The 288358-nt window shown below is 37.5% G+C and overlaps 3 protein-coding genes, 1 long non-coding RNA gene and 2 other non-coding genes across 15 annotated transcripts; 4 read left to right on the top strand and 2 right to left on the bottom strand.

Annotated features, from left to right (window-relative positions):
- Positions 1-3636: 3636 nt before the first annotated feature.
- SS18 (SS18 subunit of BAF chromatin remodeling complex) lies at positions 3637-79294 on the bottom strand. 7 transcript variants are annotated; one of them, XM_059039400.2, is made up of 11 exons: positions 78939-79095; positions 75974-76050; positions 67619-67703; positions 42471-42624; positions 38170-38391; positions 25667-25834; positions 24897-25001; positions 21991-22083; positions 21157-21279; positions 18729-18862; positions 3637-5409 (listed from the first exon to the last, which is right to left on the bottom strand). In XM_059039400.2, the coding sequence occupies exons 1-11, from the start codon at positions 79005-79007 to the stop codon at positions 5383-5385; spliced, it is 1257 nt and encodes a 418-aa protein (XP_058895383.1). In that variant the 5' UTR covers positions 79008-79095; the 3' UTR covers positions 3637-5382. The 7 variants fall into 7 exon arrangements, with proteins under 7 accessions (XP_058895383.1, XP_058895385.1, XP_058895381.1 ...); XM_059039402.2 differs by lacking the exon at positions 21991-22083 and having other exon boundaries at positions 78939-79294; XM_059039398.2 differs by lacking the exon at positions 24897-25001 and having other exon boundaries at positions 78939-79093.
- An 11397-nt stretch (positions 79295-90691) lies between these two features.
- PSMA8 (proteasome 20S subunit alpha 8) lies at positions 90692-118625 on the top strand. The gene is made up of 7 exons (XM_059039403.1): positions 90692-90793; positions 103780-103906; positions 106944-107068; positions 110442-110564; positions 116226-116345; positions 116460-116522; positions 118533-118625. The coding sequence occupies exons 1-7, from the start codon at positions 90692-90694 to the stop codon at positions 118623-118625; spliced, it is 753 nt and encodes a 250-aa protein (XP_058895386.1).
- On the top strand, positions 96927-97031 carry LOC131742991 (U6 spliceosomal RNA). The gene has a single exon (XR_009331649.1). It is a non-coding gene; the product is annotated as a U6 spliceosomal RNA (small nuclear RNA).
- Positions 105754-139562, bottom strand: LOC136792742 (uncharacterized). 3 transcript variants are annotated; one of them, XR_010837040.1, is made up of 3 exons: positions 139415-139562; positions 115644-115701; positions 105754-106168 (listed from the first exon to the last, which is right to left on the bottom strand). It is a non-coding gene; the product is annotated as an uncharacterized lncRNA (long non-coding RNA). The 3 variants fall into 3 exon arrangements; XR_010837041.1 differs by lacking the exon at positions 105754-106168 and adding an exon at positions 106952-107126; XR_010837042.1 differs by lacking the exon at positions 105754-106168 and adding an exon at positions 108752-108822.
- TRNAA-AGC (transfer RNA alanine (anticodon AGC)) lies at positions 130571-130642 on the top strand. Its single transcript has one exon. It is a non-coding gene; the product is annotated as a tRNA-Ala (tRNA).
- Positions 139563-139707: 145 nt separating the features above from the next.
- On the top strand, positions 139708-272213 carry TAF4B (TATA-box binding protein associated factor 4b). Of its 2 annotated transcripts, XM_067014864.1 has the most exons (16): positions 139708-140594; positions 151154-151299; positions 152798-152905; positions 158128-158289; positions 158397-158519; positions 160380-160469; positions 163619-164233; positions 172772-172907; positions 173805-173907; positions 200759-200928; positions 204575-204705; positions 209588-209713; positions 215406-215462; positions 240082-240192; positions 270378-270409; positions 271954-272213. In XM_067014864.1, exons 1-16 carry the CDS (start codon positions 140252-140254, stop codon positions 272012-272014), a joined length of 2514 nt encoding a protein of 837 aa, XP_066870965.1. In that variant the 5' UTR covers positions 139708-140251; the 3' UTR covers positions 272015-272213. The 2 variants fall into 2 exon arrangements, with proteins under 2 accessions (XP_066870965.1, XP_058895378.1); XM_059039395.2 differs by lacking the exons at positions 270378-270409; positions 271954-272213 and adding an exon at positions 259206-261046.
- The last annotated feature ends 16145 nt before the right edge of the window (positions 272214-288358 follow it).

Genomic DNA, 288358 nt, shown 5'->3' with positions numbered 1-288358 from the left:
AGACAGACTCTGTCGTAGGGTAGTATGAACTGGTCCTCCACTACGTGACCCTACGTTAGAGTACGGGGTTTGCAGCTGTAACAAAGGGCCTAATGTGACAGAAGTGTTACTTCTCTTATGTCAACATCCAAGCAGATAGGCAGTAGGGAGATTCATGAGGCAGGCCATTCAGGAGACTTTTCATTCTATCTAGCTGCACTGCCATTCTCTAGAGTATTTTTCTAATCTAAATGGCCAAACCTCCCCACTAATATGTCATATGCCAGCCCTTGGGAAATGAAAAAAAGAATATGGAGCACACTTTTAAAAATGTAATCTAGAAGCTACACATATCACTCCAGCTCACATCCCACTGGCTGAACTTAAAGTCATATGACCACACCCAGCTGCAAAGGAGGCTGTAAAATGTAGTCACTGAGTAGGCAGCCATGTGCCCACCCAAAACTTGGGGATTATTTTTAAAAGGAGAGGAGAATATTGGGGAATAATCAGTATTCCCTAACAGAGACCAAATATATTTGATATCTCTCAGAATATTTCAAGGTTTTTCATTCAGCTATTTTAAAATTAAATAATTACTTATAACGTACCGTCTCATGAAAAACCTCTCAGTAGGTTATCACAGTTAAAGATTATAGTCTAAACATAAATGTACTGATCACATATCTAAGTTCTGAAACTAAACATCTCTATCAGGAAAAAGATAAAATAAAAATACATTTATCTACATATATACAAGTATATAACATATATATGAATGTATATGTGTGTGTGTGTGTGTGTGTGTGTGTGTATGTATAATATCTCCCTTTCATTCTCAGAAGTTTCCCAGATTGAGCAATAAATTAAATGATCACCATATTTATAGGTCTACTGAATTAATGAAAACTATATTGCACTGTCTACTTACAAGACATGGAAGTTTTAAACAAAAAAGAGTTTACATTGATTTTAAAAAATTTTTTGTAATAGTAATCAAATTGAGATGCTTCGGGGTGGCCATGGAGAAAATTGATTAGTAGGGTACAAAAAATTACAGAGCTTGAAAACATCAGCAAGCAAAAATCTCCAAGAGGTTCCAGTTGTTCTCTGTAAATACACATTTCAGTAATTCTTACACATTCAGTAATTCTCTTATTAAGAAGCCACTCATTTATATCCTTGCAGTTAGCTCTTAGCCAATAAAAAACCCCTTGTGAGGGGGAAAAAACTTATAACTTTATGAAAATTAAGTGACATGTACTTAAATAAATCCAACTAGTCTTTGAAATGACATAAATCAAACATGCCTTAACTATAATTAATGTTTTAAATAAACAAAATAAGGTGACAGATCAGTCGGTTTATTCAATAAATGATGTCGAAACAACTGGTTATCCATATGGGAAAAAAGTTAATGCTCTAAATCCTACCATGTAAAATAAATTTTAGAAAAATTTAAAAAGTATGAGGAATATTTTTATGGATGATTGTAAAGCTATGAAATTGAATATGTAAAGTCTTAAAACTTTAATACAGCGAAAGGCAGTATAACTAAAGTTAAAAAATAGAGAGACTGAAGAGATGTGCAACATATAGAGGCAGAGAATTAACATTTGCATTTAGAGAGAACCATATATAATTTCGTATATTTGCACATGTCCTCACATTGTTTCCTGTCTCTCTTACACCCCCAAAGAAAAACAAAGAACATTATAATAAAGTGTCTTTACGTATTTGAAAAGATGCTCAAACTTACAAATAAATCAAATGTAATTCAAATTAAATTCTGAGGTAGCATTTTTTTAAAGCATACTAGAATTGCAAAAATTAGCAAGGCTAATAATCTGGTGTTAGCAAGGATATGTCTTTTAGGAAGACAAAAATGTACACAGCCTTACACCTAACATATAAGAAATTTATAGAAATACCCCAACAATCATACAAAAACAAAAACAAAAACCTAGCCAGATAAGTTTATGACAACTTTGTTTTTGCAGTTGTAAAAAAAAAAAAAAAAAATCTGGAACAATACAGGAATAGGGAGCATCCAAGATATTTTTAACCTTAAAAAAAAAGTTACAAAAGTGTGGCTAGTATAATTCCATTTTTGTTTAAAAAGACAAAAGAATAATATGTTGTCTTATGGGTGTAAAATCAAGCTGGAAGAAATGTATCAAACCTTTTTAATAACTGTTACCTTTAAGAGATGAAATTATGGAAAATGTTCACTTACTATATATACTTTTGCTAATATCTTAATTATTTAACATAAATGACTTTTTAAAATGAAAGAAAAGGCAGTGATTTAGTCATACAAATTCTGAGATGGTTTCTCATTCATTGTTAACAGTGAAAATACAAAATTTCAGGAGCAGGAAGCGCCCTGGTACCAAGGTGTTACTTTTAAAAGTACTTATCCTGGGCTTCCCTGGTGGCGCAGTGGTTGAGAATCCGCCTGCCGATGCAGGAGACACGGGTTCGTGCCCTGGTCCGGGAAGATCCCACATGCCGCGGAGCAACTAAGCCCGTGAGCCATGGCCGCTGGGCCTGTGCGTCCGGAGCCTGTGCTCCGCAACGGGAGAGGCCACACCAGTGAGAGGCCCGCATACCGCAAAAAAAAAAAAAAAAAAAAAAAGTACTTATCCTTTAGAGATACTTACTGAAGCAATGAAAGGACATAGCATTTGCTTCAATTTGTGGGTGAATGTACAGGCAACACAAGATTGGCCATGAGTTGCTAAGTGCATAAATTAGGTTTCTGGTACATGTGGATCTTTATACCATTCTCTCCACTTTGATGTATGTCTGAAAATTCCATTAAAAAATTAAAAACAAAACCGAAAACAATTTGCCACCAGAACTCTACAGAATAATATTAACATCTTCTCAAACAACTAAACTAGCACAGTTAAATATTTTTAAATGTTGATCAATAATCACCCTGTTCTCTTCTTAGTAATATTTTGCTTCTGAAATTTCATGGGATGGTATGATATTTCTTTGTAATAATACATTTTGCTAAAATGAAACTTCCAACTTTGGAATATATACAGTCTATATGGCAATGTCAAACTTGGTAGAAAGCTATTGGTAAAGTTATACTTCTTAAGAGGTATCAAAGGAGTAAGGTAATTTTTGTCACCACCAATTAAAAACTTTTACGAAACGGGACTGTTATAGAACAATTAAACCTTGCAAATGCACTAGTCTCCAGGAAGAAAGTCCTGGAGGAAATTCTGCTTATTAAAATTGCAATTTTAGTTTCCATTAAAAGAGAATAAGACAACAGAAGATGGGCTGGCAAGACAAATTATTTCTTAATGTCAGTTGAGCTTATTTCAAATGAGATAGCATATCTACACCAGGTTGGGTTCAGTACAATTCTGTCTCCTCAACTCATTTATCTAATTCAGTCATCTTGATTATGGCCTCATGGACTTCACTTTCAGAGAAAGAATTCTGTAACAAACAGCCCACACACATGCTGATTACTGAACAGTTAATTCTAATTAACTTGGGCATGACAGGAGAATTTTGATAAAGTCCTAGAATACAAATATAGTCTGCTTATACTAGGCTAACATATAAAAAACCCACAGCATAGTCTCCAGACAAGAGAGTCAGAGATCTAATTTAAAAAAACAAATGAGAAAATTAAAATCACAAATAATTTATTCTTCCGTTAGAGTTGATACAGTTTCAAATAGCAACAAAGTACACAGTGGTGGAAAATTGGCACAGAACCTAAAAGCGTTTCCATCACAATAAGGCTGTCCATGCTTTATGTGTTCAAACTTGATGTCCATTTTCTACTGACCATGTTGAAAAAAACCCTATTCTGACCTTAAAACACACACACACTCTTTCATACACACAGAGACACATTAAAATTTCTCCTTTTGATTACAGTATGTTGAGAACAGTACATTTTGCTTATTCAGATTTATCGCACCCCTTCTGTTTTGTTTCCAGTTGGAAGTGGGGAAAAAACAATTCAATTATAAAGAATATACCTTATTCCCTGGGCACAGGCAACTGTGATGAAAATAGCAACTTACCTTTGGGCTAGATCTTTTCAGATTATGCGTAACTGGTTATAAAAAACTTCTCAATGCATGATTTCCTGCCCAATGCAATATCCCTGAAATCAGCTAAAACAGTCAGGCACAGGACAGTCTCAGATATGATTAAGTATACCATGCTAATAAACAAAGTGATATGAAATGCAACCTCTATGCTTTTAATACAGATCAGAATAAACATCATCAATAAGTGTTTTCCTAAACATCTCTATGTTATATTAACCAACATAAAAAAGGGAAAAACTTAGAAGTGTTCCTTCCTTTATAAATGGCATTATTTCCAGTCAATAAAGGTTTGTAAAGTCTCCTGAACTATTCTTATTATATAAACCAATTATCCTTCTAATGTTAAAAAATAAAATTACTGAATCAACATTGACTCTTCTTTGACATCATTTATAAAATGTTTTGATATTACTTACTAAGTTCCCTGATTACTCAAACAAGGTAAAATTAACACTTTCATTTTCAGTTATTGCTCTTTTAGGAGACGATTACCACTTCGTTTACATGAAACTGTTAGCAAGATTCTTCAGATCCAACATGAAGTAATTCTTATTGCCTCACATTTTAAAACTGTATTATAAATGATCTTTTATAAAAAGGTTTTAACCCACAAAACTGGAAAGCTTTTAAAAAATGTCTTTTTACTTAAAACTGTATCACAGTGCCCTTGATTATCTAACACATAAAAGGGATCTGAATTTTCTCTAAAGAACATAACAGTGGACATATGGTGTGCTTTGTCTTCTCCCTCACCTTCAGCTTCACAGAACACCACTTTTGAGACCAACACAGTCAAGCACCCACCATGCTCTAATCCCCATTAACAGGACTTCTGATTCTGTCCAGTGCGTAGTGTACCTCCTTGCATATTCACCACATGAAATAAACGTAATATACAAAATATTGCTGCTGTAAAAAGTGTACATTTCCCTCTTCCCCTTACAAAAGAATCTGTGGAAAAGTATTAAATTCCCTTAACCTTCATAAACATACAAAGCTGTTCACACCTTTCAGTCTGTAACAGTCCATTTGAAATACTGTTCCGAAATCATTGCAAATTGGTTATGTCATTCTATTTTCTGTCCAATGTTGCCATCTAGAGTAGACATGTGAAATCAAGAGTATTTTTGCGCTACTAAAGCCTTTTATAAATAAGCCACAAAGGCTGTTTACTGATGAAACAGCCACTTATCCACAAGGTTTTTCCAAAAACTAGATGGAATGGAAGGGTCTCTTCACAGGGAGGTGTCCACAGTGCTGAGGTGACAATATGGCTGCTAACAGATTCTGGCTATTGGAATGTAAGTACTTTTCACTGCTGGTAATTTCCATACTGTCCCTAAAAGATAAATTTTAAAATATAATTAGATTCATAGTTTGACCATAACAGTTTGGCACAGAAAATTACAAATCAATCTTAACACTGTCATACTACAAAAGCAACTACAATTACAACAAACAAAAACTGTTACATATAATATTTAGGTACAGAGTATCTCTGTAATTTCTTCTGATATTTCAGTCAATTGCAAATGGATTTCAAAGTCTATGAGCCTAGAACAGCACCTATCAGAGTGAGAACTTAGATGTTTGGTGAATTTTATTGAACTGAATCAAGAATGAGTGAGAAGTTCGGGTTCTAAATGCGGGCATAGCATATACTAGTGTGTCAATTATATTCTAGTACAAAAAGTTTGTGACTGTTTAGATTATTATAGTGACTTATGAATTAACACCAAGAATATGTGGGGATAAGTAGCAAGGATGGAAAGATATCTGGGAGATAAAGGAAAAAGAACCTTCTAGCCACACTATGGAATTTGGGCCTCTTCCCGAGCCCAATGAGGTATTCGCAGAGGTATTCACAGGCAGCTGGTACATAAAATCAAAGAAAGATTGATTTTGATTTTGTTGCTTTTAGTAAGGTAGACTTGAAGGGCCTGTAGGCTGACAGGAAGGGAAAGAAAATGAAGCACAGGTATAAAAGAGGTAATGAATGAAGTAACAAAATTCTACAAGGGAGGTAAACAGTGTCCAGTATACAACCGTTATGGCTAGCTTTATGGAGAAGAGAAGGAACATCTTTTCCTTCAAAAGAGAAGAAAGGTAGAAGAAAAGAGGAATGTACTAGAAAAAATTTATTTTAATAACAAAAATGTCTTAAATATGTTTAAAATAGATGCTCATAAAAGCACTTGGGCACATAATCAGTTAATTGTTTCCTTTGGCTAAATAATCCCCTCTAAGTCAAATTAACTATATCAAGAAAGTATTCTATAGTTGAAAGTCTTCTGTACAATAAGAAATAGTACCCTAAAAGTTTACACTTCCACAGAAGTAAGATACACTTGAAAATCTGTTGAATGCCACTGTATCTAATAGAATAATGCACTATAAATAGAATTAAGGTATTTAAAAATATTGACGTATTTTACATAATTATATTCAGAAAAATTTAACGTCAATGATCATCCTGAAATATCTGCAGGTAAGATTTGCTTTAAAATACTCAATAAAATAGGGTGCGGGTATATAAAACAACATTGGTAAAATGCCGATAATTGTTGAATTTGGTTGGTGGGTACACAGGGATTCATGATGCTCCTCTTTTTGCTGTCTTTGTTGAAAAATTCCTATAATACCAAGTTTAAAGTAAGAAATGCTTAGCATACAGGAACTTACTATTCAATTGTTACATTATCTAAACACTGAGTTTAAGTCCCAACTCTACTGTTGCCTTTTCATTTGAGCCCAAGGAAAGCTCTTTGAGATTCAGTTTCTTCACCTATAAGGTGGGACTGTAACATACCCATCCCTGGCTCTCAATTTTCTTTCTGTTTAAGGTTACACTAGTTCTACCTCATTTATTTGTTAGGACACTTAAATAAGAGAGGACATGAGAAAGAGCTTTCAAAAATTATTAAAAAGTATAAATAAGCAAGTCTCAAGGCTGGACGGAAACGCTCCCGCAGTGAGTATGTGTGATGAGATATTAATGATGAAAGCGAGTTGCACATATTATGAATGATGTGAAAGCAGAAGAGGGATTAAGAACTGGTGTGCTATATAAATAAAAGCTATAATGTATCTACTATAGCATGAATTACTTGATGACAGGGACTAGGTCTTATCCATTCTTATGCCCCAAGTATTGAAGAGTGTCTGACACATAAGACTTCTTCAATAATGTACACCAAATATGATATTCAAACAATTACAAACATTTATTGAGCAAATACTATATGCTCATCGCCATAATAAATTTGAAAAACAGGGAAGGTAAGACTTAACAAAGTATAATTGCAGAACAAGGTCTACAAGAGTTCAGAAAGGAAAAGGCTATCGCGGCTAAAATAATTTGAAAAATATTTCAGAGACTGTGAGAGCCTTAAGAAAATAGTAAAATTTGAATGGCAGAGAAAAGAAGAAGGGGCACTTCAAATAGAAGAAACAGGTAAAGCAAAAGAATGGAGAAAAAATAGGTAAAAAATGCTTAGGGAATTGGAGAGTAAAAAAGAATATACAATAATCAGGACTAGAAGCTATTGATTATTTGTTAACACAGAGCTTGAAGTAATGGATACGAGTAGTCTGGCTAATATCAACAATAGCTGACTCTTAATATATCTTGATAACTTAATATCTCAATAATATATCTCAATAACTCATACCATGTGTCTAACACTGTAACAAGTGCTTTTTGTCCATCTGTTACCTGTGCAGTAAATATGATTTCCATTTTATGGATGAAGAAATTGAAGCAACCCACACTGGATCACTTTGCTAGGACAAAATCAAATCACAAGCAAGCCTAAAAAAATACTGTATATATCTGCAACCATTAGCAAATTCCAGGGTTAAAAGTATGGGTTTGGGAAGCAGAAATCAATGCCTAGTTTTAACTCTCGCACTTACCAGTTTCTTGTCCTTGAGACAAGCTATCTACCTTCCCTTTCTTGACTATCTCATCCAACAATTGAGGATAATCATGATTTCTGCTTCAAACAGTTGCTCAAGAAGAAAAGCACGACAGCACTCTGCAAAGTGCTGGTGTGGCTGGAGGCAGGGGCGTGGTGAAGGGCCCAGTCCCTGGGTCTTAGCCACTCAGCTCGGCCCTGTTTACCCATCATCTTGGGTGGATCACTCCAACTCTCTAAGCCTCGGCTTCTCTCTCTCTCTCTCTCTCTGCTTCTTCAGCTTCTTTGTTTGTAAATTACAAAATTCCTCTGACTAAAGAATAAACTGGAAAGGAGGCAAGAAGACAGCATGGGAGGATCCTTCAGCCCATCATGAACTTAGGAGATGTTAATGGTCTAAACAAAGATAAGGCAGTGGTCAGAGAGAAGTGGATAGATTCAAGAATGTTGAAGGAAATCAGGCTAACAAGATTTTGTCATTTATTAGATGGGGAGAGGGAGGAAGACTTAAGCATCAAGTGTGGCACATGGCATTCTAGCTTGGCGATAGTGCCCCTCTCTCTAAGACAGAGCATACAAAGGAGGAATGGGTACAAAAACTATGAATTCGTTTTGGTTATGTAAAATTGACATGACATTTCCAACTGCAGATGACTACTAGGCACCTGACTTTCAGAAGAGAAAGTGAGACTAGAAATAGAGATTTGAGAGTCAACAGCATGGTAAATTAAAACCATGTGCGTAAATGAGATTTTCTAGGGAGTGTATGGAGTGAAGAGTCCCTAGACTAAGCAATAAATTTCTTTCTTTCTTAAAAGTATTCTGTCCCAGTACTTTTTAGGGGTTTCTTTCTCTATTCTTACAATTACCATTCAAATTTAGTAAGTGAAGGCCCTACATATTCACTCACCAGTATTTATTGACTACTCAATGTATTCTACTAGGTGATGGAGACTTAACAGTGATAAAAAACAGATGTGGTGATGTCTTTAAAGAACTGACATCCTAGGGGAAGGGGGTACGATAAACAATAACTACATAATCTGTCACATGGACATAAATGCTATGCTGAAAAAGAAAAGCATCTAACACCATATTTCATGAAATTTTCCTGCTAAGATCAGGAACAAAAGCAGGGATGTCCCCTCTCACCACTCTTTTTCTACACTGGACTGAAATTCCTAGTTTATGCAATAAGAAAAAGAAACAAAGGTAAACAGATTGGAAAAGAAGAAATAAAACTGTCTTTGTTCACAGATGACATGATTGTTTAGGTAGAAAATCCCAAAGAATCTCCTGAAACTAATGAGCAAGGTTGCAGAATACGAGGTTAACAGAAAATTCCCCTATACACTAGCAATGAATAAGTGCAATTTGGGGCTTCCCCGGTGGCTCAGTGGTTGAGAGTCCATCTGCCGATGCAGGGGACACAGGTTCATGCCCCGATCTGGGAAGATCCCACATGTTGCAGAGCGGCTAGGCCCGTGAGCCATGGCTGCTGAGCCTGCGTGTCCGGAGCCTGTGCTCCACAATGGGAGAGGCCACAACAGTGAGAGGGCCGCGTACCGCAAAAAAAAAAAAAAAAAAAAAAAAATGCAATTTGAAATTAAAAACAATACCATCTACATAAGCACCCCCCAAAATTGAATACTCAGGTATAAATCTAACAAAATATATAGAGAGAACTGTATGAGAAAAACTAAAAAATTAATGAAAGAAATCAAAGAACTAAATAAATGCAGAGATGTTCCATGTTCATGGATAAAAAAGTCAATATTGTTGCAACGTCAGTTCTTCCCAACTTGATCTAAAGATTCAACACAATCCCAATCAAAATCCCAGCAAGCAAGTTATTTCTGGATATTGAATAAATAATTCTATCAGTCGTGATAGACTGATATTGAAAAAATAATTCTAAAATTATATGGAGAGGCAGAAGACCCAGAATACCCATACAATATTGGAGGAGAAGAACAAAGTCAGAGGAATGACAATATTCAACTGCAAGACTTAATATAAAGCTACAGCAATCAAGACAATGTGATATTGGTGAAAGAACAGAAAAATAGATCAATGGAACCGAATAGAGAGCCCAGAAACAGACCCACATAAATATAGTCAACTGATCTTTGGCAAAGGAGCAAAGGTAATACAATAGCGAAGAGACAGTCTTGTCAACAAATGGTGCCAGAACAACTGGACATCCACGTACAGAAAAATGAAATTTAGACACAAATCTTAACAATTAAGATTTTCTTCATTCAGAACATAAACTCAAATAGGACCTTTACCTAAATGTAAAATGTAAAATAAAACTATAAAACTCCTAGAAGATAACATGAAAAAAATGTAGATGACCTTTAGTTTTGGAGTGACTTTATAGATACAACACCAAAGGCGTGATCCATGAAAGAAGTAACTGATAAACTGGACTTCATTAAAATTAAAATCTTCTACTCTGAGAAAGACAATGTCAAAAAAATGAGAAGACAAGCCAAGAAGACAAGGCAGTATTTGCAAAAGACACGACTGATAAGGACTGTTATCTAAACTATGCAAAGAACTCTTACAACTCAACAGTAAGAAAGTGAACAACCCTATCAAAAAATGGGCCAAAGACCTGAACAGATGCCTCACCAAAGAAGATGTAAAGATGGCAAGTGAGCACACTGAAAAGGTGTCTACATCACATGTGACTGGGGAAATGCAAAATAAAACAACGAGATACCCCATAAACTTACTGGAATGGCCAAAATTCTGAACACTTATAACAGCAAATGCTGATGAGGATGTGGAGTTAACAGGAACTCTCATTCATTGCCGATGAGAATACAATATGGTATAGCCACTACGCAAGATAGTTTGGCAGTTTCTTACAAAACTATATACTATTACCATATAATCCAAAAATCATGCTCACTCCTTGGCATTTATCCAAATGAGTTAAAATTTTATGTTCACACGAAAACCTGCTCATGGAAGTTTACAGCAGTTTCATTCATAATTGCCAAAACTTGAAAGCAACCAAGATATCTTTCAATAAATGAATGGTATATCCGGACAACGGGCTACTATCCAGTGCTATAAAGAAACACTTATCAAGTCATGAGAAGACTTTAAATGCATATTATTAAGTGAAAAGCCAATCTGAAAAGGCTACATACTACATGATTCCAAGTGCATGACATTCTGGAAAAGGCAAACTATGTTGATCAGTAGGAAGGACAGAGGGATGAATAAGGGGAGCACAGAGGATTTTTAAGGAAATGAAACTCTTCTGTATGATATTATAATGGTGGATACAGGTCATTATATATTTGTCAAAATGCACAGACTGTACAACACCAAGAGTGAATCTAATGTAAGTTATGGACCTGGGGTGGTAGGTTTATTGATTATAACAGATGTACCACTAGGGTGTGGGATGTTGATAATGGAGTAGGCTATGTATGTGTAGGGGTAGGGAGTAAATGGAAACTCTCTACACATTCTTCTCAATTTTGCTGTGAACGTAATACTGCTGGAAAAAAAGCCTATTTTTAAAGAATTAAGTAGGTTTCTGGTCAAGACAGATTTAAACTCCAGCCTGAAAAAAACCCCAGGGCTTCCCTGGTGGCACAGTGGTTAAGAATCCGCCTGCCAATGAAGGGGACACGGGTTCGAGCCTTGGTCCAGGAAGATCCCACATGCCACCCTGTGCCCATGCGCCACAACTACTGAGCCTGCGCTCTAGAGCCCACGAGCCACAACTACTGAACCCGCGTGCTACAACTATAGAAGCCCACGTGCCTAGAGCTCATGCTCTGCAACAAGAGAAGCCACCAAAATGAGAAGCCCGTGCACCGCAACGAAGAGTAGCCCCTGCTCGCCGCAACTAGAAGAAAGCCCAGCAATGAAGACCCAACATGGCCAAAAAAACCCCCCAAAACTACAAAAAATATATGAAATACTTGTATTCAGGACACAGGACAGAAGGTAACAAAGAACAGCAATCTGTGAGAAATGGGAAACAAATGTGGCGAGCACTCTGATTACTGCATCTTACTGCACTGAGAGTTTCCACACTGCAGCATATGGAGAGGAAGTGAGGCTGGGTCCGAGGTAAAAAGATAAAGCTTAAAGTCTGAAGAGAAAAAAAGGAGCTAGAGTTCCCAGGCCATAGTACCAAAGAGGAAAGAAATGCACTGTGGAGATCTGCAGAGGAAACCTCTTGAGTATTCAGCATAGCACTGATATGCAAATGCATGCAACGAAAATATCCAAGTCCGAGGAAAGAAACACCCCAACGGATTAGAGGAAACTATTCCTGCACTCACAGAGGAACGGAAATAGTGTTTATTCCCACCAGCCAGAGTGGAAAACCTCATAATTCCAGGGCATTGGGTTGAGTACCCAAAAGGGTCTTATCTTACTAGTGGGGATATTTAGCCCAGGACTAAACACTGTCTGGTCCTGCCTAACAAATCTTAAAAGCAATCCCCAAAAGATCAAGCTGTTTTCAAATTACTAAACTGCATCCCAAAACAAAACTCAAGAATGTTTGTAGGAATACAAATATATCCATCAGTCAACAACATAAAAGTAATATTTGCGGGCTTCCCTGGTGGCGCAGTGGTTGAGAGTCCGCCTGCCGACGCAGGAGACACGGGTTCGTGCCCTGGTCCGGGAAGATCCCACATGCCGCGGAGCAACTAAGCTCGTGAGCCATGGCCACTAGGCCTGCGTGTCCGGAGCCTGTGCTCCGCAACGGGAGAGGCCACAACAGTGAGAGGCCCGCATACCGCAAAAAAAAAAAAAAAAAAAAAAAAAAAAAAAGTAATATTTGCAATTTCTGGCGTTTAATCAAAGATCACTGCACATGGAAAGGATGAAGAAAATATGACCCAAAGCGAGGAGGGGAAAAAAACAGTAGATCAAAACTGGCCCAGGTGTTAGAATTACCAGAAAAGGATATTAAAGCAGTTAACGTACTTGTATTCCTCATGTGCAAAACTTTAGGCAGAGACATGGAAGATATGAAAAAGACCCATATCAAACTCCTGGAGATGAGAAACACAATGTCTGCAATGAGACACATCTAGGAGTGGATTAAAAGCTGGTAAGACAATGAACAAGAAAAGATTAGTGAACTTCAAAACACAGCTACAGAAACTACCCAAAATGAAACAGAGAGAAAAAAAAGACTTTAAAAATTAAACAAACAAACAGGATCACTGAATTGTGGCACAACTCTAAGCGGTCAAATACACATGTAACTGGAGTCTGGGGAAGAGAGACAGGGGTACAGGTGTAGAGAAAGGAAAAATATTTGGTCAGAATTTTTTCAAATTTGATGAAAACCATAAAGTCACAAATTCAAGAAACTATACAAACCCCAAGCATAAGAAAACACTCAAATAATTTGATAAGGGGATAAAATCTTAAGAACAGTCAGAAAAAAAATACACTAACAGTTTATCACCGGAAGACCTGCATTCCAAGAAATGTTAAGAGGAAATCCTTCTGGCAAAAGAAAATGATACCAAATGGAAATATGGATTTATCACAGGAATGAAAAGTACAAGAAACAGTAAGTACATTAGTAAATATGTGACTCTTTTCTTATCATTTAAGTACCTTTAAAGGATAATTGATATTTTAAACAAAACTAATTCCGCATACTATGGGGTTTGTAATAACATATGTAGAAGTGGAAATTATAACAATAACACAAAGGTTGAGAAGAAATGAAAGTAAATCATTATACTTTATATGAAGTGGTATAATATCACTTAAAGGTACTGATACATGATACAATATGGATGAACCCTGAAAACATTATACTAAGTGAAAGCAGCCAATCACAAACACCACATATGCATGACTCCACTTAGCCTAAATGCTCAGAATAGGAAAATCCATACAGACAAAAAGTAAATCAGCTATTTCCTAGGGCTGGGTGTTTGGAGGGAAATAAACATACTTTAAAAAAAAAAAGAATGGTACATCTTAAAATGATGAATGGCATATGAATTATATCTTAATAAAAACCATTTTTTAAAAACAAAAAAATTCAAAATAAGACAAAATGAGGAAAAAGGACAAAGAACAGAAGGGACAAATAGGAAAAGGTATCAAGATGACAGACTTAACCATTATCCATATTCACATTAAACATAATGTTCAAACCCCCTCCATTAAAAGACAGAGATAGATTGGGTGTTAAAAAAAAAAAAAAAACCCAAGTCCTAAGTATACGCTGCCTTCATGAAACAATTTAAACATAAAAATACAAATGTGTTAAAAGTAAAAAAGATTTAAAATATATTATCATTCTAGTACTAATCCAAAGAAAATGATATTACTATTAGACAAACAGATTTCAGAGCAAAGGATATTACCAGGGATAAAGAAAGTTATTACATAATGATACAGGAGAAAATTAATCAAGACATAAAAATCCCCAAAACATATGCACCTTTAAAATGTAGCACTGGGACTTCCCTGGTGGTGCAGTGGTTAAGAATCCGCCTGCCAGTGCAGGAGACATGGATTGGAGCCCTGGTCCGGGAAGATCCCACATGCCGCGGAGCAACTAAGCCCGTGGGCCACAACTACTGAGCCTGCGCTCTACAGCCTACGAGCCATAGCTACTGAGCCCATGCGCCACACTGCTGAAGCCCGCACGCCTAGAGCCCGTGCTCTGCAACGAGAGGTCACTGCAATGAGAAGCCCGTGTACCACAGCGAGGACTGGCCCCCGCTCGCCACAACTACAGAAAGCCCGCATGCAGCAAGAAGACCCAATGCAGCCAAGTAAATAAATAAATTTTTTTTTAAAGTCACATTAAAATACATGAAGCAAAAATGAATAGAACTGCAAGAAAATATAGACAAACACACAGATATAGCCAGAGATTTAATATTTAATATCCCTTTCTCAATAACTAATAGAAGAGAAAATGAGCTAAGTCACAGGAGACTTGAACACCACTATCAAGCAGCTTGATCTAATTGACATTTACAGAACATCCCCACAGACCATATTCTGAGCCATAAAAGAAGTCTCAATAAATGCAGAAGAATTCAAGTCATACCAAGTATTTTCTATCAAGATGATGAAATTAAATGGGAAATCAGTAACTGAAAACTATCTGGAAAATCCCCAAAGATTCAAAAACTATACACTTCTAAATAACTCTTGGGTCAAAGATGAAATCAGAAGCGAAATCAGAAAATATTTTGAACTGACTGCAAATAAAGACACAACAGAAGAGGGAGTGGTAAATACAAAGGTTCTGAGGGAGAAACATGCTGGAAACAGGCCAGTGTGACTGAAGCAGAATGAATGAAGGTGGCTATAAATACAGAGGTGAGGTGGTGGGGCAGGGGCTGGGGACATGAGCTGAACAGGGCCTTCTAGGCCATTATATTACTCTGGGTGGGAATGAAGTCACCACACGGTTATGCGCAGAGGGGTGGCCTAATCGGACTGACGTTTTTAAAAGATCACTCTAGGTCCCGTGAGGAGCACATCCTGTAGAGGAGCCAGGAGGAAAGCAGGAAGACCAGGAAGGAGGACAGTGCAATAGTCCAGATGAATGAGAGTTATGACTGTGACTTGGACTTGGGTAAGGGCAGGAAGTTGTGAAAAATGACTACAGATACAGCATGTATTTTGAAGGAAGAGGTGATGAGATTTGCTGGCTGACTAGATGTTTGATTTGCAAAAAGAAGGGAGTCAAGGATGACTCCAGGTTTTCTGCCTGAGGAAGTGGAAAACTGAGCTGCTGTTCACGGAGATGGGAAGACTGACCCGGGGCTGGGGGGAGGGGAGTGGCCCACAGGCCCTAACAGGGTTCTCTCTCAATGCCCCTCTTTTAATTCATGCTGCATACTGCCACAAGAGTCACCTGCCTAAACACCACTATAATTCGATTTCTTTTCCATTGCCTTAACTATCTTGCAGAGTTGAACTACTTTCCCTAAAACGAAGAAGCCAACAGGTGTTTGGGTTGGGGGGATCCATGAGATAGATGTGGGGAGGCTACTAACACTAGAGTAGCTAGGATGGTCCCCTCCTCATAGCCTTTTCTAATGGGGAAGGAGATGTGGCTGGCAACTACCCCAACATCACGAGTCTTTTTCTACTGTATACAGTCCCCAAATTCCTGAGAACCTTAAAGCCTGGAATAATTATCATGATAAAAGAAGACACATATTATATATCTATCATAGATGCCAGCCACTGCTATATACTTTAGCTACATCATTTAAAACACTTTAAAGGCTCCACACTGTTATAATTTCCCCAACATGGCTTACAAGAGCCCTCCTAATCTGGCCCCAATTCATCTCTCCACTCTTGCCTCTTCTTCCCCACACTCCTGCTTTACTGAGCCACACATCTTAACATGAGTCCTTTGTGAGTGCACTTCTTTCTGACCAGAATATCCTTCTCTCCTCCACAACCAGCTAGCTAATACCTACTCATCCTTGGGCTCTCGCACTTATATAATACTTCCCAAGGAACACCTGTCTGGGTTAGGAGCTCCCTTCCACAAAAATCTTACCTTTCCTCATCCAAGTACTTCTCACACTATATCGTATCATCTGCTTACTTGTCTGTTCCCACCTAGACTTAAGTTCACAAAGGCAGAGTCCATGTCGATCTTATTTCCCAATATAGCCCCAATTTAGGTACTTGGCATGTAAATGTTGCTCGAGAAACATTTGCTTAAGGAATGATGTTAAGTTTAGGAGACTTAGAAATATGCTGATTTAGAGAGAAAATGATGAAGCTGAAGAAAATGACAAGACATCCAAAGAGAGATGTTCTGCTCACGGCTGGAAAAATGGAGCTTAAGTTGGGTTGAGAAGAGTAGGCTGAGGATACTGAAAATGTAAGACAGGGTGAATATAGAGACTGGGAAAAACACTAAGCCAAGGACTGATATCTGGGGAAAAGAAAGATGAGAAACAATAAAGGAGGAATCACTGAAAATGTAAGAGGAACAAAACAGTACAGTAATATAGAAGCTAAAGACGACCACTTAAGAATGAAGACAGGAACAGGTGTCAAGTGCTAAAGTGAAGTCAAGGAAGATCCAGATAGTTTCTCCATGAGCCATAAGGACCAGGTCTGTTTTACTCATCTAGGACATAATATAGTATCTAGCACACTCAGAAAATTAATAAATATTTTTTGAATTAGGGAGTAAAGGACCACTTTTCAACAGTTAATCTGTGGATGTGAAGGAGCCTACATTTTTATCTGCTCAGGGATCTTGTCCTTAGATACTCATAGTCAATACTTATTTTACTTTTAAAATTTAGATAAAACTTCTGCCTAATCCTTTGATTTAGTTCTAGTGTATTTTTTTTAGTATTACTTATCTGTCCATACTTTTTTAAAAAAATTAATTAATTAATTTATGTTTGGCTGTGTTGGGTCTCCGTTGCTGCGCGCAGGTTTTTTCTCTAGTTGCGGCGAGCGGGGGCTACTCTTCATTACGGTGGGCAGGCATCTCATTGCAGTGGCTTCTCTTGCTGCGGAGCACAGGCTCTACGCGTGTGGGCTTCAGTAGTTGCAGTACACGGGCTCAGCAACTGTGGTACACGGGCTTAGCTGCTCTGCAGCATGTGGGATCTTCCCGGACCAGGGCTCAAACCCGTGTCCCCTGAACAGGCAGGCAGATTCTTAACCACTGTGCCACCAGGGAAGTCCTGTCCATACTTTTAAGCCTCTTGTATCTCTTTTATTTTTTCCACTTAACTAGAACGTGTCAGTACAGGGGGTTGTAGACTTGAGAGAGCGTCGATGAGAGAGCTGCTTATGCCTTAGAGTCTAATCAGCACTGCATACGCGTTGTTTCTCAATCCAGACCATCCCCACTGGTCCTGGAACCCTAACATTAAAAAGTAACCTATTTTAGGTAGCTTAAGCAGTGAAGAGGTCAGATTCTCCTCACTAGAAAGTCATCAGACAAACCTGAAATCAATTAAAAAAAACTGCCAACATAATAAATCATTTTAATAATAATTTAGAGTATGTATGAGAAGATTCACAGAACAATGACTGTGGCACAGATTATTAAGTCTGAGAAGTTTACTGATGAAAAGAAGGTAACACTAGGTTCAAAAGAATACAGTCATCTTAGGACGAGATACACTTATAGATATCTGAAGGTAGTAGAAGGAAAAGTAACAGGGGAGAAAGAAAGATGATTACTATCTGAGATAATGGATATGTGTATGGAAGGAGGCAACAGAGACAGGTGGTGAGTATGAGTTTGAAGAGAAGGGATATCGTGCATGTGAGGGGAGTGGGGTGAATACGCTGGAGTGGAGACGAGAGCCAGGAAGAGCACTGCCTCAGATGGACTCCACATTTCAATAGGTCAAAGCAGAGTCTTGAACAAAAAAACGTGAGGGACATCAGAGAAATTAAGGGCTTCAGAACACAGAATAAAGTTTGGGATAGTGAAGGGAAGTATGCCTGGGGGGTAAAGCCCAGGGAGAGACTATGAATGAACGAACATGAACGAATGCTGGCGCGTAGAGATACGCCATGTTTTGTAGGCTACAGCAACAATGATTAACTGTGTTACCATTCTATGAAGAAGACTCAGAGTAAGTAACCACTTTTTTTCGGGTAACACTATAAACAAGAGGCGGGAAAAATGAATCTTCAGCTGAGAAACGTGCAACCTAATCGAAAGTGAGCAAAGAACAGGGCAGTCCCGGCCGCCTGGGTAACTCACCTGGTCATACCCATAAGGCCTCTGCTGCGGGGGCTGGGGTGGCCCAGGCTGGGCTGGTCTGTAACCTCCATACTGCTGCCCTTGCCCCTGCGGGTAGTTAGGGTACTGAGGACCTGGACCACCCTGCGAAGGACCTGTAAAATAATCAGCACACACAAGAGCCCAGAAGAAAATACAGTAAGTCCCTAGAATTCCAGAAGCGGTTTAAGATTAGATGTTACCATATTCCCTTGCAGTCTGGTATCTCGATTTTTCTCGAATGCGTTTTGAAATACACTCCGAAAGTTATAAGAAGTAAAAATACTGTTAAGGACACTACCATGTACCAAGATGCTCTGATTCAGTATAACTATTGTGCTATGTGTTAGCCATTAAGATTTTATATGTCAAAATGAGTAAAAGAGACTCAGGAGTTGTAAAGCAGGTTAACTCCATGATGTTAAGGAAATTCATCTATACCTCTACTAGGAAGTTAACCAGTATAATAAGCAAGCAGTGAAAAGAAAAGGCAAGGAGCAGACTCAAATTGAAATACTGAAGTAATTTCTGAATAAAGTTTGGAAATCAGTGATAGTTAACAGCTGTATAACTCTAAGATTTATACTTGCAATCACTAAAAGAATCACAAAGAATGATTTTACATGTAAATTCTAGATTTGCAATCACCAAAAGAAAGCTTTATGTTCTGCACTGACAAACTCATTATCACAATATTTTCAAATAGAAACTAAAGAAGACTTGAAAAGCCACAGGCTGTATGTGGAAAAAAACATGATTCAAAAGTTACACTCTGTGTACTCATCACCTTTAATACTTAACCCATATAAATGAATGATTTCAACTTCCAGAGATGACAAGGGACTAATTCGGCTTGGCAAACAAATACGTCTATTTCATAAACTCTACTCCTCTCTATTGTAAAGAATGCTTTATAAAGCATAAGCTGAAAAGCTTAAATGTTTTCTATCACAGCCATTCAAATCCTGTCATAAAAAACACTGCAGAGAAAGATGTCAAAGAGAACAAGAAATGTCAAGCTTAAATTCCACCAGTCTATTATTTTGTTTATTTAGTTATTATGCATCCAATTATTAAAACTGTATTTTTTATTAGAGGCAAGTCTGACAGCTGAAACCTATAGACAAGCAAAATGGGAACGTCTCCTTTAGGGTGCCCAACAATGTCTGACAAAATAGCATTTAATTACTTAAGCCAAAATCACTAAAATTTCTTTTACTCTCTCTTTCCACTGAAAATAGTATTTCTCTTAAATCAATAAACTTACCTGACTGATCCACATAATATTTGTTTTCATGCAAACACAATAAAACCAGAATACTCTATTTATTCAATGTACAAATATTTAATGGTCATAAATGGAAATGCCATTTGAGAGGAGCAAGAAAGTCCCTTTGTAAAGACAAGAAATACATGGAGTATTTCTAAAGTCATAGCTGGAATTTGGGAAACAGAACTGATCATTTTGGGGAAAATTCCTGACACCCAATACCTGGCTGAATTCCAGTGCTTCTGTCGAAGGTGCAAGAGAATTTCAGCCTGATCCTGGTTCTTAGATTTGCTATCACAGGTGGAAAGAGGTGCCCATAATAACAGCAGAGTTTAAACCAATGAATAAAAATAATAAGACATTACTAATGTTAAAAAAAGAGGCCATGTTAGCAAGAGATGATGTCAGATTAAGCAGCTACTTCTCCTATCGTAAGAATCATATTTTCCTATATCTAAAGTAGTTATTATAGAAGCCGAAAATTTAAGACTGAGATATCAGGTCTGTATTATTCCCCCCCTCCCTATCTAATAGTCAGATAGCCAACTAGTAGACATTATAGTGAGTATATAATAAGAAAAGATGGCTATACTTCTCCCAAAGTGTAAGATACATACCTGCAATAAATATACTCCTATGAATTTGTAAACTGCTATTTTAACAGAGAATGACAAAGACATTTTCTTTACACATTCCAAATAGATCTCACTTGTACACTAAAAGATCAATGTTACTTTTCATGGTAACAGTCATTAGTTTTAGAAACAAATTTGCCAAGCGGATTTATGTAGATGTTGTTAATAATCACCCAATTCATCAGTTTTCCAAGCACATACAAAGCTACTGGCTGGTTGTGGATGCCAAACAGGTCTAAGAATTCATTAAGGATTTCATTTTGAGTGAACTACATACCTTACCCTTGGGTCAATGAACCATCTCTAGTTTATGTTTCTTTTTAAATGGATTACTAGTTTAAGAACAACACTTTAAATATAAACACTCCAGTAACAGGCTAAGCTAAAACAGTGAATTTTCAAAAATAATTCTTAGAAAAATAAACATTACATATCCACTTCCAGACTATGAAAGAGTAATCATCACATTTTTTGGTGACAAGAATAAACTGCAGTAAGCCATTACCGTAGCCCTGCTGCTGTCCTGGGTAGCCCTGCTGCCCTGGGTACTGCTGCTGCTGGGCTGGATATCCCTGTTGGGGAGGTGGTCCTTGGTAAGCATCTTGCTGTTGGCCATACTGTGAATTCCCTACAGGATAATTGGAGAAGAGGAAAAAAAAAAAAACTGAGAAGTTTGCTTAATTAACTTTTTTCCTCTAAGATGCATAGCCAACAACACAAGAACAAAATAAAATGCCATATTGATTTTTAAAAGTTAACAAAACAAAGAAAAAACTCAAACCAAACAGAAGGATTTCGGCCAAACAAACTGCAGTTAAAGCCAATTGTGCAAGGTTGAACTGCAGCATTTTCAGCGTCTCTGCCATACGAGCATTACATTTACTGGAACATCACAGTCATAAGATCATGACTATGCTAAATAAAATAAAAAAGACAAAATTAAAGACAGCTACAAGAGCACACACTAGCTACACAAGATCAGCAAGCTGTTTCCTAAAGGCACTAAACTTATATGTAAAATTATACATATGTAAACACACACAAGAAAAAAAATTGGATTGATGGATTTATGTTCAAATAGAAAATTTCCACTGAGGAAAAAATTATTTTAAAATGTTTTAGTCTTTTTAATGTTGTTAGAAATGGCAAGTCATGGTTATACATTTTAAATATTTGTAAGGAAATTATTTTGATTGTTCTAGGCTCCCTGCAACTTTCAAGACAGCCAGCAACTAGTATTCTACGAGAGCTTTGCGTGGGTAGAAGTTGTCTTATGCAAGAATTTTCGTTCCTGTAGAAGGGGATATATATGTGTATGTGTGTGAAGGTATATAGATACCTCCTTCGTAGTAATGTTGTGAGGAATCCTCATAAGGCCTATCGTAGCCTTGTTCAGGATACGACGGTTGCTGATAACCGTAATCATTATGACCTACATCAATTCGACAAGAGACAGGAAGAAACGTTAATGGCCACTGAGTGAAAACCCTAAATATATTTAAACTTTCAGATAAAATTGAAAAAAAGAAAAAGAAATGGAAATACATAAAAAATAATTTCAATTGCATTAGCCAAATATTTACCAAATGTGATTGTTTTCATATTGAGATAACGTGCAAATTTTTTTTAAAGCAAAAAACAGTTTTAGAAACATTACACTTAGTCTTAACTCTGATAATCCTCATCAAGGAGGGAAAAAAAATCTTCATCTTCAATTTAAAAAAAAAAGAGAGAATGAAAGCATTTAGGACTTTCACATGTAAATAACTTGAATTAAATTAGAACGAACAAAGGAAGCAATTATATTTTGTCAAACACCTGTTCTGCTGGTCGCCAATTCCACAGCATATGCTAAAACAATGCAAAATATAAAAGAGCTCCATACATTTTTTTCCCCTAAAAGAAACTGAAACAAATTTTTCACATTTTCTATTAACTTGCTTAAAGTATATGTATCTCAAAGTATTTTCAGATGCAAAAATATATTGCTTAATCCTGCCATTCTAGGAGCCTTTAGAAAATATTTATAGAGTATCATAAACATACACCTTCATAAAATTAATACTGTGTTAAGTGCTAGAGTACACCTTTAATTTTAAGGCACGATAAATTCACACCTGCAAGATGACTAGACTTTTAATGAAATCAATACTCTAGTCCTTTTAACTAAGCTGCTCAAAGAAATCGTAGGAAATAACTTTTCAGTTAGCTAAAATCTGAACTAAATTTTAGAAAAATACCTAATTAAGGAGGAATATAGTTATGAATAAATGTAATACTCATTGCTCTAGTATTCCAATGTTCCCAAACCACCTCATAAATATCTATATTATGGATTGGCAAACTATAGTCTGCAGTCTAAACACAGCCAGTGGCCTGTTTTTGTAAAGAAAGTTTCACTGGAACACAGTTATATCCATTCATATTTTCTATAGCTGTTTTCATGCTACCACAAGAGTTCAGTAGTTTATACTGCAACCACATGATCTGCAAAGAGGAAAATATTTATTTCCTGGCCCTTTACAGAAAAAAGTTTGCCAACCCCTAATCTACATATTCATTGATATAGTATCTGAACATAATAACAAAATATCCAATGCTGTTTAAGTAAATTAATTGTTGTTATAAATGGAATACTCTATGTAAATGTCAGACAAATATATTAATACACAGCTATGGAAAAATGATACCACTGAAATTTTAAAATTCCATTATGTAATAAAATGAAATATTTATAGCCACCTTAAAGTTCTGCTATTTACAAAAATATCTCTATAACAATACAAATTTCACATTTCAGGAAATACTCAGGACCAAAATAACAGTGTTAAATTCAACTCAATTACTTAAAATGTATTTTTAAAATTAAACAAAACAATCATTTCTTTTCAGCAGATTTCCTAATGTATAATATTTAACAACCTAGAGTTCATTGCTTTAAAATATCTATAGTCTATAAATGTAACTAAAGTTTTTCATTAAAAAAAAACTTAATATAATATCTACATGTAAAAGGAAAAAGAAAAAAAAACATTCTAAATAATTCAGGGCAAGTAAAACATTTTAAAAAAATGTTGTTTTCTAACCAAATTATCCATCCATATCACTGCCACTAACAAACATGGATTTTTGTGTGCAAAATTCTACAGGTGAGTGTTTGCTCTGCCTGTGTACGCAGAATCTTTGCAGGAAAAAACCAACGTCCCTATACCACTTATGCTTTATACATTGATAAAAAGTGGTGGACAAAATTATTTTTTAAATACACCAAATTATATCTTCTTGCTAGCTTACATTAGCTTCTAGTCAAATGGTCCCACCACTTTAGCTTGAAGTTCTTAGTTTGCCCGTTTTCTGTTAAGCAGTTTACCTTAAATACATCAAGGGAGCTTAATATAAATGAAGATTTTGGCAAGTCCTTCCAAACAAGAGAAATCTAACCACCTGTATTTGATCAATTTTATTTGTCTGTATTATTTTTTCTTCAACATTGTATCATAAAGTTTTCAAACATACAGGAAAACAAAGAACTGTATGATGAAAGCCTGCTTGTATGCCTGTATTACTACTAAGCACAGTACATTTTTTACGGACCACTTTTTCACAAGCCACCTTCCCACTATAAAATAAACACACCATTAAACTAAATAACTAAAGTTAAAATCTGGTTTCCAAATGCCTTTCTATTCTACTAACTCTATTATAAACAGCTACATTATGGATATGATTCAGTCTCTAAAATCTTTCTCAAATGCAAATGCTAATATAAACATAGTTCTGTTCTTTGAGACATGCAACGTTAACGAACATGATGAAACTTGGAAGAATACTCAAAACTATATTCTCTTTGTATTTATACAATGCATAAAAGTAAACCAGTGGGTGAACTTTACGGTATATGAATTACCTCAATAAAGCTTTTATTTAAAAAAGTAAATCAGTAACACTTGCTTTGGTTCAAATGAACAATTGCAAATATAAAAGGATCCTCTTTTATATAAGAAAGGATTCCAATGACAGAACATGATTCCTGATGGTACTAATATGGAATAACCAAACAAAATATACTTTAAAGTAGATTAAAAACTAATGCTACCGTTGATGCTTTAGATTACTGAAGTGTTTCTAAATTTGGAAGAAACACATTGTTAGTTTCTTCATTCTGATTAGAATGTTTTGAGTAGCTACCCACATTAATACTGGGCAGGGATAGAAAATGGGAAAGTTAACATTAGGAGAGATTACCATCAGGGTAATATTGCTGGTTCATGCCTTCTGGAGGACCTTGTCCACCATGACTGTACTGGTCCCCATAATAGTCTTCCTGGCCTGAGTACTGCTGTGGTGGGCCTGAAAAACCACAACCAGTCAAGATGTAAATAATTTGTTCTCCAGGTCATTCAAAGGCTTTCCGTCTAATCTGGTGTTATGAGAGATGATTTCTCAGCTGTAGATTCCCCTCCCATGCTCTGGCATTTCAGATACTTTTGACTATTCGTATATACACACATACATAAACACACAGCAACACCACACACCACATTTCACAAAAATTAATGTTAAGACCATACATGCAATATCAAACAATACCAACTCAAAAAAATAAACATTAACTTCCTAAAAAGAGATTCAAACTGGAAGAAAATTAATTTCCTTTTTACTTTGATATTAGAGCAGTTTGAAATAAATTAGGGTTTGTTTCTGATCATATATTTAGTAACTCCTCAAAAATAAAACAGTATTTTCTGCTGTAAATTAGTAGGCTTTCGATATAAAATTTTGACGTAAACTTTTCCCAGAAAAGAATAAATAAAAGATAGCTATAAACCAGGAAGTTCATATCCACTTTCTGTGACCCTTTGTACCTACTATACCCACTACCTTTTAAAGAAAAATAATAAAATATGATTTTTAAAAATCAAGAAACAAAAAGCTCTGACTTTGCCTGTATGAAAAATTCATTAAAATTTAAAGGCTTTCAACTACTGTTAAAAATTTTCCAAATGGAATCGTACCCTGTTGCGGTGGTCTATAGGGAGGAATCTGTCTCTGTGCCATCATATGATTGCCCTGGTTAACTTGACCCATCATTCCCATAGGTGGCTGCTGGCCTTGGTAATGCTGCCCACCTCCCTGCGGCATATTGTACTGTTGAGAAGGAGGCTGCTGGTGCATCATTGGACCTGAAAACAGACAAAACATTATGCATGTAACTTTTTGCATATAATTTTAACATCTTAAGAGAAATACAAATATCTTTTGTTATCATTTAATCCCTAAACTACATAATTTATTGCAAGGTAAACTGACTTCAAGTAATAAAAACAAACCTTTGAACTACAGTTCACATGCCTAAAATAATCTGCAAACAAGGGAAAACAAGTAATCCATGGTAGTTGATTTGAATTCCACTGGAGGAATACTGTAACAATTTCTAAAAAAACAGAGTGTATATGATATATGAACATCCTGAATGTATATATTTTTTTATTATGTACTATATAGTATTTATCTGTGCAATCTTTCTAAGATAGAATCCTTATGCTACATAAGAAAATATGCCAAAACAAAGTAAACCACAAAATCACACAGCAAATCAGTAGTCGAACTAATGGAAAGAAATCTAATTTCACTGTATCCATTTTTTTCCCTTTTTCAATGACCAGTCATTATATAATGGTAGACAGGGAAACTACAAACACATTTATGAATATACCCCTTATATTGGTGGAATTTCATAAACAACTTTAAAACAAAAATTTAAAGGTCTTCTTTCCTTTCTCCAACTTTAAGATTTATAAACTAAAAAGGTCTTCCTGAAATCAAAAGACTATACAGTGCTTCTTAATAAGCTCTAACACACACATACACAATCAAAAACACCTAGGCAGAGAACTACAATAAGCCATAGACTTAGAAATCAGAACTATGCGGTTTCCAAAGTGAGTAATATCGAGGTAGCCCAACTACCACTGCTACATATCACACTGGCAACAGTAGAAATATATCACATGACATAATGAACAATGGCCATAAAGTTCTGTGTTGTCATGTAAACATGTAAGCAGCTCCTCAGAGATTCACCAGGCTAAGTTATGGTATGGGGAGCCCATCATTTTACCATTATAACCATTACTGTCTGAGAGGTATGTATGAGTCATCCCCCAATTTACTGCCTAAATAGCTACATACTCCCCCACTTTACTGACTTGGGGAAAATTTAAGAAGTACAAAAGACAAAGAACTAGAAAACTTTTACAGGCAAAACTGCCCAGATGAGCCAAAAGCTCATTATTTATATAAAAATTCAAAACAAAACATGCCCACCTCTTTAAATATGTTGCTGACCTACAATAGCAGCAACAATGTGAGCAGAAAGAACTCACTCTTTTCCAGTTTGAAGAACTGGTTATCTAAAGAAGTATTAATTTATCAGAACTAACTCTTTTTTTTCTCCTACTTGCCTTCTTCTGTTCTTCTACTTCTTTTCAAATTCCTTTTTCCTTCTAATTTTGTCATAAATATAAACCTTTCAAAGGTTACTCGGGGACTTTTTTTTTCAACAATAAACTTAATAGTAGGGATAAGGTGGCTCAATGGAGAGTGGAGGGGAAGAGAACTTGACACAGAATATGCACTTAACACTACTAGACATGCTTTCACATTTATTTAATGTAAATCACTAACAACTACCAAAGGTAAGGATCCTAATTTTCAAGTTTTTAGCCAAAGAATCCAAATATCAAGATCATATAAGCTAATAGATATCAACTGGGAATCAGGCATAACTCAAGTTTGATTTCAAAAGCACATTTATTCTACTGTTCTTCACTTCCTCTACTGAAGCTATTATGCAATTTAAAAAGTTCCAAAACACGAACTACTTTAACTGAGGTTACAATTTTTAAAATATATTTTGTATATAATAAAGTACTGAATACTAGCATTCATAATATAGTAGGCAGCATGATTGGCCACTTATAGAATTCATTTTTAGTAAATGAAGGTTTTGCCTTCTCTTTCTTCTCCATCACATCACTGATTAAAGACCTCTTGTCTTAACAGAAGATAACTATAAAATTAAAGCATATAATATGCACTGGAAGCAAAATTAAAAATAAAGGAGAAAGAAAGCAAAAACACAATAGCTGGGGGAAAATCCAAAAGAATAGAATAACAAAATTCCAAGCTCTGCTGTAAAGGAGAAAAGTAATTCTAGTTTAAGCCCTAGATAGAAAAGACCACGCCACTTGTGCTTTATCTTTGGGGACTGTCGGCACTTCCAATCCCAAAGAGCTCGATTACCACCCTTCTTTTATTCTCTGTCACTTCTCTCCCTCTAAGGATCCCTGACATCATTCAGGATCAAGCCTAAAATGGCAGAGAATGAAGGAGGAGAGCACTGCTAAAACATGGTACTTTTCATCTTTTCCCTTGAAGCCTTATCCATTAAAAAAATTACGACTTCAATTCTGATTGTTTAGGAAGCATATTATTTTTCTTATGATAATGAAATATGCTACACTGGCAAATAAATGTATGTTACCTCTTGAGATACTAATGGAAATAAGAGAGCTAAATCTCAAAAGGTTACCCCCAAAATAAGTTCTAAAAATTTGTGCTACAGAGTGAAGATTATAAAATAAGTCTATTAAAATCATTTTCTACAAACAGTGACCTCACACATTACCGTATGCTTAAAGGTTATGCTTTATCTTTTACATAAATCATTCTGATGCTAAGATGAACTAAAAGTGTGATACAAAGATCCTACTAATGTCTTAGTTATCTATAATATGCTTTTGTAGAAGTGTTTTAAAAGGACATGTAACAAATGTACATCACCCCATTATTTCTTTCCATTTTGAGCTTCACACCCTAACAGATATTCTATGGAAACAATGTCCTATATCTTAAACACATGTAAAATATTCCCAAATCACCGTATTTTACATTACTGGAATTCTTTGCTCCAATGAGACAGTTAATACTTAGTTTTGTCTCAAGTTACTTGTTCAAAAAGAAGAATATTTTTAAGACTCAACTATAAAGATAACAGTAAGCTTTGCACAGCAACGGACACCCAATGCAGACAAAAATAAGGTAAAATTAATTTTAAAAAATAAGCTTTAAATAATCTGTGAAGAATTTAGAACTATATAATTTCTAAAATTCTATATACATATAAATATATACATACATGCATATATAATCATATCTTGAGATGCAAACCAATACACTAAAACTCTGTAAATCATACCATTAATCTATGAATTATTTTAAGTGAAGGTTAAAAATGACAGCTAACAGTTAATGAGCACTTATTACGGGCCAGGCATTAAACTAAGAGCTTTCTTTTTTTCTTGTTGCGGAGCACGGGCTCTAGGTGCACAGGCTTCAGTAGTTGTGGCACACGGGCTTAGTTGCTCCGCAGCATGTGGGATCTTCCCGGACCAGGGCTCGAACCCGTGTCCCCTGCATTGGCAGGAGGATTCTTTTTTTTTTTTTTTTTTTTTTGTGGTACGCGGGCCTCTCACTGTTGTGGCCTCTCCCATTGAGGGGCACAGGCTCCGGACGCGCAGGCTCAGCGGCCATGGCTCACGGGCCCAGCCGCTCCGCGGCATGTGGGATCTTCCCAGACCGGGGCACGAACCCGTGTCCCCTACATCGGCAGGCGGACTCTCAACCACTGCGCCACCAGGGAAGCCCTGGCAGGAGGATTCTTAACCACTGTGCCACCAGGGAAGCCCAAGCTAAGAGCTTTATGTCTGTTATTTATCCTCCTCAAACCCTACGAAACATGTAGTATTGTTATTAACTTCACTTTACAAATAAGAAAACTTAAGGCATACAAGCATTAAGAACCTTACCTAAAGTTGCATAGCTAGGAAATGGTGGTGAGAACTCTAAAGCCATGCTCTTAACCATTATGTGTACCTCTTCTTCGAAGTCAAATCATACTTCTCCCGTGTAATATCTCCAGGAAAAGTTCTATGTAACATCATCACTCTAATAATAAAATCCTAGAATACAAAAGTTTCTTCACTTCATCTATTAACTCTGTTATAGTGACCACGAAACCACGTAGATAATACCTACTCCAAGCCTATTTTCTTGTTCGTATTTCATCATCTGCTGCTCACATTTTACTACTTGTTCCTTAACCATTCAGTCTCAAACTAAACCACTTACAGCTCTCATTTGAATGTATTACTAATGGTTTATTTGCAAAAAAAAAAAATCCCTGTATTCGAGTAAGTTCAATTAGCTCACTCACCTATTAAATAGCCACTTAAAGCAAATAGGATTCTTTACTTACCAAAAACGTACATCTGTTCTCATCAAGAGTTTTAAGCAGTTCATAATAAGACATTTAGATTTAACACCAAGGATAAAAGAACATGAGCCAAATAACTAAGAAAATCCCCGCAGCTTAGTAAAGTCACTGTTAACTAGTACAAACTTAGCTGAATTTCCTAGAAACCAATGAAGAAATAGAACCATGATAGATTTTATCTAGTAAAAAGAACAGTTCATTAAGAGATACAAACTTTTCGTAACATGAAGTTTTTAGAGAAATCTCATGAAAGTATTAAAAAGTACTGAAACATAATAGTATCAATAATTTTTGTTATTGTTAGTTTCTTCAGTAGCACAGACCATCCTTACATGTACTTCCTTACAGTAATTATTTCTTAAGGCTGCGATTTTCAACTGTGGGTGATTTTGTCCCCAGGGGACGTTCAGTAAAGTTTGGAGCCAATTTTGGTCATCGCAACTGGTGTGGGGGGTTGCTACTGTCACCTAGTGGGTACAGGAAAGAAATACTGCTAAATATCTCATGATGCACAGGACAGGTCCCGACAACAAAGAATTATGCAGCTCAAAATGTCAATAGTGCTGAGTTAAGAAGTCCTGGATTCTCAAGGGCATAATTCTAAATCACAGGCATCTCTACAAACTAGTCTGAGAATTAGATTATGTATTCAGTTTTCTGGTGATTGAAACTTAGAAAAGGGATGTGTTGTGGCTTAATAAATCCAGCAAAGTAAAAAGCTAGGCAATTTCTTAGCCAACTTCTCTTAATAGTTTCAACTATACTATACAATATTAATTCAAAAACAAAGTCACTGTTAAACATCTATTGTAGAATGAAAGGCATTCCAAAAGCTCTAGATTTATGGGACACAAGTGACAATCTGTTGTGAAAGTAAGGTCCTATCTTGTCCAAGTAGAAAGCCATGGAGATGGGCTATATTAGAACATATAGCTTTGTGTCACTTAGCATGAAAGCTGAAAAGTTATGAACCATCAGGTACAGAAGAAATGATCCTGCCTAGAAAAAACTTCTGAGGGAATGGACTGTAAATAAGTATGAACTTGGAATGTTTGTAAAATGTTAATTTCTAAAATTTACCCCTAGAGATTCTGACTTAACAGGTATGGGGTGGAGCAGACAAATCTTGTTTTAACAACTACCCCAGATGATTCTGATCCCGGTAGTCTTAGGATCACACATTTGAGACAGAGGTGTAATGGAAACAAAGTAACCAATTGTCCCCTTTTACCATAAAAGCAGCCAGATTATAGTTCATGCAAAATGGTTAAACTGGATTAGAACTGCATCCCATAAGGGCACCTAGGATGTTAGCTATAAAATGAATCCCAAGGAGTAAATGTTACAAATACGTCAAAACCCAGTGAATGATACACTTAAGATCGGTGCACTTCATTGCATGTAAATATTACCTAAAGAAAAAACTATTAAAAGAAAAAAGAAAAAATTTTAAACGTTGAGCTCTAATGATAACGCAGACTAAAGTATTCATGGGTAAAGTGTACTAATATCTGCAAGTTACCCTGAAATGCATTTTGAAAAAGATGCTATTAATGGATGAGTAGATGGATGGACAGATAGACAGTTAAAAAATAATTCAACTAGAAAACGGGCAAAAGACATGAAGAGACATTTCACTGAAGAGGATATAGAGATGGCAAATAAGCACATGAAAAGATGTTCAGTATCAGTAGCCACTGAGGAGATGCAAATTAGGACCACAATGAGATGTAGTCTACTACACATTTTTAGAACAGCTAAGATAAAAAAGAAAAAAACTGACAATACCAAATGCTGACAAGGACTTGGCAAAAGCAGATCTCTCACACATTGCTGGTGGGATGGTAAAATGGTAGTTACTTTGGTGATCACTTTGGCAGTTTCTAAAAAAACCGAATACATAACTTATCATATGACCTAGCAATAGCACTCCTGGTTATTTATCCCAGAAAATGAAAACCAATGTCCAAACAAAAACATTATTATGTACACGACTGTTCAGAGCATCTTTATTTGTAAAAGCCAAAAACTGGAAACTGAAATGTCCCTCAGTAGATGAATGGTTAAACTAACTGTGGTACAGCCATAACATGGAATACTACTCAGCAACAAAAAGGAATGAACTGATACATGCAACAAGTTGAATAAATATTAATCATGCTGAGTAAAAAACAGCCAACCTCAAAAGGCTGCACACTGCATGATACCATTTATGTAGTATTCTGAAAATGACAAAATAATAGCAATGGAGAGAAGAGCAACAGTGGTTGCCAAGGCTTAAAGATGATTGCAAGGAGGATACACAGGATCTCTCTATATTACCTCTGCAACTTCCTGTAAACCTATAATTATTTTAAAATAAAAAATATTTTAAAATGAGTCATAATGAAACTAAGTTTATAATCTGTTGAATAGAAATTCATCTGGATTCTGTCTCCCAAACCTGAAAGGTTTTGGTATAACTGACACTCATCTGTTTTCTCTGACTGTACCTGACAGGCTCCTTCTTTGGTTCATTCATGGAATGACAGCCAATGGATGACAATACAACAGACAAGGATGCTAGATTTCTAATTTGTTACAGCAGCAGGAAATCTAGCTAATCTATCAGTTAACAAATAGGATAAAATAGTGAACAAAACATGACACAGTTCCTGAATTCATAGAACTTAAAGAGTCTAGGGAAAAATAATTAAACAGATATTTACAAATAATTATGTAATTACAGGTACTCAAACTGTTGCTACCAAGAGCCTAAGTACAGCTTACTTACTATCCATAAGTGGACTGTACCCTGTCTGTGGAGTAATTTAAAACTTATAGTGCAAGATTATATAGGTGATTTTATTTTATGCTCTATGCTTTTCCTTCTTTTCCAAATTTTTCATATCAAATATTTTATAACCAGAAAAATGTCATCAGTGGGGGAAAGATTACAATCTTGAAAAACCCATCCAATATAGGAATAATGATCAAATGTTTAAACAAAGCATCTAGTCTGAACTACAATGTAATGGTTGTGTATACCTAAACTGTAACAAAAAGAAACTTGCAATATTACCAATGTTGATTTACCAATTTTAACAGTGAAGAAAGATGAGTGTATGCACAATTCTCACTCATTCAAACCACTATGGAGATACACATATTTCTATGAAAGAAAATATTTGAAATAATTCTTTCATTTGTAGATATTCTATGTTTTACTTGAAATTCAGTATAATATCACAGTGTTTTTTATATTGAAGATTTACTAAATTTACTAAACTGAGGATTCCTAAAGCTCCTGAACCTGGTTGGCGGGAGCTTTGGAGCATGCCCAGAAGGACCAGAGACTGGAGACTGAGATAGACACCGTGGGCAATCAATCAATCAATCAAATCTACATAATGGAGCCCCAATATAAACTCTGAACATTGATGGAGGTTCGGGTGAATTCCCCTGGTTAGCAATACTCCGTGTGTACTGTCACACACTGGACCAGGAGAGCAAAGCATCCTGACTGCATGAGGAAAGAAACTCTGCATTCATACGTCTTCTGGATTTTTCCCTTGGCTGATGTTAATCTGTATCCTTTCACTGTAATAAATCGTAACTCTAAGTATAACAACTTCTGGTGAGTTCTGTGAGTCTTTCCAGCAAATCACTGAACTTGAGAGTAGTTTTGGGAACGCTAGACTTGAAACTGGTATCAGATATGAAGCCAATCTTGGGGACTGTTCCCTGTAACTCTGCAGTTGGCTAGACTCAGAGGTGACAGAAGTCTTGGGGACTTTGACCTCAAACTCCTCCCAGCAGCTCAAATACATTGCTCCTGCAATTGTCCCTTTCCTCACTCTCTTGCAGCATCAGTTGCGCTCTCTCCAATGGATCATTCCTATCAGTATACAAACATGATTTAGTATCTTCCCATCTTTAGTTCAAAAAGATGCTAGCTCCAAACTGTCATGACGTAACTGATGTTTCACAGCTAGCGTCTTTTCTATAGCTTGGCAAATTGGCATATTCCTTTTTAAGTACAGACCAACTTCCAGGGCTTCCCTGGTGGCGCAGTAGTTAAGAATCCGCCTGCCAATGCAGGGGACAAGGGTTCGATCCCTGGTCCAGGAAGATTCCACACGCTGCAGAACATCTAAGCCCGTGCACCACAACTACTGACCCTGCGCTCTAGAGCCCGTGAGCCACAACTAGTGAGCCCGTGTGCTGCACCTACTGAAGGCCACGCGCCTAGAGCCTGTGCTCCGTAACCAGAGAAGCCACCGCAATGAGAAGCCTGTGCACCACAACGAAGAGTAGCCCCTGCCCGCTGCAACTAGAGAAAGCTCACGTGCAGCAATGAAGACCCAACACAGCCAAAAATAAATAAATTTTTAAAAAAGAGTACAGATCAACTTCCAACGTTTTATCCTTTGCACTTTCAACGTTAGGAAATGTCTCCAAGACTTTCCTTAATACAAAATATTTTGCTAGTCTCGCTTTCTCTGGGACATCTTCGTTCTTTCATCACAGCCAGTTTCCTCATTTACATCAGCAAGTTCACCTTCACTGAGGACCTGCAATGCAGATCTAGAGTCTCTCAAATGGCAGCCGTGTCAACATTCCCAAGGTCAGCAATTCCTTCTGTAATTCTACTTACAAAGGACTTGGATTTATTTCCCGCAGTATTACTTTTCATTTCTTTGTTAGACTTTTATCTTTGTTGGCCAAGGCCCTCTTTGAATTATCTATTTTTATAAAATAACATGTATCTCTGGGAGCCAAGGAAGCAACACAACTCCATGCTTTGCTGTTATGTGCATAACTGATGGATGCACAGTGATCAATCACTGACAGAATCTGAAAGTGACGTGAATGGTCATCGATCATGACACTCATAAATACAGTGATTTGTGGACTGAGGAGACAGCAGCCAAGTTTGTGCTTTATGCAACTACTCACAGTTAATACACCATGGTAAGTGAACTCTGAACCATGTTGTTCGGCAACAGGTGTTATTTAACTAAACTGTGGTAACAGACGTTCATGCATATCAGAACTCTGCAACAGCAGGCCTGCCTGTATTTCCAAAGGATGTGTTTCCTCATGCACGGAATGAGGATAACGACAGTAGCTACTAACACAAAGATGTGTACAGCTCTGATCAGATAATAAACCACTGTATAATAACAGTAAATATATAACAGTCCTGGCTATGGTAATACATACTTTTTGCCTTCATATTTACAATAATAAAGGTACTGAAAGAAAGATTTCCCACTACTCTAATGCCAAGCCTCTAGATCAGATCATTATCACTTGCAACTTATTAGCTAAATGAATCAAAACTTTCTTAATACTATTCAAACAAAATTAAAGCCAGAAATAAATTAGATCTATGGTTAAAAATGACAATAGCCAATAAACTGATCTCCAGTTTTTATTACAAAAAAAAAAACCCACCTTGTTTATTCTAACTGATTTTATGTAAACTATACAATTACCGAATTAGGATTTTTAAATGCCATCATCTCACTTAATCTTACTTAAAGAAATTGAGTGAGTGAGTCAAAGATCCCACACACGGTAATCTATGCGGCCAAGACTTGGATCCAAGTCTGAAGAATTATATACCATACCTGGAACTTGTGAAATACATGCTTTAACACAAATATAACAATTTGTGCAAATCCTTATACTTGAATATGGAATAAGTAAGTAAAACGGTGTTAAATGTGGAAAGCGATAATCACTAATGCTTGGGAATGAAAACTATGCTGATTCTATCAAATGCTATCTGTTGGTCCAGAAAGCCTTACTATTCCAATTTGACTTTTAAAGAAACATCTTTAAGGCACTAACTCTGTCTTTCCGGGTTATCACATAACATCTGGTTTCAATTCCTATTCACTGAAGAGACAGATTTGTATGCCTACCCTCAGGTTTTGTTCTAGGCACCAGAACAAAACACTGTGAACAAAAGAGGCAAACTTCTCCCTTTGGGGAGCTTTTTGAATTCCAGTGGAGCTGACGCTCTCTCTACATGAGTGAGTAGATCCAGTACGTAAGAAGACAGTGATTCACTCTGAACACAGGTCTTACTCCTAAAGTTCAAAGTGATCGTCACTAAACTTTATCTGGATAACAGTGAAAATAACACTGAAAGTTTGTTGGATTGACTATTTACAACATTTTCCTAGCAATTTAAGAAAGAAATTAACATTAAAAACTTGCTAAACCTTTCACTTAAAAGCAGTAGTCCTCATAAGAGAACTTAGAGGGAAATATTCTGCTAAAATAATAAACCTAAATGCTGAATTAAAAAATATTTCAGTTTTCTCAATTCATAGATATGTATTAAAACCACAACTTAAAAAAAAAAACTACAACTAAAAGTAGGCACCAATTACAATGCCACTGTCATATAAACTCATTTTTCTTTTAAAGCTAAAAAAATAGTAACTTGAAATTTTTATAATGACCATGAACATAGTAATATATAATCAGAAAATTTAATAGGACCAACTTTTTGAGCAGCTTTTTGAAATGACATGTTTTGTGTGGTAGGTCTACATGTTTTTATTATAATAGCCTTTGCATTAATACAGTTTTTTTTTTTTTAGTTTTTCACATAGGGAATACAGTCAATAATATTTAACAATTTTGCTCAATGACAGTTGGTAACTAGATTTATCGTGGTGATCATTTCATAATGTGTGAAAATATCGAATCATGATGTTGTACACCTGAAACTAATATTGTATGTTAATTATAACTCAATAAAATAAAAATAATTTTAGTTAAAAACAAATAGAAAGAATAGTTGGTCCCTATGTTTTGAACAAAAATTTCCTATAAACACTTCAAGTCCTTTCTCCAAAAACAGTTAACTATTTTCTACATACACACTGCTGCATGCATTATTTTTTCTTCTTCAGATCTTATGATGTCATATCAAACCATGCTGCAGCAACATCCATTTTTGCACACATCCTACCTTTCCTTAACTATAGTTTCTAAGAAGTGTACCATAACTACGGCGGTTGCTGTAAAGAATCACTACCAATTTTTCTGCTTTTTCTTGGTAACCAAACTGTACAGAGAAACATCTGAACCCCCTTCTGATCTAGCACTGACTGGATTTTGCTGTTGTTTTGAACCTTTAATTGATAGAATAAAAAACAAACAAACAAAAAAAACTCCACCATGGGCACTGAACAACTTTTGTGAGGAAAAATAGAGCAAGTGCCAGTTTTGTGAAGCTGCATTCATTGACAATTTGTTCTATTATCTCCCTTTGTTTCCGGTGTATTTTATCTAAATTAAAGAAAATATCTTTATTAATATTTTAAAATTACAATATATTATTTCATCAAAAATCATGATCAACAGATTAACTTCCTTTTTCTGGGTGTACTTTGGTGATGTGTTTTTCATAAGCAAAATCTAGAAAAACTTTATTGCAAATACATTTAATTCTATCTTAGACTCTTAACCTCACCGCATTTAATAACTGAAATAGCTTTAGGCTGGCAACAGGCCAAATGTTTTCCCAGGCAATTAGCAGAACAGAGCGCCACTTACTGGTTTTTAGTTATTATTCACAAGAATACTTAAAAGAGAAACATGATAACAGTTTCATTCTCTGAGGCTGGTAATAAACTTTAATAGACTTCACACCACTCTAAGAATATAAGAATAGAGCAGCACCTCCACTGAACATTCTAATAACAAATTATGTTAAAATTACATTTAATGCTGAAACACAGCATCAGAAAACATTAAATCAAGGGAAATTCATAGAAATTAATATATTCTTCACAAGTAAAATGAACCATAGAACAAATGTTTTTTAAGGAGTGTACTTACAAAGATAAAATTGTATTTTCTCAGTTTTCTAGCTCTAACCGAATGTTTGGTTATTCATTGATTAGCTTAAAAATCCAAAAATATAAAATCTCAAACTGTCTAAAAGACATAGAAATAAATAAGCTTAAAAAGCTAAATTGAGCATTTTAATTTCTAAATGTAAAAGGAAAAAATTATTTTAAGCTGGTTTCTAACTTGACGTTTCTTTTCTATGGGTATGATTGTTCCTCACTTCAAACTTGTAATTTTGCAAATCAGCTAACATTTTGAAAAAATTGTTTGATTTTCAAAGGCTAATGGAGCATCCTAGTCAAGAATTTTATAAAGCTTACATACCTTGGTTTGGCTGAATATTCATATTTGGTCTGGGGCCATAGTTTCCCATCGGCTGCCCTTGACTCATGGTCATCTGGTTCTGTACCGGCATGCTCTGGGACGATGGCACGGAATGGCTGTAACCTCCCATGGACCCGTGGCTACTTGAAGGCATATTCATGGAACTGTTTGTCATATTGAGTTGATTGGGTCCAGGTCCCTGCATAGGCATGTGGTTAGGCCCTTTGAAGAAAAGTGATCAGAACCAAAATATGAAAGTTAAACAGATGATCTATACAAAAGTACCTTAAAAAGCTTATTTATTTTTTTGCATTAATGTAACAAGAGCACAAACAATAACCTGAGTAATCAATAGCAAACAAAGTAAATGCTTTACATGAATGATAGCAAATACTGTGAGGTGGACATTATTATTATTTTACAAATTAAGAAACTGTTGCTTTTGAAAAGCCAGGAACATTCTGGAAAAAAAAAAAAAGTAATGAAGGAGGACTTGCTTTATAAGAGACCGAAACATATAAAGCTGAATTAAAAGTATGTAGTATTAACACATAAATGAACTGATTAACAGATCAATAAACCTAGAGCACAGTCTGAAAGTGACCGAAATGCATTTGGTAAATGACAAATGCATTTGTCAAATTTGGTAAATGACAATGGCGCTGACATTAAGTATCAGTGAGCAAAAGAAAAGATAATTCAATAAATGATGTTTAACAACTGAGTAGATATCATCAGGTTGGGCCCCTACCACATTCCTTCTACCAAAACTAAGTCCAGATGAATAAAAGAATTAAACATTAAAAAAGAAGAAAAAGCAAAGAAATCATAACAGAGTATTTCAAAATGGAGAATTTAAAAAATAATCTTGGACTGTAAGGGCCTTTTTAAGTATGCCAAAAAACCTCAGAACCACAAAAGATTTATCAAGTAGAGTACATAAAAATAAAACATTTGTAAATGACCAACAAAACAAAATTAAGTAATAAAAAGATAAACTGAGGGGCTTCCCTGGTGGCGCAGTGGTTGAGAATCCGCCTGCCGATGCAGGGGACACGGGTTCGTGCCCTGGTCTGGGAAGATCCCACATGCCGCGGAGTGGCTGGGCCCGTGAGCCATGGCCGCTGGGCCTGCGCATCCGGAGCCTGCGCTCCGCAACAGGAGAGGCCACAGCAGTGAGAGGCCCGCGAACCGCAAAAAAAAAGATAAACTGGGAAAAAATTATTTACAAGAAATATCACAGACCAAACTACTTACTTAACATATAAAGCAAGTAAAAGACCACCAGCAGTAAAAGGGCCAAGTATATGAATGATCACTTCACACGAAAACTACAAAACGGGTCATAAAACAGGAGAAAATTGCTTGCTTTATTTAATATAATAAAAAGGCAAAGTAAAACTATGAGATCCATTGTTCACCTTTTAGATTTGCAAAGATCAAAAGTTTTGTTCCAATTATATTATGAAGAAAAAAGCATTTTCAAACTTTGTTGAGAGAATATAAATGTATAAATAAGTCTACTATAAATGGGTCTACTATTTTTATGTAAACCAATATGGCAATAACTACCATATTTTAAAAGGCAATATAGGCCTTCCCTGGTGGCGCAGTGGTTGAGAGCCTGCCTGCTGATGCAGGGGACACAGGTTCATGCCCCGGTCCGGGAAGATCCCACATGCCGCGGAGCGGCTGGGCCCGTGAGCCATGGCCGCTGGGCCTGCGTGTCCGGAGCCTGTGCTCTGCAACGGGAGAGGCCACAGCAGTGAGAGGCCCAAGTACCACAAAAAAAAAAAAAAAAAAGGCAATATACCTTTAGGGCTTCCCTGGTGGCACAGTGCAGGGGAAGTGGTGCTGATGCAGGGGACACGGGTTCGAGCCCTGGTCCAGGAAGATCCCACATGCCATGGAGCAACTAAGCCCATGCACCACAACTACTGAGCCTGCGTGCCACAACTACTGAGCCTGCATGTCACAACTACTGAAGCCCACGCACCTAAACCCGCAACGAGAAGCCACCGCAATGAGAAGCCCGCACACCGAAACAAAGAGTAACCCCTCGAAACTAAAGAAAGCCTGCATGCAGCAACAAGGACCCAACGCAGCCAAAAATAAATAAATAAATAAATAAATAAATAAATGAATGAATGAATGAATGAATAAAAATAAAATGCATATACTTTTAACCTAGCAATTTCAGTTCCAGGAACTTATCCTATAAATATACTAGTTTTTGTGTGTTACGTATATGGATGCAAAATTGTAAGTTTATCTGTTTACTTATTTATTTATATTTTACAGGCATAGTCACAAGAGCATAACTTTTAACACCAGAAGACTAGAAATAACCTATATTTCTATCAGAAGGGAACTGTCCAAGTAAATTAGAGGCATCCATAAAAAAGCATGTAATGCAGTCATCAAAAGGAATGAGGCAGCTCTTTATATACCAAGTGGTCTCCAAAATATATGTTTATATACTCATGGTCTCCAAGAGAAACCTTAAGAGGTAAAAAAATGATATATAGTAATATCTACTGTATGCTACCATTTGTGTTTTTAAAAAAGAATAAGAAGAAAGAAAATAGAACGTATACATGCATATGTTTTTCAAGGATAACTGGGTACCAATGCCTGTCTGGAACAAAGAGTCTGCATAGGTAGGGGCTGTATGCCTTTTTGTACCCTTTTTATTTTGGTGCCATAGATACATGTTATCTAATTTTTTTTAATCAGTTAAATGTATTTTAAAAGGAACCTAAGACTAAGAGGATATACGAACAAGATCAAACAGCATATAAGAAGCACTACAACTTACATTATAAAATATTAAAAACAAAACTAAAATCGGAAATTAAAAGTCTAGTTACAAATTTGTGTGCATAGAAAGGTTGGCTAAATACTATACAAAACTTATTAAATAAAGACAATATAAGTAACTGGACTTCCAATTTCTCCTACACCTAACTGTAAACTCTGTAATTATAAATTGTTTTAGAAGCTCTATGGTATTCTGGACAATCTAGGTCATAAGTGGTTGAAAATCTCTGGCTCATAAAGAGTATATCTTACCTCAGACAGCCTTAAACAAAAACGGAAACAATGTGTCCTAATGAGCTAGATGTGGATTAAGCAAGAAGCTTGCTTCTGACCACAACCAGACAAGTAGTTACCTCTTTATTCCTACCTCCACATGGTGGAGGGCCACTGAGCCATGATCGTGGAAGCCTTGGCAGGAAAGAGAAGGTTGCCACCAAGACACCACAGCCCTCCTACATGACCCATCACACATCAATCTCCTATAAGCCAGGCTATCTGGCCTCTTTTGCTCCATTTTTTACACCCATAGTCCCTGGACACCAATGCTACCAACCAACATAATCAGTTAAGACAACACTATCCTAAGGATGCTAATATTACTAATTTTAAAAATAAATTGCTCTGTTATTTTAATTTACTCTCTATATTGCTATTTGTTTAATACTTTCTTTTTGCTAATGAAAACAACCTTTGTCTTTAGAAAGTAAAAATATGCCCCACCAAGAATTATAGGTATGGGTGTGACTGATGTTACAAAAACAAAATAGTTTAAAGATACTGATACTTTTCAGATTAAAATTTCAAACCAGCAAAATAAATAAGCATCCAATGGTCTGAAAGATATTTTAAGTGGCTCTAAACTTAAAATGGATAAATAGTAAATGGTTCATTATATAAGAAAGCTGACACTTTTCAGCTTTTAATTTTGCTTCAATATCAATTTCCATATTTCTATTATACTATAAACATATGTATTCATAAAAATGCATACTCAGTTTCAAAAGACCAGTGAGGAAATACTAAATACATGAGCACTTTAGAGCTTGTTTTGTTTTTTCTCCCCATGTGTCTTTTCCAGCAACACTGTTTCTGAGACCAATAAATGTTTAAGTAAATACAAAACTCAAAGAAATGTTACACATTTTTATAAACAGATCTTAATTCCTAAGCCATGGCACAATGCCTTTTTTCCCCCAAAAGCTTCTAAAGCCAGCTGTATTGCATAGTTTCAGACAGACTAAATTTAGCCAGTTCTGTTCATCAGAGGAATGCTGTGTGTCAGCTACATCAAAGCCCAAGGGCAGCCTGATAAACACTGAATACAGGTCACGTAGCTCTGTAGCTAACAAACTCTAAGAGAGCTTGGACTCGGGGGCATTCAAAGCAGTTTTGTCATCAACAATCTAGTATCCCTTGAGCCCCCACGTCGTTTCAGTTGCTAAGCAACTCCGGTGTTAATGTCTTAGAGGAGAAAAACTTACCAGGCATCTGGCCGTTCATCTGGTTCTGCATGTGTGGTGCAGGAGGACCCCCAGCTACCATTCCATCTGAAGGCATGTTGTGTGAGCGTGGAGGTGGGGGAGGGCCGCTCTGATTCATCCCTCCAGGACCCATAGGCATATTCTGTGTGGGTGGCTGAAAGAAGACAGTTTAGTAAAACAAGAAAAACAGTCAGACTAATATACTAAAGATGCATATGGTATAACAGTTGCCTATACTATTCAGCTGAATAGGGAAAAAAACACAAATGCATTTCAACTTATTCTAATGCATTTTAACCATGGACTTATCAACATATTTAATATGCTCCAAAGATTTCACAAAATCGTTAGCATGAATATATCATCCGACCACCTTAGACCAAAAGAACACCACGATTCAAGTATATTCTACTTTACAGTGAAAATTAAAAATTATAACATTCTATACAAAAAGAATTCTTATTTATTTATGTATAAGGATTTCTAATGTGCCCACTATTGTTTTTATTTAAATTATGTTTTAAAAATTAAGTCTCCTTTAATTATTATTAATATATTTGGATATGTTTATTATTAATGAGGAATTTTACCTGAAAAGATATAGTAACAAAAGACTAAGGACCAGAAGCTTCAAAATGTGATATATTTTATACTGTTTGAGGAGGAGGAGTGGTTTTGGAGGGGGAATGTTTTAAACCGCAAAGACTCAGCTCAGCCCAACATTTTTGTGCCGACTACTCCTATGGATTGGAAACATAACTGATGGCCTCCAAGGGTACAGAGACAGCTGCCTCAAAAGGATGCCTTTGGCAAATTTCCTAATGAAAGTGTGAAAAAAATCACTGACTAACCTTGAGAGTTCACAAAAGGGCGAAAGGAAAAACACAGATACAAGGTGCTCTGTAACACCTGGCTCCCTTCTTGGGAATATTTGGGTAGAGAAAGCACATAGTTAGTTTCTTTCCAAACGCCAGTTTTTTAATCCTACAAGAGGATAGGGAAGTATTGTTTTTTACAAATCTATTTCTGCCTTCTTTCTCTACTTGTCTACGTTTTAAACATAATGTCCATTCCTAGAACTTCAGTCATTCTCTTCCTCCCGTATGTTTACTGTGTCTGTACCACCCAGATTTTGCGCAATCCTCCCTGGCATACTTACCAGATATACATTGTTCTTTAGACATCACAGTAAACACTCAAATCTCCAACCACCTAATAACCACTAACATTTACAAAATTAACCAAGTACTACTCTAATAGCACTCATTCCAAATTCATAATCTTAATAACTTCACTACTAAATCCAATCCAATAATTGCTCATTAAATATTTTCTCTTCAATTCTTATCTTAAATTCTTCATCCAATTTTTATTCTTTAAACACTTTGTTCCATTTTCAAAAAACTTACTAAATATCAATTTAGTGTCACGTATCTCACTTTAAATCATCCTTTATCATCCTTCAATATGGCGGACTTGGCCCTCTTGCTTGAAAATAAAATTCCTTTCTCCTATATCCTTGTCCAGATTTTCTCTTGAAAATTCATGCTCTCACTCTCAATAGGTATCAGTTTTTCATTTTCTTGTGATTCAATTCATGAAATATCAGTATGCGTGGTTCCCATCATAATAGACTAGATTGTACCAAACCAACCCTCTTGCTAATAAAAGTTATAAAATCTAGACAAATGTAGAAACCATTTGAAGGCATTGAAGAGTAATGTACACAGAGAGGAACAAGAGGGGCTACAACTCTTGAAAGAAGGGAAAAATAGAAAATCAGCCCCATAATCAACTTGGCTTTTCCTTTACTTTGCTGTGTAACAGGAAAATAGAGTCCAAGTAGAAAGTGGCAGTCCTACTAGACTGAGAGAAGACAGAATTTTTGGCTAACAGCTGAAAACTAAAGAACCAAGTTCCAGAGAGGAAGAAACACAGAGGGGTAAATTCAAGAAAACTAGCAGAAAAGAGCAGTTAGGAAGCAAAAGAGCTGAGACGAGATTTCAGCTTCTGCCCAGTTCGAGGGAGACAAAGATTGGAATGTAGGCCCCACCAAATCAGAAGGGCCTTCAAAAATAATTCAGTCTCTCTGTTGAGACTTCAAAAAAGCCTCTCCTTGGACTAAGGTCAATATTGAAACAGATCAGCCCTAACAAGTCAATAAGCCCTCAATTAAAAGTTACAAGACATTCTAAAAAAATAAGAATGGCCAACACCCATTAGGATGGCTATAATAATTTTTTTAAAAAAAGACTACAGGGGCTTCCCTGGTGGCGCAGTGGTTGAGAGCCCGCCTGCCGATGCAGGGGACGCGGGTTCGTGCCCCGGTCCGGGAAGATCCCACATGCCGCGGAGCAGCTGGGCCCGTGAGCCATGGCCACTGAGCCTGCGCGTCCGGAGCCTGTGATCCGCAAAGGGAGAGGCCACAACAGTGAGAGGCCCGCGTACCACAAAAAAAAAAAAAAAAAAAGACTACAGAAAGTAACGTGTTGGCACGAATGAAGAGAAAAAACTCTTGTAAATGCTGATGGGATTGTAAAAGGGTGCAACTATTGTGGAGAACACTTTAGCAGTTTCTCAAAGAGTTAAACATAGAGTTATCATATGACCTAGCAATTCCACTCCTGGTATAGACCCAAGAGAACTGAAGACATACATTCACACAAAACTTATATGTGAAGGTTCACAGCAGCACTATTCATAATAGCCAGACGGTAGAAAAAAACCTAAATGTCCTTCAGCTGATGAATTGATCAACAAAATGTGGTAAATATCCACACAGTGGAATATTATTCAACCACAAAACCACAAAATGGAATGAAGTAGTGATACACACTACAAGATGGATAAATCTTGAAAACACTATGCTTAGTGAAGAAGTCAGACTCAAAAGGCCATACATTGCATGATTCCATTTATATGAACTGCCCAGAACAGGCAAAGCCGGAGAGACAGAAAGTAGACTGATCAGTCTTTGCCAGGGGACAGGCAGAGGGGAGAACTGGGTGGGGTTGACTGTCAATAGTCATGAGTTTTCTTCTTTGGGGTGATGGTGTCCTAGAATTAGATAATGGTGATGGCTGCATAGCACTGTGAGTATACTAACACCCACTGAATTGTATATAGGGATTCCTCATTTTATTGTGCTTCACAGATACCATGTTTTTCTAAAAATCAGAGGTCTGTGGCAACCCTGTGTGGAACAAGTGGATCGGCACCATTTTTCCAACAGCATCTGCTCATTTCGTGCCTTTGTGTCACATTCTGGTAATTTTCACAATACTTCAAACTTTTTCATGATTATTATATATGTTATGGTGGTCTGTGAGCAGTGCCCTTTAATGTTACTACTGCAAAAAGATTATAACTCACTGAAGGTTCAGATTATGGTTAGCACTTTTCAGCAATAAAATATTTTTTAATTAAGGTATGTACATTGATTTTTAGACACAGTGCTACTGCGTACTTCACAGACTACAGTACAGTCTAAACATGACTTCTATATGCTCTGGGAAACTGAAAATTTCTGTGACTAGCTTTATTGCAATATTCACTGTATTGTGGTGGTCTGGAACTGAATCCACAATATCTCTGAGGGGTGCCTGTACTTTAAAAGGTTAAAATGATGAACCTCATGTTATGCAAATTTCATCTCCATTAAAAAAAAAAGAGTAGATGGACAACAAATAGAAATAATAGAAAACAGGAGAAGACACATAGGTCATTCATATTTTAGAGTTATCTGAGACTTTAAAAATGACTGACTGATATATTCAAGGCAGAAAACAAACAGGACAAATGGAGAATTTCAGCAAATCCTAGAATTCTTAAGTCAAAGGGCGCAACAAACATATAGAAAATACAACACATCAAAAAGATACAAAGGAGAGAAAATATGAACAGAAAGTGTGAAGACATGTACGTCATGGTGAAAAGGCTTAAAACAGATCTAACTGGAGTTACAAAAGTAGAAGAGAGGGAATTCCCTGGAGGTCCAGAGGTTAGGACTCAGTGTTCTCACTGCCAAGGACATGGGTTTGACACCTGGTCGGGGAACTAAAATCCCACAAGCCATGCAGTGTGGCCAAAAAAAGAAAAAAAATGTAGAGAAGAGAAAATAACACATAAGCAATAAGAATACTGCTCAAGAATTTTCCAAACCTAACAAAAGACATGAGTCTCTAGCAAACGTATGAAGCGCTACAAACCTCATCAGGATATGAAGAAAACCATGGCTAGATACTTCAAAGTCCTAAAAACCAAAGTCAAAGTGAAAATCTTAAAAGTAGCCAGGGAAAATAAAACACATTACCTTCAGGTGAATGGCAATTAGACTAAAAACCTTTTTATCAGAAATAATGGAAATAGAATATTTTAAAAATGACATCTTTAAAGTGCTAAGACAGAAAAAGAAAATAATCAACAACCAACCTAGAATTCTATACTAAGAGAAAATAACCTCCAAACACAAAAATGAAAACAATAATAGTTTCAGATGAACAAAAGCTAAGATAACCGGTAACAAATGAAGAGAATTCATCCAGCTAAATGAAAATGGCACAGAACTAGAGGGATTAATAGGAATGGCAAGGTAAATAGGTAGATAAATAAAAATATTAACATTTAAAATAATAGTGGGACTTTCCTGGTGGCACAGTGGTTAAGAATCCACCTGCCAGTGCAGGAGACATGGGTTCGGGCCCTGGTCTGGGAAGATCCCACATGCCGCGGAGCAACTAAGCCCGTGCGCCACAACTACTGAGCCTGCGCTCTAGAGCCCGCGAGCCACAACTACTGAGCCCACGTGCCACAACTACTGAAACCCGTGTGCCAAGAGCCTGTGCTCCACAACGAGAAGCATGCGCACAGCAACAAAGAGGAACCCCCGCTCACCACAACTAGAGAAAGCCCACGTGCAGCAACATAGACCCAATGCAGCCAAAAATAAATAAATAAATAAATTATATTAAATTAAATAATAGTAACAATGAATAATATAGTTTAAACATATGTAGAAATGTAAAATATGACAAGACTAACATAAAGGACAGCAGAATACATAAAGTTATATTGTTGCAAGTTCCTTGTATTTTTCAGCAACTGTTAAAAAAGTACAAATTTAGAGCGGAATCTAATAAACCAAGGGTGCATATTGTAATCTGTTAGGCAACTACTTAAAAATGCATATGCACATATAAAAAATGTATAACTAAAAAACTAGAAGAGAGGAACAAATAATGCTTGATTAATTCAAAGAAGGACCAGAAAGAGACAAATAGGAAACTAGTATCAGGGGGATAGACAGAAAGCCTACTATATCATGTTCAACATTAAATGTATATAGACCCCTCATTTCAATAAAATAACAAAATTATTTTTTAAAACACTCTACTATATTCTGTTCACAAGAGATCCACTTTAAACTTAAGGTTAAAAGAAAAAGACTACTATGTAAACTCTAATCAAAAGTATGGTGATGTAACCATATATTAGATAGTTGACTTAAATCAAGAAATATTACTGGGGGGAATTCCCTGGCAGTCCAGTTAGGACTCTGCTTCCACTGCAGGGGGCATGGGTTCACTCCCTGGTCCCTGGTTGGGGAACTAAGATCCCACAAGCCACGTGGTGTGACCAAATAAACAAAATAAATAAAATAAAAAGAAATACTACTAGAAATACTAAAGGGATAGTTTATTATAATAAAAGGATCAATTCAACAGAAATGTAACAATCATAAATTTGCATACATCTCATAACTGCAGTTTCAAAATCTATAACATAAAAGGAAAAACAGAATAATCCATAATAATGGTTGGAGATTTTAATATACTTCTTCTAGTAACTGACAGAACAAGGAGACCAAAAAAACAACAAACAAATGAAAAAAAAAAAAACCCTGAGAATATGAGATTTGACATCATTATTAACAACTCAATGTAATTAACATGCATAGACTACTATATGCAACAATTGCATAATACACATTCTTCTCAAATACTCAAGGAATATAGACCAAACTAGGTCATATACAGGGCCACAGGGCAAGTCAACAAATAACAAATGATTGAAATCTTATGCTGTATGTTTTGAGCACAGTGAAATTAAACTAGAAATCAATAACAGAAAACCAATATCCTGTTAGTTAATGAAGAAATAACAATGGAAATTAGAAAATACGTTTAACTGAATGGTAATGAAAATGCAACATCAAAATTTGTGAGACACAGCTACAGCTATGCTAAAGGAAAACTTATAGCTTTAAAATGCATATTTAAAATTCATTTTTAAGAAAAGTTGAAAAATTAGTGATTTAAGCTTCTACCTGCAGTAGCTAGGAGAAGACATCAGTCAAACCCAAAGTAGTATAATGAAGGAAATAAAACAGACAAGTACTCAATGAACCATATGCAATCTTCCAGAGAACACAAAAATGCAGAACACAATTCCCAATCCTTAATGAGGTCACCAAAACTGACACCAAAACCTCAAAATGACATTACAAGAAATTTACAGGCCGATATTTCTCATGAACAAACACAAAAATCCTAAACAAAATTTTGCAAATCAAATACAGACTGTATTAAAAAGACAATGCATTATATAACCAATGGAATTGATTCCAGGAGTGCAGGCTGATTTAACTTTTGGAAATTAATCATTGTAACTCACCAAATTACCAAAATAAAATTCATATAATCATCTCAATAAAGGAAAATTATCTGATAGAATTCAACACCCACTAAAGACTTTAAAAAATAGGAGCATCCTTAATCTAACAAATCTAGTTTACAAAAAAAATGTATACTCAATATCATCTTACTGATGAAATACTGGACTTTCAAGAAAGAAAACAAGAATTCAGGAACAAGACAAGAATATCCATTAACACCAAGTCTATTCAACAAAATAAACCAACAGACAAATCAATAGTATAAAAAGATAAAGTAGGAAAAAAATAAGAAGGAATAAAAGATTGGAAAAGACATATAATTATTATTCAAAGAAGACATGATTGAATGCATAGAAAACCCCAAGAAAATCTGTAACAAACTACGAGAATCACTAAGGTAACTAGAGACAAGGTCAATATATAAAAATCAACTGTATTTCTATATATCGCCAATAAACTAGAAAATTAAAATTTAAAAGATGATACCATGTATGATAGCATCCAAAAAAACTGAATAGCTAGGAACAAATCTAGCGAGAGATGTGCAATACTTCTACACTGCGACACTGTTGAGAGAAATTAAGGAGTTTACTAAACAGAGGGATATGCCATCTTCATTGACTGGAAGACTAAATATTGTGGAGATATCAGTTTCTCCAATGTTGACTTAAGAGATTCCATGTAATCTCAATCAAAATCCCAACAGGCTTTCTGTAGAAATTAACAAGCTGACTGTAAAATTTATATGGAAATACAAAAGACAAAATAGCCAGGACACTCAAGGAACAACACTACCTGCTGCTATAATTAAGATATTGGTTGGTGCAAGGACAGATAAACAGACCAACAGAATAAAAAGACCAACAGAATAGAGTTGAGGAACAGTGTAACACATAGTCACCTTACAACAAAACAACTTATATTCAATGGGTAAAAACTGATCTTTCCAATAAATGGTACTGGATAAATTGAATATCATATGAACAAAAATGAACCCTGACTCCTACCTCAGATCATAAACAAATTTAATTTGCAATGAATCACGGATAGACAAACTTTTAGAAGAATGCATAGGCATATCTTCATGACCCTGATACAAGAAAATATTTCTTAAACAAGATTCAGAAAAGAAATAAAAAAGAATGATAAATTGGATTTCATTTAAATTAGAAACGCTGTTCATCCAAAGACATCATAAAGAGAATAAAAGAGCAACTTTCGAACTGGAAGAAAGTTATATATATAGCCAATAAAAGATTTGTATCTAGAGTAAAGAACCCCTATAAATAAATTTTAAAAAAGAAAACCCAATGGAAAATGGGCAAAAAACAGGCATCAGAAAACTTTACTGGAATGGCAGCATTGTTCTATATCCTGATTGTAGTGGTGGTTACATGGATTTGTCAAAATTCATCCATCTATACAATTTAAATGAATGAATTTTATTCTCTGTTAATTATACCTCAAATGTCATTTCCTCAAGGAATACCACCAGAATCATCAGCCCCCATTATCTGCACCCTTAGTCCTAGATGCCCTTCCTTCATAGCATTTACAATTGGCACTTAAAATGTTTGTGTAATTAATTAATGTCTGCCGACCACACTATATGATAACTTCTGTTAGGACTGAGTCCATAATTATTATTTGCCTACCACTGTAGCCCCCAATCATCTAGTGTAAAATATGGTACTCAATAAAGATTTGTTAAATGAAAAAATGATTTTAAAATACAGCATTTCAAAATTAAATCGGGGCCAGTATCTTTGTGGTAATTTTCATGTTTTTTAATTGTCAAAATTGCCTATTCTACCTCCACATCTCCATCTGGAAGTCTATCAGACATCTCAACTTAAAATCTACAACACTGACTCCCTGATAGCTCTGCCTCAGCCTCAAATCCCTTTACCCAACAGTATCAGCTGATGGCAATTTCATCCTTCCAGTTGCTCTGAAAACCATGGGGTCATCTTTGACACTTTTCTTCTTACACTCTGCCCCCTACATCCAATTTTCAACATATCCTTTGAGCTCTACCTTTAACATATACTCACAATTTGACCACTTCTACCACTACCTCTTCTGCTACCAACCACCCTGCTACCAGCCACCATCACCTCTCTCATGTTGATTACTGCAAGGGCCTCCTTACTGGATTTCCTGCTCCGACCCACACTTCTCCATAGTAAATTCTCCACACAGTAAGCAGAATAAGCTTATTAAAATATACCAATTCACTCTTTGGCTCAAAATCCTCCAAGGGCTTCCGATTTCAGAGTGAAAAAGTCCTCACAATAGCCTACACAATAGGTTCTGTTCATATAAACTCCTTATTCTGTCCCAGCCACAACAGCCACCATGTTGTTCCTTCAACAAGCCAGGCACAGTTTCACTTCAGGAGCTTTCCACTGCTTCTTTCCTCTGCCTAAACCACTCTTCCTCAAGTCTTAGCTCAGATGTCACCTTCTTAAAGAGGTATACCCTGACCACTCTACTTCATATTACGAATTCCATCCCCCGCCTCCAGTATTCCCAACACACCTCTCCCTCTCCTATTCGTTTGCCTTTTCCTTAGCTCTTTCCATTGTCCAACAGACTACATGATTTAATCATTTGTTATGCCTGCCTCGTTTACTAGAATATAAAACCAAAGAGAGCAGGAATGTTTTGCTCACTGATGTTTCAAAAACTAACTATTGTCTGACACACAGTAGGCACTTAATACTTAGTAAATAAATGAAGAAACCATCAAATTTAAATGATTTGCTTTAAAACTAAAAATAATTCTGACTATAAAATTATCTTCAATATTTCTTTAGAATATAAAAAAATTGAAAAATACAAATTTTAGTTTAAAAATTCTTCATCTGTATAACTATCATTAGTATAGCTGTCATTAAAATAGTTCCCCAAAGGAGGCACTAAAGTGACATGCAGAGAAATAGGAGATTTAAAAATAAATTATTCAAAACAGGCTATACATATTTTACATATATAGATACCTATACACAGATAAAATACTTCCAAAAGTTGATAAAGCGATGATCCCTATACACACAAAAGACTCTTGATTAGTCAACTAAGACTGGATCCAAAAGCCCCATCTGTATCATATTTGCCTTATTTCCTAGTCCTAAAACCAGTCTCCCCAAAATGAAATTTACACATATCTGAAACAGTTTAGGAAGGTCTCCTCAATTCCTCATTCGTCCCTACAAGAAATTTCAGGATGCCACCATGGGTAGCCTTATGTTTATGCTGGCTTTTGACCTCACCAATTGATTTCTTCAATTTAACAATCCCATAAACTGTCATATAGCACCTTGTTCCAAAAAAGATAGCTAATACTCAGTCCTATCGTAAAATGTGATCAGTTTAACTTTCATAACTAATAATATCCCCCAGTTATTTTCACAGCATTTTGATTCTCCAAATGTCCTCAAGGCTTAGGCCCCAGAATGACTGACCTAATAATACTCTCCCCAGTTTTAGTACTATGTTCCCCACTAAATTCAACTTCATGAAACAGCAAACATTTTTACCGTAACAAATCCAACATTACACTTTGTCTCAGCTCTGAAAAACCAAGTCTTCCAGACCCTGATGACGTTAACCACTAAACAATCACTCCAGAACCATATAATCTAAAGAACAAAAAGTAAATGTCTTTTTCTTCACAGACCAGAAGATTTCTCTAGATTATTCTTTCAAAAGAAAAGAAAAAAATAAATAACCTACTCCTGAAACACTGGGAGATAGTACTCTAAGCCTTTCTTAAAGTTGTAATAATACCACCCATTAAGAAATATATATTTGGCTTGGGACTTCCCTGGTGGCACAGTGCCCATGCAGGGGACATGGGTTCAAGCCCTGGACCGGGAAGATCCCACATGCTGCGGAGCAACTAAGCCCATGTGCCACAACTACTGAGCCTGCGCTCTAGAGCCCGCGAGCCACAAGTACCAAAGACTGTGCACCTAGAGCCCGTGCTCCGCAACAAGAGAAGCCACCGCAATGAGAAGCCCGCACACCGCAACGAAGAGTAACCCCCGCTCACCACAACTAGGGAAAGCCTGTGTGCAGCAATGAAGACCCAGCACAACCAAAACTAATAAATAAATAAATACATTTTTTTTTTAAAAAAGAAGAAATATATATTTGCTTGATCTTGGATTTTTTAAATATTATTTTTGCATCTACACCAGTCTGGCTAAATTACAAAAATAATGTATAATCATTATAAAAATAGAAACAATACACATGGGAACCACTGCTAAAAGCTTGGTATGCACATCTCCAAAATCTTTTTCAAAATTCATATATATATAAACATATATTTAGTTTTTAAAAGTAGGGTCACACTATCCTGTTATTAATTCTACTGTAGGTATTATTCTATATCAGCATATAATTCAACCTCATGCTAAAGTACAGAACTCAACTGAATAAGATGTAAGTTTTTAACCCATCCTCACTACTGACAATTTTTCCTTGTATTGTTTTATTATTTTGCCAATAAAAATAATGCTTAAACAACCTTGTACAAATACTTTTCTCTACTTATTCTGTGCAAATAAGAGTAAATTACTTAATTTCCAACATTTAGGTTCTTTACTTCCTTAGCTGTATGGCAAACAAATTCTGCTCTTTATAGAGGTGAGCTAGATACATTATTTTCAATTAATAACAAAGGGACAACCTTTAGGTTCTCTAGTACATTTATAAGCTTCATTCACTAATATAGTTCTGCAAGAAAATTACACACACATTTGTATTTCTCGCAGCAAGATATATCCAATTTCTTTACATATTTGGACTCAGGCAGTCTTCTGAATTTTATATATGCTATCCAGCAAATAGTTAACATGACTTTTCCTAGGTTTCTAAAAAGACAAGATAGGCAACAATGTTGGCAAAATGCTCCCTATAATACATTAATGTAGAGAAATGTGCCCCCAAAAATCAATTCTCTATGAAATACAGGGTTACCTCCTTTATGAAACCTTCCCTAATCCTCAACAGCAGAACTAATTACTTCTATGTTTCAAATGTACTTTAAATATACATAATTATAAAATAGCATATAAGTATACTATAGAATTACTATCTGTTGTCTTTAATATCATTTATAGAACTTTTTGGCATATAAAATACACATAAACATTTCAAAAGACCATTTCACCTGTAGTCTTGCTTCTGTTTTTAATACCAAATGTCTTAATTAGACACCTTTTATTTTGCAGTACTTTAAAAGTAGAAGAGAAAGACAGCTGTGGCTGGTGAAAGGAAGGGGAGTAGTCTGAGATGATCACTATGTTTCTGACTACAAGAACTCAGTGTTTACACTACTCACTTGAGATAGGAAATAGCAAAATGGTTGTGCACTTTTTTTTCCTTTAACAGCAGGGAACAGAGGGGGAACTGAGATGGATGACTTTTGCCTACATTGTGTGGAGAGGCCTGTAAAATACCCAAACTGGTTATGTCAAGTGGAAGCTAGATTCATGGGGCACACTTGGGCAAGAAGATACATATTTGGGAGCCAAGAATATGGAGGGGAACATCAAGTCAAGAATATAAAAAACCAGGTGTGGGTGAAATCTCCCAGGAAGGGTGTGTATAGTAAAAAGTTGTTCAAGTACAGATCATCAACATTTGATAGGCAGGTAAAAGAAAGGGAGCTAAGCAGCTAGAAAGGTAAAAAAGAAAACTATCACAGAAGTTAAAGAATACAAGTTTCAACATTATCACACCGACCAAATAAATATGATCACGTTCATCAAAGACTTAAAACATTCTGAAAATGATGACAATATTGAAGAAAAGTTCTTTCCATAATTCTAAATAAGAACTTAAACCCTTCCATTCAAAAAACTGTAATAAAAAAACAAGATACAGAACAGTGTGTATGGGAAGGTTCTACCTGCCTAGAAGAGAAGGGGAAAGTATGTATTTACATTGGCTTTTATTTGCATAAAAAGCAGGTATAAGACAGAGGTGGGAGTCTGTATAAGTTTTTGTAGTTTTTAATATTCTAACCACATCAAAGTATTACCTGTGCTAAAAATTACGTTAAAATTTATAAATGAAATAAACTCTGCTAATCTTTAAAATGTTCCACAACTCTAAGCACGTGTTGCCACGTGTTCCTTCACTTCACTTGGATCACACCTGTAAACAGTAAATCCTGTAATATCAAATTTTAGTCAGTGAAATACCTTAACAGATGGATGCTCTGCCAGCACAGTCACTGAACCTAAAGACAAATATATTATCGTTTTTACTGACACTTGTGTAAGGAAAGGCTGATCAAGTGCCCAATGCTAACTCAAAACATCAAGTGTGGTATCACCAAAAAATGAAATTTAGGAAATAAAAAACAATATATAAAATGTAAGGCTACTTCTTCTAACCAATTTTCATTAATAGTTAAGCCTTTTATTTTTTGGACAGAACACCTATTAAACAAAAATGATCTTTAATACTTTTAAACTTCAAGTGTATCTGATTAAATTAGAGATTTCTTTAAACAATGCTCATAATGAATTAAGTAAAAAGCAAGACAAGTAATTCCAATCAACTTTCAGCCTTCTTTTAAAATTAAATGCATATCATAACAAGAAACGAAACTGAGTTACTTGTAGTGAGGTGGATGGACCTAGAGACTGTCATAGAGTCAAGTAAGTCAGAAAGAGAAAAACAAATACCATATGCTAACACACATATATGGAATCTTTAAAAAAAAAATGGTTCTGAAGAATCTTCAGGCAGGACAGGAATAAAGACGCAGACGTAGGGAATGGACTTGAGGACATGGGGAGGGGGAAGGGTAAACTGGGACGAAGTGAGAGAGTGGCATGGACATATATACACTACCAAACGTAAAATAGATAGCTAGTGGGAAGCGGCCACATAGCATAGGGAGATCAGCTCAGTGCTTTGTGTCCAACTAGAGGAGTGAGATAGGGAAGGTGGAAGGGAGACGCAAGAGGGAGGGGACATGAGGATATATATATATACATATAGCTGATTCACTTTGTTATACAGCAGAAACTAACACACCATTGTAAAGCAATTATACTCCAATAAAGATGTTAAAAAAACAAACTTGATTCTACAAATGTATGCTTTGCCTTCTTCCATACTGAAAAAAGAAAATTAACGCATACATACTCAATCTTAGGGAATGGCATTAATGTCAGTTGAGTCTCCAAACTCCTTCCCTTATCCTGCATATGTATTCAGTAACTGAATCCTGCTCATCTTCTTTCAAATTCTCCTTAATCTGACTTCTCTTTCCATTTACACGTTCCAATTAGGTACTACCTTCATCTTCATCACCATCAATATTTACCGAGTACCTCCTACATACTGGACACCATGAATTGTCTGAATTAATCCTTCATTTAATAGCATTATAAAATAAGTATTATCTTTCTCATATTGTAAAAATGGCCATGGTACACATCACATGAAGGTGATACTACAGAAATAGGAATCATATTTTTCCAAAGTTTTGCATATCCTCAAACATCACTGGATATTCCATTTAAAATGCATAGCAATATAAAATCCTTGATCCCTAGTTACACAATAGAATCACCTGAAAAGCTTTTAAAATGTGCAGCCAAGGTAAAGAAACACTAGAAACACTAGACTATGTGATTATCCAAGCTCCTTCCAGTTCTAAAACTTTTAATTCTGTAGAAATATTTCTAGACTGTATGCCTTCAAAATGAACTACCACAATAAAAAGACTATTTTCTCCCCAAGTTTTTCCCAAAGAAAAATTAAATCAATGGATAAAAGCTTTTTTTAAAATTTAAATTGTTCTCTCATAATTCTTTCTTAAATCAATGGTGCTTACTACTTCATAATATGAGCAGATGACAAAAATAAACTAACAATAACTAATATTAGCCTAAAACTTAGAAATGCAATTTCTTCAAAGTACATTTGTAGGAAGGACTTACATACACATAATATAGTCATATTTTCTACTGGTAAAATTGTTCCTAGTTCATATAATGAAAATAATTGTCAATAGTTTATGTTGTTTCAGAAAGTAAATACCAACTCTGAAAACCAACATTCTAATGATGCCTCCAACAGTTACCAAGGTAGACAGGACCCTATATACCTCTACTAAATGGAGTCAGAATAGTGTAAATTTTGAATTATGTCAGTTTTGTACAAATATTTGGTCTCTTTCAATGCCACCTCAGCTGTCAGGTACACTGCTTGTAAGTATGCCTGCCTATGGAATACACTCTCCAAGTTCTGATTTGTGATTTGCTGCTTTTTGGCTATGGGCTTAAAATTGAAAAAGCAAACTTGTTCAAATATGTGTAAGACTAAGAACAGTTTCTGTTACAAACTTACAATGCCTTTGAAATAAGAAAAGAATACCCAGGGCCCAAACTAAGAAGCAAAATGCCTAAGTGTTAGTACACTGGCTTTATAAATTGTTTTTCTCCTTTTAGGTCTTTTTCCATTTATTCCTGGTTTTTTAATTCTTGACTTTCTTTCAAGTAGGAGAAGTTTGCTAGATCTGGTCTTGTTCCAGATACATGAAATATTACTATAAATACATAATTCCTCTTTTGGGAGGACATTAAAAAACGTAAAAGTTGAGCATACATATAATTATGAGCACATTTCTAACCAGTTAAAGTGAAAAACTCTGTTCTGGAAAACTTCAGTAAAATCACCCTAAAACATACAGTCCTTTTTCAGGGTTAAAATTTCTCAAACTACAGTTTGTAAGTAGTCTATTCTATCCCTTTTGGCAGATTGGTTGTATGTATTCTACTATTCTAGTTTTCTCAAATTCACCTTTCTTCCTATTTGATCTCTAATCCAACTGCTTTCCTTCTTGCTGATTTTTCCCCTCTTTAGCCCCGCTTTTATTATTGGTCCAACTCTCTGTTGTTCCCCCTATTATGAGGATCTGTTTATTTCTAGCCTTTCTAAAACCCCTCTTCCTTTGTTAACTTAGCTTCCCAAGCAACCTAACCTTCAAAATACCCATTTTTTAAAATGAGAATTTGATCACATATTTTAAATAAAACTTTGATCAATATTAAGAAGGAAAAATTTTATTTCAAAATACACAAATGGCAATAACTATATTCTCTAGTAAAATATGATGTAAAATAGTGACTGTGTTAAATCAATCTGAAACAATGGTAGGTTTGTAATGAAATGTGTGTCTTTCCTTTGTAATGGTTCTTAACCAGGTGATGGTAAAATAACATAATACTTTCCCTGAATATAAATAGTAATAATTTTTACTGTCCTATTTGATTTGTAGGGAAAAATGTAAACTCTACAAAAAAAAATTCAATAACAGTGTATAACTTAGCAACAGATGAGAATGGAACAGTAAATTCTGAGTTAGAGATTTTGCAGTACTTTAATGAATATCTATAGGAAGCTAAATTTTACCACATTGGCTTCTCAATAATTACTACCTCCTTGAGGAAGGGCAAGAGAAATGAGTAACTAAATCTCAAGATGTGTGGTATGACCCAACATTTTTGTGTTCTGCATAAAAGCTGGAGAGAATATGGGACATATCTGAGAAACTAATGTTTAAGACTTTAAGACATTTCCATATTTTATGAAGACAGTATTTCAAATCAAGACAAACTGACAAAATCCAGAATTGCACAGTATCATAAGTCACATAGAGACTCTCAATTGGTTGGGTAGAAGGGATATGGAAGGTTTAACAGAATCACCTGAGAACACTTTGCAAACTACCCTCATTCCCCAACCACCCACGAGACTCTAATAAGACTATCTGGAGGAGAAGGTCCCCTCTCCACACTCAGTGCCCTGACTTGAGAAACCCTGCGCAATGCGTTACTGTTTTGATGAAAACACGTTCAGAATGTGTCACATCTTTCAGATGTACTAGAACAGGAGAAAAAAAAAAAAAGAATCACTGAGTTATAGCCCACCATGGTGATAATAAGCTAAATTCTTTTTTATAAAAACATCTTTATTGGAGTATAATTGTTTTACAATGGTGTGTTAGTTTCTGCTGTATAACAAAGTGAATCAGCTATACATATACATATATCCCCATATCCCCTCCCTCCTACGTCTCCCTCTCACCCTCCCCATCCCACCGCTCTAGGTGGACAAAAAGCACCAAGCTGATCTTCCTATGCTATACGGCTGCTTCCCACTAATAAGCTAAATTCTTAACCTGCCTCTTAAATCTATAGCATAGTCCCCAAACTATAAGCAGACTCATTCATTTAACTTTTCTTTTTAAACTTAACACCTGAGTACAGGAAATGCTAGACAGGAAAGAAACAAAAATGATCAAGGCATTCATTTCCATAACAACACAGTAGAACAGTCAAGACACTGCAGGTTGTAAATTTTAGATTCAAGCTCTACAAAAATCTAGCCACGTCCTACCCTGATACACAAACTTAAGAGCAAATGTGTCAGACTTTAATTTCTATTCCATCCTAATAGCAACATGACTTGGTATCATAAGGCATGAACTGCTTTCAGTAAGGCCTGGGTTCAAATGCCATGCTACCACTTACCAACTACAAGCCCCTAGATGCATTAATCACTCTGAGACTCAGTTTCCTCAACCATAGAATGGGACTAATATCTTAAAAGACTCTAAGGATGAAATAAAGTACTGAAAGGACCCAATACTTAGTAGTCCTTCTGCAAGTGTTTGTTCTCTCTCCAGTGAAACAGTCATATCTAAGAAGCCTCAAAAATAACTAATATTCTACAGATAGCAAAACAGAATTATATTCCAATACTTAGGAATCACATAGGTTAAGAGCAAATTAGGTCATTCAAACCCTCCACTGCGGACAACAAAAAAAGCTGGAGAAAATACTTCTTAAATGTGTTTAAAGATATGGAAGAGCAGACAAAGTAATTAAAAATGAACAGGCCAAGATCCAGAAGAAAAATAATCTAGAGACATGGGCCCAAACTTTGGGGCTACATTTGCTGTGGGCATGTTAGCCAATATAGAAAGCCAGTTGAGAATTTTCCAAAACTGATAAAAGGTATCAATCCACAGATTACAGAAATCTCAACAAACACCAAGCAGGATAAATAAAAAGAAATGCACACCTAGAGAGATCATAGTAAAACTGCAAAAAACTCTGGACAAAGCAAAAAATCTTCAACACAGTCAAAGAAAATAGTCAAACTGCCTTCAAAATAGTAACAGCTTACATTGACATTCAACTGTCAATAGATAAAAGCCAGAAAACAGTAGAATGATTAATTTAATGTGCTCACATGCCAATCTAAAATCTGTCCCTGGCAAAAACATCTTTTAAGAATGATAGTGAAGGGGCTTCCCTGGTGGCGCAGTGGTTGAGAATCCGCCTGCCAATGCAGGAGACGCGGGTTCGTGCCCTGGTCCGGGAAGATCCCACATGCCGTGGAGCGGCTGGGCCCGTGAGCCATGGCCGCTGAGCCTGCGCGTCCGCAGCCTGTGCTCCGCAATGGGAGAGGCCACAACAGTGAGAGGCCCGCATACGGGAAAAAAAAAAAAAAAGAATGATAGTGAAAAGGTATTTTCAGATCACCAAAAAAACAAAAACCAAAAACAAACAAACAAAAAAAGACCTGAAGGTATTTGTCACCACCAAACCAATGCTAAAAGGAAATATTGAAGTATGTTCTCTAGGGAGGAAAAAAAAATGATCTGAGAGAAAAGGTTGTAAATGAAGGGAGGAATGAAAAGCATCAAAAATGATAACAATGGGGCTTCCCTGGTGGCACAGCGGTTCAGAGTCCGCCTGCCGATGCAGGGGACACGGGTTCATGCCCCGGTCCGGGAAGATCCCACATGCCGCGGAGCAGCTGGGCCTGTGAGCCATGGTCACTGAGCCTGCGCGTCCAGAGCCTGTGCTCCGCAACGGGAGAGGCCACAACAACGAGAGGCCCACATACTGCAAAAAAAAAAAAAAAAAAAAAAAAAAAAGATAACAATGATAATCATCTTCTAATGAAGACTAACTTTAAAAAAAAGTAAAAATCACTTGTGAGTAAACATCCATAGATTTAAAATGTGTAACACAATGGATAAGTCATTGAGGGAATGAATTGAAATAAAGTATCTGAGGGTCCTTGAATTGTTCACTATATAGTAACCTCTAAAATAATAGTAAGTATGTAAGTATATAGTTTCCAAACTAGCAGGGAAAAAAAAATTTTAAAAATAATTATCAAGACAAAAAGAACAGAAAATAAGGAATATTAAACAGATGAGACAAAAATAAAGTACATTCTATGATAATAAGTTTAAATTAAGATATATGAGCAATTATGTTCACTGTAAATGGATTTGATGTTTCAAGTAAATAACAAAGATTGCTGGATTGGATTTTTTTAAAAAAAACAACATGCTGTTCATAAGACACATATCTCTAACACAAAGAAATGGAAAGGTAGATACACCATGCAAATGCTAAAGAAAGCTGACTCAGATACACAAAAACCAGACAAGTAGACATTAACACCAAAAGCATAATTAGAGATAAGGAGGGATACTTCATAATGACACATTACAAAGAACCAGAAAGCTATAACATTTCTAAACATACATGCATCCACTACAGTGCCTCAAAATGTAATAAAACTCGAAAAAGTTACAAGGAAAAACAGTCAATTCACAACTATACTTGGACATTTTAAACATACACCTCTCAGTAACTGATAGAACAAACACACAAATGAAACACCACAAAGTTAAAAAAAAAATCAGTCAGGCTATGCAGAAGGTTCAAACAAGATTAACACACTTGAACTAGTGAACATACAGGACTCTGCACTCAGGGGCTAAAGAATACATGGAACATTTGTAAAAACTGACCATATGCTGGACTGTAAAACAAATCTCAAAGAATTCCCAAGAACTGAAATCATGCAAAGTGTTGCCTACCCACAATGCAATGAAGTCAGAAATCATTAAGAAAAAGAAAACAATAAAACCTCCTTATGTTTGCTAACTAAGAAATATATTTATCAGCCCACGTAAAAAGAAGAAATAATGGAAATTATAAAATATTTGGAACTGAATAAATATGAATATACTACATAACAGAACTAATTAGACAGAAATTTACACCCTTTAAATGCATGTATTAGTATGGAAGGATTAAAACTGATGAAGGCGGCATTCATCTTAAAACTCAGAAAAAGGACAGCAAAATACACTGAAGGAAAATAAAATGAAATAATAAAGATGAGATCAGAAATTAATCATATCCAAAAACATACAAAAGAGTAATGGTCACAAAGTCTGCTTCTCAAGATTCTTTTAGGGAATCCAAAAGGTCAAAACTATTTCCATAATAATACTAAGATGATGTTTGCCTTTTAGGCTATGTTGATATTTACAACATCATGGTACAAAAGAAAAAGTGGATGCAACTGATGGAGCCTTGGCATATATCAAGGTATCAAACTCTAATGTAAATCATCGTACTACTGAATGCCCCAGACTAGCAGTTAAAGAAAGAAAAAGTCATTTTCACTTAAGAATGTCCTTGATGAAGCAGTAAAAATTATTCATTAAATTCTCCATGTCAGTTAAATATTCTGTGTGACAAAATGTGAAAATAATAAACATATCTGCCGCAAATTAAAGTAAAATGAAAACACTCTGTGATTGTGCTGCTTGCTGATTTAGGCACTCTTTTCATGGAACACCAATTTTACTTAAAAGAACAATATCTAGACAAATTATACTTATCCAGGCTTGGGGATTTGGCAGACATTTCCTCAAAACTGAACACAGTGAGCCTGGAAAACAACTGATGGCATTTTCTGCGAATGATCAAATTTGACTTTTCAAGGAAGAACTGGGAATTTGGCAAACTTATATTTACTGTCTTGAGCTTGACAATATCCCAGTACTTAAGAGACCTTTCTGATTACATTGGTGGTGATTTCAACAAATCACCAATTTTTTGGTATCATATAATGAAATATATCAGTATTTGGAAAAGGTGCATAACTAAGTGAACTTATTATTTTCCAAATGACCAAAGCATGATGTTATGAAATCACGCATGAGTAAAAGATCCATCCAGAATGCAAGACAGACCAATGAACTTTAATGTACCAGAATAAGAAAAATGTACTGATATAATTTCAGATTCCATACTGCAACTAACGTTTAAAAAACACTTGCTGAGATCTGCTATACTATCACAGATTATCCACAACCTAAAAAGGCTAAAAATATTCTTCCCTTTTCAAATTTCACATCTGTGTGGAACTAGATTTTCTTCAACTTCAACCAAAACATACGCTAGATTGAATCCAGAAGTAGATATGAGAATACAGATGTTTCCTATTAAGCCAGACATTTAAAAGAAATTTGCAAAATTATTAGAGTGCCATTTACCTCACTAAATTTGTTTTCAAAGATAGTTATTTTTCCTTTAAAGAATGTTATTTATATTAACACGCAATGGGTTTATTGTTGTTCATTTTAAATATTAGCATAATAAGTAAAATATAATCAATAATATCAGTGTATATAACTAACATGAAACTCCTCAGAGTGCTCAGTAATGTTTAAGTATAATATAATGGGGTTCTGTAAACAAAAAGTTTGAGAAATGCTGCAACAGAGAAAGATCAAAATCAAAAACTGATACTTTAAAAAGACTAAAAGAAGAGGGCTTCCCTGGTGGTGCAATGGTTGAGAGTCCGCCTGCCAAAGCAGGGGACACGGGTTCATGCCCGGCTCTGGGAAGATCCCACATGCCGCGGAGCAGCTGGGCCCGTGAGCCATGGCCACTGAGCCTGCGCGTCTGGAGCCTGTGCTCCACAACGGGAGGGGCCTCAACAGTGAGAGGCCCGCGTACCACAGAAATAAAAAAAAGACTAAAAGAAGAAAATACAATTAATACCTGGCAACAGTGATCAAAAAAAATTTTTAACGAGATACAAATAAACCACATTAAGAATAAAATAAACTATCACTACAGATCCCACAGACATTAGTAAAAAGATTATTTCATAAACTTTACGTCAATAAATTTGAAAATTTGGATAAAATGCTAAAAAGCATAATTTAACAAAATAGCTATCTCATAAGATATAGAAATATATAAACTGTCCTATAACCATAAAGAAATTGTCAGTAAATAAAAGCCTCACAAAGAAAACTTCAGATCCAGATGGCTTTTCTAAAGAATTATACCAATCATTTAGGAAATGGCTATACTCTGCAAATTCTTCCAGATAAGAAAAAGTGGGAAAATTCTGCAGGTCATTTTATGAAGCCAGCATAACCTCAAAATAAAAAACAGACAAAGGCATTATAAGAAAAGAAAATTTAAAGTCAATGACACTCATGAACAGCCATAAAAATCTTGATCAAAAATTTAACAAACTGAATACTGCAATTTTTTAAAAAAGACCATAACCAAGTGGGTCATGAAAAAACAGGTTAATTACAAAAATCCAAGACTGACTGAGCATTGAGAAGTAAATCAATGTAATTCACCACATTAATAGATTAAAGAAGAAACTATGATCACCTCATTAGATGTAATAAAAGTATTTAATAAAATTTAACATCCATTCAATATATAAATTATTAGCACAACAGAACGAAAGGGAACTTCCTTAATTTGATAAAAGGTATCCACAAAAAAAAACTACAGCAAGCATCGTACATAATGGTCAAACAGTGAAAGCTTTCCCTTTGTGATCAGGAACAAGATTAAGATGTCCTCTATCACCACTTCTATTCAGGAATGTACTGGAGGTCCTAGCCAGAGAAGTAAGGCAAGAGAAAGAAATAAAAGGTGTAAGGATTGGCAAGAAAAAAACAAAACTCATTATTCACAAATATGTTCGTGAATATAGAAAACTGGAAGTATCTACAGAAAAATTGTTAGAAATAAGAGTTGAACAAGGCTGTGAGATTCAAAATCAATTGCATTTCTATGTAAACTGCAATCAGTTACAAAATAAAACTTAAAAAACGATTCCATTTCAAATTGCCTCAAAAAATACGAGGTACTTAGCAATAAATCCAATGAGAGATGTGTAAATCTCTCTGCAGGAGACAGATGTGTAAATTTCCTCTGCAGGAAAATCACAAAACTTTACTGACAGATAGTAAAGGACTAAATAAATCAAAATACATGCAATGATCATGATTTGAAAGACTCAGTATTGTAGAGACATCAATTTTCCCCAAATTGATTTATAGTCAAGTTCACCTCAATGAAAATCACAAGCAGATTATGTTGGACATGCTGATGTTTAAGTATATATGGAAATGCAAAGGACCAGTACACAAGATATTCTTGAAAAAAATAAGGAATATAAGGAATAAGTAAAGAACTTCTGTAATATACATCAAGACTTATTGGACTATGACAACTCTAACAAGATAGTGGAATTTATAAAAACTGGCCAATGGAAAAGAATAGAGATTAGACACAGACCCGCACATATATGGACACTTGATATATAATATAGGTGGCATGACAAAATAGAGAAAAGATATTTTGTTTTATTTTTCCAACAGATAACGCTGGGAGAGAATTATCTACCTGGAAACAAATGAAATCAAATCTATTGCTCATACTAGCTGGTAATGAAGTCCATGGCAAAAATCACATTAACATTCTTTCAGATTCAAAACTAAATTTATTCATTATATATCCCTAGTGAGATATATCTAAGGACAAGCATATTACTGTTAGTGGCAATCTTGGTATTGTTATATTGAAATTATGTTACATGTATAGTAGTATAAAGCAAACAAGTGACTATAATAATGTCATTGAGGTATCAAGATTTTTAGAGTAAGACAGAAGAGATACTAATACATAAAATCAAATCTGGGTAAAAAAACTTTTCCTGAAGTGGCAATATCACTAATTTAATATTTTCTTTCTTTTTAAAAAGCATGTTTACTACCTCTGTCTGCTGAAAATGCCAAGAAAAAATGGAAACTCAGTAATAACGAATGCCCCAAACATCCAAATTGTGGTTTCTAAATACCAATTCCCATAGGAAAAAGGCTGGTTGGAAAAATAGTTGGGGCAGAATAGTTCTGGGGCAGAAAATATAATCAGTCTGATCTCTCGCACAAATTCGGAAGCAAAGAAGCTATACAACACCAAAATCATGTCAGAAGGACACAGGAGCCAAATGAAGGGGTACCCACTGACCAAAGGTGAGAAAACTTGACTATCACAAAGAATGACTCAATGGATTTAAACACATTAAAAATATAAAAATGTATAAGTTCAGATAATTAAAAAAAGACAAAATCCTTGGTCATCTTTCACAGGTTGCTAGAGACCAACTTGTTATTCCGAAAATTGATAAAGGAATAGAATCAAGCCTTTATCATGACTTTCCTATAGGAACTCTTTATTTCAGGATAACCAAATATTTGATGAAAGGAAACTTTCCTTTTTAAAAGAAGTACAATGCAGGAGGAACTGTAAAATTAGAAACTCATTGTTCTTAGATCCCAAAATGAAACAACAAACCTGGTCAACAAGCACCAATGACTGCTAAAACCACTAAAAGAAAGGTAGATGGGGAACTTTATAATGGACTGATCAGACAGGTACCAACTGTGTGCACTGATCAATCCTGACATCACTAAAAACAAGACAACAAAATATGTCCCTGCTAATGAGATACAACAGGCAACACAAACACGGTGCCACCAATGAAATAACATAAAACTAAACCTAATTCTAATGGAGCCTCTCAACCTATAAATTATCAGTTTAGAGGAAATAGAGATGAGATGGAGGAACACGTTAAAGAACCACGAGGATACAATCAGCCAAATCCAAAATGTGAGAAATTCTGCAAAATATATGACCCAGTTTCTTCAACAAATAAATGGAGAATAAAAAAATATAAACTGATACAGATTAAAAAAAACTTAAGACACAGATCAACCAATGCAACAGGTGGACCTTATTTGGATTCTACGGCAAACAACCATTAAAACATTTGAGATTTTTAGATAACTGGTGAAAATTGAAAACATCCTGGGTATTATAAGACATTAAGAGATTCTAGTTAATTTTGTGGTGTGGGATAATAGTCCTTATCTTCCAGAGATGCATATTAAATTACATATATGATGGCTGGGGATCTGCTTTAAAATATTACAGATTTGTTCCTAAATAATTTGTGCAATTACACATTTAAATAAATAAATAAATAGGTGGGTTAGTGAATAGATGGATGGATATAACTTCCTCAGTCAGCGAATCAATTCTAGGTGAATTAATTCAAATTAAATATGAAGGCAAAATAATAAAGCTTGTAGATCATATAGGAGAATATCTTCATGTTCTCAGAAGAGGGCAGGATTTACTAAACAAAACTCAGAATCACCAAACAAAAATGTGTTATTCTGTAAAGAACTCTATAAAAATTATCTACTTCACACTATTTTAAAGTTACTTACTGCTGGTAAAAGAGACTGCATGTTTTGATTAGAATCTGCTATTGTAGCAAGGTAGACCAAGTTTGTATGCAGCATCTGTTGATACCTATTAAAACAAAACAAATATCAATATTAAAAAATAATTTTCTTCCTATCTGCTTACATATTATACAAACAGCATTTTATTTCTCAAGTTTAATGAGCGATTTCTGTTACCTGAACATCAACAGCACTTCAATTTTTCCTAGTTCCTCTGCAAAATAATTCCAAATAAGTACGTTCAAAGACAATAATAAACACGGAGCTCTTACCATGTGCTAGATATTGCTACAGTTGTTTTACATACTTAAACATCCGATTTAATCCTCAAACCAACACTATGAGGTGAAGATTCTTATTCTCTCCATTTCACAGATGAAGAAATTGAGGTTTAGAAAGGTTAATAACTTGTACAAGATTGTACAGCGTAGGAAATGCAATAACTGAGACAGGTACTGGCTTCACACATGTAACATATGCAAAGAGATCTAGAATGAAGGAATCAACAAAACTGATATGCTTATTCCCTTCCCTCTGCCATTTTCGTGTTGCCAAAAACCTCAAAGCCAAGTACAGTCAACACGCTCTGCTAAAATGTCAGAAAGGAGGTGGAAACCACACATTTTTTCCCTTCTCATTCCTGCAGCAGTTACCAATTTATGCCTGCTGTGGTTATGCTGCCCATCTATCAGGACGTATAGAGAGGACAATAAAGAGGCATCTCCAATTACAAAAAAAAAAGAAAAAAGTTATATGCTAAAGCACCCAGATGGAGGAAATAATAGGACACCAACACCAACACCACTGCAAATTAACTTTAAAAAATAAAGCAAATTCTCATTATTGGAGTCACGTGGTTAAACATGTTTATTGTGATCTTACTTACCTATGAATTAGTTTTGCTAAGCCACTCTTCATAATTTAAAAATTAACTCAGATGAAACCAGATTGAAATTAGTAGTGATCCAATTACTAGTGCTGGTAAACCCACAAAATAATACAAACGTAAAATGTGCATCAAATTAAGCTTTTAGAATTTCATTTACTAATAAACACTATACAAATAAAATAATGAAAATAAGTCAAAAGAACTTTATTCAGCTAAATAAAGTCTTCTAATATGGATCCCAAATGAAGTAATTTTCTAAAACAGACACCGTTAAGAGGAATCCTAGTAAATTCTTTGCTGCATTATTTTTATCCTGCTGGAAAAACTGGTTTCACTACTGTTTCCTTATTAGGGAGAAAAAAACTTGTTTCTCACTGAACTTAAAGTTTCTTCACCAACAAGATCATACGTTTGTAGTTTGCTTGTTTGTTTTTTTATAAATTTATTGAGATATAACTGATATACATAAAGAACTTCACGTTTTTAATGTGTACAATTTGATGAGTTTGGACATACACGAACACCAGTGAAAACATCACCACCATGGATGTAACAGATATATCCAACACTTCCCAAGGTTTCCTTGTTTCTCTTTCGTTTTTTGTTGTTGTTTAAAAACAAGTCTAAGTTTTTAATGCTCCTCCTCACATATACACTATGTTGCTCAATCAAACATGATATATTGTTATAGGGATCCTTAAACAAACAAGGACCAAGAATTATTATTTTGCACTGAATTATTCATAATGGTTAATTATGTCACTGAAATTCTTCAAACAGCACTAACAGGCATCACTAGCTGGAATTACTTCATTATTCCATAGACATCTTGAATGGAATTTAAGATACAGGATTCTACAATCTTGCCATTTTTAAAAAACCAACCAGCCATTTTTAATTAGAACATGTAACCCATTTCAAAGGCTGCTCTTTCAGGTTTTTCTTTGCTTCTGAATATTAGTATGGCTCTATCACATGTACTCAGATATGAGATTTGCTGACTGCCCTATCAAAAATAAAAATACCAACTTTACTCAGAGACTATGGCTTACTCGTGACCCTTTAAGAAAAATTCTAGTCATGCTTATTGGTCCTCGGTAAGCCAGTGTTAAAATACTGTTTAATCTGCCACATGCTAGAGGCCTCATTTATAAAATAATGGCAGGGACTTCCCTGGTGGCACAGTGGTTAAGAATCGCTGCCAATGTAGGGAACACGGGTTCGAGCCCTGGTCCAGGAAGATCCCACATGCCATGGAGCAACTAAGCCCCTACGCCACAACTACTGAGGCTGCACTCTAGAGCCCGTGAGCCACAACTACTGAGTCTGCGTGCTGCAACTACTGAAGCCTGCATGCCTAGAGCCCATGCTCCACAACAAGAGAAGCCACCGCAATGGGAAGCACGTGCACTGCAACAGAGTAGCCCCCGCTCGCTGCAACTAGAGAAAGCCTGCGCACAGCAACGAAGACCCAACACAGTCAAAAATAAATAAATTTATTTTAAAAAATAATAACAAAATAAAATAAAATAATGGCAGTGAGGGTAGATCTCTAAAGTCCTTGTGGTTCTAAATATCTATAAATATAGCAACTTTTATGAAATACTTTAAAGACATTTCTCCAACTATCAAATCTTAATTTTTAATCTTGAAATAATCTCAAAATTACAGTTTCAAGAATAGTAATAAGAACTCCCAAATATTTTTCTCCCATGCTCCCCAATTGTCAGCATCTTACATCTGTCTTATACTGTCTGTAAACAGCTACACCAACATACACGTGCATGCAACGACACATTTTTCCAAAACCATCGAGAGTCAGTTACTGGCATAATACCCCATTACTCCTAACACTTCAATGTCAATTTCCCAAAAACAAGGACATTCCCCTATATAACTACAATACAACCATCATAACAAGGAAATGAATACTGATACAATATTACCATCGAATCCACAGAACCCAGTCAAATTTCTACAACTGTCCCAATAGCCCCAAATCTTTTTACCTATGTAAGGGGGTAAGTAAAAATGATCATTTTTAATGGGTCTTTTGTAACTTCAGTAGGTTTCCTTTTTGTAAAAACTGCATTCTTTTTACAGCACTCATCAAATAAGCTTATTCTAAGATTCTTCTACAAATATTAAAGAAACATTTTCCTGAGAAACTTCTTTTAAATTCTATAAATACTATTAATTTGTCACTGAAGCAGTTTTTATACGCTTATTATTTCTACAATAGTATACGTTAAATAAAAGAAAGCAGAGTATGTAAGCAAAGGGAAGACATAAAATATATTCAATATTTTATATTTGATGATGGTAACTTCCTCATAAATACTGGCAGATACTTCCAGATACCCTTAATTATTAACCTATTAAATGAGAGGCAGTTTACTTCCCAAAGATTCCACTAAGAGCCACTACATGAATTACCTTGAATAAAGTAAAATAACCACCATTAAATTTATTGATATAATTACAAAATGAATCCAAAAGAGTCAGATTTCATTTTGTAAAAGAAACTTTTACCTAGAAGCTATGAACAGTATATTTTTAGGTCACCAGAAATATAATTTATAGAAAAGTTAACTTCCTAACTAGAGATTTTAAACTAAATTCATTTACACTACGATGAACAAAAATTTTTCACTTGAGAACTGTTTACAATACACTCTGAAATAGATGCACTCACCCTGAAATACAAAAAATAAGGGCTGATTTAAGCAAATACATGGGATGACTTAGAAAATGCTCAAACCAAACACCACAAGAGAGCAATAATATATTCTTACATATAAGTTGTCAGAATTTAAAGGGAAGAGGATCTGGGCATATGAGCTCTACAAGTGATTCACTGACTTATAAGAGTGTGAGTGTGAGTATGTGTGCGTGTGAGTGTGTGCGTGTGTGTGTGTGTGTGTGTGTGTGTGTGTGTGTGTAGATAAGGGTAGAGTAATATATCCAAAGATGCTACCAGTGAAAAATCTTTGGGTGGTGAGAATATGGTGTTCGTTCTCTAAATTTTAAATATCTGTGTTTTCTAATTTTCTACAATGCCTATACTGCTTTCATAAAAATAAAGTTATTTTCAATTTTAAAAAACACTGCTTCAGGCAGTTATCACATCTTAAGGAACTGTTTAATTAAAATTGAACTATCAATTCCCAGATGGCTGTCACTGATGTTTCTCTTTATTTTCCCTTCACTTCTCCTATGAGAAACAAGAACATTTATTAATGTTGAGAGGAGAAATTTTTTTTTCTTCACTCACAAACCAATTCTGACAACTTGAGAAAGAAAGAGTATATGAAGAACTCTAAGAATGAAATTAAATACAACAGAAAGGGCAGAATTTAAGATTCTACCTAAATCAATTTAAGCCCCATTTATACATGTATGTGAGCAAATGAGGTCTATGCCAAATAGGCAGAGAAAGGGAAAATGATCACCTACACAAAAAAGCTAAGACTATAAAGAATAAGACAGTATAACCTTTTGCCGACAAGTTGGAAAAGTGGGTTCTACATCTGAACATGTCTTATCCCTGTCATGTACTGCTAGGGCCTATAGGAAATTGAACCAGTCCTATGCCCGTGGCTTTACCCGGCATTTTAAAACGCCACAGGTGTGGTGATCATTTTGTAACATATAGAAATGTCAAATCACTGTTGTGCACCAGGAACTAGCACAGTGATGTAGCTCAGTTATACTTCAAAATCAAACAGACAGGAACTTCCCTGGCCGTCCTGCAGTTAAGACTCAGCGTTTCCACCGCAGGGAGCGTGGGTTCAATCCGTGGTCAGGAAACTAAGATCCCACATGCTGCACAGTGCAGCCCCCGAAAAAGAATAACAGAATAACAAAAACAGAGAGACAAACTCACAGAAAAAGAGATCAGATTTGTGGTTACCAGAGGTGGGGGGGGGCGGGGGAGAGGAGGAGCTGGATAAAGGTAGTAAAAAGAAGAAAAAAGCCGTAAGTGAAAATAATTATTCTAATCAGTGCCTCTCAGTTGTTATCATTCCAAGGCTGACTTGAGGTAGTGATCTCCTAACCACCGATGATTATCCACAGTTGTAATTTCTTAAAAGAAATTTTCACATATAAACAGATAAGATTCACCAAAGAAAATATAAATAAAAGAAGTGGCAATGGTCACATAAAATGCAAAATTCACAAGTGATTAGAAATTAAGATATCCTAGCATCCAGATCTTAATTTCTAAATATTATTCTCCAAAAAAGGAACTAGGGCTTGGAGAAATGATTCCAGACTGGGGCAGAAAAAAGTACAAGAGGATCCTGGAACATTCTGTCATACAAGAAATTTTTTAAATGCTCAAAAAATAATAGAGACAAGTCAAGAAGCCAGCATGAGGGGCTCCCAGTGGCCAACATCTGGGACAAGCTGAAAAAGAAAATAAATAAATAATAGACTAACAAAGTAAAACCCAGAGAATACAGTAAGAATCCATAAGTTCATTCGGATATAAATCAATGAATGAGTGAATGGGACAGGGGCTGGGAAATTTGTTCCTTACAGTAGGATTCCAAATAACTGTAGAAGGAAACGTAGAAACTGTAGAAGGAAGGGTTCAGTCACCTTTTGGCAACTGCCACAGTAATAACTGTTTTAGTCAAGAATCACTGGTGGACGTTAAAACGAATGTGTGGAAATAGGCTAAGAAACAGGGTTATGTATGTCTCAAGGTATCTCCCCAACACATACACAGAAATAACAAAGGAAGAAATAGTAATTTTACAGTAGAGATCCTGGCAGGCACCACCTTAAATTAACAAAGTAGCCAAAGTTACCATGAGTATACTGGGACAAACTGCTATCACACGGCTACTGAGGATGCACTGCGAAAGACGCAACATCGTGTCTGTGGCACTCCTGCCAAAAGTGTATAACATGAGTCTAATCAAGGAGAAACACCAGTCAACCCAAAATGAGGAACATATAACACAACAATTGGTCTGTACTCTTCAACAATGTCAACATCACGAAAGATAACAGAAAAACTGAGGGACAGTTCCAGATTAAAGTACTCTGAAGACACAGACCTAAATATAACATCTGATCCTGCACTGGATCATGGAACTGAAAAAATACACTAACGGGACAATTGGCAAAATTTTTGAAAGGTCTGAAAATCTGATAACAGTATTTAATCACTGGAGCACCAGGGAAGTCCCTGAATTCTTGATTTTAACAATTAGACTCTAAGAATTTGTGCTTGTTTTCATGAAATACACATGGATGTTATAAAGGTAAGAGACAAGCATGCCTGCAACTTTTTTCTCAAATATTTCAGAAAAACGACATGGGGAAGAAGTGAATGACACAGTGGACTAATATGTTAACATTTGAGGCATTTCAGTGAGGGGCATACAGGAATTTCTTCTACTATCTTTGAAACTTTTTTATGAGTGAAATTATTTTAAAATAAAAGTTTTAGAAAGAGATACCACTTTCACCAACCAGATGTGTAAAACAATTTTAAAAGATGGCCAGTATCCGCGGCTGGCAGATGTGGTTGAAAACCAGGACTCTGAAACCTAGTGGGAGTAAAGCAAACCAATACAATCTCTTTGCAGGGTAATTTGGAGATTTAGAATGGTCTTTGACCCAGCCATTCCACTTAGAAAACCCTAATCTATGAAAACTAAAATATCTGTCTAAATGTGTTTATATAAATGTGAGCACATATTTGTAAATGCACAGAAAAATGTTTTGAAAGATAGGTACTAAACCACTGTAAGTAATTACCTCTGTGGAGAGAAGAGAGACATAAGAGTGAGAAGTAAAAAAGTGACTTTTTAAACAAAGGGGAAAGATAAAAAGTCATGGAGAGGGACTCAAAACTTGGTAAAGAGTTAATCGGATGATAGCAGATAACCAACACAGCACGAAAGCCACGCAGAGAAAGAGCCAGGGTTGCTGAAAAAATCTTCCTGAGAGCAGACCAATGAGATCTCTAGGAAAGATAGATGTGTCCCAAAACAATGGTGAGAGTAAAATATTCAGAGCTGAGTTGTCCAATACGGTAGCCACTAGACACACTGAACTTGTGGCTAGTACAAAATGACATGTTAGTAGGGTAAGATGCACAATGGATTTCAAAGACTTATTATGAAACAAAAGAACGAAAATAACTCATTAGTATTTTTATACTGATTACATATTGAAGAGATATTATTTTAGAAATAGTTAAATAAAATATATTATAAAGATTAATTTCATGTTTCTTTTTACTGGTTTAATGTGCCTACTAGCAAATGTAGAATTACTTATGTGGCTCCCAATATATTCCTACTGACAGTGTTGTTCTAGAGACTTTTGATAAAATATTCAATTTGCTCCACTATACCAGATTCTATTAGGGGATACCGTTTACTTCAGACACATCATCACCTCAAAGTAAGAAGTTCGGTTCTTATGAGTGGTAATCAATTCTGTACTAGACATATAAACTTTGCATTCTCAGCCACATACAGCTGACCTTTGAACACAGTGGTAGGAGGGACTGAGCCCGGCACAGCTGAAAATCTGAGTATAACTCTACAGTCTGCCCCCAGTATCCATGGTTCCGCATCCACATATTCAACCAACCGCAGATCATGTAACACTGCAGTACATGTTTAATGAAAAAAACCACATGGAAGTGCACCTGTGTAGTTTAAACCCATGTTGTTCAAGAGTCAACTGTACATGGATGTAACTAAATACCTTATAAATGTGAAAATCTAACTTTTCCACAAATCAGACTACGCAAATTTGAAGTCATTATTTTATAATGCAGGATAAGAAGTATTAGAAAAACACTGATATCCACTCCATCCCAAAGAACAAATTTTTTTAATAAAAAAATCAAAAAAAGTCACACAAAAAATTGTACACAAATGTTCACAGCAGCATTACTCATCACAGTCAAGAACTGGAACCAACCCAAACAACATCACTGATGAATAAATAAAATGTGGTATAGCCATGGAAGATTATTCAGCAATACAAAGGAAGGAAATACTGATACAAGCTTCAACATGGATGAATCTTGAAAACACTATGCTAAGGGAAAGAAGTCGGTCAAAAAAAACCATGTATTGAATGAATCCATTAATATGAAGTGTCCACAATAAGCAAATCTACACAAACAGAAAACAAATTAGTGGTTAACAGGGGGTGTGGGACTGGGAGGTGAGAATGGGGAGTGACTGCTAATGGGAGATGGTTTCTTTTGGGAATGATGAAAATGTTCTAAAATTGATTAAAGTAATAGTACAACTCTATGAATATACTAAAAACCACTGAATTGTACACTTTAAAATAGGTGAATTATATGGTATGTGAATTATATCTCAATAAAGCTGTTCTTAAAAAGAAAAGTAAAAAATTAACCAACACAGAAAAAGAAATACAAAAAAAATTCATATCAATCTTACTGAGAACACTCTGAGGTCTTTCCTTTATTCTGATAGTCCATTATACACTGAATAAGATGGTTATTTTCATCCAACATCTGAAATAAATGAGAAAAAGTTTATTGTAAATCTAGTGCAACAAGTAAAATTAATAAAAAATTCAGATTTCTAGAAACATTTATCTCTACAGGAACTGAATCCACACAGGTCTTTTTTTATACATACTATATAGCTCAGCACAAAAGATCTTATTTTATACCTTTGGAATGTTATCATGTTTAATCAACATTTTTTAATTGTTTTTTTGGCAGTGCCACCTGGCTTGCAGGATCTTATTCCCTGACCAGGGATCGAACCTGCTCCCCCTGCAGTGGAAGCGTGGAGTCTTAACCATTGGACCACCAGGGAATTCCCTAATATTTCTATTTCAATTATTCTCCCTCTGAATTATTACCTGAAGCTCAGCACAGAACATTTGGAGTTTCTTTTCTGTTCAAACATCTAATTACCTCTACTATCTGAAATAGCAGTTTTAGCCTACTAAGACTAAAAGTTAAGAGGGAATTCCCTGATGGTCCAGTGGTTAGGACTCTTGAGCTTCCACTGCAGAGAGCACCAGTTCAATCCCTGGCAGGGGATCTAAGAGCCCCCAAGCCGTGGGGTACAGCCCAAAAAAACAAACAAAAAGACTAAAAGTTAAGAGTCCAAGTTGGCTTTGCATCATTGTAATGCTTTGTCTTAGTGAAAAAAAAAATCTGTCTTTATCCAGAATAAGCTCATGAAAACTTCAGCTCAGGAGGCTTAAGGAGATAGCTGGCTAGTTTCCAAGTTTTATACAGCATGGTTTTGTGATTCTCCAAATATGCAACAATCAATTACAATAATTTCTAGGTAAATACTGTAATATTTATCGCAGACTCTATGAGCCTACCTTATAAATTAATTGTCCCAAAAGATTAAAAATAAGAAGCATATCAACTTATCATACTATCACCTTATAACAATTCAAAGCAAAACTAGCTTTAAGGGTTAAATAATTCATCTAAGCAAAGTGGCACTGAGGAAAAAGCACTATGTAGCAATTAAAAGGCCAGTTAGTTTTAGTGCCAGCTTTGCTATCCTGTGCAAACCACTTAAGATTTCAGGGTCTCAGATTTATCAAGCAACAGGAGTAGATGTTGCTCCTAAAACTGCCCCACCCTTCCAGGATTCAACAAAAGCATGAAGTATAATACCATAACCACTCTTTCTCACTAATTTAGTTAATGTAATTCTTTTAACTAAACACGAAAACCCACTGAACAGTATGACTTTTCTGCATATGAATCATATGCAGAAAAAAATACTGTGCATATGATTCATATCGCCGGAAAAAAATATTAACATGCCCTTCTAAAAAATGCAGTTTTCTTCTTAATCATCAGATACCAAAAAATTTGTCTTTAAAATGTGTTAATACAATCTCCAATCTAACGATTTCTCAACCTATCTTCTCGGATTCTTCAACCTAATAAACTTCACCATTAGAATATTTGTCTCATACCTAACATCAATCCCTCACACTATAGAATGAGGCACTTAATTTGGAATCCTTTTTCTCTCCTCAACTGAGGATGAAAACTTTAACTGATCAGCATCTCCTGAATTAATCACCCATGATAAATATCTTTAGACGTATGTAAGAAAAACTCTTTACAGGAAAAAAAAAAAGAAAAACTCAGAACTTTTCTACAGTCCAAAAATAAAAAGCGACGCCTTCCAGAAACACGTTTTGCCTATGTGTACTTGGAGCTGTTTGCCAGGCCGCAGACTTAGCCCAGTACGCTACACGAAAAGCACTGCATTTTCAGGCACTGCCAAGCCGGTTTGTTCATAAAAATAAAGCAACAGTTGGGCAAATGTCAAATGCCACACTATAAAGAACCTGAGAGTCAACAGAAGCCAATTAACATATCTACCGGGCATACGATGGTATCCTGAGTGGTACTAGAAGTAGACTTCTCTTCAATTTTCACCTTTGTTCCGGTGCATAAAACAAAACCGAAATATTTAAGGTAAACTGCAAAATTTTCCAAGTAACTTTTCAAAGTCTGGTTAACTAAAACTCAGAACGCTGCCTTGCTCATAGGCAACAATAGGTAGAGAATAAAGAAACTTTGTGTCCCCAACTGGCAAGTAACAGCAACGATAGCACAGCTCCCTGTGTATCTGTTACTACTTCTGCAATTGGTCACGAGAATCAGACTGTCTCCACTACTCGACTGTAAGCTCCGTGAAGGCAGGGACCATGCTCACCACTGCAGCCTCGGCGCCTGCAGTAGGCGCTCAACGAGTATTCGCTGCAGCTGTAAAGGAGTAAGGGGTGGATCCGGAAAAGAAGAGGGACTCCGAGAGAACCCCGGAATCCAGAGGGTTCTCCCTCGCCCGCCCCTGAGCCTCGACTAAGGTTCCCTGCCGCGTCCCCCAACTTCTGGTGAGAGCTCCCCAACTCGGCCGAAGTTTGCAGCTCTGCGCGGGGAGCGAGTAACACTCCGGCCGGCTTCCCCTCGGCCCCCCCCAGCGACCCTAGGTGGCACGGAGCCGCCTCGGCGCGCGGGTCGGGATGACGCCAAAGTAACTCCGGAGCGACGCGCGGGGCCGCGGGGGGCGCGGGCCGCGGAAAACAGCCCTTCCCCGCGCGGCCGCCACCGCCGGGTGCACGCGCCCCGCCGCGCGAACGCCGCCCCATCCCTAGAGAAATCGGGCGCCAGTTGCTCGGGCTTTTGTGCCTGTAGGAAGGAGCCCAAACGCACGCAGGACTCCGCGAGAGAACCGGTTCGCCCCCTTCCGCCACCCACTCGGGCGCAGCCCGCGGCTCGGGTTCCCACACCCACCCGCCTCCCAGCAGGCCCGCCTCCGCCCCCAGCCCGGCCGACTCCGGGCCCGGCCCCCGGGTCCCTCCCAAACGCGGGCCGGGCCTGGCATCTCCGACCCCGCGCTGTTTCACCTTCTGAATCGCAGCGGGAGTTATCTCCCCCTTGCCGCGCTGCCTCGGGGCCGCGAACGCCACGGACATCTTGCCGCCGTCACCACTATCGGCAAGTCCCGAGCGCTCCGGGTGAACGGCAAACAGGGGGAAAGACGCCGGCCTCTCGGGCCGAACCACGTCGAGAACGCGGGGAGGGGGGATGCTCCAGCGCCCGACGGGCAGCCGGCCGGCCCAGCCTGGACGGGGAACTCTGGCCCGTACTAGTCCAGTTTCTGCGCGGTACTTTGGAACCACAGCCCCGGCAGAACTTCCCTGCTCTTGATCGCCCTCCTGTTCCTCCACCTTTCCTTCCCCGCCACCCCCCGGCTCTCTGCGGTTGTGGTAGGGCCGCGCCCCAGCCCTCCCTCCGTTTCAGCGATTCAGGAAATGGTCCCGCCGCCGCGGGAGAGGGAGCGGCTAGGGCAGCGCCTGTCACAGGAAATGCGAGCTCCCGAGCCGGCCCGCCCCTTTCGCGCGAGGTCGCTTTCCTCCGGCTCCGCGCACTGGAGCGTCCCTCCGGCTGCGTTTCGGCGCTCAGCTGTAGACCGCGTTCAGTTTTTCCAACTTCATTCTTACCCCCTCCGGGGGAGACGTGGCCTCCCCGAGCTGTCCGGGTACCCCGGAGATAGGAGGAGGGAGGTCAGGACCCGGGAGTTCGTGTCAACCCGTGGGGCATCTGCCAAGATGAGGCAGAGTTGCGAGGACGAGGGGAACGCGGATTCACTGGTTTGAATGGCTCGGCTACGCCCCGAGTGCGCACCTCCGAGTCCACGGTCTCGCGCTCAGACACAGTCATTCTTAACAATTGGAAAGTAAGCGCGACCCAAAATCGGGAAACGAAGGCTGTGTCCTGTACTTAGGGGCAGCCGGCCAAGTTGGCTGGAAAGGCCGCAGTTGAAGAGTTCACCTCTTAGGATAAACCCTTGTCAGAAATGTGGGTCGATTTCATCTGACTTGCATCTTCGGAATTAACTTTTGAAACAGGGCACCCTTGCTCTTTTCTTTTGCAATATTTTGTGGCTTGTAAATTAGGCCCAAGCTACCGGCCTTCCAATCAGTGTGAGGCAAAAAGCCATAGCTTTCAGATTTTGTAAGGGACATGGGCAAATGTGTGTAATGTGTTGGTGTGGGGTTTACTACTATGGTGTAAATTTAGACTTCCATGTAACTCAAAGGAAAAGTTTAAAAGTGTCACCCAACATTAATGAGGCTCAAAAATCAATCCCTCCGTTTAGGTATAAACTAAATCGGAAAAAATAAAGGAAAATTTCATATTTTAAAATTTATGTTTCAAATAAATGCTCTTCACAAAAAGGTCATGAGTTTTGTTCATTCAGCAAATTTGGATGCATTTTATATGCTAGGCTTTATGCTAGGCACCTAGGATACAGCTGTGACAGAGTTGAGAGACCAGAAACAAGTAAACAAATATGTACGTATGTAAAATACTAACAGGGACTTCCCTGGTGGTCCAGTAGTGAGGATTCTGCCCTTCCACTGCAAGGGGCACGGGTTCTATTCCTGGTTGGGGAAATAAGATCCCACATGCCACATGGCACAGCTAAAAAAAAAGTACTAAGAAAGACTAGCAAACGGGACTGAGAGAGAGTGACAGAGGCACTCGTGTGGGTTAGGGTGGGAAGTCCCCTCGGTTATATTTAAACTGAGGCCTAAAGGATGAAAAGGCTCAAGCCATCCTAAGAATAAAAGGAAGATGATTTGTACTCCTACAAATAGTAGTTACTCTTAGGAATTTAATTGTCTTTCACTACCCTAAGCCTTGACAAAAATACTCTGGTATATTTGGACATGATGTAACATATCAATTTAGAAAACCTATTGAATTCAGAACAGAAATGAAATCCATCACTAAGTCTTTCAAGATGAAAGCCTGGCTGCCATCATCTTGTCTTGATGTTTACACAAACATGCCTTAGTAGTTAAGAACAATATTTCAGTAGGAGCAATGAAAAATTCTCTTACTGCTCCAGTTCTGTCTGCTAGACAGCACAGAAATTTTAGAAGAATGACATGAACCAGTAGGAACACTGTCTGAATTACTATATCCCAGGGAAAAAAAAAAAAGTGCCAAGGGGACTCCTATTCCAAGGAGGTACCCAGAGATGGGTACGTTTTTTGTCTAAATTACAGTTTCCCAACAGCAGGAAAGGAAATCAACTGAGAGTGGGTAAGAGATCTGCTTAAGGTGTTTATTCCTTCAGAGTAGCATGGTAGAGCGTAGGGTACCCCGAGCCTCTAGGCATGGACCACAGTTTTCTCTGATACCATGTGTGCCATAAAAATACCAGTATTTTCTATGTGTCCATCACATGAAATCAGAGGGGTAGCACTGGTGTAAAGATCCATCCAAAAATACAAGTGATCTCTCCAAGGGAAGACACTTTTTTTTTTTTGAGAAGACACTTTTTAAAAGGGACTTTATCTTACTCTTAAGCGTCCATTGTAAACCAATCAATCAGCTTGACCTGGAAAAGTGGAAAATTCAGAAAGTGATAAGGAACGTTGTAGGCTGGAGGAACTTTCTTAGAATTTTGGAGTCTTTGTACCTGTAAAAGCCCTGAGTTAGAAAAAAGATAGAAGCATCTAATAAATCCTGTCTCCCTTCGCCATTAAGAGAGAGGAATCCCAAGGTACAGATTGAGTGGTAGCAGAGCTGAAAAGAAAAGAATAGAGTCCCCAGCATTTAGTTAAGGAGAAAACAGAGAATGAATACGGGCAGTTGGCCCAAGTTTGAGAAATGACTCTGGGAACTTAAAAATGAGCTACCCAGGCAACAACCTCCCCAACCAGAAAAGTCAGTCCCATTATTTAAATTGTTCTTGGATTGAGACATTTGAAAAAGGAATTGAGATCACATAATGAAGATGTGAAAGGTTTTTCAGAATATACAATAGCTCAGAGTAAATAAAGTAATCTGGATGAACAATTAAGTGTTGATTATTCACACGAATGAATGTAGGTAGACTTAACCAAAAAAAGATAATAAGGAAATTATCCATGCTTGATTTTCAAATATGCTTCAATTTTTAATTTGTTTTACATGAATCTGTATTACTTAAATGTATTTCACTGAAGTGATAGCTTGAAGTGCTGTAGAGATATGCTCAATATTTAGTGAAACTATTTAATCATGGCATTAAAATTACCTTAATCCACAAAAAAATAATGAATTTGCAGATAATTGAGATTACTTTCATACAAACATTTCTTTAATACTTACTGTTTTATAATTAGCAGAATTTCTGTACTATCAAATTAGCTGATATTTTAAGCCCCAGTGCTGCCATAAATTCTTATAATACGCTGGGAAGGCACAGACCAAGCCTGTCTGCTTGTAATTGGACTCAGAGCAAAACCCCTCAGGTAATATCTTTCAAAATATTTCTCTGCTCACTGTCACCGTGGCATTTGATGAGTCATTTTGAGTTATGGCTTCCACAGATTTCAAGACTATAGGCAAAGAGCATACATCTATATATATAATCATTATTCCAGGCAGGAACAAATCCAGAAGATTTCATTCAAAGTAGACTATAACTTAGCCTCTCTGGTGCATTTCCATTTCTTCTTATGGTATCAAATATTTAATGAATTAAGAAGGAGCTGAATCAATTATATTTGGGGATTTAATGTTATAAGAAAGTATTGCTTCAAAAAAATTAGTTTCTATGGGAAGCTCTATGCAATCGTAACTCACTGTGATGGATGCCCAAGTTTGGAGTTCCCAGTTCGTCCACCTGTGGCATGATACTGGACAGGGCATTTCTGTATCTCATTCACCTTTCTGAAGAACAGCCGCCCTATTTAAAAGGCCATTAGAGGGGCTTCCCTGGTGGCGCAGTGGTTGGGAGTCCGCCTGCCGATGCAGGGGACACGGGTTCGTGCCCCAGTCCGGGAAGATCCCACATGCCGCGGGGCGGCTGGGCCCGTGAGCCATGGCCGCTGAGCCTGCGCGTCCGGAGCCTGTGCTCCGCAACAGGAGAGGCCACAGCAGTGAGAGGCCCGCGTACCGCAAAAAAAAAAAAAAAAGTCTATTAGAAATAATAAGTTGTTTAATCATTTAGTTAGCATTTATTATGCACAGCCACTGTGCTAAGTGATAGTCTTACCTTAGATTCTTTAAGATTGTGTCAATTTTAACAGGTAAAATATGCAAAAACACGTGTGATATTGTAAATTACTAAACAAGGATAAGATTTGTACTTAATAATCTAATAAGAAGAGAAATACATACTTCAAGACTAGAAATGGTCCAAAATACTTGGTAGTGCAGTCTATCCTTGAGATAGTTTCTGGCAATAATTTAGAGATCATATGATTTTTTTTCCTGTTTAACATGTTTGCTGACCTTGTGCATGATGTGCAGTTACTCTACCTTTAGTAAAAGAATATAACTGTTGAACCACTTCACAATTTATAGGATTTATAATTTCCCTATGAATTCATAGCTACTTTCCCTATGAATGGGTATGATAGGCACAATAATTTCATCCTCACAAAGATGACTACTTCCCAATCTTCAGAACCTGTGAATATGATAGGTTTCATGGCAACATGGAATTAAGTTTCCAGATCGAATTAAAGTGGTTTACCAGCTGACCTTAAAATACAAAGATTAACCTGAATTATTTGAGTGAGCCCAGTGTATTCACAGATATCCCTAAAAGGAGAACAGTGAGGCTGAAGAGTCGTAATCAGAGAGATGGCATCTTGAGAAAGAACTGACTGGACATTGCTGGCTTTGAAGATAGAAGAGGGTCATAAGCCAAGGAATGTGGGTGACCTCGAGATGCTGAAAAAGGCAAGGAAGCAGATTCTCCCCTAGAGCCTCCAGAAGTAACAAAACCTTGCCGACACCTTAATTATAGCCCAGTGAGACGCTTTTGGACATCTGACCTCTAAAACTGTAAAGTAATAAATTTGTGTTGTTTTAAGCTTTAAGTTTGTGATAATTTGTTCAAGTAGCAATAGGAAACTAATACAATGTTTATTCCCCATCTAACACGTATGGTTGAATTATGCAATGTGCACTAAAATATTGATGTTATTCAATATGTTACAAACTACTGTCCTAATTATATACTAAGCTAACTTATCAATCACATTTATTGTATATTTTCTATAAAAGAAAAATAATATCATAATATTATAGTGCAGTCCTGTAGACACCATGATTTCAGCCTTCTGGCCTCCAGAATTGTGACAGAATAAATTTGGTGGTTTTTTTTTTGCAGTACACGGGCCCCTTACTGTCGTGGCCTCTCCCGTTGCAGAGCACAGGCTCCGGACGCACAGGCTCAGCTGCTATGGCTCACAGGCCTAGCCACTCCACGGCATAGTGGATCCTCCCGGACCGGGGTACGAACCTATGTCCCCTGAATCGGCAGGCAGACTCTCAACCACTGCGCCACCAGGGAAGCCCTAAATTTCTGGTTTAAGCCACCAGGTTTGTGGGAATTTATTATGGCAGCTTTAGGAAACTTATACAGATGCCAACGTAATTTAATAGAGAAAAGATTGTTTTGGAACAACAATCCATGTTTCATCCATGTTTTTAAAAATGAACTTTGACCTTTTCCTCACATAGACACAAAAGTTAACTTGAAAGAGATTGTGGACCTAAACGTAAAAAATAAAACTATAAAACTTCTGAAACAAAAAATTGGAGAAAATCTTCATGACCTTAGGTTAAATATTTCTTAGACATAACCAAAAGCAAGAAGCATAGGAGAAAGATTGATAAATTGGATTTCAATAAAATTTAAAAATCTGCTCTTCAAAGGATTATAAGAAAATGTCAAGGCAAGCTATACTCCATGAGAAAATGTATGAAAACAAAGAACCTGTATCTAGAATATTTAAAGAACCCTTACAACTCAGTAAGAAGACAAACAACCCTATTAACAAAAATAGACAAAAGATTTAAAGACTTCACAGTAATGAAGTGGCCAATACATACATGCAGGTTTATTATGGGTTTTCTAAGCTGAATTTCTTTCATTTATCCTGCTTGTTAATAGTTTTTCCTGAATCTGTTGCTTGATTCTTTTGTCAGTTTTTGAAAATTTCTAAAGAAACTATCTTTACATGTTTCTGCCCTATTTTTCTATCTGCTATTGTTCTGGTACTGAAACTATACAAACATTAAGTTTTTCAGCATATCCAAAATGTTTTAAATTCTTTTTCAGTGTTCTCTATGCTTTTACCTCTCTCTGCTTTGATATGGAGGGGTTTTTGTTTGTTTGTTTGTTTTTCGGTGCATCCATTAGTTTTTATTTTTAATCATTCTTACTAGTAATTCACAGAGAAAACTTTGAATTTCCAAGATATGGAGATTTTATATACATATAAAACTATCTTCTAGTTCTCCACTTCTCTCTTCAACTATATCTACTCTGATTTTAAATCCATTTATTGAACTCTTAATCTCAATTAATGTAGTTAATTTAGTTTTCATTTCTACAATTTCCAATATGTGCTTTATTGATAGTTCTAGTGCCTGCTGAAGATCTTGTCTTTAACCCCTTGAATATAATTATCTTATTTGTTTTAAAAATCTGCATCTGATAACTCCATTATCTAGATCCTATATTGTCTGCTGTTTCTATTGTTCTTTGGTAACCCCATTTTTTGTGTGTGACCAGTTATTTTTGATTGAGTAGATGATATTGCAAATGAGAAAGTGTAGTAATTATTTGAGTTTCTGCATGATCTTATCTTCCTCTACAAAGGATTTACTTTTGCTTCTGGCAGATAGCTAATCATCTAGGGGCACTAGCAATGCTTTATCCCAGTGCTTCTCAACGTTTTGGCCTTAGGAACACTTTACCCTCCTAAAAATTACTGAAGATCTCAAAGAGCTTTTGTTTATGTGGGTTATATCTATCAATATTGATCATATAAGAAATTAATACATTTTACTTATTAATTCATTTAAAATATTAAACTCATTACATATTGATGTTTTATATATTTCTATTAAAAAACTATATTTTCCCAAATTTGAAAAATTAGTGAGAGATTGTAAATCTCATTCATGTCTGGCTTAATAAAATATAGTTTTATTCTTATATTTCTTTCTACATGCAAACTGTTGCAATATGTTATTTTGGTTGAAATATAGGGAAAAAACTCACAAAGATATGTATTAGAAAATAGAAGAGTATTTTTATAGCCTTTTTAAATCACTGCATATCAATCATTCAGTGAATTTCAATCATTGGGTCTCCTTTAATACTAGGCCAGTGCTCAAAAGGTGATAGTTTCTTAAAGTTGGTTGAAACACAATTTAGAATCCTATGAGTGAACTTTGATTATTACATTAAAATCCATTGGTCTACAGCAATTTGAATGTCTTTTTGTAAAAAATAAATTTTATTTATTTATTTATGGCTGCTCTGGGTCTTCATTGCTGTGCGCGGGCTTTCTCTAGTTGCGGCAAGCGCGGGCTACTCGTCATTGCAGTGTGTGGGCTTCTCCTTTCAGTGGCTTCTCTTGTTGAGGAGCGTGGGTTTTGGGCACGTGGGCTTCAGTAGTTGTGGTGCATGGGCTCAGTAGTTCTGGCTTGCGGGCTCTAGAGCACAGGCTCAGTAGTTGTGGCGCTGGGGCTTAGTTGCTCCACGGCATGTGGGATCTTCCTGGACCAGGGTTCAAACCTGTATCCTCTGCATTGGCAGGCAGATTCTTAACCACTGCGCCACCAGGGAAGTCCCGGTAAAGTTTTTTTGTTTTTAATTTTTTTTAAATTTATTTTATTTATTTATTTTGGGCTGTGTTGGGTCTTCGCTGCTGCGCATGGGCTTTCTCTAGTTGTGGCAAGCGGGGGCTACCCTTTCATTGAGGTACGCAGGCTTCTCATTGCAGTGGCTTCTCTTGTTGCAGAGCATGGGCTCTAGGTGTGCAGGCTTCAGTAGTTGTGGCACGCGGGCTCAGTAGTTGTAGCTCATGGGCTCTAGAGCACAGGCTCAGTAGTTGTGGCACACAGGCTTAGTTGCTTTGCGCCATGTGGGATCCTCTCGGATCAGGGATCAAACCCGTGTCCCCTGCATTGGCAGGCGGATTCTTAACCACTGAGCCACCAGGGAAGTCCCAGTAAAGTTTTTAATTATGGGAAAGTTGTCAAGTTCATGGTGACGTATACAAGTCTTCCAAAATTCTAATTTTTGCTTAAAAGCTTGAATTTTATATTTTGAAACACATACTGTTGTTTTTTTGAAATGACAGGCTAATTTTGTTCATTTTCAAGAAATGCCTGCCCAAATTATAACTCTGAATAGCCACAGTGTGTCAGTCATTCTTTCAAGTATAAACGGTGTTCCACAAGAAAGGGGGCTGGTTCAGTTAGCAACTCAAATATTTTAAAAAGTGCTTTTTCTCAAGCTAACTATCTTACTTTGAAGGCAGCAGAGGTGGTTTATGAGTACTGCCCATTATGTCATTCTGAATATTAAAAAGACAGGTACTCAAGAGATAAGATTTAATAAAATTAATAATTTACTGCATATTCAATGATATTCTAAAATGAAATTGGCATTTTTTCCATAGGTGCTTAGTGGTAAAAAATACAATGTTTACTAGCACAGTTTGGTACTACTGCCTTGATTTATTCTAAGGCTCTAGCAGTTTTACCCATTTCTTTTGCACTGTGAATGTAAATATCCACACGGTGAAAGGGCAAATACTGTTTTAGTGTTATCAATATAGGCTTGACATTGTGAATCCCTTGAAAGGTTTCTGGGTACCTCCAAGATCTCTGAACCACAGTCTGAGAAACACTGCTTTATTCCAATCATGGGTTGAGATGATTCAAAGCTCAATGTTAGTCCCTGTGAGAACAGGTCTATTTTTGTTTCACTCTTACTTCGGAGCTGTGGCCACCTGAGTTCCAAACAAAAGCCTAGGTATTTTTCATGACCTCTATACCCTGACAGACTTTGAACTCCAGTTTTTGTTTATCAAAGGTCTCCTTTACTTCTCATCTAGTGAGTGCTTTGGAAATAGGCAAATACCTCCAAGGGAAGATGCTAGGCTTACTCTCTACGAGTTTTCCTTCTCTTCTGAATCTTGGCACAACAAACCCTAGTTGGAGTCAGCATACATAATTTTTAAAAAATATTTTGTTCAATATTTCTAGTTGTTCTCAATAGGGTATTTGGCTCAAACCATCAAGGCTGTCATTGCTGGAAGCCTCAAAGCACTAAACTTTCTCAATGTTGTTTTTATTGTTTAAGTATAAACTATGCTTGCTGTAAAATTTTTTAAATAATACAGTTATACATATAAAGTTTAGAACAGTAACTTCTCTTTCCTTACCATGTCTCGCCATTCTCTTTCCAACCCCTGGCCTCCTGCAAAGAAAACCACTTTTGTTAAATTGGCGTATGTTCTTTCACTCTTTTTCTTTTTTTCTATATACTTACAAATCTATGTTTATACATATATACATGTTAAAAATATATAAATGGGTTCATGCTACATTTTTACTTTCCTAATTTCTCTCTTACAGAATAATCTTAACTTTTTAGTTAACTCAATGATTAGTAACAATAGTTAACATTTTTCAAGTGCTTATCTGTGTCAGGCACTGCCCTATGTGCACTAACACATTATGTCATTTGCTCTTCACAACAAGCTTATGAAGTAAGTATTATTACCCTTGTTTTACAGATCAGGAAACTAGTTTTTTGTGAAGTGAAATATACCTGCCCAAAGCCACACTGTTAAGCTGCAGTGTCAATGTGAATCCCAAATGTGTCAATTAATCCTTGTCAACATTTTAATGCTATCATATTTGTGAAATAAATGCTAAAATACATCATAACACTTTCAAAATGTCTTTCAATCAAAGCTATATACATATTTTCTACCAACATCAATTTTGTGGTTCTGATATTGTACTATAGTCAATAAAATGTAACATACTGGGTAAACTAAGTGAAGGGTACAGGAGACCATTCTGTATTATCATTGTAACTTCCTGTGAATCTACAATTATCTTAAAATAAAAAGTCACAAAAAGTTACATACTGTATGATTTTATTTATATAAAATTTTTGAAACGACAAAATTATAGAGATGAAGAACAGATTCGTGGTTTCCAGGGTTGGGGGAGGGGAGTAGGATGGGTATGACTGTAAGTGAACAGCACAAGGGACCTTTGTGGTCATGGAACAGTTCTGTATTTGATTGTGGTAGTGCATATACCAATTTACACATGAAAATTACATAGAACTATGCACACATACACAAATGAGTACATGTAAAACTGGTAAATCTGAATACGTTTGTACCAATGTCATTTTCCTGGATTTGATATTGTACTATAGTTATGTTAAAATATTACCATTGGGGGCAGTTGGGTGAAAGGTACAGGGGACCTCTCTGCACTATTTTTGAAATTTCTTGTGATCTATAATCACAAGAGGCTAAAAAGAAAAAGAAAAGATCATATTATTCAACAAGGACACCAAGACACTTCTTAAATAACAGCTTCTTGCAAATGTTGGTTTACCATAACATTGTAAATTTCAGAAACTCTTGAAACGTTAGAGTGAATTGGTTTGGTTAGGAATTTTTTTCTTTTTTAGTAAAACCAGACTTTTCAAGAGTTTCTAATATTAAAGAAAAAGATGGGGGTGGCATGGGGGGCTAAATACAAATTGCTTTTAGTAGTCAACTAAAACTCTGAATTAAGTATTTGGAATTGAGGGTATGGAGTTCTCCTCTTTTGTGGGTACCCTTTTTTCTTTTTTTAGTTAAGGTTGGTTTCACGAAGCTTAAGATCCTCCCAGATGGAAAACAACAAATATGGAAAGTAATAACAATACTTAAACTTACCTGGCTATTACTATCCACTAGGCACCATTTTAAGTTATTTATACCTATAGATACATTAAACCTCAGACGAACACTTTTCTACCAATTTTTAAATATTCCCATTTTATTGATGAGGACAAAGAGACAAGAGTTGTTTCACAGGTAGTAATGTTATACCAGATTATACAGACTTTATAGAACAGTTAAATTTGCAGATGTCTTTCAAGTTAGCATAATTTGGGCTTTTAGAAAATTTCTTTGGTTAAAATAGTATTATCTTAATTCCTATAATTAGCATTAGTTTGATGGACTATTTGCTCATTTGCTCTGCTTTGATCACAAGGCAGAAATGGATGAAAGAAATGAAAAGAGAGAAAGAGGGCGAGCAAGTGCAAGGACAAAAGAAAATTCGAAAATTATAACATTTCTTTGGGTTAAAATAATGTAAGATAATGAAGCCTGGAGGGGAAGAGAAAGAGAGAGAAGGACATTTTAGAATTTGAATCCACAAAAAAGAGGTTGAAAATTAACTTACCACTGGTTCTCTAATAGGTTTGCGAAAACAAAAATACCTGATCTTTTAAGTTCTCACTATTAAGCCCTAATCTTTGAGGGTCTTTTAATAACCCCACGCCTGGAGCAACACCAGCGTGGGAATATTGGGACACACGCGCCAGGCACTAAGGATAGCAGAGGAACTCAGTCGACTCGCAGGCACAGCCTCGAACCATCAGAAGGCCACGAAGACCCCTGAGCTGTCCCCGTGATCACGTCCAACGGCGTCTTGAGCATGCGCAAGCACTTCCGGGTAGCATGTGGCCGCAGGTGCGACTCCTCTGCCCCCTCCACCGAGGCAGTGTGGGACTCACAGCGGATATTGCGGTAACCCTGCGCCAATGGCGTCTCAGTATGACCGGGCAATCACTGTCTTCTCCCCGGACGGACACCTATTCCAAGTGGAATATGCTCAGGAAGCGGTAAAGAAAGGATCCACCGTGGTGAGCGAGCAACTCTTCTTGACCACCGGTCCCTGTCTTGTGTCAGGCCTTTCTTACCCTGCTGCCCCAGCGCATCACTCAGTGTAGGGGGACAAGAAAAGAGTCTCCCACGTGTGAAAATTGCCTCCTTGATTTATTGAGGGAGATGCTGTTCTGAAATGTGGGATGGAAGCGGTGGAGTTAAAAGTTGGTAGATTTTATAGGTTTCCGTTGTGCAACTGCCTTTAACAGTCGCTGTAAACGTTTAACTAGGGGTGTGTGTGTGTGTGTGTGTGTTGTAGCCTTGACTGTAGAAGAGATATTAATGCTGTGTCTGACAGTAAGGAAAGAAAAGACTTCTTTCAGCCTGTAACAGCCTGCCTGATTCGTACACTGCCCACTTCCTCAGGATTTGGCAGACACATGGAAAAGTAATAATTACAGTAAAAATCAAACATGGCTGTCCCTGAAATGTGGCTTAAATCGATGTAAAATTAAATCTTTGTTGAGGGAATGGTTGAAAATGCTAATCTACTCCAACACTTTCACCTTTTAAAAATAATTGTCCCAAAACTTACTCCTGAATATTTAGCAGCCTTCTAGAGGCTTTAAGCCCAAGAATCTCCACTCTTTTGCCATTTCCACTTCTTTTGGTTTGGTTTTTAAATAATACTGAAATTCCTTGAGAGATTATACCCTCCTTTAAATTGATATATACACATTTTCTGAAAAACTTTAAAATATTCAGGGCAGCAGTAATGCTCCTGCCAAGTTTTAATTATATTTAATAATCTTGGTGATTTATAAAAATTTAAAAGGACAGAAGTGCCCTGGTGACCAAAGATATATTACCCCAAATCGTCCAGATCCTAGCCTTTGAATTCAGGAGGATCCAATTTTTTTTAAATCTTTCAAATTTCATGAGCATGTTTGTTGTGTATCTTGGAAATTGAGACACTAGCTATGACAATACGTAGTACATTTCTAAGTCTGGTAGTGTCTGTAATTTCTCTCACTTTCCATACCAACTTAGTTATGAAAGGAAGTAATTCACTTTTATCATAAATCTATCAAATGTAAAGTGGTAAAAAAAAAAACACTAGAAAGAATCTTACCATTTTTTAAAGTATTTTTCTATTTAATTGGGCCCTCTAGTTTTACTTCTGTTTTGTAAGTAATTCTTTTGGAATTGTAAATTTAAGAAAAGCCTGATGTAGCTTAAACCAAAAGGGTACCATTTTGATAAAAACAAAAATTATATAATCCCCAGCATGCCATGAAGCATACGGTTAGAAAATAATGCCCGAGTTTTAGAACCTAGAATAAAGGGAGTAATGGGAGAAGACTGAGGTGTAATACGAAACCACATTGGCTATTTAAAATGTTTTAAGAATGCTAAAGAACTGATTGATGATTCCTTTGTAATGAACTGTAAAAGGGTAAGGATATAAAAATACCTATAGTGGGCATTTTTAAAGACACATTGGAAGGATGAGACAGTTTTGTCTCAGGATTCTGAAATTATAATTTGCATCTTTGTATGGAGTAATTCATTGTGTTTCCTTGAGGGCACTATGACCTTTCGCGTGGGGTAAAGTTTACAAGGCACTTGTTTATTAAAATGTCACAAAATATTCTGTCTATAAATGACAGTTGATAGGATGAGTTATAAATAAGCTGAGGTTGGCCAGTTGTGACCAGTATGTAGATACGGTATTATTTAGTAATACAAAAAGTTACATGGGCCACAATTAGAGTCCTTGGGTTCTGCTTCTTTCTCGATGATTATCTTACAGCATGAAGTGAGGCAACAGGCCTGTTTTCTTTTTGCTTTAGTTCCCTTTTATATAAATGAAAAATATGTTTGAATAACATTTCGAAGAGGTAATACTTTCTTTTTAGGGAAGAAAAAAATGAATCCTTCACAATATTCCCATGAAAAGGTTAAGGTTTATTATCCTTCCTCATTCTGTCCTTTCCCTGACCCCAAACTGTTATTAGCTCCATATTTCCTACTTTATCAAATCTCAGCTCCACAGTCTGGCCATGAAAATCTTCCACGATCCACAAACACGCTCTTTAATTAACGGAGCAGTTTCATGGTTTTACCAATATATGCTTCTGCCTTGTAGGTGGGGAGAGTGGAAAACACCTCTCTGTCACTCTCCATCTTACTTATCCTCTAAGAGTCTCTGCACATTTCTTTCCTTTGTGGCCCTGTCTCTGATCCAGTGCAGTCATCATGGATCTCTTTCTTCTTCTGAATTTATCATCTGTACCACAGAGCAGTGTAGAGTATTTACTGTTTAGCCTCATATTCTCTTTAACTTCAGGTATTCTTAATAGTCTTCTCACACCAACTGGATAGTAAGATCTTTGAGAATCTAGATGGTGTAATTCCTTTTGTGCTTCTACTGCAAGATATATAGTGGATGAACTGGCAAGGAAGTAAACTACCATTTAAGTAATACCTATTTTATACCATGTATTTCGTGTACATTATCTAACGTTAAGAACAGTATTTAATCCCCTTTTTAATGTATGTGGAAACCATGATTAGGATGCTTCCATAGCTTGGTGAAGGCACCCAACTAGAAAGTGATAGAGCCCGTATTCTCACTTAAGTTTTTCTAGTTCCAAAGCCTCTGCTCTTTGCATTGCACCATGCAATTTATTTCATAAATTTTGTATATTACTTATCTGTCAACATCATGAGTGTGGAAGCTAGATATGTATCATGTAAAGCAATTAACTTCTCTAAGCTTCAGGGTTTTTAAAAATAGTAAAATAGGCCTCAAAATAGTGCCTGCTTCATAGTGTTGATGTGATAAATGAATGAGGCAATAATACATGTTCAGCATCTTGTGCAGTGTCTGGTTCACAGCAAGCACTTAATAAATGGTAGGTATTATTCTTTACTATCCCTTTCTTTTCTCCTTTTCCTTCTATTTGGTCTGTAGTTCTTACAGCACTTTCATTTATTATTTCAAGACATTTTTGTTGAACACTTACATCTGCCAAATGTGGTGCTAGGTCCTAGGATTTCACAGTGGACAAAATAGACTCAGTCAATGGCCTCAGAGAGCTTACTCTCTAGCAGGAACGTTAGATGACTATGAGTAGATAGTCCTAACAAGGCCTATCTGAGTATTTTAATGAGAGAATATGAGGCATTGTGGGAACTCTAGGTGTTAGGTCCCCATGAAGATGTATGTGATATTTAAGTAGACACCTGAAAGATGAAAGTTAGCCAGGTGAAAAAGTGGAAGGGGAAAAAGAAGAGTATGTTAGATAAAAGAAATAGTGTATGGGAAGACCAAGAAGGAAAATATGACTATGGTTCACAAACTGGAAGGCATTCAGGGTTGCTGAAGCAGTGGAAAAATGGGAAGAGATGAAGCTAGATACAGGAGCCAGATCACGGAATACTTTTAAAGGAATAAGAAGCCTTGAAGGGTTTTGATGTGGCTATTGCTGTTCTGTCTTTCTAATAACAGACTGCATTTGTCCCACCAAAGAGGTACTCACACGACCCGAGCAGAATCATTGATAGTTTCTGTCCTCCTGCAATGAGCAAGTGACAGAAATCTGGCCAATATAAGTCCATCCTCGGGACTTTTCTAGCTAGAGATAGTGGTAGCTTTTTTCCTCTGGGAGGACTGTTGGGATATGAGTCCAAGGTTGCTGGTGGCCATCTTTTTTTCTGTACAGATAAAGCCTCTCTGCATCAAGAGAGCAGGAAGGCTGATATGCAGAAGTAAATATTATAGTGCCTAGATCCTTTTGTCCCTAATCCATCTCTGTGTTGTCTAGGTTTGCCTAGTGAGAAATGTTCCCTACCAATACAGGTTTTAAGTAGAGGAATGCCACATTCAGATTTTCTTTTTCTTTTTTCTTCATATTTTTATTTTTCAAAGACTTCTCAGACTGCATCGTGGTCAGTGGATTAGATGAAATCAAGACTGGAAGCAGGGAGACCACATGGGAGTCTATGGAACTGGTCTAGATGAAAGACGATAATAGTTCTCACTAGGGTTGGGGCAAAAATGGAAATAAGGCAGATTCTGGAGAAACTTAAGCAGCATAGTTGATCCATTTGATGATTATTTGGCTGGTACTGGGGGTGGGGGAAGGAGAAGAGGAGGTACTGAAGAGGGAGGAGTTAGAGAGGGTGCCTCCATTTCTGGATTTAGCCTCTTAGTATATGGCACTGCCATTTTTTCAGGGAATATGAAGCACTAAGTATGAGGAGAAGATAACTGAGGTTTGGACTTTTTGAGATTGAGATGTTTATAGAATCTGTAGTAGGCAGCCTCTAAAATGGCCTCTAGTGATCCCCACCTTCTGGTGTTCATGCCCTTAAGTAACCCTCTCCCCTGGATGTAGGCTGAACCTAGTGACTTGCTTCTAAGGAATGGGATAGGCAAAAGAGATGGAACATCACTTCAGATATTAGGTTACAGATGGTGACTTGCGTCTTGTTCATCCTCACTCACTCTCTCATTTGTTTACTCTGGTGGAACACAGTTGGCATGTTGTGATTTGTCATTTGGAGGGTCCTATGTAGCAAGGAACTGAGGGGAGCTTCTGTTAAAAACCCAGTATGGAGCAAAACCCAATATGGAACTGAGGTCTTTAGTCCAACGATCCACGAGGAACTGTATCCTGTTAACAACCATGCGAGTGAACTTGTAAATGGATTCTCCCCCATGAACCTTGAGATGAGTGCAGTCCTGGGGGACAACTTGGTTGCAGCCTTGTGAGAGACCCTGAGCCAGAGAACTTTGCTGAACTGTGTCCAGATTCCTGATCCACAGAGACGGTGAGGCAGCTGAATATACACATTTGGAACTCAGGATATTGATCTGGGCTGGAGATAGTCATTGGTATTTTGAAGTGTATCCTTTCTCTCCCTTGCTTAAAAACTATGTTGAAGGTCAAGTAAATGAGTATTCTTGAGTACTCTTCTTCACTAGAGAAGACAAAATTTAGACTATAGACTATGTAGACTAGGGTAGACTGCAACCTTAAGGGACCTTAATGACCCTATGTGTAGTCTACCTTAGCTAAACACTGGGAGGAGTGGGGTAGAAAGCAAGTTACTATAAGCTAAGAGTTGATGACAGTATTTGGCCTTGAAGTTGAGAGAGAGAGAGGCAGAATTGAAATGAAGTGGTCTTTAAGATTTTGTTTAAGATAAGAGAGACTTCAGCATACGTTTAAATGTTGGTGAGAAAAAGCCTGGAGAGAAAGTTGAGGTTGATTTGTTTTAACTTCAAAAGGTTATTTAAATGGCATCATACAATATGAAACCTTTTGGAATTTGGTTTCTTCCCTTGAGATTCATCCAAGTTGTTGCATATTATTGCAAGTAGTGTTCCATGGTATGGATGTACCACAGTGTTTAACTATTCATGTGTTGGAGAACATTTGAGTTGTTTCCAGTTTGGAGCTGTTATGAATAAAGCTGCATTCATAGCAGGCTTTTGTATGAACATAAGTTTTTATTTCTCTGATATAAATCTCCCAAGTGTACAATTACTAGATTGTATGGTAATTGCATGTTTTATAAGAAGCTGCCAAATTGTTTCCCAGCGTGGCTGTACCATTTTACATTCCTACCAGCAATATGTTAGTGATCCAGTTTCTACACATCCTTGCCAGCATTTGGTGTTACTGTCTTTCATTTTAGCCATTCTGATAAGTGTGTAGTGATACCTAAGTGTGGTTTTAATTAAATTAGCCATTAATGGCTAATAATGTTGAACATATTTTCATGTGCTTATTTGCCATCTGTATATCTTCTTCAGTGAAATGTCTTTCATGTCTTTTGTCCATTTTCTAACTAGACTGTTTATTTTTTTTACTGTTGAGTTTTGACAGTTCTTTATATATTCTAGATTCTGGTACTTTGTCAGTTAAGTGGTTTGCAAATATTTTCTCTCACTCTGTACCTTGTCTTTTCATCCTCTTCACATGGACATCCACAGAGCAAAAGTTTGTAATTTTAATGAGGCCAAATTTATAATTTTTTTCCTTTTTATGGTTCATGCTTTTGGTGTCAAGTAGAAGAACTCTTTGCCAAGATCCCCAAAATTTTCTTTTTTTTTTTAAGAGTTTATAGTTTTACATTTGAGTCTATGATCCATATTAAGTGCTCACTTTGGCAACACATATACTAAATTTGGAACGATACAGAGAAGATTAGTGTGGCCCCTGCTCAAGAATGACATGCAAATTCATAGCATTCCATATTTTTCTAACAAAAATTAAATACAAAGAAAAATATTAAAAGCAACAAGGGAAAAGCAACAAATAATATACAAGGGAATCCCCATACGGTTATCAGCTGATTTTTCAGCAGAAACTCTGCAGGCCAGAAGGGAGTGGCATGATATATTTAAAGTGATAAACGGGAAAAACCTGCAATGAAGAATATTCTACCCAGCAAGGCTGTCATTCAGATTTGACGGAGAAATCAAAAGCTTTACAGACAAGCAAAAGCTAAGAGAATTCAGCACCACCAGACCAGCTTTACAACAAATGCTAAAGGAACTTCTCTAGGAGGGAAACACAACAGAAGAGAACAAAAGAGGAAGGGAAGAAAAAAGACCTACAAAAACAAGCCCAAAACAATTAAGAAAATGGCAATAGGAACATATATATCGATGATTACCTTAAATGTAAATGGATAAAATGCTCCAACCAAAAGACAATAACTGGCTGAATGGATACAAAAACAAAACCCATATATACGCTGTCTACAAGAGACCCACTTCAGACCTAGGGACACATATACACTGAAAGTGAAGGGATGGAAAAATGATTTGCATTTCCATGCAAATGCAAATCAAAACAAAGCTGGAGTAGCAATACTCATATCAGACAAAATAAACTTTAAAATAAAGACTGTTACAAGAGACAAGGAAGGATACTACATAATGATCAAGGGATCAATCCAAGAAGAAGATGTAACAATTGTAAATGTATATATGTACCCAACATAGGAGCACCTCAATATATAAGGTAAATGCTAACAGCCATAAAAGGGGAAACAATAACAGTGGGAGACTTTAACACCCCACTTATGCCATTGTGTAGATCATCCAGACAGAAAACTAATAAGGAAACACAAGCATTAAATGGCACATTGGACCAGATAGACTTAATTGATATTTATAGGAAATTCCATCCAAAAGCAGCAGAATACACTTTCTTCTCAAGTGCACATGGAACATTCTCCAGGATAGATCACATCTTGGGTCACAAATCAAGCCTCGATAAATTGAAGAAAATTGAAATCATGTCAAGCATCTTTTCCAACCACAATGCTATGAGATTAGAAATCAATCACAGAAAAAAACCTGTAAAAACCACACACACGGAGGCTAAACAATGTTACTAGAGAACCAATGGATCACTGAATAAATCAAAGAGGAAACCAAAAAATCCCTAGAGATAAATGACAATGAAAACCTATGGGATGCAGCAAGAGCAGTTCTAAGAGGGAAGTTTATAGCAATACAATCCTACCTCAAGAAACAAGAAAAATTTCAAACAGCCTAACCTTACACCTAAAGCAACTAGAGAAGAACAAACAAAACCCAGATTAGTAGAAGGAAAGAAATCATAAAGATCAGAGCAGAAATAAATGAAATAGAAACAAAGAAAACAATAGCAAAGAATGAAACTAAAAGCTGGTTCTTTGAGAAGATAAACAAAATTGATAAACCTTTAGCCAGACTCAACAAGAAAAAAGGGAGAGGACTCAAATTAATAAAATTAGAAATGAAAAAGGAGAAGTTACAATGGATACCACAGAAATACAAAGGCTCATAAGAGACTGCTACAAGCAACTATATGCCATTAAAATGGACAATATAGTAGAAATGGACAAATTCTTAGAAGGTACAACCTTCCAAGAATGAACCAGGAAGAAATAGAAAATATGAACAGACAAATTACAAGTACTGAAATTGAAACTATGATTAAAAATCTTCCAACAAACAAAAGTTCAGGACGTGATGGCTTCACAGGCGAATTCTTATTTATTTATTTATTTATTTTTGGCTGTGTTGGGTCTTCGTTGCTGCGTGCAGGCTTTTCTCTAGTTGTGGTGAGTAGGGGCTACTCTTTGTTGCGGTGCATGGACTTCTCATTGCAATGGCTTCTCTTGTTGCGGAGCATGGGCTTTAGCTGCGAGGGCTTCAGTTTTTGTGACACGTGGGCTCAGTAGTTGTGGGCTCTTGGGCTCTAGAGTGCAGGCTTAGTAGTTCTGGTGCACGGGCTTAGTTGTTCCACAGCATGTGGGATCTTCCCGGACCAGAGCTCGAACCCATGTCCCCTGCATTGGCAGGCGGATTCTTGACCACTGCACCACCAGGGAAGTCCCCAGGCAAATTCTATGATCCATATTGAGTTAATTTTTGTATATGGTGTGAAGCTGAAGTTGAAATTCATTTTTCAATGGAGTATTTTAAAATAAATCCCAGATATTATGATATTTCCTCTGTAAATATTTCAGTATTTATCTCGATTAAAAAGGATGTTTTTTATTTTTATTTATTTATTTTAATATTTATTTATTATTTATCTGTTTACTTTGGCTGTGCCAGGTCTTAGTTGCAGCACAGGGGATCTTTGTTGCAGCATGCAGGATCTTTAGTTGCGGCATGTGGACTCCTTAGTAGTGGCATGCAGACTTCTTAGTTGTGGCATGCGAACTCTTCATTGTGGCATGCATGCAGGATCTAGTTCCCCAGCCAGGGATCAAACCTGGGCCCCCTGCATTGGGAGCATGGAGTCCTACCCACTGGGCCACCAGGGAAGTCCCCCAAAAGATGTTTTTTTAAAACCATGATCACTCCCAATGAAATTAACAAGAACTCCTTAATACTTTGTAATAGTCTACATTCTAATTTTCCTTATTGCTTACAAAATATCTTTTTATAGTTCTTTTGTTTGAGTCTGAATCTAAAGTCCATGCATTGCAGTAAGCTGTTAGATATCTCTTTTATTCTTGAACAGCATCCCCCCTTATTTTCATGCCTTGGACGTTTTGAAGAGACTGGATTAATTGTTCAGTAGTATCCCCCATCTAGATTTGCCTGATTGTTTTTTTGGCCCTCATAGATTTAACGACTTGGAGAGATAAGTATAATGAATAAATAATTATAAATGTGTTGATTGCACGAACAGATAGGTTGTTTAGAGAATAATGCAGAAGGACTCCTTGAGGTGAGATTTAAATTGAGACCTGAAATAAGAGGAGAAGCATTCCAGACAGTGGGACTACCACATGTGAAGGCTCAGAGGAGGGAAACAGAATTGTGTTTGAGAAGTCTTGAAAGAAGGTAGTGTAGCTGGTGCTTGGTTAACAACAGTGACGCACTATTGTAGAAGTCGGCAGGGGCCAGATCATGCCCAGCTCTATTGGCAAGACTAAGGAGTCTGGAAAAAGTTTCTAAGTGCAGCGGAAGGATATTCAGTTGGAGAGTAATCTTACCTTGTTGATGTTTTTAAATGCTCGTGCTGGCTGCTTTGTGGAGACTAGATGGGGGTACAGTGAAGGGGGAGGATGGAAGGAGGAAGGTGGGGAGCAAGAGAAGAAACTGGAAAACCTATTAGGATATGCAGTAGTATATAGTCCAGGCAAGAAATGATGGTTGCTTTTACTAGAGTGGTGATAGGAAGAAGTGGATAGCTTTTGCAGGTAAAATGGACAGAAACTTGGTGATTGATTGGAAATGTATAGTGTGGAAGAAGGAATGATAAAGGATGTCAACCAGATTTTTGGCTTGAACAGTTGAATGGACGGTGATTCATATTCTGAGACGAACCTGGCTGCTGGTTTGTGATACTTTTAACAAGCTGTGCAATAGTTTTCACAAATAGTCTTCTTCCTGCTTTTCTAATGTTATTTTTAATTTAGGTGTGGATGTTGAACTGTATCACGTCTTTGTAGTTTTATCATTTACTTTTTATTTTTACTATTTGATTGTTTTAGTTTGTACTATTTCAGTTGCCGGTATCAGAAATTCAAATCAAACTAATGTAAGCAAAAAAAGTAAATCTATTGAGTCAAGTATCCAAAGGGAGCAGCGGTAAACCTTGCTTGCAGGTTCAACTATACGGCTGCTAGGGTATTAAACGATGTCAGCAGAACTGGTGTGTCTCTTCCTCCCTTTCTCTCCGTCTCTCTCCCCTTCTATCTCTTGCTTCCTCTCCCTATTACTGTTCACCCTCAGATATAACATCTCTACGTGGTGGCTCCCAGAGAGCCCTAGGCTTCAGGCTCCCAGCTCTAGGTACAGCAGAAGGAATTATCTTGTCTTCCAAACACTTCCAGTAAAACTTTAAGGATTTATCATTTGGCTAGGCTGGGTTACATTATAGCCCTACCTAAAGACTCAGTATTTTTTCAAGAACAATTGAAGTTCTGTTCTTATCAGAAGGCCAAAAATAACAGATCTCCACTTACCCAGTGCAACATTTATATTAAAAGATTTACTTTTATTGGTGTTCCTAAAACTCCTGGAATGAACTATTAACGGTATATTGTTATTTTTCTGTACCTCTAGATTCTATTTATGAATATCATTTTGAATGGGCATCAGGTTTCCTAAGTGAAAATCATTAGTACTTTTTGCCAGATTTTAACATTGTTACGTAGCTTTCCCTAAAAGCATTAGCGGGACTTCCCTGGTGGCGCAGTGGTTAAGAATCCACCTGACAATGCAGGGGACACGGGTTCGATCCCTGGTCCGGGAAGATCCCACATGCTGCGGAGCAGCTAAGCCTGTGCTCCACAAATAATGAGCCCACGTGCTCCAACTGCTGAAGCCCGCGCGCTTAGAGCCCGTGCTCTGCAACAAAAGAAGCCATATCAATAAGCAGCCCACACACCACAATGAAGCGTAGCCCCTGCTCACCACAACTAGACAAAGCCACACACAGCAATCAAGACCCAACACAGCCCCAAATCAATCAATCAATAAAAATAATTTTTAAAAAGCATTAGGAATATTTCAATTTTGATCTTCACCATAGAATAATTTAAATATCATAGGAAGTACCTATAACAGAAGATTAGAAAGAATTTATCCATGAACCTTCTAGGTCTGACGCTTGCTTTTGAGGAATAGTTCTTTCCTGAAATTATCCCATGTTGGTTAGTGAGAGTGAGACTTCTATCTTTCTTGAGTAAGTATGAGCAATTTTTAATTTTTCTAATCTGTCATCTTTTTTCAGTCAGGTTTTTAAATATATTAACTTAAAATTTTTAAACTCCTACTTTTTCACACTTGCATATATTTATTTTATCCTTTCCTCCTCTTGGCTATATTAACTGAAATACTGCTTTTAATTATTTCTTTTAAAAAACATATCTTGGGGAGTCTGCTGGTGGCCTATTGGTTAGGATTCTGGGCTTTCACTGCCGTGGTCCAGGTTCAATCCCTGGTCAGGGAACTGAGATGCCACAAGCTGCTCAGTGCTGCCAAAAATTAAAAAAAAAATTTTTTTTTTAATCTTAGTATTATTTATCAATTGTATTGTTTTCTCCCTAACCATTAATTTCTGCTTTTGCCTTACTTCGCTTCTTAAGTTTAGCTTAAGTATTTTTATTCCTTTTTGATCTTCTTGAATGAATTCTTAATTTTTACTTGATTTTATAAAGTGAGATTATGAATTTTCTTCTGAGCCTAATTTCATCCACAGAAGACTTTAATATTAGGATTTTCATTATAAACATTTTCTAAATAGTCTGTTTTGACAGTTTTAACCACTTTATCAAGTCAAAAATTATTTAGGTGAGAGCTACATAAATTATTGTGTTCTCTTGTGATCAATGAATTGAATTGGATTTATTTCAATTTTGGGAAAATACTGATTTTTTTTTGAGTCCTAATATATGTTAAAGTGTTATAATGTCCCATGGCTTGGTAGAAAGGCATATTCCCTGTAGGGTATAAAGTTCAACATGTGTATATTAGGTGAGGATGGGATGTGGGGGGAGGGTAGCTGATGTTGGATAGAATGGTAAGAGAACGACTACTGGATAAACTGACAGACTTGAAGTAAGGGAACAATAAGAGCAAAAGCCTTGATAAATTGTCTGTGTTTTACTTAACTGGAAGATGTAGTCTCAGATCTAGTTCTATATATTTAACTTGGTCTATATTTTTACTTCAGTAATGCTAATTCAAGCACACCTTTTTGCATAATTATACTGTATAAAACAGTACTGATACCACATTTGGTCACAAGGCAATCATAAAACACAAATGCCTCTCAAAATACTTACATTACCATTGTAATACAGAATTAAAATTCTCATAGATTACTCTTGAACCCCTGAGAAAAGGGTCATATTTCCCAGAAGTCCCTATCTGAGAGCTACTACCCTTATACATTATTCTTTAAACTTTTCCCCACTTCCTTCCCAAGTGAAGGAGTAGAGAGTGGAGCAATAGTGATTCTTCTTGTTATATTCATGTTTGCATTGAGGTTTTCCTTATCACTGATGTAGTGTTAGGGTATTTGGTCTTTCTCTTGGCTGCTTATGGCCCCTATTCCTTATACCTCCAAATTGTGAGATTCATGGGAGAGCTTTCAGGATTTTTTCCACTTGACTTACTATACTACTTCTCCTACCACCAGCACTGGTACTACCCATTCGCATGTATTTCCAGCATCTTCTTTCACTTGGGTTAAATTTTTTCTTTATTGAGATAGTACTTCTTTAGGTGTACTGTATGAGATTAGGACACTCACATAGTTTCAGCATTGCTGGTATATCCTTCTAGTTTATACCTATTTGTCTTTGCTTTGAGTTTGGGAAATGAACTTCCAGTAAGCCTATACCTATGCATCTATTTTCTTAGAAGTCTCCTTTTCTCATTTTTATTGAAGGTTAAGGAAAAGCCTTTCTCCATAAGTCATATGTTAGAATAATTTGATTTGTGTTAAAACTGACAACTCGTTATGTTTTTTTAATGACTCAACAGGTTGGAATTCGAGGTACTGATATAGTTGTGCTTGGGGTCGAAAAGAAATCTGTTGCCAAGCTTCAAGATGAAAGAACTGTAAGGAAAATTTGTGCCCTTGATGACCATGTCTGCATGGCTTTTGCAGGTACTTAGGGACCTACAGTAATGATAGAGTATCTTGGTGTAGTAGGGTAACAGTTGGCCCCTCTGTAGCTGTTATGCAATATTTATACAACATATAGAGCTAAACTCCATTTCTTATTAAACATAAACAGTATGCCTTATATTTTTTGGGAAATCACAACTCTAAACCAGCATTTCTGATAATGAGCTTTAATAAAACATAAATGTTAAAAGAAATATATTACCTTAATTATAACTTTAGGTAGCTGTTTTCTTTTTAAACTTTTTACTTTGAAATAATTATACTTAGGAAGTTACAGAAAAACACAGGGAAGTCCCCTTTACCCAGTTTCCTCCAAAGGTAACATCTTTAAAAACCAGTAAATTGACATAGGTACAAGCCACAGAGCTTATCCAGATTTCACCAGCTCTACGTGCATTCATTTGCGTGCATTTGTGTGTGTGTGTGTAGGTTTAATAGATTTAACATGCGTACATTCGTGTAGCCATCACCAAAATCAAGATATACAATGCTTTGGTCATCACAGGGCTACATCATGCTATTCCTCCTTCTTGTCTCTGACATCTGGCAACTACTAATCTATTCTCTATTTGTGTAATTTTGCATGAGAATGTTGTATGAATAAAATCATGTGGTATATAAACTTTTCATATTGGCTTTTCTTGTTCAGCATAATTCCCTTGCAGTTCATCCAAGTTATTGCGTATGTAACCTTTGCAAAGAGAAGAGAATCAGTTTCTCTTCTTTAACTGAGTATCTGATTATAATTCACACCCTACTCATGAATGTTCTTAACAGTGGCATATTCTGACAACGTCTTCATTGTTGGTTACTGTTAACTACCTTCAGGAGCTGACAGTTCTTCCAGGTTTGTAGAAACACGTTTTGAAATGGTGTGGAAGGGAAACAAGAGTCTGTGACTGCAAAAGACTGATGGTTATGTGGGAAACGGCTGTTTCAGAGATTTTGTGAAAGAATTTTTTGGGCAATATGATATTAAGAGAGCGGAGAAAGAAAAAAAATGGTGATGGAAAGGTCAAATGCCGAAAACGTCTTTAGTAGAAATGTTTGTAATTATTAGAATCCATTTTAAGTTTTTGGTCAGTTTGTTTTTCTTTTGATAGAAACACCTTCTATCTCCTTATTAGAAGTGTTGAGAATTCATCACATGATGTTTTGGTATGACAAAAGCAAGATGAACTTTTTTCTTTCTTTCTTTCTCTTTCTCATTTTTGGCCGCATGGCTTGTGGGATCTTAGTTCCCCGACCAGGGATTGAACCCAGGCCATCGGCAGTGGAAGCACAGAGTCCTAACCACTGGACCACCAGGGAATTCCCTTCTTTTTCTGTTTTAACATTCCTGATTTTCAAACCCCTAATCTTAGACAAAAGCTGAGAAGTGACATGTCACAGTTATACTGAATGCAGATTGAATTCTGTTTGATAATGAAGTAATACTCATTGTTTTCATAAGAAGAAATCCAGCTTACTTCATGGTTTAGGTAATAAGTATCTTGGTTCTGGAATTATGATAGACCATCAACCTTTGAATAATCTGCCACTGATATCTTCTCAAAAAAGTTTTTAAAAATACGACTACAGAGGGCTTCCCTGGTGGCGTAGTGGTTGAGAATCCGCCTGCCGATGCAGGGGACACGGGTTCATGCCCTGGTCTGGGAAGATCCCACATGCCGCGGAGCAACTGGGCCCGTGAGCCGTGGCCGCTGAGCCTGCTCGTCTGGAGCCTGTGCTCTGCAATGGGAGAGGCCACAACAGTGAGAGGCCCGCCTAGCACCAAAAAAAATACGACTACAGAGATTTTTTTTTAATTTAATAAAACCTAATAATCAAACCAGCTACAGTAAGTCCCCTACATACGAAGCTTCGAGTTGAGAACTTTCAAAGATGCAAACGAGTCTTCACATGTCCAATCACATAAGTTATTCACGTGTCTGGTGTACATTGTCACGTGCGTGCATCCTCTACAAGTGGTTGTGCTTTTATGTACTTTACAGTACTGTATAGAGTACAGTAGTACAGTGTCTTTATTCAAGCCCAGGATATCCGGAAGCAAGGGTAAAAGCAGCAGTGATGTAGCTGGTACTGCTGAAGAACTGAAGAGATTCTCAATGCAGGAAATGACAAGGGGATTTTCTTTATTTGACGAGGCGCTGTTAGTTTTTGAGGACAGGACCCGAACATAGAATGGTACACGAAGGTTGCAGCAGCCATTCAGAATGCAGTCCAGTGCTACCGTGTCATCTATGACGAGAAAAAAAGAGATACTACCCAGTCATCGCTGGATCGTTTTTTCAAGCATGTAGATAGAATTGAATCCAGCAAGGAACCAGAACCTGTGCCATCAACGTCAGCCATGAGTGAAACTGCATCTTGCCCTCCGTCTCCTATTGCTGACAATCCTTCAGCGCTACTATCTCCCCCCTCCTCTCCCTCCTCCAGTCAGTAACTCTTCTTGCCTGTTCCCTCGATGCCACCCCTGTATGTCAGCTGTTGTGCTGTACTACTGTACTTTTCAAGGTACTGTACTGTAAGATTTAAAATGTTTTCTTTATTTTTTAGTGTTTGATTTTTATGTCTTATTTGTGTGAAAAGTATTATAAACCTATTACAGTACAGTACTGTAAAGTCAATTGTGTTCATTGGGTACCTAGGCTAACTTTGTTGGACTTAGGAACAAATTGGACTTATGAATGCACTTTCGGAACAGAACTTGTTCATGTGTAGGGGACTTACTGTCCTGTGAATTAAACCGTTTTTATTTTTGGGAAATAGGTGACTTAACATTAGTGTTTAAACATTATTCTTTAAAACAATTTTCTTTAAAAAGTAAATAAGAATGGATCAAATGAAGGAAACTAATTTAGGATGAGTTATAGTCTATTTTATAAATCCTTTATTAAGAACATATATTGGAAAAAACAAAGGGGTGTTACAAGAAAAATATCATGGTGGCCAAAACCCTTTTGACAAGAAAAAATGTCATCCTTTTTTTGTAATGTATCGACTACTTTTATAGGACTGACTGCTGATGCAAAAGTAGTAATAAGCAGAGCTCGTGTGGAGTGCCAGAGTCATAAGCTTACAGTTGAGGACCCAGTCACTGTAGAATATATAACTCGCTTCATAGCAACCTTAAAGCAGGTAAGCCAGTATTGCAACAGATTTCTTCAAGTTTTCTTCTTTTCCATCATCATGGGTCCTGTCATGGGAATACTACAGTCACTCCAACCATTTAGTCTTTTAAAACATCCTAAATTCCTTATTATTTCTCACACTTAACTTCAAACTCACATTCTTATTCCAGTGGAGTGGATTGATTTGATATCAGAAATCTCAATCAATGTCAATTCTGAGAATTATATTAAATTTTTTTAAATGAGTAACCTTTTAAGGAGATTTCTACAGTTGTACAGATTTCTACATCAGAGATGTAGCAGTAAAACACATGTTTTAAAGTATTCCAAAGAAATACCCATGATTCTTTCACCTACAAAGCTAAACACAACTGATCAGGTTTAGATATGACTTCTTCTGAGTCCATGTGTAGATACATGATTTGACATTTAGTATAATAATGATGCATACAAGTATTGCTTCATTTATTATCATTTTCTTTGTTCTTTAAATATGGTAACATCTCCTTATACTTACCATCCTTATGAACTATATAGTACTGTTTCTAGTCGCTATCTGGTAATTATTTAGGTTGTTTCCAGTTTCTTTCCTTTTCTCTCTCTCTCTCTCTCTCTCTGTGCCTTTCCCTCTGTCTCTCAATCTGCTGCTTTAATAACATTACTCTATCTTTGTCACAGCTTTTCTTTTTCTTTTTTGAATTATATTGTTAAATTAATTTTCAGTATGGAATTACTAGATTAGAGATTGTAATTAGTTTTAAGACTCTTGTTATACGTAGCTAAATTGCTTTCTAAAAAGATTGAACAAATTTTTATTGTACAACTAGCAATGCATAAATACATCCCTGAAGAATCATCAGCATTGGGTTTTTCATTTTTCTTTTATTTTGAAAATAAGTGTAACATAGGACTGTAATAGTTGTTTTAATTTGTATTTTATAATTAGTAGTAAGGTCAATTTTTTTTCCACATGTTGGTTTGCTATTTTCATTTCTCCCAGTGTAAACTATCTTTCCTTTTGACAGGCACTCTAGTAGTTAAGAATGTGCTCCCAGGAGCCAAAATTTTGGGATTTAAATCCTGGCTTTGCTACTTCCTAGTTAATGCTTTGGGAAAACTATTTAGCCTGTTTTGCCTCAATTTTCTTATTTATAAAATGAATGTTACAATAATGTTTGTTGAATTGCAGTATGGATTAAATGATTTAATACATTTGAAAGCATTTAGAATACTTCCTGGCATGGATTTTACCATTTGTCTACATAGAGATTTTTTACTAGGTTCTATATATTCTAGATATTAAAGTTTTAGATTATATACATGTTTTTTAAAATCTAATTCATGTTTCGAGAAAGTTCAACATTTTTATATTGTTCTGTTTTTCTTTTTTCTTTGCTTTGATTTTCCCAGTAGTTAAAAGGTACTCACCAAAAAACAAGGTGCGGAACATTGTGTATACAAGGTTCCCAATTGTGGTTTTTAGGTTTTCTTTTGGAAATACAAAAGTTATTATGCATGGAACATTTATAGAGATATACATTGTGAATCTGTAACAGTGGGGTTGCTACTGAGGAGGAGCCTGAGGCTCTGGGACAAAAGAGTTATCCCCATGTACACCTTTTGTTCTTTTAAATTATTTTAAGTTGTGCATGTGTTACTTTTTCATTAAAAAGTGGTTGATTAAGCCTTCCCTTGAGGTCCAGTGGCTATGACTCCACACTTCCAGTGCAGGGGGTGCAGGTTTGATCCTTGGTGGGGGAACTAAGATCCCACATGCAGCAGGGCGCAGCCAAATCAAAACGAAACAAAAAAAGTGGTTAATTAAGCAAATAAGGTAAAAGTTTCTCTCCTCTAAAGTATGTTTACAAAACATCTACTTCATACCTAGGTGTGAACTAGGAACATTAGGAAATACAGAGAAAAAAGACAAACCCTATTCTTTAAGAGTTTATATTGTGGACTTCCCTGGTGGTGCAGTGGTTAAGAATCCACCTGCCAATTCAGGGGACATGGGTTCGATCCCTCATCCGGGAAGATCCCACATGCTGCCAAGCAACTAAGCCCGTGCGCCACAACTACTGAGCCTGCGCTCCAGAGCCCACGAGGCACAATTACTGAGCCTGCGTGCCACACCTACTAAAGCCCACGTGCCTAGAGCCTGTGCTCTGCAACAAGAAAAGCCACCGTAATGAGAAGCCCACGCACTGCAACAAAGAGTAGCCACTGCTCACCACAGCTAGAGAAAGACCGCGTATCAACGAAGACCCAACGCAGCCAAAAATAAAAATAAATAAATTTATAAAAAATAAAAGTATGTTATTTAAAAAAAGAGCTTATGTTTTAACTCACTATTTGCATTCAAAATTTAAAGTGGTTTGGGATTCCCTGGCGGTCCGGTGGTTAGTACTCCATGCTTCCACTGCAGGGGGCCCGGGTTCAATCCCTGGTCTGGGAACTAAGATCCCACAAGCCATGAAGCCAAAAAAAAAAATACCCCAAAAAACACAAAACTTAAAGTGGCCTATAAATATAGATATAATACAATTAAAATTTAAAAATAGATATGTAGACAAGTCCAAGAAGAAAGCTAGTATAAAGCTATCTCAAGCCATAGAGTTATATACGGTTCCTACAGTTGCCTACAAATGTAGTCCTGAGTTTTCTGCCAGGGCTGCCTCTCTGCACAACTTCTGTGGACGCCAGTCTCAGAATTAGTGTGAATTCCACTCCCTAGAGCACAAATTCAGAAAGTTCCTGGCACTAAAGTAAAAAGAAATACCATTGGTTTCCAGTGCCCCACTGTCAGTCAGGAAAAAACATTTTTTCTTCAAGAGAAACAGAGGTTCCTTGTCTTGGTACTGAAAGAAGTGTCTTAGTTGGGTTTTTATGTAGAGATAACTTGGTATAATGAACAGAACATACTTGATAGTAATAGTATCAAGTAAGAATACTTGATAATAAAAAAGTGTCCCTCAAAGTAAACCAAGGACGTGCTTCCAAAGCACAGCTCATTGAAATCAGCTTTATTGGGAACCAAAATGGTATGACATGCACAATTCTCTGAAGTAAGAAAAAGATTACAGTCTAGTTAAGTTACCAAACTTACATAAGGCAATGAGAAAACAAATTTAAGACCATACATAAGAAACTTACGATTTTATTTTACATACTGTGTACATTTATTTCTTAAAATTTTCATCGTGGATTGTGGTTAGTACAGAAAAAGGAAGAGGATCTTGAAGTTATACACAATAGGAATTAATAAAGATCATTTTATCAGGAATACTTTACTATTGGAATTTATTTGATAAGTAATAGTGTTGTCCTTTCTTTAAAAGCCCTCATATAGAAAGTAGTCATGAAAACATTTTATTTTTCAGAAATATACTCAAAGCAATGGACGAAGACCTTTCGGTATTTCTGCCTTAATTGTAGGATTTGATGATGATGGTATCCCAAGATTATACCAGACTGATCCCTCTGGTACTTATCATGCTTGGAAGGTGAGTCATGAATTTGTTAGTGTATTTTAGAATTTGAGTAGGTGCTTTATCGCTTTCAGGGACATGACAACAAATTATGTTGTACTAAAATATTGATGGTAGTATAAACTTTATATAACAGTTTAGCTAGTCAGAAACTATGATGGTTTTTGATGGATAAAGAAACACTTCGGGGGCTTCCCTGGTGGCGCAGTGGTTGAGAATCCGCCTGCCGATGCAGGAGACACGGGTTCGTACCCTGGTCCGGGAAGATCCCACATGCCGCGGAGCAGCTAAGTCCGTGAGCCATGGCCGCTGAGCCTGTGCGTCCGGAGCCTGTGCTCCGCAACGGGAGAGGCCACAACAGTGAGAGGCCCGCATACCGCAAAAAAAAAAAAAAAAAGAAACACTTCGGTTTATTAATCACAGGATCTTTGCTTTTGAAAAATGTGACAAACCAAAATGTATATAAATGGCAAAGTAAGATAAATATCCAGTTTCTTTTCATCATTCATTCCTCCATATTAGTAGGATGCTTGCTTTGAGTAGAAATAGTCTTTTTGTTTTCAGTAAAGAATTAAATGAGCTTATAAATCTCATGGTGAAATCTTTAATATATCCTCTATTCTAGGAGAGTCAAAGCACCCCAAACTATGAATCTATACTTATGTGTCAGTACCTGGCAGCTGTATCCACATAATTCCTGGAACATAGTTTGTTTTCCAGATACTCTTGTTTTAGTACCCAACTGCTAACTTTGTTTAATGGTAAACTCAAATCTAATACAAAAGTCTAGGGCTTAGGGAAACTAGTGACAGCTTGCAGAAGTGAATTTTTGTATATTCTCATATATAAGAATAAGACTATATACTATAGAGTCTAAGTGATTTTGACTTTATTAAAAGTTTAAACGCTCAGGCTTTAAATAATTTTTATAAAGAGCTTATTTTACTATTATTAAGGGCCAAATAAATTCATGGGAAATACTGCCTTGGTCTTTAAACCTGTATTAACTAAAGGATTTGATTTTAGCTGACCATACTCATAAGACGGTTATGAGTTAACCAGGCCAGTAAAACAGTGGATTATATTCTTGCCACAAAGATCTGAATACTTGCGTTATTAACTGCACATCTTAAAAAGCTATCTGGGCAATCTAATTGGTAACCAGAAACTATGAATTTACCTGATGCAAATGCCAGACATTTTTTCTGCCGGTGAATCTTTTACAGGTACTAGATTTCATGTGCCTCCCAAATCTACGCCCTAAACAAAACAAATTATTACACTCAATCTTTCTCTAAATATTTTGAAGTCTGCCATCTTCTGTTTACATTTATCATTACAGCCTGACCTTTAATTTCAATATCACAACAATTTCCAAGTTTACATAATTTTCTATTTTAATTTGGTTGCTCCCTGGGGGTTATATAGAGAAGCATTCTTATTTCATTTCAAGGTCAGTCAGGAAAATTATGGAAATTTTTTTAATTGTTGGGGATTTCATTTATCAGTCAGGTCTGAAACTGCTGCTGTGGTACTGCAAGGCCACGTGGTGGAGGTGGGAAAGGTGTGAACAGCGTGAGCATGTGCACACACACTCGTACACCCCGTTATCATCATTTTACTGATTTTACATGTTGTACTTTCTTATAAGATTTTGGTTGAAGGAAGCATTACGCAGCTTTAAAAAAATCATCTATAACAAAAAAGTCTTGGAAACTTTAATTTTACGTATTTGGTAAGTAAGACTCAGGAGTTAAGCGATTTTTTTTTTTTTTTAAGTTCACTAGTTAATGGCAAAAATGGAATTAGAACTCAGGGTCTTCTGCTTGTTAGTCCAATATTCTGTCCACTACTTCATGCTACTTCCCTAGGCCAAAGGATTCTCTATACATTTTATATAAATTCTGATATTCAGTCTTCAAAGGTGGAGTAAAATCTTCCGGTTTTATTTTTATTTGGGGGCGGCGCTATGGCACTTTAAACATAAGATCAAGTCTTTTTGTTTGTTTGTTTCTATGTTTTGTTTTTTCACTCTGACCTGCTATACCATGTAGCCTGACAGGATGGTATAGAGGACTTGAGAACACAGCTCTGGTACCGTGAGATGACAACACTGCAGTACTAGGTTGTAGTCTTACAGGGCACACATGGAGGACGTGTGAAATACATACTAGAGATTTTTGATTATTAGAGGAACATGATCTGATTTATATTTTTAAAGTATCTCTTTTATTGAGAACAGATTGTAGGGTAGAAGGAGGCAAACAAGTTAGGGGACTCTTAATAATAATTCAGGCAAGACCAGATTTAGATCAAGGGCAGTGGCCAGTGAAAGGTGGGGATAGATCCAGCCTAGTCTGTAAAGGAGGAGAACCCAGAAAGCAATATCCTGGATCCTAAGTGAAAACAGTATTCTAAGAAGAGTTGATCAGCTAAGTCAGTGCCACTGATGGATCAAGTAAGAAGAGGACATGAAATGATTGAATTTGGTAACAGGCAAGTCATTGGTGACTTCGGCAAGGACGGCTTGGATGGAGCGATGGTGAAGAGCTTATAAGGCCAAGTGTTTTGCTGTTGTAGGTAACACTTTAAAACAGGAACAAAGTTAATATGTTGTATACTTCAGAGCAGTGTTTCTCAAAGTGTATTTCTTTTGATGTTAATAGGTGTAATGTAAACAAGCTCCTTAAAGTTAATTAACTTCGAGAGATGTTTTTCTGAAGAAATTTAATAAATTTTGTTACGTTCTGCATCTTCTAAAAGGCGTTATAAATACTCTAGAAGCAGTTAAGGTAGTAGTCTCCGAGGTTACTTGAATTTGGAACCCTTTTATCAGAGATCCTCTCTCCACTCTGGTATTCTTTGGAAAATATTTTAAAGCCCATTTAACCATCATTTTTAGGAAGTATATTAGGAAGGGCTTTGGGGATCAGCATTTGTTGAAGGGAAGGGAACCAGATTAGGCTGAGGGACAAGTTGGACTGCAGTGCAATCTCAATAAAGGCCTCGTCAATCCCGTGGGAAGCCCTGGATCTGGGGTAGCTCTTCAAAGTTGTTCCAAGTTGGGGTGAGGGGACTGGATATTAATAGCTGTTCATCAATCAGTCATTGGACTTGGGCCAACCCTAGATAGTACAAGACCTTAGGTGAGGCAGCTCTTGTCAACAAAGGCACCTCTCAAAGAAAGTTAAGAGCTGAGGGCTGTGTGCCATTGGCACTTCCAGCAACTGTAGGAATAAGGCTTTCATTTCTGAAGGGGAGGTGGGGCAGTATGTCACAGGATCTACTCAAAGGTGTATTCATGAGTTATTGTTCTTGGCTCCTAACAACAGAGATGCGATGATTCTTCCCACGGAAGGATTTATTTTTCCCACATAATGAGAAGGTTGAAGTAGGCAGTTGCTGGTGTTTGTCTCTTTTATTATCTTAGTCTTTTCTCATGCTCTCAAGGTAGTTACTAGACCTCCAGCCAACATGTCTGCATTACAGGCAGCAAGGATTCCTAGAAGTTTCACCCAGTTACTTCCACTTGTATGTACCTTTTGGTAACAGGAGGGTAGGACATGACATTTTTCAGTAGGCACATTGCCTAGAGTTCTGTTACAAAGGAAGAATGGATATTGGGGTTGGCAGCTAATATTGTTTGCCACAGAAAATCATCATTAATCTAGATAGGCAGGCAGGAAAAACACTGCAAACCCATCAGAGTCTGTTGAAGTGAGCTGGAGTGGGTGAACGGGTTGCAGGGAGGGGTAGGGGCATGAGTGTGGCAAGAAGCAGCTAGATTTTAGGAAACCAGTCAAATAGGTTAAGAGTTAAAAGAATTTTGACATCAGCAATTGGAAGAGGTGGACAGGAACGTCACCAGGAATTTACAAGGTGACTTTTAAAGGCTTAATGAGATTTTTGGACAAACCTCTACCTTATGTACTTCCTCTCTGGGCAGCAACCAATTAGTTAACCAAAACAAACTAGAAGCTGATAAACTCCAAAGTCATACCAGGCTGAAGGCTTTATCTTTGATTTTTTTTTTTTTTTTTGCCATACGTGGGCCTCTCACTGTTGTGGCCTCTCCCGTTGCGGAGCACAGGCTTAGGATGCGCAGGCTCAGCGGCCATGGCTCACGGGCCCAGCCGCTCCGCGGCATGTGGGTTCTTCCCGGACTGGGGCACGAACCCGTATCCCCTGCATCGGCAGGTGGACTCTCAACCACTGCGCCAGCAGGGAAGCCCTTTACCTTTGATCTTAATGAAATTTCAAGGCCACAAAATCTGATTTAAAATTTCACAGCTATTTATTTTAATCTTCTGAAATATAAAGGTATCAAAAAAGTTCTGTCAAGTAGCATAACTATATACTCATGTAGTACAAAAGGTGTGTTTTCATACTCACTTCCTAAAAGACTCCTTTGAGATCTCTTTCCAGTAATCATAATACCTACCAGTTGGAACTGAGACATCCCCCATTTCGTGCCAGAATCCTCCAGTGAAAGGATGGGCCTTTCTGCTGGTTCTTTTCTCTCTCTAGAGACATCACAGCAAGGGGCATGTGGTAGCATAGCATATAGAGTTCAAAGCTTGGATTGGTGATTCCGTCTACTTGGTTTCAAAGCTCAGATCTTCTACTTACCCCCTATATGATCTTGGGCAAGATTACTTAAGCCAGTGGTTCACAACAGGGGTGATTTTGTCCCACCTAAGGGACATTTGGCAATATCTAGAGACACATTTGGTTGTCACAGCTGAGGCCGGGGTGCTGCTGGCATCTAGTGGATAAAGGCTGCTAAACATCCTACAGTGCACAGGACAGCCCTCACAAGGGCAGAGCTATCCAGCCCAGGATGCCAACAGTGCTGAGATTGAGAAGGCTCTTTTAACCCTGTCAACCCTTCATTTCTTCCTTAATGAATTAGAGTAGTAACAGTACCCATTTAATTGTTTTTGTGATGGTTAAGATGAGATAATCCATGTAAAATGCTTAACATAGTGCCTGGCACATTAAGTGCTCTGTTAATATAAATTACTGTTATCATCATCATTATCATTACTAGTACCGGATATTGAGACCAAATGGAAAGAACATGCCATATACTACCTGTAGTCACGCAGCCAGGAAAATGCATTTATCTCTTCCCTTCATCTGATGAAAATTTCTAAAGAACAAAGAAAAATGGGGAATGGAACAGAAGCAGCCCTTCTTGCTTACAGTCAAAGGATATAATGAATCAGTAATTAGTATACTTATATTCTAAGTTCTAAGAAAATGATGCACAGTCCTATCCACAGAAACAACTTTCTTCTTCACAGTGATGTCCTTTTTTCCCCTTTTCTCCTTTTTGCATCATATTGCAAAGTTATGTCTCCTTTCCTCTTCACATCTTTTCGAGATTCAACTCTTTTAATCTTTTCTGACTACTAAGGACTTGGGAGCCATTAAGGAAATGGGAAAGCACTGGCCAGGAAAGCACTGGTATATTTGAAAGTCAGGAATGCCATCACCACAGATTATTCATATAGTAATCAAATGAGCTGTTGAAATGTTTGCTAAATCTTCAAACCTACAATCTTCATTTAGTAATTATGCTAAGAAATATTGGAGTAAGCTCTAAACCTCACTTAGTAACCATAAGTTCATTCATATTGCAGTGATATTAATAATTATCTTCTATCTTTCAAGGCAAATGCAATAGGTCGAAGTGCTAAAACTGTCCAAGAATTTCTAGAAAAGAATTACACAGAAGATGCTATAGCAAATGACAGTGAAGCTATCAAATTAGCAATAAGAGCTTTGCTGGAAGTAAGTGATCTAATAAAGCATGTACAGAAAAGCATGTTTTTCCCCTTATTCAGTCGCTTATTAAAACAGAGACTTTCCTGAAGTAATTCTAAAATTGCACTTGTTTTACATTAGGTTGTCCAATCTGGTGGAAAAAACATTGAACTTGCTATAATAAGAAGAAAGCAACCTTTGAAGGTAAGTCATTAACCAAAGAGGAAAAAATATCTGTAGTATAAAGTATTTTGACAAAATTTAATACGTTGTTGACACCTGTGAATCTTTTATTATAAGCCTGAAACATCCATTAACATCCATTGACACTATGATGACTTCTGTTTTGTTTCTGTAGCCTAATAGTCCCTAATTTGTACATGCTTATTACACAAGCAGTTATCTATTCCTAGCCCTCTGGGAAGACCTAGATGTGCTGAGATCTATATATAGGCCTACCCCATTTAGTATATGTTCTTATAAGTAGGAACCCCTACTGAGTCAGTCCTATATAGGGTCAGTGTAGCATATTCCCTACAAAGATTCATTCCTGGCACCATATAGAGAACAGTTACTCTTCGTGTCTTTACATCTTCTGAAATCAAGATTAGCTTCTAGCCAGTGTCATTCAGCTGCCATTTATATAATTGTTGGCCCTCTAGGCTTCTAACATAATGTTATCCTTCATTATGTCAAAAAACACCCTTTCTTGATTGCCTACTGGTTTTTATCTATTTTCTCTACTTTTCACTTATGAGTGCCTTGAGCTTATGCAAGACTTGCATTTTAATATCTAGTGTGATAATCTTTCCATATTTCTTTATGGCAAGTCTAGCATTATTTGTATACCTTTTGTCAGCCATTATGTGTTAAAACTGCTAGACTGCAAAATAAAGTATTCAGAACGCTGTGATAAATTGTTCCAAATATTGTGATAGAGGACTCATTGGCTAAAGAGCATTTGAAATGTGGTTCACTATTGTTCATTAGATAGAGCTTCACACTGTTTGCTAACTAGCTGTTCTTTAGCTGAGAGTGTACAAAAGCACTTGCATGGGAAACTATATGAAAAGTGCGCTAAAAAGGACTATTTTACATATAACTTTTGTTTTAAAGAAAATATTTCAAGGGGAAATAATGTTAAAATCAGTGCTGTGTGGAGCAGTGGGTTTTGCTTTTGTTTTCCTGACAGGTTTTTTTGTGTGTGTTATTGTTGTTTTGACACCAATGGATGGCAATGCAAGGAGAGTGCAGGAGCAAGTTTCAATGAATAAGAGAAATAGGGACAGGGTAGTTGGGTCTGTCTCTGCAAGGCTCCACATAAATAACCAGGGTGCTGAGCACAGAGTATGGAGATAGGAACTGAGTCAGGTTGTCACCCCTGCTGCCAAGGACTCAGGGACAGATGTGCCAACACCACGGGGACACAGAACCACTGAGTCCAGAGTCACCTCTCCAGCCCCATCACATACATATGTACACACCTGGACAGACACACACACAGATATACATATAGTTTTATTTATGAGTAGTAGAATGGTATGTGTACTGGCACCAAAGTTACACTCTCTTTCCACATGAAATTTCACAATAGGCTGTGTAGTGAATAGAGCCTGTGCTTTGGAATTGGATAGATCTGGGTTTAATTTCCAGCAGATACATTTGTTTAACCATTTGATCTTGAGCAAGTTGCTCCCAACTTTGATTTTAAATAAAATTAAATTGATTTAAATAAAATAAAAACTGTTTTGCTCTCTACTCAGTAGCTGTAAACAAAGAACAGTGTAAATCATCATTTTCCTGCCTTTGGCTAGTCCATGAGCTGATAAAATAGACAAACTTTTTCAAGAATCACACAGTGGGGTAGGGATAGGAGTTCAGTAATGAGTTATTTGCTCATGAATAGAATAAGCCTCGCATAAAAATGTTTTCAGAGTTATCATATATAGGATATGTAATGCAATGTTGCATTTGCCCAACTTTCTATATTAGCACACGAGAGTGGAAATGTCAGAGTTCTGGTTTTATCCATAATTGTTACAAGTATGTTGCTTTTGAACCTTGTGAAATATTTCATTATATAGTTGAAGTTATAAAATATGTTATAAATAGAACATAAAAATTTATAAAGTATAATTGGGTTCCTTCACATTATAAATATTTAGAAATTATTGCTATAATTGAAATTTGCTTTTTAAATTTTTTTCTTTTCAGATGTTTAGTGCCAAAGAAATTGAATTACAAGTAAGTGAAACAGGAAAGGAAAAGGAAGAAGCAGAGAAGAAAAAATCAAAGAAGACTGCCTAATTCTTAGGATAAACACTGGGAGCTTTTAATATTTTGTTGTGCTCCTTAGAATTATTTAGTGAAATTTTAAGGAAATTAGTTAATTTGCAACATTACATTTAGTAGTTACATGTTGTTTTGAGAATGCTGTATTTGTGGCTGTCTTCAGTCTATTACATGGACAAACATACATTAGTATGAAGATTTTCTTTGAAAAGAGAGTTCAGTAATTGTTGAAAGCAGTCAAGATTTTATATAAGCCCGAGACTATACTTTATAACTTGCCTAGTATGTTACTTTTTTCATACATGCAAATTTAATTAATAAAAATGTTTAATTAAAAATTAATAATTTGGTGCCATTTCAGCATAGACTGTCAGGTAAAGATAGCTACTCCAAAATAAACTGAATATATTATTGACTTGCATTTCTAGATGAATGATAAAAACATTCTTGTGTTGGTGAATTGCCAAAATTTTGTCAGAGCCTTTTAAAAATTTTTTAAATATTTTGTTATATTTATTTTACCTTTGTTATTTTTTAAGTTGCAGTACAGTCATCCCTTGGTATCCAAGGGGGATTGGTTCCAGGACCCCTTGTGGATACCAAAATATGCAGATGCTCAAGTCCGTTATACAAAATGGCACAGTATTTGCATTAACCTACAAACATCCTCTTGTATACTTTATTTTTTCTTCTACTTTTATTGAGATATAATTGACATACAGCACTGTATAAGCTTAAGGAGTACAGCATAATTATTTGATTTAGAAACATCATGAAGTGATTATCACAGTAAGTTTAGTGAACATCATCTTATACAGATGCAAAATGAAATAAACAGAAAAAAATTCTATTTCTTGTGGAGAACTCTTAGGATTTACTCTCTTAACTTTCATATATAACATACAGCAGCATGAATTATATTTACCATGTTGTACATTACATCCCTAGTACTTATTTATCTTATGCCTGGAAGTTTGTGCCTTTTGACTGCCTTCATCCAATTGCCCCTTCCTCCAACCTCTGCCTCTGGGAACCACAAATCTGACCTCTTTTTATATGAGTGAGTTTGTTTGTTTTTTCTTTTTTAAAACTTATTTATTTTATTTTTAGCTGCATTGGGTCTCTGTTGCTGTGCACGGGCTTTCTCTATTTGCAGAGAGCGGGGGCTGTGCTTCGTCACGGTGCACGGGCTTCTCATTGAGGTGGCTTCTCTTGTTGCGGAGCATGGGCTCTAGGTGCATGGGCTCAGTAGTCGTGGCTCACGGGCTCTAGAGCGCAGGCTTAGTAGTTGTGGCACACGGGCTTAGTTGCTTCACGGCATGTGGGATCTTCCTGGACCAGGGATCGAACCCGTGTCCCCTGCGTTGGCAGGAGGATTCTCAACCACTGTGCCAACAGGGAAGGGAAGCCCCTGGAAGTTTGTACTTCTTAATCTCTCTCATCTATTTCTTTCCTCCTTGTACCCGCCCCTCCCCTCTGACAATCACCTGTTTGTCCTCTGTATTTATAACTTTGTTTCCTTATTTTTTGTTCATTTGTTTTGTTTTGTAGATTACATATGTAAAATGCGCTATTTGTCTCTTCTGTCTGACTTATTTCACTTAGCATAATACCCTCTATTTCCATCCATGTTGTTACAAATGGCAGGATTTAATTCTTTTTTATGGCTGAGTAATATTTCATTATATGCACGCGCACACGTGTGTGTATATATTTTCCTTTTCCATTCATCTACTGATGGATACTTTGGTTGCTTCCATATCTTAGCTACTGTAAATAATGCTGAAGTGAGTATAGGGGTACATATATCTTTTCTAATTAGCATTTTTGTTTTCTTAGGATAAATACTCAGGAGTGGGGAATTCCCTGGCAGTCCAGTGGTTAGGACTTTCACTCCAGGGGGTCCGGGTTCAATCCCTGGTCGGGGAACTAAGATCCCACAGGCCGTGCAGTGTGGCCTAAAAAGAAAAAAAAAATACCCAGGAGTAGAACTGCTGAATCATATGGTACTTCAATTTTTAATGTTGTTGAGGAATTTCCATACTGTTTTCCATAGTGGCTGAACCAACTTACATTCCCACCATCAGTACACAGGGTTCTCTTTTCTCCACATTCTCGCCAACACTTGTTATTTGTTGTCTTTTGGATAATAGCCATTCCAACAGGTGTGAGGCGGTATCTCATTGTGGTTTTGATTCGCATTTCCCTGGTGATTAGTGATGTTGAGCATCTTGTCATGTGCCTGTTTTCAATCTCTATGTCTTCCCTAATGTCTTTGACCCTTGCTGAACATTATAGTGATGGGAAGGCGCCACATAATTGTTGAATATACTCTGCATGCAGGGTCCCTGAAAGTGGATTCAGACCCTGGTTAAGTAAAAATGGGGGGACCTCCAGGAAGAGAGGGATGTGTTGCTATACCACACATGGCCCTGGGAAGCCTTCTCATGAAGGTGCATTCACCTACTCCTCATCCTCATTGAACGTTCTTTTCGTGCTAAGTACCAGAAATGAACGATATGGTCCTTGTCTTGAAGACATGTTTCCTATATGGGGGGAAATAGGGACACACCATCCAAATGATATGGTTGTAATTCCACCCCTTATTTTTATTAAACAACCACTCATATAGTGCTTACTACATGCCAGACACTGTTTTGAGTTCTTAATAAACATTAACTCACTTAATTCTTATGAGACACATTGTATAGTTTATGCCCAAAGTGCTGATGCTTATAGTGCTTTATACCACTGCTATCCATCAAAATGGACACATTTCTCTCAAATCTTCCTTACAAGGCTGTATCATAGGAGGCAGAAGCTTTTATATCTCATTGGTTTTATTCTTCCTGTAACTGGCATGAGAGTCAGGTTATTTTTGACTCAATTGCTTTGTTTTACTTTGGAAATCTAAGTATTGTTTTGGTCATGTTTCGTTGATCTATACAAAGCGATTTTTTATTTAATGTGAAGTTTTAGCCAAAATATATTCAAACATTATTTCTATTTAAAATGTCAGTTTTACCTCTTTTACTGGAAAAATGCAATATGCAAGCACTCTGTGCTTTTCCTCCCTTGTATCCTCAAGGTGAGATGATCACAAACATTTGTTTTTGGGAATCAGCTAAACAACTTCTCTTTCCATCATTAGGTTATCATTAACTATATAGTCTGGAAAAAAATCACTACAGGCAAAGAAATGCTGGATAAGATCTAATAAACATAACATATGCCCTTTAAATGCATAACTGAACTCACAAGAAGTAAGGGAAATCCTCAGAGGCCAAAAACAGAAAGGGGTTGAGAATCAGAGAAGGCATTTGAGCAGATGCCAGTGCTGCCCAGGAGAAAGCTGCACTGGCACAGTTACCAAACTAAGAATGAGAAGATAAAAAGCCTAGAAACACAGCCACCCTCATTGGGATACTTGGGTTATGGCAGCTAGCATTGCATATCTGTGGGTAAAGAATACGTGCTTCAATAAATGGTGATAGGACAACTGGTTATCCATTTGGAAAGAAAGAAAATGGGACCTCTACTTCACACTATTTTTTAAAAAGTCAATGTCAGATGAATTAAAGACCTAAACATAAAAGGTAAAATGTTTAGAAGACAATACAGGAAAATATCTTTAAGACCTTGTATCTAAACAAGCTACAAAAAGTGCTAACACTTAAGGAAGAGATTGATAATTCAACTCTGAAAATGTAAGTTTCTCTACATCAAAAGATACCATAATGAAAGTGAAAAGACGGGCCACAAATGAGGGAAGACATCTGTGACATATAACTGATAAAAGGTGTGTGTCTGGAGTTTATGTAGGACTGTTGGTTCAAAGGAATAAAAAACACAATGCAACAGAAAAATGGATGAACCATTTAAACAGGCAGTTCACAGAGGAGAACACCTGAATGATTTCCTCTTTATGAGGAGCTTATTAAATAATGCTCTACCACACTAATCCAGGAAACATAACTATGATGAGACACTACTTCACAGCCATCAAGTTGGCAAAAATTAAAAATGACTATAATTTTTTTTAGACTATATAAAATGTTGGTGAGCATTTGGTGCCCAAGAAACTCCTACCTACTGCTACAGGACTTTAGGACACCTGCTGTGGGCAACAAGGTAGTGAGATCTAGAAAGTCAAAGAGGCAAGTGTCTTCAGCCAGTAATTCCACTCTGAGGTATACAGCCTACAGAAACTCTAGTATATGTGCATAAAAACAATCACCTATAAAGGCACTGCTTGTGATAACAAAGAAAAAAATTAGAAGTAACCTAATATTCATCAACAGGAAAATGACTGAATAAATTGTGATTTATTCATACGGTAGCATACTGTATAGCAGGGAAAAAGAAGGCACTACAGTTACATGTACACAACAGGTGTATGTCTCCAAAACATTGAGCAAAAACTAAAGCCAACTGTGAGAGAGTATACACAAAGGAATGTTTATAGAAAGCTTAAAGACCTACAAAGCTAAATATAGTGTTTAATAGACACAGTAGGTAAAACTGAAGAAAAGCAAGGGAATTCGTTGTTGCAAAAGTCAGGACACGAGTACTTCTGTTGGGAGCTGGGAAGAGAAATGCGCAAGAAAGGTAAGGCTTTTATAAATCTGGGTGGTGAGCATGTGCATGTTCACTTCATTATTCTCTAAACTGTACATGTCAATTATCTATACTTTATTATATATCTTACAATTATAAATCCAAAAAACATTCAAGGCAGAAAAAGTTTAAGAAAGTTTAAACATGCATACCTTGCCCTCAAGAAGCACACTGCTTAAGAAAACTTAAAAGCATGCATAACTATAATATATTGAGTTGTCTATGTATGTATCCATATGTAGTAAAAATAAAAAGCAAAATCAGGATGGCTGGAAGAGAAGGGAACACACGGGGCTTCAACTGCACTTGACACATCATATTTCTTGATTTCTTGAATAGTGGATGGTATAAGAGTGGTCATTACAATATTCCCGTGTCTGACAGAGCCAGAGACAGCTTTGCTTCATTACTAAGGTTAGCACTTAATCCTTTCTAAAAGTTTTTTTCCCCCTCATTCCTGGTCACCTTGAGGATGATGACCAAGTGAGTGAAGTAATGAAAGACATGACAATCTCACCATCATCTGAAGTGAAGTCATGACTAATTCTCTCAGGAAGCAGATCTGCAGTTTGCACAGTAAGTTTTAAAAGACACTTGGAAGCAAGTAAATTTCTACTTGATCTTTGGAAAAGGATGTGATTGAAATAAATACTCTCCAAGTTTGCAAAAATACCCACTTAATCTCATATTTCATATTTCCTTAGGGCTCTTCATTCCAAGTATTCCCATGCTTTGTCTTGTTTAATTGAATACATATATAAATATATCTATATGTGTATATATATATTTCATACATTGACATTCCTTTAGAAAGAAATTAAGCAGTTACTTCATCATAACTCCATATAAATTTTCATTGGTTATTGAGGGGTCATAAAAATGCCTCATCTAATTAAAAATTACAAGAAGGATTTTCACTGTATTTTTAATAGAGTTATAAAGGTATACTGTGCTTTACCTATCATAGAGAAAACAGGTCACAAGAATATTTTCTGTAAGATCTTGATTTCAAGAAGCATATATCAGAAATAACAGGAGAAATGCATGTAACAGTCTCATTTAAAGGAGACTTATTTTTAATAACTGATACATTCACGTGGTACACTTTTTAAAAAATTGTATAAATACTCCATCTCATTTTTGTCCCCCAGTAACTAAGTTTCTCTTCTTGAAGGTAATGGATGTTATCAGTATGTTTCTACTGATATTTTCAGTATACTTCTATTGATATTCCATACAGATACAAACATGAATATATCTTTTAATGCAAGTGGTAGCATACTGTACACTGTTCTGTATCTTGATTTTTTTCACTTAACATATCTTTGAGGATCTTCCCATGAGAGGATCATTCTTTCCAACATACAGATGTAAGGTTAAATTCTTAACCAGTCTTCTATAGATGATCATTACTGTTCATGGTGTTGCTACTGTTGCAAATAATGTTGCAATGAATAAACTTTTGTTTGTCATTTCCCATATTTAGAAGTATATTTATAGGATAAATCACTAGAATTAGAATTTCAGGGTGAAAAGTATGTTATACAATTATACAAATTTATGTTTCTCCTAACAGTGAGTGAGGGTCCCTCTGCTATACCTTTCCCATTGTAGTTGCATGGGCTTTGTATGGTATCAACTCAGCTAACCTTGGAACTATTTCCCAGAATTTTCTTTCCTATATGGCTGAAAGTTTGAGTTGGCCACAAGAGAAATTTGCACAGTATTTGAAAGGCAGAAAAGTAGCTCCATGTAGGGCACCAGCACTGTAGCAGCTTGCAAAGGATGATGGTTTGCTGGCTCACTTTATTGGTGTGGGGAGGCATACAGGCCCATAGCTACTCTAGTTCCTCCAGATCCTACTGGGTCTCCTCCTTCATATTCTTTGCTAACAGATTCTTTGCATGCAGCTTCATGGCAAAGGACACCAGCTTTTCCTGCAGGTCACCAGCATTGCCAAGGTTGCAGATGGTGAAAGATACATGAGGGCACTGTTTGTCCTCATGGGTTACCGTTTATTCTCACCCTCCCCACTTCACGTCCCACTTTCCTTCCTGACTACCAGAATGAGCTGACACCAGAGGCAACAACCTTGAACAGACTTCTCCATCAACTCCCACAACTGTGTGAGGCCTAATTCCTAGAGGAAGAAAATTGCTTATTTGATACCACAGTGGTTTTGCTTTCTAATTGAACTCAAACTAATAAAACAGTGCTTCAAACTTTTTTGCCAATAAGTAGGTGAAATCTCAATATATAATTTCATAGCTATTTACTTTGTATTTTTAAAAATTTACCCAAATAATTTTGATTTGCATTTCTCTTATGAATGATGTAGAACATCTTTATGTTTGTTTAAAAGCCTTTTGAATTTTCCTCCCATTGATTGTTCATATCCTTTGCCTAATTCTTCCAATAGGTTTTGGTATTTCCCCACATCAATTTGTAAGAGCATTTACTATATTTGGGAAATTACTTTTTGCTTACATGTTAAAGCAATGCTAGCTACTATAGTAAATAAGCCCACACAGTTTGCTTCTCTTTTTAAATTAAATTAAATTAAATTATTTATTTGGCTGTGCTGGGTCTTAGTCGCAGCAAGTGGGATCTTTGTTGCCACGTGGGGGATCTTTAGTTGAGGCATGTGGGATCTAGTTCCCTGACCAGGGGTCAAACCCGAGCCCCCAGCATTAGAAGTGCAGAGCCTTAGCCACTGGACCACCAGGGAATTCCCCAGTTTGTTTGCCAATAACAAATCCCATTGTTGATTGCAATCCTCCAAGCGAAAATCTAGAAACTAAAAAAAAAAAAAAAAAAAAAAAAAAAAAAAAAAAATCTAGGAGCCAAGACTCCTCCCATTTTGTGTCTCTGCCATCCTCAACATGCCATTTTCAAACACTCCCAAGACTTCTGTGTCCATTTAAGCTACCAAAGGGGAAAGAATCTGAAGTATCAATTGTGATTTAAAGAAAAAATACTCAGTATACCAGAAACAGAAGGGAACTTCCTCAACATGATAAGAACCCAAAGCTAACATCATATTCAATGGTGAAAGACAGAAAGCTTTTCCTCTAAAATCAGGAACAAGACAAGGACACCTACTCTCACCACTTCTATTCACCAGTGTATTGGACATTCTAGCCAGAACAACTGAGCAAGAAAAAGAAATAAAAGGCATCCAATTTGGAAAGGAAGAAGTAAAATCATCTTTGTTCACTGATGTTTATTAGTTCCAACATTTTTTAAATGGAAGCTTTGGAGTAGAGAACAAAGTTGCAGGATAAAAAAAATCAACAAACAGAAATTAGATGCATTTTATACACTAACAATGAACAATCCAAAAAGAAAATTAAGAAATTCCATTTACAACAGCATCAAAAAGAATAAAATTCTTAGGAATAAACTTAACCAAGGAAGCAAAAGACTTGTGCACTGAAAACTGCAAAACATTGCTGGAAGAAATAAAAGAAGACATAAATAAATGGAGAGACACCCTGTTTTCATAGATTGGAAGACTTAATATTGTTAAGATATCAATACTACCCAAAGCCGTCTACAGATGCAATGCATTCCCTATCCAAATCCCAGTGATGTTTTTTGCAGAAGTAGAAAAATCCATCCTAAACTGAAACTTAAAAATGCTGATTGTGGTTTCCTATGTCTTTGCTGACTAACATAAGCTAAACTAGTGTTTCTCATACTTTAATGTATATATGAATCTCTGAGGATCTTTTTAAAATGCAGGTTCTGATTCAATCAGTCTGAGGCAGAGCCCATGAGTCTTTTCTGTCAAGCTCCCAGATGACCGATGCTTAGGATGCACTGGCATCACCTAAGTACTTGTTAGATCTCATTAGGTAAGTATTTAGGAGACATCTACATGTAACCCCTACTATGGTCTATGTGATCTCCCTTCCCCCATACCTTCCCCATACCTCTTTGCTTCATCTCTTGCCATTCCTGGCATTTTTGCCATCCTTCATTCACCTCAAGCCACACTGGCCTCCCTGCTGTTCCTCATAAACACTAAGCAGGCTCCTGTCTCAGAGCTTTGAAACTAACTGTCCTCTGCCTGCAGCACTCTACCCATACTCTATGTGGGCATGGCTTGCTCTTGTACTTCCTTCCATTTGCTGCACAAATGTCACCCTATCAGAGAGGTTTTCTCTGACCATCATTTATAAAATAGGACTCCCATGCCCCAAACACCTAACACCTGAAATATGTGTTTGTATGTGTTTACTGACTGCCTCGCCCCATTAGAATTGTAAGTTCCATGTCTATTTTACTCGTTGGTGTATGGCCAGTGCTTAGAACAGTCTGAGCTTATAGTAGGTAGTTAATAAATACTTACTGAATGAATATTAGAGAGCCATTCATTTATATTACAACTTAAAAATCCAAAATCAGATACCAGTTGTTTCCATGTTTCTTACTTAAAATTACTGGCTAAGATGAGATTGTTCTTTGCTTATCTTATTCTAGCATAATATCATATTTGTTGATAATGGATAAAGTAATAGGAAAGAGGTTTTGAAAGTTCTCCAAATGATGTGTTTGGTGAATTATACTTCTGTCTTTGAAATACATATAACATGTGAGTGGATCATGTATGTAAGGCTGGCCCACCTGCACTAGGAATTCAGGGACAATTCAAGGCCACCTTTTTTCAGACATGATATTTGCATTTTGCTGATTGTGTCATTTTTCTCTATGCCCACTTCAGTTGAGATCTTTTGGTTAAAAGAAACAAAGGTTCACTCCAGTAAGGATTCAAAGAAACAAGGGCTCTCATGGGGAATTACAAAACTGGGAACAATAACATCATTTTGCCTCCTAGGAATGGCCGCATTAGAAATGTCAGCATCAGGAACTTTTGGATCTTAACTCTAACGTTGAAGCAGTAACAGGATCAGTTCCTTTCAGCACATCTGTTCTTCTCTCTTTACTGTCTGACTTTCTCAGTCTCATTTTCTTTCTTTAACTCACAGCTTATGCTAACTCATGGTTTCTTTTCCCTTATAACCTTCTAGCTCATACATGTGCATTATGGCCTCTCTAGCTTCTTTTTCCATTACAATCATGTAGCTTCAGCTTCCACAGTTAACTTCCCTTCTCTTTCCAAGGTTCCCAACTGCAATTCTGCATGAGTAAATGTGTTTGGACCAGCTGATATTTTTGCATCAGGCCTGGGTAGGGTCATTGTGGCCAAAGGAGTGGCTGCCCTTGGGCCAGCTTCCTGTTGCTTGTCCAGTCTGTGGTGGCCAGCAGCTTGGGGTCAAGTGGTTCCACCCCATGATGCCCTTTTTGTCAGTAAAGCAGCTCTGTTGCAAGGGGCTGTGTATGTGACTGACCTGGGGAGCGCACACGTGCTTCCTCTCACAGAAAAGACTTTTCTCCTCCTCCTTTTCATCAATTGAGCTGACTCTGGAAACTTCTTATGACTCACCACGGGTAGCCCTCTCCAAGAAGACTTTCCTCGGGCTTGATTAGAGGCCCAACCTCTGTGTCTCCAAAGCTCTTTGTTGCGACCTGTCTCATACTGTCTATAATTGTTTCACACTTGTATCTCCTACTAGAATGTGGGCATCTCTGGCTGAGAAAACTATAGCTATTTTTCATTTAAAATATTTATGAAATATTATAAAATATTTATGGTATTATGTGTGCTAATTATCAATTTCTTGACTCTCAGCTACAAATCTGCCTTTCTTTGCCCTCTTTTGTGATAGCAGAGCTGGACCCTGGTAACATTTCTCCTTTGCCAGCTAGTGAAATGCTAAACTTAGCCAACAGAGGGCACTGAAGTCACACGGCAGAGCCACAGCAACAGGTAACTATTTGGCTTACGGATTCTGGTACTCCGCTGTTATGAAGTACAGATAACTCCAGTTACAGCTGCAGGCCATGCTTTCCCCACCTTCAGTGGCTTTATAGACCAGCAATGGCCCATTTCATCTGGCAAGTTTCTTCATCATTGCCAGGCTGTGTGCTCCATGCCCCCTGGGAGGAGGTCTGAATGTCAGCCATGGGGACTGTTCCTCTCCTAATCCCTGGTTCTTTTAATGCCCATTCTCCCTCTAGCTGGAGGGTATCGATGCTTTTTTTGCATCTGCTACTCTAAGGATGCCTTAGACTCAGTCCTATTCTACTCCTTTCAGAATCTAACCACCTTCTAATAGCTAACAATTTTTTATATTAAATTTTCCCTCTTCAAAAAACTGATGTGATATCTGTCCCCTGAATGGACCCTAGCTAATATAACATGTAGTGAGGCTTTTATTGGTATTTTTTAATGGACCCATAAATAAATAATTTATACTTTTCTCAGTTTTAATTTCTAACATGGTAAATATTGATAGATACAATCCACACAGACAAAAGATTTTAGGGGTCCTCAGTAAGTTTTAATAGTATTAAAGTTTCCTGAGATGAAAAAGTTTGAAAACAGTTGGTTTATTGCAAGTCTTCTCAGAGTTTTGATATACAAATGCACATTGCAAATCTGAATTTAAACCCAGATCTAACGTACATAAAGCTTTAGGAGATGGTGAGGTCGACAACTTTTAAGTCCTGAAAACTTGAAACTTTTTTCTCATTCAGAAGTTTCTTAAAAAAGAAAAAAAGAAAAAGAATCACACCTTATCAGTTAACAATGTAATTAAAATGAAATACATTAGCTGGGATTACTTGACAGTATAGTAAAGCTATAATGAAGAATTTGTTGAAACTTAGAAGACAGAGTCTGTGGGAAGAATACTGGAAACAGAGAGGTGATGGTGGGTGAAAGGTTTTAGCTGTTTTGCCTGGGACCTTGACTTCCTTCCTTCCTTCCTACCACAAAACCTCACCATACTGTGTCAGAAACTGCAGGTTAAAACAGTAAAATAACAGACCTTTCTGAAAGAAACTTAGCGTCTCAAGAGAAACAGTGAAGTGAGGAATATACTAGGAGAATCTACTAGGAGGATCAACCAAGAGGAAAACAAACCTAATGGGGGGTTTTGCTGGGGGGGGGGGTCAAAGAAGACTTCCTTGGGAAAGTTCTTCCCCCACCTCTTTGCCTGGCAAGAGGAGCATGGCACCACAAGAAGATGTGGGAAAAGGGAGGTGGTAGCCAGAAGTGATGCCAACCAGCGGTCACATCACGATGGGACTTCTATTCTACATTTGGGTTTTACTCCGGAGACAGTGGGGGAGAGGCGGGGCATATGGTGACGGGGTGGGGGGCATGGAAAGTTATTAATGATGCAAGAAATCACAAATTTTTGTTTTGGAGAGGCAAACATCAAACAAGCCACTAGAGGAAATATTACATCAAGAACAAGACTAGGAACTCAAGGGGAGGTGTAGCTCAGTGGTAGAATGCATGCTTAGCATGCACAAGGCCCTGGGTTCAACTCCCAGCACCTCCATGTTTGAAGGCAGGCAAAAAAAAAACCAAAAAAACAAAACATGGCCCTGAGCTGATGTGATGTCAAAGCCTTCATCTTGGTGGGACTTTCCTGGCAGTCCAGTGGACAGGACTCCATGCTTCCACTGCAGGGGGCACGGGTTTGATCCCTGATTGGGAAACTAGGATCCTACAGATCTGGCATGCTGCATGGTCAAAAAAAAAGAACAAGACTAGGAAGCATATCATTGTTATTATTCAACATTTTCCTGGACATTATATCTAATCAATGTGATAACACTACAGAAACACATGATCTACAAATTCATTCATTCAGTCAAAAGTACTTATGAAACACCTACTATGGGCCAGGCATTGGCCCATATATATGGGTATAACAGTGAACAACAACAAAAGATCCCTGTCTTCATCAAGCATCATTCTAGAAGAGGCAAATTGAAATGTGACCTCTCAGTATTTCACCTAGTTCAACACTTTTATCTTGGCTTCCTGACTTCACCTGTTTTGATTTTTTTTGCCTTGGCTTCCTGACTTCACCCTTTTTGGTTTTTCCCCCTATCTCTCCAGCCTCTCTTCCTTCTTTAGTTCCTTTTACTGGCTTCTTTTTCTATGCTACCATGAAATGCTGAGGTTTGATATGGGTTCTTCTCTGTTTACTGCACCTGCTCTCCTTCCATAATAACATTTACTCCCATTACTTCAAGTATAATCTATACTGTCAAGAAGTGCAGGTAGAAAGATAATATAAAGCCTAGTTTTTGTTTCACTTTCAAGTTCCATTTGATCTTCCTTGAACTCTTGATCTTTTCCATCAGAGCTGCTCCATCTCCAGTCTTCCCCATGACTATGAATGCAATCACCATCCACCCAATTTCTCAAGCTAGAAATGTGAGTCATTCTTAACACCTTTCACTCCCTAAGCTACTTTAGTAAATTTACCACTAACACCCACAGATTTTTATCTCTGGGATATACTTCACATCTGTCCACTGCTACCAACTTATTTCAAGCCGCCATCATCTCTCACCCACAAGAGCCATCCAACTAATTTCTTTGTTGCTTCTTTTGCCTTCCCCAAGTCCATTCTCCATATAATAACTAGAATGGTCTTTTAAGAATGTACATTATTCAGAAAATGATGGGGGTACATCAAAATGATACAGGAAACAACTTAAAAAGGAGTACTTACTGTCCAAATCTCAGACAATTTGAGAATCAAAATAAGTCATGGCAATTACTGATCATAGCCCATTGACTAAAAAAGAATGCATGAATCCATGCTGCTACATACATAAGAGAAATGGGAAAACTATTTCTTTCAGTAGAATGTCAAACAATAATGTAGAACAAATGAGTTTTAAAAAATCACTATTTTGCGGCCATCATAGTAATAATTGATTCAGCCAAGTCATTAATGGATGCTAAAATTAATAAGGCAAAGCTTGATGAAGAACAAGATATTTATATAGTCTCAAAATATGTCCCACCACACTGCTTATTAAATACCAAGAGGAAAAATAGTTAACTTTATGGTGAGAAACTTGGCGTATACCAATATAAACAAGTGATCAAATTTAAGGTAAACAGTAATAACATAAACTTACATAATGTATCTCCTAATGTGACACAGAGGACATAACATCACTCATGCAGTATTCCTGTCAAAATGCATAACCTGAATCTGATCATGAGGAAACAACAAACAAACCCAACTGAGGACATTCTACAAAATAAAGGGCCTGTTTTTTCCAAAACTGGCAATATCATGAAAAAGAAAGGCAGAGAACTGTTCTACACTGAAGGAGACAGAAGAGATATAAAACTGTATGCAATGAATGATTCTGGATTGGATCCTGGATTAGAAAAAAATTTGCTATAAAAAACATTATTGGGACAAAATTGAAAAAGATCTGTTAATGAAAGATCTGCTGACTAAATAGTTATATCAATGTTAAATTTCCTACTTTTGTTAATTGCACTGTGGTTATATAAGTCCTTGTTTTCAGGAAGTATAAACTGAAGTATTTGAGGGTAATGGGGTAAGTCTGCAACTTGCTTTCAAGTAGTTTAGGGAAAAAGTGTATATAGACTTTATTCTCACTATTTGTGGTGATTGTGTTCTATGAAGTCACAGAACACTGAATTAGCAAATACTAAAAAATTGTGACTAGGGGAAATACAGAGTTAGGTTCTTATAAGCCTCTGGTCATAACATGTTTTTTTTTTTTCCACCCTTCAATGTATCAACATGTCTTATGTGTTTCTGTTTAAAGATACCTTATTTAATATATATTGTTGATTCATTAACATTGAACCCACAACCAATAGCACCACAACTCATGCCTGCAAGAAGCGTATCTAACACGTATATTCTCTGTAAGGCATGTAACCTAGGAACACTAGACGGCACTTCAGCACTGTGCCTGAGCACCATTTTTTTTTTTTTTTTGCGTTACGCGGGCCTCTCACTGTTATGGCTTCTCCTGTTGCGGAGCACAGGCTCCGGACGCGCAGGCTCAGCGGCCATGGCTCACGGGCCCAGCTGCTCCGCGGCATGTGGGATCTTCCCGGACATGAACCCGTGTCCCCTGCATCGCGGCAGGCGGACTCTCAACCACTGCGCCACCAGGGAAGCCCCTGAGCACCATTTTAAACAGTGACATCATCAACGAAAAGTACAAAAATATGAAAAACATGGCACTAAATAGGCTGCAAAAAGAATACTTTTTTACAGCAGTATGAGAGCTAAAACAAGAAGGCAGAACCTTGTTTGAGCTCACCTGGAAATGTGCACATTTGGCAACTAAAATTTTCCCTGCTCTGCAAATGTCTGCAAAAGACCTTGCAAGTACCACAGGGCAGGAGGGGAGGAACAAATAAATTTAGGCAGGTAGGGGGTTTGAATTTGAATTTGCAAATACAGAATGTGTGAGTAATGAGGATCGAGTATGTTTACTATATATGCACACACACACACTTATACACAAAGAGACAGAGCGAGTGATGAACAAATCAAAATGTTAAAACTGGTGAATCTGGATGGAGAGGATATGGGAATTTTAAGTACTATTTCTTGCAGCTCTTCTCTAAATTTGAAATTATTTCCAAATAAAAAGTTTTCAAACGTAAATTAATTCATTTTTTACTCCTCTGCTTAAAATATTTCAATTGCTTTCATTTGCACATCACGTGACCATTAAGCCATGAAAGTGGTCAAGCCCCTTTTGGCCTCTCCAAAGGTCATTTAGGCCACCCTTCCCCTAGTTGTCTCACAGGCATTCTTTTAATTCCTGGAACACTTCCGGACGCGCAGGCTCAGTGGCCATGGCTCACAGGCCCAGCCGCTCCGCGGCATGTGGGATCCTCCCGGACCAGGGCACGAACCCGTGTCCCCTGCATCGGCAGGTGGACTCTCAACCACTGCGCCACCAGGGCAGCCCCATTACCCTCTTTTGAAGCACATTGTTCTTTTCTTTCATAGCATTTATCATAATTTGTAATTATACATGCAAACAATTATGTGTTTGTATTTCATAAATGTGTAAAATGATCATTATGAATACATTTTAGAAGTATGGAACTATGCAAGTGACTTGCTTTAAATGTTTAGGCATGGGCTTCCCTGGTGGCACAGTGGTTGGGAGTCCGCCTGCCGATGCAGGGGACGCGGGTTCGTGCCCCGGTCCGGGAGGATCCCACGTGCCGCGGAGCGGTTGGGCCCGTGAGCCATGGCCGCTGGGCCTGCGCGTCCGGAGCCTGTGCTCTGCAGCGGGGGAGGCCACGGCAGTGAGAGGCCCACGTACCACAAAAATTAAAAAAAAAAAATGTTTAGGCATGGAAAATTATTTCAGCAAAGGTAAGTTCTATAAGTTATATACAAAATCATACTTCACAAGCAAACAATGGACAAGGATTAGAAGATAATATGCAAAAATTAGAATTCAGCCAGAATGACAGAATTACAAACGGTTTAATATAGAAATTGTTTTCTTTTTAGGTTCCTTTCAGTAAGAAAGAAAAATAATCCTAAGGCAAAGAATGATGATAATAACTACCATGTTAGTGCTTAAAGGAACATTTTGGAAAAAAAAAAAAAGTCTCTCTAATTGCAGACTGCAGAATAGAATGGAGGGGCAAGGCTGGAAGCATGGACACAGCACAGTTAGTATAATTTAAGTGAGTGCACTTGGGTGTGAACTAGAAGAGTGACGGTGGGAATTAGAGAAGTCGATGGATTTCAGAGATATTACAGATATGATGCTGGGATTGACAGGATCTAAGACTGATTGAAACAGGGGTGAAAAAGAGGGAAAACTCAAGGTCAGTTCCTAATTTTACATCTTAGGCAACTGGAAAGGGGTTCATTGGTTCACTGAAATAGGATCATAGAAGAAAAAGCAGGTTTGAAGATGGCAGAATAAGTTTAGTTTGAACCTGTGGGACATCCAGGTGAAGACAGTAGGCAGCTGTCTACATAAGTCTGGAAACCAGGAGAGAAATGGGCCAAAGATAGATAGATCTGGAAGTCATAAACATATAGCTAGAAATTAAGCCATGGAAGTGAATGTTATCACCCAAGGAAAATATAGACTGAGAACAGAAAGCTGAAATATTACCCTCCTATTAGACACCAGGAATACACAGACAAGACAGAATTCCTGCCCCTGGTAGCCAGTCTAGAGGTTGGGATTGGAATAGGGGTTGGAGAAGTACTCTTTGTCTTTCTACTATGTATTAGATTCTCTCTTCTGGTTCTGAGATGAACATGACACAGTCCCAGCTATCAGGAAGTTCACAATTTAGTGAGAGAGGATAGACAAGAAAAACAACTCAGATACTACAATGTGCTATGGGAGACAAAAGAGGCACTGAATTCATCCAGTGTAGGCTGTAGCCTGTTGAAGACCAAACAGGAATTGGCCAGGTAGAACATGTTTCAGATGGGGAAGGTCTTTGAAGGGATGTGAACCAATGTATGAAAAGGCATAAAATTGAGAGAAAGTTTGGGATATTTGGGAAATTCCCATAGTTACCTATGGGCCAGTGGAAGGTTCCCAGCTTGGTGAAGTTCAGTGAAGTTTCTTGGATGCTATTCGAAGGAGACTAGGGAGTACTTAGTTGTGTTTACAGATTTCAATTGTTACTAAGAATACATATTTTAAGAAAAAGCTTGTGATAATTTTTGACTATGTAAATACTATTCATTCATTGTTAAAAGAATTAGAAAATACACAGATTTTTTTTAAAAAAAGATCACTTAGTTAACTAATGAGAACCTACTGCATAGTACAGGGAACTCTACTCAATGCTCCATGGTGATCTAAATGGGAAGGAAATCCAAAACCAAGGGGATATATGTATACATAGCACTGATTCACTTTGCTGTACAGTAGAAACTAACACTTGTAAAGCAACTATACTTCAATAAGAATTTTTTTTTTAAAAAAGGATCACTTAGTGTATCTCCAAATAGAGATGTCCTCTGTTAAGGGTTTGGTGTATAATCTAGGTTTTCTTCTGAGTATATATCTAATCTGCTTATTGGTTAAAAATTTGTTTTAATTTACAAAAAAATGGAGTCATACTTTGCATACTATTTTATAACCTCCTTTTAAAAATTTTAACAATATACCATGATCATTTTTCCATAAATGTACTTCTAAATGTGTAAATCTCTCATTTAAAAAAAAAATAAATTTTATTTATTTATGGTTGAGTTGGATCTTTGTTGCTGCGCGCAGGCCTTCTCTAGTTGTGGCAAGAGGGGACAACGCTTTGTTGCGGTACGTGGGCTTCTCATTGCAGCGGCCTCTCTTATTGCGGAGCAGGGCTCTAGGCATCTGTAGTTGTGGCACACGGGCTCAGTAGTTGTGGCCCATGGGCCTAGTTGCACTGCAGCATGTGGGATCTTCCCAGACCAGGGCTTGAACCAGTGTCCCCTGCATCGGCAGGCGGATTCTTAACCACTGAGCCACTAGGGAAGTCCCTATATGTGTAAATCTTAACGCTAATTAACATTCCATAGTGTGAATGGATCTCTTATGTTAGGATCATTCAGCTGCATTCACTTTTTCTAAGAGCAAGATTTCAAACACTAAAAATTTTAAAAAGTGTCTCAAACATCAGTGAATCTTTAATGAAGCCACCAAAAATGGAAATCATTCATGAAGTCAAAACTCTTTAAGAGTCTGGACCACAGGAATTCCCTGGTGGTCTAGTGGTTAGGACTCTGTGCCAGGAGCCCAGGTTCAATCCCTGACTGGGGAACTAAGATCCTGCAAGCCACATGGCACAGCCAAAAAAAAGTTCAAGTCACATTCCTTTAAGGGGAAAGGAATGACAGAGTGGTGTTCTGTTGCAGAAAGTATTTAAATGCTCTGATGCAAAACATAGATACTGGACTAGGTTCAAGGTATAGAACTTGAAGGCACACAGTTGTTCCTGGCTCGCTTTGAAGCTGAGGCCATAGCCATCTTAGTCAAACAGTTATGTTTTCTCCGGCAGATTTTTCAGCTGGTCTCATTTCACTGATAAAGAAGTCTTCCTACTTAAATTCTAGAGTAGTAAACTTTTATTCATTTTGTGAAGACACTGTATGTACTTGGAAAATCAAATGGACAATAAGAATAACTTACATTGTCCACTCGATAACTGTACCCTAGTTAAATTATGTGTGTGTTTGTATGTAAAATAGTAAAATATTCAGAACATAAATTTTGTATTTGTTCAATTTTGTTTTATTACCTGAGTTGATAAGCAGAGTATGTGGACAATTAATGACTTAGTCCCTCATTTAGAAGGCGCTATAATCTGAATGTTTTTGTCTCCCCCAAATTCGTATTTTGAAATCCTAATTCCCAAAGGTGATGGTATTAGTAGGTGGGGCTTTTGGGAGGTGTAAAATCATGACAGTGGAACCCTCATGAATGGGATTAGTACTCTGGACTAAGACAGAAGGTAAATGAATAAGTATTTTTCAACATCTTTAGTTTTACAAATATCTTAACAGATAAATCTAATAAAATCAAGATATAATCTTCCCCCTACATTTTTTCTTTTCTTACATAGAGACAGAACGCATTTTGCCTTCCTATGTATCCTATTTTATTATTATAAGTTTCTATAGGAAGGAAATGTAATAAACATAATTATTGCTAAACTCCAAATATCAGGACAAGTGCTGGGTAAGGAGGAGTATATTTTTTTCAACTAGAAAATTAAAGTTTCCATTAGCAAGGCAAATTATAAAGCAAACATAAAAGAAGAATGTTTAAGGTCACCTTAATGAGAAAGTATACTTCCTCAAGTCAAGCCTCTTAGTAACTTGATAGAGGTTATTTACATACCTAAATAAAGTATGTGAGTTGGAGGTGGGGTTTAATAGAAGTTTAGAAAAGGGTAGTTCTCAGAGCAAACTTCTGAGCCTTCCTTCCTCTAGCATTCACTGAACTAACTATACTACACGGAGAGAGAAAAACCAAGGCTAAACAATTTGCCATCTAGTAAAGAGCAGGTCTAAGATTCAAATCCACTAGATGGTTTTGTTTCGCTGAAAATGTTGCATGGCTCCATTTAATTCATTCACTTAGCAAATATTTATTAAATACCTTTTCTGTGCAAGGCATTTTGCCAGTGGCAATGGAGGATATAAGATGAATCAGACATTTGTGGAGTAGTGGAAAGAGATGTACTTTGGCTTCATACAGACTGGTTAGATTCCCAGCTTCATGGATAAATTACTCTTACAGTTTTTAAGTCAGTAAAATGAGGTGGTAAAGAAAGAAAGAGAGGGGGGGAGAGAAAGAGAGAAAGAGAGAGAGAAAGAGAGAGAGAAAGAGAGAGAGAAAGAGAGAAAGAGAGAAAGAAAGAAAGAGAGAAAGAAAGAAAGAGAGAAAGAAAGAAAGAAAGAAAGAAAGAAAGAAAGAAAGAAAGAAAGAAAGAAAGAAAGAAAGAAAGAAAGGTATCTCCTAAGACCAGCATGCAAAAGGTGGTCAATAAATTTAGTTTTCCTCTCTTCAACTCCACTTGGAGGGGTTTTCTGTAAGGTAAGTGATCAAGTAAGTCTTCATAAAATAGGGAATGTTGCGATTGATTTGGGTCATGAGATGGGTTCTTTATTTGGACTGGCTGAGATGTGGGAGATGGCAAACGCAGTGACGTGTGAGGACTGTGAGTAGATCCTGTCCGTTGGAACAGACAGGGAGGGAGAGAACTAGAAGCTGTAAACGTCACGTTGCCTGCCTACCTGCATAATCTATTTCATTCAGTATAATGTCGGTTCCTACAAATATATAATATTAGGACAACAGCCTGAAATCAAGGCATCTTCTCTGATTAGATCTCTAAGGGGCAAGCTTTCTCATACTTGACTTGTATTATTGATTCATTTGCCACACTCTTCTCACTTATTCAAAGAATATCTAGCATTGCACTTAAAATCTAAGCGCTAGAATCTGAGGATGTAGGAATTAAAAGACACTGTCCCAGTTTTCAAACAGACAGACACGTAAACAACTTTAAGCTCAGAGGTGACAGAGACATCTACAGCAACGCCGAGGAAGAAAGAGATTTTTCCCTTGGGGCTGCTCAACCCTAAATTAATTATACGAAAATAGGCACATTTTACAGGCTGTAAAATTATACGTCATGCTTAAACATTTAAAAGAAAGAAATGGAAGTTTCTTTTCACAGTGTCAAATGCAATGCTCATTCTAACGACGCTATACAGCCAAGCCCGCAGAAAAACAGTGAGGAAGCGTGATTGAGTTCTTACTTTGTTACCGTTCTCTGAAATCGGTCCTCCACACTGTTTCCTTAAAAAGCAGAAGCCTGTGGAAAGTATAGTCCGGCTCTTCAAGGAACACGCAACTGGGGATACCAAGGAGAGAGCAGAACGCGGATGCCGCAGTTTTCCAAGTGCTGTCTGGCCTCCCCACGTGGTAGATTTTTGGCAACTTGCCCCTCGTTCCTCAGGATTCAGAGGCGGATTCTAACGCCCTCTGGAGCCGTCCCTACTGACGTCACGAGCGCGATTCCAGTCTGTGGCCAATCACACGGCCGGATTCTGGGGGAAGCCCGGGGCAGCGGCGGCGGCTGGTGCGCGTGCGCGAGGTCTCCGCGTGGCTATATAAACATGGCTGGCGTGGCTGCGCAGAGGGGCAGTGCGGAGCGCGCGTAGGGGGCTTTGGGCCGCTCTGGGTTTGTAGTTTTGAAATTTCTGGCGGGGGAATCCGCCGCGCAGAGTTTTGGTGGAAGGTGGGAGCCGAAGTGACGCCCTTCCGGGAGCCGCGCACCCGGGCTCCGCTGCCTCTGGTCGCGAGGCTGAGGGGCCGGGTTGAGCCGGCGCACGTGTGAGCGCCGCTGAGGAAGCGGCGAGCGGCCGAGCAGGTGTGGCTGCCGGCGGGGCCGCGCGGACTAGAGGAAGGCTCGGGACGCCGGGGTCCCGCTGTCCGGCCGGCGCCGGTCACTGACTCGTGTGGCGGCCCCGGCGCCTCTCCCTAGCGATGCTGTGGAGCCGGAACTGCACTGGAGTCGGCTGCCGCTTGTCAAGCGTCCCCTCGCCTGTGCTCCCGGAACGGCGGCGCCTCAGCTGCCTCTGATCCACCTGGGGATGCCCGCGGGCCTCACAGAACCGGCCGGCGCCGCTCCACCCGCCGGTGTGGGCGCCTCCGGGACCGTGACCATGGCCCCCGCCGCGGCTCTGCCCGTCCGGGTGGAGAGCACTCCGGTGGCCTTGGGCGCCGTGACTAAGGCTCCTGTCAGTGTCTGCGTGGAGTCCACGGCGTCCCAGCCGCTGCGGTCCCCCGTGGGGACCCTGGTGACTAAAGTGGCTCCTGTCAGTGCTCTTCCTAAACTCAGCAGCGGCCCTCGTCTGCCAGCTCCTCAGATTGTCGCTGTGAAAGCACCCAACACCACAACAATCCAGTTGCCTGCTAATTTGCAGCTTCCTCCAGGTATGTCGCTCACCTTTTCCGGCTTATACCTCGGGCCAGCCAGCGGTGACACGGGAAACGTCGCAGCCCGGGATTGCTCCTTCTCGCTGGGAGTTCTAAAAAACCCAGCCAAGAGAACCTTTCATAATCTTGACTTTGCGGGGCAGTGATTTGGCGTTACCATCAAGATAGCCTCTTTGAGTCCTTACTGCATAGTTTTTCTTTTCCTATTTAAAGAGAGCGTCTTTTCCCTTAAGTGACACAGGAAAAGCTGGAGCAGCATATTCAGGAGGGCCTTTGAGGCACTGGCTCTTAGGTGCGGGAAGATAAAGAGAATCGCTAAAGTTTATTTTCATATGGAGAAAGGATCAATTTTTATATCCACACGCTTAGATTACTATGTTTAAAAAAGTGTTTTTAAAAGGCTCTTGTGTGTTAAAACCGAAAGTGAATTTTAAATTTAAACAAGCCTAAGTAAGTTTACTGCTTAGAAATGAGTAATGTTGCTTCCTGCACAATTTTCAGGTGTGTGATGATTGTAAGTAACTGTGAGTTAGAAGGATCCGTCTCACAGGGAGCAAATGCCAGAGTTGACAGGTCAGAGCCATGAGGTGGTGAAGCACCACCTTCACCATTTGTGAAGCATTGTGTGAATGCTACTGTTAATGAGCCTGTGACTACTTTTTATACTAGAGCGTACTCTGTGGAGCTGTTTTTCAAGACTGAGACAAAGGTTTTGCTTTGTGATCATTTGCATATTGTAAATATGCAGAATGGTGTTTGAGTGATCTACCTTGTGTTCTTTCCTCAAGTGAAAGTCACTTGGAATTTCAGTGGGGAAAAAAAGCACATGTTATCTTCTTTGGAAAAAAAACTTTACTCATGATTTGATTGTTTTCTATGTATTTTGCTGAGCAGCAGTGGGAACTCTGACCCGCAAAGGTGGTAAAGAAGTGGAAGCATTTGGTTCACGTCATGTCAGTTTCCCCTAGCAAAATGAGGGTGCCTCTTTTGTAGCTAATGTTCTGTTGTAGCTGTGTTTTAGTTTTGTATGGTACACGACGTACATACACTTAGGGCTGTGTGCACCACTGGATGCATTTTCTGCTGGTTCTAAATTGTCATCCTACATGCACTCTTACAAAGTAGCTATGAATGTGTTTGAATGAAATTACTACTAATTTGTTAAAAACAAAATTCCTATCTAGTCAGTGAAGGCTGTTTAGAAACAATCAAAAAAGTATTAAGAGAGAAGAACTTTCAGGAGTGGAAACTTGCTGGTAAGTGGGAACGGATCACTTATTGAGGGCGTACTGTGCTAAGCACTTTTTAAAAAAATGAGCTACAATTGGCATACAACATTATATTGCGGGGCACTTTTCATCCATTATTATTTTTGTACATTATTTATATTCTTTTGTTTGCTGGTCATAATAGATAGATAGCAAATAAGGAAAAAGGTCTCTGAGGGTAAAGAATTTGCCCAATGCCAGACAAGTCATAGATGTCAGAGGGAATTTGAATTCAGGTCTGTTTAATTCTACTCTTTCCACAACACTGTGCTTACCACTTGGTGTGTGTACAATATGCCTCCTTGCGTAGCAATGTTAAAAGGCGATTTATAGACTTTTAGAGCCTGATCTTTTTATTACACAGGGAAACAAAAACTGAAACTTGCTAGAGCAAAACAGCAGCAAACCAGGACCACAGCCTAAGTATGCACTACACTAAAACTTGTTATGCTGTCAACCATGGATAAACTCTCACAAAAGAGAGGAGATAAATTGCCTTTAGGAGTTGTTATTTAGAGAGGAGGTGAGAAGGTACCTTGAAGAGCAGCTTTTGGAATTTCTGCCGAGGTGTGGCAGAAGAACATACTCATATTTGTGCTCTCACAGATGCACAATGAGATAACCGATACGGGGGCTTCCCTGGTGGCGCAGTAGTTGAGAGTCCCCCTGCCGATGCAGGGAACACGGGTTCGTGCCTCGCTCCGGGAGGATCCTGCATGCCGCGGAGCGGCTGGGCCCGTGAGCCATGGCTGCTGAGCCTGCGCGTCCCGAACCTGTGCTCCGCAGTGGGAGAGGCCACAACAGTGAGAGGCCCGCGTACCGCAAAAAAAAAAAAAAAAAAAAAAAAAAAAAGATAACCGATACTTGAGGAATGACATAGAAACACTGATTAAAATAACATTTTAAGAAGGTCTTGTTCTACTTCTTTTATATACTGAGGATTAGCAGAGGATTGCTCAAGGATGCTTAAATTACATAGGAGTCAGCTCTGATTTTCCCAAGGTAATGAATACTTTAAGTATTTGATTTCTCTTTACTTCAGAATTTCCTCTGTGAACAGAACTAGTTTTAAAAAAATTATGCATATGCACCACAGGGTTTTCTAGAAAGCAGGAGCTGGAAACAAAAAGGGGGGCATTGTGAGGAAATGAAAGAAACTGTAGCAGAGCCCTGAAGATTATTCTGTTGAATATTTTTGGTAATCTCTTCAGTCTTCTTTTTTATGAATTTGTGGGATTTAGACCAGACTGTGGCTCTTTCCGTTTTTGGTATTCTGTGTTGTCTCTTCTATCATGTATTTCAGAGTGATGAGTAAGGACTTGATTGCTTCTTTTATGTCATAGACTGTGCTTCATAAATTCTGCTTCTCAGTCTTACTGTACAGAAGTTTGTGAAAGTTGCTTGTGAAATGGTACGGGTCCTTTATCATCAACTCCTTCATGCCGAGACGTGGTATAGGTTTTGCATTTCTCAAATTCTTGAATTAGTTCCTGGATAATTCTTCGTGGTTCTTTTTTCCACCCTAGCTTTATCAAAGGAATATTACATGATCATCTGCTCCCACAGTTGTAACAGTGCTTCTGGACGTCATGAAATGAGAGGCAGTTGTCTTCAGTGCTCACCATATGCGCCCTCCACTGTTTGGATTTCAAAGGCTGTGAAGTCACTTTAACTCATATTTGAGTTAGAAAGACTCAAAGGTTGTGGACCTTAAGGCATTAATAACAACTACCACCAGTAACTTTAAAATTCATAAATTTGCTCATATTGTCTCATTTGATCCCTTTAACAGTCCTGCAAAGTAAGTATAAGTCTCTCAGACCACAAACATGGGATGTCTTTCCATTTATTTAGATGTTTAATTTCTTTCAGCAACAGTTTGTAGTTTCCAGAGTATTGCTTTTGCACTTATTTTGTTAAATTTATTCCTAAAGTATATTATTTTTGATGCTATTGTAAATGGAATTTTTTTCTTAATTCATTTATAGTTATTGGAAATGTATAGAAATACAGTTGACTTTTAAAAAATTGATCTTGTATCCTTCTTCCTAGCTGAACTTTTTTATTAATTTTAATGGCTTTTTTTGTGGATTTGTTTGGATTTTTATATAGAAGATCATAATATATGTGAATAGATAGTTTTACTTTCTATTCTAGATGCCTTTTATTTTATTTTCTTGCTTAATTGCCCTGGTTAGAACTCTCAGTATAATATTAAATAAAAGTGCTAGTGATTGTAGGCATCTTTGTCTCATTCCTTGTCTCAAATGTTCCTGATCTTAGGGGAAAAGCATTTAGTCTTTCACCACTAAGTATGGTGTTCGCTATGGGTCTTAAACCAACCTTGCATACTGAGATAAATATCACTTGGTCATGGGGTATAACACTTTTAAAATGTTGCTGGATTCAGTTGGTAGTACTTTGTTGAGAATTTTTGCATTGGTATACATAAGGCATTTTGGTCTCTAGTTTTCTTGTGATGTCTTTGTTTGGTTTTAATATTAGTGTAATACCGACCTTACAGAATGAATTGACAGTTTTCCTCTTCTGTTTTTTAGAAGAATCTGTGAAGGATTTATTTTTCCTTAGATGTTTGGTAGAATTCATCAGTGAAGCCATCTGGAACTGAGCTTATCTTGTGGATACTATTTTTGATTATTCAATCTGTGTTTGTTAGAGAGCTATTCAGGTTGCCCATTTTCTTAAGTTAGTTTTAGTAGTTTATGTGTTTCTAGGAATTTGTCATTTCATATTATTTATCCAATTTATTGGTTTATAATAGGTCATAGTATTCTATTATAATCCTTCTTTCTGTAAGATTAGTGGTCATATCCCCTCTTTCATTCCTAATTTTAGCAGATTGAGCCTTTTCTCCTTTTCTCTTAATCTAGGTAAAGATTTGTCAATTTTGTTGGTCTGTTCAGAGAACCAACTTTTGTTTTGATTTTTCTCAGTTGTTTTTCTATTCTCTATTCTATTGACCTCTGCTCTAATCTTTATTAATTTTCTTTCATCTGCTTGCTATAGTTTTGATTTTGCTTTTTTCCCCAATGTCTTAAGATAGAAGGTTAAGTTATTAATTCAAACAATCCTTTTATTTATTTTCTTTTTTTTTTTGAAATGCAAATATAATAATGTCTCTTCTACTTGAAATCCTTCAGGGCTTCCCACATCTCCTCAGATCTTTTTTTTAATATATATAAATTTATTTATTTATTTTTGGCTGTGTTGGGTCTTCATTGCTGTGCACAGACTTTCTCTAGTTGCAGCGAGCAGGGGCTACTCTTCGTTGTGGTGCATGGGCTTCTCATTGTGGTGGCTTCTTTTGTTGCAGAGCATGAGCTCTAGGCACATGGACTTCAGTAGTTATGGCTCGTGGGCTCTAGAGCGCAGGCTCAGTAGTTGTGGCACACGGGCTTAGTTGCTCCGCGGCATGTGGGACCAGGGCTTGAACCCACGTTCCCTGCATTGGCAGGGGGATTCTTAACCACTGTGCCACCAGGGAAGCCCTAATCTTTCTTTTAAAATAGAGGGATTTACAACAACAGTCGACCTGTGAACAACACAGGTTTGAACTGCACAGGTCCACTTATACTCAGATTTTTTTCAATAAGTGCATACTATGGTACTACATGAGCTGCAATCAGTTGAATCTGTGGATGCGGAACTTCAGATATGGAGGGCCAACTGTAAAGATACATGCAGATTTTCAACAGAACAGAGGTGTGGGTCATCAGTACCTCCAACCCCCACATTGTTCAGGGTCAGCTGTATAAATTTCCCTTAAACACTACTTTAGCTGCATCACATAAATTTGGGTATGTTATGTCTTCATTTTCATTCATCTCAAAGTATAGTCCAGTTTCCCTTGTGATTTCTTAATTGACCAACTGGCTACTTAGGAGTAATTAATTTCTACATATTTGTGAGTTCCCCTAATTTCTTTTTGTTACTGATTTCTAATTTCATTCCATTGTAGTTGGAGACCACACATTGTATGATTTCAGTCCTTTTAAATTTATTTAAACTTGTTTTATATCCTAGAATGTAGTCTATCCTGAGACTGTTCCACATACACTTAAGAAGAATGCTTTTGTTGGGTGGAGTATACTATTGATGTGTTTTAGGTATGGTTGGTTTATAGTGTTGTTCAAGTATTTGATTTCCTAGTCGATCTTCTACCTAGACATCTATCTTTCATTGAAAGTAGAGTGTTGAGGTCTCCCAAGTATTATTGTTGAATTCTCTATTTTTTTCCTTCGTTTATGTCAACTTTTCTTCATATATTTTGGGCTTTGTTGTTTGGTGCATATATGTTTGTAATTGTTAAATCTTCCTGATCCATTGGCTGTTTTATCGATTATAAAGTACCCCTCTTTATCTCCAGTAACACATTATGTTTTACTCTATTGTCTGATATTAATATGGCTACTCCAGTTTTCTTATGGTTGCTGTTGGATGATATGTCTTTTCTGTCCTTTTACTTTGACCTTTTTAGTGTCTTTGAGTCTAAAGTGTGTCTTTTGTAGACAGCATATAGTTGAATCCTATTTTATAATTGGATCTGACATTTTTTGCCTTTTGATTGGATTATTTAATCCATTCACATTAATGTTACTGATACAGTTGGGTTTAGGCCTGCCATTTACTTTTGTTTCTATATATTTTCTCTTTTTTGTTCTTCCTCTGTTCCCTCTTTCCTTTGCATTAAGTGAATATTTTCTAGTGTAACATTTTAATTCCTTTATAATATTTTTTAAGAATATATATATTTTTTAGTGATTGCACTTGGGCTTACAATATACATCTTATTAGAATTTACTTCACATTTATATTAACTTGTTTCAGTGAGATGTAGAAACATTTTTCCTATTTAGCTCATTTCCCTCTTTTTAATTTTTGTGCTATTATTGCTCTACATATTGCATCTAGATATGTTACAAACCCAACAATACCTTGTTATCATTATTACCTTATGTAATTATATGTCTTTTAAAGATGCTGACAGAAGAAAGGAGCACAAGGATATATTTGTAGCATTTGTTTTATTACCTTCTTATTTACCATTCCTAGTTTTCTTCATTTGTTCCTATAGATTCCAGTTACCATCTGAAGTCATTTCCTTAGTGCAGTACAACTTTGCTCCTGACCACTTTCTTTGTGTTATTGTTCACAAATATGTTACATTTCTAATATGTTATAGGTTCAAGAATACAATTATGTATATTGTTCTATACAGTTGTTTTTTAAACCCATTAAGATAAAGCAGTAATATGCATATAAATTATATAATTAACTTTACCAGTGCCCTTTTCATGTGAATTTGAGTTACTTTCTGGAGTCTCTTGTTTTCAGCCTGAAGAACTTCATTTAGTATTTCCTGTCTGGTTTGTCTGCTAGCACTCAATCCTCTAAGGAGGATGTCTTTTTTATCTGAGGGTGTCTTTTTTTTTTTTTTAAGTTTTTATTGGGGTATATTTGATTTACAATGTTTTGTTAGTTTCAGGTGTACAGCAAAGTGAATCTGTTTTACATATACATATATCCACTCTTTTTTTAGATTCTTTTCCCATATAGGCCATTACAGAGTATCAAGTAGAGTTCCCTGTGCTATACAGTAGGTTCTTATTAGTTATCTTTTTTTTTTTTTTTTTTTTTTTTTTTTTTGTGGTACGCGGGCTCTCACTGTTGTGGCCTCTCCCGTTGTGGAGCACAGGCTCCGGACGCGCAGGCTCAGTGGCCATGGCCCACAGGCCCAACCGCTCCGTGGCATGTGGGATCTTCCCAGACCAGGGCAAGAACCCGTGTCCCCTGCATCGGCAGGCGGATTCTCAACCACTGCGCCACCAGGGAAGCCCTGTCTCCTTTTTTGACAGACATTTTCAGAGAATATCTGATTGTTGGTTGATAGTTGGGTTTTTTTTGTTTTTTGTTTTTTCCTCAGCAAGTGGTTTATGTCATACCCCTGCTGTCTGGCCTCCATTGTTTCTACTGAGAAGTTAGCTGTTAATCCTATTAATGCAGTACTCTTGTACATTTTTCTCCTGGTGTTCTCAAGATTTTCTCTTTGTACATTTTTATCATGTGTCTTGGTGTGGATCTCTTTGCGTTTATCTTACTTAGAGTTTGTTGAGCTACTTGGATGTTTAGATTATTTTTCATCAAATTTGGGAAATTGTCAGCCATTATTTCTTTGAATATTTTTTCTGTTCCTCTCTCTCTTTCTCTTCCCCCAACTTCCCTCCTTCCCTTCCCTCCCCCCTCTTTCTGGTACTCACATTATGCCTATGTTGGTGTGCCTATCATTGTCCTGCGTTTATATGAAGCTCTGTTCATTTTTCTTCATTCTTTTTTCTCTCAGTTCTTTGGATTGCATAATCTCTATTGAGCTATCTTCAAGTTCACTGACTTATCTTCTGTTCATTCAAGTCTGCTGTTAAGCCTCTCTAGTGAAATTTTTATTTCAGTTATTGTACTTTTAAACTACAGAATTCCTTTTTTTATAATATTTATTTCTCTAATGGTATTCTGTATTTGTTGAGATAATCATCATCATATCTTCCTTCTTTAAGCATGATTTCCTTTAGTTTCTTGACATATTTATAACAGTTACTTTGATGTCTTTGTTAAATCTAACATCTAGTCCCTCATAGGTGGTTTCTGTTGCCTGCCTTTTTCTGTGTCACACTTTTCTTTTTCTTTGTATGTCTTGTAATTTGTTAAGCAAAACTAATATATTATAGCAAGTCTAGATACTGGTCTTTACTCCCCTGAGTAGGTTATTGTTGTTTGTCTGTTTGTTTTTTTAAATGGCTGTGTTATTTTAGTGAAGTCTATTTTCCTCACAGCGTACAGCTTTGGGCATAAGCACAGCCACCGTGGGATGACCGTGATTTTAGCAGGGCTCTTTTTGACTGTTTGTTTCTCTGATCTCTCTGTTAAGCTTTCTGCTTCAGCTGGTGTCACGCCTCACTGTTAGGCTCCACTCACTGCCAGCCAGTTACCCTCTTGTTTTCAACAGTGCCCTAGGGCCTAACTTCCTCCATAGTCTGATTCAATTAAATGTGGGCTCCTTTACAAGGGGTAGTTTTTGAGGTCATTACTTGAGGTTCTGACCCCAGAAGGGCCCTTCTTAGTTGTTTCTTTATCTTGTTCTCTCTGGTAAACTGGAGATATGCCTGTGACTTAGCTTGTATCTGTCATGAAGATACGAGAAACCTTTTAATTGTTCTGTTGTACTTGAGAGTGACCTTAGCCTTGACCTTTCCCACACTCTGTTGGAAATAAAGTCAGTTTCTTTTGGGAGATGTTTGGAGCAAGTACCCAGGGCTGTGGCATGTTTCTTTCTGAGTGATATCCATGTTTTAGAAGTGGGGTACTGGGCATGGGTGGTAACCTCTGGTCTTCTCTGCTTACCTCTTCCAGTGTGGAACCTCCACCCTATGAAAGAACTGGGGTGAGGGTGATTGGGCCCCAAGTATTCTCTGAGCCATTCCTGGGGTAGAGCCTTCCCTTTCTGAGTAGGGATGGGTGAAACAAGAAGCCTGGAAACTCTTGGATGCACTTATTTCAAATTTGTTCTCTTCTGTATGCAAGTTGGGGTGGCAGAGATGGGAAATGCTAGTGGCCTGCTTCTCCCAGGAAGATACCACAGCCCTCAACTGGGAGTTTGGGAAAGAGGGAGGCCTTGTGTTGTCCACAATGCCTGAACTGAGAAGGGAGAGGGAGTGGGTCATGGTTCAGATGCCACAGATTCTTGCTGTTCTGAGTTTTAGTAGATTCTCTTTAATAATTGTCTAGTCATTTTCTGTATGCCTTAGGGCATTTCCAAAGACTTTAAATGGTTGTTTTTAAAAATAATTTTCATGCTATGCTTGTTTTGCTGGGGAGTGGCTTTATTGAGCTCTTCATGCTGCCATTCCAGAAATGGAACTCTAGCTATGAATATTCTTGTTTGTACCTCCTACTTACATGGACAACAATCTTTTTACGTTAGAAATACTGGGTTAGAGGGTATGCAAATGGGAACCAGTTTGGCACAACGATGTAGAGTTGAACAAAGCAGTTGTACCAAATTACACTACCAACCTAAAGATGTTGAGAGTTTTTGTTGCTGCACATCTAACACTTAATATTGTCACTGGACTTCTTAATTTTTTTCTGTCTAGGTGGATATAAAGTGATATCTCACTGTGGTCTTAATTTACCTTTCCTTGTCATTGGTATCTGTGGGGTTTTTTTGCATTTTGGATATTTGTTCTTTGAATATACATGAACTAAAATTTTCTCCAATATTTTTTTTTTTAGTTTTATTTATTTTTAAAAATTTATTCATTTTTGACTGTGTTGTATGTTTGTTGCTGTGCAGGGCCTTTCTCTAGTTGCTGTGAGCAGGGGCTACTCTTCGTCACGGTGCGTGGGCTTCTCATTGTGGTGGCTTCTCGTTGCAGCACACAGGCTCTAGGCACGTGGGCTCAGTATTTGTGGCGCACGAGCTTAGTTGCTCCACGGCATGTGGGATCTTCCCCGGACTGGGGATCGAACCTGTGTCCGCTACCTTGGCAGGTGGATTTTTAACCACTGTGCCACCAGGGAAGTCTCCAAATTTTCTCCAGTTTTGTAGTTTGTCTTTTTACCTGATGATATCTTTTGCTGAACAGAAGTTTTAAAAATATAGTTGTATGTATCAAACTTATTTAAGAAATTTTTCCCTGTCACAAGTTCAGAATGACAGTTTTCTACATTGTCTAAAAGTTTAAAAGTTTTTACTTTTTATCCTTGTATCCTTAATGCCCTTGGGTTTTTGTGTATGGTGTGAAACTTTTCATCTTTTCCATTAGTTAATTGAACAAGCCCTATTTATTGAATAGTAGCTCTTTTTCTCACTGATCTGCAGTGCTTTTAAAAAATTTTGATATGACGTATCTGTGGGCTATTTGGGGTCTATTTGGGGGTTTTCTATTCTACTCCATTGGTCAGTTTGTGTAGTCTTGTGCTGTTACCATACAGTCTTACTGTAGCATTATAAATAGTTTGATGTCATGAGGAAAAGTGTTTTGCCTTCTTCAGGAGTATCTTGTTCATATGTTTAGACTTTTAATATTTTAAATAGCTTTGAGTGACAACATTTTTTCCATATTATATATCTTAATTAGTAGACATGGAATTCAGTATGTACTAACTAATCACTTATTCAGAACATTTTACAGCACTGAAAGAAGTGGGAGAACAATATGTGATGATTATACTTCATTTATTATCTCACATTTTGTTTTCTTTTAACTACAGGAACAGTTTTGATCAAAAGTAACAGTGGTCAGTTGATGTTGGTATCTCCTCAGCAAGCTGTAACAAGAACCGAGACCACAAGTAACATAACTTCAAGGCCAGGTGTACCAACGAATACTCAAGCAGTCAAAATCTGTACAATGCAGGTAGTAATATACTTTAAAGTGTTTTTCATCCTCCTTAATTTTCCAGCAGTTATCTTCATATAAATGTATATGTATTTGCCAGTAAAAATAATAGAAAAGATGATTCTGCTCGACTTTTTGAATTAAGCTACTTTCTTTAAATATGTTAATTTAATCTAGGTGTTTGGTTTTGTCATTTGGAAAAATTAATAAGTTAATCTTTGTACTCAAAGATTTTGTTGTCCTCAAGGGGATGTTCAGAGGGCTATGTGCATCTCTAAACAGGAAGAAAATAGCCATTCTGCTTCAATTTTAATTTGTGGTAAAACATTAACACTATAATTTATAGTATTTTTTACCCATATCATATAGGAATTACCTTTAAAAAAATTAGAAATCTGCTGTAATATTTCATTAACTTGGCATTGTTAGAAGATGATTTGTTTTACATACATGATTATCTTTCTAGGTAACTAAAGCTTATCCTGTGTGTGCCAGAGTTAAAAAAATATATATTTTTATGGGCATCTTTCTTTGGTTAAACAGAAAATGTGGAATGTAGTATAGTATTTTCTTGATGAAGCAGGCTCATCCTAATAAAGTTTCATTGTATTCTGTGGTAATATCATTCTTTGCCAGTTTCCCCCAGCCCACTCTCTCATAATTTGATTCTAGGTTCTCAGTCAGTCATTTTCTCTATTTCTGTATCTGTCAATGATAGCTACTCCTTCCCTTTCTTGTTTGCTATGGGTTGAGGAGATAGGTTAGCAGACTTTTGTTTATAATCATATATTAAATAAGAATCTAAGGGGGAGGGGCAAGATAGAAGTAGAAGATTAAGAGATACAAACTACTATATATAAAATAAATCAGCTACAAGGATATATTGTACAATACAGGGAATATAGACAATCTTTTATAATAACTATAAATGGAGTATAACCTTTAAGAATTGTGAATTGACATGTTGTAAACCTGAAACTTATATAATACTGTACATCAACTATATTTCAATAAAGAAAAATGATAATTATGTGATATGATATAGATGTTAGCTAATGTTATGGTGGGAATCACACTGCAATATATAAGTATATCAAATCACATTGTACACCTTAAATTTATGCAATGTTACATGTCAATTATATCACAAAAAATAAAGCTTAATTAAAGTTATTTTTTAAAAAAGACTAAAAGGATACCAGCAATAGAAATGACAAAAAAAAAGTATCTATATGTTTTCTGTGCGAGCCAAAGAGTAAAATTCAATATTTTAATTCAGAAATACTGTGATATTTATCTGTTTAATCAGTTGTCTCTTTAGGAATAAGAAATGAGTGTCAACTGGCCAATTGACTAGTTAGGTTAATAGAAAATATGCATAAAATTTCTGAGGTTATAAAACCAGTTCTAACAGAGAATTTTGCTGTGGTAAAGTGTTTTGATGTTTGCCATAGTACTGATTAATTTTAAATTAGTAATACTGATGACTCTGTACTATCTCCCCCTCCCCCCCAAGAATTCTAGTTCACAGTTAATCAAGAAGGTGGCAGTGGCACCTGTTAAACAACTGGCACAAATAGGAACTACTGTGGTAACCACTGTTCCGAAGCCTTCCCCAGTGCAAGTAAGTTGTGACATGTGGTCATGTGCACACTGGTTATTTTCTCATCTTTCGTTATTATTTATTGTTAGCTATTTCCTGAAGAGAGCAATTCAGTGATCTATGAGGACACTTATTAAACTGGGAACTGTTGAAATTATGGGAAACACAAGATGAACATGGTGTATATTCTTGGAATATCAGATTTATTCGAGTGTATTAAATTAATACAAATGCATCTAATGTTCATGTGTGACAGTGTCTAGAAGCAGGTGCTGGGACAGAATTTTGGTGTATGGGATATTTATTAGGGATTGATACCTGTGGAAGGGAAGGAGAGTAAGAGTTTGAACTAGATGCAGGTCCAGTAAAGCCTCAGCCAACCTGATGGAGAGCTTTGGAGCAAGTGTGGCCCGTCAGAGTTGTCCCACTGTGTGCCAACATGGTTGGATGAGCCATAATTTCCCCTCTGTGATCAGTCATTGGATGTGGACTCTCCAGGGAGAGTTGTGCTCATGGGCAGGTAATTCTCTGTAGCTGAAGCAGACTCTGAAGGAGCTGACAATTGTTGTCTGTCTAAATAGCATTCCCAACAGCTAGGATAACACAAATCTCTCTTTGTGATGGTGTATCACAGTCTACTTGAATTGATGGGATCTACTTCCTCATATGTGTTGGCAACCAGCTCTCCTTGGATTTCAATAGGTTTCTTCCTTGGAGAAGCAAAGAAGAGGAGGTTAGTAGGATGAACTACAGTCCCCACTGCTGCAGCTGATACCATCATTTCCTCCTCCACCATCCATTCTAGATTCCTCCCACACTCAACTACCAACTCTTCTGGGTCTTAACTGGTAGTGTAATCAGACTTTTATCCCTGACGGATCCAAGGTCCAAATTGCCACAGTCCTTTGAGGCAAGAGTTGTGTCACTTGTCCATTTATCATCACAATTGGGCAAGGAAGTACCAAGAGTCACTTAAGTGGATCACCTGGATTCACTGCATAAACTCCTCCTGGCCTTCATTGTGTAAAAGCTACCCTACCTATTCTAGTTGTCAGGTTAGTTACCCCTATCATGATACTGACTCTTCTCTTTCCTGTTGGTCACTGGACACAGGGACCCTGAAGCGTCCAAGAGGCAGCCATGGTGTCTAGTTTATAGGGACTCTTGCTATGCTCTTTGGTGAAAGTGTGCCCACTATGGGCAGGAATGGGAAGCACAGGATCCCCCAGTGGGTCTTTGGGAGTAATGATAAGTGGATCCGTTCATCCTTCTACTCTTTGATTCCTTGGTTCTTCATATATTTGTCCTGTTGGGGACATAGTACCATATAGAATTTTTTGATTCAGTGAGTATGCACTAAATCTTAGAAGATGAAGGATGGAATTCCATCTTCATAGAGTATTGTCTCTGAGTTTGCACTTCACCTGTGTTTTCTGCATACTGTTCTAATACTTTACTAGGCAGGCAGCTTCTGGATCATGCCATATATAATCAGTGGATCCCGTGGTCATGGGACCACTGTTGTACTTCCTTTGCTGTATGGAAGATAACATCTTCTTGAAGCATGTTATGTGAAATCCCATGCTGTGGATCAAACATGGTGTTTGGTGTTTCAGAATTACTTAACCATATTACTTCCTCTAACAGAGATGGTGATCAGTGAACCTGATTTTAAACATAGTTTTTTGTTGTTGTTTTGTTTTGTTTTGTTTTTTTGCTAATAATAGCTACCATTTATTGAGCACTTAATGTGTTGGACACTTTTTAAGTGCTTTACATCCCTCATCTCATTTCATTTCATCCTGTGACTATTCTGTAAGGAAGTATTATCTCTATTTTATGTATGTGAAAATCGGTTTAGAGAAGTTAAGAAATTTGCATGATTTCTGCTAATATGTAGCAAAGGGGGCGTTTGAACCAAGGTCTCTATCTGACTCTGGAAACTCTATTCTTGACTAGATTGTCTCAAACTCTAGGTTCCACCTCCCCCCCGCCCCCCTGCCCTTAGGTTATTCTGGGGAGATCACTGGGCCAAAGGGTATGAATTTAGGCCTACTGATAGCTGCTATGTGTTGTAAGAAATAATTATGTTTCTTAAAATGGGATTTTTTTTTTTTTATCAGTCAGATGTGGACACCAAATAACACCACAGGAAGGTGTATGAAAGTGAAAGAGACTTCCTATACTGACAGGTCCTAGAAGAGGGTGGCATGGAATGACATACAGGGGGCCATATGGGAGGAGCACTGGGGCAGGCTCAACCAAACAAGTGGGGATCTGAGAGAGAATGAGGACCTGGGGGCGAGTGCCTTTGTTGAGGGTTGGTATGGAGTACACAAGCAAAAGACGTGAGGGGATTTCATTGATGTGTTTGAATGTCATTATGTCACAGTTGGGAGAGCAGAAAGAGAACTTGTGGCAGGGATCAGCCTCATCACACTGGTGCACCTGGTCACCTGGGCAAGGCGTTCCCAGCCTGTTTGTAGGGATGTTGAGGCACCAGAAAAATATGAAGTTTGAAGAAATTACAATACAGTTATTTTATGAAAGGGGTTTCAACTTCCACAGTATTTTGAGTAAATCAATTTTTAAATTATATCTATTTATTAAAGTTTAGTACATATAGTTGTACTAAAATGGTATATATGTGTTGTTTAATTCTTTTCCTTGGGTTATTTTTCCATATATATGTCTACAATTGCTATTTCCATGCAGGGTGTGTATAACTTTTCTTAATTTAGATTGATGCATATTTTAAGCTGAGTTGCTCCTTAGTGGTAGGCTAAGGCAGTAGAAATTATCAGTGAAGTTAGTGAATAATTTCTATGTCCACTTTGAGAGGTAAAGCATCTGAGTTTTAGGCATTTCTTGGAAATAAGGAGCTAGAACTTGGATGACTCTCCTTAAAAGGCAATTTAGTCTGTTAAATTTGTATACAATTAATTTCACTGACTCTTGTGTATTAATATAACTGATTTTCACAATTTACTTCACATATACCCCAGGTCTTTTCTCTCCTGTCCCTTAGACGTGCCTAATCAGTGCCAGTGCAGTCTTGCAAAGCATAGAAGTAGCGTTGCCTGGTCTAGAATACTGAGATTTATGATTGAGTTTAAAACAGTCCATCCATTATTACAGTGTGATTATATACATAGAGTAAGACCAGGATTGTGTATTTCTCCATGCCTCTTAAGAGTTGCAGGTATCTGGTAAGGTACAGGTAGTAGCTATGTTGGAAAGAGTTATGAAGGACAAATTTTGTGCTGGAGACAGAATAAAATATTGACAAGGAAAGTAGGAGTGCCACAAATGCTTCTTCTACTCACAAAAAATAAAACTTTTTTCCTGAGCTCACATTTCGTTGGGCCTTATTTTGCTTCATAAGGAAGAGGGACAGTACTCCCCTGAGGAACCCTACCCATCAGTCCTGCGAGGTAATCATAGTCAACAGCTAAAGTTTGACATTACTTTCTTAAATATAGTAAATTAATGGTAGAGTATAAAACATACTCACTGAAAAAAGAGTATGTGGGGGTTTTTTTTGTTTTTTTTTTTGCGGTACGCGGGCCTCTCCCGCTGCGGAGCACAGGCTCCGGACGCGCTGGCTCAGCGGCCATGGCTCACGGGCCCAGCCGCCCGGCGGCATGTGGGATCTTCCCAGACCGGGGCACGAACTCGTGTCCCCAGCATCGGCAGGCGGACTCTCAACCACTGCGCCACCAGGGAAGCCCAAGAGTGTGTGTTTACTGTACATAAACCTAAAAATGTTTATTAGAAGATCTCCAAAAGGATTCAGAGGGAACTGTACAGTAGTTGTCCTTGAAGAGCAGGACTAGGGATAGACTAAGAATGAGGCTTCATTTTCATTGTTGTCTTTGAGATCTGTTAATATTTAATAAAACTAATTTAGGTATGATTTTTAATTTTACCTTTTTTGCTTAACATTTCATAAGTTTTCATCTTCATCATTAATCAGTGTTTTAAATTTCTTTCCCATTTTTTTACCCCCAAAACATTCTCGTCTAATATATGCTTCAGTCTTTCTAAAGTGGAAATTTTTGATGTATATATGAATTCACTTATACTGATTGTTGCAGAAAGAAATTTTCTTGAGGGTAATAGCAACCTGAACTTTTTGTGTTTTATGCCTGTAGAACACAAGTATTTAAATTAAAATGATGGTGCAGTATTCAGTTTTCTGTGTGAATTGTAAATACTTTTCTCTCCCCCACCCTCAAACTTTACTCATGTTCTGTAACTTTTAGTGTTTGTCTTTAAAGTAAGATTGTTGCTCTATCTCAATCTGGTTGTCTAAATTATTACCCAATTTGCGATTTCTTATATTAAACTTTTTATCCTGCAGGTGGTGCTATAATCACACCTCATTTAATAGAGGATAGAAGAAACCACTGAAATTCTTTTCAGTGTGAAAATAAGATAATCACATTTTGTAATATTTGTTATTACAAATTACAAAGCTATTACTGCTTTTCTAATAGTCTACATAAAAGCAGCTTATCTGAATATGAGACGATCAGTAGATCTCTCAGATGTATACTTAATAAAAAGCAGAATATTATAAAATAAATTCTATATTTTCATACAAAAACTTACTATTTCAAAGTTTTTTTGGAGAAGTATTAATGATATTTGAGGACTATGTGCTTGGCACTGTTTTTTATTTTTATTAATTTTTATTTATGTATTTATTTATTTTTGCGTTACGCGGGCCTCTCACTGCTATGGCCTCTCCCGTTGCGGAGCACAGGCTCCGGACGTGCAGGCTCAGCAGCCATGGCTCACGGGCCCAGCTGCTCTGCGGCATGTAGGATCTTCCTGGACCGGGGCATGAACCCGTGTCCCCTGCATCGGCAGGCGGACTCCCAACCACTGCACCACCAGGGAAGCCTTTGGCACTGTTTTTTAAAAACAATCCCAAGATAGTAGGTACCATTGCTGTCCTTGCTTTTTACAAACAGGAATCAGAGGGTTAGCAGGATAAAGTAACTTGCCTGAGGTCAACACTTGGGTGTCAATGATAAATAGGTAGGTAGGTGAGAATGAAACCCAGAGCTGCCAGAGTCCAGAGCTGGTAAATGGTGTTACATTGCCTTAGACTAGTAGAGCATAATATAAAAGCAAGGATGTCAAGATCCATTTGTAGTCTAAGTGTGAAATGAGGCACTCGCCATGATGCATATCACAGTAATACATCTCTCGATATCTACCGCTTTTACTTTCAGTCTGTGGCTGTGCCAACCAGTGTTGTCACAGTGACCCCTGCAAAGCCGTTGAATACTGTGGCTACCCTGAAGCCTTCAAGTTTGGGAGCGCCACCCACCCCCTCAAGTGAGCCCAGTCTCACAGCAGAGAACTCAGCCACTGCTCAGACTAATCTTTCTCCGGTAAAGCTCTCCCTTGTACCTTACATAAATAGAACTCTTTACAAATTTTCTTCAAGTATATTTTCTAGCTAACATTTGTGAGTGTTTGTTTATACTTCTATATTTAGACGATGCTAGAAAATGTGAAGAAATGTAAGAACTTCCTCGCAATGTTAATAAAACTAGCGTGTAGTGGATCACAATCTCCGGAGATGGGGCAGAATGTGAAGAAGTTGGTGGAACAACTTTTGGTAAGTTGGGACTATAAAAGCTCTGTAAGCAGCCATAGAACATGTTTTAAATGAGAAATAAATATTTTTAAATGAGGTTTATCTTAAATGCATTTTTGGATAACCTTTGCTTTTGCTTATTGAAAGCTTTGTAATGATTATAAATATTAGACTAGTAAATCTAGTCTATACAGTCGTCCCTCAGTATCCTTGGGGGTTGGTTCCAGGACCTGCCAAGGATACCAAAATCCACGGATGGTCAAGTCCCATAGTTGGCCCTCCCTATCTGTGGGTTCCGCATCTGTGGATTCAACCAACTGCGAATTGTAAATATAGTACTACACCCGTCCTTAGTTGGTTGAATCTGCTCATGCAAAACGTGGGGATATGAAGGGCGGACTGTATTACTTTATGTTTGCTAGTCTTGCTTCACTTAGCCTAAAAAAGCTTTGGAGAGAAGGTTGACTACTTGGTCAAATAAAAACTTATTAGTATTTGGAGAATATTTGGCCTCATGAAAAGAGATGGTTGGAAAAGTATTTTAAGAGCTTTTCTCCAGATCGTTATGGATATTCTTTAGAGTCCACTGGTTTGTCTTGTACCCTGAATGGATCTTTCACCCAAATGTAACAGCTCACATTTGGTTGTCTGGAAAATAATTGGTTCTCTGAGTTGTATAGATCTTCCAAATGTTGACAGATTTGTTATTTAAGATATCAAAAAATCATACTTATAATCTAATAATCGCATCAGAAAATTTTTTCAGTACAGGGAAGCTATCAAGTTCAGGATTGTGGTTGCAAATTTTCCAAAATTCTAATTTTGGCTTGAGAGCTCTGATTTTTATCATTAGCAACAAAAACCATCAGTTGTTTTCCTTACAGTGACAGGCTTCTTTCGTTTGTTTGTTTTTTGAGAGAGTGTCTCTCAAAATACCCCAATGTGAATAACCACAGCTGGTTTGCTATTCTTTCCAGTAAATTGAAAAAAAGCAGCTAGCTCAGCTAGCAACTCAATCACAAAGTGCTTTTCCTTGAGTATCTTACTTCGGTCTACTGTATGTATGGTTCCCATTATGTTGCACACAATATTTTAAAAAGATGTCTACTGAAGGGTTAAGATTCAGTAAAATTAAATTTTATTGTTTTGTGAAGGACATTTTAAAGTAGAACTGGCTCTATTTTTTGTTTTTTACCACACATGCATAGCAATGCAGAGTATGACGACAACCATTTAAATTTGTTATCATTGCCTTTCTTGCCAGCAGCTGGTTTCGTACCATCAGTGCAAATCTCAGCACAGTGAAAAAGGCCAAAAAATGATTAGTATTAATGTGAAAATAATTTAGACCTCATAGACCCCTGCAGTGTTTAGAGTCCAAACCAGTATGGAAGGGTTCCTAAGTTCTTTGGAACAACAGCATATCTATTATTGTGGCCTTGTAATAAAATACAGTCTAACCTCAGTTAAAGTAATTTAAAAACTGAGAAAGGAAAACAAAAAAAAAACTCCAAGGCCCCCACACCAAATAACTTCCAATTTCCTACCCTAATAAGTGTAGGACTCCTGTGTCTTTACTTCTTAATTGTTCTTAACAGACTGTAGTACTATCACCTTATCCAGTCAGCCAGCTCTTCTCTCACTTTGCTTACTGAGATCTTAAAAAATAATAATAATAATCTCTTCATTGTATTCTGTATGAAAAAAATCTCTATGTTTATTCATTTTGTAGGGGACACGAAAAAACCACCCCCATTTAATGATAGACTTTGACTTTATTACTGTTCAAAGTTTGCTATGTCTACAATCATGAACCACACACTTTTCCTCTTGTAAAATATTTGTAGACCTAAAAGTGTTTTTCTTTCTTCCATTCCTCAGGATGCAAAAATTGAAGCAGAAGAATTTACTAGACAACTGTATGTTGAACTTAAGTCTTCACCTCAGCCTCACCTAGTTCCTTTCCTTAAGGTAGAGTTATGTGTTACTTTGAAGAAATAGTTTGGATTAGATTACTTTAAAGTAATTTAAAATCTGAATATTTCAATATGACAGCAATTTAATGTGAAGATAGTAACTAGAAGAAATCTTTCAGGGCTGTTGTAATCTGTAAAGCACATTCATAATTCATATTCTTTGCATTGGAACACATTGAGAAAACAGAAGTAACATCTCATTCATGAACATAACTTAATGATTATATTATTTGATGCTTGTATTCTCAAAGATTCTTAACTTTAAAAAAAAAAATAGTGACTCTGCTTTGTCCTGATGACTCTTATTCTCTTAGAAATAGTAAACCACGTGGTACCAAATTTAGTGGGAAAGCTATTATTTTTTTTTGGAGGGGGGAAGCTATTATTTTTAAAAATTAATTTATATTGTTAGTAGACACTCTTCTGTAAGATTTATTGAATTAAATAGATTTTGATGGAGAACAATAACTTTGATAACAAGAGCTTTGTTTGGCAGGCTGAAAAAATATATTCCTTTTGGATATTTTGAAGCTGAAAAGGAATTGAATTGAAATTTATAAAGTTATTAAAGACCTGAGATTTTAGTGAACCTAACACTCATCCCATATATTTTGAAATAATGGAACGAAGAGTTGCCTTTAGAAAAATTTGGTTTAATTGTCTAGGGAAGATGAAAGAGACTTCATAGAGGAAGACTCCTTTTGATGCCTCATGAAAGAAGAGTGGGAAAGGAGATGGGGCACCACATTTTCAGAAGGCTATTAAAATAACTGGAAATTGTACCTAGGAGGCTGACCATGTTGATTAGGAAGTTGTCAGTCATGTGATATAAAATGTGGCTAAAAAACTGAGAATGTTTTAGCCAGGGAAGACAGTCTGGGGAAGGGAAGATTGAAGGGTCAGCACAGTACCGAACATCAAATGACTAGAGCACTGTTTTCAGGTGACCCTCTTGATTGAGAAGTTAGCTGCAGTTCTTCTTGGGTCCCTTTCAATGTAAAAGTTCTGTGAGCTGTAGGTGCTCTATGTGACACTGACAACTCTGTTTAGTGTATATATGTTTCATACTCACTGGAGACACTGGGGGGGGAGAAGGAGGGAAATAAAAAGTACCTACTATGTGTTTTGTGCTTCGCTGGCTACTTCACTTATAATTTGCATTGTTTGGACTTAATTTTCATATCAGTCTTTTGACAATAGGTGCTAGATGGTATAGTATTTTCCATTTTGGAGGTGAGAAAATTGTTTAAATTGACATAAGTTTTTTTTTTGGCGGTACGCGGGCCTCTCACTGTTGTGGCCTCTCCCACTGCGGAGCACAGGCTCCGGATGCACAGGCTCAGCGTCCATGGCTCACGGGCCCAGCTGCTTTGCGGCATGTGGGATCTTCCTGGACCGGGGCACAAACCTGTGTCCCCTGCATCGGCAGGCGGATTATCAACCACTGCGCCACCAGGGAAGCCCTAAATTGACTTAACTTTTTATCAAACACACAGGTCTAGAATTTAGCCTGAATCTACTGGCTATGTAACACTCCCTTGAAGTTACTGAATATTACCATTAAGTATTTGCATTTTGTATCAGTTTTCTAAGGACTATTATTAAACCTTATGTTTTTTGCTTGAGAATATTTTTTTCACATCCTTGAGAGCTCGGGAGGTTGGACGTTGCATAGGGATAAGGGATTCGGCATTTAGACTTAACTCTGGCCAGGTGATCAAGAGATAATTTAACATACATATTTTTATTGTCTCTTTAAGTCTTATTACTTTAACATTTCTTTCCAGTTGTGTTTTTCTCAGGTCTCCCCCATCTTAGATTTCTTGCTTAAATTTAATTAATTAAATCACTTCATTTGTTCATGTATTTCCAAAGCAGCTTGTTTTCTACCATTATTAAAGTTTGGGAAAAGAGCATGAAAGACATTTTGTTTCTTTCCTTTGATACTATTTATAGATATATAATTGAAAACCTTCAGATTAAAATTTTCTCAATCTTTTTAAATAAAAAAAGTAAAAAATAACTAGAAGGAAAGGGAAGAGAAGCAATAGTTCTCATCTGCTTCTTATGTAAAGGCAATCTGACTGAATTTAAGTATCAAAAAAGGAAATCTTCCAAAACAGCTCATGAATTCGCTGAAAGATAAACTACTAACCACCTCCTTTTTCATCTTTTTTTTCTTACTCAAAAACAGAAGTAGAGAGCTTCCCTGGTGACGCAGTGGTTGAGTCCGTCTGCCGATTCAGGGGAGGGACATGGGTTCGTGCCCCGGTCCGGGAAGATCCCACATGCCGTGCAGCGGCTGGGCGCATGAGCCATGGAAAAAAAAAAAAAAAAAAAAAAGACAAGTGTAATATGCAATTCTTTACTAGAAACAACATCAGAAAAAAATTAGCTATTAAGGAGAGCTGTGAGCTATGAGCATGAGCCATGGCCGCTGAGCCTGCGCGTCCGGAGCCTGTGCTCCGCAGCGAGAGAGGCCACAACAGTGAGAGGCCCGCGTTCCACAAAAAAACAAACAAACAGAGAAAAAAACAAAAGTAAATAAAAACCCCAGGGATGAAAAGGCAGAACCTTCTCCTTTTTAGGTTAAGCTGGTTTTATTTTTTTAGCAAGATACAAAGGTAGACTCCAACTTAAAATCCAGTCAGAAAATATTCTAGCTCAATTAAGGAAATTGACCTTCCTTCTATTAATTTTATTTTGATGTAAAAACTGTTTCTACTCAAAGTTTGGAAGTTATTTAACAAAAACTTTTTTTTTTTAGATTCTGCTGTCCTGTAAACAAACTTGTAGATACTGAAGTTATGGGTGATCTATTATGGGGTTTAGATAAATACAAATAAGTAGGATACAGTGTTTTATTTTACCAAATTAATATTTGATACCAAGTTGATACTGAGGTATATAAAATAAGTTTAATACTGAGACATAATAATTATGAATTGAAAAATGAAGCACTTCGGGGCTTTAAATTGTATCCTGGATATTGACAGAATGTAAATGATTGATAACAGATTTCCTCAACTGAAACGTTGGTATACTTTTAATTTTATGTTGTAAAGATATGACATACAAAGTAGTTCTATTTTACTAGAGCTCATTTATTTAGTTATCAGTGTATTTTTTGTCTTCTGTTTCTAGAAAAGTGTGATTGCCTTACGACAACTAATGCCTAACTCCCAGAGCTTTATTCAGCAGTGTGTTCAGCAGACTTCTAGCGAGGTGGTCATTGCTACCTGTACCACAACAGTAACGCCTTCTCCTGTGGTGACAACAGCAGTTTCCTCAGTCCAGCCTGAAAAGCCCATCATTGGTTCTGAAGCAGCAACATCTGGAACTGTGTCAGTGCAAACTCTGAATCCACTTGCTCCAGGGGGAGCAAAAACTGGAGTTGTGACACTTCATTCTGTGGGTCCAGCTGCTGTGCCAGGAGGAACAACAGCTGGAACTGTTGTGCTTCAGGCTCCAAAACCGCTAGTGACATCTCTGCAGAACACAATGACAGCCGTCTCACTTCATCCTGAAAATCCAGTTGTTTCTGGGACAGCAGTGACACTGGCCCTCCCCTCGGTAACTTTTGGAGAAACCTCAGCAGCAGCTGTATGTCTTCCGTCTGTGAAACCTGTTGTTACTTCTGCTGGGACCACATCTGACAAGCCTGTCATTGGCACTCCAGTCCAAATCAAACTTGCACAGCCAGGCCCCGTGCTTACGCAACCAGCCAGCATTCCACAGGCAGTTAAAGTCAAACAACTAGTGAGTAACATTTCATTTCTTCCTCCATTTCTTCTTTTGAAAATTTCAGACATTCAGAAAACTGGCACGACTAGTAAAATGAACCCCTGTGTACCCTTGACCAAGGTTGACCAGTTGTTAACGTACCATGTTTGCTTTGTCCCTCCCCCCTCTATTAACATAGACAAACACACATGTAATTTTTTCCTGAACCATTTAAGAGGTGGTTGCAGAAATTGACTTTGTGCCATTAAGTACTGTGTATCTCTTAAGGAAAAGGATTTTTTTTAGCATAACTGCAAATGTACTTATTATCACACATGGGTAGTTAATATTGGCACAATATTTCCAGTTGTCCCAACAATATCCTTAATAGCTAATTTTTTTCTGATGTTGTTTCTAGTAAAGAATTGCATATTACACTTGTCTTTTTTTTTTTTTTCCAGGCTCCGTTAATCTAGAACACTTCTCAGCCTTTTGTAGTTGTTCATTGTGTTGTAATATTTTAAGTGCCTGGGCTAGTTGTTTTGCAGAGTGTCCTTAATTTTGTTTTGTCTAATCAATTCCTCAAGATTAGATTCAGATTAAATATTTTTGGTAAGGTTATTACATAGGTGATATTATGGTAACATTTCTTTTAAAAATGTGCTGAGGGAAGAGAGAAGTGAGGGGAATAGATGAGTAAGAAGTTGTGTTTCTTCCTAAACCCTATAGATTGGGAAGTTCTTGGGTAGAAGAAACCTGAAATTTTAGCTGTTTATCTGTTAGTGTTTAGATCTACTTCACTCAAGACATGTTTTATTGGAAGACTGAAAGTATTGTTAACCTGTGGAAGATAGTACATGGTGAATTAATTAAAAATCGTGTTTTTTAAGTAAAGTTCTCCCCATCTTATACTGTAACAGAACTAACTGTTCTTTTGATTTTTGGTGATTGCCCTTGTTCTTCTTTGAAAACCTTCATGTTAAAGGCTGTGTTTTGAATCTCTTTGTTTTAGTTTTTTCTGCTTTTTGGAACAGTAAAATCTAAGTAAACTTCCCAGCCTTGTGTACGTGATCAGGAGAAGACATTAGTATCTGTGAATGATTGTCTTTGAGGCAGAGGGCAAGCTTTAGGTGTAGAATGAAAGAGGAAAGATCAATTTGGACAGCAGTCAAACTCTTGGGTAGGTGGGAAGTAATAATCATTTCCTGGGCGTTGATCTTTTTTCATCTCTTCCTATGCTGCGTCTGATTTTCAAGTGGAGAAATGTACCTGCCTTGTGGCATTTCTCTTGGGTGTCTGCATTTAATCTCAGAGACGAACCTTCTTTAGAAGCAGTGCTTCTTAAACATCTATCTGAGTAGCCAGGTTTGGGAACCACTGGAACTGTAATTGCCCTGGTGAAAGGTCTCTTTTGGTAGCACTTAAGAGTATTGAAATCCTCTTTATGGGTCATAGCTGATTCTTGAATGAATGCTAATCTTTATTGAAAATCTATAGCATATCCACCCCTAAGTGAAATAATCCTTTATAGCTACATACTTAAAACATGACTTGTATGCAGTATGGATTTTTTTTTTTTTTTGGCATTATGTGGGTCTCTCACTGTTGTGGCCTCTCCCGTTGTGGAGCGCAGGCTCCGGACGCGCAGGCTCAGCGGCCACGGCTCACAGGCCCAGCCGCTCTGCGGCATGTGGGACCTTCCCGGACCGGGGCACGAACCCATGTCCCCTGCATCGGCAGGCGGACTCTCAACCACTGCGCCACCAGGGAAGCCCTGCAGTATGGATTTTGAAATAATTTTGATGAAGACAAGGCAGGGAGAAAACTAAGAATCCCAGAAATTGTAAGGGACCTATCTACTGGCACTCAACAAGTCATAGATCTCAGCCTAGAACCAGCATCTTCCCCATTAGATTCTGGCACTTACGGCAAGAACTTCTAGGTTCTAGAGGGTCCTGAAATGGAAAACTGTCAGGTAATAACATCTTGACAGCATTTACATTTTATAGACTTACCTTGTTATACATTAGAAACAGTTTCAATCAAGAAAAACATGTAACAAAATCCACTGGTAAATTTTAGGGATTTTTAAACTTCCTGCTTTCATTCTTAAAAGAATGGGGAATATATTTTCCTTGTGAATTCTGTTTTCTTGTTTGGCCTTTGTTTCAATTTTAGTCAACAAATTTGATGTCAGTATTCATACCTTCCTCTTTAAAATGGCAGAAACAGAGCAGCTAGACACGGAAGATACATTGTAATCTGTTTTATAACAGATTTTTACCTGGGGCACAAAACAACATAAGCTGTTCTTTCTGTATGGTAATGCCACAGAGAGGATTGAAATAGGAAGTTCTTTAAAATCAGCTAATTTAGAAAATTAATGTTACTTAAGTTTGAATTAGTATTACTCAAGTAATTTAAGAATATCATCAGTGAGTTCATTATAAACCATAGTCCAGTTTAATCCTAGGTCTAAGTGAGGAGGAAAACACTCCGGGTGCTGGAAACGTAAGAAAGTGTTCAATGCAGCTTGTAAGAAATATGGTAAATAATTATTTCAAATACGAGAATTGCCACGCTAGATCAAATCTGTGGTCCGTGTAACTCAGGATGCAATCTCCAAAAGTGGTCTGAACAGCAGAAGTATGGCTGTGCTTTTCAATGTTAGGTATAAAATTTGTGTGGTTTATTTCCTTTAATAATCATGAATTTAAAAATCCCTGTTAATACTTTATCTTTTTCTAGCTTGTACTAGTTTTCCTGAAGAGTTGTATAGGTTTCCTGCCTTCTTGATAAGGTGTTTTAAATATCACACTTTCAAGGTATGAGAATCCTCTTAATCTACCATTGCAGGGTTTAGATTTTGTACAGATATTATTTTATGAAGTATATGTTTTCATTCCAGATTAAAGAGACCCTCCTCCCAATTTAAAAAAATTTAGATTTATGACCACATGTTATCTCTTCTATCTCATGGATTTTTGCATGTTACCCTCTGGGGATCTGCTAAAGTTCTCATCAAGTAAATTAGCTAGGATTATTCACACTTTCTTTAGGTGTAAATTTTTCATTTTGTACCAGTAGTTCACCATAGAGCTTTGTATATCTTATACAAATATGGACCTAACCAGTAGTTCCCGGATTTCATCTAAGAGTCTAATTCTTTTAAATGATTAATCTTATTGGTTGTCTACCAATTCTGGCATAGCAGCTATTATAGGATGTTATATACTACAACTAAGCGGAGCTTGACATTTTTACCTTTTTAAAAAAGTTAATGAAAGAGAGTGGATGAATTGGATTAGAGTCTACCAATGGTGGATAGATAATAAGTAGAAGCTTTCAGGAGTTTTGATGCTTAAAATTTTCCTTAGGATATTTGTGAAAAAATTATTTTACACATAATTGAGCAAAAGCTAAATTTAATTTAAATTAAACATTGTCATAGTAATTGTTTAAATGTAATTAGAAAAGTTAATTTAATTTAAAAGAGCTAAATTTTAATGTTTCATCATTTTTTAAATTAAATTTTGATAAATTTAAATAACTAATTTTAACACAAAAAAATTAATAAGCTTCTGAAATCAGCATGTGTGAACAAAAATCATGAATGAGAAAGGAAATTCAAAATTCTGGGTTTCTGTTTTTAGAAAAAAGGTGTATAGTTTTAGAGAGTAAACTGAATACAGTTACTATTAGTAATCGAGTGTGTGTGTGTGTGTGTGTGTGTGTGTGTGTGTGTGTGTGTGTGTGTAAAATCTTTAAAAACAATTTTTATTTGGAGATAGGGCAGGAAGATGTAGTATTATCATAGTTATTTTCCTTATTTCAGATATATATTTCCCCAGGTGACTATTACTTGCATTTCTTTCTTTCTTTTTTTTTTTTTTTTTTTTAGCTTTGTATCTTTTTTTTTTTTAACATCTTTATTGGAGTATAATTGCTTTACAATGGTGTGTTAGTTTCTGCTTTACAACAAAGTGAATCAGTTATACATATACACATGTTCCCATATCTCTTCCCTCTTGTGTCTCCCTGCTTCCCACCCTCTCTATCCCACCCCTCTAGGTGGTCACAAAGCACCGAGCTGATCTCCCTGTGCTATGCAGCTGCTTCCCACTAGCTATCTATTTTACATTTGGTAGTGTATATATGTCCATGCCACTCTCTCACTTTGTCACAGCTTGCCCTTCCCCCTCCCCATATCCTCAGGTCCATGCTCTAGTAGGTCTGTGTTTTATTCTCCTACCCTTAATCTCTTCATGACATTTTTTCTTAACAGAATTGTAGACATTTGATAAGTAAGTGGCCAAGTACGTTCAACAATCATTCTCTAACTATTACTGTTTTGAGGATATAAGAGAAAAACAACTAATTATCAGTATATTATTAATGTGGTAATTTTCAGTTTCATTGAAGTAAAACTGATTTCCTAAAATAAATTGACCCAGAATATTAGAAAAAATTTGTTGTTGTTGCATCATATTTTTGTCTTGTACCTAATTATTTTGAAGTAGGGAATCATTAAAGAATTTCAGAATACACATTTTTATATGAAATGCTCTGTGAGGGTTAACTATGCTGATTGTCTCTGACTTCACTTCTCACTGAAAAAGGAGAAATATTTTCAAGGTATAAATTTCAGTCTCTGAGTGTGCTGGTGGCCAGTATTTTTGTTAAAGAAGTTGAAATTAAAATTGAGTAGGAAAAAAACCAAGGATTATTGTTTTATTGGGTCAAGTAGTTCACTGTCAGTTTCATATTGGACTGATCTACTAAGATCCAGACTTAAGTAATCAGTTTGTCTTTTTTTTCTTTCTTCTTAGCATGCTGTTAAGAGTGACAGGAGAGGTAGAATTCAGTTGTTGATTGTCAGATAGGACTAATGAAAGATTTGGTAAAGAGGCTGAATCCAAGTAAGGCCTACTACCCTTTATTTTCCATATATAATCAGGAGTTGCATTGAAAAATCTTCATGGACTATAATTTAGTCAGGGTTTATATAGTAGTCTTTATAGGTGGTTAATGCCAGTTCATTTAAATTTAATTGAAGAATATTTTTTTTTAGGTTTTAGTTTGGTGAGGATACATTAGAATTTATGGAAAATAAACTATTTAGAGACAATATTTACAGTGTGTATGTTGTCTTATTTTTGCCTTATTCAAGAAAATGTTTTATTATGAAAATTTCCAAACATAGCAAAGTTGAAGTTTATAGTGAACACCCATATACCAACCACCTAGATTCTACTATTTACAGTTACTATACTTGATTTATCCACCCATCAATCTTAATTTTTGATACATTTCAAAGGTTTCTTCCTAAAAAATTAAACATTAATTTTAATGCATGCATATCATTAACTACCAATCAATATTTGTTTACTCTTTTCTTCTTTTTAGCTAAAATTTATATTCAGTGATGTGCACAAATTTTAAATGTAACATTGGATAAGTTTTGACAATGCTTACCTCTGTGTAACTCAAACCCTTTCAAGATATGGAGTGTCATCACCTTGCAGTTCCCTTTTGTCCTTTCCCAGTCAGTCCCCACCTGTGTACTTCCAGAAGCAATGACTCCCACAGATTAGTTTTACTTGTTAAAGTTCATATAAATCATCATACAAATAAGCACATTTAAATTTTTTAACAGAAATTTATAGGTTCTCGATTTGAAGCAGCATTTACTGATTTCTGTAAAAACTGGTAATATAATTGAGAATTCATTTGGGCAAATTTTAAAAAGTGGTTAGAAGGCCCTTTGAAAAAACAGCATATTCTGAGGTTGCCAAGGTTGAATTTTAATCTGGGCATGACAAATACATTTCAACTCTCATTATAGGATTTTACTGGACCTCTGTGTTAAGAAAGATTCTAAGGCTACATGTGGGTATATAGAAGTGGTGGTATTTAGTGGTGTATGCTTGTCCCGGAATATGAGTAGTGGCATAAGAACCACACATTGGCTGTTCCTAAGAAATAGTGGCAACTAACATGTATTTCCTGAATTTTGGGGGGGGACACACTGCAGAGCTTGCGAGGTCTTAGTTCCCCGACCAGGGATTGAACCCAGGCCCTCGGCAGTGAAAGCACAGAGTCCTAACCACTGGACCACCAGGGATTCCCTATTTCCTGACTTTTTGTACTACAGTTTTTGTTCATTTGGGGCCCTATGTTTTCTAGAACTCAACCTCAGTGAGTGTGTGCCAGTAATCACATATTGAATATTATATAAAAATTAGAGGAGGTATTACCCTTTAGTAACTTTGTGTGCATTTACTACTTGAGTTATTTAGAGCTAAGTATTTGATTGCTGTGTATTTATGAACAGAGGAGTTGGTGGGGTCGAAATATAGAGAAAGCAGAGTGTGAAGGGTGTTCTCATCTACTAGTTTAAAATGTACTTGTGTTTGTTTGCTTCCTTTCATTATGGAATTTAAGAACAGTTCCATGTCAGATATTCCAGATCATAGTTAATGTAAAAATCATAATTAATGTAAAAAAAAATAGACGTCACCTGAAGAATATTGTGTAGCTCTAGACCTGCAGTTTCTATAAACTATAGAACGTTAAATTATGTTAACATCCTAGCAAAACATCAGAACTTGACTTGTCAAGAGAAAAAGCTAAGGTATGTACTATTTACTCTTCTTCTTTTCTAGTTGTTTTTTTGGAGGGAAAGTAAATAAAGGACATGTTTTTAAAAATATAATAGCTCTGTTTTGCTTGCCAAGTAAGAGCAGATATATCATCTTTGGGCCAATTTCCATCTCTCTAATTTCAGTCTCCATAAGATGCCTAATATTGTGGTCTAAAAATCGTACTTTCTTTGAAAGAAGACTACTGAACTGTTTTATACTTTCTCACTCATGGTATTTTATTTTGTTCAGCAAGTGTGCAGGAATATACCACACATATGATACCAAGTGTATTAGGTACACTTGGTAGCATACATCCTCATTAGGATGAGGAATGATGGGTATCTAGGATTGTTAAATCAGTTTGCCTCCTGCTCCCTGCATGAACTTACCCTGGAGTGGGCTGTAGGCTGAGCCACACACATCCCTGGCCTGGGAGCCCTCCTGTAGGCACCAAGGCTTGCTTTCTCCAGCTTGTTCTGTGCTAGGCCACACCCTGATGCTGGGGTCTCTTGGCCTCCATGCCCCCACCCCTTCTGGCAGGACCCCAGGAGGCATAGAGCCTCCTTCCACCTCAGGGGGTGGTCTCTAGGCTGTTACTTTTTAAAAATATTTTTGAGTACCCATCAAAAATGGTATGAAGACTAACTCATAAACAAATTTCTAATATTTTATTACTATCTTTTGTAATTAAAATACTGAAAAGAATACCAAATAAAAGATATCAAGGAAGAAAATATGAACAATAGGGAGGTATGCCAGAATTGTTAGGAGTGTTTCTGTTTTCTTTTGAGTTTCAATCTGAATGCATAAATGGGACTCTGAATGTGTATTACTTTGTAGAATTTAAATCTGTTTCCTAGGACTTTACAATACATAAGTATGATCTCAACTGAAATACATCATTGTTTTCAAGAGTTGTTTCTCTCTTTCAAGTCTATTTTCATAGAATCATGGCAATTGAATTATTCCAACTTGTATTTTTTCTCTAGGAACATTGGTTCCTATAAGATTATTTATTGGGACATTTTGGATTTCTTGTAAGTTACTTTTGTTTAGTAATATGCACTAGACAATTTTATTTATAAAAAATTAGAGTATAGAATAAATTATACCTCCAGAATTCCATTATGAAGTCTACCTCCTAGATCATTTATATTAGCCATATATGAGTTTGAGGACTTATAAATAGTTTGCTCTCAATAGCTGGCTCAAATACATGGTGACTGTTTTTTTTCTTTGAAGTAAAAAAATGAAACTCTGCTATTCTGTTTTTTCTTCTTTGAAGCTAAAAACAAGGCCCTGCTATTACTTTAATTTCTCTTCCTTTATCCCCAACCCTCACCCTCTGGATTTCTTGAACTGTTATCTTGGAGAATGCCTTTGGCATTGTTATCTTTCAGATACTTTTAAAAAAACAACCGATTGAAGGTCGTCATCTTCTAGAGGTATATTTTGAAATATTTATGGATAAAAAGATATATCTGGGATTTGCTTTAAAATAATTGAGAGTGGGGAGATATAAAAAATAGATGAAATAAAATTGGTCAAGAATTAATCATTGTTGAAGCTGGATAATAATGGTATAGGTGGTTTCATTTATTGTTCCGTCTGCTTTTGTATGTGTTTGAAATTTTCTGTGTTAAGTTAAAAGATGAAAATAGGGTCTATTTGGAGATTTAAATTGAGCAGAATATAAATTTGAATTACACTCTGAAATTATAGTGTGAGATAGTCATGTTCTTCACTTTTGAGTAAGATAATTTTGCTACATACAAATTTAAATTTTAAGTAGGCTTTCTTGTGATGCTACAATAAAGGTATATTTAGTTAGGTGAGCCTAATCATTTGTTCTGTTGTTACAATTGAAAGCTTGTTCTTTCCTAAAGCAGGTCTAGTTGAATGACTGTATTAATAATTCTCATTGTTTCAGGTAGTCCAGCAGCCTTCAGGAGGCCTTGCAAAACAAGTGACCACACTTTCCCATTCCTCAGCATTGACCATCCAGAAATCTGGACAGAAGAAAGTGACAGTGAGCCCTGCAGTACCTACCAGTCAGTTTCCTCAAGGTAGACTCTGGCTCATACCTGCCCCATCGCCTTGGGTTTGAAACATGATGGGTTTCCGTACTTTTCTTTTGCACTGTTAAGAGAAGAGAGATTTCTTTTAAGTTGAGACCTGTGAGAGAACACTGAAAGATAACTTTATTATATTCTTTGTACATAGCCACTTTTTAAGGGTGTATGTTGTTTTAGATTAAAGAAGCACCACTCATGGTGTTTTGTAACTAGATAAAACAATCTACTAGTAAATAAAGTACTTTTTTTAACTTATAAAATTTGCTATTGTCTTATTTATTTTTAAAATGTGCTTCTTTCCCTACGTTTGGAAGTCAGTCTTACAAATAAAAGAGGTTTTATGTATTTTTTAAATCTACCAATATAAAGGATATATTATTAACATGTTTCTGTCACCTTTTCTGCATAATATTTTTATAATGTTGGTAATTCTGTAGCCAGTTTGAGGACCATATAAAAAGAAATAGGAGAGGTCTTAATTTTACGATTTCATGTACAGGGAATAAATTCATTGTCATGTTTGAATTTTTTTTTTTTTTTTTTTGCGCGATACGCGGGCCTCTCACCGCCGTGGCCTCCCCCGCTGCAGAGCACAGGCTCCGGACGCGCAGGCCCAGTGGCCATGGCTCACGGGCCCAGCCGCTCCGCGGCACGCGGGATCCTCCCGGACCGGGGCACGAACCCGCGTCCCCTGCATCGGCAGGCGGACTCCCAACCACCGCGCCACCAGGGAAGCCCTGTCATGTTTGAATTTAAACATAGTTCTAGGGCAGCTTGAAATTTTCTTTATTCTATATGCATTAAAAATAACTTGTCCTGAATTTTTCCTAATGTAGTGTGATTGCTTTTTTTAAATTTTACCTTTTCTTTTTTCTTTTGTTTTTATAGCTTCCATTCTAAAGCAAATTACCCTGCCAGGAAATAAAGTTCTGTCACTTCAGTCATCTATTCAGAAAAACAAAATAAAAGAGAATGGAACAACATCCTTCAGGTAAAGAAATTAAATAGTTAAAACTTGGCGTGGTTTAAGAAATTAATATTTTTTAAAAACCAGAAAAGGGATGACAGAATAATACTTATATAAAATAAATTTAATGATGCCTTTTTAAAAAGCTAACAGTACTTTATTGAGTATAATTTATAAGCAGTAAAGTGCACAAATCTTAAATGTAGAGCTCAATGAATTTTGACAAACATATGCCTGTGTAATCATAATTCAGACCAAGATGCTGAATATATCCATCATCTTTATGCTCCTCTCAAATCAATGACTTCCAACCCTTGCCTTTGGCAGCCACTGTTCTTATGTCCATCACCATAGATCATTTCAGATCATTTCATTCTATTCAGTCTCCTTGAACTTTACATAAATGGAAAATTACATTATCTACTCTTTTGCATTTGACTTTTTTCACTCTGCATTTTTTTGAGATTTATCTACATCATTTTGATTATTAGAAGATTGTTCTTTTGTACTGGTGAGCAGTATTCATTGTCTGAATGTAAATTTGTTTATCTGTTTTCCTGTTGATGGACATTGGGTTGTTCCCAGTTTTTTAATAATTCTATATAAAGTTGCTATAAACATTTACATACAGATTTTTATGTGAACATAGGTTTCATTTCTCTGTAGTAAATATCTAAGAGTATTATTGCTGGGTCATTAGGTACGTATGTGTTTTACTATTTAAGAAACTACCAAAGTTGTTTACCAAAGGGACTGTACCATTTTGCATTCCCACCAGCAATGATGAGAGTTCCAGTTGCACTCCAACTCTGTCAGTACTTGTTATTGCCAATTCTTTTGATTTTTACCATTCCAATAAATGTATAGTGGTTGTTACTGTCATTTAAATTTGTACTTTCCTAATGACTTAAGATGTTGAGCATCTGTTCTTATGCTTATTTGCTATCCTTATACTGTCTTCTTTGGTGAAGTGTATATTCAGACCTTTTGCCCATTTTTCCTTTGAGTTGTTTTTTTTTTTTTTCTTATGATTGAGTTCTTAGAGTTCATTATATATTCAAGATCCAAGTCCTTTGTCACATAGTGATTAGGAAGTATTTTCTTTGTGGTGTGTTTTATCATTCTCTTACCAGTTTCTTTCACAGAGCAGAAGTTTTTAATTTTGCTGAAGTCTAGTTCATTAATTTTTTTCTCTTATAGGTTATGCTTTTCATGTTTTGGCTAAGAAATGTTTGTGTTACCCAAGGTTTCAAAGATTTTCTTCTATGCTTTTTCTAGAAGTTTTACAGTCCTATGTTTGTCCTTCTTGGATTGATATTCTTTAATTTCTACCAGTTGATTACTTAAAAATCAGTGTGTGGATATTCTATTTTCTTTTTTCTCTATCTTCTCCCATTTTTAGTTGTGTTATTTGTCACAATATATAAATATTTGTACATTAGTCCTCCTTCCTCATCCCCACCTATATTTTAGTTGTAGTTCTACTTTTATATTAAAATGCTCACCTTCAGTCTGTTCTCTGAAGTTTTCCCAGTCATCTCTTGTTGGGATGAAATTAATTGAATGTAGTCCATGCTTTGATCTACCAGGACAACCATTATTCAGTCTCCTTTTACCCAAAGCCTTTGAGGTGGGGGTGAGTGAGTTGGGAAATTGGTTGCAATAGGACAAGAAAGTATGCACTGGGAATTGTTTTCCTTTTTCACTTATTCTTGTTTTGAAGTTTGAGTATTCTTTGTCTTCAAGTTATGCTGAGGCTGTGGTTTTTGTTGTTCTGTATTGTTTTGGGGAGTAAATGTTGGAAGATGGTGACCTAGGAAATCATCATTGTCTTCCAGTGCAGTGAATTTTGACAAAAGGCTAAATTTATGTACCCAGTACCTCAGTCAAGATACATAGAATACTTTCAATACCTCAGAAGCCTCCTTTGTGAGACTTCCCAGCCAGTCCCCCCATTATACCTTAGGCAGCCACTGATTGGCTTCTTATCATTGTAGATTTATCTTTCCTGGGGTTTCAAATCAATAGAATCATATAATTTGTATTCTTATGTTTGGTTTCCTTTGCTCAGCATAATGTGTTTGATATACATCCAGTGTTGTTGCATGTATTAGTAATTTGTTGCTTTTCATTGCTGAGTAGTATTCCATTGTATGGGTATACTGCATTTGTTTGTACGGAATTGTCTCTTTATCCATTGGTGGACATGTGCGTTGTTTCCAGTTTTTGGCTATTATGAATAAAGCTCCTAGGAACACCTGTATCCAAGTCTCTGTATGGACATAAGTTTTCCCTTTACTTACATAAAGATATGAATGAAAATGCTGAATAATTTAGTAGATATATGTTTAACTTTATAAGAAGCTGCCAAACTCTTTTCCTTTGTGGTTGTACCATTTATAGTCCTACCTGCAAAGTATGAGAATTTGTTCCATATCCTTGCTAACAATTGATAAACTGCAGTTTTTAAAGTTTTAACCATTGTAGTTGGTATATAGCTGTACCCTCATTCTTCAGTATCTGTGGTGGGATTGGTTTTAGGACCCATTGCAGATGCTCAAGTTCTATAGTCTGCCTGGCATATCTGTGGTTCTGCATACTCAGATTCAACCAGTTCCAGATCATCTACTACTGTATGTATTTATTGAAAAAAATCTGTGTATGAGTGGACCTGTGCAGTTCAAACCCATGTTGATCAAGATGCTGAGTGTACTTTCATGTCCTTATTGGCCATTTGTGTAGCTCCTTTTGTGAAATGTCTGTTCAAATATTTTCCCCATTTTTAAATTGAGTGATTTTGTCATGCACTTTTTCTTCATCTATTTAAGATGGTCATTCATTTTTTAAATTATACAATGTATTGTGAATTACACTGATTTTTTAAAAAATAGTTTGAATGTTAGTATTCCTGAAGTCTTATTATCCTTTTTAAATATTGCTGCATTTGATTTGATTAATATTTTAAGGCTTTTATATGTATGTTCTTTAGGGATACTGGTATATAGTTTTCTGTTCTTATGGTATCTTTGCCAGATTTTGGTATGTGGTTATGCTGGTCTCACAAATGAGTTATACGATGTTTTTCCCTCTCCTTTATTTAATTTAATTAATTTATTTATTTAACATCTTTATTGGAGTATACCTGTTTTACAATCGTGTGTTAGTTTCTGCTTTACAACAAAGGGAATCAGTTATACATATACATATGTTCCCATATCTCTTCCCTCTTGCGTCTGCCTCCCTCCCACCCTCCCTATCCCACCCCTCTGGGTGGTCACAAAGCACCTAGCTGATCTCCCTGTGCTATGCGGCTGCTTCCCACTATCTGTTTTACATTTGGTAGTGCATATATGTCCATGCCACTCTCTCACTTTGTCACAACTTACCCTTCCCCCTCCCCATATCCTCAGGTCCAAGCTCTAGTAGGTCTGTGTTTTATTCCCGTCCTACCACTAATCTCTTCATGACATTTTTTTTGCTTAGATTCCATATATATTTGTTAGCATACAATATTTGTTTTTCTCCTTCTGACTTACTTCACTCTGTATGACAGACTCCAGGTCTATCCACCTCATTACAAATAACTCAGTTTCATTTCTTTCTATGGCTGAGTAATATTCCATTGTATATATGTGCCACATCTTCTTTATCCATTCATCTGTTGATGGACACTTAGGTTGCTTCCATGTCCTGGCTATTGTAAATACAGCTGCAATGAACATTTTGGTACTTGACTCTTTTCGAATTATGGTTATCTCAGGGTATATGCCCAGTAGTGGGATTTCGGGGTCATATGGTAGTTCTATTTGTAGTTTTTTAAGGAACCTCCATACTGTTCTCCATAGTGGCTGTATCAATTTACATTCCCACCAGCAGTGCAAGAGTGTTCCCTTTTCTCCACACCCTCTCCAGCATTTATTGTTTCTAGAGTTTTTGATGATGGCGAATCTGACTGGTGTGAGATGATATCTCATTGTAGTTTTGATTTGCATCTCTCTAATGATTAATGATGTTGAGCATTCTTTCATGTGTTTGTTGGCAATCTGTATATCTTCTTTGGAGAAATGTCTATTTAGTTCTTCTGCCCATTTTTGGATTGGGTGTTTTGGTTTTTTGTTATTGAGCTTCATGAGTTGCTTATAAATTTTGGAGATTAATCCTTTGTCAGTTGCTTCATTTGCAACTATTTTCTCCCATTCTGAGGGTTGTCTTTTGGTCTTGTTTATGGTATCCTTTGCTGTGCAAAAGCTTTGAAGTTTCATTAGATCCCATTTGTTTATTTTTGTTTTTACTTCCATTTCTCTAGGAGGTGGGTCAAAAAGGATCTTGCTGTGATTTATGTCATAGAGTGTTCTGCCTATGTTTTCCTCTGGGAGTTTTATAGTGTCTGGCCTTACATTTAGGTCTTTAACCTATTTTGAGTTTATTTTTGTGTATGGTGTTAGGGAGTGTTCTAATTTCATACTTTTACATGTACCTGTCCAGTTTTCCCAGCACCACTTATTGAAGAGGCTGTCTTTTCTCCACTGTATATCCTTCCCTCCTTTACCAAAGATAAGGTGGCCATATGTGCGTGGATTTATCTCTGGGCTTTCTATCCTGTTCCATTGATCTATATTTCTGTTTTTGTGCCAGTACCATACTTTCTTGATTACTGTAGCTTTGTGGTATAGTCTGAAGTCAGGGAGCCTGATTCCTCCAGCTCCATTTTTCGTTCTCAAGATTGCTTTGGCTATTGGGGGTCTTTTGTGTTTCCATACAAATTGTGAAATTTTTTGTTCTAGTTCTGTGAAAAATGCCAGTGGTAGCTTGATAGGGATTGCTTTGAATCTGTAGATTGCTTTGGGTAGTAGAGTCATTTTCACAATGTTGATTCTTCCAATCCAATAACATGGTATATTTCTCCACCTTTTTGTATCATCTTTAATTTCTTTCATCAGTGTCTTATAGTTTTCTGCATACAGGTATTTTGTCTCCTTAGGTAGGTTTATTCCTAGATATTTTATTCTTTTTGTTGCAATGGTAAATGGGAGTGTTTTCTTAATTTCACTCTCAGATTTTTCATCATTAGTGTATAAGAATGCCAGGGATTTCTGTGCATTAATTTTGTATCCTGCTACTTTAGCAAATTCATTGATTAGCTCTAGAAGTTTTCTGGTAGCATCCTTAGGATTCTCTATGTATAGTATCATGTCATCTGCAAACAGTGACAGCTTTACTTCTTCTTTTCCGATTTGGATTCCTTTTATTTCTTTTTCTTCTCTGATTGCTGTGGCTAGAACTTCCAAAACTATGTTGAATAAGAGTGGTGATAGTGGGCAACCTTGTCTTGTTCCTGATCTTAGTGGAAATGGTTTCAGTTTTTCACCATTGAGTATGATGGTGGCTGTGGGTTTGTCATATATGGCCTTTATTATGCTGAGGAAAGTTCCTTCTATGCCTACTTTCTGCAGGGTTTTTTTTTTTTTATCATAAATGGGTGTTGAATTTTGTCAAAAGCTTTCTCTGCATCTATTGAGATGATCATATGGTTTTTCTTCTTCAGTTTGTTGATATGGTGTATCACGTTGATTGATTTGCGTATATTGAAGAATCCTTGCATGCCTGGAATAAACCCCACTTGATCATGGTGTATGGTCCTTTTAATATGTTGTTGGATTGTGTTTGCTAGTATTTTATTGAGGATTTTTGCATCTATGTTCGTCAGTGATATTGGCCTGTAGTTTTCTTTCTTTGTGACGTCTTTGTCTGGTTTTGGTATCAGGGTTATGGTGGCCTCATAGAATGAGTTTGGGAGTGTTCCTCCGTCTGCTATCTTTTGGAAGAGTTTGAGAAGGATAGGTGTTAGCTCTTCTCTACATGTTTTATAGAATTCGCCTGTGAAGCCATCTGGTCTTGGGCTTTTGTTTGTTGGAAGATTTTAAATCACAGTTTCAATTTCAGTGCTTGTGATTCGTCCATTCATATTTTCTGTTTCTTCCTGGTTCAGTCTCGGCAGGTAGTGCATTTCTAAGAATTTGTCCATTTCTTTCAGGTTGTCCATTTTATTGGCATACAGTTGCTTGTAGTAATCTCTAATAATGTTTTGTATTTCTGCAAGTGTCAGTTGTTACATCTCCTATTTCATTTCTAATTCTATTGATTTGAGTCTTCTCCCTTTTTTTCTTGATGAGTCTGGCTAATGGTTTATCAATTTTATTTATCTTCTCAAAGAACCAGCTTTTAGTTTTATTGATCTTTGCTATTGTTTCCTTCATTTCTTTTTTTTCTGATCTGATCTTTATGATTTCTTTCCTCTGCTAAATTTGGGGTTTTTTTGTTCTTCTTTCTCTAATTGCTTTAGGTGCAAAGTTAGGATATTTATTCGAGATGTTTCCTGTTTCTTAAGGTAGGATTGTATTGCTATAAACTTCCCGCTTAGAACTGCTTTTGCTGCATCCCATAGCTTTTAGGTCGTCGTGTCTGCATTGTCATTTGTTTCTAAGTATTTTTTAATTTCCTCTTTGATTTCTTCAGTGATCACTTCGTTATTAAGTAGTGTATTCTTTAGCCTCCATGTGTTTGTATTTTTTACATATCTTTTCCTGTAATTGATACCTAATCACATAGCGTTGTGGTTGGAAAAGATACTTGATATGATTTCCATTTTCTTAAATTTACCAAGACTAGATTTGTGACCCAAGATATGATCTATCCTGGAGAATGTTCCATGAGCACTTGAGAAAAATATGTATTCTGTTGTTTTTGGATGGAATGTCCTATAAATATCAATTAACTCCATCTTGTGTAATGTATCATTTAAAGTTTGTGTTTCCTTATTTATTTTCATTTTGGATTATCTGTCCAGTGGTGAAAGTGGGGTGTTAAAGTCCCCTACTATGATTGTGTTACTGTCGATTTCCCCTTTATGGCTGTTAGTATTTGCCTTATGTATTGAGGTGCTCCTATGTTGGGTCCATAAATATTTACAATTGTTATACCTTCTTTATGGATCTATCCCTTGATCATTATGTAGTGTCCTTCTTTGTCTCTTGTAATTTTTATTTTTAAGTCTATTTTGTCTGATATGAGAATTGCTACTCCAGCTTTCTTCTGATTTCCATTTGCATGGAATATCTTTTTCCATTCTCTCACTTTCATTCTGTATGTGTCCCTAGGTCTGAAGTGGGTCTCTTGGAGACAGCATATATATGGGTCTTGTGTTTGTATCTATTCAGTCAGTCTGTGTCTTTTGGTGGGAGCATTTAATCCATTTACATTTAAGGTAATTATCGATATGTATGTTCCTATTACCCTTTACTTAATTGTTTCAGTTTTGTTCTTCTAGGTCTTTTCCTTCTCTTGTGTTTCTTGCCTAGAGAAGTTCCTTTAGCATTTGTTGTAAAGCTGGTTTGGTGGTGCTGAACTCTCTCAGCTTTTGCTTGTCTGTAAAGGTTTTAATTTCTCCATCAAATCTGAATGAGATCCTTGCTGGGTAGAGTAATCTTGGTTGTAGGTTTTTGTCCTTCATCACTTTAAATATGTCCTGCCACTCCCTTCTGGCTTACAGAGTTTCTGCTGAAAGATCAGCTGTTAACCTTATGGGGATTCCCTTGTGTGTTATTTGTTGTTTTTCCCTTGCTGCTTTTAATATGTTTTCTTTGTATTTAATTTTTGATAGTTTGATTAATATGTGTCTTGACATGTTTCTCCTTGGATTTATCCTGTATGGGACTGTGCTTCCTGGCTTTGATTGACTATTTCCTTTCCCATATTAGGGAAGTTTTCAACTATAATGTCTTAAAGTATTTTCTCAGTCCCTTTCTTTTTCTCTTTGAGGGACCCCTATAATTCGAATGTTGGTGCGTTTAATGTTGTCCCAGAGGTCTCTGAGAGTGTCCTCAGTTCTTTTCATTCTTTTTTCTTTCTTCTGCTCTGCAGTAGTTATTTCCACTATTTTATCTTCCATGTCACTTATCCGTTCTTCTTCCTCAGTTATTCTGCTATTGATCCCATCTAGAGTATATTTAATTTCATTTATTGTGTTGCTCATCGTTGCTTGCTTCCTCTTCTTCTAGGTCCTTGTTAAATGTTTCTTGCATTTTGTCCGTTCTGTTTCCAAGATTTTGTATCATCTCTATGATCATTATTCTGAATTCTTTTTCAGGTAGACTGACTGTTTCCTCTTCATTTGTTAGGTCTGGTGGGTTTTTACCTTGCTCCATCTGCTGTGTGTTTTTCTGTCTTTTCATTTTGCTTACTGTGTTTGGGGTCTCCTTTTTGCAGGCTGCAGGTTCATAGTTCTCATTGTTTTTGGTGTCTGTCCCCAGTGGCTAAGGTTGGTTCAGTGGGTTGAGTATGCTTCCTGGTTGGGGGGACTAGTGCCTGTGTTCTGGTGGATGAGGCTGCATCTTGTGTTTCTGGTGGGCAGGTCCACATCTGTGGTGAGTTTTGGGATGTCGGTAGCCTTATTATGACTTTAGGCAGCCTCTCTGCTAATGGATGGGGCTGTAGTCCTGTCTTGCTATTTGTTGGGCATAGAGTGTCCAGCAGTGTTGGTTGCTGGTCGTTGAGTGAAGCTGGGTCTTCGTGTTGAGATGGAGGTCTCTGGGAGATTTTTTCCATTTGATATTATGTGGAGCTGGGAGGTCTCTTGTGGACCAGTGTCCTGAAATTGGTTCTCCCACCTCAGAGACACAGCCCTGATGCCTGGCTGGAGCACCAAGAGCCTTTAATCCACACGGCTCAGAATAAAAGGGAGAAAAAATAGGAAAGGAAGAATGGAAGGAAGAAATGAAGGAAGGAAGGAGGAAAGGAAGGAAGAACTGAAGGAAGCAAGGAAGGAAGGAAGGCAGGGAGGAAGGGAGGAAGAAAAGAAGGAAGAAAGAAAGAAGATAAAATAAAGTAGGATAAAACAAAGTTATTAAAATAAAAATTAATTATTAAGAAGAAAAATTTTATTTAAAAAAATGGTTTGGTCAGTACCCTAGGACAAATGTTGAAAGCAAAGCTATACAGACAAAATCTCACACAGCAGCAAACACATACACACTCACAAAAAGAGAAAAAGGGGAAAATAATAATATATCTTGCTCCCAAAGTCCACCTCCTCAACTTGGGATATTTCGCTGTCTATTCAGGTATTCCACAGATGCAGGGCACTTCCAGCTGATTGTGGAGCTTTAATCAGCTGCTCCTGAGGCTGCTGGGAGAGACCTCCCCCTCTCCTCTTTGTTCGCATAGCTCCTGGTGTTCGGCTTTGGACTTGGCCCCGCCTCTGCGCGTAGGTCATCTGAGGGCATCTGCTCTTTGCTCAGACAGGACGGGGTTAAAGGAGCAGCTGATTCGGGGGCTCTGGCTCACTCAGGCCAGGGGGAGGGACGGGCACGGATGCGGGGTGAGCCTGCGGCAGCAGAGACTGGCGTGACGCTGCACCAGCCCGAGGCGCGCTGCACGATCTCCTGGGGAAGCTGTCCCTGGATCCCGGGACCCTGGCCATGGCGGGCTGCACAGGCTCCCAGGAGGGGAGGTGTGGAGAGTGACCTGTGCTCACACACAGGCCTCTTGGTGGTGGCAGCAGCAGCCCTAGCGTCCCACGCCTGTTTCTGGTGTCCGGGCCGACAGCCGCGGCTCGTGCCCTTTTCTGGAGCTCCTTTACGCTGCGCACTTAATCCCCTCTCCTCTCGCACCAGGAAACAAAGAGGCAAGAAGAAGTCTCTTGTCTCTTCAGCAGCTCCGCGCCCATCTCTGGAGCTCCTTTAAGTGGCACGCTTAACCTCCTCTCCTCACGCCCCAGGAAGCAAAGAGGGAAGAAAAGGTCTCTTGCCTCTTCAGCAGCTCCAGACCTTTTCCTGCACTCCCTCCCGGCTAGCCATGGTGCACTAACCCCTTCAGGCTGTGTTCACGCAGCCAACCCCAGTCCTCTCCCGGCTTCCGACCGACCGAAGCCAGAGCCTCAGCTTCCATCCCCCACCCTTCCCGGCGGGTGAGCAGAGAAGCCTCTCGGGCTGGTGAGTGCTGGTTGGCACCGATCCTCTGCGGGAATCTCTCCACTTTGCCCTCCACACCCTGTTACTGTGCTCTCCTCCGCAGCTCCAAAGCTTCCCCCACCCCGTCCACCACCTGCAGGCTCCGCCCGTGAAGGGGTTTCCAGTGTGTGGAAACCTTTCCTCCTTCACAGCTCCCTCCCACTGGTGCAGGTCCTGTCCCTATTCTTTTGTCTCTGTTTATTCTTTTTTCTTTTGCCCTACCCAGGTATGTGGGGAGTTTCTTGCCTTTTGGGAGGTTTGAGGTCTTCTGCCAAAGTTGAGTGGGTGTTCTATAGGAGCAGTTCCACGTGTAGATGTATTTCTGATGTATCTGTGGGGAGGAAGGTGATCTCCTCGTCTTACTCTTCCACCATCTTCTTTCCACGCCCCCTCTCCTTTATTTTAAACCTTTGAGTAGAAATTATATTATTTCTTCCTTAAATGTACGAATGAATTTACCCTTGAAACTAAATATGTCTTTTGTTTTCTTTGGGGGGAAGATTTTGGGTTTTATTGTTTTTTTATTTGTTTGCTCTGGGTCTTAGTTGTGGCAGGTGGGCTCCTTAGTTGCTGCAGGTGGGCTCCTTAGATGTAGCTCGTGGGCTCCTTAGTTGTGTCACACAAACTCTTAGTTGCCTCATGCATGTGGGATCTAGTTCCCTGACCAGGGATCAAACCCAGGCCCTGTGCATTGGGAGCACGGAGTGTTATCCACTGCACCACCAGGGAAGTGCCCTGGGGGAAGGTTTTGATAAGAAAGTCAGTTTCATCTATAAATGATTTTCTATGTCACCTTAATGTCAATTTCAGAAAGTTGCATTTTTTAAGGTATTTGTACATTTCATCTTACTTTTAAAATTGTTGAACTGAAACTGCTACTACTTTCCCTTTTAATATTTGTAGATTCTTTAGAGTAACATAGTATCATGCTTTTTTTTTTTTAGGTTTTTGTGTATTTTATCTTAGTTGTTGACTTTTTTGGGCATATGGCTGTTCACTTTATTCCCTTATCCTTTTAATATCTGTAAGATTTGTAGTGATACTCTCTCTTTTCATTGATATGTTTTTTTCAGTTTTGTTTGGTGTTTTTAGAGAGTTAACTTTTGATTTTACTTTTTTTAAAATTTATTTATTTATTTATTTTGGCTGCACTGGGTCTTTGTTTCTGCACACAGGCTTTCTCTGGTTGCGGTGCACAAGGACTACTCTTTGTTGGGGTGCATGGGCTTCTCATTGCGGTGGCTTCTCTTGTTGTGGAGCACGGGCTCTAGGCACACGGGCTTCAGTAGTTGTGGCACGTGGGCTCAGTAGTTGTGGCACCCACGGTCTAGAGCGCAGGCTCAGTAGTTGTGGTGCACGGGCTTAGTTGCTCACCGGCATGTGGGATCTTCCTGGACCAGGACTTGAACCCGTGTCCCCTGCATTAGCAGGCGGATTCTTAACCACTGTGCTACCAGGGAAGCCTGATTTTATTGTTTTTATCTGTTCATCTTTTGTCTATTTTATTGACTTATAAAAAATATTCCTTTCTTTTCCTTATGTTGGGTTTTAGTTGCTTGTCGTTTAAAACTATAAACTCCCTAAGTACTGAGTTAGCATCCAGCCAATTATAGTGTTTCGTTTTCATTTTTATTCATGTCAAAATATTTTCTCCTTTTCCTTTATTTAATAGTACAAATATTTGGGGCTTCTCTAGAGATTTTATTCATCTTTTTTCTAACCTAATTTTGTACTGATCAGAGAATATACACTGCAATATATCAATCTTACTAAATTTGAGACTCTTTATTGTGGTCAAACTTGATGAATATCTCATATGCCCTTGGAAAAAATGTATTACTCAGTTTGGGGGAGTAGTTTTTTGTAAGTACCGTTCTGGTGAAGGTAGCTAGTAGTGTTTATATCTATTTCCTGGCTTTCTTTTTTTGGACTAGTTCCATCAGTTACTGAGAGTGGGTATTAAATCTCCAACTATGCTTATAGATTTATTTTTTCCTTTAGTTCTGCCAGTTTTTACACTAATTATTTGAAGGTCTGTTATTAGGTATACACATATTTATAACTGTTATGTTTTTCAAATAAATTGGCCCTTTTATCATAATTACATGTCCTTTTTTATTATTTTTTAAATTTTATTTATTTATTTTATTATTATTTAAAAAAAATGCCATGCTGCATGGCATGTGGGATCTTAGCTCCAAGACCAGGGATGGAACCCAGGCCTCCTGCAGTGGAAGCACAGAGTCTTAACCACTGGACCACCAGGGAAGTCCCCACGTGTCCTTCTTTATTTGAAACTATTTCTTGTATTGCTGTGTATTTTATCTGCTGAATATAAACACTTCAGCTTTGTTATTGTTTGCATATTCTATCTTTTTTTTCCTTCCTTTTTTTCAACCTACATGTGTCTTTGTATTTAAAGAGTGTCCTTTATACATTGCATATAGCTAGGTTGAGCTTTTCTTATGAAATCCAACAGTTGTTTTTTTAGGTTAATATTTTGCTATTTTATTCATTTGTTTTTTGTCTTTTAGGGTAAGTGATTATTATTTTATATTTCATTTTAATTCCTCTGTTGGCTTCTTATCTATATCTCTGCATTTTTTTGTTTCTTTGATCGACAGGGATTACAATATGCTGTAACATGTATTTTTAGTATACACTCTATTTGGAGTTAATATAGTACTACACATAAAATATGTGAACTTTGCAACAATATAAGTCCATTTACCTCACTTCTTCTGTGCTCTATATTTTTTATTTTCATATGTATTACTTCAGCATACATTATAAATGTATGTATGTATCTACAGTGTTATGATTTTAGCTTTAAAGTCTTTTTTTTCCCTTAAAATATTCTTTCTTTTCTTTAAAACATTCCCAGTGCTCTTCTTTTTTTTCTGTAGAGTTCAGTTTTCCGTGATATTTTTTCCCTTCGGCTAAAGAGCTTCCTATAGTATTTCTTGGTCTGTAATTCTGGTGACAACTCTTCTGTTTTCCTTTTCCTGAGAACTATTTTTGTTTACCTTCCCTTTAGAAGGGTAGGTTTTTTTTTTTTTTTTTTTTTTTTTTTCCAATTAGAAATTGTAGGCTGACCCAATCTTGTTTACTGTGAAGACTTAAAGATGTTATTCCATTGTTTTCTGGTCTCCATTGTTTCTGATGAAAAGTCAGTTTTCATTCATATCATTATTCCCATGTGTACACTGTTTTTTTGTTTGTTTGTTTTCCTCTTGCTGCTTTAAGATTTTCTCTCTGTTTAGATTTCAGCACTTTGACTTTGAATCAGTCTGACTCTAGTTATGGTTTCCTTTATATTTCTTCTGCTTAGGTTTTACTGAGCTTCTTGGATCTGTAACTGTTTATTTTTCTTTTCCCTAACTATGGAAAATGTTTCTTCAGATTATTTTTCTTGGCCCCATTATCTCTCCTGTCCTTTTATGAATCCAATTATATATGCAATAGACTTCGATATTTTCCTGCATATACCAAGACTGTTATTTTCATTGATCTTTATGCTCCTTTAAATCTGTCAGCATATTTGTATGCTTCCTTAAAAATCTTTGTCTGCTAATTGCAACATGTGGCTCATTTCTGTCAACTTTTTTTTTTAACTCTAGGTCCCAATTTCCAGTTTTTTATATGTCTTATAAGTTTTCATTGTGTTCAGAACATTCAGTGACTTTCTGTTTTTTCACATATCTAGTAATTATTGACTCTGGATTCAGTTATGTTCCTGAAGACTGATTTTTAATTTAGTAGACTTTATTTTAGTTTAACTTGACTGTTCTTAAATTCCAAACTTAGTCTTTCTTAGGTTGGAGTAGCAGCTGAAATATTCACTGGGTTCTTTCCCCTTCCTATTGCTGTTTTTGTTAGGCTGCCTGGAGTGTCCCCTGGGCATATGTAGTTCTTCCATCAGTCAATGATTAGGTCAGATTTATATGCAGATTTGAGGGATTACTCCTCTGTGGAGCCTTACATTCTGGTGTATCTTCTCTAATTGTCCAAGTGCTCTTTCAACACTAAAATCTGTCCCCTGACACCAAGAATATGGCTGCACAGGCTGGAGAGTGCTTTCAGGCCAAAAGACATAAACTCACAAATTTTACCCATCGTTGTTACCATATTTCAAGGGTTGACTTCTCTCTAGTTTCTGGTTGCCGTTTTCCCATTTTTTAAAATGGTTTCCTTTTGGGCTTCCCTGGTGGCACAGTGGTTGAGAGTCCGTCTGCTGATGCAAGGGATACGGGTTTGTGCCCCGGGCCAGGAGGATCCCACATGCCGTGGAGTGGCTGGGCCCGTGGGCCATGGCCACTGAGCCTGTGCATCCAGAGCCTGTGCTCCGCAATGGGAGAGGCCACAGTGGTGAGAGGCCTGCGTACCGCAAAAAAAAAAAAAAAAAAAAAAACTGCCTTTTTAAAAAGTTGTATGTTGATTTTGTAATGATTAATTAAGCTAATCTGTCATTACCAGAAACCACACCTCCATTTCTTTTTTAATAGATTTTTGTCCTCTATAGGAATTATCTCCTGCATTCTTGAACAATTAGTCATAGTTATATTAAAGTTCATACCTAATATTCCCAACATCCAGGTTGTCTGTAAGTCTGTTTGTGTTATTTGGCTTTTTAGTCCTGTTTCTTGGTATGAACTTAGTAATTTTTGAGTCAGTGTCAAATATGTGTAAAAAATAATTATAGGAGTTTTGGATTAATTACCTCTACAAAGAGAATTTATCCAGTTTCATGGTTAGCAGGAGAGGAGCACATTGCCTTCATCTAGTCAGTAACTGAATTCAAATCTAGGCTGTAATTTTTCCAAGACTCCATGTCCCTTTGGTTCTCCCTGATTCTAGGATGTAGTACCTCAGGTATTTCAACTAAGACTTAGGGTACTTTTCTTTGCTGGATTCTGAACCCTAATTTTACAATTTTCAGAATGGTAAATGAGCATTGGCTTCAACTTAAAATCATAAGCTGCATTAATCCCTAACAAGAGAGTCAGCCTGACCTTTGAAGCTTTGAAGCCAGGGGTTGACTTCTCCTCTCTAGCTATGAAAGTCCTGATGGTATCTTTTTCCAGTATAAGCTGTTTTGTCTACATTGCAAGTATGTTGTTTAGTGTAGCCACTTCTATTAATTATCTTAGGTAGATCTTCTGGATAACTTGCAGTAGTTTCTACATCAGCACTTGCTGCTTCACCTTGTACTTTTATGTTACGGAGACAGCTTTTTTCCTTAAACCTCATGAACCAACCTCTGCTAGCTTCAAACTTTTCTTCTTCAGCTTCCTCAGCTCTCTCAGCTTTCGTATCAATAGAATTGAAGAAAGGTAGGACCTGACTCTGAATTGGGCATTGGCTGAAGGAAATGTTGTGGCTGGTTTGATCTTCTGTCTAGAACCACTAACTTTCTTCATATCAGCAGTAAGACTGTTTCACTTTCTTATCATTTGTGTGTTCACTGGAGTAGCACTTTAAATTTCCTTCAAGAACTTTTCCTTTGCATTCACAACTTGACTAACTGCCACAAGAGGCCTAGCTTTCAGCCTATCTTGGCTTTCTGCAGGCCTTCCTCATTAATCTTCATCGTTTCTAGCTTTTGATTTAAAGTGAGAGATGAGTAACTCTTCCGTTTACTTGAACACTTAGGAGGCATTGTCGGGTTATTACCTGGCTTAATTTCAATATTGTCATGGGAGGCCTGAGGAGAGGGCGACTGTGGAATGGCTGGTTGGTAGAGCAGTCAGAACACACACATTTACCTATTAAGTCGGCAATCTTGTATGGCCATGGTTTGTGGTGACCCAAAACAATTAACAATAGTAACATCAAAGATCACTGATCACAGATCACCATAACAAATAAAATAATTATGAAAAAGTTTGAAATATTGCAGGAACTGACAAAATGTGACGAAGAGTCACGAAATGAGCAAATGCTATTGGAAAACTGGCTCCAGTAGACTTGCTTGACCACCGGGTTGCCACAGACCTTCAATTTGTAAAAAACACATTATCTGCGAAGCACAATAAAGCGAAGTGCTATAAAAGGAGGTGTACCTGTATAGGCACGGTCTTTTCTGGGCTTATCTATTCTGTTAATCTTTTTAAAAAAAATCTCTATTTTATTTTACTGTTTAATTTATTTCCAATAGCATACTGCTCAATTTACTATAACTTCAAAATAAATTTTACCTCTGTTAAGGCATGTCTCCTACCAATCCCTCTTTATTTTTTAATTTCCTCTCCTTCCTCTACTTTTACACCCTCCTTCCTCCACTTTCATACCCCCTTCCCCTGCTCTTCTTGATTTTTTTTTGCCATTCTTGGGATTTTGCTGTTCATATAAATTTAAGCATCAGTTTAAATTCCACCAAAACCTCTGCTAGAATTTGACCAACATGGCCTTGAGCCCATAGGTCCATTGTCCTTCAGCTGATTTCTTTATAATTTTGAACCTTCTATCTATGAACATGATTTATGTCTCCATTTATACATGCTTTCTTTAACATCTTTCAGTAAAGTGATATAATTTTATCTATACAGGTTGTATACCATTTGTTTTATCTGTTAGGTTTATTCTTAGGCACCTTTTTGTTGCTATTATAGGTAAAATTTTTGGTAATTGCCTTTTCTGTTCCTAGTATATAGAAATGTAGGTTGCTTTTTATTTATTTATTTATTTATTTATATTTATTTTTGGCCACACCGCGCAGCTTGTGGGATGTTAGTTCCCCAGCCAGGGATTGAACCTGGGCCCACAGCAGTGAAAGCCCGTGTCTTAACCACTGGACCACCAGGGAATTCCCTAGGTTACTTTTTTAAAAAAAATTATATGCCAACCCCCTTGTTAAGTTCTTATTTCTGATAATTTTTAAATTAGAATATTTATGTAGACAGTGATGTCAGGAGTGAGATTAGAATTATAGGTTGGTTTTTCTTTTTTTGCTTCCAGCACTTTAATAATGTCATTCCATTCTTTTCTGGTATGTATGCCTGTGTTCACTTTCAAAGATAAAGCCTACAAGGAAAGGTCACCCCAAGCAAAGGAAACAGCAACACAATTGGAATGCCATTGACTTCAAACATTGGGTGATCAAATATTCAATATTAAAAACTCTTATAAAATGGTTAAAAATAAAATGTGGAATCACAAAAAAATGAGCAAGTAACAATTATCTATTAAAAAATGAATACAAAGATTTGATAAAGAACCAAATAGGACATTTAGAAGTGAAAAATGTAATTGTTGAATTTAAAACCTCAGTGGATGGGTAAATCACATTAAATCTGGCAACCCAAATTGAGTTTGCTTTACTCCAAAGAAGATTTGTGACTGTGTCCCATGGGAACTAGGGATGACTATTGACTTGGGACCACGTTAGTACCTGTTCTAGAGAACCTGACTTAAGAGTTTCTCCACTTTAACAGAGGCCCCAAAACTAGTGCTAGCCACAGGCATTTGCCCCTGAGGCAGTTCTACTTTTAGGGTGTGCTCAGTGCTTATTTTTACTGACACCTTTTTGACAACTTCTGTGCATCCAACACTGGAATGAAAATAAGCTGGTCTAAATTAGAAGAATGTCATGTAATTTCTCATGGGTAAATCTAGTTCAGTTAATGCCTGAAGCAAAAGTGTCACCATTAGTATTTTCTTTAGGTAGTTTCTAGCTTACTACTTTTGCTTATTTAGCTATTGAGTGCTTATTGCTTTCTAGACTTATATATTGGAAAATAGTTTTTGTTTTTTTTTTTTCCTGGCCGTGCTGTGTGGCCTATGGGATCTTATTTCCCCAACCAGGGATTGAACCTGGGCCCTCATAAGTGAAAACACGAAGTCCTAACCACTGGACTGCCAGGGAATTCCTGAGAGTAGATCTTTGTTGTGTATGTTATAAATATGTGTATGTTATAAATATTTTTTTCCCAGTATTTTGTCTAACTTGTAATTTTGTTTTTAGTGTCTTTTGTTATTTGAAGATTTTAAATCACAATATTAACTTTATTAGTCTCTTCCTTTATAGCTTTTGACTTTTGCATTATTTTAAAAAATCTTTCCCTATACTTAGCTCATAATGATGTGCTCCTGTATTTCTTCCAAGTTATCTATACACACCTCATATATGCAATAGACCTTTACAAAATCTTCAGTAATTCTTGATTCTATCTTTGTAAATAGCTGAAACAGAAATTACCTTTTCCCAGTTGGGTTGCTCATCTCAACAACAGTTACTGAAGATTTCATCATCCTTACGTTTCTGATTTGAAATGTTACTTTACCTTTTAATAAATTCTCAGTTATACAAGGGTACATTTCTAGATTTTCATTTTAGTGCTGTTTTTGTTTTATTTCTGTGTTAATATTTTTGCATTTTCAGTTATCTTTCATTATTTGTTTTTATATCTGTTTAGATAAATCCTCTCTCTTTATTCCTTTTTCAGTCACATCTGCTGTCTTGAGGCACTATCTAAAATTACCCTATTCATTTGTTTACCCTTCTTTATGCACCCCACTCCTTTTTAAATCTCTGAGAGTTTACAATAACTTTACCATTATATATCTAATATTTAGAACAATGCCTTGTTCATAATAAGCATTCAGAAATTTATTGAAATAATGAGTTTTGAAAAAGAGAACAGGAATATCTATAATCTTAGATATAATCTATTTTTAAGGTATATTTTACTTTTGCATGAAGATACACTTTTCATTTTTGTATAATATGTTCTAGTTATTTGGATTATATGTGGTTTTATGCATATCTTTTTATAGTAATGTCTTTTTTTTCGGTTTGCTTTCTTGGATACTTAATATCACTTCAGTTATTGTTAAAATGAAGCTTAAAATAGACCCTTAATATTGACTCTTTTGTTAAATAATAGTGTATGGCATTAGATCCCGTCTTAACTGGATGAGGTTTAATAACGTAGAGTGATATCCACCTGTATTTTCAAAACTACCTGTTTAACTGAAAAGAACATTTTTGTGACTTTTTCCCAGTGTAAATCATATTTTCTGTTGTGCTTGTCAGTACATCTGGGATGAATAAGGAAAGCTATATAGTGTTTAAACACAAGAGGGTGCCAGAGATTTGTGTTTTATTCTTCGTACTTCAGAATCAGAAGTGATAAATATTACAGTACTTGTGCATGTTTGTAGAGTTAACTCTATTTAAACAGACTATTTGATGATAGTAAGGAATTATTGTTGATTTTTTGAAGAGGTGATAATGCCTTATGGTTAAGGTCTTCGTTTAGAGTCCTTATATTTTAGAGAGAAATTGTAAAATATTTATGGATGAATAATACATATATATGTATATTAATATATACTTATATAACTTAGAAGGTATTTTAACAGCTAGGAATTAAGAGGTTTTTTTAAAAATTTGCTTTAAAAGACACTTAGAAAATAGTATAGGACAAGGTTACATGCTGTTTGCACAGATAATATTATTCCACCAACTTTAATGTCCCATTTTTTCATATTGCAGGAATCAGATTATCTAGTGTAGATTACACATGTGCTCTACCTTGCTTCATATGTAATTAATTGTTTCATTATGTATTGATTAAGAGTCTGTCCTTATATATACAAGTGTATCAATGATATATACTTGTTATATAGAGTATGACATAATATAGATGATTAACCATTCAAGTAAGGGCTTAAAGAGAGAGAAAACAGTCTCTGGTGACAAAATCTTGGAAAGTCAGAAGACAGGGAAGAAACATCCTTCTGAGCTGCGCCCAGATAAACTCTAAATCTAGGGTTAAAATTCAACAACAAAAAAATCTTCTTGAAAGAGTTGCCTTATGCTAAATCTTGTTAGAAATTAGGTTCTTAAACATTCCTCACAGGGGAATTACATGAATGAAGACTTAGAGATGAGATTGTGAAGTCTTTCATAGTTTTTAGGCAGATTTTTTCATAGTAAAATGCGATTTAGGAAAAATTATCTCTGTGCTTACATGCTGAATGAACTGCAAAGGAATATACTCATAAGTAGTTCCTAAAATCACTGAAGTTTGAGAAGTACTGCAATATCCTATGCTGTGTTTGAGTTAAAAAGAAGAAAGGGAATTTCCCGTGAGGAAAGATACCTTTAAAAAAGTCATAGAAGGAAGAAAGCAGGGTTTGTAAGCTGGCTGTGGTAACGTAGCGAGGTTATACCCAAGGGTGGTGAAAAAAGAATATTGAAGGTAACCTTATTTTACCAGGGATTAGTAACCTAAAGGAAGAACTTGATATTCTTAAAATAAAAGTTTTTTGTTTATACCTTTTAAGCAAATTATTTATTTATTTGACTAGGTAATACATACATTTTGTATAGCATTTGAAAGGAACAAAAGGATATACAGTGGGAAAAAAGTAAGGTTCTCTCTTGCATCATTTTCCCTCTGCTACCCAGGTTCTCAGCCTAGAGCCAACCACTGTTAGCAATTTCTTGCATATCTCTCTAGATAGAATCTTTTCAACATAGATGGCAGTATACAATACATGATGTTTTATTGGGTTGGCCTGATAGTTCGTTCGGGTTTTTCCATAAGATGTAATGGAAAAACCCAAATGAACTCTTTGGCCAACCCATTTGATATTTACAGCTTAGTAGTAATAAATCTTACAGATTATTCTATATCAGTATATAATCATTGTGATTTGATGTTTTAAACAAAGTTACATAATTATAGATATTTAGGTTGTTTCCAGTGTTTTGTACTCAGAAAACAGAATTGCAATGACTATTGTTTCACATAATTTCTAGAAAGAGCAGTTTATTCATTTTAAATTAGATAATGTCAAATAACTCTCAGTGGAGTTGGATTAACAAATTATACTCTGAGCAACAAAGCTTAAGATATCCAATTTCCACATGTTCTCGTGAACTTTACCAGTCTAACAGGTGAAAAATTGTATCTTACATTTTTCTTATGAGTAGGGTAAAACATCTTATATTTGAGTCATTTAAAATTTTTCATTAACTGAAGATTTCTATGTTTTGTCCATTTTTCCATTGGATTTTAGGTCTTTTCCTTAGTTATTTGTAGGAGCTCTTTATATATTAAAGGAACTCCTTTTTTCATGATATGATTGCTTCCTTCAATCCTCAGTCTCAGATGTGGGGAATGTTATTGTCTCCATTTTACTGATGATGCAGGCCTAAAGAGGTTAATTAATTTGCTTTATTTCATATAGACAGTAAGTGGCAGAGTCAGGATTTCACGGTAGGCAGTTTGACTCATCTTTTTAACCCACCATTCTTCTACTTCCCAGTACATTGTCACAGATAAACAGCACGCTGTTCTGAGCACGTAGAAATTCCTCAGATATTTAAGTACCATTTATGACTACTCTGCTAGAAACAGTAGATGATGAAAGTGATTAATATGATCAATAAAATTAGTCTGGTTGAAGTATAAGGCAAATAGTTGATTATTGGAAGACAGAGTAAGACCTACCATAACAGAGACAAAATGTACCCTTGAAAGTTCAAAAGGTGTAGCATTTGGACAGATGCTTTAAAAGTATAAAGGTAAGTTAAACCAACATTTCTAAAGTAGGCATTTGAAGTAGGTCTGGAATATAGATAAGGCACTGACAGCTGAAAGATAATAAAGGAAGAGGAGCTAAAGACTAGAACAGGAAAGCCAGAATCAGTAGGAGCTATTTTATGGTGAGGAATGGGAGGTTAAGAGTGCTAAGTTAAGGTCGTTACTTGGAAGGCCTTGAATATCAGGTTGAGCTCATAGGATCATGAAATCTTTTTGAATATGAAAGTAATGTGATTTTCTCTACTATAGAAAAATTAGTCTGGTGCTATTATAGATCTTAAGAAGGTAGAAGAGATTTAAGAAGGTAGGCACAGGCAATGGTTAACTTTATAAAAAGCTGAAGAATTAGATCAGTTTCAGAAACCAAAATGCAGGGTATTAATGATAATTGGGTAATGCTACTTTTTTTTTTTTTTTTTTTTTTGCGGTATGCGGGCCTCTCACTGCTGTGGCCTCTCCCGTTGCGGAGCGCAGGCCCAGCGGCCATGGCTCACGGGCTTAGCCGCTCCGCGGCATGTGGGATCCTCCCGGACCGGGGCACGAACCCGCGTCCCCTGCATCGGCAGGCGGACCCCCAACCACTGCGCCACCAGGGAAGCCCTGGGTAATGCTACTTTAATTTTTGCATATTAACCTATTACCCCCCACAGAATCTTGAGTTGGAAGCCCTTTTACTACTGAGGCACTATTAAATTTCTTTTTTGTATGTCTTTTAAAATGAAACAGGTTATCTTTCACAGCACCTTCATTAAAAGACATACTGCATTAGACCAGAAGACTTGAAGATGCGGTTTGGAGGTTCTCACTTTCTTTTCCTTTAAAATTGAGCCAACCCAGAATCACAAATACGCCTCAGCATCAAAGCCTTTATTACTGCCTTGGCCTATCTTACAATATTTAGCCTTATCAATAGTGCTGCTACAACACTGTGTTGTCTTTGCTTTCCTTTAGTCTGCCTCCTTTCTTAGAGGAAGTTTTAAGTGGTTCAGGTACTGTTTATTGCGATACCTTTTCCTCTTCCCTCAGTAGGGGTCTTCCTCTATTCCTGCTGCCCTCTGTAACTATAGCAACTGGCAGCTGAACTAGAGGGAGCTGTGTTCAGCTTGGGGCCAAATTGGGGGGCTGGGTAGGCAAGAACAAATCTTATTGGGTGGTTAGCTCCCTTCTTAGTTCAGAGAAGGGTTGCAAGAAGATTCTAAAAGACATGAGGCAGTCTCCTCATTGAATATTGAGTTCTGTTCAGTTCTAGTACTGTGCATGGTACTGGTAGTAAGGAGGCCTGGTACTGGTCTCTCCAGTCTGTATGTGAGATTTCAGCAGGGGCTATGTGGGAACTCACCTATGGAAGCAGGGTGCAGTTTACAGGGCCTGTGTACCTGGCAAACAGCTGAGATTGTGAACAATCAGTGTTGTGTGCATGTGTGTAAAGGCCATTTGCTGTGTACCTTAAACAATTCTGATTTTTTTTAAAGGAAGGATGACGCCAGGCCATATGTCTAAACTTCATAATAATTTTCTGTCTCCAGTTTTCTTTCTCTGTTTATTTATATATTATTTTTTTAAATATCACTAACCATTTGATTGTGTAATCTGTGTATATACTACAACATTCAAAGGGTAGAAAGGAATATGATGTGGTATAAATGAAATCTTCTTCCTATCCATTCTTCCCTGTATCCCTCTCCAGAGGAGAATTTCTTGTGCATCCAGAGACATGTTATGCCTGTGTGTGTGTGTGTGTGTGTGTGTGTGTGTGTGTGTGTGTGTGTGTGTGTGTGCGTGTGTGTGTGTGTATTTTTTTCAAGGTGCAGTCTGTTCTATACCTTGTTATGTTTTGTTTAGTTTTTTCCCACTTCACAATACACCTTGGCATTTGTTCTGTGTCTGGCCAAAGAGAGCTGCCTCATTCTTTTAAGTGGTTGAGAGTGACCTTAGAAAGTACCTAATCTAAGTTATTCATTTTTTAGAGGAAGAAAAATTTGAGTCCTAAAGGTGTTAAGTAACTGGTTGGTATTCTCTTTTGGAGTGAACTGACTTGTCATCAATTTGTACTTGGCCTTTTTTAAAAAAATAGACTGTTTCTTAGAGTAGTTTTAGGTTCATAGCAAAAAATTGATTTGAACGTTGTAGAAAATGGCAGCACATGCACAGCCTCCCCCATTATCCACATCCCCCACCAGAGTGGTTGTTTGTTACGACTGATGAACCTGCATCGAGACATCATTATCACCCAAAGTTCATAGTTTACCTTACAGTTCACTCGGTGTGTGGCACATTCTGTGGGTTTTAACAAATGTGTAATGATATGCATCGACCATTATAGTATCATACAGATAATATATATTTCACTGTCCTAGAAGTCCTCTGTTTTCTGCATATTCATCCCTCTCTGCTAACCTCTGGCAACCACTGGTCATTTTATTGTCTCCATAATTTGCGTTTTCCAGAATGTCATATAGTTGGAATCATCAGTATGTAGCCTTTCAGATTGGCTTACTTCACTTAATAATGTGCATTTAAGTTTCCTCTAGTCTTTTCATGGTATGATACCATTTCTTTTTAGGACTCAATAATATTTCATTGTTTGGATTTACCACAGTTTATTTATCCAGTCACCTGCTGAATGACATCTTGGTTGTTTCCAAGTTTTGACAATTAAGAGTATATCTGCTATAAACATCCATGTACAGGTTTTTGTGTGGACATAAATTTTCAGCTCCTTTGGGTTAGTACTAAGTGTAACTGCTGGATCATATGGTAAGAGTATGTTTCGTTTTGTAATAAACTGCCAAACTGTTTTTCATAGTAGCTGTACCATTTTGCATTCCTACCAGCAATGAATGAGAGTTCCTGTTGCTCCACACCCTCATCATCATTTGGTGCTGTCAGTGTTCAGGATTTTGGCCATTCTGATAGGCGTGTAATGGTATCTCATTGTTTTAATTTGCATTTCCCTGATGACATAGGATGTGGAGCATCTTTTCATATGCTTGTTTGCCATCTGCACGTCTTTTTGGTGACATGTCTATTAGGTCTTTGGCCCATTTTTTAATCTGTTTTCATATTGTTGACTTTTAAGAGTTCTTTATATGTTTTGAATAACAGTCCTTCATCAGATATGTCTTTTACAAATATTTTCTCCCATTGTGTGGCTTGTCTTTTCATTTTCTTTATACTTGGGTTTTTAAAAATATTTTTTACTCAGACCTTTTAAAATACTTTTTTACTCAGATCTTGGTCCATCTTTATGTTTATGGTTTCTACTGTTCTTATGCTTTAGATTTTATTTATTTCTTTTAACATCTTTATTGGAGTATAATTGCTTTACAATGGTGTGTTAGTTTCTGCTGTATAACAAAGTGAATCAGCTATACATATACATATATCCCCATATCTCCTCTGTCTTGCATCTCCCTCCCACCCTCCCTATCCCACCCCTCTAGGTGGTCACAAAGCACTGAGCTGATCTCCCTGTGCTATGCAGCTATTTCCCACTAGCTATCTATTTTACATTTGGTTGTGTATATATGTCCATGCCACTCTCTCACTTCATCCCAGCTTACCCTTCCCCCCTCCGTGTCCTCATGTCCATTCTCTACGTCTTACACTTTAGACTTTAAATGTTTAGATGTTTCTGGAATACTTCTTTGTTTACATAGTTGGTAAATTGATTCTTAGAACCATTCTCAGCATACCATCCCTCTGACAGTACCTCTGTGACATTTGATGAGGTGGAGTCCAACCATTTTCATATAGATTCTTTTTTTTTTTTTTAATATTTATGTATTTGACCATGCCAGGTCTTAGTTGCAACACGTGGGATCTTCATTGCGGCACACATGATCTTTAGTTGTGGCGTGTGGGCTCTTTTAGTTGTAGCATGCGGGCTCTAGTTCCCTGACCAGGCATCAAACCTGGGCCCCCTGCATTGGGAGCATGGAGTCTTATCCACTGGACCACCAGGGAAGTCCCCATCCAGTTTTTTTATATTGCATGTTTCATTTGGTTGATTTGAGATACTAATTAAATTTTTTTTCTTTTCTCCATTACAGAGACACACCTTTTAATGTTAGGTTTTTAAATATAGTGTTCAGATTGTGAGACCATTGTTCTTTCTCTTCGCTTGCAACGGCTATGTCCAGCACTTAACTTTCTGTCATTTAGTTTGAATCTCTCATACCTGTGTGAGTAGGGGCTCTTTCCCTCTCACTCCTAATATGCTGCTTTTTAAAGCTGAACACCAGAGGCCTTCGTATCTTGAGCGCTTGACAGTTATACTTTATTTCCCTTTTTGCACATAAATGCATTACCACAAGAAGGTTCATAATTTAAATCTGTTGACATGAAACCACATCATATATCTTTTGGCCCATGCAATAAATAGAAACAATACGTTCTTTATATAATCATGTTTGTGTAAATTATGTTATGCATTGGTATATGAGTTATGATCAATAACATGTTTGTTATTACAGGGTGTTCAGAATGCCATAAGGGAATTTTAGTGTTTTTGGCTCTCATTTCTCTATCCTTAAACATATATACTCATTTTAGTACTGTAGCCATGTAGCAATTCTATTAGATAAAAGCAACTATTTAATTTTGCTGGCACAATGCAAGAAGCTCAAACATATTTTGTGTTTTTATATGTATGTCTTTTACGTATATGTGTATAATTTTATATTTTAAATATAAGCCCTTTGCATCCACTTGCTTGAGGAGGTGGTTTAATGAATTCAGTTGGTACAGGTGGAGCACACCAGAAGTCTGAAGTGGAAAAACAAAACTAGTTTTAACCATATGGTTTCAGAATAGCTAGTCTAGAAAGCTTCTTCTCAAGGGCTTTTACATGGGTATGGACCTTTTGGGATTGGGGGATTTCTCCTGCTCTTCAGTGGAACAGTGGACTGCACTGGGGATATCTGAGGGGTTTTTAAATCATCTTGGATGAAAACAAAGAAGTCTGTTTTTATTTCATTCTTTCATTACCCGCAATTTGTGGATAACTTAGTATAACTTCCAAATCCCTCTTAGAGTATCTTACTTACTAAACTGAGAGAGGGAGAGATGGGCACTAGGAGACAAAAGTTGCTTCTGATTCATCTTTCTGATATTAAATGTACACTAGTGGTTAGAAACACCAATGAATTTTAAAGGCTGACAGGGAAAGATAGCCATGCTTTACTTCTCTTGCTTGAATAAATTGAGTAAAATAATGTCTTTAGTTATAAGGAGAGATCTATAATTCTTTGCTCTCTTAAATCACTCATTCACATACCACAACCACTGAAAGCTTTCTTTTTTTTCTATTAGAGATGAAGATGACATCAATGATGTGACTTCCATGGCAGGGGTCAACCTCAGTGAAGAAAATGCCTGCATCTTAGCAACAAACTCTGAATTGGTTGGCACACTTGTTCAGTCATGTAAAGATGAACCGTTTCTTTTCATTGGAGCTCTACAAAAGAGAATTTTAGACATTGGTAAGTATGATTATTGACCTGATAGGACTGTCTCTTCCAAGGAAAATGTTATCAAAAGAGATAGCCTGGGTTGGTTTTTCTGGAAATTCTAAGGCTTAAAAAAGGCTCTGGAAATAATCAAGATTTCATGGGTGTTATAGAAAAAAGTATTTTATTTTAAAAATTACTAATGTAACTTAAATCATGTAACCTATGGTTTCTAGTGTAGATAATAGAAGTTAATATTTTATTCATCTTAATGGGAGAATAGATGTGTAAAAAATGAATATATGCTTATGATATACTATTTTTTTCTTTGTTGTTCTTCCTTGGCTGGGCTTTAGGCATGTAACTTGTTACAAGTTTATTTTTATGAAATAAAGAAATAGCCAATAAGGGTAAGTCCCTTTTTCCTCATCTCAACCCTGAAATTCAAACCCATCCTTACCATAAAAGAACTGAACTAGAATATTAGAGTTGTCTCTGGCCAGGAGTAGTTGCTGGGTGGCCTGAAGTATGTGAAAGGAAATGGAAGAAAACATAACAGTTTTATTCTGGAGCCAAACAGCTTTTTTTGTTGTTTAATACCAAACTTGCAGTGATAACTGAAAAAAGAGACAGATTGGAGAGAGATTGTTGCATGTGAGTTATCTCACTTCTTGTGTCCTGACACAGGGACTTATTGGAATCTACTCTAACTCTCCTCCTTCACCCATGTCCAATTTGAGGGGCCAGTACCAGTGACCTTTTAGTATGCTTGACTAAGAACCTTTACATTCTGTGTTGAAGGCCTAACACAAAAATGTGAAGGTTTCAGATTTTTGATACATCCATGGTATATTTAAGGACTTCAAAATGCATTACTATTACATATTCTAAGTCTACTTCACAATTACTCAATAAAGAAATATGTGAGCTCCTACTGTATGTTATTCAAATTATCACTTTTTTCACCTCTCATTTAAGTTGGTTATATGTTATCCTTCTTTTATCTTGAAAAACTAGAATTTACAGTAGTTCAAAGGGATAGCAATTCAGAAGAGCTAATTGTAAAATGCTTGTTTGCTGTTTGCTTGTGTTTTGTTTGATTTCTCTGCTCTCCAGCCCTCCCTCCTCCTCCTCCTTCCCTTCCTCCCTCCCTCCCTCCCTCCCTCCCTCTCTTTCTTTCTCTTTCGCTTTCTTCTTGCATTGTATTTTGTATTGTATAGGAGACGGTTCCTTAATTTTGGAATAAGCCTAAGCAAATATCTTTCTGTGGTGGCTTGGGAAATTTACTGGTGTTTTAACTCCTTTTAGCCATATAATTATTTAGAACTCTGGTAGAGTGGAAGTAGATTCGTACTTAGTTTTAGCAATTCCCTGCCCCCCTTCTAAATTTTATTTCTAGCTTGATTTAAACCTTGATTATATGATAGGAAAACTTTTAGTTTGACAGAGCATTTTCCATCATTTAGGACAGGTATTGACAATATTTTTTCCCGCAAAGGACCAGATCGTAAATATTCGCCACTTTGTGGGCCATATAGTCTGTGTCACAACTGCTTACCTCTGCTATTATGTTACAGAAGCAGCTGTAGACAGCATATGAACAAATAAAAAGACTGTATTGCCATCAAACTTTATCTATAAAGAGAGACCAGATTTAGTTTGCTAACATCTGTTTTCAAGGAAAATTCTGGGGAGAACTCTTTGTATTTTCAGTTCTTGATGATAAAACACCAACTTGTCATTTAATATGATAGAGAATTGCAAAACGTCTTCCCTCTGAATTACCTGAGCTTTTAAAACAAAAACAAAAACCATAGAGTGAATGGAGTTATATATTTCTAAGAATTTTTTCATTTACAATAAAACTCCATGTTTACAGAACAGCTCAGAACCAAGACCATTTCTTAATAACAGGAATTATAAAGTAACCCAAAGAATTTGGGGAGGAATATTTTCTTACTTGAATATGTTAGGGGAGTAAACATGCCAGTGTTCTTCCTTTTATGCTAATTACCTAAATTAAATTACACAGACTTTCTGTAAAAATCACATAGTAAGCTTGCAAACACCTACTAGATTGCCTTAAACAGTCAATGGTGACTTTACTAAAGGGAGTGTTTTATTTTAAAGTGAGACTTTAACTTGTAACTCTGTTATGTTTTATCATCAGTTTAGTGAAGATATTAGAATGCTTGATTGTTCACTAAGCCCTGGAATTGATTGAAACTCCCAATACTTGTTTATTTTTGGTATTTTTAAAATACGGATATTTCTTTAGCATAGGTTTCTGTTTTATAAATACATATGAAATTATTTTCAAAGTTTCTCCCCAAACACTATATATTCTTAAATGTTCACTTTCTTTAAGCATTAACTGGCATGTCATCCTCTATATACTCTATGTTTAATTATAATTTTAATCATTGGATTGTTTTGAAATTGCATTATTCCTTCTATAGAAGGCCCCCACTATTTGTTTTTGCTGATGTTTTAGTAAAGTAGATTTGACTTTTCAGTGTTTTTCCCCTCCTTGAATCATAACTTGGTGATTAATTCATTTTTGCTACAAAGTAATGAACTGCTTTGTTTTGAAGGTTTGTTATAGAAGCTGAATCATTTTATATCGTTTTCCTGTGTGATTTACTATAGCCCACATTTTGAATTAAGTTGAATATTTGTTATAGAATAATGTCAAAGAATGTGTTTAAGAATTGTTAGCTTTTAATTAAAGCTTGTTTTTTGCAATACTCATTCACACTTTGAGTATATGAGTATGTTTCAGATAGAGTGTAAAATCAAACAATAATATATTTTAAATTTCTAGAAATACATATATTAAAAATAAACACAATAGCGCTATTTAAAAGCTCATTTAAATGAGATTACCTAATTACCTGTATCTTTAGAGTTAGGTCTCTGATGGTTTCACTGAGCTGGAGAATTACTATTTAAAAACTGATAAGGTTGATTTATAAATGAGCTTCTGCTTTGGGGTATGTGGTCCAAATTGTTTTCCTGAAACTTTCTTCCTAGTTAGCAGAAGGAAGAATAGAAGTTTGGTTTATTTATGGAAGGAGATATAGTGAAAGAGAAATTTTTCAAATTGATGGGTAAAATGATGAGGCTTTGAACCCATTTCAACTTGTAAATTAATTACCAGGTCAACTTATGGAACGTGAGTTCGTGCAAAATAAGCATGATTGGTAATGGACAAAAGGAGTATAGGTGTGTCATGCAGACAAGTTATTAACAGAGACTCACAATCTGAAATAAATGTCATAAATTGTTAACAGTGTCAAACGGCAAAATGTAATTTTCTATTTTTTTAATGACTAAAATTAACAGAATACAGCATTGATTTCTGCAGTTACCATTTTCCTCCCTGAACACGAGACTTGATTTGTGTTCTTATTAACTTTGTCCTATAAATGACCTTGCAAGGAGAATGAGTCTAGAGGCTAAGTGAAACAATGTCTATATTTTCTGAGGCTTCAGGCTAGGTTTTATTAATGTAATGTCTAAGATCTTTGAAGTTGTGACTTTACCAGGAAAATCATAATCTCCAAACCTTTATTCATAATGGGTATGACTTCCAGGGGGAACAGAATACCTGCTGTGCTAATTATTTCAATTATCAGCCACTACTAAAACACGTAATGGATTTTCTCTGCTTCCACAGGTAAAAAGCATGACATTACAGAACTTAATTCTGATGCTGTGAACTTGATCTCCCATGCAACACAGGAGCGATTACGAGGCCTTCTAGAAAAACTGACTACAATCGCTCAGCATCGAATGACAACTTACAAGGTAAAGGAAATCCTTAAAGAAGAACAAACTCTTCTGTCTCTTCTTTGTTGTGTTAAAGGTAGTTTTTTGATATGGATTCTTATTCTAAGTATATTTTTTCAAGGAAATGGTCAAGACATATTTCATATTGGTAGAAAATAAAAGTCGCATTCCTAATTTGCCTTATTTAGATACACATACAAGACAAATAAAATAGGGTTTCAAGTGGTATCCAAAGCTTCTATGTCACTGTACATTGAAATTTGCATCTGTTCTGCCTGAGGCTTCTCCTCCTAAAGCTCTTGACTGGGAGGGAGGGTATGTTAGAAGGGATAACGTATTGGATAGCTGTGTTCTCTTCAGTGATCCATTCTTTGCTAGCACTCCTGTTCCTTTTAATAAGTTAAATGATTACATTGAGTGCTAATATTGGTGCCACTCATTATTGATATTGACCACTTTTATAAAAAATTAAATGCAAGAATAGCCTATCTTATCCCTAGTAGTGTGAACCAAATCACTTGCCGTCATCAAGATGAAAGCATTAGATTTATTTGCATTATGGTTTTGATGGAGAACAAATTTATTGGGTAATGAGGGTTGAAAAAGATAACGCTTTTCCCCCTATATCAAGAAATGTTCATAGGTAGATTTTGTACAATGTGGTGTATGGGTAACCTTATAAAGTTTTGAGTTTGCAAGAATGGTCATTGTCATGATGTCCTACACATAGGTTGAAAGCAATCTAGGGAAGATCAGCCATTCTACCACCAGTAAATTTCCTGGAGGAAATCATTCTGTTTTCTCCCTTTTCTGCTTCATTTAGAACTTTGGAAGAACTATTTATAGTTGCTGAGGTCCTCACTTGTATAAATCTTTGTGAGAATTTGCTGGACTGACTTAAAAATATATGATCATCAGAAAAAGCTGTGAAAAAAACCCTAATATCAGTATTTATTTTTGTGTGCTTCTGGAATTTGTCCATTTCTTCTAGGTTATTTAATTTGTTGGCATACAGTTGTTCATAGTATTCTCTAATAATCCTTTTTATTTCTGTAAGGTCAGTGGTAATGATCCTACTTTCCTTTCTGTTTCCTAAAGATGTAAGGTTGGTTACTGATTTAAGATCTACCCTTTTAATGTAGGCATTTATTTATTGCTATAAAATTCTCTTTGAGCACTGCTTTTGCTGCATTCTATAAGTTTTGGTACATTGTGTTTTTGTTTTCATTCATCTCTTAGGTATTTTCTAATTTCCCTTGAGATCTCTTTATTTCATTGGTTATTTGAGAGTGTGTAGTTTAATTTCCACATATTCGTGAAATTTCCAGTTTTCCTTCTGTTGTTGATTTCTAGTTTCATTCCATTGTTGTCAGAGAATATTCTTGGCACAGTTCAATCATTTTAAATTTACTGAGGCTTGTTTTGTGGCCTAACATATGGTCTGTCTTGGAGTACGTTCCATGTGCACTTGAGAAGAATATGTATTCTGCTGTTGTTGGGGAGGAGTGTTCATATATGTCTGTTAGATCTAGTTCATTTATAGTGTTAGGTCCTCTATTTCCATATTGATATTCTGTATAGGTATTCAATCCAGTATTGAAAGTAGGGTATTGAAGACTTCAACTACTATTGTAAAACTATTTCTCTTTACTTCTGTCAGTGTTTGCTTCATATATTTGGGGGCTCTGTTGTCTAGTGTGTATATCTTCTTGTTGTATCTTCTTGGTGAATTCACTCTTTTGTCAGTGTATAATGTCCTGTCTCTTTTAACAGTTTTTGACACAAAGTCTGTCTTGCCTGATATTAGTATAACTACCCCTGCTTTCTTTTGGTTATTATTTGCATGGAATATATTTTTTGCATCCTTTGATTTGCAGCCTATTTGTGCTTTTATCTAAAGCCAATATCTTGTAGACAGCATATAGATGGATTTTGCTTTTTATCCATTCTGTCAGTCTCTACCTTTTGATTGAGGAGTTTAATCCATTCACATTTAAAGTAATTACTGATTAAGAAAGAACTTACCTCTGCTATTTCTGTTTTTGTGTGTATCTTACAGCTTTTTTTGGCATTCCTTTACTACTGCCTTTTTTGTTTGATTTTTTGTTGTTGTATACTGTTTTGATTCCCTTCGCATGTGTATGTGTGTGTGTGTGTATTTTTTAGGTATTTTCTTAGTGGTAACCTTGGGGATTACAATTAGCATTCTAAATTTGCAGTAACCTAATTTAAATTGATAACAATTTACCTTCACCTTTGGGATGTGGGGGGGATTAGTCTTCCTTTTTGTCTTTTTACTGTAACTTTTAAAAGAGCCTTATAATTTTTCACATCTGGATTCTCCCCTTTTCCTGCCTCAAACACCCTGTTGTTTCAGATATACATGAGTGCACTTTCATTTACAGTAGGCAGTTTCTATACAAAATGTAGCATGTACATTTAGTATGGAATAGAATTTTTCCAAGTAAAGTTTACTATCCAGAATGCCATCCAAAGCTCTATTATGTATAGCCTTCAGATGGAGTAGTTCTTCTAGTGTATATCAATAACACATATTCCAAGGATTTAGTTGCCCCAGGCAAAATGGATAGTATCTACCCCACTTAGAAACTCAGTAAGTTAGCTTAAAGCTAACACCTTCTTAACCTGTCTTGACACTGCCTATCCTGATTGATTTTCCCCTGTCTGCCTTTCCCCACACTTATTCCTTAAGACAGCTAATGCCACTGTGTGAATTTGCAGATATAGAGAAGCAGCTACATGATCATCCTTCTTTAAACAGAAATAATAATCATTTAATTATATTTGGATCTAGTTCAAAATTATATACTTATTTTGTAGACTTTGATTGTAATAATCTTTGTGTCACAGATTGAGCCCTGTCCTTATATTTCAGTTCATCCCTGATAGGATTTATTTTTATCTGTACAGTATGGGAAATTTTACTCCATGAATTTCACATAAGTCAGCTACTTTTATTAAAAGCAAAATCCCACCATCTCTTTCCACTTGAAATCCCTCTACTTTTGATTATCTTTCACCTGATTGACATAATTCTCTAATTAATCATAGTCCATAAACTGAGATTTAAGTAAAGAAGTAGAAAGTGACACACATGATACAAAGCTTTTGATCTTGCTGCCAGGTTTTTTCCCCACTGAAGGTATGTTAGAGTCTTCTGTGTGCCAGTGGCTGTGGAGAAACTTCGTGTTTTCCAATTGAAAGGGACTGTAGTACTTTCTTTAGATGGAATTCACTTGGTGATGTTATTGTTTGGTCTGAGTCCTTATATTTTCATTGCTAAACCACCTGGCTCTGTGGTGCAAGAAGACTTCAGTTAGACCAGCTGGGTAGACAGGAAGCATCATGATAAGATTGGGGTTACTGTTGTTTAAATAAAGTTGGAAACTCAGTAGAAGTAGGGAAGACACTCAGTTGTTTAGGATCTGGAAGAGTAAAGGAAGGATGCATTAAGCAAGAGGCAGTTGTACTGAGTTGGAAGAGAGAAGGAATCTTAGCATGGAAATGAGATTGGGTTCAAATTTAGAAAGTCTGTGCCCCTTTTTAATTTAGCATTTGCTGTCCTTTTAAATTAAATCCTGTCAGTAAATTATCTCCAGGGTATATGAACACAAAAATGGTAAAAATGAAGTATTTAAGAAACCACTGGTTATTATGTTTATGCCTGTATGGTTGGCTTATAATGTATTCCATATTCTATCTTGTATTATTTAACTTTAAAAACATTTGAGAATTCTTTTTGTATTAAACACAAAGTAAAATAAGTAGCAGTAATGCATCCTTGTTCATTATTCTATGTAATACTCTTTTGATCTAGTTAAATACCAACAATAAAAATTTAATTTAAAAAGAATCTTGGGCATATGAAATCTCTCAGTCCCAGTTAATTGAATCAGCCATAAGCATGGGATAAAACAAAGATGGGAATGGTGCTGTACCCAGATTTCCAAGCCATGCACTGACCATTGGACTAAATGTTTAAAAACATTCAATTTTCCTATTTTATAGTCTCCCTCCTATAGCTTGGATGTCTGAATTATTGAAATGAGTAGATGGCAGGAAGTCACCCCATCCCCAACAAGCACACATGTATTAAAGGAGGAGAGATAGGTGGTCATATCAGATAAAATTACAAAATATTTAGATTGTAAAGCACTGTTTTACACTGTAGAATATCAGAATAAATGAAACAGTATAAATTTTATCATTTTATGGAACATTGAAGATGAATAATTATACTTCTCTGTTATGACTCTCATTTATACATTGTATACTTAATTTCTTTGACTATAGTTTCTGCCCAAGTCCATAGCTTAAGGAAATCCTTACAACAGGGTTTAGGATTTTAATGTTCGCCATTTTGTCTTATGTTGTATTTTGGTAGAAGTTGCCTTCACTTGGCATGGTTAGACCAATTCAACAATAGGAACAAGGGTGATAACTTTCATCTTAGGTATATTTTTCAGTGAGATGATTGTTTCTTATTTTTTGTCTTTCACAGGCATACGATTTAATTAATCATTAAGGTCTGCTGAGATGGACGATAGTTTAAATTAAAAGATTTAGATTATAGGTAAATGGTGCTCTCTCTTGCTTTCTACTTCCAGTTATTAGGATCTGCTTGGCTTAATTCCTTTTTCCTCCCCTTTGGATGAAGCTTACAAGGAAAGCTCTTTGAAATTTCAATGCTTAATCACCTCTCAAATTTTAAGGATGGTTAAAGTTCTTATTTTGTTGTTGTTTGCTTAACAGAAATAAACATATTACCTCCTGTAAATGTAGTTCCCTATGTTTGTGTTACTGTCTTTAGCTGATTTATAACAAGACCTAATGTAGAATGTGTTGCCTAGGATCATCATAAGACTTTTTTTTTCCCCAGGCAAGTGAAAATTACATCCTGTCTAATGACACCAGATCACAGCTCAAATTTCTTGAAAAGCTAGATCAACTGGAGAAGCAGAGAAAGGATGTAGAAGAAAGAGAAATGTTACTTAAAGCAGCCAAGGTAAGGTCCTATGTGATTTATGAGTGAAAATGGCCTGGCAAGGAGGTCAGAATTGGCTTTATCATTTGTTGACTATCTTGGTTTTGTTAGGCCTTTAGATTTCTCTGAAGGATTTCTTAGAATGAAATTACTAATAAATTCTCTCACAGCCACAGGATGGTGTGGTACAGTGGCTTTCAGTTAATTTAGTTTAATGAGACATAATATTTTGTCTCCTCATTCTCAATTCCTGTGTGCCTAGCATCATACCACTCCCCCATCCCCAAGTAAAAACGTTTTAAAATTTTTCATGGTCTTTTTAGGGATATGATTTAATATGTGCCAAGTTGAAGTTGAGAGAGGAAAATTTGGAAAGTGGACATGAATGTTACAGGTAAAAATTAGGAATAATTAGGATTATATGAAACAAAATAGAAGATGAGCAGGAATGGGTTAGAGAAATACTAAAAGAGAGAACAGATAAGGCTATTATTGATTTTCTTTCTTCCTCCTTTAAGCATTTTCCTGGACCATTAGTGCCAGATGGAGTGAGAGCTAGTTCCATCATAGTTTGTATTTTGTTGCTGCACATTTCTTTGTATGCCTTGGGGAGCGGTCTTAAGGGTTGGATACTAGTGTTATTTTTTTGTTTTGAATGTTTTAGTTTTGATTTCCAATGTTATTAGAATCCCCCTCTTTTAGAATATTTGTTCCTAGTCACATACTAATCACTTTTTAAAAAATTCATTTATTTTGAAATGATTTCATACTTACAGAAAAGTTGCCAGAATTATACATCTCCTTTTCAGTTGGGGTTCCCCATTTTTAACATTTTACTGCATTTCCTCCATCTCCATCATTTCTGTACACAGGTGCACACTCCCGTTATCATTATTCTTTCTTTTGTTCTTTTTTTCTGTTGAATTCAGAGGTTTCTCGAACTTTCACAAAGTTGTGGAACTGTTGTCTCTAATTAGTCCTTCTCTGAACCTTTTGAAAGCAGGTTTCAGACATGATGTCTCATCACTCCTAAACATTCTAGCATGTATTTGTGAAAGCAAGGCCATTCTCCTGTATAACCTTCCAAGTCAGGATGTGAATAACATGACACTATCATCTAATCCACAGACCCCATTCAGATTTAACCAGCTGTCTCAACCCTCTTTTTCCTTCATGGTCCATTTTCCCATTCAGGAATGTGTGTCTATTCAGTTGTCATCAGATTCCTTCAGTCAGATTTTCTCACTCTTTTTCTTTCATGTCTTTGACAAGTTTCAAGAGTACAAGCCTTACCTTCTGTAGGGTGACTCTCAACCTGGGTTTGTCTTATGTTTCCTTACAGCTTGACTTGGGTCATGCATTCTTGGTGGGAATGCATAGAAATAATGCTTCATTCTTCTCAGCTGATTCTATCAAAAGGCAACCTTGATCACTTCTCTCCATTTTAAAGTTGCCCTTAACCCCTTTGTAATCAATTAGTTTTTTGTAGGAAAGTATTATAGCATTATACTAATATCCCATACCTCATCAAACTCCACAGAGCAACTTTAGCATCCATAGATGATACCTGTGAATCAGATACCTCTGTGATGGCTGCCAAATGGTGATTCTTTATTCTCATCATCTCTTCTATGTTTATTAGTACTCTACTTTGTGGAAGAGCTTTCCTCTCTCTCATTCATTCATTCATACATTCATGCATTCATTTATATCAACATGCACTCATGGATTTCTGTTTGATGCAACAGATTGTAACACATTACTATCATTATTTATTTTGTTGCTGAAATTGCTCCTGAGTGGGAGACCCTTCCAGCTGGCACTTCTGTCCTTTAATCATGATTCCATCATTCACTGAGCATGTCCTTACTTTCAGGCACAAGATTCTCCAGGCCCAGGTTTTACTCATCCTTTCCCAGCCCTGGAATCAGTCAATTCTCCAAGGAACCGTGTACTTTTTAGTTGAGGATGATATCCAGAAATCAAGATTAGAGCCTACAGTGTGCTCATTGCTAAGAGAGTATCATTACATGTAGACCCTGTCAAATGGACAGATCTAGGAAACATGTATGGTATGTGATATGTACACATATCTATATAAACACACAAACATAGATCTATAACTATTTTCCTGTGTGTATACATAATAAAACTATAAATTTATATGAATATCTCTGTGATATCTTAGGGTTCTTCCTAGCCTTAACCTTTCCATGTTTGTAAGTACTTACTCTGAAGTCAGAAACTTGGCTCTCATTATCCTCGATATATTTACTTATGTTCTCAATTTACTTATTTGATCAATGTAACTAATCTCCCAAGCAATCATGCTGACTGACTCTTCTGTCTGCTACCACTGTTACCCCTGCCCTTATTTCATTGCCCATGTAATTGGCTGCTATGCCCACTGGCCCATGCCTTGGTGGGTCTTCCCCAGCCCTTCATCACCCTGCATTCTTGACCTCTGGTCTACACCTTCATGTGCCAGGGTGCACCACAACCTTGTCACTGTGTAGCTTCTCACTGTCCCACAGTCTCAGTCCCCATTCTGACCCCTCTTGCACTGGGAAAGGCTGCTGGGACAGGAAGATGCTCTTTCTCGAGCCCTTGAGTATTATAAGCAAGCACACAGCCAGTGTAACGAGGTGGTTTATTGGTATTTTATTCCCAATTACTCTGCTGTAAACAAGGTTATAAACCTTTAAATACTTGTTTAGTTATTATCGGGTGTAGTATATTATACTTGCTCTCACTTTCTTGTAGTTTTACCTGCTACTCTTACAGATTTTCTAACTCAGTAAATGACATCATTATTCACCCAGATGTTCAAGCCAAAAAAACCTAGGAGTCATCTTTAACTCCTTTTCCTCTTTTCTCTCCCTACATCCAGTTCACTTTCCTATTCAGTTCCCAAAATGTATCCACCACCTTCTCTTCATCACTGTTGTCATCACTCTGATCTGAGTCATGTTTTCCTTGGACCTTTATAATGTCTTCTAACTGATGTCCTTTTCCTTCTACAATCCATTTTTCATACTGTTGTCAGGATAATGTTTTCATAACAAATCATGTGTGTCTCTTGCTTAAAATCCTTCAGTGACTTCCTCTTGCCTTAAAATAGAATCCACACTTACTACCAAATTTTTAAAGGCACCCACCTCTCTGAACTTGCCTCATGTCCCTCCCTTCTTCACTCATTCTGCTCCAGTCACAGTGACCTTTCTTTGTGCTCCAAGTTTGTAACCTAGACTACTAATGAAGCATCTAAAATTGAACACTGAGTTCCCTTTCCCCAAATCTGCTCTGGTCTTTACCTTCTCGGGAAGTTGGAATTTTCTATCCTTCCAGTTACTTAGGCCACAATCCTAGGCATCATTCTTGATTCCTTTCTTTACTTCACACCCTATATCCAATCCATCAATAAATCTGGTTGGCTCTACCCCCCAACATGTATTTCGATCTAGTTATTTATCATCATATTCTATGATGCTGGTTCAAGTTGCCCTCATCTTTTTCTCAGTCTTGTATTTACAGCAGTTGTTTTAGAACAGCTTCCTAATTGCTCTATGTTCCTGTGCCTCCACTCTTGGATCCATACAGTGCATCGTCTATACGGGAGCCAGAGTAACCTTAGAATGTGTTCTGCCAGTGGCATCTCACACCTGTGCTCCAAACCCTCCAGTGGCTTTTTCTTACAACTAGAATCAAAGCCCAACTCCTTTTCATGACCTACAAGGTGGCACATTGTCTCCAGCCTTATCTCTCAACTTTTCTTTATTCTCCAACCACACCAGCCTTCTTTCTTTCCTCAAGTATGCCAACCATATTCCCATTTTTGGGCTTCTGCAGTGACTGCACCTTCTGCTTAAGAGTGTTCTTCCCCCAGATCTTTATGTGGCTGCCTCCTTCTTGTCATTCAGATCTCTACTCAGTTATCACTCAGAGATATCTTCCATCCGTTCTGGCTATAGAAGTACGCCCCTCTTTCTATTACATTATCCTATTTTATTTTATTTATAGTACTTACCACTATCAGTCATTGTTTTTTATTTTTCCCCATCATAAATGTTTTACATTTCACAACTGTGTTTAATTTCTATAAAATTGTTTTATTTTTCTCTTCTTAAAATGTAAGTTACTCAAAGGCAGAGACGTTGTCTTGTTACCTCATTTCTATATCTTCAAGGCCTAGAACAGTGGCGCACAGAGTAGAATATATACTATGGATAGTCAATAAATATTGGTTGACTGACAAAGACTTGATACCCAAATGTGCCCATTTTATACTGTGGCAAAAATTATATACACACACACATACATATACACACATTTTTATGTGAATACACATATACTCATTCTCTCCTAACATAAGTAGAATAACAAGGGAGTTTTCTTAGTTTGGGCTAGAGTGAAGTTGTTTTATTAGATTGGAGACAAAATTAAGAAAAAATGTATTAGCTTTGGGTAGAATCTTATGTAGGTTTTTAATTAAGGTGTTTAAAATTAGAAGGCACTCAAATCTAAACAGTTTCTTCCTTGTGTTTTCCTTTAACAGAAGTACTAATAAATCAGTAAAAACATTATCAGTTAAACTAAATAAATAGGAAAATACTTTTTTTTTTTTTTTTTTTGGCGGTACGCGGGCCTCTCACTGTCGTGGCCTCTCCCGTTGCAGAGCACAGGCTCCGGACGCGCAGGCTCAGCGGCCGTGGCTCACGGGCCCAGCCGCTCCGCAGCATGTAGGATCTTCCCGGACCAGGGCACGAACCCGTGTCCCCTGCATCGGCAGGCGGACTCCCAACCACTGCGCCACCAGGAAAGCCTGGAAAATATTTTTTGCTTTTATTTTGTTAGCTATCTTTAGTTAGCTGCTATTGAATGTTATGGAATATTCAGATTTATAAGGAGTTAGGTAACTTTATTAGAATAATAAGAAGAATACACCTATCCGCAGCATATTTTTCAGTGGACAAATGTCTGTAGTGTCAGAAATATAGTTCTTTCCTTACCTTTGGTTCCATCATAGCATTACATGTAGAAGGTAGCTCTTTTCTTATAGCAGTCCTGTAAGACTATTCATTTTTTGAATGTTAAACTGAATCAGTATGGAAAGTGACATTCAATAAACATTTATTGAATGTTTTCTTGGGCACAGCATTCTGTTAAGTGCTATAGAGGATCCAAAGATGATAAGATACTCTAATGAAAACATTGGGATGTATTTCTTAATTTTTAAAAATTACACTTTTGAAGAGAGAGAAATTTGGTTCAAAGTTCATCACGTTCTTGTTTTTAATAGTCCTTGAAATACCATATTTTTTACCAAAATGGCTTCACCTAAGGATTAGCCAATGTTGATTGTTTTCATTCATTTGAGCCAACAGTTATCCTTTTCTTTTCCTTCATTTCTACCATCCATTTTTCAGTTTTTAGTGTTCCAACAAGAACAACGTCATGCCTCAACTGGACCTGACTGACATTGTTAGCATCATTTTCTCTATAAGCTTCCTCCCGGCTAGAACTGCAGCAGCCAGCCCAGATGATGAGAGGGAGGGGGAGGTGGGAGGGAGAGCATGAGACTGGATTGAGGCATTTCCCCCTGGAGCTAAGGTTTTCAATCACAAGAGAAAATTGTCATTTATTAACTATTTAACGGCAACTATGGTGTTTAGATGCTAGTAATTTCTATTAAAATTTTCTTTTTCTTTGATAGAGTCGTTCCAATAAAGAAGATCCAGAACAGCTGAGATTAAAGCAGAAAGCCAAAGAGGTAGGACTTTCAAGTTACCATGCTTGTCTTTGTGTTTGAGGGAAGGTTGGCAGCTCTCTCCTGGCAATTAGGTCAGGGTTTATTTTGCTGTTGCATACCATTTGCCGAAGCCTTGGGGAAGGACAGGAACTGCTGAAGGCAAGGGCAGTACTTCAAATGAGGTCAATGAGTTATGTGCTCTCTTTTTAAAATTTATTTTCAAGGCTTAGGCCTGTCTAGAAATGGCTTTTTGTAAACTACAGCAGCACACTTGGAGGAATATAATGTGGGATTAAAAAAAAGAAAGAAAGAAAAGAAACTTCTGAGATTTAGCATCTGGGACTGTACAATAGGCTACATTTTTCCAGGGTAATTGTTCGTTTTGTAAATCTGATACTGCTTATAATTCTTTGGCTGGGAGGTGGTACTGGGATTTAGTTTTAAATGGAAAACGCCTCTGGCTTTTAATTTTCTGGGCCCAGCAGTTTTCTGTTCTGGAATGGAGCCCTTGTTTCACACAGTTCATGTTTAGCTGCGGGGGTTTTAGTTTATAGCTTAGACTGGTTAAGCTTTTACTCCCAGAGGCCTCTGCATAGCAACTGTAGAAATCAACAAATAAGTTCATTTATGTCTGCAGCCTCCTCTCAGTAGCTGACTTTTTACATTTCCCAATATCCATTTCCTGACTTTTCTAGCCCCAGAGAAAAAAGCTCCACTAATTGGAGCTTATTTTAATTGAGCCTTAATATTGGATCTCACTGGAGTTACCCCCAGAGCTGCTGAGAACAGAAGGAAATGAAAGTACCTAAGGTTGAAGACGTGGTGTATGTATGGGTGTGTGTGTGAAATTTTTCACTTGACCTACAGATTCTTTTCCCTGCTGAATAAATCATCAAGCCTGTTCACATTTCTGATTAAGGATCTGACAGCAGACGATAATAAAGACAATTGAGGTGTGAGACGTGTGATATGGAGCTGAAGAAATTGGTTTCTATAGTTACTTGACTGATTTCATGCAATTTTTAAGGATCTTTGTGCTAAGTAAGAGTGATTTCCTGAGCAACCTTTTTCCTTAACTGTGCCTCTCGAACTATGAAATTTGTTGTTGCTTAACATTGCTGCACTTGGCTCCTAGGTGCCAGCAACAGCAGGTTATTTATGAATGTTTTAAAGGCCCTTATTGTTTGGATTAATGTAGGAGCTGAGGCAAAGCAAATGGAAATCTAGTAAGATTCTTACAATCAATGTGGTGTGTTTTCACTAAAATAGAAAAGGAAGAAAACATGAACTCTGGATGGAGGGGTTTCTGGATTGAGGTGAAGAGAACTGGGAAAGGAGAATATTAAAAAGGATTTGAAACCGAATCATTTTATTTCAACAACAAAAAATTTCTGTTACTCATTTCTTTCCAGAAAGTTTATCTAAAAATATTATCTAAAAAAGTTAGCATGAGAACTGTACCTATAATCTTACAGCAAGCCTGGCTTGATGATAGATTGACTGGTTGCTTTGAATCATGAGTGTGCCTCTTTGTTTTCATTTAGGACTGATAGATGCTTATCTTACTTCTAATCCCACCCACTTTTTGGAAAATAAATATCAGAAAACTTACCGCTTTATCCTTAAAGGTCTTATCCTATCTGTTCTTCTTTCATATACCTTCACAAACATCTGGATCATAGATTAATTTTTCCTTCAGGTTTGTATGGAATGCTTTTGTTTGTTTTTCCTTTAATTGTGTTTTTTATTCCCTGAAGGATGAATGGGTGGACAGGATTTTTTGAAGAAAATTGTAAGAGCAAATATGAAAAGAAAAAAAAAAAACTCTCAATGAGAGCAGGTGTGCTGTAGCAAACCTGTTTTTTTTCCCCCACTGTTTTTGCACTCCATTTATTTATTTTTCCTAGCAAGATTAAAAAGACTGTATATTTTCCTTCCAAAATATTTCAGAAGTTTTCTGGTTGCTTCCTATTCTAAATCATCTTTGATTTTAAAAAGAATCAAATACATTGGCCCAGTTCCAAGAACAGAGCCACACTGTATTAGTTGCAAATGTTGGATGAAAGTAAAATATTGTCATTTTTGTCATCCCCATGCCCCCTAGATAACTCTAATATTCTAAGGGGCTCTAATTTAGAATCAAACACACCATATTTTGTTTGGTTGTAAAATCATTGACCCTATCTTTATACAGAGTTGAATTGTTGTCTTATATGGTAATTTTTAAGGTTATCATTTGGGATATACTAATTGTTATCACACTGCTATAAACTATAAAGCTTTGGTGTGTGATTTTTTGGTATTTGGCTGTTTAGAAAGTTTTCTTTGTCCAATTTTGAAAATTAGTACAGATTCTTTATCATTGCTCAATATAAAACTGCTTTGCTTTCCTTTTTCCAGTAACTACCTACCTACCAAGCTGGGCATAGGAAACAGATTAATGACAGTATCTTACAAATATAGAACTCCAAAGAACTGTTTAGAGAAGTTGTAGGCTTTATTGATCCTGAGGAATGTTTCAGCAGTGATGTTTGTCATATAAATATTAAATCACAACTTGAATCCCCTTCATACGTAGTCTCATAATCCATGGTTGCTTTCAACTGTTAAGGACTAGAGTTTTGATCTTGGTCATTTCTTCCATGGGTTCTCTTCTCTCTAATACAGTTTTAGAGTCTATGCATTTCTTCTTTGCATTCTGGTATAAAGACAAACTGTTATATTGAGCAGGTTTTTATAAAGATGTCTAATTTCTTTTCATCCTTCCTATTGACTTCTTCCAATTTTGTCATTCTCATTTGGCACTTAAAAAAGTAGGCTGCCTTTGGGTTTGCCTCCAGCCTAGTCTGAATCAGCTAGTTGAAGCAGCTCCTGCTACATACTATTCTTATTGATCTGGCAGGTTATCCATCTATTTGAAAACCTTGTTGTCTGGCTAAAATGTCTGTGGATATCAAATATTTTAGTTCCAACTTTGGGGCCATCTTTTTCCTGTTTTCTATCTTTGCCTTTAAAAAAAGTCATAAGTGTTCTCACTCTCTGTATTGTAAGTTTATGTTTTAAATATGGACACTTTTAAATTGTGATGGCATTTTTCCCCTAGATACTTTTACTGAAATGTAAGTACTGACATTCTTCCATTTCACCATCAATGTGTGAAAGGTTTTAAATGGATTACTAATTGCCAAATTCTGACTTCAGACAAGCAGGCACGTTTTTGTTTAATGCATCTGCAGACTTGTCTGAAATGTGTGCTGTGTGTCCTAGATTACCATCTAGCCTTCAATGTTTTCCTTTCTTACCACATCATCCAGAGTTCTGCAGAGCAAACCATCTGACCTTGGAGTTCAAACATCCTGATTCCTTAAACATTTGTTATGTATATCGTGACCCTTATTTCCTTTGAATATCTTCTTTCTCCTTTGGGAAATGTGAGTTTAGTACATCTGTGCAGCGTGAGACAAAGAATTGATTTACTTTCTTTTTAACAATTCCTAGCATCCCCACTTTCATTTGTTATCAGACATTAGAAGAAAGAAAAAGGATTGCATGACATGTACCTGCTGGCACATTAGTTTCACAGTGCATCCTGTAGAAACTGGGCAAAAATAAGTATTAAATAATTAAAATGCATAACAGATTAGAAAACTTGTACCCTGAAGGACTTTGGATTTTTGTTTATAGAAAATATAGGATATAAAAACTATAAGTAATGCAATTCTCCATGAAGCATTATTGTACAATAAATAAAATACTGACTCATAAGGCTAATTACTGATTAGAAGTTATATTATTTAAGTACAAGAAGGGCAAGGGATTTTTTTAAATGAAATTTTAAAAGATATGGAGTCAGTGAAATATGATAGTTAAGGCTAACTATTAAATTTATAGCAACTTGTATTTAAACTTTATGCTAGTTCTGCATGAGCCAAAACTCATGGAACACTGAACAGGGAAAAATGAAATTTGTCATTAAAAGTGCAATCAAATTAATGTAGTATGGAGAAGATGTTCTTAAAATGACAAGTTATAAAGAGCTTGTATACATAGCAGAGAAACAGAAATGCAATGTTTTCAAAGCATTGATAGTCTAAGATAGTAGTTCTCAAACTTTGGTATGCATAAGAATTATCTGGAGGGCTTGTTAAAACACAGATTGCTGGGTACCACCCCAGGAATCTATGACACAGTAGGCCTGGGTGAAGCCTGAGAATTTGCATTTCCAACAGATTTTCGGTGATTTTTCTATTGCGGTCGCTGTTCTGGAGATCACAATTACAATCTAGGAGGGGAAAGAAGGGGGCCTTTAAAATCTATCACTTTTGTTTTCCCATTGACTAAATGGTCATAGAAAGTTAAATAAAATACTGTGATTTGGGAATCTGAGAATTGGCATCTTGAACTGGCATAGTTCAGTTACCATCCAATTACCATTCACTAGTTTCTCTCTTTGGAAGCAGGAAAGCTACACTAGGTTTTTTAATGGATATTTTCTCAAGAGACCTTTATTGGTTGTATTTCTTGATTGGTGAACCTTACATAGAAAATATAACATTTTATTTAGAGCTTCTTCAGAAGGTTGTACTCATTCTTTAATTTTGATGTATAGGATCTGTGTGTCTTGAGATATGTATTATCCTTTTGATAGAAAAGGTGTGTATTATAGAGGAAATAGCATTGAAGTAGAAGTCCGGAGTCATGGATGCTAGATTCAGCCTGCCATTATCTAGATTTCACTTTGGGAAAGTTACTTGACCTCTTTGAACTTACCCATTTCCTTGTATTTAAAATGAATGTAACAATACATGCTCTGCTTGTATTACAGAGCTGTCATAATTTAGGGAAAGGTGAAGTATTAGAGGGAAAACCATTAGCTTAAAACCATTAGCTAAGATACATTTAAGAAAGATGCCATCAAGTTCTTAAATATAATAATCTTGAGATTGCCCATGGGTATGTCAGTTTCCAAAAACTAATATGTCAGTTTTTTGTTTTTTTCATTTCTTTTTTTCCTTCCAGAGGAATGAAAATAAGTTTAGGAATTAAAAAAAGGATATAAGAAAAAAAATTTTTTAAATTAAAAAAGGATATAAGAACTGGAAAAAATTATATAATCTAATATGAATACAGCATATTATATTTCTTTTTAATAATACAGAAATCAAGTATTATGTTTGCATGTAAGGGGAAAGTGTTCAGTTGAGATTATGTGGATTATACTATTTTCCTGAAAGGTAGAGACGGATTAGAAGGGCTGACCAGCAGGTATACATTTCAAATTCCAAGTATCTCAGGTGGCAACAAGGATTTACTGTATAACACAGGGAACAATATTCAATATCTTGTAATAACCTATGATGGAACATAATCTGAAAAAAATGTGTATATATATATATATATATATATATATATATATATATGAACCACTTTGCTGTACACCTGAAACTAACACAATATTTTATATATTTTTTAAACATCTTTATTGGAGTATAATTGCTTTACAATGGTGTGTTAGTTTCTGCTGTATAACAAAGTAAATCAGCTTTATGTATACATATATCCCCATATCCCCTCCTTCTTGAGCCTCCCTCCTACCCTCCATATCCCACCCCTCTAGGTGGTCACAAAGCACCGAGCTGATCTCCCTGTGCTATGCGGCTGCTTCCCACTAGCCATCTATTTTACATTTGGTAGTGTATATATGTCCATGCGACTCTCTCACTTCGTCCCAGCTTACCCTTCCCCCTCCCGGTGTCCTCAAGTCCATTTTCTATGTCTGTGTCTTTATTCCTGTCCTTCCCATAGGTTCGTCAGAACCTTTTCTTTTTTTCAGATTCCATATATATGTGTTAGCATACGGTATTTGTTTTTCTCTTTCTGACTTCACTCTGTATGACAGTCTCTTGGTCCATTCACCTCACTACAAATAACTCAACTTCGTTTCTTTTTACAGCTGAGTAATATTCCATTGTATATATGTGCCACATCTTCTTTGTCCATTCATCTGTCGATGGACACTTAGGTTGTTTCCATGTCCTGGCTATTATAAATAGAGCTGCAATGAACACTGTAACACAGTATTTTAAATCAACTATACTTCAATTAAAAAAAATTATCAATGGAGGAAAAAACTTCAAGCCAAGTATCTCAGGTGTTCTGGACAGTGTCCTGATATCATTAGCCTTAACGGTTGGGAGAAAAATTAATCAGACCCTGTGACTGTTTGATTTGGTAGAATGCCTGCTTAATAATTGTCTTTAAGGGGTTAAAAGGGATTCTGTGTTTGAATTGTGGTATCTTTGAATTTATGTGAGGTGGGGAGATGATGTTTTTTGGAACTTGTTCTAAAACTGTTTTCCTTTGGTTTAAGATTATGTTAACTGTAACTATGAAATCTAAGTAGGACATTCTTTTTTTAAAATTAATTTATTTATTTTTGGCTGTGTTGGGTCTTCGTTGCTGTGCGCAGGCTTTCTCTAGTTGCAGCAAGTGGGGGCTACTCTGTTGTGGTGCACATGCTTCTCATTGTGGTGGCTTCTCTTGTTGTGGAGCACGGGCTCTAGGAGCACGGGCTTCAGTAGTTGTGGCACAAGGGCTCAGTAGTTGTGGCTCACGGGCTCTAGAGCTCAGGCTCATTAACTTACCTCTCAGTTCCTTCCTTTGCTTTATACGTTTATACTTTGTGAAAGTATGTAGCAAATTTGGACTGAAGGTGACACTGCTTCATATTTTTGGATCATTTGTTATGAAGGACAGCTCTGCTGTCATCTTTTGTACTCTCTGTGCCTGCATTTTCCCCCTATATCTTGCCTTCCTTGAACATGAAAAAGAAACTCATTTTTGGATTTCCCATTATGTCAGTGTCATAATTATCTAGATAATTTAGCCCTTTCTGTTAAATATGTCGCTATATTTGTTGAGGGAGTTGGCTGTAGGACACTAGCCTATTCATTCTTCATGTAACTCCTCTGATTCTGCCTAGTAAGCTGTTTTTTTAAAAAATTATGTCCTTAGCATCAAGAAGTACCTCTACTGAGTTTTACCTCTGAGAGCTTGTGTGATTTTTTAAGGTAGTCTATTAATGTGGTTTGGTTCTTGATTAAAGTCAATACTACCATAGTTATACTTTTAAGCAACAGAGACAAGTACTAAACACCAGAGATAAAATAATTTTCAACCATGATTGCTCTGTTGCTCTCTAGGGCACTGACTTGAATTTTAGGGGACCTCTACTTGATATCAGAGAGACTATGATAAGGGAGATGAAGACTTCTGCCTTTTTCATTAGCCATTAAGGAAGGAATGAGGGTGCCCTTAAAAGAAAACCTGCCAAGCCTGTTAGATCTTTTTGGACCAAGTTGAGAAAGTTTGCTGATATAGGTGAGCAAGCAGGCTTAAGTTTTATGAAGTAAAAGCTAGTAGGAATATAATATAACAGAAGGCTACTGTCAGAATTCAGATTAAACTAGCTTTTAATGGTTTCAGTTAAGATGGAGTAAAAACATTCCATACTGTTTCTGCCACTGAACACAGCTATAAAACCTGGACAGAATGCATGGAGCAGCTATTCGAAGGCTTTGAAAAGTAAACAGTAGGCAAATTGGGGAAGAAGATGAGAATTCAAACTGACTTCTGAACCAGCAGTGAGGTTGCCATCTCACTTTTACCCCACTCCCCACCCCCATTTTTTCTTGCTGCTTGACCCTAGGAATGGACGTAGTCATAGAACTATGTGGCAAAGAGGAGTAACTAAAGCCCCAGCTTTCTGGCTAGAGGGCCAAAAAGAGGAGCCCCAGGGAACCAGAAATTACTGGGAAGATGATTGAAAGGGAGGAGCTCAGGAAAGCAACCCCATATTACTATGTTTAATTCTTATTACTACTCTTGAACTAAAGATTTGTTATATGTGACTCTGATCTAATCAGCATACTAATGAATACTACAGACCAATATGCTTCATGAACATAGATGTAAACATCTTCACCAAAATATTAGCAAATCAAATCCAGTGATATATAAAAATAATAATATATCTTGACCAAGTAGAGTTTACCGCAGGGATGCAAAGCTGGTTCAATATTCAAAAATCAGTAAAATCTAACATATTAGTAGTCTAAGAAAGAAAAACCATGTGACTATATCAATTGATGTAGAAATACATTTGGCAGATTTCAACATCCATTAATAATAAAACGCTCAGCAATCTTGGAATAGAAGGGACTGTCTCATTCTGATAAAGGGCAGCTGTTAAAACCCTACCACTAAAAATCATTCTTAATGGTGAAAAGTCTGAATGCTTTCTTCCAAAGATTAGGAAAAAGGCAAGGATGTCTGCTTTCTTCACTACTATTCAACATTATATTGTTGGTACAATAAGGCAAGAAAAAGAAAAGATGTGAGAAAAATTAGTTTGTTCTTTCATTCTCTTAACTGTGTGCTTTACAGAGCAAAAGTTTAATTTTTATGAAGTCAGATTTGTCAATTTAAAAAAAAATAGACCTGCCTTTGGCTGTCATGTCTAAGAATTCTTTTCTGGGTCCCAAGTCACAAAGATTTTTCCTTAAGCTTTTTGCTAGAAGTTTATAGTTGACATTTTGAGTTAATTTTTTATAAGGTGTGAGGTTCAAGATTCTTTTTTTTGCATGTGAATGTTCAATTGCCCCATTTGTTGAAATGACTGTGCTTTCTCAATTGAATTGTTTTCCACCCTGGTCAAAAATAAATTGGCCATATTTATGTGGATCTATTTCTTGATTCTCTATTCTGTTTCATTAAACTATGTGTCGATTCCTTTGTCAATAACATAATTTTGATTACTGTAGCCTTATGTAAGTAATTCTTAAAACTGCATAGTGTGATTCTTTCCATTTTGTTCCCTTTTTCTCACCAAAATTGATTTAACTTTTCTAGTTTCTTCGGTTTCCAAATAAGTTTTACAATCAACTTATCCATATCCACAAAAAAATTTTATTGGAATCATGTTAAATCTGTAGATCAATTTGGAGAGAATTGAAATCTTTACTATGTTGAATCTTACAATACATGAATGCAGCATGTCTCTCCATTTATCTGTATTTTCCTTTATTTCTTTCATCTGCATCTTGTGGTTTACAGCATACTGATACCTGTACATGTTATATTGATACCTAAGTATTTCATTTTGGGGAAAGCTATTATAAGTGGGATTTTAAAAAAATTAAGTTTCAGACTTTACCTTAATGATATTTAGAAATACAATTATTCTATGTATTGACCTTGAGTTTTGTTGCCTTACTAAACTCATTCATTAGTCCTAGGAGGCTTTTTGGTTTTGTTTTCTTTTTTTATCTACCTTGAAGTTTTCTGTGTAGATAAGCATGTCACTTGCAATCGCGTTTCCACAGAAAACCTCTAATTCAATGGCTGTTTTTACTGAACTGAGCTTGCATGTCATTTTCACCCACTCTGTATGCCAAGTCCACATTAATGCCCAGAACATTCTCCTGTTCCAGTTAAAAGTGCGTAGTTTTTCAGAGACCTTCAAGATGGCAGAAGAGTAAGACATGGAGATCACCTTCCTCCCCACAAATACATCAGAAACACATCTACATGTGGAACAACTCCTACAGAACACCTACTGAACGCTGGCAGAAGACCTCAGACCTCCCAAACAGCAAAAAACTCCCCATGTACCTGCGTAGGGCAAAAGAAAAAAGAAAAAACAGAGACAAAAGAATAGGGACAGGACCTGCACCTCTGGGAGGGAGCTGTGAAGGAGGACAAGCTTCCACACACTAGGAAGCACCTTCACTGGTAGAGACAGAGGGTGGGCGGGGGGAAGCTTCAGAGCTACAGAGGAGAGCACAGCAACAGGGGTGCAGAGAGCAAAGCGGAGAGATTCCCACACAGAGGATTGGTGCCAGCCAGCACTCACCAGCCTGAGGGGCTTGTCCGCTCACCCACTGGGACGGGCAGGGGCTGGGAGCTGAGGCTATGGCTTCAGAGGTCAGATCCCAGGGAGAGGACTGGGGTTGGCTGCGTGAAGACATCCTGAAGGGGGCTAGTGTGCCACATCTAGCTGGGGGGGGAGTCCAGGAAAAACTCTGGACCTGCCAAAGAGGCAAGAGACCATTGTTTAGGGGTGCGTGACGAGAGGAGATTCAGAGCACCGCCTAAATGAGCTATAGAGACGGATGTGAGCCACGGCTATCAGCACAAACACCAGAGACGGGCATGAAAGGCTAAGACTGCTGCTGCAGCCACCAAGAAGCCTGTGTACAAGCACAGGTCACTGTCCACACTTGCCCTCCCAGGAGGCTGTGCAGCCCACCACTGCCAGGGTCCTGTGATCCAGGAGAACACACGGCGCACCTCAGGCTGTTGCAATGTCCAGGCTCGCCCTGCATTCCGTACACCTCCCTCGCCCCTGCCTGAGTGAGCCAGAGCCCCCTAATCAGCCACTCCTTTAACCCTGTCCTGTCTGAACGGAAACAGACGCCTTCAGGCAACTTGCACGCAGAGGCGGGGCCAAATCCAAAGCTGAACCCCAGGAGCTGTGCGAACAAAGAAGAGAAAGGGAAATCTCTCCCAGCAACCTCAGGAGCAGTGGATTAAATCTCCACAATTAACTTGATGTACCCTGCATCTGTGGGATACCTGAATAGACAACAAATCATCCCAGAATTGAGGCGGTGGACTTTGAGAGCAATGAAATTTTTTTTTTTTCCTTTTTCTCTTTTTGTGAGTGTGTATGTGTATGCTTCTTTGTATGATTTTGTCTGTATAGCTTTGCTTTTACCATTTGTCCTAGGATTGTGTCTGTCCGTTTTTTCTTTTCTTTCCTTTTTTAAAATTACATTTTAATAATTTTTTATTCTAACAACTTTATTTTATTTTATTGTTTCTTTCTTTCTTTTTTCTCCCTTTTCTTCTGAGCCGTGTGGCTGACAATGTCTTCGTGCTGCAGCCGGGTGTCAGGCCTGTGCCTCTGAGGTGGGAGAGCCAAGTTCAGGACATTGGTCCAGCAGAGACCTCCCAGCTCCACATAATATCAAACGGCAAAAGCTCTCTAAGAGATCTCCATCTCAACGCTAATACCCAGCTCCACTCAATGACCAAAAAGCTACAGTGCTGGACACACTATGCCAAACAACTAGCAAGACAGGAACTCAACCCCACCCATTAGCAGAGAGGCTGCCTAAAATCATAATAAGGTCACAGACAGCCCAAAACACACCGCCGGACACAGACCTGCCCACTAAAAGACAAGGTCCAGCCTCATCCACCAGAACACAGGCACCAGTCCCCTCCACCAGGGAGCCTACACAACCCAATGAACCAACCTTACCCACTGGGGGCAGACACCAAAAACAACGGGAACTACGAACCTGCAGCCTGTGAAAAGGAGACCCCCAAACACAGTAAGTTAAGCTAAATGAGAAGACAGAGAAACACACAGCAGATGAAGGAGCAAAGTAAAAACCCCACCAGACCAAACAAATGAAGAGGAAATAGTTAGTCTACCTGAAAAAGAATTCAGAGTGATGATAGTAAAGATGATCCAAAATCTTGGAAATAGAATGGAGAAAATACAAGAAACGTTTAACAACGACCTAGAAGAACTAAAGAGCAAACAAACAATGATGAACAACACAATAAAAGAAATTAAAAATTTTCTAGAAGGGATCAATAGCAGAATAACTGAGGCAGAAGAACGGATAAGTGACCTGGAAGATTAAATAGTGGAAAAAATTACTGCAGGGCAGAATAAAGAAAAAAGAATGAAAAGAGTTGAGGACAGTCTCAGAAACCTCTGGGAAAACATTAAATGCACCAACATTCAAATTATTCGGGTCCCAGAAGAAGAAGAGAAAAAGAAAGGGACTAAGAAAATATTTGAAGAGATTAGAGTTGAAAACTTCCCTAATATGGGAAAGGAAATAGCCACCCATGTCCAGAAAGCACAGAGAGTCCCATACAGGATAAATCCAAAGAGAAACATGCCAAAACACATATTAATGAAACTATCAAAAATTAAATACAAAGAAAAAATATTTAAAACATCAAGGGAAAAACAACAAACAATATACAAGGGAATTCCCATAAGGTTAACAGCTGATCTTTCAGCAGAAACTCTGCAAGCCAGAAGGGAGTGGCAGGACATATTTAAAGTGATGAAAGGGAAAAACCTACAACCAACAGTACTCTACCCAGCAAGGATCTCATTCAGATTCAACGGAGAAATTAAAACCTTTACAGACAAGCAAAAGCTAAGAGAATTCAGCACCAACAAGCCAGCTTTACAACAAATGCTAAAGGAACTTCTCTAGGCAGGAAACACAAGAGAAGGAAAAGACCTACAATAACAAACCCAAAACAATTAAGAAAATTGTAATAGGAACATACATATCGATAATTACCTTAAATGTAAATGGATTAAATGCTCCAACCAAAAGACATAGACTGACTGAATGGATACAAAAACAAGACCCGTATGTATATATGCTGTCTACAAGAGACCCACTTCAGACCTAGGGACACATACTGACTGAAAGTGAGAGATGAAAAAAAGACACTCCATGCAAATGGAAATCAAAAGAAAGCTGAAGTAGCAATTCTCATATCAGACAAAATGGACTTTAAAATAAAGACTATTACAAGAGACAAGGACACTACATAATGATCAAGGGATCCATCCAAGTAGAAGATATAACAGTTGTAAATATTTATGCACCCAACATAGGAGCCCCTTAATACATCAGGGAAATGCTAACAGCCATGAAAGGTGAAATCAACAGTAACAGAATCATAGTAGGGGACCTTAACATCCCACTTTCACCAATGAACAGATCATCTAAAATGAAAATAAATATGGTAACACAAGTTTTAAATGATACATTAAACAAGATGGACTTAATTTATATTTATAGAACATTCCATCCAAAAACAACAGAATACACTTTCTTCTCAAGTGCTCATGGAATATTCTCCAGGACAGATCATATCTCATGTTACAAATCAAGCCTTGGGAAATTTAAGAAGATTGAAAGCATATCAAATATCTTTTCCGACCACAATGCTATGAGACTAGATATCAATTACAGGAAAAAAAATCTGTAAAAAATACAAACACATGGAGGCTAAACAGTACACTACTTAATAACTAAGAGATCACTGAAGAAATCAAAACATACCTAGAAACAAATGACAATGAAAACACAATGACCCAAAACCTATAGGATGCAGCAAAAGTAGTTCTAAGAGGGACATTTATAGCAATACAATCCTACCTCAAGAAACAAGAAACATCTCAAATAAACAACCTAACCTTACACCTAAAGCAATTAGAGAAAGTAAAACAAAAAACAACCCAAAGTTAGCAGAAGGAAAGAAATCGTAAAGATGAGAGCAGAAATAAATGAAAAAGAAATGAAGGAAACAATAGCAAAGATCAGTAAAACTAAAAGCTGATTCTTTGAGAAGATAAACAAAATTGATAAACCATTAGCCTGACTCATAGAAAAACATGGAGAAGACCCAAATCAATAGAATTAGAAATGAAAAAGGAGAAGTAACAACTTACACTGCAGAAATACAAAGCATCCTAAGAGGCTACTACAAGCAACTGTATGTCAATAAAATGGACAACCTGGAAGAAATGGACAAATTCTTAGAAAACCACAACCTTCCAAGACTGAACCAGGAAGAAATAGAAAATGTAAACAGACCAGTCACAAGCACTGAAATTGAGACTGTGATTAAAAATCTTAAAACAAACAAAAGCCCAGGACCAAATGGCTTCACAGGCAAATTCTATCAAGCACTTAGAGAAGAGCTAACACTTGTCCTTCTCAAACTATTCCAAAATATAGCAGAGGGAGGAACACTCCCAAACTCATTCTACGAGGCCACCATCACCCTGATACCAAAACCAGACAAAGCTGTCACAAAGAAAGGAAACTTCAGGCCAGTATCACTGATGAACATAGATGCAAAAAAATCCTCAACAAGATACTAGCAAACAGCATCCAACAGCACATTAAAAGGATCATACACCACGATCAAGTGTGGTTTATCCCAGGGATGCAAGGATTCTTCAGTATACACAAATAAATGAATGTGATACACCAGATTAACAAACTGAAGGATAAAGACCATATGATCATCTCAATAGATGCAGAAAAAGCTTTTGACAAAATTCACCACCCATTTATGATAAAAATCCACCAGAAAGTAGGCATACAGGGAACTTACCTCAACATAACAAAGGCTATATATGACAAACCCACAGCCAACATCATTCTCAATGGTGAAAAACTGAAACTGTTTCCACTAAGATCAGGAACAAGACAAGGTTGCCCACACTCACCACTGTTATTCAACATAGTTTTGGAAGCTTTAGCCACAGCCCCCAGAGAAGGAAAAGAAATAAAAGGAATCCAAATCAGAAAAGAAAAAGTAAAGCTGTCGCTGTCTGCAGATAACATGATACTATACATAAAGAATCCTAAAGATGCTACCAGAAAATTACTAGACGAAATCAATGAATTTGGTAGAATAGCAAGATACAAAATTAATGCACAGAAATCTCTTGCATTCCTATACACTAATGATGCAAAATCTGAAAGGGAAATTAAAGAAACACTTCCATTTACCATTGCAACAAAAAGAATAAAATACTTAGGAATAAACCTACCTAAGGAGACAAAAGACCTGTGCTCAGGAAACTGTAAGACACGGATGAAAGAAATTAAATGTGATGCAAATAGATGGAGAGATATACCATGTTCTTGGATTGGAAGAATCAATATTGTGAAAATGACTCTACAACCCAAAGCAATCTACAGATTCAGCACAATCCCTATCAAACTACCAATGGCATTTTTCACAGAACTAGAACAAAAAATTTCAGTTTGTATGGAAACACAAAAGATCCCGAATAGCCAAAGCAATCTTGAGAAAGAAAAAAGTAACTGGAGGAATCAGGCTCCCTGACTTCAGACTATACTATAAAGTTACAGTAATCAAGACAATATTGTACTGGCACAAAAACAGAAATATAGATCAGTGGAACAGGATAGAAAGCCCAAAGATAAACCCACACACATATGGCCACCTTCTTTTTTTTTTTTTTTTTTTTTTTTTTTTTGGAGTTTTTGAATTGTATTTATCTTTTTATACAGCAGGTTATTATTAGTTATCCATATTATACATGGTAGTGTATATATGTCAGTCCCAATCTCCCAATTCATCACACCACAACCCCCACCCCTGTCTCTTTCCCCACTTGGTGTCCATGCGTTTTTTCTCTACTTCTCTGTCTCAATTTCTGCTCTAGAAACTGGTTCATTTGTACCATTTTCTAGGTTCCACATATATGCATTAATATACGATATTTGTTTTTCTCTTTCTGACTTACTTCACTCTGTATGACAGTCTCTAGATGCATCCACGTCTCTACAAATGACCCAATTTCATTCCTTTTTATGGCTGAGTAATATTCCATTGTATATATTTACCACATCTTCTTTATCCATTCATCTGTTGGTGGGCATATAGGTTGCTTCCATGACCTGCCTATTGTAAATAGTGCTGCAGTGAACATTGAGGTGCATGTGTCTTTTTGAACTATGGTTTTCTCTGGGTATATGCCCAGTAGTGGGATTGCTGGGTCATATGGTAATTCTATTTTCAGTTCTTTAAGGAACCTCCATACTGTTCTCCATAGTGGCTGTATCAATTTACATTCCCACCAACAGTGCAAGAGGGTTCCCTTTTCTCCACACCCTCTCCAGCATTTTGTTTGTAGATTTTCTGATGATGCCCATTCTAACTGGTGTGAGGTGATATCTCATTGTAGTTTTGATTTGCATTTCCCTAATAATTAATGATGATGAGCAGCTTTTCATCTGCTTCTTGGCCATCTGTATGTCTTCTTTGGAGAAATGTCTGTTTAGGTCTTCTGTCCATTTTTGGATTGGGTGGGGTTTTTTAAAATATTGAGTTACATGAGATGTTTATATATTTTGGAGATTAATTCTTTGCTCATTTATTCGTTTGCAAATATTTTCTCCCATTCTGAGGGTTGTCTTATCGTCTTGTTTGTAGTTTCCTTTGCTTTGCAAAAGCTTTTAAGTTTCATTAGTTCCTATTGGTTTACTTTTGTTTTTATTTCCATTACTCTAGGAGGTGCATCAAAAAAGATTCTGCTGTGATTTATTTCAAAGAATGTTCTTCCTCTGTTTTCCCTTAAGAGTTTTATAGTGTCTGGTCTTACATTTAGGTCTCTAATCCATTTTGAGTTTATTTTTGTGTATGGTGTTACGGGGGGGTTTTCTAATTTCATTCTTTTACATGTAGCTGTCCAGTTTTCCCAGCACCAATTATTGAAGCGACTGTCTTTTCTGCATTGTATATCCTTGCCTCCTTCGTCATAGATTAGTTGGCCGTAGGTGCATGAGTTTATCTCTGGGCTTTCTATCCTGTTCCATTGATCTATATTACTGTTTTTCTGCTAGTATCATATTGTCTTGATTACTGTAGCTTTGTAGTGTAGTCTGAAGTCAGGGAGTCTGATTCCTCCAGCTCCATTTTTTTTCCCTCAAGACTGCTTTGGTTATTCAGGGTCTTTTCTGTCTCCATAAAAATATTAAGAGTTTTTTTCTAGTTCTGTAAAAAATGCCACTGGTAATTTGATAGGGATTGCATTGCATCTGTAGATTGCTTTGGGTAGTATAGTCATTTTCACAGTATTGATTCTTCCAAACCTAGAACATGGTATTTCTCTCCATTTGTTTGTATCATCTTTAATTTCTTTCATGGTCTAATGGTCTTATAGTTTTCTGCATACAGGTCTTTTGTCTCCCTCAGTAGGTTTATTCCTAGATATTTTATTCTTTTTGTTGTAGTGGTAAATGGGAGTGTTTCCTTAATTTCTCTGTCACATTTTTCATCATTAGTGTATAGGAATGCGAGAGATTTCTGTGCATTAATTCTGTATCCTGCAACTTTACCAAATTCATTGATTAGCTCTAGTAGTTTTCTGCTGGCATCTTTAGGATTCTCTATGTATAGTATCATGTCATCTGCAGACAGTGACAGTTTTACTTCTTTTCCAATTTGTATTCCTTTTCTTTCTTTTTCTTCTCTGATTGCCGTGGCTAGGACTTCCAAAACTATGTTGAATAATAGTGGTGACAGTGGACATCCTTGTCTTGTTCCTGATCTTAAAGGAAATGCTTTCAGTTTTTCACCATTGAGAATGATGTTTGCTGTGAGTTTGTCATATATGGCCTTTATTATGTTGAAGTAGGTTCCCTCTATGCCCACTTTCTGGAGAGTTTTATCATAAATGAGTGTTGAGTTTTGTCAAAAGCTTTTTCTGCATCTATTGAGATGATCATATGGTTTTACTTCTTCAATTTGTTAATATGATGTATCACATTGATTGACTTGTGTATATTGAAGAATCCTTGCATCCCTGGGGTAAATCCCAGTTGATCATGGGGTATGATCCTTTTAATGTGTTGTTGAATTCTGTTTGCTAGTATTTTGTTGAGGATTTTTGCATCTATGTTCATCAGTGATATTGGCCTGAAGTTTTCTTCCTTTGTGACATCTTTGTCTGATTTTGGTATCAGGGTGATGGTGGCCTCATAGAATGAGTTTGGGGTTTTCCTTACTCTGCAGTTTTTTGGAAGTTTTAGAAGGGTGGGTGTTAGCTCTTCTCTAAATGTTTGATAGAATTCACCTATGAAGCCATCTGATCCTGGACTTTTGTTTGTTGGAAGATTTTTAATCACAGTTTCAATTTCATTACCTGTGATTGGTCTGTTCATATTTTCTATTTCTTCTTGGTTCAGTCTTGGAAGGTTTACACCTTTCTAACAATTTGTCCATTTCTTCCAGGCTGTCCATTTTATTGGCCTAGAATTGCTTGTAGTAGCCTCTTAGGATGCTTTGTATTCCTACGGTGCCTGTTGTAACTTTTACTTTTTCATTTCTAATTATATTGATTACAGTCCTCTCCCTCTTTTTCTTGATGAGTCTGGCTAATGGTTTATCAATTTTGTTTATCTTCTCAAAGAACCAGGTTTTAGTTTTATTGATCTTTGCTATTGTTTTCTTCATTTCTTTTTCATTTATTTCTCCTCAGATCTTTATGATTTCTTTCCGTCTGCTAATTTGGGGTTGTCTTTGTTCTTCTTTCTCTAGTTCCTTTAGGTGTAAGGTTAGATTGTTTACTTGAGATGTTTCTTGTTTCGTGACGTAGGCTTGTATTGCTATGAACTTCCCTCTTAGAACTACTTTTGCTGCATTCCATAGGTTTTGGATTGTTGTGTTTTCATTGTCATTTGTCTCTAGGTATTTTTTGATTTCCTCTTTGATTTCTTCGGTGATCTCTTGGTTATTTAGTAACATACTGTTTAGCCTCCATGTGTTTGTGTTTTTTACGTTTTTTTTCCCCTGTAATTGATTTGTTATCTCATAGCGTTGTGGTCAGAAAAGATGCTTGATATGATTTCAATTTTCTTAAATTGACTGAGGCTTGATTTGTGACCCAAGATGTGATCTGTCCTGCAGAATGTTCCATGCGCACTTGAGAAGAATGTGTAATCTGCTGTTTTGGGATGGAATCTCCTATAAATATCAACTAAATCCATCTGGTCTGTTGTGTCACTTAAAGCTTGTGTTTCCTTATTAATTTTCTGTTTGGATGATCTTTCCATGGTGTAAGTGAGGTGTTAAAAAAGTCCTCCACTATTATTGTGTTACTGTCAAGTTCCTCTTTTTTAGCTGTTAGCTGTTGCCTTATGTATTGAGCTGCTCCTTTGTTGGGTGCCTATATATTTATAATTGTTATATCTTCCTCTTGGATTGATCCCTTGATCATTATGTAGTGTCCTTCCTTGTCTCTTGTAACATTCTTTGTTTTAAAGTCTATTTTATCTGATACAAGTATTGCAACTCCAGCTGTCTTTTGATTTCCACTGGCATGGAATATCTTCTTCCATCCCCTCACTTTCATTCTGTATGTGTCCCTAGGTCTGAAGTGGGTCTCTTGTAGACAGCATATATATGAGTCTTGTTTTTGTATCCATTCAGCAAGCCTGTCTCTTTTGGTTGGAGCATTTAATCCATTATGTTTAAGGTAATTATTGATATGTATGTTTCTATTACCATTTTCTTAATTGTTTTGGGTTTATTTTTGTAGGTCCTTTTCTTCTCTTGTGTTTCCCACTTAGAGAAGTTCTTTCAGCATTTGCTCTAGAGCTGGTTTGTTGGTGCTGAATTCTCTTAGCCTTTGCTTGTCTGTAGAGCTTTTGATTTCTCCATCAAATCTGAATGAGATCCTTGCAGGGTAGAGTAATCTTGGTTTTAGGTTCTTCCCTTTCATCACTTTAAGTATATCTTGCCACTCCCTTCTGGCTTGTAGAGTTGCTGCTGAGAAATCAGCTGTTAACCTCATGGGAGTTCCCTTGTATGTTATATTTAATTTTTCCCTTGCTGCTTTCAATAATTTTTCTTTGTCTTTAATTTTTGCCAGTTTGATTACTATGTGTCTCAGCGTGTTTCTCCTTGGGTTTATCCTGTATGGGACTCTGTGCTTTCTGGACTTGGGTGGCTATTTCCTTTCCCATGTTAGGGAAGTTTACGACTATAATCTCTTCAAATATTTTCTCAGGTCCTTTCTCTCTTTCTTCTCCTTCTGGGACCCCTGTAATGTGAGTGTTGTTATGTTTAATGTTGTCCCAGGGGTCTCTTAGGCTGTCCTCAATTCTTTTCATTCTTTTTTCTTCATTCTTTTCCACAGCAGTGAATTCTGCCATTCTGTCATCCAGGTCACTTTTCTATTCTTCTTCCTCAGTTATTATGCTATTGATTCCTTCTAGTGTATTTTTCATTTCACTTATTGTACTGTTCATCTCAGTTTGTTCTTTAATTCTACTAGGTCTTTGTTAAACGTTTCTTGCGTCTTCTCGATTTTTGCCTCCATTCTTTTTCTGAGGTCCTGGATCATCTTCAGTATCATTATTCTGAATTGTTTTTCTGGAAGGTTGCCTATCTCCACTTCATTTAGTTGTTTTTCTGGGGTTTTATCTTGTTCCTTCATCTGGTACATAGCCCTCTGCCTTTTCATCTTGTCTATCTTTCTTTGAATGTGGTTTTGTTCCACAGGCTGCAGGATTGTAGTTCTTCTTGCTTCTGCTGTCTTCCCTCTGGTGGATGAGGCTGTCTAAGAGGCTTGTGCAAGTTTCCTGGTGGGAGGGACTGGTGGTGGGTAGAACTGGCAGTTGTTCTGGTGGGCAGATCTCAGTAAAACTTTAATCTGATTGACTGCTGATGGGTGGGGCTGGGTTCCCTCCCTGTTGGTTGTTTGGCCTGAGGCAACCCAGTACTAGAGCCTACCCAGCTCTTTGGTGGGGCTAGTGGGGTGGACTCTGGGAGGGCTCACACCAAGGAGTACTTCCCAGAACTTCTGCTGCCAGTGTCCTTGTCCTCACGGTGAGACACAGCCACCCCCCACTTCTGAAGGAGACCCTCCAACACTAGTAGGTAGGTCTGGTTCAGTCTCCTATGGGGTCACTGCTCCTTCCCCTGTGTCCCGATTCCCACAGTACTTTGTGTGTGCCCTCTTAGAGTCTATTGTATGTGCCGTCTTAGAGTCTAGTCTCTGTTTTCCCCAGTCCTGTCGAAGTCCTTCCATCAAATCCCGCTAGCCTTCAAAGTCTGATTCTCTAGGAATTCCTCGTCCCGTTGCCAGACCCCCAGGTTGGGAAGCCTGATGTGGGGCTCAGAACCTTCACTCCAGTGGGTGGACTTCTGTGGTATAAGTGTTCTCCAGTTTGTGAGTCACCCACACAGCAGTTTTGGTATTTGATTTTACTGTGATTGTGCCCTTCCTACCATCTCACTGTGGCTTCTCCTTTGTCTTTGGCTGTGCGGTATCTTTTTTGATGAGTTCCAGTGTCTTCCTGTCAATGATTGTTCAGAAGTTAGTTGTGATTCCAGTGCTCTCGCAAGAGGAAGTGAGAGTACATCTTTCTACTCTGCCATCTTGAAACAATCTCATGGTCACCTTATTTTTGATAAGCGAGGCAAGAATATACAGTGGAGAAAAGACAGCCCCTTCAATAAGTGGTGCTGGGAAAACTGGACAGCTACATGTAAAAGAATGAAATTAGAACACTCCCTAACACCATACACAAAAATAAACTCAAAGTGGATTAAAGATCTAAATGTAAGGCCAGACACTATAATAAAACTCTTAGAGGAAAACATAGGCAGAACACTCTATGACCTAAATCACAGCAAGATCCTTTTTGACCCATCTCCTAGAGAAATGGAAATGTAAACAAATGGGACCTAATGAAACTTAAAAGCTTTTGCACAGCAAAGGAAACCATAAACAGACAAAAAGACAACCCTCATAATGGGATAAAATATTTGCAAACGAAGCAACTGACAAAGGATTAATCTTCAAAATTTACAAGGAGGTCATGCAGCTCAATATCAAAAAAACAAAGAACCCAATCCAAAAATGGGCAGAAGACCTAAATAGATATTTCTCTAAGGAAGATATACAGATTGCCAACGAACACATGAAAGAGTGCTCTACATCACTAATCATTAGAGAAATGCAAATCAAAACTACAGTGAGGTATCACCTCACACCAGTCAGAATGGCCATCATCAAAAAATCTACAAACAATTAATGCTGGAGAGGGTGTGGAGAAAAGGGGACCCTCTTGCACTGTTGGTGGGAATGTAATTTGATACAGCCACTATGGAGAACAGGAAGGAGGTTCCTTAAAAAACTAAAAATAGAACTACCGTATGACCCAGCAATCCCACTACTGGGCATATACGCAGAGAAAACCATAATTCAAAAAGAGTCATGTAGCACAATGTTCATTGCATCTCTATTTACATTAGCCAGGACATGGAAGTGACCTAAGTGTCCTTTGACAGATGAATGGATAAAGAAGAAGTGGCACATATATACAATGGAATATTACTCAGCCATAAAAAGAAACTAAGTTGAGTTATTTGTAATGAGGTGGATGGACCTAGAGTCTGTCATACACAGTGAAGTAAGTCAGAAAAAAATACCATATGCTAACACATTTTTATGGAATCTAAAAAAAAAAGGTTCTGAAGAACCTAAGGGCAGGACTGGAATAAAGATGCAGACATAGAGAATGGACTGGAGCACACGGGGACAGGGAAGGGTAAGCTGGGATGAAGTGAGAAAGTGGCATGGATTTATATATACTACCAAATATAAACTAGATAGCTAGTGGGAAGCAGCTGCATGGCACAGGGAGATCACCTCGGTGCTTTGTGACCACCTAGAGGGGTGGGATAGGGAGGGTGGGAGGGAGATGCAAGAGGGAGATGTGGTGATATGTGTGTATGTATAGCTGATTCACTTTGTTGTAAAGCAGAAAATAACACACCATTGTAAAGCAATTATACTCCAATAAAGATGTTTAAAAAAAAGTCCATAGTTTTTCTATATTATGCTGACCAAAATACATTGTTTTTAAGAAAGTTCATTGTAAATATAACCAACCTATTGTCAGTTTCCATTTTTGTTAAGAGTTTTGCAAAATTTTCTAAAACGTCTGTGAGATTTCTGAAAACCGAAGTTTAATTTGCAGAGTGAGAGAAAATGTTTTACTGTATAGGTAGGGGAATTTGATGACAGAGGTCAATTTTAAAACTATTTATTTGGTGTGACTATCGTGCAGATGCCATTTCTCTCCAGGGAAAGACTAAAATATAGCTTGTTGTTTGATTTGTGCTGCAGGGTAGATTAATTAAAATTACATTTTGTCACCTACAAGTTCTATGTTGTGACAGCATCGGACTCTAAAACTATATATTTTATTTAAAAGGCCAGCATTAACAAAAGGTGGTTTATAACTCCTGAAAATAGTTTTCTAGCAATTTATAATAAGTAAATACACAATTTAAATGAAGGATTTCTGCCCTGTAATTTGCAGAACAAATGGAAAATGGTTCCTAGTTCATTTTCTTTAGTTCATTGTTTTCTGCTTTGCTGGATTCAGTTACCTATGGCTTATTCTTTGTCTTTCCTCTGATATTATAAAATAATTTGAAGTGATCTTTACTTTGTGTCTCTCTGAGACTGCCTATTTCATCATAAGTTGTTTGCTGCTTTCATCTATGCTTTTTTTTTTAATGTTAAAAATTTAGTTAGTGTTCTTTTAGACAAATATTCTCAGGATGCATTTATGGTTCCCCAATAGGTTACTTTCAGTTGACAATCCTGGAGTCTGATCTTGTTTGAATATTTATCTAGCAACCAGTGCCAGGTTCTTTCTTTCTTCTTCTCCACAGTTATAAGATTTCAGTGGGAATTAAACCTGCTTCCTTTTCCAGAAAAGCTTAAGGACCTGTGTAGTGATATTTTATTTTGACTTCTTCACCTTGTTTTTTAAAGAATACCATTTGACACTTACTTGCTGTGCTGAAATGATGCTACGTTTCATGCATTTATTTCCCAGTTTTAATATCTTAAATTTATCTACCTTAATTAGGCATCTTTGATGGGTACCCCTGGATAGTTTAGTGCCCAAATACTAAAAAAATATACCTTGTAGATTTGGTCATTGTGGGTTAGGCATAATGAAAGCTGTACAACAAAACAATACTAATAACTCACTTTCAATTGTTGACATGAAGATAGATACAGAGTAAATCCATAAGAAAGTGTGATATTTTGAAAAGGTTTATAATGAGAACACTTGGCTCTGAGTTCTGTTTCTACCACTTATTATTTGTGTGACCTTTATGAAGTTTTCCTAATCTCTTAAAACCTCATTTTCTCCCTTAGTTATTAAAAAGAAGTATATGTATAATTTTCATGTTACTATAGCAATTAATATATACCTTCCAGTGTTGTTGTAAGAGTTAAATGAGTTAATTTTAAGGAAGTGCTTTGTAAATCATACAGCATAGAACTGTTTCCTATAATATACAGAAACTATTTTTAAGTACTGTTGACCTTTGAACAACATAGGTTTGAATTGAGTGGGTTTACTTATATGCATATTTTGTTCACTAAGTACCTACTACAGTGCTACACGATTCGCAGTTGGTTGAATTAACGGATGCAGATATGTGGATATGGAGGAACCTCGGATGTGGAGAGCCAACGATAAGTTACATGTGAACTTTCTACTGCATAGAGGGTCCGCGCCTCTACCCCCCACATTTGTTGTTCAAGGGCCAACTGTAATTCTCTCTTATTCCAAAAAGTTTGACTATATTTTGGCCACTTTCCCTCCAATTTGCTGTTCAACTTATTCTTCAGGCATTTCTTAACCTGTGCTTAAACTAATGAGAGCTTAAGCTCTAGGGGTGTTTCTTTTCTTCTTTTTCTTCTATTCCATACTTCTTCCTTACCTAAATTCTGCCTCTTCTATTTAGAGATTCAGGAATAAAGAGTTTGCTAGAGGGAAGGAATCAAGAAATGATGTACCATTGGCTGTTAGGGAAATCCGGTATTTATTTTACACTGTCACATATTTGGTAAAGAACAGAGAAGTGGGCTTAGTGATCAGTTTCTTTCCCCCTTTGTGCATCACTGTGTGTAAACATTGATTTTTTTTTTTTTTATTCCATCTTCTAGTTACAGCAGTTGGAGCTTGCGCAGATACAGCATAGAGATGCTAATCTCACAGCTCTTGCAGCTATTGGACCAAGGAAGAAGAGACCACTAGAATCCGGGTCTGGAAGTGAGGTACTGAAATAATGTTTGTTTGTTATTTTATTTTTCATGTCAAAAAAGCAGGCCTAAAGGAAGCAAAGAATGCAAATTTACTCTGCCTTATACACTGTTGCTGTCAAATACTTGTTAAAACTCTCCTTTGCCTCTTTTATAAAATCTTAATTTTTGCTTGTTTTTAAATATATATATCCCCTTGAACTTTACTCCTTCTAATTACTTATTTTATACTTTTTCCTGTCCCCCATCTCTAGTCATACTGAATCTCACTATCTCAGTTTCTTCTTTGCACTCTTTCAGGCAGTTTTATGTAATTTTCTCCCCGCTGTGTATCTAAATCCAGCTCATCTGTTAAAATCAAATCTGCCCTCTCATTTCTATCATGAACCTTGACTCTACATACCCACACTGACTTCTCCTTTTCTCAGCACATAATGTGTTTGCACGGCATTAATCATTCTCTGCTCCTCGCGTGCATGTTTTCTCTTCTGTGAGATTATGAATTTCTTGAGCAAGACTATAATCCTTTTCCTTTGTATCTCCCACAGGACCGGGCACATACATATTCAATAAATATCATTAATGTTTGATTAACACCAAGGAAGGATCTTACATCTTTAGAGCAATTATTTGCTGTAGTGATAGATTTTCAGATCGGTCATCAGGGCTGAGATACAGGTTCGATAAGAGCCCTGAGCTAGGTCAGAAGTAAAGGAACCACGGCTCCTCTGTTCTGCTCTGTAAAACTTAAATGTGCTTTGAGACAAGCTCCTCCCTGTGCTGACCCATTCATTGATAGTTCCTAAATGAATGGCAATCATCTCAATAGAAGAAGGATTTTAAAAGTCTAGTTCTTTTTATTAATAAAAGTGTTATGAATGTGATATGTTCACATGCAAAAAAAATTCAAAGTATAAAAATGTTTGAAAAAAATAAGTGTTTCCTCCTCACAGATTTCTAGTCCCCCATCTCCTGCCCAGCCAGATGTAACCACCATTAAGATTCTCACATATCCTTCTAGAATTCGTTGTGAATATGGGCATGTATCTCATGTGCCTTCACAAATCCACATTTGATTTTGTTTTTACTAAATGCAGTCAAACTGTGTCTATCGTTCTGCTCTTGATACTTTTCCCCTTTTCCGTAATCTCTCTCATATAATTTACCTCCATACTTTTTAAAGGTATATGACATTACTGTGTTTAGATAAATAATGTATTCAACCAGTTCTCTAATGGAAATTTAGGTTGTTTCCGGGTTTTTCCTTTTATTTCCTCAGAGAACCTCCTTGTACTTACCTTGTTGTGTGCTTGTCCAATGTAACTACAGACTAAATACCTAGAATTGGAATTCCTGGGTTAAAGGGTGTGCATTAATAGGAAAACCTTTTTGGAAAAATTCAAACATACTCAAAGCTAGAGTAGTATAATGAATCCCCTACACACCTACCATCCTCCTGCAACTACTATCAATTTATGCCTAATTTTGTTTTATTTATATCTACACCAACCTTCTCAGGTAAGCTTTTCACTCCTCAGGTTATTTTAAAGTCAATCCTAGACTCAATATCATTTTACCCATAAATATTATTTGTTGCTTTTCATTTTTGATAAATATTTTAAAATTACCCCCTGAATGAGTTGTATCAGGTTTTACATCCATTAGTGCCTGTTTTCTCACATTCTCATTTAACACTGGGGATTCTCTTTGCCATCTGATGGTTGAAAATGCAATTTTTAATAGAGTGTTTAAATTATGAGTGAAATTGAGCATTTTTTTCATGTGTATATTGGCACTTTCAATTTACCTTTTCCCCACTGAGTTATATTTTTTAATAGATTAAGAAAATGGAACACTCCACACCTCCCTCCACTTTCCTTTCAGTTTGTCTGGGCTTCATTCATCTAAAAGTTTATATTTTCTTAAATTAAAAAAAAAAATCAGTCTTCTGCTTTCATCCTCCTGGGGTTCTATTGTGTTTGGAAAGCCCTTTCTTAATAATTAGACTTATGTGTTAGTACTTTTATGATTTCAGCTTTTAAGTATAAATCTTTGGTTCATTCAGAATTTGTTTTGAATAAGAGTTGAGATCTGGATTTACCTTTACTCCCTCACTCCCCCCTCATTCTCCCCCAGGCTAGCAGATTGTCCCAACACTATTTATTCAATGATTCTTTCCCCACTGATTTGAAATGCCACCTTTATCACAAACAATTTTGTGTCAAATACAAATTCCCATATGTATTTGAGTCTGTTTCTATATACTCTGACCCAGTGCTAGGTAATAGAACTTTCTGTGATGAGAATGTTCTGTCTGTGCTGTCCTCAGCAACTACGAATGGCTGTTGAGCATTTGAGCTATGGCTACTGTGACTGAGGAAATAGTTTTAATTTTTTTTAATTAATGTAAATTTTAATAGTCACATGTGACTAGCAACTACCATATAAGTGCAGCAGGACCAGTCTACTGATGTATATCTGTTTATGGCTATTTATGTATTAGTACCAAATCTTTCTTTTTAACCATCTTAACCATTTTTAAGTGTACAGTTCAGTAGTGTTGAGCATATTCACATTGTTATGCACCACAACTCCAGAACTTTTTCATCTTGCAAAATTGAAACTCTGTACCCATTAAACAACTCCCCATCTTCCCTTTTCCCAGCCCCTGGTAACCACCATTCTACTTTGATTCTATGAATTTGACTACTTAGATAGCTCATGTAAATGGAATCATTTAGTATTTGTCTTTTTGTGACCTCAAGTTTCCAAATCTTAGTATATTTTAAAATATGGTAAAACTAGTCCATAGAGTTTTTTATGTTCCTACTTCTCTAGCACAGGACAACCCACTGCCCTTTATTTTTGTTCTATTTGTATGTAAATGTGTGTAAATATTTTATTAAAAGTGGGACATGCTATTTCATCACTAAGCATATTCCTATAAATATGGCCTAGTTAGCATACTTTTTTCTTTTTGGCAAGAACAGTTACTTGTAATTTTTTTTTCATCCACATAAAGTTATTCTTTATAATATTATAATTCCTTTGAGAAAGAACTACAGGGATGTCTTAAGTTCCTGCCCTACTTTTTGATAATGATAGCTTTATACAACAAATTCTGTTAAATGTTTGCTTTATGGGGAAGCATCATAGCACGTGGGTAAGTACATAATAGTTTGGATTCAGTCAGATCTGGGTTTGGTTCTTGACCATTAAGTTTTGTAACCTTTGACAAGTTCTTTAAACCTCTTACATCAAGTATCCCCATCTGGAATATGGGTGTAATACCCGCCTTATAATGTTTTAAGGATTGGATTATGTAAAGTGCTTAATTAGTTCCTGGCCTCAAGTACAGGCCTAATAAATTGTCGTTTTTGTCATCATAGTAATAGTACCATTATTTTAGCTTTTAATAGAATTTTATAAATAGTATTAATGACCCATAGTGAATTTGAACTGTTAATCATTAATCTCTTCAAAGCTTCATTTTTATGTCTCATTTGAGTTCATCACAAATCTCAGAAACATTAAATGTTCCCTGGCTTCTAATAAACAGAGATTTTAAAGTATTTTTCATCGATTGTATGTTTGAATCTGAGAAAGTCCATAGGTTACAGGGGGGAAAATGAAATGTACTGTTGATGTTCAAAACAGTGATTTAAAAAAATCAGTTTATATGATTTATCTATTAGCATTAAAATGTAAGCTTATTTAATTTTTAAATTTCAAAACAGATGTGTTCTAACTTGACTATAAATATACTGAAGTGTGTGTTTGCTTGGTGCGTCTTCAGTTTTGAGAACTTAGGCCTGTATGTTTTCCCCTTTATTCCTGGACTTTAAACTTCGATCGTTGTCAGACTTTTACTGAATTATAACCGCGAGTACTTTTAAGTAATGCCAACCTGAGTTGAAAATATCCATTTCTTTAATGAGTTGGTGACATTTTAGTACAATCCTTATTTTGAATTTAGCTGAAAACTATTTTTTTGTTGATTTTTATTCATGGTGTTTTAACTTCAAAGGTAATTTTCTTTGAAAAATGGGAAACTGGAGAGAACCCTGCTGCATGCTCTTTCCAGTGTTTACATATACTGCTGATTGATTTGCCCCTCCAGTCACTTAAATTGCCTGAATCAGGATTGTTAAAAACCCTTTAACGATTCAGTTTTTTTGTTCTCTCACAAATAACACAAAATTGATGTATGAAACCATTTAGATTTTTAATATTCTATACCTTGAAAACTGAGGGTCTACTTTTTTTTTTTTTTTTGCGGTACGCGGGCCTCTCACTGTTGTGGCCTCTCCCGTTGAGGAGCACAGGCTCCAGACACGCAGGCCCAGCGGCCATGGCTCACGGGCCCAGCTGCTCCACGGCATGTGGATCCTCCTGGAACGGGGCATGAACCCGTGTCCCCAGCATCGGCAGGCGGACTCTCAACCACTGCGCCACCAGGGAAGCCCGAGGGTCTACTTTTTGTCTGCTTCTTTCTTTATAGATGGGAACCTGAAATCTTACCTGTTTGATTTGAATTTACTAGAATAAGCATATAATCCCAGAGGGGAGTGAGGTAGAGTCTTGCTCTTTGAAGAGTAAAATCCTTAGTTCAAATGCAGGTTTTTAGTACTAAAGGGACGAGGTTTCAGTTTGGAAGATTGCATAAAATGGTGATTTTTAAAAATGTAAAATTCAGAGAATTAAACTTAGAACGTTCAGCATTCATAGATTATCATTTTTGTTGATAATAAATCAACAATAATAAATTTGGAGAAATTAGTTTTAGACCTTCTTCCTTTAGTATTTTTTTCTATTATGTAAAACAAAGCAAAACTGGCTCTTATCCTTTAAAAAATCTTTCTAGTTGTACAATTTATATATTAAACTATCCTCTGTGTAGATTTACATTGATATTCTCAGAAGTCTTGGTAGAGTTGAATACCATCAACTCCTGTCTACTCGTGTTAACCTGACAAAAAGTACCAAATATCATTTAGAACCAAATTATTTGTTTCATAAGCCTGTTGGCTCTACGCGGGGGGAAACTTAAAATTTACTACTTTGGAGTATTTAATTTGTGCTTAATTTACTGCTTTGTATTGAAGTTATATATAAGAATATATGCATATGAAATTAGTTCTTAAATTAACATAGGCTGTACAGATACCTATGCAGTAATCTAGAACCTACTTAAAGATTTAGAGTGTTTGCATGTGTGTGTCGTGTATGTATACTGATGAGGTGATGTGTTTGGGGTTCTTTGGAATGTTAAGTCATTTAATAACTTTACTTCCTGCATTAATTTTAGGTCCTTGGATCAGAAAGGATCTATCTTTTCTTTATTAGCAGTACTTGCAAATAGTTCACCTAATTTAATGAGCCAGCCATCATAACAATATTTCTTTATTTTATTGAAAATAAAGATAGGTTTTATTTTAACCATATAACATATTGGCTTAAAAATGCTGATATTTCTTTTAAAATTAAGTGGTTACAGTGCCAGATCAACTACATGATGCTTATAGTATTTATATGCCTGGTGTGTGTTGCTTAAAATAGTGTTCATTTGCTAACCAAAACAAAGAAATTATTACTATATAGCTAAGTGTATGTCCTTTCTATCTAGAAGCAGGTTAAAGTACTACCCTGTAAAACTAAGAATTTTAGAGGAAGATAATGAGGAGAAGGGACTTTTTTGAAACGTTTCTTAGGAATAAATAGAAAATTTGATTGAATGAGAATTTGTTTCAGACAAACATATTTTTTCCACAGTTGAATTCTAATTCAGAGATAAATGTTAGCTATTGATAACAATTGTGCTATATCTCCCTACAATTAAAGGTGCATTCCTAAAATTCATTTCTTCTTTGTTGTACATTTTAAATTTGTATACCTTGAAAACAAGGCATTTCAGTTAGGCATACTTGTAAATATTTTTAAACCAAGCATTCTGTAAATATTATTAGCCAAGCAAATATTATTTGGATAGAACCTATGAAATGATTCTACTGTAGAACCCTAAATCTATATTCTTAACCATTTATGTTTAGTGGTCTCACTATAACATTAATAATAGAAATTATCACATTGCAGTATTTTATGAGTAGGCTTAAGAAGGTGAGAAAGGACCACTTTAGAATAATGTGTTGAATTCCATTGGCAAGAATATTTCATGCTATAGCTTACAGAAGAGTGATTTCTGAGAAAGTTTCATCAATTTTTACATGTATTTAGAGGTGAACTTTTGAAAAAATCCTGTACCTCAAATAGTGTTCCACAGCAGTTTGCTATAGATATTATTAGAACTTCTCTATATAGAACTTGAGGGTCTTGTGATATATCTATTGTAGCAACTTACCTTTCTCTTTAGCTCCAATTTGATGTTTAAAGTATTAGTATTTGATTTTGGGGGCACAGGGTAGGAAGAGGGAAGGCAGTTCTCAGAAGACTGTGGGCAAACTGCAATAAAAAAATCAGGATAAAGAATTAAATGATGTTGCTATAAAGGAAACAAAAGAGCTTTAAGAATCTTTCCATATGTTTTCTTTGTTATTTTAGCCTGTGTGTAGGTGCCCTAAAACACAGAATGTCTCTGCTCTGCTAGATGCCTAGTCCTCTGAAGGGCAAAGTACACCATTAGGGCCTAACCTGTTTTAGGTTAAAGATATCTTAAGGTTTGAAAATTCATTTAAGTGAATTTTTTGGCACCTAGTATACAACTTTGAAAATCAGGTGGGAAATAAACCTTTTTTTAAGAAACTAAACTGAAATTGTTTGAAGAAAAATCACAAGTTACTATGAAGCAGTGCTGAAGCAGTGTAAAAAGTAATAAAATGCATTGTGTTTTGAAAAAATTTTTTTTCTTGAGCTGTTATAATTTTGTTCTTAAGAAAAAGAAAAATAATTGTAGTTACTTCATAGACAACCAGAAATCACCTGAGCATTCTACTAATTTGAATATTATCTAAGAAAAACATTTACCAGAGTAATAGTAGCACAAATATTTGCCTGTCCTCATGATTTAATACTATATCCTCAGTGTCTTAGGATGTCTTTGAGCATTCAGGAAAAGAATTGCTTACTGGAGTCCAAGAACTATCTCTGAGATGCTGAAGAAGTCTGTGTGGTGGGTAGCCATTTTTTTCTCTCCATGCTAATCCTAACAACAGTATTCTCTGTCCCTCTCTCATTATTTCTGTTCTTTGGTGGTACGCCCCTTCAAGGAAGTGGAAGTTAGCGAGCTAAGTGCCAGGTAATGATGTACCTGTTGTTTAAAACAAGCACTCAGCATTAGCTTCCTGCTCATAGACAAAAAGAAGTCTGGGGAAGGTGGGATGTCCTGGAAAGGCAGTGATAGTACCAGAGAGTGTTCTGTCCAAGAACGGATGGAACTTTGCTGGTTTGTGTGTGTCTGTATCAGATAAGAGGAAATAGGAGGCACAGTAAGATGGATTCCATTGCTTTGTCTTCTTCAGAGGAAGATGATTAGGGAATTTCTGTACTTAATTATTTCCCCCATTATTGCTTTTCCAAGAATCTTCAACAAGGAGCAGACTAGGGCTTCCAAAGCACTAGATGTGTGGTGGTCTCAAACACAGACTCCTCCACACGTTTCTTTGTACCTGTCAGAAAATATTATTTTGTTCTTATTTCTTGACTTTTCTTCTCTCTTCCCACCCACCTTTATATAAGGATAGTTGTATAGAATTATTAAAATCAAAGCTCTTTGGAATGTAACATTTAGAATAGATTTCAGTGATAACTTTCTTCCATTGTTTAAACTAGTATAAATTTACCCTAGGTATGGTAAGATCCTTTCCAATGCTTGCAAGTTTCTTATGAAGTCTAAATTTCTCTGAAATGAAGAAGACTCAGTTTCTAGAAGAGTACTATCAGAAGGTAGATTATACATTCAACAAATGATTATTGATTTTGGGGGGAAGAAAAATGTCTGTTATACTTTTAAGATAGTACTGCTTAAAGCAAGGGGAATAGAGTAGATAGCTTTTTATTTGGGAGAGAAGAGTGTTTGTTAACTCTGATCATGTTGAAAATGTCAAAATAGTATAAAAGAGTATTACAAACAGCTCTTAAGTTTCTTGGGTTATCCTTTCCAAAAATATCCATGCGTGTATTTGGTTAAACCATATGAACTTGCCGTTTTCATAGGTGAAAAACTATCAAGTATTGGCAATTTTATATAGTTCTACCTAATATAATCAAATATATATATGTATTTACAATTACATATATAATAATAGTTTACTTTTAGCAAGCACTTAGAATGTATTTTCTTGGTTAGTCCTTGTAACTCCTTTGTAAAATCATACTATTATTTTCCCTAAATGAAAAAGTTGAGGTATAGGGAAGATTACTTTTCCAGAGTTCCATACTTAGTAAGTGGAGAAGCCCAGATACATGTCCAGAGAATTTGATGTTTGTCTGTGCTCTTAATTACTATAATGGGATCATCCTAAAAATACTGTTTTACAATTTGTGAAGCACTGCATCTTGGACATTTTTCCATACTGGTACATACTTTTGTGCCATAATTCTATGATCCACTGATAGACATTTAGAATATTTTCATTGGTTTATTATAAACAGTTAACATCCTCTATCTTCATGCACCCATTTATTTTGCCGAATTGATTTCTGGAAATGGAACTTCTGGGTCAAAGGGTATGCACATCTTAATCTTAATAGATATTTCCATAATACTTTCCAAAAACTTTGTGCCAGTTTCCACCACTGTGTGAATGCCTATTTTCCCATTCCCTTTTAGCAACAGATGTGATCAGTCATTTCAAAATATTCTAGTCGCTACAATTTTTCCTTTGTTGTATCTCTACCATTTCTATGTATCCTCTTCAAAGGCTGAGGTTCTATTTCTGTATGGAAACATGGTGTCGAAGTGTGAAAAACCTCTAACATACCTTATGAGGGAGACACTTGGTTTTTTAAATTTTTATTTAAGCATTAATATTATTTATGGACATTTTTCATAACTTAGAAATGTGTGTATTTTGAATTAGAGAACTGAGTTGAATTCTTATGGGTATTTGAATGATCGATCTTACATAGATGTCATTTTGTTTACAGTATTTACTAATTTTCATTATTTGAGGATCTGAGTAGATTATAATTGAAATATTAAGCCTGAAAGGATTTGAGGAAATGCAGCAGCTTGAAATCTACTAGGGGACAAACAGAATTAGAGATTTCAACAGATTTGTTGTCATCTAACACTTTCTATAAATATCGTATAGATTCATTAGAATTTAGAGCATTATTACTTTAGATAAAGAAGCAGCTTTTTTATGTTTTGAGATATATTATTCACATTTTATTTTGCTCACACTTCCATAAACAAATATGCCTCTTTTTCGTAAATGACTTAAACATAAATCTGAATTTTAGATGGATCTTTAAAATTTTCCAGAGATTTAAAGTCTGACATCTTGTCAACTATCTTCAGGGACCCCCTGTGAAATAAGTTGAATTGCACATTATGGGTTTATCTTCCCTCCTTCCCAAATCCCCCTTAAATGTTAGTAAAGGAGTGAAAATGACATAAATACACAAGAATAAAGAAGAGAGGAGAAATCAGCAATAAAATTATTCAGTAGTTTAAATGACAGTAAATTTCTCTCTGAAATATTCCGAAATGTTCAGATTTTCAACTAATGTTACCAGTGAAAATCCAGGGTTACATGGAAAACAATGTATCTGCCTTAAGCATTGCAACAGTACCTATTTAGAGAATGTTGTTGAATTCCTATTTATGCATTTTTTCCTAAGAATTATGAAGAGTATTGAAAAGAATAAATATAAGTTGCTTTTGAAATGTTTATTTGAACTTGTTTGTTTGACTTACCAGACTGTGCCATTATTTGGATTTTTGTTGAGATAAAATTCACATACCATACCTAATCATTTTAAAGTGTGCAATTCAGTACAGTTGGCCCTCCATATCTGCTGGATTCCACATCCATGGATTCAACCAACCATGGATTGAAAATATTTGGGGAAAAAAATTACAGAAAGTTCCAAAAAGCAGAAATCGAATTTGCTAAGTGCTGGCAACTATTTATATAACATTTACATTGTATTAGGTATTATAAGTAATCTAGTGATGATCTAAAGTATGCAGGAGGATGTGTGTAGGTTATATGCAAGTGCTGTGCCACTGTATATAAGGGACTTAAGCATCCACACATTCTGGTATCCATCGGAGGTCCTGGAACCAATATACCTAGGGACAACTGTATATTCACATAGCTGTGCAACATCTGTCTCTATGTATTTACCTATTCTAGGTATTCATATAAAAGAAATTATACAATATTTGGCCTTTTGTATCTAATTTCTTTGACTTAGCATAAAGTTTTCAAGATCCATCCATATTGTAGCATGTACTTCATTCCTATTTATGGTTGAATAATATTCCATAAGTTGTTTTAACTATAATTATGCATTTGTCTATATTTACCTGTCAATTTTTGCTCATTTTATTTGATGGTCTTACTAAGTGCAAACACATTATGTCTTTTTGATGAATTGCCCCCTTTTGTCATTGTGAAATTGTTCTCATTTCTAATATTCCTTGTCTTAAAGTTTACTTTGATATTATTATAGCTACACCAGCACTTCTTATGCTTAGTATTAGCATGATTTATCGTTTCTCCACTCTTTTACTTGCAGCTTATCTGTGTCTTTATTTAAAGCTGGTTTCTTATGAGTAGCATGTAATTGAGCTTTGGATTTGTATCCAGTCTGAAAATTTATTTGGACTGTTTAGTCCATTTACATTTAATGCAATTATTACTATGATTAGATTTGAGTCTACCATCTTGCTATTTTCTGTTTGTCCTCTGTTTTTTTGTTTCTCCTTTCTAGTCATCTTTTGAGTTAACCAAGTAGTGTTTTAGTATACCATTCTTTTTTTTTTTGTGGAACACAGGCCTCTCAGTGTTGTGGCCTCTCCCGTTGCAGAGCACAGGCTCGGGACGCACAGGCTCAGCGGCCATGGCTCACGGGCCCAGCCGCTCCGCGGCATGTGGGATCTTCCCGGACCAGGGCACGAACCCGCGTCCCCTGCATCAGCAGGTGGACTCTCAACCAGTGTGCCACCAGGGAAGCCCCCTCTTTTTTTTTAAATGGTTGCTTTACAGATCTGTTTAAAGGTACAATAGGTATCCTTAACTGATTAGACTCAATCTTGAATTAATGCCACTTCACATATCATATAAAAACCTTTTAACTCTATATTTCCATTATACAAATCCCTCCCATCCTTTGTTCTATTGTTGTCACCTATTTTACTTATGCTTATGTTTTAACCTCCATAGTACATTGTTATCACTTGGTCATATATCTCTTAAAGAACTTATGAAAATAAAAACAGCTTTTTAATGTTTACCATTTCTAGTGCTCTTTCATTTTTCCTGTAAATTCATATTTCTTTCTAGTATCATTTTCCATCAGTCTATATGCAATTCATCAACTCCAGAATTACCGGAGTTTTAATTAAACAAATCTAAAGCTACTATTAATAAATTTAAATATACTGGTAAATCTACCTTTAGTTGTGAGGCACAGCAGTCCTTACTGATGTTGTAGCTTTTTTTAACATTTACAATCCTTCAAGGATAAAATTAAAGTTGGCTCTGAAAGAAGAATCTTTAACTGGCAGTCCTTTAAAGAAGTTATCATTAAAAAAATAGATAAAATTTAGTTCTGGACATAGGTTACCTGAGTTTTAGAAGGACTTTGTGTCTTAATTAAAGGTAAAGAAAATTACCAGGGTATAAAAAGGAAAGTCCTACTGACAGGCTTTTCAACTTGCAGTAAGTTACTGCTTTTCAGATTTGACATTTATTTGGTTATTTGCTGTTCTTGTGTGTTGTATTACTTGGTGGGTTGAAGCACTTACCCACTGTTTAGAGAAAGTGGCAGAAAATAGCCTTTTGAGCAAATCCCATCTGGTGGCAGCTTGGTGGGGATGAGTAATGCTGAGGAACAAGTCATCAAAAGACTTTACCTTTCAGCTTTTCTCCCAGATTTATTTGGCTTAAAGCTAAGAATGACAGCAGGATCTTGATTTAAAATGTCCAAAGCCCATAATATGGCTCATTTTCACTATTTGGTCATTCATATAACTGATGATATTGGATGACACTTGATGCATAATTGTACTACGAACGTTGACTGGATACCAGCTAAGTGCCATATATATAAAATATTCACAGGTACAAAATCCTTCCTTTCCAGTGAGTGATAAAGTTAAAGAGGTTGTTGCATTGCACTGAATACATGTGACGGTAAAGTACAGAGTACAGCTAAAATACACAGGAGTTGCACCTAATCTAGACCTGGGGTGAGTCTGTGTTTGTAGCATTGGGGAAACAGCTTACCTGAGTTGAGTCTTAAACAACTTAGTCTGGTGATGTGATACAAAAGGATAGGACAGAGAGATTGGAGAAGGAGTTCCAGGAGGAGAGAATTAACTGTCTGGAACAAAGAGGAAAAAAATTCTATGGCATGATCAATAGTTTGAGATAGGAAGAAAGGAATGAGAGATGAGAATATGGGGAGAAGCTTTGGTATGCTCATGGTTGACTGTATATGTCATGCTTAAATACTTGGACTTGATCCTAGAGGAGATTTTTAGACATTGGAGCATTATAAACAGGAAAACAGTATTATCAGATTACTTATTTTAGAAAGATCATTCTCACAGCAGTGTGAAGAATATTAATACTGGAAATAGTTTCTTAGAAGGTTGACGAAGTCATCTTAGGCAGAAGATAATGGAAGTGAAAATATAGAAGGATGTAGATGATTTGGAAACTATTAAAGAGGTAGAACTGATAAGAAGTGATAGATGGGATTAGAAGAAGAAAGGGTTGAGGATGACACCCAATATTCTGGCTCAGGCATTGGAGGTGAATAGTATTACCATTCCTTTAAATGAGAAAGAGAAGAGGAGAAAGGCAGGAGTAATGATTTGAAACATGTTGAATTTAGGGATACATACTTTATTAGGAAATTGAACAATGAGGTCTAGAATTTAAGAAAGTGTTCTTTTGGAGATAAAGACGAGAGTGGTCATTAGCAAAGGACAACCAGTATTGTCTTCACAACTCATAATCACACAATTAGAATTAGAACTCAAAGCCCACGATTACACGTCACATCAGTCTATTTAGACGTATTACTTCTATAAAGACTGTTGAAAAACAGATACTTAGAGGGACAAAATTCTAGGGTGGAAGTTAATATGCAAGGTTGTCTGTATTCTGAAATAACTCAAAGGAATAAAATGAAGGTGATAGAGGTGAGGGATGTTACTTCATAAATTCTGCTTGTTGACCAGCAGAGGGCAGGCACTCTCACAACTCAGTATTTTCAGCTCTGTGCTGCCCTTGAGGCCTAGAAGCTCAGGTCTTTCAAACATAGATTTTCAGTGATCTTATTACACTAAGGCCAGGCATCCAGGACACTTTTATTTATCTTTGTTTCCAAGACTTAGAAGATGTTTGATTTTTGTTCTAGAGCCAGATTTTCTTTCCACCCCCTGTGCCCTATGTCTAGTTCTTATTTTTCCTTAAAGTTTGAGACTTGAGTTGTCCCTTAAGAGCTGCCATGGTGACATGGGGTTAGAATAAATCAAGTAGAGAGTCTGAGAAATATAATGGATCTTCGCCTTTTAGAGGTTAAAATGCCCAACTCTTGTTCCCGGTTAACTGTTAAGATTCAGGGACACGTTTGTGTTTTCTTGGTCTTATGATTCAGGGACTAGAATGGAAGGAATGGACATCAGCTCCTGGAGACAGTACTGATAAGTGTGGTTGGTTCTGTAAAGCAGCAGTACTGCTCCCCCACTGTTTGATTTGAGGAGCTTGTGAAAACCTTCCTGTCCCAGGATACATCCCTCATCCACCTGCCATATGTCTGTAATGCCCATTAGTTTACTTTTTAGCTTTAAGCATTCAAAGCTCAACTAAAATTTAAAAATTTCTCCAGAAGGGACAAGGTTAGTGTGGCAGGACAAATTATTTAAATTAGCCAGGACTTATGAGAATAGGGCATGGACAGGAACTTTTAATTAGATTTAAGCTAGGGGATGGAAGAAAAGATCTGGAACCAGGATTATACTGTTTCCTGTTTATAAACCTTCAATGCTTCCCAACTGACACATGACATTTATAGACTGTATACTGTATGCCAGGTATTGTTCTCATTTAATCCTCAGGCCAACCCTGTAAGATAATTACAGTTACTGTCCCTATTTTGCAGATTAGCAAACTGAGGCACAGAGAAGTTAAGTAATTTGTCTGAGTTTCCTTATGGAGGAGACAACGTGTATTCACCACCATTCAGTCCCCCTGTATATCTTATGCTGCCAGAACAGTTCCTTTGCCCATAGTAGGCGCCCAGTAACCCACATAACTTTTGTTTGTTTTGTTTTTTTGTTTGTTTTGCGGTACGCGGGCCTCTCACTGTTGTGGCCTCTCCCGTTGCAGAGCACAGGCTCCGGACGTGCAGGCTCAGCGGCCATGGCTCACGGACCTAGCTGCTCCGTGGCATGTGGGATCTTCCCAGACCGGGGCACAAACCCCTGTCCCCTGCATCGGCAGGCAGACTCTCAACCACTGCGCCACCAGGGAAGCCCCCAGATAACTTTTGAATTGAGTCAATACATGGGCTAGCATGAACTAGTTAGTATAGCAGTAACATAATTTAAGGAAACATGGAAAAAGAAGTAGAGATGCTTTTTAAAGTTTTACCTCACAGCACCTGCTCTATTAAGTTGGGGGAGAATGTGAATAATTGGTTATTTTCAATTACTTAGTGTCATTCTTAAAATGGTGCCATTGCTCTGAAATTGGTAACTGACAGTGTTCAAGTTTTCCTTATTAGAGCAAAAGCGTTTCCCAGAAGTTTCATTATAAAAATACGAAACTTTGTTTAGTGATATAATTGAACAAATTAATGAGGGGTAACTTAATTGACCTGGCAGTGTTGAAGAATGTTTACATTTAGGTTCGGTTATGCTTCCGAAAACATCTGTTGTACACTTAGTAAGTGAATTATTTCTTTCATCTTCATTGAATTCCATCTTCTATTTTACCCTCTATTCATCTAAGTGAAGAATTCAGATTAAGGAATATCTTCATGTAGAAAATCGATTGGAAAAATCCTCTATTTCAGAAACAAATAGTACATTGTCCCTAAAGGTTTTTTTTTTCTTCTTACAAATGGTCTCCTAACTACATTTGTGTTCTTTGGCACTGACAGTATAGCGTAACCAGAAGTCAGCCCTAGGTGACTTTGGGCAAAGGACTTGGTGAGGAAGAAAATAAAAACTGATGGTGAAGGCAGGTTCGAATTTTTAAGGCTCTGAGTTCCACCCACTTTACCATGGATAATTGAGATGTAGCTGATTATTCTGGCCAGGTCAGTATGAAGCTGAAAAGTCAGATTGTGGATTTTTCAAATCATAAGCATAATCATAAGCATAATAAGCATAATAAAAATGCTATGTATTTGTATCTAAGTTCAACAAAGATTAACTTTCCAAGCCAGTCACTATTTGGGGGAAGAGAATGCTGTCACCTCCGTAAAGTTGTGAGTTATAAAAGACATTTCTGTTGGGTTACTGAATGTCCCTTGGGGTTTGTTTCATTTATAACGTTGCCTCAGGCCTTCTGCTGCATCCTGTTGGAATGACCTCCTTTTCAACCCTGTGCTGGCAGCTGTGATGTGGCTCTTTCCCTGGGATCCTTCAGGCTTGTCACATGACAGACATGAACTGTGACCCCTTTGTTCCTTACCCAGATGGTTCGTTCTCCATAATTTTTTTCTATTTAACAATTTTGCCTTATCTTCTTTCCTCTTTTGCCTCTTCATTTCCCTTTGTATTTCCTACCTACACAGACTTTTTTGGTAGCAGTTTAATTTTTTTTTATTGAAGGAGGACATCAATGCACAAATCATGAGTAAGCTCACTGAATTTTCACAACATGAACACACTTATGCAGACAGTACTTAGGTCAAGAAAGAGAACGTCACCAGAATCCCAGAAAACCTCTACTATCCCCTTCTGGTTACCACTCTTCTCCCTTAAGGGGAATGATTATTCTGACTTTTATAGCTTTGCCTGTTTTAAACATTATAGAAATGGAATCAAACCATATGTATTCCTTTGCATCTGGATCCTTTCATTTAACATTTTGTGACATTTGTCCATGTTACTCAGTTTGTTACTGCTGTGTAGTATTCCATTTGTATGAATAGTCCACAATTTATTCTGCTCTTAGTGGACGTTTGGATCGTTTCTAGCTTAGGGCCATTATGAATAGTAGTGCGAAATAAACTCATACATGTCTTTTTATCAAAAGACATGACATATTTCTGGATATTTACATAGAAGTGAAATTGCCAAGATATAGTATGTCCAACTAGCCATTTAATTTAAAAATTCATGTAAAACACTAATAAACGAGTGATTTTTGGCAAACTTGGTAGGAAAGATCTATAAACATATATAGATGCAGCTTTAGCATAATATAGCTAATTTTTGGCTAAGAAAAATGCCTCTGGTTAAATATACTGTAGTTTTAAATAGAAAACTCCTATATACAGCAAAATTGCTGCTCAGTGCCTGGGACGTGTTATATTAACTTTCTTCCTAATTTGTCCTTTTATCCAGTGTTCCAAAGCTGAGTTGGTGGGCCCATTCTGTAAAAATCTTATGAGAATATTTTGATGGTGATAATTTCCAAGAGTTAAGATTATATCTGTGTTACACTGCCTCTAAGTTAGTCTTTTGTCCTTTTTTCTAAAACGTGGACTTTCCAAAATTTGCTTCATGGATGCTTTTGAATAAGTCTGACCTAATGAGTATAGAAGTGGGATTGTGATATCATATCCCTTCAAAATTGAGTAGTATCTTTGAAGGAAATTTTATTCGACTGTGAGGTAAAGTGATCCCAGTCATTCTGTGAACATGTATGGAATTAAGTTCACTTGTTTTGACCATAGAGTTTTGGAGACCTTAAAGGGGATTTCCTTACCCTCCATCAAACTAAAACAAAGCAAAAAAAAAAGAAAAAACAGAAATGTAGAGGGAGTAATTAAAATTTGAAGGTTATAAAAAGATAGTAACGGGGCTTCACTGGTGGCACAGTGGTTGAGAGTCTGCCTGCTGATGCAGGGGACACGGGTTCGTGCCCCGCTCCGGGAAGATCCCACGTGCCGCGGAGCAGCTAGGCCTGTGAGCCATGGCTGCTGAGCCTGCGCGTCCAGAGCCTGTGCTCCTCAACAGGAGGCCACAACAGTGAGAGGCCCGTGTACCGCAAAAAAAAAAAAAAAAAAAAAAAAGATAGTAATGGAACCAGAAGATTCACTTCCTGTGTTAGGTAGATATCTTTCCTTGTGTAAGTCTTTTGGGTAGGGAAAGGAGGGTTGTCAACTCAATTGAGATGTTTTTGAAACAAAGTATGGTTAAAAAAAAAAAAGAATGGGAGAATAAAGGATTCATTTTTGCCAAATTATTCTATATCTGAGTATTCTGTATGTTTATTTCTTCTTCCAAATTTTTTTTAAAATAGTGGTGTATAGACATACTGATACTTAGGAAACTTAATATCTTAATACAGAACTATTGGGTTTCATTCAATTTTGAATGACATTTAGAACTCGTATTAGTTCTGTTTTAAACCGGTGTATTCAACTAAGAAAATATTGCTGATAATCTGTGTTGTTCTGTATACTTTGCTAAGCCATAGAAGGTATAGAAATGATAGTCCCTGTCCTCAGAAAGCTTACAGTCTAGTGGGTATGTGCTGGTGGTGGTAGCGTATACAAATTACTATAATACGATGTAAGATAATTACCACAGTGAGAATTCTTATGGGGAAGGGGAGGGTAAGTAGACCCATTTGAAATGGGTCTTAAAGGATGAGTAGGTTGGCCTGGAATGGCCTTTTGCTGATCTCTGCAATGGGAAGTAAGGCTGAAGGGAAGCCAGGTAATGAGTTTGTACCTGATATGATGTATAATATAGAACAGGCTAAGAGCATTCACTTTATTATTTTTTTAACATCTTTATTGGAGTATAATTGCTTTACAATGGTGTGTTAGTTTCTGCTGTATAACAAAGTGAATCAGGTATACATATACATACATCCACATATCTCCTTCCTCTTGTGTCTCCCTCCCACCCTCCCTATCCCACCCCTCTATGTGGACACAAAGTACCCAGCTGATCTCCCTGTGCTATGCAGCCAGCATTCACTTTAGATCAAATTAAAAGTTGAGTCCCAGCTCAGTGTTGCTGTGTGACCTTAAACAGGTTGCTTTAACCTGTCTAAGCTCAGTTTCCTCACCTGATAAATGGGGACAGCACCCATGTAACTTGCTGCAGTGTTGTATGAAAGAAAAGAGATCATGTGTGGAAGGTGCTTAACGTAGCTCTCAAAGTATAATAAGTGCTCAAGTAGCTACTCTGGACAGAGAGGAACCATTGAAGGTTTTTGAACCGTGGAGTGGTGGGATCTGAACCATGTGAGGCTTTCACTTTTACTTTTATAATTGACAGAAGACCGCGCACATTTGAAGTGTGTAATCTGACAGGTTCTTACATGTATACACACCTGTGAAATCATCGCCACAATCAGAATTATGACCACAACCATCACTCCTGAAACTTTTGTCTAAGACCTTTAAAGAGGACAGTCTGCCCTGTGATGTGCAGCAAAGAACAGGGTGAAGTGGAGAAGTCAGTTAAAAGGCTGTGGCAATGGTCCAGGTGAGAGAGAGTGACTGAGGCCATGAACTAGGTGTGCTGGCCATGGGCCTCCCCCAAGAGCCTGGACTGCTGGAAGACAAGCTGCATCGTGCTGTTACCTCCAACACCTACCCCAGGGGCCAGAGGCTAGCAGGCTCTTGCTGAATTGACAGGTTCTCTCTTTATGAAAGATTGCTTATTTTAAACTTGCTTCTCCCTTTACTTTGTATAGGGTTTAAAAGACAACCTTTTTGCTTCTGGGACATCCAGCCTCACAGCCACCAAACAGTTGCTTCGTCCAAGAATCACAAGAATCTGCCTCAGGGACCTGATCTTCTGTATGGAGCAGGAGAGGGAGATGAAGTATTCCCAAGCTCTGTACCTGGCCCTTCTGAAGTGACCATGGCCCTCCCCATCCAGATCCTTGCTACTTACTGCCAAAGAAGACATAAAGAGCGGTGTCACATGGTCCTGAAATTTCAGTTTCTGGAAAATAATCACCGATAGGGAAGACCATTGTTTACAGTTATATACTTTTATTAAATCTTATGTATTCCATTAGGTTCTTAATGACTAGGATTCAGCTTCTAAAAATAGGTTGTGAAGTAGGTTTATTTACACAGAAGTAGGCATATGCCTACCTATGTGTTTAATTACAGCAAGGCTCTGTTTGTTACTCCCTGCTTCATTTGCCAAACTATTAATAGGTAAGGCATCTTTCCCTAGTACAACCTGCATTGAGATGCAGGGGGAAGAAAGGAAAGGGTCACCACTTACCAGAAAACTATGTATTTCATCCTACATGGAACCTGACTCAAAGCATTAGGTTTTCTGGGCTGGAATCAGAAGTTGCTTAGCAAATTATGACAGTTGCCTTCTGTGGTTGAAGGTGACAAGCCACAGGGTAAGGCCAGTGATGGCTTTTGTCGGCTGAGTCCCATTGTTGTTAAAACATTGACAAATGGGGATAGTTTGTGCCTGAGGTTGCTGTTCCCTGGTTCACCTCACCACCAGGTGCTGCTTCTGATACCAAGTGAGGGGACATCCTTGTCAGGGAAGGATGATATACGCTGAAGGTGCTGATATACCTGGTTGAAAAGATGGAGAATATAGAAAGGAATGATGGAGCATTGCCTCCAAACTGATGGAGGGAAAATGAAAATGGAATCATAAAACAGGAAATATGCTGTATACACCTAAGAGGAGTCAGTGGTCGAATTGGAACTCCGAAGCAACCAGTACATGTTTTGTTGACAGGAAAAAAATCACAGCCCAACCAAAAAGGAAAATGTATCAAACATTTTCAAATTACAGTATTTCAAAAGGAATAAGTTATTCTTTGTTTTGTGTATTGCTTTAAATCTCAAGGATAGTTTTATAAACTCTTTTAGTTACCCTAAGTTTTAAGCATCTTGTTGCATTAAAAAAAAAATCCTAATTGATGATTAGAAATTTTTAACAATGGGGTTCCATTTTGGATTCTGTACTCAAAAGGTAATGTCAGCATCTTACTTTTGGAGATCTTGGCTCTAGATATATTATGAGAAGCATGTTATATATACTCGTCTGAGGAGGAAGCTGACATTTTGCAAAGCAAACCCTCTTTTTTTTTTTTAATTCCTCTTTTGTGGTATGTAGCTGGTGAAAAATAATAGCTGTAGTTAGAATCACATACAGAAAGAATGAGTAAATCCTCCAAAGAAGGCTAAAGAAAAAAAAGGGGGGAAGCTGTGCTTCTTAGAAAAAGAATTCAGGGGAATAAAACCTCAAGCATGTTATTCTTCATCCTGTTCTTCCCATCGGGACTGTTACGGCCATATTCTATACTGTAGTAAGTTTCAAATTGGGCACATTTTCTGTTTCAGCAAGTTATTATGTAAAAATGCTATAAATTATGTGTATGTTAAAAGAGTCCTTTAAGAAGAGATCTATACCTAAAGTTGTTTTTGTATATTTAAATGCTTAGCTTTATTTTTTGGTAAAGTGCAGCACACTCCCATATTTGTGTGTAATCTTATTGATCAGATGTTTAAAATTATTTCAAATACTTCATTAAAATAATTATTTTATTATAAGAATAACTTTGCTCAGTCACTGACTTTGGAAATATCTCTGGAAGTTAGCCCCTGAAGCTGGGGGCTGGGCAGTAGATCTTTCTCGGCTGGGATTGTTACTTTGGAGTGTGAGCATTTGGGTTCCAGAAGCTCACTTCAGATCCAAGTTCCTGCATCACTTTCTTTGAAATAGTTGTAAACTTGCATGGTATTTGACTCACAATGAAAGCTACACATATTCATTACAAAAGCTTCTCTTGCCCATCAAGGTTTTCTTACAAAGGTATTCTTTTTCAAAATTTATCCTTAATATACATTTTTAAACTTTGTGTCCTAAAGAATATCTTACACACAAAAGAACAAACACAGTGGACCCAATGTTTTCTTCCACTCAGTTTGCAAAATGATGACCTTGGGGCCGATTTGATCTCTAAATGCATTCTCTGTGACTCACATGGTGCTGCCAATATTTTAATTCACAAAAATCCATATTTCCACTTCTTTTGAAAAATTAGAAGATCTGGAGTCACTAGGTGTACTGTTTGTGTGACAGTCTGCTGGAGCCATCCAGTGGCTGTCCACTTTAGGTGTGGGAGCCTAAGTTCACCTTCCCTTTCCTGATCTTACCCTTTAAGCACTGAAGTGAAATTCTCCATCTATTTACTGTTTTTTAAGCAATTTTATTGAGGCATGTTTTACATATAAAATTCACCATTTTATCCATTTAATTTTAATATGACCGATGGACCTTTTAAATTGTTTCCTCCTGAATATCTGTAAGATTCTTCTCCTCTTAAAAGAAGCAAAGTTTAACATTCTTGTAAAGCCTGTATTTCTTTTTTTTTTTATTGAGTGAAAGATTCTTTAAATTCTCTAGCGCTTTAGTGCTTTACAATTTTCAAAAGTTTCACACACACGATTTCATATAATCCCATACTAACCCTTTTTTCCCTACTCCTGTAATGCCCCTCCCTCCTTCCCTCTCCCCACTGGTAACCACTAGTTTGTTCTCTATATCTGTGAGTTTGCTGCTTTTTTGTTTTATTCACTAGTTTGTTGTATTTTTTAGATTCCACATATAAGTAATATCATACAGTATTTGTCTGACTTACTTCACTTAGCACAGTGCCCTCCAAGTCCATCCATGTTACTGCAAATGGCAAAATTTCATTCTTTTTTATGGCTGAGTGGTATTCCGTTGTGTGTGTGTGTGTGTGTGTGTGTGTGTATACCACATCTTCTTTATCCATTCATCTGTTGATGGAAATTTAGGTTGCTTCCATACTTGACAATTGTAAATAATGCTGCTATGAACGTTGGGGTGCATGTATCTTTTTAAATTTGTGTTTTGGGGTTTTTTTGGATATATACCCAGGAGTGGAATTGTTGCTGGGTCATATGGTAGCTCTAGTTATAGTTTTTTGAGAAGCCTCTATACTTTTTTCTAAAGTGGCTGTACCAGTTTATTAGGTTGGCCAAAGAGTATCTTTGGTTTTTAAGTAAAAATAAAGACACATTTTTCATTTTCACCAAGAACTTTATTGAACAACGTATTCACCCTTTTGTTCCACTACCTTCTGCCATTTTTCAGGCAACTTCAAAATTCCATCTTCCCGAAAACTTTTATCTCTGAGCAAAGAACTGTTCAAGGTTCTTTTTACAGTCTTCCAGGGAATTAAAATTTTTTCCATTAAGAGAATTTTGTAACGACCTAAATAAATGGAAATCCAAAGGTGCAACGTCTGGTGAACACGGCAGATGAATCAGAACTTCCCAGACAAGCTGTAATACTTTTTGCCTGGTCATCAAAGAAACACAGTCTTGCGTTATCCTGATGGAAGATTATACATTTTCTTTTGACTAATTCTGGATGCTGTTCATCAAGTGCTGCTTTCAGTTGGTCTAATTGGGAGCAGTACTTGTCGGAATTAATCGTTTGGTTTTCCAGAAGGAGCTCATAATAGAGGACTCCCTTCCAATTCCACCATATACACATCACCTTCTTTGGATGAAGACCGGCCTTTGGTGTGTTTGGTGGTTCATTTTGCTTGCCCCTTGATCTCTTCCATTCCACATTATTGTACAGTATCCACTTTTCATCACCTGTCACAATTGGTTTTAAAAACGGAACGTCTTCATTACGTTTAAGTAGAGAATTACACGCAGAAATACGGTTAAGGTTTTTTTTCGCTTAACTTACATAGAACCCAAACATCAAAGCGATTAACGTAACCAAGCTGGTGCAAATTATTTTCAATGCTTGATTTGGATATTTTGAGTCTGTCGACTATCTTCCACGTGGTGTAATGTTGATTGTTCTCAGTTAATGTCTCGATTTGATCGCTGTCAACTGGTCTACCCAACCGTGGAGCATCATCCAGTGAGAAATCTCCAGCACAGAACTTCGCACACCACTTTTAACATGTTTGATCAGTCACAGCACCATCTCCATATACTGCACAAATCATTGTTTTACATTTCATTTGCATTTTTACCTTTCTTGAAATAATAAAGCATAATATGCTGAAAATGTTCCTTTTTTCTTCCATCTTCAATATTAAAATAGCTACACAAAAATTCGCTAATTTTGATGTCATTTTTTTAAATGCATGCTGATATGACAACTGTCACATACAGTCTAACAAAATTGTTTTGAATGACGTTAAAGACAACTAAGTGCTACTAGAGCCATCTCATGAAAAAACCAAATGAACCATTTGGCCAACCCAATACATTCCCACCAACAGTGTACGAGGGTTCCCTTTTCTCCACATCCTCGCCAACATTTGTTACTTGTGGGTTTTTTGTTTCTGTTTTGTTTTTTGGATGCTGGCCATTCTGTCAGGTGTAAAGTGATATCTCATTGTGGTTTTGATTTGCATTTCTGTGATTACTACTGATGTTGAGCATCTTTTCATATGCCTGTTGGCCATCTGCATTTCCTCGTTGGAAAAATGTCTGTTCAGTTCTTCTCCCCATTTTATTATTATTATTTTTTTTTTGTGGTACGCGGGCCTCTCACTGTTGTGGCCTCTCCCGTTGCGGAGCACAGGCTCCGGACGCACAGGCTCAGTGGCCATGGCTCATGGGCCCAGCCACTCCACGGCATGTGGGATCCTCCCAGACTGGGACACGAACCCGTGTCCCCTGCATCGGCAGGCGGATTCTCAACCACTGTGCCACCAGGGAAGCCCTCCCCATTTTTTAATCAGGTTTTTTTTTTTTTTTTTTTTTTGATGTTGGGTTGTATGAGTTGTTTATATATGTTGGATATTAACCCCTTACTGGCCATATCATTTGCAAGTATCTTCTCCCATTCAATAGGTTGTCTTTTCATTTTGTCAGTGGTTTCCTTTGCTGTGTAAAAGGTTTTAAGTTTAATTAGGTCCTATTTGTTTATTTTTACTTTTGTTTCCTTTGCTTTAGGAAACAGATCCAAAAAATATTGCTGCGATTTATGTCAAAGGGTGTTCTGCCTCTGTTTTCATCTAGGAGTTTCCTCTGTAGCAGCCTTACATTTAGGTCTTTAATCCATTTTGAGTTTATTTTTGTATATGGTGCTAGAGAATTTCTAGTTTCATTCTTTTACAAGTAACTCTTCAGTTTTCCCAGCACCATTTATTGAAGAGACTATCTTTTCTCCATTGTATATACTTGCTTCCTTTTTCATGAATTAATTGACCATAGCATTGGGTTTATTTCTGGGATTTCTATCCTGTTCCATTGATCTATGTGTCCATTTTTGTGCCTGTACCATACTGTTTTAATTACTGCAGCTTTGTAGTATAGTCTGAAGTCAGGGAGCATGATTCCTCCAGCTCTGTTATTCTTTCTCAAGATTGTTTTGGCTATTTGGGGTTTTTTGTGTTTCCGTACAGATTTTAAAATTACCTGCTCTAGTCCTGTGAAAAATGCCATTGGTATTTTGATAGGGATTACATTGAATCTGCAGATTCAATGCCTTGGGTAGTATGGTCATTTTAACAATATTAATTCTTCCAATCCAAGAACATGGTATATCTTTCCATCTATTGGTGTTGTCTTCAGTTTCTTTCATCGGTGTCTTAAAGATTTCCGAGTACAGGTCTTTTACCTCCTCATATAGGTTTATTCCTAGGTGTTTTATTCTTTTTGATGCAGTGGTAAAAGGGATTGTTTCCTTAATTTCTGTTTCTGATAGTTCATTGTTAGTGTATAGAAATGCAACAGATTTCTGTATATTATTTTCGTATCCTGCAACTTTATTGAATTCATTGATGAGCTCTAATTTTCTGGTAGCATCTTTAGGATTTTCATGTCATCTGAGAACAGTGATATTTTTACTTCTTCCATTCCAGTTTGGAGACCTTTTATTTCTTTTTATATTCTGATTCTGTGGCTAGGACTTCCAAAATTATGTTGAATAAAAGTTAAAGCCTGTATTTCTTTTTTTTTTTTTTTTTTTTTTTTTAAAGCCTGTATTTCTTGAAATCTGCTTTGAGGTAAATTTTGTCTCATTAGAATTTTGGCAAAAGTTTATTTAGAATTAAAACCATTTATACTAGTTATGTCATAGTTGCAGCAAAAAAACACAAGCAATATTAGGACACATTCTTCAGAAAAATAAGAAACCAAGATCTCAGGGGGATTAAGTTGGACTTTATACCTAGTTGTACAATGAACCAACTAAATGTTTATGAAACTTTAACCTCAGCAAGACTCAGTGATTCTACAGGAAATAAAAGTATAATATATCCTATGTTTATATATGACCTAGTAGCCAGTTTTTACCTTGTTTTTAGCATTATTATCTTTTCAGATACTTTCACATGCCTTGCTGCCCTGAAACAACTTTTTTTTTTAACATTTAGGCACAGTTTACATGTGATATCAATTTCTTTTTCTCTGACTTTTTAACAACCTCTTGGTATTTTCACATGCATTTTAGCTGTATGGCATTGGTGCAATTACGTTTTCACTGAAGTTATTCCATCAGTTAGAAATTGTTCCAAGTAGAATATATTTGCCATAATTTTCTTTGGGAAACTTTGAGAGACTGCTGTGCATTCAAGAAACCTAAAGTGTTGGCCACTATGTACTTGGACACTGACTGGTTTGGTGAGAGGAACAGATAATGTTAACAGTTATATGTTTAGAATTTGTGTAGACTTTGCTCATTGAATATTTGTGGAAAGAAAATACTTCCAAGGAACTCACTTGAAGACTTTTGACTTTGTTGGTAAAATTTGATGAGAGCAATTTTAATGGCAGCTCTTCCCCGTTCAAATAATAAGGTCAGTTTGTTATCTTTCTAAGTTCTCTTATTATAGGTGGTACTGAGGCAATGTCGCCCTGGCTGACATTGTCACCATCTCAATCTTGCCTCTTAACAGTTGTGTGACCTTGGGTAAACTATTTAATCTCTCTGCTTTTGTTTCCCCATCTGCAAATAATAGTACCTACCGGTGAGGTAGTTGTGAGAATTTAATGAATTCTTAGAACAGTGTGTCACATGTAGTAAACACTATATTTGTTAGTAGCGGTGGTTGTCACGGTTGTATCAATTCTGAAAAGCATAGTTCTACCTCCCACCCACCTCCAGTACTAGATTGTATTGATAAAAGTCACTAGATGAATGCATGAACCTAGTATCTTATTTTAAATAGAATAATCTAAGCTCATGCAAAAGTCTAATGTATTGCATTGAGGATTGGAGGATGGGAGGCTAGAAGGAGAAAAGTATGATACTATAGTGGAGCCATTAAGCAGAGTAATTCTTATGTCCCTGGCTTTGCCTATTAAGTTTCTTGTAGGGTTGGAAGCAGTAATGAAGCCGTGCCGTTATTTTTAAATTTTTAATTGAAACTATTATAGATATTGTGAACAATCAAATCACGTAACAGGGCATACCAAAGTAATTCTACTCACAGACCTCCTGAGGTCCTGTGCTCCCCTCCCTAGATTCGCCCACTTTTACCAGTTTCATATATCTCTTACCAGACATAGTTTGTATATATATAAGCACATAGTTGTAGTTTCCCCCTTTATTTGCATATGGTAGCATAGTGATCTATCCCTTGCCATTCCCACGGTTTCATTATTCTTAATTCAATTTATACTGTGTCCCAGGCCAGGGGTCCTAGTAGAATCTTCCTGTAAATCTTTGGGAAAACAACACTGAATTTTTCCTTGAGGGATTTAGTCTCAGATTTTCTTACTGTTTGGTAAATTTTCTTATTTCACTAGAAGAATTCAGTCATATCTGAGTGTGTGTCAACAATGTTCCTCTACCAAACAGGCATCATGAAAAGCAACAAGGGGAGTAGAGGTTTCCTCTGGGAGGAAGTGGGGGGAGGGAAAGAGGAAAAATCATTTAAAGGAAGAATTGAGTATTCTAGTTGTAATTATAAAGTTTCACTAACAGAACCCTCCCACCGTGAACACTAGCATTGGAAACCAACCTGAACTGAGGATCACTCCAACCTCTTTTTTGTAAGATTGATATTCTTCAGTTAAATGTAATAAGTAGATCATAATAGGGATGATCTAAATTTGGGGTTCCTGAGAATGATCCATGAAGGGATGCCTGATACCAAAATATCCATTTGGCAAATTTGTAAAAATTTTCTGCACTATGGGGAACAAAGATGCATAAGACACAGTCCATGGCCTAGAGAGGTTTTCTAGTCAGAGAGATGGACTGTAGACACATCAACACAAAGTAGCATATACTCCTCCTAAAGAGAGGTGTAAATAGCAGTTTCTTGTAGGTGCCTTTAGAAAAAAAGATGTCACTTCCAAATGGAATGATCATATTCAATTTCTCACAGAAGAGATAGAATTTGACCTGTGCAATGAAAGGAATAGATAAGATTTTTTCAAGTCGTATGTTTTAAGGCCTTCTAAGGCAAAAGGTTGGGAAGCAAAAAAAAAAGAGGATAGAGTACTTTTAGGGAAGTAAATATCTAGATCTAGTTTGGCTGATTATGAAAGTCATGTAAGGGAGAAATGGAAAATAATTTTGGAAATTAAGATAGCGGCAACTAATATTTACAGTGTCCAAAATTCATAGATACAAAAGAATATAAAAGCCCCCTACCTTTGTCTTCTAGATAAGTTATTAATAATTTTTATTTCAAAGTGATTATAGAAAAAGAGTGTGGTAAGAGTTACCTGAAACCAACCCCCTACCCACCCGAAAGATTTTCCCTTGATTATAACAATGATATATTCTCACTGTAGAAAATTTGGAAAATAAAAGACTATAAGGAAAATGAAAAATATAATAATATTTGGTGCATTTCTTTCTATCCTTTTTTTTTCTGTACTAAATCTGTAGATAGATGTTTTAGATCATAAAGTTGATCCAGCTTTGTATCCTTACCTACACACCATTGGAGACACTAGGGAAAAGGAGAAGAAACACAGCTAGGAGAATAAAACATCACGTTTTTGAGTTCTGTCTTTTCAAAGTGATGTTGAGGCCATGTTTCTGGTGCCCTCATATAGCATGTGGATTTGTTTAAAACAATTTCAATTTGCTGCACTTCGGGGTGAAATGAGAGTACCTTTTATGTCTCATCATTACTTGCATTGGGCCTTTACACGAAAAGGTAATGTGGAGGAAGAATTGCCATAATTCTCTGTAAACTATTGAGCAGATACAACACTAGTGTAGGAATGTTATCCATGAGGTTTAGGCTATAGGACTGATAACTTTCCTGTTTGTAATCTTAATGGAGGCTCTGTCTGAAGATGAGGGGAAGGTAAGGATTTGCTGGTTGGCTTCTTGATGAAATCTCATGCCTTAGGTTTTCATGTCCCTAAAAAGAAGTGTGGAGTTGTGCCAGCTGGTCTTCAAGGAACCTTTAAACTTTCAGATGGTGGTATGAGTATCTCACTGGGTGCTTCTTGGGAGTTTTAATTTCTATCAAAGTAGACAGTGGTTGCCTCTACGGCTGAGGAGAACAATTGAATAAATGGTGCATCATGTCTTTTCCGTGTCTTCTGCCATTATCAAAAAGTGTAAGTTTTGCATGGTGCTGGGCCAGACCCCAATCCAAGAGCAATCCAAGCATCCTTCTTGAGGTATATCGAGTTAGATGAATTTCCCACAGCTTCCAAAACAAATTGCCACAACTGGGCTGCTTAAAACACAGTTAAATTCTCTCACGGTTCTGGAGGCCAGAAGTCTGAAATCAAGGTGTCAGCAGGGCCAAGCTCCTTCCAAAGGCTCTGGGGAGAACCTTCTTTGCCTTTCCAGCTTCTGGTAGCTTTTAATGGCCTTGACTGTGACAGCAGAACTCCAGTGTCTGCTTCCATCTTCACATGGTCTTCTCTGCGTCTTCTGTGTCCTCTCCTCTTCTTATAAGAACACCAGGCATTGAATTCAGAGCCCACTCTAATCCAGTATGATCTCATCTTGACCCTCAACTAACATCTACAAAGACCCTATTTCCAAATAGGGTCCCATTCTGAGGTTCCAGGTGAACATGTATTAGGTAGGGGGATACTGTTCACCCCACTACAGGAGCATACTGTATATGATTATATATTCCTGATACTTTATTTTTCACCTCTGACTTCAAAAGTAGTGAAAAACTTAATGGTTGTTAAAATGTAAAGGGGTTGATTTTGTGTCTCCCTAAATGGGTATCTTAGAATCTTGTGGTCTGTCAAGACACCTGTCCTCCACTTCTCCCCACTTCTCTCCTCTTTCAGCTCAGGAGTTTCTAGTAGGTGGCTCTGTTCTGAGAAATGTGTCTTTGATGTGGTTTAGACTGTGCCATCCTGGTGTTTACAGAAGTATATTCAAGTGACTCTGTCTTCAGAAGGCTTTTGAGATTCTGAATGCTATGTACATGTTGACTGTTCTTAAGGAAATTCTCCACACTATGAGTAAATCATAAGTTTATTTCTAACAAGTGTCAAGTATTAGAATTTTTTTAATAGAAGTGAACCCAGGTCCTCTCTGCAAGAACATCAAGAGAGTATTGGCGTACCTCATTTAATTGTGCTTTGCTTTACAAATTGAAGGTTTGTGACAGCCCTGCATCAAACAAGTCTATTGGCACCATTTTTCCAGCATCGTTTCCTCACTTCATGTCTGTGTGTCACAGTTTGTTCAATATCTCGCAATATTTCAAACCCTCCACCAGCAAAAAGATTATGACTCACTGAAGGCTCAGATGATAGTTAGCATTTTTTAGCAATTAAGTCTCTTTAAATAAAGGTATGTACGTTGTTTTTTTAGACATAATGCTATTGTACACTTAATAGGCTACAGTATAGTGTAAACATAAGTTTTATATGGACTGGGAAACCAAACAATTTGTGTGACTCACTTTATTGTGATATTTGCTTTATTGCAGTGGTCTGGAACCAAACCCACAATATCTCCAAGGTATGCCTATCTAGTCCTGAAATGAGAATGTACCAATATATGGAAAATGTCAGTAACTGTTCCTTTCACAATCTGCTTCCCAAGTGCCATCTGTGGACCCAGTCCCATTAAATCAATCAAGTCAGTTGATTTGACACTGGCAGTCTCACTTTTGAGGCGGGAATCTGTATTATTGGAGAAGGAAAGGAAGAAGCAAAGCCCAGAATTACTGGGGAGAGAGGCATCACTGAGGAGACTTAGAAATTGGAGAAACATCAAGAATAGCTTTATTGACTTCATCACAGATGCCACCATCAGGCATTAGCCTCTGGACCTGGGGGTTGATAGCAAGTTCTAAATCTAGAGTCCCTAACAGGCAGTTCAGGTTTTTATCAGATTTCTTTTGCGATAGAATATTGAAAAGATCCTACCTAACTTTTTAAAGACTGTGTATTTTGCCTACTTCAGCTTTCAAAGGCCATCCTCTGTCTACTTCTTATGGATTTACTGAATAACTAGGCAAACAGTTGGCAGGGGTTTGGGGAAAAGGCCCTTAGACGACGTCTGCATATATTCTAAGCAGAATCCCACAGAAAAGTCTATCGAGTACAGTCTATAAAGGTCAAAAAACAGCAGGTTGTGCCTAAAATGCTAACATAGGCTCAATCATCTACCAGATTCTCAAACTTGTTTTCATGACATAGTCTGTAGTTATCTCAAGGGAGGACTCAGAACTCAGGTTCCCCAGATTAAGTTTTAATCCATCTGTTTGATAGATGCAGAGGCAGATGCAGAGGCAGGCATGGGGATAAGGAGAGAAAGATATCACATCAAGCAAAATGATAGGACGTTGCATCTTCTCTCTGGTTAAATCTGTTTCAGTGTTACTAAGAGATGTCAATTGCTGAGATGCAGTCTAGGTCACAAAGATGAGTGTCTGTAGAACAAGAGGTGATGTGTTCTGGTCTACCACATTTGAGTACAAATCCACTTAGAATCAAGCCACTTACTTGCAGCCCAAGGTTCTCGATATTTCTGAGGCTATCCAAAGGTTAGCTAGTCCAACATTCCACTAATAAAGGAATTCCCTTCAGCATCCCTGAGGCCTAGGTCCTCTACTTGAATTGCTTCATTGATGGGGCCCACCTTTCTATCTTATCATGGAATTCATAATTGAACTATTATTTCTTTGTTCGGTCTTGTTTTGATTTGAAATCTGCCTTCCTATAATTTAACATTTGGGGCCTACATTTGTTCTCCAAAGTTACATAATAACACAGGTTTTTTGGGCACTGACTCTGTAATGGAGACTGGACCAAACTAAGCATTCTACTGACGCTGTCTAAATCATCACTCTCACAGTCAGAAAGTGGCTGGCTGTTCACTAAACCTGTTTCCTCCTGGGCATGTGGCTAGACCATGTTTCTGAGTCTCCCTGTTGTTGAAAGTGGCCTTGTGCCTGAGGTCTGGCCAATGACATGTAGGCAGAAGTGATGTGTGACATGTCAGAGCTGGCTCATGACAGCCTGCCATGTATGACTTGTGTGCTCTTTCCCTTTCCACAGAAGCCCTGAAAGGCTCGTGAAGATGGCCGAGCCACCAGATGGAAGGAGCTGTGGTCACTGAATCATGGCTTGGAGCAAAACTGCCTGCTAGTCAAGGACACCCATTTTGGACTATGCACAAGTGAGAAATAAACATCTAAAGTGTAAATCACTAATATGATGTAACTACCATAGTAGTTAATTGCTAATAACTATATATGTAATATAACTATGCTATACATATTATGATATATAATATAACTATAGCAACTAAATCAACTAACCCAGATGGCTACTGCTACTATTATTTCTGTCTTATAGATAAACACACTGGTGCCTTAAGAGATTAGACAATTTAGTGGAAGTCACAGAGAAAGTCGTGGAGTTGGAGGTCTAACCCCAGAACGTACACTCTTGATCCTTACACTGAGCTGGGGGGTTGTTGTGTCTTGTTTTGTTTTGTTTGTTTTTTAATGCTTCAGAGCTCATCTCTGTCCCATGTGACAGCACTTTAAACATCTAGGGATAGCTACCCGTGTCCTTTCCTACACTTGGTATTCCCTTCTGTCAGCTGAAGTCGCCTAGTTCTTTCCATTCTCCCCACATAGATTGCAGATGTCTCAGAATTTTCATTGTTCTCTCGGTCACATTCTACTCTGCTAAAGGCCACGTTAAAACTTGGTTTCCTATGCTAAATGCAACACAGCAGAAGGGGCTGGGGGCATCGGAGGACAGCGGGCCCGTTCGTACGCTTGCCGTCAGATGGTGGTCATGTGAACTTGTGGCTGATTAATCACCCCAGGGCTTTTTCACCCTCGCTACTCAGAGAGTAGCCAGTGGACCAGCAGCATCGTCTTCACCTAGGAACTTGTTAGAAAAGCAGGAGCTGAAGCCCGCACTCCAGACCTACTGAATCAGAACCTGCATTTTAGCAAGATCCCCAGGTGACTCCTGGGCTCCCTGCAGTTTGAGAAGCACTTGTCTCTCAATTGCCTCTATCAGCCGAAAGAGAAAACATTACTATGTTCTGCTTGCCTCATTTTGCTAGTTTTGACCTGTTATGATCATTTAAATGTGATTCTGTCACTCAGTGAGCACATTTGAGTTCAAATGACTCAGTCAACTCTGCAACCCGTTATCCTGCTCAGCCTTGCATCACCCACACGTTTCCTCAGCGTGCCTCCTGCGTTCATTCAGTTTGCGCGTGAATGTGTTGAACACGACAGGGCTGCTAGGAAATAATGAAGCACGTTTCTGTCTCCACCATCAGTCTGTTCATCAGCACTGACACTGCTCTGGCCGCCCGGGGTCGTATCTGACGGACAGCGCTGCTGCAGGGCCCCCGCAGTCTTCACAAGCAGCTCCGGCGAACTCGCTCCTTCATATGCACCATCCAGCGAGTGCTGGACCAGCCTGGCGGGCACCTCAAAGAACATGATGATGGGGCTTCCCTGGTGGCGCAGTGGTTGAGAATCCGCCTGCCAATGCAGGGGACACGGGTTCATGCCCCGGTCCGGGAAGATCCCACATACCGCAGAGCAGCTGGGCCCGTGAGCCATGGCCGCTGAGCCTGTGCATCCGGAGCCTGTGCTCTGCAACGGGAGAGGCCACAACAGTGAGAGGCCCGGGTACCACAAAAAAAAAAAAAAGAACATGATGATGGTTTGGAAGGTCTTCACCTGCTAGCAGATTCCTAACCACCAGCACTTCAGAATGTGGCTGTATTTAGAGATAGGGTCTTGGAAGAGGTAGTTACGATGAGCTCGTTCAGGTGGCCCTAATCCAATGTGACTGGTGTCCTTATAAGAAGGGGAGATTGGGACACAGGCCCAGGTACAGAGGGAGGACCATGTGAGGACGCAGCAGCTAGGCAGCCACCTGCAAGCCAAGGAGAGAGGCCTCAGAAGACCCCAACCCTGCCAACACCTTGATCTCTGGGCTCCAGAATCATGAGGAAATGTTCTGTTGTCTAAGCCCCCCAGTTTGTGGTTCTTCGTTACAGCAGCCTTGAGCAATCTACCATCCCATCCCCTCCCCTCTTCTGCCACTGCTTTTTGGTAGAATTGATCATGTGGCTCTGGTAGGATGATCTGAGGTGGTACCTTTCTGTGTGTGTGAGAAACCGTGGGCATAAAGGATGCTACCTTTAAAACGCCTCAGGGCTGTTTGCTCCAGTAACACCCTGGGTGAAGTAAAGGATTGACTCAAAGGGCAAAATCACTTCCAGGGTCACAAGGTACAGAGGAATGTTCAAGGTGTCTGCATTCATGGGCTTTAATCAAAGCTTACTGGAATCCCAGAATACAACACCCCTGAGGTGAAGCTGCTGGGAGAATGAAAAAGTCATCACCATACAGAGCAAACTCCAGCAGCCCTGTCATCTTGTCCCCTCGACGTCAGAATCCCTTTCTCTTGACTCTAGTGCTTCTGATGTTAGTGCCTCAGCTGCTCAATCCCTGCTTCTCCTGCTAACTTTTCTGCTACTGCTTTTGTTCTCTGTTGAGTGCTTTCTCCCTGCACATTTTTACATCTGGGCACAAATCTCTGTGTGTCACATTCAAACCTCCCAAGAGAGAGGAAGTGTTTGGATAGATTAAATGTTCTTCCTTTTGGATATTCATACATTTTGGATAATGATTTTGTGCTAAAGTATCTCACAGGTGACTGACTGGCTGGCCTATAGATAGTTGCTCTGGGGTCAGGTGCTAGTCCCTGGGCATAATGTCACAGGTGTAAAGCAAGACAAGATCCCATGCGAGGAAGCGCCCTTGGCAGTGTTGTTTACTGGAAGACTTCAGCATAGCGGGCATGCCCTTGCTACTCAAAGTGTGGTCCATGGACCAGCAGCACGGGCATCACCAGGAGCTTGTTAGATGAGGAACCCTGACTCCAGCCCAGCGCTGCTCAACCAGAATTTGCATTTTAACAAGATGCCCAGGGGATTTGTATGTGTGTTATAAGTTTGAGAAGAACTGCTCTACCAAGCCCTGCCCCCACTGATGTTTGGTAGATTTGAACTTTTCTGAATATTAGGCTTGCTTAAAACTGCATACCCGTGTGGGTCAGATCAGATCCTAGGAGTTTTAAAGCTGTGCTGAGCCTTAGCCATGCAGTCAGATTTCAGGACGAGAAGTTGAAGACCAGAGAGATTAGTTTGCCTAAGAGCACAGCACTAGAATGCATATAATTATGCACAATTGTGTAGGAACACTGGTAATATAAAAAAAATATTATTTTCTTATGCAACCCAGCAATACTGAGTCAGTTTCTGAGCCAGATAAACGTAAGGACTGGGCCTAAACTTATTAAAGCAATGGACGAGTTAGCTGGCCGCATACATGAACTGCATTCAGAGGGGTTAGTGCCATGGAGGGTTGAAGAGAAGTTGGAAGGATTGTCTGCCACAGAGAAACACCACCGTGCTTCCAGTTACAGGGGCCAACACTTGGCTTGGAGAATTACTCTATCTGGTCTTACCCTCTTAGGAGAGATTATTAAAATCTATCCCATTTCTAAGCAAATTCTCCCACATCTTTTATATTTTAAATTTCCATTTTGATTCACATCAGAATGCCTTTGGCCCACACACATTTTTCATCTAAACAGACACCATGATAATAAAAGCACTTGCAGTAGTGGCACTGGTAGAAATAATAATTAGTACAGCATTTTAGATCTGTATGAATGAGCTATGTATGTCACACTGATATCTAAAAAAAATGTGCCCTTGCAATCTTGAAGGTTTTCCCTGATGAATTTTCCATTTGATCCATAAATTGATCTTATAGTTTAAAATACTCTTCTTAGGTTTTGTAGTGGTCACTGCTCATTCAATATTTAGCTACGGAATATCCCCTTTGCAGAGCTTTTGAGGGGGTGGAATGATATACATGAACACTCAAAGGAATGATAGAGAGCCTGGAACTGGCACCTCGTTTTACAGGTGAAGAGAATAATGTCCATAAATGGTCAGTGGCAAAGCAGAAACTGGCGCCCAGGGGGACAGAGGTTTGAATCATCCGACAGATTGGTAGGGTGTCCCGTGTGGCTGTGAGCTTGGTCTTGGGAGGCTGAGAGCCTGATATTTGGGCATTTGCTTGGGCCGCCTGGCAAAATACTTACCCCTGTTCCCCAGCGACAGGTCTTAGCTGTGGTTCTTGCTTCCAGGTATATAGGTGTCTTGGTTGTGAGTTGGATATACTCCAATGCACTCAACCATTTTCCCTCAGTGTGTAGTACTGCTGCTCTTGTCTGTGGATTTCTTGCAATCATCGGTTTTGCCATGCATCCAACAGACATATATTTGGTGCCTACTGTGTACCAAGCACTGCATCTCATGCAGTGGGATTCCAGGATGAAGAAGACACACTCCCTGCCCTGGGAGCTCCCTGCATAGAGTAAACAAGATATCTGGGAGGCAGGAGGACGGAACACAGTGTGGTGAGGGTGAAAGATGAACCAAGTGCAGCGGGAGGGTTTTCATTCTTGTTTGCATCAACTCTATTTCTTTCACTTTCTGCCTTTTCTTTCAGTTTCTCTTCCTCCTTGAAAATGAATAAATATCAAATAGCTTAAGGATAGTAATACCTGGTTTAATTTTATCACACGTCCATTGGACCCAAGCACTGTGATGGGTACACAGAGGTGAACTATGTCGCTGACAGGTGACACACTTGTCACCAAATAGCTGCATGGGGTGTGCTAAGGGCTGGGACGGGGTTCGTGCACAGCCCCTCGGGGTACACGGGAGGAGGACCTTCTCTGGGAGGGAGTTGGGAAAGTTTACACTGAGACTTGAAGAATAAATAGGAGTTGCCTTCTCCTTGGAAGAAGATTGTCCAGGCAAAAGGCAGAGGTCCATGACGTGTCTCTATCTGGGGACTTGTTTGTGTACTGAGGCTGGAGCATCTGCAGAATGACAGCTTCTGTAAGCCAGCCCAGGAGTACAAGAGTCAGCCCTCCAATCGGGGCGCAGGACACACATCCCAGACTCCCCTGGCTCTGGAGCCCTTTAAATGGTCATACATTGATGGTACACGCACAGGCTTCCTGAGAGGTAAGGCCTGCTTGAATTTAAGCATGAGAGGCCCTCAGCTTTCACACAGTCTCCCTTTTTTTTTTTTTTTTTTTTTTTTTGCGTATGCGGGCCTCTCACTGTTGTGGCCTCTCCAGTTGCAAAGCACAGGCTCCGGACGCACAGGCTCAGCGGCCATGGCTCACGGGCCCAGCCACTCCGCGGCATGTGGGATCTTCCCGGACCAGGGCACGAACCCGTGTCTCCTGCATCGGCAGGCGGATTCTCAACCACTGCGCCACCAGGGAAGCCCACAGTCTCCCTTTTGCTCACCATTCACACCCACACGCCAGCCACCTCCATCCTTGGGCTTTGGTCTTTCACACATGGCAGGACTGATGATGGAGCATCTCGTGGCGGCCCTGCCAGGCACCGTTACCAAGAGGACAGCCAGGGGGTGGCTTGCTGCCCAGCTGCCTGAGCCCCTGCCTGGCCGGACCCTGGAGCGTCTTTCTGGGGGCTCTTCGGCCCGCTCCCACCCTCTCCTTCTCCGTGGTGGGATTGGTGGGAGTGGGTTAGGACACAGGTCCAGGCTGTCTGCAGACAGCCTCATGTGGGGCTGGTCCACTGAGGCGCCACGTGACCTGTGTTGTGGTAACAAGCAGAAGAGGTGCCCCTTCACTGCATCCTCGGTTCTGGAAAACCCCAGGTCTGGTTAGAGGTTTGAAGGTTGAGGGAAGACTTGTGGGCCCTGGCGGCACTGGACGGGCTCAGCACCAGCAGGGGTCCACTCCCCAGGCACTGGCACCTGGGAGCTTCTTAGCTGCCTGCCAGGTAGCCTGAGCCTGGGGGAGGGAGTGCCTACTGAAGCCATAATTAGGGATTTTATTGTCTGTTTTTAGCTCCTCTGGAATGGAAATTCTGGAAGTCAGCAGGAGCCAAACTGGCTGGGCAGGGCCGGGCAGTGGTTCTCCTGAGTGTTGATGGCAGCACAGGCCACCTTTGAGTGACAGGCCCGGTCCTGGGGCTCTTCCTGAGAAGGCTGAGGTGGGTCCTCTGGGTGCAGAACCCTCGTAAGTCATCTCCTGGAAGCCACAGCCGGCAGGTAGCTTGTGCCATGTAAATCATGGACTCTGGTCAAGCACTTTCAAACGTGTTCTGTAATAGACAGCCCGGCTGCGGCTCCTCTCCTGCCGTCGCCCCTTCTCCTCCTCTGGTCAGTGGTTCTGTGGTGTCCCAGCCATTTCTCCCCCACAGGGTTGGACGCCGTCTCTCAAGCTGGAAAACCGGGAGGAGAAGGTCAGTGTTTTCCCTTACCATCACTCTGTTGTCCTAGGAGCGAAGCCTCTGGCTGCACAATCAAGATGGGTCGACCTGTCTTACTTCCAGACCCTTCTATCCCTAGCCAGAGCCCCGGGTTTCCCACTCGGGCACCAACTAAAGGCCTGTTACCCAACCATGGGCTCCCTGGGCGTTTTATTTTTTGTGGGGCGGGAGGACTAGTTTACTGCCTAGGAGCCTAGTCTGTCCACTGTAGGAAGGGCCCTGAGAGAAGAAATCCCTTCCAAATACCACGCAGGCTGCTGATTGAGCCCCACGGGGGTTACGTGGCGTCAGGTGTGCATTTATGGGTATGAGGGGCGAGGGAGAGGATTATCCTGAGACTCGGGCAGCCCCGCTGGTGTGGCCGTCACCATCCAGGCTGGAGGGAAGCCCTGAGCGACAGCAGGGCCAGGGGATGTCACCTGGGGGGTGGATGCCAGGCGGAGGGGCTCACAGACCCCGTGTCAGAGGCCGCGGCTCCACACGGCTCAGAAGCACGGAGGTCAGGAGGGTAAAGATGCTCGTTCTGCACCTCAGTGTGGGACAGGAGGCCGGCAGTGGCCCTGGGACACACCCCTGGGAGGGTCTCCAAGTAGAGCATCCAGTCAAAGGGCAGAGGAGGGTCGCTGGGGCGGTCAGTGCCATGTGTCTCCTACTCAAAATTGGGATCGGTGGTTTGACACGGAGTTCCTGCAGCTGCTGTCTCCACAGTGTGAGAACCTGAGCGCCCCACAGGGTCTGCCTCCAGGTCAAGTTCGTGCTGCATTTCCTGGCTGCCCATGTTTCTCACAACTCACCCACCTGGATGGCGGAGGGGCCAGAGGGAGGAGAGAGCCGAATGGGTTATTTATGGTGGCAAAGAGGAAGAACAGGGCAGCAGGCAGGTCTGCCTCCCAAGCCCTCAGTGACTAAGCAGCCTGTGCTCCTGGACACCTTCCTGTCCTCTCCGGCCTCTGTGGGTCCGTCAGTGCCAGGGGAGATGCCTACCTTGCAGGATCATTGGATGTCTCAATATGCAGATGCCCAGGGCCAGCCTGGGATGTGTGAGACGCCTAGTAAATGAAAAGGTAAGCGAACAAACAGACTTGCTACTAAATCTGACACCCTGTAGATATTTCCTTCTGACCCAGGACAGCCTCAGCATCAAGAATTGTAGCTTTCGGGAAGTTTGATGGAAAAGATTTTGTGACATCCTCCCTGGCAGGAAGCATGAAGTTTGGAAATGTGTCTTTGCACCATGATCAGAAAGTGTGTGCGGTTCAGAAAGAACTGCATGGGGCGGGGGGGTGTCGCCTCTGCGCTGCCTCTGCAAGCTTCCAGTGTCTACTGCCAAACCTCTTCAGGGTCGAAATAAGCGAGATCGAACGTGATACATGAAGCAGAACAATGTGAGTGTCTTTTCATACTAGACTGAACAATCTCAAACTTTCATCTGATGTTTTCCCAGGGGAGGGGTGGGGAAGGGTCTTAACTCTTAATAAAAAATCAGACGTCAGCATCTCCTGTAGAGCCAAGGCCTCGGGTACTGGACCTGGAGCCTTTGAGCTCCGAGAGTTCATCGTAAACATCAGTGTGGCCAAAACCCACAGTTGAGTGCTGTTTCTGGAAAGTGAGTGGATGGATGATTTTTTTTTTTTAATTCAGCAAATAACATGGCTTCTCTCTGTATCTTTACTTATTACAGGCTCTGGCTTTACCAAGCCGGTCAATCTCTTTTATAGATAAATATGTACCCGTTTTATTAAAACAAAAGCCTCTTAAATGCAGATGGTATGCTTCCTGTTTGCTAGTCCTCACAGATTCCTTGTTGCAGCCGAAGCGGGAGTGTTACTTTGATAGTCGTATGAAATAACCTTACCTTTGCCTGAGGATATTTATAACAAAACATGCAGAATTATTGCACCATAAAGCCTGCTTCACTGATTCTTGATGATTAAAAACTTTTTTTTTTAAGACTAATGTAATAAAAACCAAAGACCCAACAGCTGGAGCTCTGAGCACAGCCCAACTGGAGCCAGAGGCTCCCCCTCCGCCTTTGATTCAAACCCTATGCCGGGGAAGCCAGGCCAGCACGGTGGCCCCTTCCCAGAGGCGCTTCATGCATCACCAACCTTCCCTCCCCAAGTCCAGGCGAGGAATGAATGACCTGGGCCCGGGAGGGACAGGCTTGTCTTTCTGCCATGCTGGAGGCCAGCGCCAAGTTTTGCTTCAGGAAAAACGAAGGCAGAGCAATCCCTGGTATTAAGCAAGGCCATCATACCACCCCTGTGCCCTGGCAGACAGGCCAAACAGGAGAGAGGCATTTTTAACTGACGGTAGGACCTTGCAAGGATAAGACGTTGGCAGGAACTGACACAACCCTTTCTTCCTCTTTCCAAGGTGTCCATTTACTGGGTACATCCTCAAGGGCACTATGAAATCAGATCCAGTGGGGTTTGCTCCCCTTGGCTGTCGGCCAGAATCAAACTGGTTTCATCAGACTCCGAGTGTAGACGCTACGTGCATTAATCGGTGCGTTCAGCATTAATCCTCACTTTCTTTGGGGACTGCAAGAAGCTTTCCCATAACCTCTCCCATTGGGTGCCTGTCTTTGGGGGCCGAACCACCACCATCACACTCTTCTCTTTTCTCACTTTCCCTCATCCTTCTTCAACCACTCCCTGGCCACCTACGCATTCACACATGCATAATCCTTAATCCATCAGAGTCAGGGATTTCCCTGAAGCTAGCTCAGGTGGAAAACCTGGGCTTTTGCTTTTTTAAAAAGGCATTTTCTTATTTTTGAGTGGTGACCGGAGAGAATTACAACACATTCCTCTTAAGCCCAACCGTCTGGAAGCTGGGGCTAAACAGGGATCTCTGTCCGGTAGCGGCGCCTCTGGCCACAAATCGCCGATCCTGGGGGACCCTCGCTGTTTTTAATGAGACGGAATAGAATAAAAAGACTCATGATTTAGGGAACACCCATGCGCCCAACCCTCACTCTAAATAAAAGGCCGTTGCCCTTGCCTGTGGTGTGTCGTGTGGGCTCTCTTTGATCCATCTCCTTCTCTCTCCCCCAGAAGTGATCAATCATCCTGAGGTGAGTGTTCACCATTCCCTTGCTTTTCTTTACGTTTTCATGTATATTGAGTATCTCTAACTAGAATATTCAGTTTGCATGTTTCTGGACTTTACATGATAGAATAATATTCTTCTGCAGCTTCTTTCCGGCAACATCAGGCCCCTGAGAAGCATCCTTTTGGCTGCCGCTGTGAAATTGTTCAGTGTCGCCGCGCACTGAGTCCCATCGTACGGTGATATTGATTCCAAAGGACGTTTAGGTTGTTTTCACTATTTCAGACTTTCCTGCTGTGCTATGTACATGCTAGATATGTCTCCTTGTTCGAGACTTGCTCTGGAAGTAAAATGACTGGTTCTAGAATGTGTACATCTTCAGTTTTCCAAAGTGGCTAGGTCAGTTTCCATTCTGCTGCAGTGTAGTAAGTGTACCGTTTGTTTCCTTACCAATACTTGATACTGTTTTTTATCTTTGCCAGTCCAGTGAGGAGAAAATGACGGCTCACCATGGTTTCAGTTTGAATTCCCCTGTTGGTTAATGAGGATGGGTGTCTTTTAATTATGCCAATTAGCCATTGTGAAGCACCTATTGAAATATTTTGCCTATTTTTCTTAATGGTGTTCTTTATGGTTTGGATGTCAATCCTCAGTCAGTTATGTGTTGTGCAAATATATACTCCCAAGTTTGGCTTGTCATTTCCCTGTCTTTGTGGTGCCTTTTGATGAACAGAAGTTAATTTCAACATAGTTAAGTTCTTTAATCTTTCCCTTTAGAATTTGCATAATTGTGTCTGGTTTTAGGAATCCTTTTCAACTACATTCAAGTTCATAAGGATAGTCTCCTAAGTTGTCTTTTAAAAGTTTTGTAGTTTTATCTTTTGCATTTAGCACTTTAGTCCACCTGAAATTCTTTTTTTTTTTTTAATGGTGTGAGTTCAGGGTCCAGTTAAAATTTTCCCTTCATATGGATACACCATTATTCCACCAATTTATTGAATAGTCTATCCTTTCCATTGATCTATAATGTGCCAAATTCATATCAATATTGGTCTCTTTGAGGCTCTCAATTCTGTTGATCAGTTTGTCTCTCTCCAATACCACATTGTTTTATGCACTATGGCTTTGAATAAATATTGATACCTTGTGATGTCAGTTCCACACTCCTCCTCCCCCATTCTTCTTCAACAGTGTCTTGGCTGCTATGCTGTCTTGTCCATGTAACTTTTAGAATCAGCTCATCAAGGTCCACAAAAACTATTGGTATTTGACTGGATATGAACTAAATCTGTAGATGAATTTGTGAAAAATTGGTATCTTTGTTGATTAAAAGATTTTGATACTACTCTAAACTGTTTTTAAAACAAACTTTCTAGCATTTTTTGTTGATAGATGAAAATGAAATTGATCTTTGTATGTTGATTTTATATCAATCCAGCACCTTTGATAAAATTTCATCAATACTTACACTCTTTCTGATAGATTTTTTAGGGTTGTTTTTTAAGACAATTGTATAATCTGCAAATAATGACAGATTTGCTTTTTCCTTTGCAGACTTTACAATTCTTACTTCTTTTTCTTGCCCTCCTCTATTGGGTTGAATCTCCAGTACAAAATGGATTAGAAAGTGAGAGTGGACACATTTGTCTTGTACCCGATATTAAAAGAAATACAGATGATGTTTTACCATATGATGATGTCTGTAAAGTGATGTCTAGGCTGAAGAAGTTCCTTTATGTACTTAGATTACTACGAGTTTTTTGGTTTTTTTTAAATCATGAGTAGTAATTTAACAACTACCTTTCTTTTTACTTTGAGAAGATGACTTTTCTCCTTTAATCTATTAATGGAGTAAATTATATTAACTGATTTTCTAATATTTATGACCAACTAGGTCATAAATGATTTTACACAGTACTGGAATTTGTTAGTGTTTCTGGTTATCTCTTGTTGCATAACAAACTACTTCAAAACTTAGTTGATTAAAACAGTATTCATTTTATTTTATTCATAATTTTGCAGATCAGAAATTTGGACAGGACTCAGCTCAGGGATTTTCCTGCTTCATATGGACTCCTTGAGGTCACTTGGTGGATTTAAGCTGCCTGGGGTCGTGTGTCTGGTTTCTTCAACATGGCGGCAGCGTGACCTCAACTTGCTTGTCCCCTCCTGTGTCCGGGAGCTGTGTCTTCTCCCTTTGCTCACGTCCCTAGAGCAATGGCTTGAGGGAGACATTGCCTCAGAACTCTGCAAATAAAAGCATTTTGTGCTGAGTTCTGTTTTGGAAAGGATGCATGTTATTCTCTCCTTCTGGAGGTTCAGTGACCACCAGCAGTTGAAATTAACTCTTCTTTAGCGAATAGCCTTCAGGGCCAGGTGACAGTTCTTGGGGTGTTCCCAGGACCCAAGTCATGCTCTGTAGGAGTTACAGAAACTCTCACCTCTCTGGAGATTTCCACCTTGTCAGTAGTTTTTGGTGGTTGCTCCCTGGCGAGCTGGTGGGCACACTGTGGAAGAGAGGGCAGAGTCTCCTTCCAACCTGCTCACAACCAAGAGCTCCTGGTTGTTCATTTCTGAAACTCCTTTAAGTGATTTGCTTCCCCATTCACTCCTCTCTGATAGAAGGAGGAAATCCACTTTTCTGTGCTGATGGATACTCTGTTGTTAGCTTAAACATGTAAAGTACGGTTTAGGGATGGAAAAACTTGAAGCTGTGTACTGGGGAGCAGCTTGCGTTGTTATGGCAACTAAAGCCATCGGCTGGCGTGCACTGGGCATGGGGCAGCAGGGGTGGGGCTAAGCTCAGGAGCATCACTGGGAGTCCCACCCATGGCCATTATCAGAGGTCAAAGGCCACAGATAAAATCCAGGGCAGCGGGTTCACAGGGGGAAACTTGTGCCTCCGGGTGGGCATCCCACAGGGGTTATTACGAGGGCAGTGAAGACAGTAATTTTATGAAAAATCAGCCTTCCATCCAGACTGTTTCTAACAGCTTGACTATTCTCAACCCTCCAGATTGAGGATATTTGCTTTAGGTAACTATAGCAAACTTCTGTTGGGCAGAAATCACAACAGTCAACATTTATTAGACTCTCACTGTGTGCGGACGTGTCCATCTCCCCACTTCATACTCGTGGCACCATTGGGACTTGTGGCAGCAGAGTATTTTTATGCCCATTTTACAGATGAGGAGAGTGAGGCTTAGCAGGACCAGGTCACACCCTCCGTGAAGCTGGATAGGAAGCCCAGGCTCCCACTCCGTGTGTTCCGCTTCAGGGTACAGCTTGGAGTCTTCTTGGAAACCTCCTCACATTCCAGGCAGAAAGTCAAGGACCAGAGAAATAAGAACTTTAAAAAATCACATCTATATTTGAAAGTTTGCTGCCTCACGTGCCGTCCACTTGGAGAGGGTCTGGGTCTCTTCTCAGCAGGGAGGGCACAGGTAGAGCTTACTCTCCACGGGGCTCCCTCCTGTGGGACATGGAGTCTGACTGTGAACCTGGACAGGATTCAAGATCCCTTGGGGCCTCGCCTTGATGGAGAGCCCAGGGCTCGGGGGAAAAGGGCTGTGAGGCTCCCCAAAGGAGGGTCCTCACTGGCCCTTTAAAAACATGATTTCTTCTCTCCAACTCTACCTTCTCCTAGGGATATAGTGAGAGAAATTCTTCGGGAATCTCAGAGAAATTTGGCTGGCTTTGATGTAAAATATGTGGAAGGAGACAGACCACTGTTGCCAGAAGTTAAACCTTAGGTGTCGCTGCCCTGTTTTCGAGGCACTGCTGGCTCCTGACCCCAGCAGCAAGTTGCGTGCCAGCCACAGGGGCAACCCTGATGATTTACTCCAGCTTTCCCTCTCTGGAGAAGAGAGATTCTCAAAAAATTGTCTCTGAAATGTTCCTATTAGTTGAATAATTTGTGTATTTTATGGCATATAACATTTTTCAAATTGTCAATATCTCATAAAAGATTTAAAAATATATTTAAAAATTTTCTATTTGAAGAAAAACTACAGGCACACCTTAGAGATATTACAGGTTTGGTTCCACACCACCACAATAATGCAAATATTGCAATAAAGCAAGTCACACAATTTTTTTGGTTTTCCAGTGTATAAAAAGTTATGATTACACTACACTCTAGTCTATTAAATGCGTAATAGCACTGTGTCTAAAAAAATGTACATATCTTAATTTAAAAATACTTTATTGCTAAAAAATGCAGACTATCATCTGACAACACAGGGTTGCCACAAACCTTCAATTTGTAAAAAAAAAAAAAAAATACCTGTGAAATACAATAAAGTGAAACCTAATAAAATGAAGGTGTGCCTGTAAAAGAGCAGTGTTGCAAAGACAGACAAGTACAAGGCTTTTCCTGGCCAAGACTGGGAACTGCCAGCTGTTGGGTCTGGATTCATTCCCTAAGCCACACCCACAGCCAGCTTCCCAGGGCTGCAGCCTGGGCGGTCACACGGGGCCTGCACTCAAGGACCCTGGACTTGGTATAATGTTCTTTTGCTGCTGCCTTGAAATTGTGAACACTCTTTAACCAAGGGGGCCCCACATCTTCATTTTGCACTGGGCCCCTAATTATGTGGCCGGGCCTGCCTCACTGGCTCCTCATCCATGCAGGATGAGGTGTGCGCCTATAAGCTCCCAGGCCCAGCCCCGCACCCCTCCCAGGCCTCCATCTGTTCTCTGCTCGGAGGTCAGGGTGGCTCTTCCCAGCCTCAGGCCCCTCAGTGCTCCCTGCACAGGCTATCGCTTTGCTGGGCTGACCCTGACCGGGGAGGCCTCCCTCACCTCCTCAGGTGTCCGCTCCTGCCTCTTCCTTCGTCAAGCATCCCTCCTGCCTGCCACTGGTCCAGCTCCAGCGCTCACATCTCTGTGCAGTCATCCACCACACCCACTGTGTTACACTCACATCCTGTGTGTCTGCCCACTCCACCCCGTGAGACCCTCCAGGAGGGCACTGGGCCCAGCCCTTCCCACTCCAAATGTCATATGTAATGTCAGATGAATTGTTCAATGGATGACCCTCAAGCTGTCTGGCAACAGGGTCTCTGGGACCAAGGTGGGAGGGCTGTGCACAGTCTTGACTTGCTCCCTGTCTCCAGATCCTGGGCACCAGCACTCCCAGCACCTCCTTGAACAGCCCACGTCTATGTTCAGACCTCCTAGTACCCCGGCCTGACTTGTCCCTCCCCCTCCAAGGCTCCTTTCATGGCCAGTAGAAAGATAGAGGTCTCCTCTCCTGGAGCACAGGCATGGGGCACCGTGCCGGGAGAATACAGCACCCAAGCACTGGCTGCCCCTTCTCCCTGTGTGTCCCAGCCTCTGCCCCAATGACCAGTGCTGTTCCCTGTGTCCATTAGCATAACCAAGGTAAAGCACCGTTCCCAAGGTCACACAGCTAGCAAGGGGCTGAGCCAGGACTTAAGCCAGGCTGAGTGGTTCTAGAACCTGTGTGCTAAACCACTGTTTTCTACTTAAGCACTGTTTTTTCATCAAAAACAGCCTAAATAAACTTCGCTTTCTCACCAGCTTTCTGGGAAGGTCAAATGAGTTAATATATGCAAAATCACTTTATAAGTTAAAAGTGCAATGCTTCCTGGTTTAATACCACCACCCCCAACTCACTCACCCCTCTTCATCTTCAAATTCTTTAGTCAACAGTTGGTTTTGTTGTCTTGATCTGGGGCAGGAACGATTTCTGAAAAGCAAAGTTACTGCCATGTGCAAGGTCAAAGCTCTTTAGGTGGCTGCATTTCAGGATGGTATGGTGATGGGAAGAGAGAAGGCTGATATCAGGATGTCTGATGTCTAATCTTGGCAATGTCATTGTCCTTATTTTCCACCTTTAAATGTGGGCACCATCCTTTGATTCTTGAACACTCTACTATGACCAGGCTCTGCCAGACACTGGAGCAAAGGAAAAAAGTCTCAATTCTGCCCTTCAAGAGGTTCAGCATAGTCTTTCTGGCAACATTTGGACTGTGGTAGACCATACAGTTGTTTGCAATTATTTGCTGCCCTCTTGTTGGAGTTTTGTTTTTCTCTACTTCATTGACAATGGCTTGGGTGGATGGCTTCCACTGGCCAATGAGATGTGAGTGAAAGTGGCATTTGCCACTTGTGAGTCATTGCCTGTCTCTACCAGTCCTCTGGATCTTTTTTCTCTGCCACGAGACCAGCTTGTTCCAGAGAGGGCTGCACCCTCAGCCTTGGTACTAGAATGGAAGAAAACCTGCAATTGACTTGTAGAAGGTGTGAAATGTGAGCAAGAAACCTGTTGTTGTATGACACAGATTTGGGGGGGACATTTGTTATGCAGCATAACCTAGAAAAAGCTGAGTGATACAAAAGGAAAGAAGTGGCCTTTACTCTTCTGTTTCTTTGTTTCATCAGTTTGGTGATAAGAACAGTAATCCTTGTTGACTAAATTAATAGATTTTATGTAGCTCAAAAACTTATTTCATTCACTTCTTGTCTTTAGAGCCTTGGAGTCCAGGCAGCCAGGGGTCCAGGCAACCAGGACAGGCCAAATCCACAGAAGTTCACTACCCACTTCTCTATGGCCTTGGTGGCCCTTGGGTCCCAGGCTTCAATGTTTCTTTGCCTCTATTTCTGGTGAGTGGTTGGGTCTTTGTGTCAAAATCACCCTGAGCTGCTTCCCTGCCCATGAGTGTAAGGTGGGATCCTGGGGTTATTTGGCATTCGTCTTGGGTCAGGACTTTACTTTGGAAAGAAACTCCCAATTAGACAGTCCGGAACTGGGTGCAGAAGATGGAACTGCCTGTCTACTTTCCTGGGCCCCCTCTCAGAGGGCACCCTGAGTCCCTTCTCTGTTTCATCTTCCTGTTTCTTTTGTTTGCTCATGGTTACTTTTTTTCTTTCCCATTGGATGGAACTGAAGGGGCAGAGCCAGTTCCTTCAGAGTGTCAAACGTGAAAGACAGACAAACTTCCCTGGCACTGATGCTGAGTGCCTCTCACAGCCTAACTTCCTGTATGATGACATTAACCAAGGCCT

Source organism: Kogia breviceps, chromosome 15 (genome assembly GCF_026419965.1).
Source record: "Kogia breviceps isolate mKogBre1 chromosome 15, mKogBre1 haplotype 1, whole genome shotgun sequence".
NCBI lineage: Eukaryota > Metazoa > Chordata > Mammalia > Artiodactyla > Physeteridae > Kogia > Kogia breviceps.
This window is presented reverse-complemented; position numbering and strand designations above follow the sequence as displayed.

Coding starts and splice junctions, on each gene's coding strand:
- SS18 (XM_059039400.2), bottom strand. CDS start 79,007: ATGTCCGTGGCGTTCGCGGCCCCGAGGCAGCGCGGCAAGGGGGAGATA. Junction 25,002..25,666: donor CTATAGACCACCGCAACAGG/GTACGATTCCAT, acceptor GTGGTTTTTCAG/GCCCACCACAGCAGTACTCA. Junction 22,084..24,896: donor CCAGCAATATTACCCTGATG/GTAATCTCTCCT, acceptor GAATTGATGTAG/GTCATAATGATTACGGTTAT.
- PSMA8 (XM_059039403.1), top strand. CDS start 90,692: ATGGCGTCTCAGTATGACCGGGCAATCACTGTCTTCTCCCCGGACGGA. Junction 90,794..103,779: donor TAAAGAAAGGATCCACCGTG/GTGAGCGAGCAA, acceptor ATGACTCAACAG/GTTGGAATTCGAGGTACTGA. Junction 103,907..106,943: donor TGTCTGCATGGCTTTTGCAG/GTACTTAGGGAC, acceptor CTACTTTTATAG/GACTGACTGCTGATGCAAAA.
- TAF4B (XM_059039395.2), top strand. CDS start 140,252: ATGCCCGCGGGCCTCACAGAACCGGCCGGCGCCGCTCCACCCGCCGGT. Junction 151,300..152,797: donor TCAAAATCTGTACAATGCAG/GTAGTAATATAC, acceptor CTCCCCCCCAAG/AATTCTAGTTCACAGTTAAT. Junction 152,906..158,127: donor CGAAGCCTTCCCCAGTGCAA/GTAAGTTGTGAC, acceptor TTTTACTTTCAG/TCTGTGGCTGTGCCAACCAG.